This window comes from Microtus oregoni, unplaced genomic scaffold (assembly GCF_018167655.1).
Source record: "Microtus oregoni isolate MIOR12 unplaced genomic scaffold, Mior012 000116F_ref0000321, whole genome shotgun sequence".
NCBI lineage: Eukaryota > Metazoa > Chordata > Mammalia > Rodentia > Cricetidae > Microtus > Microtus oregoni.
In genome coordinates, this window is record NW_024544745.1 from 1,669,897 (window position 1) to 1,958,254 (window position 288,358).

The 288,358-nt window shown below is 39.0% G+C and overlaps 3 protein-coding genes across 7 annotated transcripts; all 3 read right to left on the minus strand.

The window, feature by feature from the left end:
- Nucleotides 1-3,779: 3,779 nt before the first annotated feature.
- On the minus strand, nucleotides 3,780-226,138 carry Pak3 (p21 (RAC1) activated kinase 3). 5 transcript variants are annotated; one of them, XM_041645736.1, is made up of 18 exons: nucleotides 122,525-122,771; nucleotides 121,333-121,443; nucleotides 96,884-97,085; nucleotides 81,295-81,395; nucleotides 78,956-79,018; nucleotides 77,327-77,371; nucleotides 75,987-76,140; nucleotides 75,043-75,080; nucleotides 61,588-61,719; nucleotides 57,904-58,069; nucleotides 49,649-49,712; nucleotides 30,272-30,320; nucleotides 29,910-30,022; nucleotides 28,421-28,538; nucleotides 26,680-26,779; nucleotides 25,979-26,175; nucleotides 13,050-13,187; nucleotides 3,780-10,281 (listed from the first exon to the last, which is right to left on the minus strand). In XM_041645736.1, the coding sequence occupies exons 3-18, from the start codon at nucleotides 97,056-97,058 to the stop codon at nucleotides 10,192-10,194; spliced, it is 1,743 nt and encodes a 580-aa protein (XP_041501670.1). In that variant the 5' UTR covers nucleotides 97,059-97,085; nucleotides 121,333-121,443; nucleotides 122,525-122,771; the 3' UTR covers nucleotides 3,780-10,191. The 5 variants fall into 5 exon arrangements, with proteins under 5 accessions (XP_041501670.1, XP_041501673.1, XP_041501672.1 ...); XM_041645739.1 differs by lacking the exons at nucleotides 121,333-121,443; nucleotides 122,525-122,771 and adding an exon at nucleotides 226,044-226,138; XM_041645738.1 differs by lacking the exon at nucleotides 121,333-121,443.
- On the minus strand, nucleotides 67,748-68,250 carry LOC121444018 (E3 ubiquitin-protein ligase RBX1-like). The gene has a single exon (XM_041645742.1). It carries the CDS (start codon nucleotides 68,242-68,244, stop codon nucleotides 67,918-67,920), a length of 327 nt encoding a protein of 108 aa, XP_041501676.1. The 5' UTR covers nucleotides 68,245-68,250; the 3' UTR covers nucleotides 67,748-67,917.
- On the minus strand, nucleotides 188,889-189,332 carry LOC121444025 (60S ribosomal protein L23a-like). Its single transcript, XM_041645753.1, has one exon. The coding sequence runs from the start codon at nucleotides 189,330-189,332 to the stop codon at nucleotides 188,889-188,891; it is 444 nt and encodes a 147-aa protein (XP_041501687.1).
- Nucleotides 226,139-288,358: the final 62,220 nt, after the last annotated feature.

Below are 288,358 nucleotides of genomic sequence, written 5' to 3' on the forward strand. Positions count from 1 at the left end.
AAGTTTTACGGCAGATGGTGGGTCAGAAAAACACTGGAAGATATAAGGGATGATTTGAGAAGTCTCAGGAATAGAAAATGAAATGTGAAAAGCAATCATGCTTCCTCATTCACTGAGTAGGTGTAATAATTGAAATAGAGCTATTAAAAAGGTACAAAGATGTAGCAAAATGGTTTGAGCCCATTGAAGTGACTTTTGCTGTCAGTTATAGAAAAGTTATCTGTTATAATGATGCAAATGGATGGTTTACCCCAGCATCCTAATATATATATATATATATAACATTATATAATATATATAATATATGGTATATATAATATATATGATATATATGTTATATGTATATCATTATACATACATATATATATATATAACACAGATGAGTAGAGTGACATGCATTTGATATTGGCTCAGGATTAGCTGATGGCACTAATTGTCGTGGCATTTAACATATATGTGGTATGTCAATAGATGGCAATAGATACCAACTAATTATCTGGCAGCTAATGATGCCTCTGAGAATAAACATTACAGCCATAATTTGTGTATTAGAACCCACTCTACTTTAATAGGATGTGAGAGCATTGGACAGGGCTAGAGTTCCAGTGTACAGACTAATAGTACTAAAGCTGCATGAGAATCTATTAACCACTGTTTATGCCTTATCCCTCCAATTTTTGATGTAAAGAAAATTTACATTGATTTTGGAACATTTTTTTAACTTTAACTCATAAAAATCATTTCTCTATTTTTTCACGCACCTTTCCTTTTGGTTAGGCCTTCTGCCAACACCCCATTTCTTCATCTTACCTTCCTCCATGTTTGAAGATATCTGTCCACAATGCTCTCCTTAACTTCTATTTTATCTGTATTTTATTATACCCTTTCTCTAAGATAGCCAGCTTCTAGTTTCCTGACTTTCACATATATTTCAGGCTAAACGTACAAGGATTTAAAACTAGGATCCACATATGAGGGAGAATAAATGACTAGTTTTTCTGAACATGCATGACTTCACTCAACATATTTTTATAGTTCTATTCCTTTACCTACAAACTTTATAATCTCATTTTTCATTTACTGTTAAGTCATATTCCATAGTGAATACGTACCACGTTTTCCTTAAGCATTCATCAGTTGTTGGTCATCTTTGCTGTTTCTGTTTCCTAGCTTTTGTGAATGAACCATTGATGTGCAAGTATTTCTGTGGTGTTATATAGTCCTTTGATCATTTGCTAAGAAGAATACAGATGGGCCATGTGGTAGTTCTGTTTCTAGCTTTCAAGAAACCTCCAAGATGACTTTCCCAGTATCTCCACTGCTTTATATTTTTACCAACAGTGTATAAAGACTTCTACTTTCTCCACATCTAGGCCAGAATTTGTCAGTTAGATTCATGATTTGAGCCATACTTCCTTAAGTGAGATGGAATATTAAAGTGGTTTTATCTGAATTCCAACCCAAGAAAAATTTTAACGAAAAGGGATAGTAGAACACAAGTGATATTAAAGAAGAGGGAAGTTATACTCACAGTTAAAAATTTAAGTGGGAATAAGGGAGTTAGGGAGAAGGGAATGTAGGGGGTGGGTTAGCCAAGAACACATGAAGCCTTATAGAAATCCACTAGTCTGTAAACAAATTATACATATACACATATCTGCATACATACATATATAATATATACACTATATATAGTGATTTTCCGTGTGTGTGTGTGTGTGTGTGTGTGTAGTTGAACAGTAGTATTCTACATTGTGGGTAATGTTGCTCCAAGAATATGTGGATTATTAGAGGAAAACTTTGTGTGACTGATACAAGCTGCCTCCCTATCAGTTATTGGTCTGAAAGACCCAGGACACCCAAAAAACACAGGATACTGCCATTGTTGGTTGTGCACCATATGTAGATTGTAAGACCCTTTTGCTGAAGATAACACTTACTTTGGATGCAAGGGATAGAGAGATTAACCTCAAACTTGACAAGAAATTCTTTCCAAGTTGGCTAGCTTGCACAGTGTTAGAAAGTCTGCTTTCTGAGTGCAGGTACTTGAGAGACAAAGGCATCAGTGGTTTTCCTCAGTGGTGGACATTGCATCTACAATCCTGACCTGCTGGCAAAGTGGCCCCACTGATGCAATACTCATATGTAGGTGTTGGAGTTCACAGACTGATTTCTGATTGGGTATGCAGTCTCTCCACTGGAAGGATATCATGCCTTGAACTGTAAATCTGGTCAAAAGATTCTGACTAAGGCGATCATAGACTTTTGAAGGAACCTACTGTTACTGTTTTGTCAAATGGTCATGCTGTTAGCCTGCAATTCTAAACATTTGTGTTTATAGCCATAGATCTGTGATCTTCTCAACTGCGGTCAGAGAAACTTCTTTTTGCAGAGGGTAGTGGTTAACACAAAGACACAAGAGTGGTTAAGCTGCTGAGCATAGGTAACTATGAGTTCCCAGCTGTTGATAGGTTATTTATATTAACCTCCCTCCACCCAAGGCCCATTGAACTTCACAGAAGCAGAGGCTGAAAGAATGGAGGAACTAGCAGATGGAGAGTAGAGCTGCGAAGTGCTGACTTCTGGGAGACATGGCTGTTGTACATCAGTGCACAGACTATATGGTTATCTGAACGAGACCTGAATGAAATCCAGCCAGTCAAAATTTCATCATGGATCAGGAAGGTGCCCCAAGGTCCCATTCATATTGGAAAAGCTGTTGTCAATTGATGGCAGCTGAGGATTTGAGAGCCAATCTCCTTTGCACATGCCTTAGTAGATAACCACACACCCACGTACTTATGGTTCAGAACTAAATGGAAGATATTGATATAAGATTGAGAAGGAGCCAGAGAGGTGGCTCTGCAGATCAAGGTGCTTTCTACTCTTGCAGACGACTAGAGTTCAGTTCTCAGCACCCACATCAGGAATCTCACAACTGCCTGGAACTCTGCTTCCAGGAGATCCTGTGCCCTTATCTAACCCTCATAGGCACCCACACACATCTGCACATAATGTAGACACATAAACACACGAATAAAAATGAATCTTTGAAAAAGATAAATAAGACAAATCAGAACAGCATGGCCATGACATTGTATGCTCAGAAATTTCCAAGCAGAAAGATAATCAAAATTCAAGTGTTTGCTACATGTAAACTCTCATGGTGATTTTCCTTCATCTATCTTTGGGATCTGCCAAGGTTTTGGGATAAAACCGGACTCGCTGAACATAGCGGACAATGAGGACTATTGAGAACTCAAGAACAATGGCAATGGGTTTTTGATCCTACTGCACGTACTGGCTTTGTGGGAGCCTAGGCAGTTTGGATGCTCACCTTACTAGACCTGGATGGAGGTGGGTGGTCCTTGGACTTCCCACAGGGCAGGGAATCCTGATTGCTCTTTGGGCTGATGAGGGAGGAGCACTTGATTGGGGGAGGGAGAGGGAAATGGGAGGAGGTGGCAGGGAAGAGACAGAAATTTTTAATAAATAAATAAAATAAATAAAATGTCTAAAAAAAAACCCCCCAAAAACAAGGTTTTGGCCTGTATTGAATGTACACATTCATTTCTCTGAGCTAGTTTATGTAAAGACCACAGAGAGAATCTGAGTAATTCAGTGGAAAGTTCTGTGGGGGAATCATCTGTTGCATTGGTAAAATGCTGGCCATCTTGCCACTCTATGTCTGAAAGAGAGTGATACCTTCCCAACACAAAAGAAGTAAAGCAAGGGCAGGGTGGGAGAGCAGCAGAAGACAGAAGCAACAGATCATTGATGTTTGTCATTTTATTTGCAATACTTTAGGTCCAAGTTTCAAACTGCAATATTTTTACACTCAAGACACAGTCATGCACAATCCATATTTCAAATTTCTATTGCTTCAACCACAATTTAAAATAAAACATTAGAAATTAAAATCCTCAAAGAGATCCGTTGCTGAGGGCAGACAGATGGAGTCATACCATCAGCAAGTCTACAAAAAAAATAATTTCAAAATCAAACAAACGTAAGACCATAAATACCGCTAATCCAAAATTACAGAAGAATTTCACTACACATGGGCTTACAAATAACACATTTTGACAAAATTAATGCACAGCCAAATGAGATACAACTCCGATAAACAGTGAAAATGAAGATTCTCCTCAATTTATTTTATTTGGATGTTATGAGTTCAATCCCAGTAGACATCAGTATCCATGTGATCTAGCTCCTACTGCAGAAGTACTGAGATTTATAAACTCAAGCCATTAATGGTGAAAGATATTACCATCACTAATGAAGATAGTATATGCGGGTCCAAAAAGCACACCACACACAAGCACACACATTGAACTTGAATTTCACACCCAGGGCTGGTTGGCACTCTGCTGTAGGCAGACAGTAGGGACCATCCGCCAAACTAACTTCTAGTTTATCTTCTTCTCAATAGCATGCTCATATAACTAGCCAATTTCTGTGGGCATTTTCAGGAGAAATGTTTTATTTAATCCCAATAGTTAATTTGTTAGCTAAAAGCACGCAATTGCCTTTTTGTTGCTACTTTTGCAACTTGTAAGTACATAGGTCCACTCTGTGGTCTTAGCCATTAAAATGCTTGGGTTCTGCCATCCTGAGCCATTTCTAATTCAATGCTCTCAGGCCCATCACTGTTTCATAGGAAAAGAGAGGCCCAAGTACAATTTTATTCTATGAAATGTGACAGTGAATTTCTGTTCTAGTAGCAAATTCTAGCCACAGTTTAATGGAAACCAGACGTTACATACAGTGTATAGAAAATGAAAACTAGGAACATCCAGTGGAAAAAACACAATAAAATAAAAACAAAACTATTGTGAAGAAATTGGAAGGTTTCCATGAGTTTGATCAGCATTCTCTGGTGCTGTTAACTTCATTTACTTGAGTTTTTCCATCTCACATAGTTCTATGTAACTGCAACATAAGAGATCCAGGCTCAAGCTTGTGATATTTGCCATCGCCTTGGCAGGCTAAATTTGCAAGGCAAACTGTTACCCCACACAATGTCAGAGCTTTTGGAAAGACCTTGAAGAGCAGTTAATTTAACACCCTTATTTTATAGATGAGTAAATAGAAAGCTACGTGATTTGTTTGAGGTCACAGAGCAAGTTAGGCAGAATGCCCATGTCAACATCTATGTCTCTTTCCCGAGCAGGGCTCCTTCTACTTCATCTAACTCATTTTCTAGCATTGCTGTCAATCCTTTCCTTGGTTCTGAATCAGGTGACCACAGTCCTAGCCATACTGTTGGTATTATAGGACAGCATTCACCCGATGGCAGCTTTCCGTGGAGACACTGATGGCACTAGTTAGACTCTGTAAGTTCACCTTTCAAGTTCAATGATATTAAGTGGCAGTACATGCTACAAGTTGATAGTGTATTTCTAGTCAGAGGTGTGCACGTGATGACATCTCGATTCCCACATTTGCAGATTCAGTTAGATACTGTTTAATGATAAACAGACATTCCCAGGCATGAGAAGTTGGGTTCAATGTATTTGATCACTAAAGGAGTGTGAAGCAGAAAAGAAATGATAAAACTAAAAGCTAAACAACCAAAAACTAGAGTAAAAAATGTCTTTTATGAAAAAACTCTTTCATAAGAGAAACATTTCCCTTATTTCCAAGGGCCTATTTATTCCCTTTCCAATCCACATGCAAATATATGTTCAGTATTGTGTGTTAAGGTTATTCCAAATCCCAGGCCCATTAGACTGTCGGTTTACAAATGCTGAATTTCAGGCTTCTTCTTCCAAGACTGGGAGATGTTTATACCACACACCCTTCATTTGTTTAAGTGAATATTAACTGCAATAAGCTCAGAAAAGGATGAGATTCAACCAGGATAGCAAGGTTACGACTTCCAGACATATTGTGAATAACTAAGTAAAAGTCTGTGAGATTCTGGGGTTTGGGCCTGCTTTTGATTACCACAGTATGACATACATTAATAAAGTTCTCACCTAAATTTCTTTGGTGAGTTAGAAGGAATTTCTTCTCTTTTGATGGTTGGTCTCTCTTTTTCTGACAAAACCACAATTGCTAAGTACAAGCTATAATTCTGCAGCACAAGAGGGCAAGGAGACCACCTCAAGCCAAAACTAACAGGACTGGAACTGAATGCTGACAGGCAATCCTATTTCTCTTAAGAAACTTGAAGTTAGGTTTAATTGTATATGGTAATTTCTATCGAAACCAATGGGATTTGCCTATGGCCATTAAAAAAGAACTTTAGATCTTGTTATGCAAGAAAATTGTGGGAACTAGCTATTTTATCCTTCTGTTCTTCCAAAATTGACTTTGGAAATCTTTTAAGACAATCGAGAAAGGAGGCACCGGAAACAAATATTGTCAAAGGGGCTAATCAAGTTGTCAGGTCTTCAATCTAAGGCAAACAAAATAGACACCTGGATGCCATACCAAAGCTGAAGGAAGCTTGATTTATAGCAGAAAAATACATTTGGAGTTCTAGCAGTGACATTTCCTTAGCTCATAAGAAAGCATGTGCCATACCTGAGCATGTGCCAACCTCAGTACCTAGGCAAGTATAAAGCCTACAGAATAATTGTAACTAGGAAATATCTGTGCCCTGCATGCTCTGGGCTCTGGCCAGAAGGCAATTGCTCCTGGCATCTCTTCTATGTTTCTATAGTTCTCTTTCTGTTGTTTATTTTTTAAATTAATAATATAATAATATCAAAGAAAGTAACTTTCTGAAAGAAAAGTTTTCACGTAATCCCACCACCCTAACACAACCGATTTCAATTATCTGTGTTCCCAGACTTTATCCATATGCACACCTCTTTTTACATAGGTGTAATGTCTGTTTGTGTTATTTAAAAGTGATATCATAGACTCTCTCTGAGAACTGGCAGCCTCATTAGAAATAAATGACCCATTGAGGAAATTAATATATTTACACAATCTTTGAGGTGAGAAATATCCATTATTGACAAACATCTCAAACTATCAAAAACAGATATACAGAAAACAGGAAGCAATCTATATTTCTTTTTCTTTTAGCAATGGAATGTGCTTCACAAGAGAGATATACGTGAGGGTTAGGTGGTTAAACTGAAACACTGTAGGTGCAATTCACAAGCCTGAAAGAAACCTGAATAACACAATTAAAGAATAAATACTTGATTTAAATCTTTTCATGTGACTTGGCCATCCAGTAGCCAAAATGGAGTATGGACGCACAAATATTTACAAGGACACATAGACAAGATCATCAAGAACGAAGTCATTTCCCAAAATGGTGACTAATTTAGAGGGATTGTGTCACCCCCAAATCTTCATGGGATTATGACAACGAACCAGATCTTTGCTACAATATTAATGTTCTATTCTTTCTTAAATAAATAATCTTTACTGTGCTTCTCACCCTTCCCTGACTTTCCCACTGCCCTATTCCTATCTCAGGACTTTTGAATCAACATTCGAAAATGTGCCTACAAATGTCTCAGGGCACACTGGCAACGTTAAAGAACTGGATATACTCACCTGGATTAAAATGAGCTCAAAACAAAATAAAGGAAAGGGACTCAACTATTAACCATCTGGAGGTCTAGTTGTTCAAGTATCCCAAATATGGACCCTTCAGCATCATTTTGGCATGAGAAGCAGTTCCTCTCTAATACTTATTAGAAATATATGTAACATGTCAACACAGGGAAGAGACTTTAGAGGCTGCTCTAATTAGAACATGTACATAGATATAATTTTGTACAAGTAATGTCTACTGGAACATATTGTTAAATCTTTGTACAAAGTGATGGTAAATAGGTACCTAGCCCCTCCCTGCTAATATGCTGAACAGAGAGCATAAATATGAACAGCCATTTCTCTGCCGACAGTGATCTGAAGGATCACTGCTCCAGGGTTTTTAAAATAACAACAACAACAATAATAATAATCAGCAACAGCAACAACGACAACAACAACAACAACAACAACAAAGGCCTTTACAACATGCAAAGGATGTTAATTGTTGTCTTGGACTTCCCAACCAGGGTTTGAGCTCTATTAGCAGAGCATAGCCATCAATTGAACTGTATTTGCATCCCAAGTATCTTGTGGAATTCCCTGGCATTACAAGTGGGAAAAAATCCTTAATTTAAAGTAAGGTAAAGTAAAAATTAAGGTTCTTTTTCTCTCACTAGAGAGGTGTGACATTTAAATATTTTAGGTTAAGATACCTCTTTGCAAAATAAACAGGAAATTAATATAATCATTTAATTTTCTTTTCATATTTGTCTTTTATTTCATGGTAAATATTTTCAGGGGAGGGTCAAACCCCACCCTAATTTTATAACGTAGGAAAATAGGGAATCCACCAGTGGTATCTTCTCAACATAAACATATGCACTACATGGTCAGCAGAAACTCTAGAGACAGTACTTTCATTTAAAGGAATGGATGGATGGATGGTTAAATGGGCAGATGTACCTCACAGAGGAGAAAGGCATATGCCATTGAGCTCTTTCCCCTCTTGCTGAATGTATATAAACTCTATTCAGATTCTCTATCTCTACAAATGAAGAAATGCTGTATAGCGTAGGTTGCTGGCTTTTCAAAGGCCTAATGAAACAAAATTTCTCGAATTCATGAAACTGACTATACACTCAGAAGAGAAGCATATCCTTTTCTATATAGACACCTTCTAGATGTTGTTCTACTCCCAGAAGATTAAAAATATCAACTTACAAATTTTAATAAATATATGTGTGTATATATATATATAATGAAATAAAGTAGACTTTAGGATTTTCCTCAAGCCACAAAAGGAATTCCATTGGACTGATAGTTCTTCGGAGATACAAATACAGATCAAAATAATTGTCTTGGTGAGCTTTTAACGTCTTTATGAACAGGCTTTAAAAGGACAAAAGCCCAAATAACTAAATAGAACACACCATATCCTGACAAAGAGATTGGAGATACCGAGGGGAAACAGCAAGTATTTTGAGGTGTGGTGACTGGGAAGTTGCTTTCACCGACTTCCCATTTCTTACAGAGATGAATACTGTATCTCCAATCTCTTGATTTTAAAAAATTCTTAAGTGTTGCACATTGTCAATATGAATAATTTTTATCATGAAGAATGTTGACTAATGAATCTATTTCCTCACAGTGTGCTTATTGTACAATGTTTATGTTACAGGAGCACAAGAGAGGATTAAATTCACTATTATCTTTGTTTACGTATTGTCCAAGGAATTCTGTGTCTTCCTTTTGGCTCTCAGAGAAAGTTCCATCTTTGTGTAAGTAAGGTTTCCCCTCTCTGGATATCCTAGGTTTCAGACCTGGACTCACCCGGAAGCACCGCCACAGTTTCAGGGTGTGTCACTTTTCTGTTATCACAGGCCAACAAACTGCTTTACACAACAATTCCACTACTAGAAGCATCCTGGTAAAATGTGACAGGATCTCACAAGTAGAGCTCTGCTTAGACACATTTTTTACAAGCTCATCCTGAACACTCAGATTCTTCTCTGCTTTTGGAAAATGTCTTAAAGGAAACCTTTTCCAATACATATGCAGAAAAATAGGTACACAAACCAAGCCACCACTACAGAAGAATAAAAAATTGAGACTCTATTAGGGCATGGACGTCCACAGCTTCACACAGCTCTTGTTCGATTTTTTTTCATTTTTGTTTTGTTTTGTTTTTTGTTTCGTTTTTTTCTTTTTTTAAAAAAAATGTTGACATCTTTTATTTCTTCTGAACATCTAATGACAATGCAAGTGAAAAAACATCACATTGGGTAAGGAGTTGTGAAAGAGGTTCGATGTAAGAGGGACTACTGTCTAACTTAAAAACAGAGACAACACTATGAAGAGGGAGTGTGCATCTTTGAGAAATCTTTTTCTTCAAAGTAAATGCACAAAATGAGGGGATTCACTACTGGCTCTTTTGCTTCACGGTGGGAAGTGGCCACTTAAGGGCCACTTCAACATTGCTGCCCTGTGTGGGCAGCAGTTCAAGATTACAAATAAATTACATAGTCTGAGAGAGTAGGAAAAAGGCTTATAAGAAGTTTCTATTTACTTGAAAGTTAAAGAACCCCCACCCCATTTGACTGTCTTTTCTTCCGTGTTTCCTGCAGCAGAATCTTAGTTCAGTCTTACTCATCAGGGAGACGGTGAGGGCTAAGGCTCACAGTTCTAACGGCTACTGTTCTTAATTGCTTCCTTTGCAGCGATAATCAGAGGAGTGAGGCTGGAGAGAGGCTTGGCTAATTTTAAAAATGGATGCTGTAAAAGGAATGAAAAAAGAGGAATTACTAGGATTCTCCTTTCTCACTAGTGCAGGAGCTGTCATCCTTCCTAATTCTGCAGCCCTTTAATACATGTTGTGCTGAGCTCAAATCACAAAATTATTTTGTTGCTACTGTAATTTTGCTACTGTTATGAATCATTATGTAAATATCTGATATCTGACCCCCAAAAGGGGTCACAACCCACAGGTTGAGAGCCATTGTGTGAGGGTAGTTCTACATCTTCAATTATCTCCCCCTTTTTTTCCACTGAAAAGTGTTTTGAGAACTCACTGGGACACTATTTTATTTTTAAAATCCCTGCCAACTTTTGTCCAAGATTTTTTTTTTTTTTTTGTCTTTCGATGTCACGAAATCTTATGGAAACTTACTTGGCACAGCTAGAAACTCTTCAGCATGGAGCTTGGAAAATTTCACTCAGTAATGGCCAGACTCTACATTTCTAAAGCTGATGAATGGTGCTGGAGCTGCTCTCAGGCTTGAAAAAGTAGCTTCAACTGAACATCAAAATCAATTTTACTCTGAAACCCTTGGCTCCCTAGTTGCCAAACTCAATAGCTGTGTCTCCACCACTTCTCTTGGCTCGTCTACAAGAGCTGATGCAAGCCAATCTCTCTTCCTTCTTTCGAACATTTGTTTCTTTGCAGGACTGTGACATTCTACTACTGCAGGTCTTCCCCTAGTGTGGGTTTTTTCCAGGCAGGGGCCTTCTGATTATCTTCTTTGCATCCTTTACCTCCCTGCCTCTCACTCACTATAACACAGCTTTCATTAGCTTCTTTTGCTACTTCATTTCTTATCGATCTCATTTTTTGTCGCATTGTCAACCCAACATTATAAAGGTATTCCATTACAACTTTCCCTGCTGTCTTCCCTGCCCTTCTGTCCTACTTTTCCATTGTCTGCTGGACATTTCCACTAGGGCAGTGCTTCTCAACCTTCCTAGTGCTGCGGCCCTTTAATACAGTTCTTCATGTTGTGGGACACCCCCTACCATAAAATTATTTTCATTACTATTTCATAATTGAAATTTTGCTTCTGTTATGAATCCTATTGTAAATATTCAGTATGCAGAATATCTTCATATTGTGACCCACAGGTTGAGAACCTCTGCTCTAAAATGTTTGTTGGTCATTTTTAATTCAACGTTTTGAAAGATATAGTAAAAGTTCTACAACAAAGTCTTTTTGTGTGACATAGGTTACAGGAGCTTTGGAGTCAGAACAATGAAAGATAATTGACTATATGCTCTGTTTATCTGTGTGGTTACATTCATGATCCTGTATCTTTGTCATCCTTGGAAAAATGGTTTGAGATATATCAGTACAGGGATATATATGTGGTGACAGGTTTAAAAAGAAGTGGAATTGAAGCATTTACAAGTTCATGTTTTGCATCTATGATGTGGGAACTCATTAGAAGATTAACAAAGCATCATTACAGATTTGATATTTTATGACCCTATGATGATCTGGCCTTTAAGAATGAGACTCTTAGTAGGCTGAACATGACCCAGTGGGTGGCGTATCCGGGCAGCACCAATTGCTCCCAGTAGGTCTGCAAAAACTGAGAACATGAATATGTGAAGTTTTGGAGAATGGAGACAGAAAGATATCAGTGTGTAGTGCAGGTGAATATGATCAAAAAGCATTGAATAATTGTAAAAATTACAGGAAAGGGGTGTTGCAATGGTGCATCCTTTCCAGTACCTCTAAATAAGGTACCTGTGCAGAGGGGTCAAGAATCTTTCCCCCAGATGTGGGTCCTTGTTTCTCGAAGGACGTTAGAAGCAATTGGAACAGAATTTTCCATGTTAGGAAGTAGGCAAAAACACCGTGAATCTATGGTTAGCATTCTGCACACCAATATTGCATCTTTTGTTTAGCCTTATGTATCCAAGTCACAGAGAAAGCAAGCAGTTGTTTTTATTCGTCCTGAAAGAAAGGTCCCTAGCGGTAAAATTGTTTGTGCAATCCTGCATATGTGCTGCTTTGTCAAATAAATACATCTTTTCAAAATCTACATGAGTTTTCATTTCATGTATGGTGGAAAACTGGGCAATTCTAGGCTCAAATTAGAGCTCTTTTGCCTTCCAAGACTTGTGTGAGCCTTTATTTCCACATCTGCAAAATAGGACAACAACTCCCACACATATTTGTAATATCTGAATGAGACTTTATACATAAAGAGTTTGGGAGGTGAAAGGCCCCAGTTATCATCATATAAATTGGTCCTGAGAGCCACGAGAAGGACAAATGGATACAGAGGCACACTCCACTGGTTGGTACTCATCCAGGCAAGCTGGTGTCTGCCATTTGGCATCACATGCAAAAGGGATTTGCCCAGTAAACTATGAGAGTGGCAAATATTAGGGAAATTATTGCATAGTTATGTAGAAAATTACCTCTGGCCAAGAGAACCTGCATACACCATCCAGAGGCACAAATGAAGCTTAGGAAAAAATTCTAGCAATACCAGAAAGGCACAGTTGGTTTTTTTTTTCCTTGCAGAGTAAGATTTCAGGAAGAACAAAACAGAATTATAGATTAAAATGCAAATTCTTCTGAGAAACGGCAAGACAACATGATCAATGAGCCATGTAATAAATGCATGTCTATGCTTATGTGTAACCTAACTCTCAATACTTGTCTCTCAACAGAGCTCTCTTCCTGTCTCACATTGACATGGACAAGCTCAACACAGCAACCCAACTCTCCATTTGTAATTGCCCTACTTTATTTTCACCTGCAAAAGCTCCTTGGCAGATCCTCGTCTATCCACATCCATCTCGAGACAGCGATTTAAGAAGTCACGGAATACAGCTGACAGTCTCTCGGGATTCTGGAGTTCTGGGGTTCCATTAGTTGCTATCAGATATAAGGCCTAAAAAGAAAAAAAGTATTTAAATATACTCAGCACACACATAGTAAAATCACAGGTATAAATCAGTTTTCTTCTTATTTATTCTATATGTTTTCAAAAAGTCCATTTTAGAGAATAATGTGGACATGGTTTCTGTTGAAAGGTGGGACTGAGCACAGGTTGTATTGATTTATAGTTTAGCAGTCAACTCTGAGCCTGGTTCACTAACAATACTAGTTGCCACTGTAGCAGAAGTTCTTCATGTTGGATGTACCTTAACTACTATTGCTTGAATACTATGGAAGGCGATGTAAGAGACAACAATAATATCATTCCTAGGAAAATGGATGGAAGTAAAGGAGATAAGATAAGCCAAACCTAGAAAGACAAACATTATGCTTCTTTTTATAAGTAAAATCTAGATTTCCAATGACAAGAAAGTAGAAGAGGAACCATTGAGGAAAAGGAAGGGAATGAGTCGTGGGGAACAGGATAGATGAATGAGGGTCAGAATTATGCAAGTACATACTAGCACATGAATCAAAATGCCCTTCTGAAAGTTATCACCTTGTACAGTGAACATGCCCTATAAAATTGCATATACTAAGAAAAAAGTGAAGATAGACATTTGTTAAAAGTAGCTCTCTCTGGCATTACAATTACTGGTGATTTAGTTTTTAAAATATATTTTTCAACTTTCAATTTTTTCTACAAGGGACACAATACTGATTATTATTATCATTTTAACTCCCTACCCAGAAACATTACTTAAAATGCATTTTAAAAGCTGCAGCATCCAATTTTCATCTATTGTACTTTGTCCTCTTAGGATTAAATGTCATGTTCATCAAGAACTGTCCTTCAAGGAAAACAAAACTCTCAAACTACTTCTTTTCAAATTATTGTTTTTATTTTATTTGCAACAGTATTATTTCTACCTAATTTCCCTTGTCAAAATCCATACACTCAGTTACATTATGAACTAAGCTGGCCTTTGTGGACTAGCCTGGGAGCCTAATCACTATGTATAAGGCTGTTTCTATGTGGAAATGCACTCTAGGTTCCAAATAATTAACTTAAAAAGGAACTTTTGGAACACATCCTGTGCATGAGCTGGGGGCTGTCTTCATAGAAATGAAAATTGCTGCCCTCTGCCTTGCTAATGAGACACAAATACAGTTGTAGCCAACACAACAATGACAACAAGAAAGGGTTTACCAGCAAAGGCAAGTCTCAGCTGAAGCTGACTGGGGAAAATAAATCTGCACGTGAGTGCTCATGTGCCACTTTTAAAGAGTCACTGAAAATTCAAGGAAAATGAGTTGGTTATTAGAAACTGGACAAGAGAATTTTGTGGCTACTTAGCTGCTTCTAGTGTAAGCAAGAAAGAATGGGATCATGTCTGTGATCTCTTGCCTCACACCCTGACCTCACAACTTTCAACAGCTATTCTCCTAGGTTCTACCAATGCAGCATTTAGCTATGGCTTCCACAGTCCTCTACTTCCTTCTATCACCATTATCTTTGCTTAGGATCAGGACTATTCTCAGGCAGCTTTAATACTGTCCTAATTAATTTTCCTTATTTGAACCTTTTTGTTCTTAAGCCCACCCCCTCCCCTTAAAATTTCTATCTTCCCTCATTTTTTATCTTGTCACTCATTTATCTTTTTAAAAGTTCTTAGTGGCCTCCTATTGTCCAAAGATGCAGGCTTTAAATGGTGTTGCCCCAGATTCCTCCCCAAGAGCATTTGAGAGAGAAAGGAGAAAGTGAAGAGGAATAGTAGAGATTTTAGGATCCTATATTCACATGTACAATGATTGGTCAAAGGAGTTTTGCTTTTCTTCCTATTTATCATTCTAAACAACACTTCATTGGAACAAGGGGATAAATATACTTGTTTATATAAATATAAATATACCACTGGTCCACAAGACACATAAGGATAGGCATGATATATGGCATATTTGCTTTCTTCTTCCTTCGTCAGCTTTTGTCTGTTCTATTCTCGCTCTAAAGACTTTCTCTTCCCTCTCCCACCCATACATACTAACCAAAGCTCACATATTAGTTACACCAATTTGTTGCTTAATCCTGAATAGGAAACACTCTTTCTCAGTTTCCTCTTCTTCTTTCTTCATCTCCTTGTATATGGTAAACTGTTACTTGACTTTGGGGAACAAACATAAATGGTATCTCCTCATCAGTCTTTGGCATCTCTCTCAGGTAGATGCAGTGTTCAACCACCCCAGTTTTCAGAGGACTGTTTTGTGCTTTAGCATCAAAGACCATGTTTCCCTGAATCTGAAACAATGACGATAGTTGCCCCCCCCTCCTCTGAGCTTCAAGAGTCCACAAGTCTATTTTTACAATGCATTTGGTTGTACTGATTAAATACAGATCTGTCATTACTCCAGGACTGTGAACCCAAGGAAAGGAGAAACTATACCATCTATGATCATCTCTGAATTTTGTACTCATTTGCTAAAAATAGATATTTAAAAAGATATATTGTTGTATAATAAATGTCAAAGTTTATGAATTTAGCTACTCTGGGAATATAACAAATTGATACACAAAATATTAAAGTTTAGAACATTAAGTACTCTGTTAAATTATAAGAAGATAAAAACAAAAAATGAAAAACACAATTTTAGAGTTGATAAAAAAGTGTGATCACATTGACTACCACTAATCACAAGGGGAAAAATAAGAGAGCTCTATGCGTGGTGCATTTAAAGACATCCTATCAAAGGGAGGGAGATCCACACCAAGCTGAACACAATGTGTTTCATTCAGACAAACCCAGAGATGAAAGGGATCTTGAAAAAATTGTGTTGCAAAACTTTTGCAGTTTCAAAAATTTCTCCTCCGTAGCTGAGGCTGACCAGGGAAGGTCCTAATACAAGAGCATATTGGATCATAAGATCCGATACATTTAGCGAGGCAAGATAGAACCATGGTTTATAGATTGCATTTATATTAGAAATATGATTGGCAAAATTAAAATGGTAGCTATTTTCCACTGTATAAACATAAATAAAATTTTCTAGTATTGAAGACATCCCAATGGTAACTATCTTGACAATAACATACGACCATTAAAGTTTTCACTACCCCTATGTGCAACTGAGTTTACCCAAGTACTAAGAGAAAACCAGTGTGCCTAATTGGAGGAATAATTGAATTTACCTTATTGGCAATTTCCTCAGTTGAGAAAGATCAAAGCCCTCACTGTGGAAGTTACCACATTTCTCGAAAGAAGTCTCAAGACAATCCATATGTAACCCATAAATTTTCATTAAGTCAGTGCTGAAATAGGACTATTTAATTAAAAAGCTTTAGTTTGTGACTTCAATTCATTATAACAGTTTATAAAGTTTACGTTAAGTCATTGAAAAATAAGCCAGGAGACTTTCTGGGAAATATGTTTGCAAGTATAAGAAGTATCAGCAGCAATATAATGAAACAATTTACAAAGCAGATAGGGTATGGTTGAGAAATCTTTTCATAAGCTGAGCATTTGGGATTCATAGTCCAATTTCCCATGGAAATTATGTTATACATATTGAGAGGGTTTCCAAATGAGTCCACACAAAATCTACTGAGTGTACAATATCATTATGTAATAAGAGTAATAAGAGGTTTACTAGTCTAAATGCCAACATCAGTGCACATATGTTCATAGCAAGAATGATTACATAAAGTTGAATTACTAATTAATGTTGTCTCATATATTTCACATGACAACTTCCTGAGATAGGCTATTATGATCCTCAAGTGACAGGCAAAGCATCTGTCCTGTGGGGATAAAAATAACAACTTGCCCAGTGTCACGCTTCTAATAATGTAGAAATCAATAGTTGAATTCAGGTATGCATTCAGACTCCATGCTCTTAACTGGTGCATGACACCTCTTTTGTTTTTTACAGTCTCTGGGCAGAGGCAGACAAGGGAAGGCATGAAATGGGGCATACTGTTTTTGAACACCTGACATACTTCATTCTATTTTTCCTTGTACAAAGAAAATGGACCTCTTTGTGGTCAATCATTGTCTACTAGTTTGGAAAAGGAGAACAAAGGACACATACATAACTGGAAGAGAGAGGTGTGTTTTTTTTTTTTTTTGTGTGTGTGTGTGTGTGTGTGTGTACACGTGTGCATGCATACTGGGAGTTTATATAGTCATCTTGTATTCTGGTTGGTACCTACAACCTCCTGCTGTCCCGATTCCTTTCTCATTTTAGAATTTTCTACTTAGTGCTTTATGAGCAAGATTTGGCAATGGGCAAGTTGACACATTGTGGTTTAGTTGACCTGGGACTTGAGAGGTTAAAAGCCAGTAGTTACATGCTACTCTGGTGTGTTTATGGATTTCATGAGAGGCTCTGACATTCTTCATTTTTCTAAAAGGGTTAATAGAGTCCAGCCTGCAAAAGTTTAGTATATATGCATACACTATATGCCATGCTTTGTGTCACCTTCACACTATAGTGCAATATAGCACTGCAGTCTAATTTACCTCCATATTATCTCACATACAAATTCTCACCTATTTCCCAATTATGAGGAGCTGTTGCGCTCCTGCTTAATCCTTAGGAGCCATTTTAAAAGAACTTAGGGATATCTTCCCTTATAGGTTTATAATAAAAGATAATTAAGTAGAACTGACTGATTAGGTGTTAGGTTAGCTTTGGAATACCTTTTCCCAAGCAGAAAGCATTGGCCAGTGCCATAAAATAAATACCAGACGACTCTAACGACCCATGTGACCCATTCTAATCTCTTGTGAAGAAACGTGTAGCAGGAAACTTGCATTCATGATGTAATCCTACAAGACCTTAGCAGTACTCAAGGTTTGGAACTATGGGACATTTGAAAGTGGGAGTTAGGATAGCAATATAGATTTAAAAACATAAAGCAGTAGGAAAGGAGAATGATCCAGGAAGTCAAGGAAGAGTGAGAAACTGGAGAACTGGAGGAAACAGGAGAAAGAAGGCAAGGCAAGTGCCAAGAGACAACAGGAGGGAAGGCAGTCGGTGGAATGATGAGAGAGAAATAAAAATAAAGGCTAGAAGATACGGGATGTCAAAGGAACCTGTAGTATCCTAGGCTTCATTCTGCTTTGCTCCAGTTTGCTGGTTCTGAAATGATAGGGAAATGGAAATGCTGATTACCCTGATTTGAACAGTGCACTGAAACACCCCATTCTGCCCCATGAGTATGTACAATTATTGTTAACCAAGAAATTTAAAAGTTGAAATGAAATTAAAATCAGAAATGACTATCACTGAAAAATTGACTCTTCTTAATAAACACTCCTACATAGCTCATTTTACTAGCTCATGCCCAATTTCTAGTTCAAGGTTTATTTAAATTTATGTGTATTTGCATATCATTTTATCCCTGTAAGAGCTATATCACTGTTGTGGTCTTTCTGATTAATATCAGTGTGAGGTTACCAAGTCTTACATGCAGTATGTTTTACACCATGATCAAATATTTTTCTCGGTAAGATAAATATGGGGATGTAGGTTGATCTTTATATTCTACAGGACAGATTTAGTCTGGAAGTGATGAGAAAGGAGTGTCTGGGATGCTTTCTGAGATTCCTTCTCCTAAAGCACACTTAATGACAACACTACTATCTTCCTGGCAGGATCATGTTTAGCTACCTAAAACCAAAGCACTCAGAATCAAAAACACAGAACCATAAACTTGTGTCTTTGTTTAAGTGAATCTCATTTGATAGTCCAATACAGAAACTGAATTAAAGAGGATATATTCCAGTGGAATCAAGAGCCCCGGCAGGTGCCCTCCGTTTTGTTCCCTACACTCGCCCAAAAAATTCCACTCGATTTTAGAGCTTTGTAGTTCATATCAGGAAGGCAGCAGTTTAGTCAAACTGTAATGATCTAAAGCAAGAAGGAAATAGATTCATAGCAAGTAGTAACCTATTAAAAAAAAAAAGAAGTAACCTATACAAGGTAATAGATTCCTGACTGATAGGCCTTAGAATAGAAGTCACTCTTTGATTCACATAATCAATAAAGTTGGTAGAGATGACAAAATGCTCTTTTTCTGGTTGTGTCCCATTCATCAGCATCTCCTTGATGAGGAGTGCTAGTGAATGTAGCCCTTAGAGGATGAAGTAATTCCTTCTTTCTATCACCAAAAAGAGAGAAAAGAAATGGAAGAGATGTAAAAGGCATGACGAAGAGGTAAGGTCAGTTCTTAAGATAAGATTGAAACCAGAGGTTTTCAACCTGTGGGTCAAGACCTTTTTGGTGATCACATATCAGATATCATATGATTCATAACAGTAGCAAAATTAAAGTTATGAAGTAGCAACAAAATAATTTTTTGGTTGGAAGTCACCACAACCTGAGGAAATGTATTAAAGGGTCACGGCATTAGGAAGGTAGAGAACCACTGATTTAAACTCTGGCTTTTCCCTGGTATAAACTGCCTTGATGAAGATAATGTGGTGGTGTGCCGAAAGGCTCAGCTAAGAACTTTCTAGGTATCTTCTTATCAGAGTGCAAATGGTTTTCTAAAATGATAATGTGACCAAGTTAGAAAGGACATAAATCAAAACAAAAACAAAAGTCAGAAGTAATCTTCAATTTCAGGAAAACTCTGATTTTCTTGGTGAATTCATATTTCAAAAGCCATAAGATAGAACTTATGAATGGATATTTCCATGGGTAAATGTACAACCACAACCCAAGATTCGTTTCTTAACAATGATCTTTGATTTTGACAGCCTTAATTCCTTAGCCAATGGTATGGTACTTATTAGAGGAATACGCATATGTGGCCCTGGGCTATACCCAAAACATCCTTGCCTGTAAGTACTCTGAGGAATGATAAGAAAAATCACAGGCTATGGGAATCTCTCTGGGCCAACAATGGTTTCTTGATCACCACATTTTAAAACATTCCCTTTTCTATGCCTGGTTAGCTTTTTGGGTTTTAGTTTGCTATGGAATCAGTTTCTCCCTTGGCTTTCTTCTGGGTCATAACTCACAAGTTTGAACTGTCTGCTTCTGTTTAATCTAAAGGAAACTTGCAGCTTTCACATGGCCAAGTCCCACTTTCCTATGTAGAATTCTTCACAAGCAATGATTCTTAAAATCTTCCTATCTTTTGACAGGCAATTTTTCTCTTATTAAAAAGAAATGCTGCTACTATTCTATAATTATTTTACTTGTAGTTATCCCAACTCTCCCCCTCCTTTTAGGCATAGGTTAAGCCTTCAAAGGAAGAGGAGTGTCAACAACCCATCAATAAAGTTTGCTGTTCCACAGCGGCTTATGGAAAAAGAAGGGAATGCTCCCAGCTCTCCCTGAAATACATTCAAAACAATATTGACTGAGTGCTACCAAAGTATGCTTGCTTCTCTGGTGTTCAGGAAGTTTATGTCTGACTTTAATTCCAAATGAGCACGCGCCATCAAACCCAGACATTCCAATCCACAGCACAGGTTCCAGTGGTTGGAGGGAACAAGATGCAGTTTGGCCCTTAGTTGCTGTTGTTCAGGCGCTAGGGCTTCTCTCATTTTGCATAATGGTCTTGAGACATACCTGCTCTGGTTATAAGAGAAAAAGTAAGAAATCTGACATTTGTGTAGTATTTTAAGAGCCAGTAAAGAGGAATGGAGGAAGTCTCTTAATGTGGCAGCAAGCCTTTACTTGAGTTGTTACCCTTCTTTCTTCACAGTCATAGAGGCAATGCACTGAGCCACATACAGTCACACCCATGGTTACCTTATGTTCCAGTATATTCTAGGCACTCAGCTGCTGGCTTATTTTAAATACAAACTCCGATTGCAGAAGACAAAAATTCATTCAAGAAAGTTATATCATGGAGATGTATACTTTACTAATATTGCTCCTTTTTGATAATGTGATAGTTTGAACTGCTAACTTGGTATAATCCAGAAGCACCTGGGAAGAGTCTCAATGAGGGGTTGTCTAGATTTGGTTGACCTCTGTGCATGGATTTTCTTTATTCCATTAACTGGTGCTTAAAGACCTGCCCACCGTATTGTAGAAGAATGAGAAAAGCTAGCTGAACACAAGCATATAGTTATTAATTCACTCTCCTTTAATCTTGACTGTAGATATATTGAAACTGGACACTTCAAGTTTCTACTGTCTGTTGACTTCCCCATAATGATAGACTGTAACCTGAGATTCTGAATTTAAACATTTTCTGCCTTACATTGCTCTTGTCGAGGTATTTTTTATCACAGCACCAGAAAAGAAGCTAATATATATAGTGCTATGATGGAGGAGGGTCATTTGTCTATCTGTTACTTTCATTGGTTAATAAAGAAACTGCCTTGGCCTTTAATAGGACAGAAAATTAGGTAGGCGGAGTAGACTGAACAGAATGCTGGGAGAAAGAAGCTGAGTCAGACAGTCGCCATGTTTCTCCTACCCAAGACAGATGGTGGTTAGAATCTTCCCAGTAAGCTACCACCTCGTGATGCTACATACATTAATAGAAATGGGTTAATCAAGATGTGAGAGTTAGCCAATAAGAGGGTGGAACTAATGGGCCAGGCAGTGTTTAAAAGAATACAGTTTCCGTGTAATTATTTTGGGTAAAGCTAGCCAGTGGCCGGGAGCTAGGAGGCGGGAAGCGGCCCGCCGCTCCTTCTACAGTGCTAAGTCTGAAAACGAGCATAAGTGAACAAGATTTCAACTAGGCTTTGATGCTCTTATTTATGATTTCTTAAATGAAATGGACAGTATGAGCAGAATGTGTTTTCCTGGTTAAGCAACTGTGCTCAAACAGAGATGAAGGAATGCTTCTTACTGTAAACAGTGCTCTACTAAGGTCTTGCCATATAGATTCACTTTTGGCCTAGTTCTAGTTTCCAGTTTTTCCTAAAGGATAGAATCCAATGTTATTAGCTTTTAATCACCACAGAGGACTCCGATGTAAAAGCACGAGAAACACAAGTAGGGTGTGTGGTTCACACACTATACCACAGGCTGCTTTGGGCACTGGAAGCAGTAAGTGTATTCCAGTGGATCAGTGTTTGATACAGCCCCACTAATGCTTAAAACAAAGGCATAAAGCAAACACTTAAAGGGGGCTAGAAAGTGACACATAAAAACATAAAATGGGATTATAACAGGTTCTGTATGGACTTCAAGTGGACATCACAGAGACACTTCACGAGAACCAAAATTCATCACAGCTTGATAAGAACAAACTTACTATGTGTGAGGGTAAACATAATTTTTAAAAGAAAGATACTCTCTTTGTGTTGATTTAGGAAAACAAATGAAAGTTTGGTTTGGTAGATAGAAATAACTATCTCATTAGAATCAGGTCTTTATGATCACAACTTTTAACAAAATGTATCATCCATTAGCAGAAAAGTGGTATCAACAAAAAAAGATCAGTGTTTGATGTGCATATTCACAGAGAAAGATGGATTTGGTTTAAGTCCCAGTTACTTTGGCAAACAGAAAGAATGAGGCACTTATTTGTTAGAGACTGCATAACATTGTTCATGGGTGACAGAACAACATGTCCAAGGCCAATTAAGTTAATTGTACACTTAAGGCACTGGACAGTGAGGAGGACAATAAGAAGGCAGTCTCCTCTCTGTCTCTAGAAGAGTTGCCAATACCACAACATCAATACAGCTAATAACTCTCTGATCTTTTAAAAGTATTTCATGAGCAAATTAGGTCAATTTATTTACATTTTAAAAATTTCAATATTTTTATTACTGGCCAAAAGAAGCAGTCGATTTTTGTATCAAATATATATTAGCAGTCAATATTGCAGACAATTTGCTTAATTGAGTCAAGCATAACAAAAACACAAGCCACCGAGAAATGCAAGCAACTTTGTAATGCACAGCCTGAAACTTCACTTGGAACCTGTTCTGTTTAATATGACCTTTCCTGGTATTTATATTAAACTGTACAGAATCCTCCACTCCATGGGAGTCGGGTAATAGGTGGGGCACGGTGAATCCATTGAATGAGCAAAATTAACTTTAAATATCTTCTCTCCCTTTGGTTTCTTTTCTGTTCATGTTTATAAACTTACACATATATTTTCTACAATGAATTAAACACGGAGCTAAATTATTTACATATATCATTCACCTAATTTTCATGTAGATTCAGCAAGATGGATATTATCCTTATTCACAGAAAGGAAACAGGTTTATAAGGGTTTTCAGTGACTTTTCAAAACGTCCAGAGCATTTAAGTTACATAGTCAGGACATACTTAAGTACCTTGAGTACTTCACTGGGAGTTTTTGCCCCCATAAGTGCATGCCACTCTGTATAGTATCATTTTAACTCCTTTCCCCCCTTTACTTTCACCTGTTTCAAAGTCTACAAATGGTGAACTGGTGGTAGATTGGGATAATTTTCAAGAAAAAAGTGAGTGCTCTTTCCTGCCTCTCCTAAAATTGCATGGTTTTCTACTTCCCAACACTGTGTCAGGTTCCCAGAATCAATGAAAAAGTGAGCTCCCTATAGTGTCACCCTGTATCTTTCAGTCTGCAGTCTTCCCCTGGGTTCAATGAATACTCTTTTCAAGTCCCAAATAAGGCCAGATAGGTCAGGATAGAAGAGTTACAATGAAGCTTAAAAGTATTTCTGGTGTCTAGAAGAAAAGAGCTTCAGAATCAGGCTGGCTCAACATGGACTGACTGATTAATTAACCAGAGGCCAATCAGGTAAAGAGAATAGGGCACAAGGTTAGTCAGTCCTTGTCAGTGCAATTCAACAAGGTGGACTTTCCGACAGGTCTTTTTGTGACAGTCTTAATGGAGGCTTCCTGAACTATGTGGTTTATTAATTTACAATTACTTGTTTTGATAGAAGGCTATGGATTTTAAGAGACAAGCTATAATTATGAGTTCCAATCTCAGGCTAGAAGGTGCCTATGGAGGTTAAAACTTGTTTACCTTTTTCCTAGTAATTAGCAGTCTAGCTAAAGAGAGAGAAATTATGACTAAGGAACAGAAGAGAGCAATAAATGCATTACTGAGACCAGTTTCCTTTCATAGCCATATTCAATCCTTAAATTCTGCAGGTTGTAAGTTACTCAGCAGACGGCAGAAAGCCTTCTGTAATCCATTTAGTGCCTCTAAAGTTCAAAGTCTTAAGGGAGGAAATTCATAGAAACAACAGACCTGATGTGTTCTTCCACCGCTGTTTCTTAATGGGCGAAGGTAGTTAAACAGTAAAGAAACACCTTTGTAGTTATCCTGATGCACTGTCCAACAGGTCGGGGTGGACTTGATAAACACATGGAGGGCTGACCCACAAGTGGTGGGAAAATGCCCCTTCTTTTCCACTCAGCCCTGCAGGCAGCTAATCAATGCACACAGCTCACTTCCAGATTGTTTTGTGAGACAAGCGTAACAGCCCACAGGATTCATGAAGGCATTCACTCATATCTGTTGTTTTCTAATCCGTGTAGGGACAGATCAGCAGCCAAGTTCCAGGGTGGAATCAAAATAATTGAGGATTAGAGGAGGCCTCTCCCTCTGTTTTGGCAACATGACACTCAATTTCAAAAAAAAAAAAAACAATTTTCAACTGCAAAAGCAATTAGACATTTACTTCACAGATTTCTTGACATGTATAGAAAGCCACATGTATTTGGTTTGAATATAGAATTTGCAAACATATTGAGCATACACTTAACTGATGATCAAGGGCAATGGGTTTTGTGTACAAAGGATAAAACACAGTATTAGACTCATCATAATAATGACACAGACTTTAGAACTGTTGTGTGTGAATTTTAAGAACAGATTTGAATTTGTGCTTACATTCATTTAGCAACAATCTCATGTTCTTTATGCATATGAGATATGACTTTTGGTTTACTGTGAAGTTATATATAACTCAATAGCTTTTGACTTACATCTACAATAAGCAAGTGCTTCGTTTGTATTTGACTTTACCCAATGATCAACTACACATATCTGAATAAAGCCATTGGGGTTAGGGTATGAGTTGGAAGATTTTATTTACTTATTTTTTCTTTTCAGTGGTAACTGAACCATTTGAGGATCAACCCTCCAATTATGTAGTATAAACCGAGTTGTCTAACCCAAATAATTTCCGTTCATCTTCTATTTGACAAACTTCTAATTAAGTTTGTGATTTTATCAGGCTGAAGCTATGTCTATTTCTGTCTCATTCAATGTCAACCAAGCTGTTCTTGCTCAATGAATCATTACTGACAACAAAGAAAAAAATTCAACTTAAAAATGATAACTGCTTCTGGAAATGTATTGTTTTACTTTGTTAAAGTAATTATGAAACAAGAGCACATGATAAAACACCCTTTCTTGCTGGGCGATGGTGGCGCACGCCTCACTCGGGAGGCAGAGGCAGGCAGATCTCTGTGAGTTCGAGACCAGGCTGGTCTACAGAGCTAGTTCCAGGACAGGCTCCAAAGCCACAGAGAAACCCTGTCTCAAAAAAACAAAAAAAAAAAAAAAAACAAAAAAAAACAAAAAACAAAAACAAAAACAAAAAACAAAACAAAAAAAACACCCTTTCTTCCCATATCCTTTTCTACAGTTTTATAGTAGGAAGCTGTCTATTAAATAATATTGAAAACTTTTGTTAGAGAGACTGAGAACAAGGTACTTTAAAGTCAGAGGAATTTATAAATCATAACTCAGTGTCTCTGTGCTGCTTGTTCCAAGAAAGTTCGAGTTCTGATGAATTTGGCGAATCATTAAATGGTATTTTTTCTTCCCCCCTTTTTTGGGGGGCAGAAAGTACCTGAATTTTCCTGACTTACCCTGAGTGGGTTTTCATTAAGGTAAGGAGGTTCACCTTCCACCATTTCAATGGCCATGATCCCCAGAGACCAGATATCAACTTTTGGACCATAAGCTTTCCGAGTTACCACCTCAGGTGCCATCCAGTAGGGAGTTCCCACCATAGTGCTTCGTTTACTTTGCTCAGGAGTGATTTGAGCACAGAACCCAAAATCAGCTGTAGAGAAGAAAAGTCTATTAAAATGAGCCCAAATAATTATTTTTTGCAATAGTTTATTTTCCCATGTGGCCGAACCTTCCTTAAATGTGAAAATGAACATTTGCCAATGCTTTGCTCATATCTTGATCATGACCCAATCCCTCAGCTAATACTGATTTTAAAGGGGTCTGAATCAATTGACAAATAGGAATATCATTTTAGTAGAATTCTATATCATTCCCTCCTAATACCTTCACATATATTTAAGGAAGTTTTCCATTTTCTAGTTAGTTATTTGCTATCCATTCATTCTGGATACTACTAGACATTCTGAAATATTAATTCCAAAAAACAGCTGGTCATAGTCTATAGGAACAGACTATCAGACAAGTTCTTTAATTCAAATTAAGCTCTAACTACTTTCAAATAAATCACTTTCAGAAAACATTATCTTCTCAAGGTAGACAGTTGGAAAGTAGAAATCCTTGATATTTTCTGAAATATCTGAATCAAAATACGTACTCAGTTTGACAGAACCATCCATCCCGAGAAGAATATTGTCACTCTTTATGTCTCTATGGATCACTTGGTTTGAGTGCAAGAAATCCAAAGCTTGGAGGCACTATCGAATCAGAAAAAAAAGTTCTAATTGTATCACAAAGATTTTTAATTATATCACAAAGATTTTTTCTTTTTGGAAAGGTTGTGATTTGATGTTATTAAACGAAGTAGATTAATGAATGCTTTAACACCATTTTCAAACTGCCTTACCGTTTACATCAATGATGATACTTAGCTTTATGTATTTGAGGGCTCATGTATCTCATTATAGAATAAATAATGAAGTGGATAATGCAACAATCAGTACTAGTTACTGTTATAGTCCAGTTGACCAGTTAGCATAATCATGCTTTGGTTTAGATTTCTAGATGATTCTATAAGCCTCAGTGTACATGGTGAATTTTGATTCAGTAGATCTAGCATGGGAAACAAAAATGTGAAACTGAAATAATTTTCTTGGGCTATTTCTGATGGACAGGTTTGAGGATGGCTTCCAGTTCTAAAGTAACTAAAGGTACTTGTTTGGAAATGCTTTTGTCTTGTAATATTAAAAGATACAAAATACAGGTTCAGGTAGAATATACTACTAGCTGAAAGATTAATATCGTTTAGCTCGGTTGCACTATCCTTGGTTTGGTCTTCAAGTTTTCATTTTACTTTGTGGAAAATTTGATGATTAGACCCCATTGGAGGGTGTATGCTGTAAAAACAATATTGGTCAAAACAATGGAATAAAACATCGTCAACGTGGCGAGAAACTAAAGGCAGAAACATTCATCTCTCCTTATAGATGACAGATCCTCAGGTTCAATATAAGGAATATTCAGGGAATACTGTAAAGCAATTACTTTGTGGGGTGAGGGACGACTGTGTTGAGATTCCTCTTAGAGCCCGTGAGACGGATTACACTGACTACCGAGGTATGTAACTTGAGCTCAGATCCCAGGACTCACATGATGGAAGCAAAGAACTGAGTCCCAGAAGCTGTTCTCTAATTTCCATATGCACACGTAGTATATACACAAACACACCTCACACACATATACACACACACCCACTCCCCATACACATACACACACATACCCCACACACACCCCACACATACACACACACACCCCACACACATACACACACACACACCATATACACACACACACACACATATACATACACACCCACACCCACTCCCCACACACATACACACACCCCACACATACACACACACACACACACCACACATACACAGGGAGAGAATCAAAATATGTGTTAAAAATAAAAAAAAAAATAGCTTTCTGGAAAATAAATGGAAATATAATGCAGTTTGTATTCTATGGACCTCATTGAACATGAGGAACACAGCATTTATCTTGTAAAAATTCCCACAAATCAAAAAGGAATCCCATGTGAGCATAGCAACTGGCCATGTTCCCTGGCACTACTATGTGTGGGCTTAGATAAAGTGTCTTCTGAGTAGCATGTTAGAGCTTAAAGAGCCACAGAAAAGCAACTAATGTAAATAAGGGTCTGGAGAAGGTGATGCAAGGGCATGATATTAAGTTATAGTTTAAATACATTTTCCAGTATTTTGAGCCGAGAAAATACGTTATTGTTATTTTGAAGCTAGAAATATTCTGAACATCCAGAAAGAAAGCTTTCACAAATTTTATGGGTCTCACAAGCAAGAAATATTCTCTTTTCTTACCTCTCTACAGACAGCTGCTATCTGTCCTTCATCCATACAGGTTTCTGTGACCACATCAGTTAAAGAGCCGCCAGCCAAGTACTCCATGACTACCCACAGCTCATCACCCACTAAGTAGCTATAATAAGAAAAGAAAAATACTTGGACTTTGGACTGAGGAGGTAAAGACTCAGGTCTCATTTGGGATGAAAGTCGATAGTGTTATGCCCACTATCTTTAAGTGACTATTGAGGAACAATATCCAGTGCTGACATATAGGAACTAAGGTTACTGGGTAGCCTCCCAATTTAGGAAAAGAGTAGATTACTCAAATCAATTATTACTATCTTCTTATAGAGAAGAGTGAACACAGTGACTCACTCAGCCTTAATATGCAATCCACTAAGCCTGGTATGGTGGCATTCACCAGTAATCACACCTGCTTGGGAGGATAAAGTATGTTGTCTAGGAGCTCAAGGTTAGCCTTGGATGTGTGTAAGTTTCGGGCCATCCTGAACTGCAGGGATATTTTAAAAAATCAAACAAACAAACAAAACTCTACCTCACTATGAAGCAAAAAGTCCTATTCTGCGCTGCTCAAACTACAGTATTTTGGGGACCTACTTGGCAAATCTCTTCAAATTCAAACTTCACAGGTTCTATTGTCATTAGTCATGGACAAAAGGCCAGAAATTAGCCCCTTTAAAAAGTCTGAATGTAAGTTTTACAAAACTGTAGATGCACAACTCGAGTTCACGTCATACTGCTGCAGGTGGGCCAGAAAGGGTGCACGGGAAACATTGATCAAAGCTTGAAACTTCAGTGTCTGTTGCCCTACCATATCCATGTCTGTTGACCTAACACAGGCAGTGAGCCCTTAAGCTCATGGAGGTTGGATCTAGCCTTAGTTCCTTCACCTCCCATCAGAAACCTCAACGGAGCCATGCTAAGCAAACAGCAAGTGAAACGGGAAGAGACAGAGGGTAACCACAAAAGAAGACTTAGCACAGCATTTAAGTGCCTATTTGTAACACACGCTTAATCCAGCTGATGAAAGAGGAGTTAAATACCTGCTTTAGGAAAAAGGTTTAAGGTTAAAGTCTCAATTCCTCAGGCCTCACTGTCAGTTAATCATAAAGCACCCATTAGAACAGGGCTATTGTTGTCTGCTTTCTTTACTCAGCCTCCCAGGGACCATACTGGCTCCAAACAGACATTTGATGAAATGATTAAAACACCATTGTTTTCTCCTAGATCTACTAGTCCATTTCCTGGTAACAGAGAGCCACCATCCTCAAAAGGAAATCACACAAACTAGCTTTGTTTAGAACCAAGTCCAAAAACATAATTTCAAATGTTTGATGGGTAGACAAAGATTTACTTTATTACTATGTATCATTTCAGAAATATTTGCAGATGATTATCAAAGTAATAAATTCACAATAAATGATTTGACAAGAAAATAACACCTTAGAAAGAAAATATATAATGAATAAGAGAAAATACTTACCTATCTAAATAATTAACAATATTGGGGTTCTTATTTTCCCTCATGACAAGAATTTCATTAATAATTAATTCCTTTTTGGGTTGCTGTTGAAGGTTCATTTGCTTTATGGCCACCTGAATGAGCATTAAAATAAGGAACAAATTATTATTAAATATATGTAAGTAACATGCAAATTCATTATTTACTACAAATACAAATATGTATCTTTTCTTTGGTCAATCATTACTATATATTTCAAATATTTTGCATACCAACAGATTTAAACTCTCATTGTAATCTAGTGCAACACACTAAACACACATGCCATCAACAAGAAAACTTGGCAAACACAAGGGAAAATAATAAAGAATGGTAGCACATACCTCTTGTCCTGTTGCAATGTCTAGTGCTGTATAAACAGTACCTGATGCCCTGGAAAAGTGAAAAATATTCCCAATGAAAAAGGAATCAAGGTGTTTGCCATAGATATCCCATGTATCAAAATGTGATTCCTTGTGAGGAGAGTTAAGTTAGCAAGATCAAGATTCAGTGATGAAGTAAGACTGGTGCAGCCTCTTATCAATGACTGTGGTCTAAACACTTAGTACTTGATTTCCTTCTTTAGCAAAGTTATAAGCACACAGTATCACAACAAGTTCCTTTTATAGTAACTACATCTAAATCTATCACAACGAACCCTCCGTGGTGGACCAGGATCTCCCTTTTCTTTCTGGCCCCAGTTCTTGGGCCCTGCACCAGGCATTCATGGATTTAGCATTCTCCTCGGGGAAGCCATGAAATATTTTTAATATTCTTCATATATTAAAACAACCAACATTTTGGGACTCTGATTAACCCACAGTAAATTTCAGAAAAGAATAAATCATCTTTTGCTTAGGCAGCTGTAACTCAACCATTATTTTTAGCACGTGGATGGGGTAGCTACTTTATGCCTCTCTCAGCCTGGATTTAATGTCCCTTCCAGGGCTGTGTCAGTGCTGTGCCTGCACACAGGGATGAAATTGTGGCTCTGCTTCAGCTTTGTTTTGCTTTGAGCTCAATCCTCAACAATTTCTGTGAGTTTTCACTCTTGTGAAATAACTTAACTTAAAAAATGCATCATTCCTTGAGTCTTTGTAGTATTTATGCTTCTATTTTATTTTAACTTAAAAATATATTGCCCAGTTCAGTATCTTTCTGTGAATCTCACATGTTTTCTGAAGGTCTTCCCACCATTATCTCTAGATGAGGAATAACTATATCATTTGTGGCAAAGCAAAAAACAAACAGAAGACAAAAGCCCAGCGAGGATAGAAATTTGCTCAGTGATTTATTTATTAGACAATATAACAATGCTCTAAGGTTTAGGTATTTAGGTTTAGAGATTCTCTCTCTCTCCCTCTCCCCCTCCCTCCCTCCCCCCCTCCCTCCATCTCCCCCCCCCTCTTCCTGCCTGCCTGTCTGCCTGCCTGCCTGCTGTCTCTATCTCTCTGTCTTTCTGCCTGTCTGCTGTCTCTATCTCTCTGTTTCTCTTGCCCCTATATAACTCAGAATGGCTTTGTTGTGATCATTTAACTTCAGCCTCCCAAATACTGGGACTACAGTAATGAGCCACAACTCCAGAATCAGGAATTGGTTTCTTATGTCAGACATTTCTTTATGAATCTTCTCCCTGGATGAGCCTAAATATTTCTCAAAAGCCTATGACACTTATATGACCTGTTCCCAGAGAAAGAAATGGATAGACTAGGGCAAAAAATATTGGTCTAAGTATCAGAAGTTTAAGATCGTCTCACTATCACAAGCTGTGTAACAATCGGCTAATAATTTCCCAGTGATTACAGTAACAGTAAGTGTGTATTGAATGTATTCTGTGTCTCAGACAGTGCTGAGGACTTTATATACATGATTTTATGTGATCCTTCCCATATTTATATATACTATTCTCATGTCCTAAATCAGAAGCCTGAGAGGCAGAAAGGGTGAGTAACCATCCCAGGTTATACAACATACAATCCACAGTCTACTTAGCTTTAGAATTAGCTTTTGAAATGAGGCTAAATATTACACCTAATCTCTAGGTGTTACCTGAATGAGCACTTAGCAATTCGCAAAATGGTTTATGCTTATATCAGACAAATCTATCTTTGATACTGTATATTAGAGATTATGCATTCAGAGTTTATAGTTGATGCCCCATAAATATTTGTTGAATGCACACATTAATGAGAATATTCTTAAGCAAATATTCAATTATAACAAGATCTTTCCTTTCAATAAAGTATTTCCTTCAGTCGAATCTTCATGAGACACTTCCTTCTTGGAATAAGGCATTAGCCATTCCTGAGTTTGGGGCCAGCATGTGATTTATCCTCTTGAACTCAGAGTTAGGCTGCGTTCTGAGGAATAGATCGTCTCAACCTGATGCATATTTTATCAGGAAGAAGCCCCAAGGAGCGCCTCAAATTTATGTTTTTAAAAAATCCTTATTTGGTTTATCTTCAGATAGTTAAAACACTTGCATACCTTCCGGCGCAGAAGAACGACAGTATTTGTGAAATGAAACAGTGGCAAAGGACACAAGTTAAGAAAGCATTTGGCTCCGAGTCCACATCAGTGTTGAAGTTTAATATGGTCACTGCTGTTATTAGTCCTTATTCACTTCACAGCGGAGAAAGACTGATGTGCTGACTGCTGATTGCCCTCTCCCAGAGGTCCAGCCCTAAAAACCTTGCTACCATAGCTATACTTTTCAACAGCAGGGCTTTAAGGGTGATTTGTTTGCACAATTTGTCAAGATTTTTTTTTCAGCCTCTCTCCCTCAAGAAATGATTTTGCAGTTTTCTTTTTACTTTTTAAGCTTAGAACACATTAAAAAATCATACATGGGAAGTAACAATACATAAAAAGAAGTAAGATGAGAGCTGGTCTAGTTAAAGCTAGCATGACAGAAGGCTAGCCCACATGGTAACTGACTTTCCCCTTATTCTCCGTGGGTGTTCCTCAAACCATGAAGCCCATTTCCACTGCTCTGGGGACTAAAAGTATGATTGACTGAAAGTGCGAGAGGGATCGGTGTTTATCATCTTTGGAGGCTCACCTTCCAGCCCTTTGCTTTCTTTCTTTCTGTTTGGTTTCTCCATTCCCTTCAGCATTTTACTGTCTTAAATGTGCTGGAGCCCTAATCCTGAGGCCCCAGTATCCAAGACTTTCTACATACATTGGCATAGGCTCGCTACAAACACACATATTTAAAAACCCTGAAATTCAAGAGCATGGGTTACTAACAAATGGACATTTCCCCTTCGTTTGCCCTTCTCTCACTTTACTAGATATATGCAATTATCCAGTGGGGAGAAATTTTCACTTCCTCCTAACTTCTGCCTTAAAATGGGTTCCTATCATGCCCCCCCCCCCCCAAGCATGTTATTAGGTAGGTGACCTTCCTGCATTGGTCAGTAAGGCACTAGTTTGAGTAACTTCTCTCTGGAATCTTCAACGGAAAAATGCACAAATTCAGATATTGTACAGAAAAACTTAGTACCCTATGACCCACTCCATGTTAGCATACCTAACATTTCACTGAACCTCAAATCTATTGTCTTTTTACACTTTAAGAATTGAAGGTTGATTTCTGACTCAATGTGTGTTTGTTTGTCTTGTTTTTTTTTTTTTTTTCTCCAAGAGATCTCAAGATTCGCTTTAATCACATTAGTTGTCCACTGCCAGGCTGAGAATAGCATTCATCTTTTCTGTTCATCCAGATCTCTCTTGGTTCAAATCCTACCACCTTCTAGTTGTGTGACTCTCTTACCTTCGAAGTTCGACTAAATATAAGATAGGTTGAAAAGGCATATGGCCCTGGTATACAGTAATTGCCAAGTAGCTATCAATAACTATTATTTCATTGATTGCACTTTAATATAGTAACTAACTTCCAAATTGTAGTCTACAGGTGACTAGGATACACTTTACATGTCTGGGAATTTTTAAGATACTTAAATGTTTCAAAATTTATAGAAATTCAATACTTACCTAAGATAGAGGTCATTGAAATACCGTATTTATTTCATTTCTTGGCCAGTCTATCATAATGTGACTCTTTGATATCATGTACTTATTAAAGGTCTCTAAATTCTAGTAATGTATAATTAATTTTACTTAATAAAGTACAAAAATCACTATTAATAAGTACAGTTCATTGTCAAGATACATAGCCTAGTTCACAGAAAGAAATAACCGAAGTTATTCATTTGTAGGTGGTTGGAAATAAAGTTTAACAGCCCCCTCTTTGTAATATTTGAAGCACATGTGTAACTAGGAAATAATCCTTATGCCAATCACATGGCACACAGATTTCCTAAAGATGAGCCTTGCAACATCCTGGAGTATGTTAAAGCATCTCAATACATATGTTTACACAATATTATTTTACTTCATCTTAATTTTAAAACTATCATCTATTAGTATTTGAGGATGTAAAATGACACAAATCAAGCTGGTAAAGATGGTGGATAAAATTCCTTATTCTCTGACTGATTAGGTTTGGCATGCTTGAGTGGACAACATTGCCAGTTTGATTTTTTTTTTTTTACCAACAACTTAATATCAGTTCCTCAGCTGGTACAAGGAAATTATACACTAGTAGAACTGAATGGAAGATCAGATCGTCCAGTTTAACCTCCTCATTACAGATGAGAACACTGAGGTCCCTGGAGTGAACAGGGTATGCTCAATAGCACACAGCTAAGTAACAAAGTTCTCCCAATTATGAAGTAGGACTCTTTGAAAACTCCAGCATGGTTAGAGAACATTAAACTAACAGATTGCTCAGCCACGGGACCTCTTCAACCACAGTGTAACGGATACTATTGCTAGGCTCTTAGCTTTGCACCGGATGCTTTATCTATAGGCTCTCCTTGATGTGGCCAAGTGCACAGTCCTCAAATGGAAACACTGGCATCTAGCCTGAAGGATATAGAAAGAAACAAACAATTCACCATTTCTCCCTTTTTTTTTCCCTTACAAGTCAGTTTAATTATCACCATTCTCCACCAGGTTTAGAGGTTTCCTGCTAAGAGCCAATGTTAAAACCATGCTAAAATAGTTGCCAGGGCAACTATTAGGTTAGGCTAGCAGTTGAGATAAATCACTTTGAATGTCAGCATGGAAATGAATTAGAGGATAGGGAGGGCAAGAAAGCAAGGCTAGGAGAAACTCTGCAGACTGCATAAAGGGAAAAAGGCATCAGGAAGCAATGAGGCGCATGGTGAGCCTGGTGGGAATAAGTGAGGTCGCCTGAGGGATAGGGGCAACTCCCTTTAATGTTTTACAGGTTTAAGCGTGGTGCTAATGAGTCACAGTCAGGAACATAATCCCAACTTACGATGGTGATGTTTTTATATCTACTCTTACTTTCCGTGCTGGTCTTGGTAGAAATCCCTTTATCTTACTGATTCATTCTCTCTGCCAGTTCGCTGGAAATAAATGAACTCTTTGAGCACCCACTCTGTGCAACTCTATCTGCCTTATTTTACAAATGAGTAAGTTGGAACTGGGCAGTGGTGAGTAGCTTGCTATGATACACAGCTAATAGCTGATCCTGTCGACCATTTTTCCAGCTACATCTTTCACGTGTGCCATTTTATTTATGAAGATGCCATAATAAAACTTATTAATGTGTACGTTGACACAGCTGGGATGAAATGGAACTGCCCCGACTATTTAAGAGAGTTACTATTAAATAGGGCCCCATGGAGAAATTGTTTTACTACATAAGTGCACTTGACATAAAGTCGCACAAATACGTGTTTGATACTGTCACGCACATACCCTTGTGTTGAAATGTTAGAGTAGACGTAAAACACAATCATCTTAAATAGGTACAAAATTCCTGTCTAGGACTTCGATATCCATAGGAACAATGAAGAGTACTGTACGCAATAATGTTAAGGCGAGTGGCTCAGTGTTTTCTCTCATGAAATTTATTTCCCAAATATGTGCATTAAGGTAAAATGAATGAAATACTATAAATTATGTAAATAATCTAAATGCACACAATCCAGTTAGAGCCAGTGGTATGATCTTTAATTAATAAGCTTACAAAATTCAAAAAGGAATTTTCTGTTGTTTAGCTAGGATATAGCTTTCCTCAGCTCATTCATGGCCGTCTGTTTCCAATGGAGCTGTAACACACTATGGGTGTGAGGCCAGAAAACTCAGTGGGTTATAGGCCAGTGATAACAGGGCCACAGTTGCAGCGCTTAATCCCTGGCAATGCCAGAGCGCTCTCAGTTACTCACGTCAACATTAAGTCAAAGCAGCTGTTTCACAGTGTTTGCCATTAGTTTCAAGAGGGGCCTGGCCAGGAAAGGGGGGCTTAATACATGCTCATTACTATGACTAGAAAAAGAAAACAGCTTAATGTATAAACTCTGCTAATGGTGCTTGATTGATTAGCATCATCTTTCTTTACAAGGGACAGTGTACAACACGGGGCATTTAAGAGCATTAAGTAGAACAAAGGACATCTTCCACTGGCCTATAAAACATTGTTCTTCACAAATGTTAATGTATTTCCAATCTTGTACCTCACAGAACCTATTTTAGAGCTTAGACTCTATCTATTTAGTACTTCATAGCAGTCTTCTACTTTGTGTGCTCTAAAATAGATTCAGTGAGGAAGCAAATACTTTTTGGGTGGGTGGTCCAACATTAAGAATAACACACTAGACACCACTTCTGCTCTTACCCTGAAGGAGGACAAAAACGGTCGGAGGGTTTATTCTTAGCACTTATCCCTGAGTTCTAAGCAATATATTGTTTTGAGATTATCTAAACCAAGAAGCTATTCGTAGTACCCTTTAAGAAGGATGGACAGCAGGGAGGGGGGAAAATGAGAACAAAGTATATGAATGCGTCTATCAACATGCCATAATTAAAATCATTCTTTGCCATGTTAACCTAAAAATTAAATGCATTCTTCCTCAGAAATAAGACTTAGAACTATTTGTTTTCAAAGTGGGAACTTCACCCGAGAGTATATGTGGAATAGTAGGGAAAAATCTGAAAAAAAAATTTAATTTAATATATTTACTTTTAGAACTTTAAGATAATAATAAGTTGCATAAAATTCCTTTGGTCATATGTATATCTTTATAAACAGGAGCAAAGTTATTTTAATAATACTGATCTCTCTGTCACTTTCCCTCAAACCAGGATATATAGCTGAGCTAATTCCTGGAGAGATACGGCATGACATTGGCATTATATAGATATTGGACATTGGCAAACAGATTCTTCAAGATAGACTCATTGTTGTCTTGCAATTTCACTCCAGATTTTTCCTACACATTTGTGTGCTAAAAGCCACTATGGAGATGAGTTTTTATGATTTTCCTAAAATTACAAATGAAGGAACACGGCTACACATGCAGACACACTTATGAAGTACTGCTGGACTATGAAATGGAGCTTTCTTTATGGAGGGCAGCTTGGGAATTTTAAATGCATATATTAATTGATACAAAAATTCTACACTTAGGAAGTTATCCCAATAATTTTGCATAAATGCGAAATGATTTATTTGCAAAGATCATTACTGAAGCCTTGTTTATAATAGAAATATGTCAGAAAAAGCCATAAATGTCTATCAATGGAGCCAGGGTTTACTAAATGGTGGTACATACAACCGCAAAGCATATCAGTCACACATTAAAAGAGCAAACTCCCTATGTGTCACCACCTCTTATCCATAGGCATATAACAGAAAAGGGGCTGTTGAATATTTCACCATTTAAGGTAAAATGCATCCATACCAAATAGGTAACGATTCCTCCCTCCAAAAAAGAGCTTCCTTATAAGCTGCTCCTGAGAATACATCATGTATATTAATGCTCTTTAGCATTGGTTTTCCTTCACCAAATGCCATACAAAAAATACACACTGGGTTGAAATATACTCAGTCCATATGAGATTTAGATGTTTAGACAGAGGAATTGTCAGAATTGGAAAGAAAGGCCAAATAACTTTAGAGTTTATATCCTTTCAACTCAAGAGCTAGATATGATAAATATGCTTTTTCTAGAACTCTCTCAAAACTGATGCAGAGAAAGGGACTACTTTTAGCCAAAGATATAGTCTGACCATTAAAAAAATAATGAATGAAAATAATTGAAACAAATGGAAAATAAAATGCTCCATGAATTTATAAATATATTTTTGAATATAAAAGAAAGCCTTCATTGCCAGGCTGTTGTGGTGCACACCTTTAATCCCAGCACTCGGGAGGCGGAGGCAGGCAGATCTCTGTGAGTTCAAGGCCAGCCTGGTCTAGAAGAGCTAGTTCCAGGACAGAAATCAAAAAAAAAAAAAAAAAAAAGCTACGGAGAAACCCTGTTTCGAAAAATCAAAAAAAAAAAAAAGAAAGAAAGAAAGAAAGAAAGCCTTTGTGATGGAAGTGATGTTGAGTATTAATTCATTATATTGAAATTTGACAAGAAAGAATTTATCTCGATTGCTCTGTATATTTCATAGTAACCAAAGAGTCCTAGGTGATCAAATACAGGTGTTTTCAACAAAAATATGGAAGCCAGTAAGCATAAAAGTAATGATGGATACAGAAAATCACTATTTTATAATCTTTAATAAAATGATTTTTTTAGCAATCATCATCAACAGATAAAACTATCATATGGAAGTCTGTGGTGATCTGTATATGGGAGGAACAATCACCCTTTGAATCTTCCTACTAACTCACACCTCACCAAAATATGGAACAATCAAGTCCTTCATCCTGGTGTAATATAACAGGAAACACCACCACCTATGAAGGATCTTACCAAAAATTGAACTTGAATCTAATTTGTAATTGTGTAGCTTCCATTTGTAGGAAATACAGGGAACAGATTAACAGTTCTGGGGCACCAAGTGAAACTAACAGACAAGACCAGCAAATGGTGCCTTCTACCAGACAATGGCCAGTATCTTTAACACTTCCATGGTAGTGGAAAAGGAGAACATGAAAGATGAAAGGTGGTGTTACAGTACGAAAATGTAAGGGCAAACTGAGCACAATGTGTAGATTATTTGAGGGTTAATTTTATCAGGAAAACTATAAAAAATAACAATGTGAAACAACTGAGAGTTAGAGAATATTATGCAATTATTAATTTGGGGATGTCATACTGTCATTGTGAGCTTACTAAAAAAACCTGTGGATGTTAAACTTGGGCGGTATGAATATGGGTGTTCTTATACAATTTTTTCTACTTTGTGTACATTTGGAAATTTGAAACAAAAGTTGGAAAAATGATATAGTAGATATAAACATTTATATAAAAGTAATAGCATAGATACTTATATAAATGTACAGTGAAAGTATAAATTCAGAAAATGACCTACATGATCGTGTTATTGTGAAAGATGGCATATCCATAGACAGAGTCACACATGGATTTTTCATCTCAATATCTTAGCTGGAAGTCAGATTATTATGTTTATATACCTGTCGGTGTCTCCCAAGGAGCTCTAGCAAATAAAACCAATGATGTTGAAGATGCCTAGAAAGATACTGAGTTCTTCTGTTTGTGAAAAATGAAAATAAAAAATCTACCAAATCAATATATAATTTTATATAATGTATAGTTTTCAACATGTAAGTGGGAGAAAATGAGCAAGCTAAACACAGCACGTACTGACTTTGTAGGAGCCTAGGCAGTTTGGATGCTCACCTTACTAGACCTGGAAGGAGGTGGGAGGTCCTTGAACTTCCCACAAGGCAGGGAACCCAGACTGCTGTTTGGGCTGATGAGGGAGGGGGACTTGGTTGGGGGAGGGGGAGGAATGTGGGAGGCGGTGGAGGGGAGGAGGCAGAAATCTTAAATAAATAAATAAATAAATAAATAAATAAATTAAAAAAAGAATTAGGGGATAATTAGAAAAATTATCAGTATATGAAAAAACAACTGTATTTGGTGACATCTATGTATAATTGTTAGATTTAGATGTATTATAATTAAAATATAATTACTTTTGATTAAACATCTAGATTTTTAATGATAAAAAACAATTTTACATCTAACAGCATGTGCAAACAGGAAAGGCAAAACTAAAACTATTTAAGAATTATTTTATAGTTCAGCTATATATATGGTATGTAGAAATATGTTATTGAGTGCAATTGTAAACAGTGAATCGGAAAAAATATCTTACAAATGAAACAATAGTAATTTCTGGAACTTTTCTTTCTGGAGAATAATTGCAAATTGGGGGGACACATGAAGTGACACACATTTCATTATGCATTCTTCTACAAATTACTGATGTTATACTGCTATGTCCAACTAGTATGGACTCAAAAACGAAGCTTACATAAACAATGAAAACAAAGTATTGAATTTTCTCTATGAAATCTGTCTTCCAAAGACTCCATTGTTGCAAGCTTTGTCTCCAGCAGGTGGCGCTATTGAGAAATTGGTGGCTCGTGAAAGTGCTAACTGTATGCCTAGGTGGATCCAATGACGAGTTAGTAGCTGATTGGACTATTAAGAGATAGCAGTCAAGACCATGTTGGAGATATCCACAGAAACAGCTTATCTGAGCTAGTGGAAGTTTACTGACTCCGGACTGATAGCGGGAGAACCTGCATAGGACCAAACTAGGCCCTCTGAATGTGGGTGCCAGTTGTGTGCCTTGAGCAGTCTGTGGGGTCACTGGCAGTGGGACTAGGATTTATCCCTAGTGCTCGAATTGACTTTCTGGAGCCCATTCTCTTTGGAGGGACATTTTGCTCAGCCTTAATATAGAGGGTGGATCTTGGTCCTGCCTCAAAGTGATGTGCCCAACTTTGTTGACTCTCCATCCTCTCTGAGAAGTGAATGGGGGTGGGGTGGGGTGAATTTGGGGCGAGTGGGAGGAGGGGAGGAAGTGGGAATTGGGATAGGCATGCACAGTTTGAAAAGATCATTTAAAAAATTAATTAATTAACTAAAAATAGATAGTATCTGGTTGGAGGAAGTGGTTCTCTAAAGATCTGTCTTTGACCAGTTTATCATGTTACTGGGTCTGTCTTTCAATTTCCTGTGATTTCTGATTGCTATGAAGTAGGCAGCTTTAATTTGTCATAGCCTTTTGTAATAATTTCTGTCTTGCTTAAGAGCAATGAAATTAGCATATCAAGGATGGAAACATGTGAAACACTGAACCAAAATTTAAAAAAAAAATTGTTTCATTAAGTTGTTTAGTGTCAGTTATTTTGTCAAAGCAAAGAAATGGTGATACACACACATTGCAACCTACATCGATCAATTTGTTTCATAACATATCCCTACCTGTCATTCTAGCGTTCTATTCTTTTCATTATAAGTCTGTGCTGTGGACTGTTTATTTTCCACAGAATTGGTGCTCTTCCTTTCATTTTTCTCCCTTTCCAATGGGAATTTAACAAATACTGAGTATTTATACCCGACAATGTTGTAGACCTTGGGACATGAAGGTGGATAAAACTTATAGTCTAGATATCTCTGTACTTCCTCTCCCACCCCATCCCTCCCCCATCTCCACAATCCCATTCCCTTATGTTCTCATTCCCCATCCCCTCCCTACCCCCAGTTTAACCAGGAGATCTCATCTATTTCCCCTTCCCAGGGTTTTCCTTGTTACCTAGCTTCTCTGAAGCTGTGGGTTGTGGTCTAGTTATCCTTTGCTTTACATTGAGTATCTACTTATGAGTGAGTAGATACCATGTTTGTCTTTCTGAGTCTGGGTTACCTCACTCAGGATGATTTTTTTCTAGCTCTATTCATTTTATCCATTTGCCTGCAAATCTCATGATGTTATTGGGTTTTTTTTTCAGCTGAGCAATATTGCATTGTGAAAATGTACCCTATTTTCTTTATCCATTCTTTGGTTGAAGAGCATCTAGGTTGTTTCCAGGTTCTGGCTATTGCAAATAATGTTGCTATGAACATCGTTGATCAAGTGTCCTTATGGTATGATTGAGCATCCTTGGGGTAAATGCCCAAGAGTGGTAGTGCTGAGTCCTGAGGATTCTCAATTTTCTGAGAAACCACTTCTGCATGGGACTGGATCAGGCCCTCTGCATGTGGGTGACAGTTTTGTAGGCTGGTCTGTTTGTGGGACCCCTGGCAGTGGGATTGGGATCTATCCCTAGTGCATTAGCTGACTTTTTGAAGGCCATTCTATTTGGTGTGATGCCTTTCTTGCTCAGCCTTGATGCAGGAGTGGGAGTGGGGGGTTGGTCCTACCTCATCTGAATGTGCCAGCCTTTGTTGACTTCCAGGCTTTGTTGACTCTCCCTTTCTGCAGAATCAATAGGAGTGGGTTAGGGATGGTAGGAGGAGGGGGAGGAAGGGAAGGAGGAAGAACTGTGCTTGGTATATAAAATGAATAAAAAATAAAATACTAAAAATAATAAATAAAACTTAGTTTCAAGCAAATATTCATTTAGTTTACTTCAAGTGGAAATCCCATGGTCTCCACTTGTTAAGTTCTTATACCATTTTAAATTATAACTAAAATGGTCCCGTTTCTACAAATAATTTTCATAGTCCCTTCCTTGGATGTAAATCATTTGTCCATCCTCTTTAATCCCTTATCTTCTTATAACTGCATTATAATATCCATTGTATTCCATTCCATGCCATAAGGCTGAGTTTCTCACCCCAAATAATAACTAAAAAATACTAGCTAATATGGATGGAGTGATTAACCACGTGCCATGTGCCGAGTTAAGCACTTGAAAGGCCCCCTCTTGTTTGCTTTTCAGTCTTAGGAAGCAAGAATATTTTGATTTACTATAAACAGGAAAACTCACGTTAAGGAAATTAATATGGTCATGGTCTTTGGAGTTCAAACTTTCACCTTCTTTTTCATTAATTGCTCCAAAATTATCCTGATTCTTTCATTTTCAAATGTTTTAAGACAATGTATAAGTACTATATATAAGCCGTTACAGGTGTAATCTATGGGAGTCATAAGGAAGGAAGATAGAAAAGGCCAATGAGGACCTGGGCAGTTCAAGAGGGAGTCAAGGGAAGATGGTAGGATGAGTGTGTACACCAATACAGAGGAAACGCACATCAGTGGGGGTGGATCTGCCCCGCTTTCCCCCTTCTCCTCCATTTTTTCAAATCTACTGTGAATGGAACCTAGATACCATAATTGATAAGTAAGTGCCATTGCAGACATTAGCTTATTTCTTAATACAATAATGCATTTCTTTCTGCTGGACATTCATGGAGTTGATTAATATAAAGGTCATGGTGTACTCCCTAAACCTGGTTCTTTATGTGGGGAGTAGGGATGAGATAGGGTTTCTCTATGTAGCCCTGACTGTCCTAGAGCTCACTATGTAGACCAGGCTGTCTTCAAACTCAGAGATCTCCCTGCCTCCACATTCTGACTGCTGGGATTAGAAGTGTCTGGTACCATGCTCAGCCCACAACCTGGTTATTAATTATAGTTTTACATTAAACAGAGTCGGTGCTCAACTATAGTTCACTAAATTTAAAAATTTGCTATACTGGATCTCTACCAGTTTAGATCTGTATTTTTTTTTGCAATTACTAATATTGTTGAGAAAAGACACTATGAGTTGGAAAGAAAAGATGATCAATTTTTCAGTGCATTCTCATTAATTAATTTAAACATATCAGTGAGGTATAAGTGAGGCAGCTGCCCGCATTATTATGTCCTAGCCTTTGTCATACTGCTATGCTTATTCCAGACGTGTACAGACTTCCAGCAAAGGCTGCTGGAAGAAGAGAAATAAGTTGTTCATTTATCTTGTTGGACTCTGTTTACCATCTATTCTCTATTACATAACTAGCATAGCGAGAAAATGCCTTAACACTGTTCTAGAGTTAATGACAATTTCAGTACTATCTGGTTCCCTCTCTTTCTCCTTCCTTCCCCTGTATCATTCTATTTTCCTCTCTCTTTCTCTACACATCATATCAAAATGTCTAGGTTTGGTGGTCAATTATAGAGCATCTTTCATAGAAAACTTAGTGAAATTCTGTCGTTTTTAAAGCTTGCGCTCACAGTTATGGCTCCAATGATTAGACATGAAGTTCTGAGTTTGATTTATGGTCGATGGAACTTAATTCTATGGCCCTAGGCCTGAATGTTGGGATGGCAGAATCCCATACTGGAAAAATATAGTTTTCCAAGCCAATGAGGGTGATTAATGAAGAGGTTTTTTTTTTCTCAAATTCAGCTCTGAAGAGTAAGTTTTTGTGCTCTCTGGAGCTGGAAATGGAATATAGGGGTTGATTGTTCCTAGCACTAAATGATTAGTGACAGGATTTTGAAAGTCACCATAACAATAGGTAAAGCAAAACAATAAAAACCAAGCTTTAATGAAAAGAGAAGAAAACCGCTGTGTCTTGGAAGTAGAGACTCGACTGCTTAGTGTAGGGCAGTAATTTATGGAAAAATCAGTTGTGAGCCATTAAAGTAAAAACAAACTTAATATAAGTGGGTTTTTATCTAAAGAAAATATTTTCTTCATTCACCAAAAACCTTAACAGTGGGCAATAACTTTTTAAAAAGCAAAAGAATGATTAAATTAAAATAAATATAATAAAACAAATTTTAAAATCCCAATAAATAAACTTAAACCCTTACATTATTCCCTAAAAGCTATTCTTAAAGTATGCTTTGATTTTAATTGGTAAAAACCTTGGTTTTTATATTATGATTATTTGTGTTTTGTGTGTGTGTGTGTGTGTGTGTGTGTGTGTGTGTGTATGTGAAAATTGTCAGTGAAAGGTGAAACCAACATGCATGAAAAAGATAGATGTACGACATACACCGGAGGAGCAACAGTGCAATGTGACTGGGGAGGACCAAGTCATCATGAAAGAAAAAGAGAGATGAAGATGCATTGAGAAAATGAGTGATAAAAAAACAAAAAGGCAGAAAAGACATGGATATAAAGGAGAGCTAGTTGGACAAAGACTTTCATTAGTCCAACAATTTTTTTTTTTACTGATGCAAAATGAATCCCAGAGAGATGGGACCCACAGCAGGCAATCTTTGAGCCTTGTTATTTCTAAGTGCACACAAAATCTAAGACCCACTAAATACAACGTAGGTGTCAGCATGCCACGCTTAGCAGTGTGCCGGACACTGAAGGAGACAAAAGAAGAAATCCAATAGACGTCCTGATCTCTATGAACTTATTATGACTGAACTCTCAGCTCATTTCATCATTTTTAAAAATCATGCACTCTCTGGGAATTTAAAACAGATGTTTCTGCTGCAGCAAATGGGTTCTATGCAGTTTATTTAAAATTGTGCATGAATTCTTGGTTTTCTTTTCATCCTCCTCTTCATCTTTTTCTTTTGTGACAGGGTCTCATGCAGCCCAGGCTAGTGTCAAGCTTGCTATGTAGCTGAGGATGATTATGAACACCTAATCCTCTTTCCTTCATCTCCTGAGTGCTAAGATTAACAGAGTACCAACATGTTTGGACTATTCCCTTTCATTTTAGAGCATAAATATTTTATAAAGGTATTTATATACAACTTTCATTTTTTTACCTTTAAGAAGTTCAGGTGTGATTAGCACTCACAAAAGGAAATCTTTTTGGTGAGTGGTATTAATCCGACTCCATTATCTGGAATATTTGAAAATATTTCTTAAGCACTTTTGTTTGTACTGTTATTGCTTGTTTCACTTTTTTAAATTTAATGATATTTCCATTCAGTTGTATCTTAGTGGAAACAAATAATCAAAATAAAACTGCATTTTCCATTCTCATTTCTCAGAAAACTGTTATGTCACAATGTGCTTTATTGAAAATATAATGTAAAATGTGTTTTCCATTAGAAATACACTGATTTGTTAACAAAATCAAAACTGTCAAAAATTAGATTCCATAAACCTAAAAGCTTCTGTACCACAGGACTCAATAGAATAAAGTGAAAACTTGAAGAATACACAGAATGTGAGAAAATGCATGTGGAAAATCAATCTGAGAAGAATCTAGAATATATAAGGAACTATAGAACCTCAATAGCAAAAAAAGAAAGGAAGAGAGGAAGGGAGAGAGGGAGGGAGAAAGGAAGAGAGGGAGGGAGAAAGGGAAGGAGGGAGAAGGATAGAAGAAAGGATAAAAGGAACGAAAAAAGTCCCAAATTCCACACAAGTAGTAAATAGATCTAAATAGAAAACTTTCAAAAGCTGACACATGGCCAATGGGGACAGGAAAAAATGATAATATAAATCGTTATGGAAATTCAAATCAAAGCTGTAATGATATATCATTTTGCCAGAAGAATAATGGCTAGTACCACAAAGATAAAAGGTAAGAAATGAGCCGGGCGGTGGTGGCGCACGCCTTTAATCCCAGCACTCGGGAGGCAGAGGCAGGCGGATCTGTGTGAGTTTGAGACCAGCCTGGTCTACAAGAGCTAGTTCCAGGACAGGCTCCAAAACCACAGAGAAACCCTGTCTCGAAAAACCAAAAAAAAAAAAAAAAAAAAAAAAAAAAAAAGGTAAGAAATGCTGGTGACTATGAGGAGAAAGGGGAATTCTTGTACACTGTTAGTGAGAATTTAAATTAGTATACACATTGTACCTCATGATCCTGGAATCTCACTGCTGGGTATATATTCCTAGGAAATTAAATCAGAATATCTAAAAGATATGATTACTCCAGTACAGTCTGCAATAGCCAAGAAGTAGAATCAAATGAGGTCTACCAGCTAATGAATTGCTCGAGAGATAACGGTACACATACTCTGTTGCTTTATGTTTATCTCATGTTGAAACAGGCTAGAGTCATTTGGGAAGACAGAACCTCAATTGAGAAAATGACACCCCCCCCCCTTTAGGCAAACCTGTGGATATTTTCTTCATTAGTGATTGATGTAGCAGGGCCCAGTCCATTGTGGGTGGAGCCACCCCTGGAAAAATAGTCCTGGGATGTATAAGAAAACAGGCTGAGCAAACTAAGTTAAGCAAACCAGTAAGCAGCACCCCTCCATGACTTCTGTGGCAGTTCCTGCCTCCAAGTTCTTTCCCTGGGTTTCTGCCCTAACTTCCTTCAGTGATGAACTGTTACCTGGAAGTGTTAAGATAAATAATTTTTTTCCTTCCTAAGTTGCTTTTGGTCATGGTGTGTAATCACAGCAATATAAGCCCAAGACATCCATAATGAAATACTACTCAAGGAACACAAAAGATGACATATTGTCACTTGGGACAATGTGGATACAACTGGAGTTCATTATGTTGAGCAAAATACGCCAAGAACAAAAAAAAGCAAGCACCGTATAATTGCATCCATATGTGAAAGATAAAAAACAAAACTGATCTGATAAAAGTTGAGGGCCAAATGGTGGATACTCAAGGCTGGGTACGGTAGGGGAGAAGGAAGAATGGAGGAAGGCAGGTCAACAGATAAGGAGTCACAGTTAGATAGCAGTGAGAAGTGTCTTTGCGTTATTACAAAGTAGAATAGCCACAATGATAATGCAATGTCCATTTTCTTAACGCTAAAAGGAAGTTTTTCTGAACGTTCTCACCATAAAACAAAGCTAGATACATGAGGAGAGCATTGTAATAACTCTGATTTGCACATCGTGCAACACATTTTTAACTTCTATCTTGTTACAACGTGTGCATAACCTGTGTGTGTACACATGCGTGCCTGTACATGCCATGGTGCGTGTGTGGAGATCCAAGGACAACTTTTTGGAGTCAATTCTTTCCTTCCACTGTAGATTCTGGCAATCGACCTCAGGTGGTCAGGATTTCATGGCAGGTTTTTACCTGCTGAGCCAGCTCGCCCACCACACCATACAGGTGCAATATAAATGCATGAATGAAAGCAGCACATCACTGCTCGTATGTACAATTATTGTGTGCCTATTAAAGATTAATGTTTAAAAACATAAAAATATAATGTGAACTATACTTTAAATACAGAGCTACATTAAAAGTTCCACAAAACGGAAATCTGTTTAGTAATATATTTCCTTTAGACCAGTGGTTCTTCACCTTCCTAATGCTGTGGCCCTTTAATACAATTATGCATATTGTAGTGATCCCAACCTGCTGTAAATGTAGCTATCATGAGGAACAATGAGTACCTGTGGTGCTCTTCCCCCAAACAGTGCACATCCATCCATTCAAAAGCTTTCCGTTATGTTGGGGGGGGGGGAGGGTGTTTGTGCACAGTGCAGCTACGCATGGAGGTCAGAAAAGGCATTGGATCCCTGATGGAGGAAGGTTATTGGCTAATAAAGGAACTGCCTCGGCCCATTTTATTGGTTAGAAGATAGGTGGGAGGAGTAAACAGAACAGAACGCTGGGAGGAAGAGGAAGTGAGCTCAGACTCCACAGCTCTTCTCTCGGGAGCAGATGCCTGAGAGAGACGCCATGCCCCACTCCCGGGCAGACGCACGCAATGAAGCAAGCCGCCAGATTAGACATGCTGAACCTTTCCCGGTAACACCGGTGCTCACAGATTATTAGAGATGGGTTGATTGGGCTGTGAGAATTAGCCTGTAAGGGCTAGAGCTAAAGGGCCAAGCAGTGTTTAAATGAATACAGTTTGTGTGTTGTTATTTTGGGTAAAGCTAGCCAGGCTGCCGGGGTGCTGGGGATGCAGCCCCACCGCCCCTTACTACTACAGATCCCTTTGAGCTGCAACCACGAGTGAATGTGAGACACCTGCCATGGACGCTGTTCTCTGTGTACCCACTCTATCACAGAATCATCTCTGCAGAGTTTCCCCTCCCTTGATCTTAACCAAACACATAAGAATTGAATCAAAAGCCAACTTTTCTGTGTTCCTACAGTATATAGTATTGTCTTTTTGAAATTTGTCTTTTGTGTTTTTTTTTTCTCTTCTTAGACAGGAAAAAAGTTAGTTGAAATTTACATAAGGACTTGAGAAGGTACATCTCCCATTAAACATTATTACATTCCCCAGGGCCTCATATTTAGATCAACACTAAGGCACAATGTAAATATATATGCATTTAAGTTGCAGAATAGATGACCCCTACCTCAATCCCTAGTGAATGGTTATGATTAAAAACTCGTTCATGTGGGGACGAGGCAGAAATCCTTAATAAATTAATAAATTTAAAAAAATAAATAAATAAAAAAAAAAAAAAAACTCGTTCATGTTTCTAGTTGATATTAGGATCATCTAAGGAATTTTTATAAGATTATTATTCCTGGAGTGTGATTCAAACATCTGGCAAGGTGGACCTGAAAATCTGTGTCTTTAACAAATACAGTAGGGAATATGGCAAACCTGGTCTCATTTAAGGCCTGTTGATTTATTTTGTCAGTGCTCAGATAGTCAACCCTGCCCAACCTGGACTTTCTCATACTCATTCTGCTCATGCTCAGTTTGATTAAGAAACAGGATCTAATCCATATGTGCATTTGGATGAAAAGGGACAACATATCAAGAGCTTTCAGATAAGCTAGATTTTCTTCTGACTCTACTGCTTTTCTAGATAAAGCATGTGACTGTGCACATGCTATAGCAATCAAAATATCCCTGCAAAGATCAATGATAGTGAAAGTTCAATGCTAATGATGTGTTCAGTCACCAAGCAACCTACCAGCAGGAAAAGCTCATATTGAGAATACAAAACACAAGTGCAATGCAGAAAACAGGAGGCATGAATTGGTGCAATCATTGAGATGTTCGCGAATTTTAATGTACATGTTGGCCTTCCTGTTGGTATTTCAAATAAGAATCACTTACCCTTGACCAATTTTTTCAAATCTTGTATATTTTTTCTTTGGGTCCCCAACACTCACAATGCTTCCTGAGGAGGGTGGGGAGGGAGAGAGAAAGATTGAAACTGATTGATTTGCTTTTAACAATAAAATTGGAGGCATCAAAGTCAATAACTTTCACAGTTCATATGGAATATGTACTTAATTTGTTTAAAATACACTAAAATATATTAGTTAAAGTAGTGATAATAATCTGTACTGCTTATACTAAATACTGTTCATATCTGGGAAATAAAAATAAACTGAACACAATCCAGCATTCACAGATTTTTCTCATAAAATAGATATTATAGATTAGGAGATTATACCTAAAATTCATACCCATTATTTATTCAAACAGTTTTCTGAATTAGAATAAAGACAATAATTCCACTATATTCAGTTCTGTAAGAAGAATACCTATACTGAGTATTTACTGTTCCCTAGTTCCATGTTAAGGGGATGATATACAGGGGTGGGTCTAACAAGTATATATATAATCTTAGGAGTCTACCAGTGCTCTAAACCTTTGACCAGAATTAGTGGTATATGATTAATCATCATAAAGTATACAGTTCATCGTTTTTCTGTGTAGCTCATACATATATCTGTATTCATGCATGTGCGTTCTTGGACATGTGTGTTTGTGTGTGTGTGTGTGTGTGTGTGTGTGTGTGTGTGTGTGTGTGAGAGAGAGAGAGAGAGAGAGAGAGAGAGAGAGAGAACAGGAGAATTCTGGGAAGAGGACACAGTCCGGGCCCAGCCAGAGAAGAAGCAAGATGTGACTGCCTCCCCTGAATAAGATACCGAGCCATGTGGCTAACATAGACAAGAATAATGGGCTAATATAAGTTATAAGAGTTAATAAGAAGCCTGAGCTAATGGGCCAATCAGTTTATAACTAATGTAGATCTCTGTGTGACTTCTTTGGGACTTAACAATTGAGGGAACTAGGCTGGTCAGAAATTAAGTGAAGGTCATACAGGAAGGCACCTAATGTGAATCTGTGGGCTCCATTCTGACATATGGATTCTTTATGAACTTGGAGCACACTGATTTGGCAAGACTGGCAGGCAACCTCTCCATTTCTGGCTCCCTCTTGCTAGGGTTACATGTGTGACCACCCATATATTTAGGTGTGTACTGGAGATCTGAACTCAGGTGTGACAACTGCTTCGGTAAGAGAGTAATCGCTTTCACCACTCAATGCTTTTCAGAAATGTATTTCAGAGTTGTGTGACCCTCACTATAATAGAACTATTTTTTAATTAATCATTTTCGTGGCTAGGGTGACAGCTCAGTATTTATAGCACATGCAAGTATAAGGACCAGAGTCATAGCCCCAATAACATACAGAAAATGTCAGTTGGGCATCGGGATCCAACTGTAATCCAGGTGCTTAGAAGACAGAGATGGGACCCTGAAGGAAGGGGTTAGCAAGAATACCTGTTTCAAAGAGCTTGGGCTTAATTGACTTAATCGAGAGACCATGCCTTGGTGACTAAGGTAAAGAGTGACCAAGTAAAACTCACAATGTCAATCTAGAGCCGCCATATGCACCTGCACATATGTGCACCTGCACAGGCATGTGTTCATACTTGTGTGAGCCCACATATGCAGGCACAACGCATAGACATGCAAAGAATAGCAACAATTAAACATTCCACAAAGAAACATTGTGCATATTACCGGTTACTTTCTTGTTGTTTGAAAGCAGAGTTGGAGTGTAATGTGTCTATTTTAAGACAAGCTAACACATGGAGGTTCGTAACAAAGGAGGGGTGCTTCTTGGAAACAAATGTTGGCTTCTCTAAGGCATGGCATAGTTCATTGTCTTTATGATGGTGGTGCGTGAGGTTTCAATGGGATTTTGAAGCTATTGTCTTCCCTGGGTTCCTAAGAAAGCTAAATGAGAGGTACCTGACAGGACAGCAGTCGATAAGATGACGCTCTAAATGGCAGAGCTGCAGGAAGGTATGAGCAGTCACTCTTAACCATGCCTAGCTAAGCCTGCAAAAGTTCCTCCTCACTGCAGGACCAAGTCCAGATTCCTTAGTTGAATACAGTAGGCCATTTATCATCCAGCCCCATCTGGTTTTTACCTAACCAAGCTAAGTAGCAATTATTCTTCTGCTGTCTTTTCCCTTCCTGCTTTAGATCTTAGGAGAAGTCTCACCATCCAGGGGATTTGCTCCTTGCATGTGCCTCTCTAGTCTCCTTTCTAAGTTATGACGTGCTAATTCTCACCCAAATGCAATCTCACAACAGCTTCCTTTCCGAAGTCTTCTATGGTTACTTTAATGAGACTGACAGACTTTCGTTTTTCCGGACAGAGTTTCTCTGTGTAGCCTTGGCTCTTCTGAAACTTGCTTTGTAGACCAGGTTGGCCTCGAAATTAGAAAGATCTACCTACCTCCGACTCCTGAGTGCTGAGATTAAAGGCTTGTGCAACCACTGCCTGGCGAAACTGACATACTTTTATTTGAAGCCAGGAAATCTGTGTTTTCGTCCCTTTAATGTCGGTTCCCAGGGCAATGGTTGTCAGTGAACAAGTAAGTGAATGAAAATAAAATAATACATATTCAAATAGAGTACAATATATTATAGATAATACCTCACACTAATTTAGGTGACTGTCTCCTGGCCTAGTGGACACTATAATTAAAACCTAATAATTGACAGTAGACATTCAGAAAAAAACAATCTGATGAATGTTTCAGTTATGAATTACATATCAGGTATGGGCTTTACCATTGATGGGATTTATTTGGTTAAAGAAGGATAACCTTGAACTTCTGATCCTCCTGGACACTGGGATGACAGGTGCGCACCACTGGACCCTGCTAGTATGATATTGGGGCTAGAACCCACAGCTTCTGGTAATGACAGTTAAGCATTCTACTAATCGAGCCATACTCCTGACTGCTGGGTTTTGGTCTTTAATTTTTGTCTCTTTTTTTTGACAGTTTCATACTGGTTGTGTTTTATCCTTCCCCCCTTTCTCTCTTCTTTTGCTTTGTATTGGTAATGGATATTCCTGTTTCAGTTGGGTTAGTAAGACAGATGTTGTGAGAGTTTTACAATCCATTTGCTCAGGCAGTGATGCTGTCAATATGTTCTCTTTGTCGTCTGGTGAGAAGTCTAAGTCATTTCTTGCATTCACTACTTATACATGGTGTTTACTTAGTCCTAGGCCTGTATCTGTTTTTTTCCTTGACTCCACTTTCAATTCGCTCCTTCCTTAATTCTGCTGCTACTGTTGGACTCTCCTCATCTCCTGATCCAATGGTCTCCTAACCGGACTTTCTTTTATGTTCTATCATGTCCATCCAGACTCTGCACATCTCTCAGGATACTTTAAGTACAGACCTGGTGGTCAGATGAGTCTCTGCTGTTGATATCAGAGATACCTGATACTTATAGTGAAGGCCCAATGTCCTTGTCATGGAATGTCATGGAATGCAATGATCATCATGATCTGTTCATTGCATCCTTTACAACCAGGATCTTATGCTCCAACAATAAAAAATAAAGCATAATTCCTCATCAGCCCCTGCTTAGCCATAACACTTGAGTGGCCTCTTTTATACATCCAGGAAAAACCTTTCTGAGTAACTCCAGGAAGCCAGAGGAGGGCACTGGATCTCCCTGCTTTAAAAGTTATCCTGGAATGTCACTTCTAGGAAGCCTCCATGGTCGCTTTGAATAAAGTTAATAACTTCCCTTTCCTCTCTCTAGCACACTCTGTCACTGTTCTCAATGTGTCATCTGCCACTTTGGCATCACATTTTAGGCTGTTCTAATGACAGGAGCCTAGTCTGATTCAATTGTATATCCCACGTGTCTCCTTATACAGCATAGCAGCAAGTGTTTATAGAATTAAACACAAGTGAAACCAGGCATTTCTTGAAAAAAAGAGAAAAGTCCATGGTTCAAGAAACGTTGAAGAATATATTTTATTTTATTTGAGTTATGTCTCTAAAATGCCACCAACTTAGTGATATGCGAGTTGCTATTTTATTTTTCAAATTGTCTAATGAATTTCCATATCACTGAATCCATCTTTTTGCAATCAGTTTTAATGGCTGAGTGCCTGGATCTGTTTTCTTCTTTTGATGAAATTATGATTTTAAAGTCACTTGAAACCAGAGTCTTATGAAATGGTTTATACTTTTCTAAGAAAGTTTTGCTATGAAGTTGCTGAGCAAACTCTTTTCCATAGGCTGATCAAAAAGCAAATAAGCTTTAGCTCAAACCGCTTTCTGAATTGCAACCAATTCCAATTGGCAGGGTTCACTTAATGAGGCTTTATGGTAGTAAATTATTCAACCATTATTTCCACGGTATGTGGTGTTAAAAAAAAAACCCTGGAAATGAATCTTTTCATAAGGATTACTAGGAGACAACCATTTTGATGAGACTGCTTCAGAATTTAACTGCTGTCCAATTAAAATGGCGTCCCCAGACCCATCTACTCTTCACTAGGGAGTGTGTGCTGCCATCTACTGGTAGGCAAGCATACATGCAAGATGCTTTCTTTACAACTCCAGTCACGAAACAAGCTTTGCCAAGTGAATGCTCTCCTTAGGTCTGTTACAACAAAGAAATTTGATAAATTAAAACAAAGACAAGGACACTACGGGGACACAATTGAGCAAAGAATAGATCAATGAATAAAATCAAGTGGAGAAAAACGTGATTGAAATATCAGAGCAATTTCTTACTAATTAAGAAACAAACCACTCATCTGTGGTTGGTATATAAAATAAATTTTAAAAAGATTAAAAAATAAAAATGATAAAAAATCACTAAATTCTAGCATTTGAAGATGGGATTCATGTTTGTAGTTTCAAAAGAAAAAAAGGCCATCAATTTATTTTCTGTCATATACTAAACTGGATTTCTTTCAGTAAGAGGTTATCCCTTGAGCATGAAGGAGGGTTTTGTTTGTTTTGTGTTTTTGTTCTTGAGAAAGAGCTTAATAATCCTCTAAATTAATTATGATTGTCTCTGGTGGTGACTTAGGAAAAAGAATTTGGAGCATAGACTGCTAGGGAAGGAAGGGAAGTGGTTGTGGGATTTGGGGTGGGGAGGTTAAAGAGAAATGTCCTGTACTGTACAATTGTGTTGGCTGTCGGTGCCTTCTGAAAATGTTCACTAGCGTGCAAGGGTTTCTTTATTTTCCAGCAGACCCAGACAGACCACAATGAGCAAGCCAGACCTAAGCTATCTATCTGTGTAAAACTGAAAGATGATCTGTCCATTTTATTAATGACTCCTTGGTCTGGCCTCTACCATCAGTATCTGAATGGAAGATGAATTGCCTGGTAGCTCTGTGGTTTGGCTTGCACAGTTCCTCGCAATCACATTCTTGAGGTTGAAGATGAGGATGATTAAGTAGAAGCTGTTATTTCTTTCTCGTTCTTGAAGGGTTCACTCTGGCGTAGGTGGCAGGTCATCCCTATACTTCTCTGCCTCTTTCCCCCTTTCTTTTGTCTCTCAGTAGTCTCCTCTATTCCTTCCTGGAGATTCATTTGCTTGCACCTCTGATTCCAAGAACCCCAATGACTTCTGTACTGGTATCACACTGATGAGATTGTTCTGAGTTATAAGCATCATAGTGGAAGGTCATTCCCACTCTCTAATGATTACACAGTAAAACTAATTATCATGCTGGATATCTTACATAAATGAATGTATTTCTTTGGTCCTCAAAAAATTCTCTCATTCTATTGGGACTATTACTATTACTGGAAGTTCAGAAGAACTGCAGACTTCCCAAGGGATACAGGATTTGTACATGTGACTCTGACTTCATTATGATCATTTCAAAGATTGTCCAGTTGTACGATCACATTGAAGGTTTGTACACTTGATAACAGAGTGAGCATTCGTTGATGCCCCTACTATGAGACAGATACATTTGCTGAGGTTTTCATTGGCACAATACTATGAAGCTGGTATTATTATTATTATCCCAAATTTTTAGATGAAGAAATAGAGGACCAGCAAAATTAAATAACTGGCTGAAATAAAAATAGCTAGCCTCAGTCAGTCTGTGATTTGAATCAAGGCCTTTCTGACTCAACACCTGTCCTCTAATAATTCATGCTACAGAGAAACCTTTAAAATGCACCTATGATTCTTATGCCCATTTCATAGGTAAGAAACTGAGACCAGGCAGGGTTAAATGACTTGTTTCTGGTTGCTAGTGCGCAAAGGAATTGAGGAGGTACTGAGAGGGTGTTATAGGGGCTAGAGGGTCTGAATTTCCATTTCTCTGTAGGTTTTCCTTGGCAAGAGGAAAGCTGGCAGACACGGGTAACCTGCTGGTTAGGAGGAAAACGATTGTCTCTGGGCTCCCATAAAGAAGTATAAAGTCCAACGGAGAGAAGCACTCACTTAATTCTTTTTTTTTTTACAGTTATTTTCACTAAAACTTAATTCTCATTAAACAGTTCAGGCAGCTTTTTCCCCCCTTTGTCCTATTGCTCCTCAATGCGGAACAAAGTAAACAAGATAGAAATGACCCAGACCTAGAACTATCACATTCTGTAAGCAAAACTGGAGCTCAGAAAGGTAGTGCCCATTTTTCAGCTGACTTATGAAATGTTTAAGTCCATGGTCACAACAACGAATGTACTGAGGCACCAAAGAGACACTAGAGAACAGCCATTTTTACTAATGCATGATGCCGTATTTTGAAAGTCTAATATAATCATGCCATATGTACAAAACAAAGGAAGACACTGTAGTGAGTATCTGAATCTCTGAAGTTCATTTTCCTGGTGGTTATCTCTCCCTTCTATTTTATACACGAGTAGTTTGGTTACGCAAAACCAAAGTGGCTAATGGCAGAAGTGCAAATTTTAAAGGCATACAGATGTGAGGTCAGGCTCAGGCTCTACCACTCATTATTCTGGTGACTTGATCACTTAAGCTTTTTAAGGTTTTTGTTCAGTGTTCTGTAAAATGAAGACATTAACATCCACCATAAATGACTTTAGAGAAAATGACCCTCGATAATGTATGGAAAGTGGCCACTCTCAAAGTGCTCCTTATGTAAGAATTATTATAGGAAATAGTGGGCACTGGCATTAGAAGCATATTTAATCAGGTATAGCAAATCAGTTTGCTAAATTGTAGAAATTCCAGTTCTGAGTGCTTACTGGTAGCTGTAACTTTAACCTTGGCCTTGCAAAACATCTCTACTTCAAATGACAATAGTGCTGCATATGAAATATTTTGAATGCAATAGACACAAAGTAATTATTCTGTCCACATGACAACTTGGCTGTGAAAGGGGATGGGAGGGGGTGTTGTGGACATCATATAATCTCTGCATGCATACCTAGCTTCTATCATCTAGAGGACAGCACTGTCTGATGCTTTGACAGTGACCGACTTAATGGGAAAACTAAAAACTATCTTCAAATATCTCCAACAAAATGTGGCAAAATGTCCCTATGGCCACATCTACAGTGCCTCCCTGTGGCCAAGAAATGAATTTTTCTCTTTACTCTGTCAGCTGTGAAAAGTGATAACCCCTTTATCCTTGTTTCATCATACTACCAAGTCTTATACAAAGAAAATATATAAGACACTAGTAGGAGTCAAACTTGGAGCAATGACTACTAATGTCTAGCCATTCTGTATGAATTTAATAAATATGGTCCGTAGAACCTTGACACTTTTCAGGGGAGAATTTCTTTCATGACCTTGAGTCTTGAAAGTTTTGTCAAACTGGGGCACTAAGTGTGTGAGCAAAATCATGTGTGCACTAAGGAAGCGATGGCTGCCATTGGTTGGTCCCTCCTTCCTCCCCACAGATAATGGGATGCTACTTTAATTGCAAGTTTTCATGAACTTTTTTGGACTTTGAGGTTTTTTATTTTTTGTTTTTTAAAGTGTCCTTCAGATATGGTCTTTCTTGTATGGTCCTAAAATATTTTAATCAGAGTACCTTAATTTCTTTTTGGAAGTGCAATCTTAAAACTTACTAGCTTAATATATTTTGTCAAGTTTACATCTTCATTAAGCATTTCACATGAAAATGCTTAGTTTCTCTCTGACTAATCGTACGGGGGAGAAACTAACCTGACGGATATACACAGTAAGTCCTAAACATTGTATTTTATGGCTTAAAGGATCCTAGAGTCTGGCAAGCAGATTCAGCTATCTGAAGGATCAATTCTCCTTCTACTCACCGAATAAGAAGTATTTTCCTGGAAAGATACTCACTTAGCTTCTCTAGGATCTCCTCGTCTGTCATCTTCGATTTTTTCCTTTGCCGATCTGTATTCCTGTACAAAGTACTGGAATTGGCATTCTCAGCAGAAGGCAGGGTGACTTCTTTATTTTGAACTGCTGGTGAAGCAATGGATTCAACCACAGAACGAGTATAGATCTGAAAGACAAACGCACCCACCCCCAATTCCACAGTTAATACAATAGGTAAAGAAACGTGTGGTAGGAAGAAGGCACTGTCTGCTCACTGGTGTTAAGAGTATCAAGGAGTGTCACATACTCTAAAAGCTCCGACGTCCCTATCCATGACCTTGCTGCCTTCCCTTAGTAATTCTTCCTATCTGGTTCATATGAATTTCTTTCCTTAATTCCACCTCTGCCATTTTATAAGTTTGTAGTTATGTGGCTTTTTGATTAGCAAATCATGGAATGTGATAATCTTTTACCTTCAAATTGTTACCTACCCCCAACTGGGCTCCTTTAGTGTTGCTTTTGGATTGTGCAATATACACATATAAAACAACAATAATTATAGAAGAAAAGGTTATGAATTTGAGAGGTGGAGAATTCATGGGAGGAGTTGGAGGTGCAAGAAAGCAGCATAGAAATGACGGAAATTTAAGGTCATGCTTAACCTCCTTAGCGATCAGGGAAATGCAAATCAAAACAACTTTGAGATATCATCTTACACTTGTCAGATTGGCTAAAATCAAAAACACCAATGATAGCCTCTGCTGGAGAGGTTGTGGAGGAAGGGGTTCCCTCATCCAGTGCTGGTGGGAATGCAAACTTGTGCAACCACTTTGGAAAGCAGTGTTTCGTTTCTCAGGAAATTCGGGATCAACCTACCCCTGGACCCAGCAATACCACTCTTGGGAATATACCCAAGAGATGCCCGATCATATGACAAGGGTATATGTTCAGCTATGTTCATAGCAGCATTATTTGTAATAGCCAGAACCTGGAAACAACCTAGATGCCCTTCAATGGAAGAATGGATGAAGAAAGTGTGGAATATATACACATTAGAGTACTACTCAGCGGTAAAAAACAATGACTTCTCAAATGTTGCATGCAAATGGATGGAAATAGAAAATACTATCTTGAGTGAGGTAACCCAGACCCAAAAAGATGAACATGGGATGTACTCACTCATAATTGGTTTCTAGCCATAAATAAAGGTCAGTGAGTCTATAATTTGATATCCTAAAGAAGCTAAATAAGAAGGTGAACCCAAAGAAAAACATATAGCTATCCTCCTGGGTAGGGGAAGTAGACAAGATTGCCAGGCAAAAAATCGGGATCTTAAGGGTGGGTGGGAGGGGGGTAAGGGGAGATGGGGAGAGAAAAGTGAGAAGGGTAGGATGGGGAGAACTTGGGGCAACGGGATGATTGGGATAAAGGAAGGTTGGATAGGGGAGCAGGGAAGCACATATCTTAATTAAGGGAGCCATCTTAGGGTTGGGAAGAGACTTGGACCTAGAGGGGCTTCCAGGTGCCCAAGGCGAGGTCCCCAGTTAGTTCCTGGGGCAGCTGAAGATAGGGAACCTGAAATGATCCTATCCTATAGCCATACTGATGAATATTTTGCATATCACCATAGAACTTTCATCTGGCGATGGATGGAGATAGAGACAGAGACCCACACTGGAGCACTGGACTGAGCTCCCAAAGTCCCAATGAGGAACAGAAGGAGGGAGAAGATGAGCAAGGAAGTGAGGACCAAGAGGGGTGCACCCACCGACGGAGACAGTGGGGCTGATCTATTGGGAGCTCACCAAGACCAGCTGGACTATGACTGAAAAAGCATGGGATAAAACCGGACTCTCTGAATATGGCGAACAATGAGGGCTGCTGAGAAGCCAAGGACAATGGCACTGGGTTTTGATCCTACTTCATGTTTTGGCTTTGTGGGAGCCTAGCCAGTTTGGATGTTCACCTTCCTAGACCAGGACGGAGGGGGGAGGACTTTGGACTTTCCACAGGGCAGGGAACCCTGACTGCCCTTCAGACTTGAGAGGGAGGGGGAGAGGAGTGGGGGAGGGGGAGAGGAGTGGGAGGTTGGGAGGAGGCGGAAATTTTTTTTCTCAATAAAAAAAAAGAAAAAAAAATAAATTGTATATTCACTTAAAAAAAAGAAAAAAAGAAATGACGGAAATATAGTACTTATATGTGAAACTCTAGAAAAACAACAAAAATTTTAGTTTAAAATAGGCTGATGTTAAGAATGACTTATTTTTTATTGTTATTTTATGTGTATATATGTATGTACATGTGTTTATGTGTCTGTCGTGTGTGTTCAGGTTCTTGTGGGGCCAAAATTGTGTAAAGGATCCCCTAGAGCTAGCGTTACAAGAGTTTCCCAACACAGCTGCTGAGAATTTGGGTCCTGTGGGAGACCAGTAAGCACTCATGACAGACAAGTCATTTTCTAGCCCCCAGGCTCATATCTCATACTCTAGCTCTAGGAACACCGAGATGCACAAATATTCTAAAAATTACAATGAAAATGAAATCTTCATGTGTTTGTATTTTGTGTGCATGTTTGCGTGCGCTTGTGCACACACAGACACACACACACACACACACACACACACACACACAGGCATGCATGCATTTGTATAGCACTCTCATGTGAAGGCCAGTTGATGTCATTCAATTGCTTTCTGCCTCATTTCCAGAGACACAGTCTCACTAAACCTGAAGATAGCTAGACTAACTGCAAGCAGATCCCAGGGATCCTCTCGTCTCTGCCTCTCTGGCATTGGAATTTTAAGCACACACTGCTGGGACTGAAGGATGGCTTATGTCCTCCAGCTTGTGTAACAAGCAGTTCACCAACGCAGACATCTTCCCAAGCACAAAATGGAATCTTGTTTTAATTCTTTGTTTTGTTTTGAACCAGGCTGGTCTGGAATTTTTGATCCTATCCTCTCAGTCTCTTAAATAGTGGGATGAAATATATGTGCAACACAACCTGGTCCAAAAGGCATCATTTGAGTCACTGGAAAAACAGTCCCTGATGTTTTCTCTTGCTTCAGCAAGATTTTTCCTAGCAATGCCGGGTATATAAACGTGTACTTCTATTGAAACTACATAAACATATACTTTAGGTTTGGGAGGTAGATCGAATAGTCACATGTTCTGCCCATTTTGTAACCCGATAGGTTTGTTTATTTATCTGCCTGTTCAAAACCTCCTTCAAAAATCATTACATGTATTCATTGTCCATGGTACTGTGTTACATAAGGGAATTTCCAGCATATATCTTTTGATAATCCCACATCTACCCTTCCTTTTTTACAATTATCCCCTCCCTCCCATTATTCCAATTTGTTCCCCTAGATCAGTGGTTCCTAACCTTCATAATATTGTGGTACTTTAATACAATCCTTCATGCTGTGATGATCCGTAACCATGAAATTATTTCATTGTTACTGTGTATCTGTAATTTTGCTACTGTTAGGAAAATATCGAATATGCAGGATATCTGATATGTGACCCTCCACATAGGGGTCCTGACCCACTGGTAGAGGATTAACCACTGCCTTAGATAGTTTCGCTTTTCCTTTCAGGACATACCATGTATGTGTGTGTCTATGATTTTATGAATCTATATAAAATCAGAATACCATAATAAACGAGAGAAAACATACCATATTTGTCTTTCTGACTTACTGATTTTGTATGCTCTGGTCTTGGTGCAATGACAGGCGGGGGCTCATTGTCATCTTCTTCCTCTTCTTCTTCTTCATCCTCTTCTTCAGATACAGGGGGAGCCAAAGGAGGCTCAGAAGCTGTTTTTGTATTCTTAAAACGGAAAAAGGTTAAAGACAAGGAGTTAATTTTTCATTGTTTTTCTTTAGAAACATGAAGACAGATGAAATACTTAAATGTGTAGAGTTGGGATGGAATTATAGCTTTCACAAGTGAGCACAATGATCTACCATTTAGTACAATGGACCATTACGTCTATATTATTCTTTTCATTTTCCACCGATCTCAAAAATAGTAAACAATTCACTTAATATTTTAAAGCTTACTATTCTTAAAATCAATAACTACATTCAAAATCAAACTAGCTGACATTAATACTTTGGATATCTACTGAGCAGATTAAAAATTTCTTGAATGATAGTTTGTCATGCTTTAAAAGGCTACTTTCCCCAAACATACTAACCATGACCATTAGGGTAGGCATAACTCTGCTAATACTAAGAGCAAAGAAGCCAAGAAATGCTTCTTCCTTTCAAACCTCCTATAAAGCGCCACTCTTTAATAGACACTAACATCCAGGGAACACACACATATCAATAATTGCTCAATATTAAGCAACAAACAAGATACTGGTGATTTGCAATGATGTACAAAATATGGTAATGAGAACTAATAATGTCAATCACCACAGTACCTACCGTTCCATTTGATCATTCATATTAACACTGTGGGAAAATGGCTGCAAACTTGAACTTTGAAAGAATTAAGGTCATGTTTCTCAAAGTGTAGTTACTAGTACTTCAGCAATAGCAGCAGCATCCAGAGGTTAGCTAAAAATGCAAGTTCTCAGAAAATTTCACCTAAGTCTATCAATCAGATACTCGGGCACTTGGAAATATGTATTATAATAAGACTTATAGGTAATACTGACGCAGGCTCACATAAACTATGGTGTAGGCTTGGTTATTATAGATGTCAGACACATTGATACTGAATACATAAAAACATAGCTAGTCTGAATTAAAGTGTGTTATAATAGTATAGTACATTCCAGATTTTATACACTCAAAATGAAAAATGTAAATTATTTTACTAATGTATTAGTTATTTTACATCAATGTATTAAATGATAGCATTTAAAGTTTTGTGTATGCTGTAAGATGTATGGGCATACGTACAAGTGTGCATGTCTCTGTGTGTGTGTGTGTGTGTGTGTGTGTGTGAGAGAGAGAGAGAGAGAGAGAGAGAGAGAGAGAGAGAGAGAGAGAGAGAGAGAGATTAGGCCAGAGGTCCAAGTTACGTGTCTTCTTCTATCTCTCTGTTATACAACCATTTCCTTAGAGATAAGCCTTCATCTTGGCAAGTTTTGATAAGGCATGAGATTTTCTGATGGGAGGCAAAATGTTCTTTCTGACTAGAAAACTCCTTAAGCTCAAGCAGTAAACAAAGGTTTCAGGAAATTCCTGAGGCCAAGCAGATACATACACTAGGATCCTCCTTTCTCAAGTGTACACAAACAGTAAGAACTGTTGAGAGACACTCTCAGACAAGCTGTGCTGCCTAGAAGAAGCTGCGACCAGCTGAGCCACCTGGAAGAAGGCAGAGACTAGCCAAACTGTCTAGAAGCAACAAAGCCAGTAAAACCGCCTGAATAGGCACAGATAAACTGAGCCACATGGAACAGATACTTCACAATCTGTTGAGTTGCCTGCAGGCTGTGCAGACTGTGCTCCGGGTTTAAAGCTTTCATGAGCTGTCACCCACGCAAGGGTGGGCTTTGGTGATGACATTGTTTTTGAACCATTTCTTCTCCTCTAAACACTTATATTCCTGTAAGTGACGCCAATAAAACTAATTGGTTTGTCAGTAGACTTTCTTGTATCCCTTCCTTGGTCTCTCATTGCCTCCTTATCTGGGGTGAGAAAGCATTTATTTTCTTCTTAGAAAGAAAGTCACACAACACACTCTCTAGTTTATTGTTGAAACAGAGTCTCTTAACTGAACCCAGATGGAGCTTGTTAACTAGGCTATAGTGACTGACAAACGAGACCCCAGAACCTGCCTGCCTCTACCTCTCAGGACTATAGTAATATAATAGGCATGCACCACTGTTCCTGAAGTTTCCATGCGTGTTGTGGCTCAGAAGGTAACTCACTATTTTTAATGTTGAATGCTTTTTTTTGTAATGAACAATGTTAATTGGCAAAGTTTCATTGTACCATAGCCGTAGGTTTCATAAGGACATTTTCATAGAAATAGATGTTATTTTGAACATATTGCCTCCCCTTGAGACCCATCCCCCTTTTCTAGTTCCCTTTGCTCTGACAGACAGTTTCATTTTCTGTTCGTAGTAATTTCTACTTTTCACAACATCAGCATACATTCTTGCTAAATTTTCAGTTGATTATTTTGCTTCCACAGAGTAAGGAGGAACATGGTTGGAATTCTCCCCTTGGGTAACAACATTGGAAATACATCCCATTATAGAGAGAGGCTCATTTTATAGACAGCACATCTCATGTAAAGAATGTGCTTGCCACTTGGTTTTGCATAGTAACAAGAATGTCAGAAGACATGTCTGTCACCTCTAATCTACCAGAGTGTCATGTGCTTTGTTTAGCTCAGGCCATGCTATTCCTGTTTCATTGATTTTCTATCATTTTTGTTTTTGAAATGTTTTATTTATTCTCTGAAAATCTCACATATGTGTTGATCATATTTTCCCTTCCTCCAGTTCCTCCAAGCTCCCTATCCATTCAACTTCATGTTTTGGTCTCTTTTGAAAGACAAAAAAAAAAAAAAAAGAATCACAAAAAACCATGGATTGCAATTTGTATCGGCAATCCTGTGTCTAGAGCCTGACCTAGAGTGTGGCTGATTCAACCATGTCACTGCATTGAAGGATAGGGATTTTCCCTCTCCCAGTAGCTACTGCAAATAGCTTCTGTACTAGGCATGAGACTTTGTGTCTACTTCCCCTCCTTCATGCTCTTGTTTATCTGTCTTGTCTAAAATGTATTCCTAAGTTAATTTAGCCATTTATTTTTTATTTTAAAATGTAGCTATTAAAATATTGTATTTCTGTTGAACAATGATATTGTGGCTGGGTGGTTTTAAATTTCCATTTTGCTTTCTCTTTGTATAATTGGTTTTTTTCTGTTTATGCCACTGGTTTTGATGCCCAAGTGTTCCTAAGGCGAATTTTTATTTCCTGAAGCCGGATCTCTTAAGGCACTCACAAGCACCTTATTAACAAAAACATTTCTCTGAAGGACTTAAATCTGTTTTGGAAATTCCATATGGAAAACTTTTAATCTTGTTAATATCTACAGTGGAGAAAAAAGTGTAATCGTTTATTGGATATCAGCCATCAAGAGTTACTTATTGTAAGAAGAACATTGGAGAATTTTTTCATAACTGTTTGAAAAAAACACTTGACTGCCCTGATAGAGACACATGCTGGGTGCTTTAAAGACTGAAACATGTTCACCTTATTTTATTTATGCATATATATATTCCTTTAAATTTTAAATTTAATTTTATAAAAATTAACTTACAAAGTAATGGGTTTTCCTATGGCATTTTCATGTATCCTTCCCTTTGATTGGATCTCATCTGCTTCTTATCCTCCATCACCCTGCTTACCCCTGTTTTCACGGTAATCTTCCAACTCCAGTACGACCTCCTCACATGTTCATATCATATGTGTTCTATTTCTCCCTCCTGCTTCCTTCCTTAGTGCCCCATTTTCTATTTTATGGGCCTCTTTCAAGTTTCTTGGCCTCAGCCCATAATTACCACTACCTAAATATGTATATTCAATAATTAGAACCTGGGATCCACATATGAGAGAGAACATGTGGTTTTGTCTTTCTGAGCCTAGGTCACACTTACCATACCATTTTCTCTTTCCATTGTCCTGCAAATTTCACAGTTTTATTTTCTTTGCAGCTTAATATAATTCCATTTAAATACCAACCTTTCAAGGATTGATAGATACAGTGAGAAACTGCTGTTGGATTATTGATATTAGCCTTGATACTATATTACAGAAAGTTTTCCTCTGTTCATGCCTGATTATCAATAATGAAGCAAATCTTCGAGCTGGGTAGATTATCCAGTTGTAAAGTGCTTGCCATATAAGCACAGGGAAATTGTTTTGACCCATAGCATCCACATCAAGATTGGGGCATGATGGCTTACACTTGGAATCCCAGCACTAGGAAGACAGAGGCTTGTGGATCTCTTCAGCTCACTAGATACGCAGCCTAGCCTAATCTTCAAGCCCTAGGTTTCAATGAGAGTGAGACCTTGTCTCAAAAAGCAAGGTGTATAGCTTCTAAGAAATACGTCTAAGGCTATATCATGACTCTCACATGTGCACACACGTGTGTACTAGTATGCTCATATACAATAGAAAATTATTCAGCTAAAAATGAAAATATGAAATTCACAGGTAAATGGATGGAACTAGAAAAAAATAAGTAGAGAGTAAGTGACGAGAGAGGAGGGAAGGAGCTCCATATGGAAAGGAAATAGAACATATAGTTATGGACTGTGTGTGTGTGTGTGTGTGTGTGTGTGTGTGAGAGAGAGAGAGAGACAGAGACAGAGACAGAGAGAGAGACAGAGAGAGAGAGACAGAGAGACAGAGACAGAAGGGGGGAGAAGAGAGAATAATGGTAGGATCAAACGGTGGGGGGGTAGGTTTACCGGAAGGGGTAGCTGAAACTACTGGTCATTTGAAGGATTGTATGGAAACCTAATAGTAGAAGCTTCCTAAAATATATACATTTATAAAGATGATCTAAATGGCTAAATAGAATTGCCAAATAAAATGGGGGGATGGAACCCCAATGGGACATCGCTTGACATCAAATGAAACCTCCAGTTCTGGGAATGGGTTAGAACTAATAGAGCTGTTGGCCAAAGTGGTCCCATGGAAAGCCCCCTAAGAACCCAGACTACTGCCAAGGCTATCATTTGCTCTCCACAAACTAATGGTAAAGCTGAAAACAACAAAGTCATGATAATACCTACCTAGAACCTTCACCCCTGCTGACTAGCGGTCATGGTACTAGAAAGTCCTTTGTATACTACCAAAGGAGATAGGGAAACACCAGCAGCAATCAAACCTTCACCCTACAATAATGACCTGCTTGCAGGATGTGCTGGCACAGTAGTGTCCCAAAGCTCATCGGATTAATCAACCAATATCTGACCGTGTTTATTATCCACTCTGAAATGAAACCCATTCCTGACACTGCTTTGGTGGCCGAGAACATGAGACTGAATAGACGAAAGACCTAGATGACAACCAAATACTATCGTTCAACTAAAAGAGTATAGCAATAAAATGACTCCTAAGGACATTTGGCTACACTCATAGATCAGTGTCTTGCTCAGCCATCATCAGAGAAGCTTCCTCTTGCAGCAGATGGGAACAAATACAGAAGCCCACAACTGGACAACATGCAGAGCGGGAGGCCTTGGAAAACTCTGTTCTTAATGAGATATCTTCATCAAATCCCTCCCCCCAGAGATCAAGAAATTCTACAGAAGAGGAGGCAGAAAGACTGTAAGAGCCAATAGGGATGGAGGACACCAAGAATACAAGGTCTTATAAAAACACCAGGAAGAATGCACAGGATTGTGGCAGCATGCACAGGGCCTGCATGGATTCAAGTCAGATGAGGTTCCAGTGCTGAGAAGGGAAATACACATGAGCTCCCATCCCTAGCCCAGAAGGTATGTACAGATGACAGCCACTTGTAAAGGAGAACATAGTTTACATCATTGGAGTCTCACTGAGTATACGAACCACATGTCAGGGCAGGTTCCATGTGCAACAGTAGATGGCCAACACAAAACATACTTGACGGTAGCTTTGGATGATCTTTGTCTCATAAAGCTTTGCCAGCACTTCTTTTTAACATTACAGGTCTATTGTATATATATGCGTAAATATATACATATATATACAATATACACACATATCTATATCTTTTCCCTTTTATGTTTTTAAGGAATTTCTCTGTGTGTAAACGTGTATGTCTCTGTGTCTATTTGTTTCTAGTGCTCTTCTGTTTGGTTTTGTTTGTTTGCTTGCTTTTTTTTTTTTTTTTCTTGAACTTAACGACTTTATTTGACACAAAATACAATATGGCTGTGGGAACAGCAAACACCGAAAACAAAAGAAAGAAAAAACCATAGTTCTATCTAATTTATAATTAACAGGAAGGTGAGTCGCTACACGAGTAACACACGGGTAAGTTTTAGGGAGCGTCTTTTCTAGTGCCCATACTTTTGGAATTCCCACTCTCTGTTGTCCAATGGACACACCTGCCTCGTTTTGAGCCATCGAGAGATGCAGTGGAAATGAAAAGCATGATTACAGACTCCCCACGCAACAGTACACTCTTCAGAAGTAGCAGACGCTTGGTTGGCCTGACATTCAATGCAAAGATCCATAATGTGGTTCCTGCAGATGGCACAGTTATCAACTACAATATCCCAGGCCCAGAGGGCTACCGCATTCCACTTTTTCACTTCAAAGCGCTTCTTGCCCGCGCTGCTGTTGGTGCCGCTGGGGGTATCCACATCCATCGCTGCCGCCATTTTGAAAACACACTGTCTGTTTGCTTGCTTTTTGAGACAGGGTTTCTCTGTGCAACCACTCTGTGGTTTGCCTGAAACTTACTTTGTAGACTAGGCTGGCATTGAACTCAGAGATCCATCTGGCTGTCTCTCAAGTGCTGAAATTAAAGGTATGTGCCACCACACCTGGCTAGTGCTTTTTCTTGGACTTCTTTTCTTCTGGTTGTTTTGTCCTATCCTTGTTTGTTTTTTAAAATCTTATTTTATTATTATTTTTAGGTGACTGTTTTCTAATGCAAGAGAGAAAGAAGGGTTTTGAATTTGGATAGGAGAGAAGGTGGAGAGGAACTGGGAGAGAGGAAACCACAATAAGACTATTTTGTATGAAAAAAATATATTTTCCATAAGAGAAAAAAAAACTAAAAATGTTGCAGATTTCAGAGTTTTATTCTGGACTCCTATTGGAAGTTCAGCCCTGGAAGTTGCATGTTATCAGTATTCCTAGGCAACTCTGATGGGCACTCATCAAGTCACTGATCTAGATGAACAAAAGGAACCAACCTGAATTACAAATCTCAGCTGAGAATTCTGTCAGTTTATACATGCAGCCAAGTCCTCAAGGCACTAAGTATGGCCTATAGTTATTATTGTTTTTACCTTCTACTTGGAATGGAAGCTCAGAGTTATAAATATTTCATTATGAACAGTGTGATCAAAACAAAATATGAGAGTCAAAAATTTGCCTGCAAATTAAAGGTGAGGTTCCTGAAAAATAGTTGGATTACAACTATGTACAAAATTGATGATTAGAATTAGCAACGTGACTTCTTTGGTAAAGTGCGTGCTATGAAAGCATGAGAACCCGAGTTCAGATCTCCAGCACCCATGGAGGAAGCTTGGCATGGCAGCACAAGTCTGTAATCCCAGCATTGGCGAATCAGAAATAGGTAGATCCCTGACACAAAGGTGAGCAGTAGCGTACATGAGATTATAGGCAATGTCACTGGACTCAATACTCACTACATAGCAATCAGTTTAAAACCTAGAGATAACAACAGTGCTTATATTTTATTTTCTATCCAAGCTACAAAAGGATGTCAAGCATTGCGATCAACTGAGTGTATATATAGAGTATTCAGTTCCAGTTTAATTGTTCAGATCCCATTTGATAACCAAGTGTATACAAGTGCACACTGTGAAGTGTGCACTTTCTTTAGAGCCAAAACTCACCAAGGCCAGCTGGCCTGGGTCTGAAACACCATGGGATAAAACTGGACTCGCTGAACATAGAAGACAAATAGGACTACTGAGAACTCAAGAACAATGGCAATGGGTTTTTGATCCTGCTGCACGTACTGGCTTTGTGGGAGCCTAGGTAGTTTGGATGCTCACCTTACTAGACCTGGATGGAGGTGGGTGGTCCTTGGACTTCCCACAGGGCAGGGAACCCTGATTGCTCTTCGGGCTGACGAGGGAGGGGGACTTGATTGGGGGAGGGGGAGGGAAATGGGAGGCAGTAGCGGGGAGGAGGCAGAAATCTTTAATAAATAAATAAATAAACAAACAAACAAATAAATAAATAAATAAAATTGCAGTTTCCCATCCACAAATGACAAAGTGTCATTGGAGTTTAACCTCACTGAATTGAAGGGCACAATTCAGTTTACTCAATCAACAGGAGCTTTGTCTTAAGAACACATCTTTTTTAACCAATTACTGCTACTTGACTTACCAGCCTTTCAAAGACAAATTGTCCAATAAGAACCCCAAAATCTTTCAAAAGAGATCTGCTTCTCTCACAAAATAACATACTAGTCTTTTTATCTGCCCATATATTATTTTAAGCATATAATCAATCTTAAGATTTATATTAGCACATATCAATTATGCAAGATATTGGGTTTCATTTTGCCCTTTTCACACATGCATGTCATGTACATTGTACATATTCATACCCAACATTTTATTACCCTTCTCTTCTCATCCCGCCAGCCTTCTTTTTCTTCCTAAACAGTCTTTTGTACACATTTAAATCTTTATTTTTGATTTTGGTGTTTTTGAGACAGGGTTTCTCTGAAGCTTTGGAGCCTGTCCTGGAACTAGCTTTTGTAGACGAGGCTGGCTTTGAACTCACAGAAATCCACCTGCCTCTGCCTCCTGAGTGCTGGGATTAAACATGTGTGCCACCACTGCCTGGCTTACATTCATATCTTTTTAAATCTAGATTTTGCATACGAGAAGAGTATGTGATGTTTGTTTCTGTTCCTCATCCTTCCATGTCCAAATAATAAACATGTCTAGAATTCAAGGCTAGTGTTCATTCTTATTTCCACTAACTGACTTGGGATCCTCATTACTGCTGGTCTGGTAGCACACATTTTTTCCTCTAACTAGTCATTCTTCATCCACTCTTACCTTCTGTTCTTAATTAGCGTTGGACATTTGCTATTAATTACTCTTCATTGAATCATAAGCTTTAATCACCTAACTGCACTGCTCCAAAACACTTAAAGGATTTCCCACTCTATACTGGAAAAGCTAGATTGCTTACAATTCCATGTAAGGACTTCTGGGATTTGGCCCCACATTAGCTTTCAAGGCTAAGCTCTCCAATTCATTCTCTTGCATAATCATCATTCAAACCCACATCCCTTCCTGTGTTCATTATATGGTCTTTCTTTAGCTTTTTTTTGTTTAGAACTTCCACCACCGTCTTCATAGATCCAACATTCATATACATTTCAAGATCTAGCTGAAATGCCATTTTTTACATGATAGATTTTCTAAATCAACATTCATCAAATATGCATCACTTATCTATTTCACATGAAACACAAAATGTAAACAAATGAAGACAAAGGTTTGCTTCCTTTAGAGTCTCCACATCAACATAATATCGTTCTCATGAATTTACATATTTAAAAAAGAGAACATGAAATTAATAGTGTATGGAAGTGGGAGTGGATCTGGGAAGAGTTAACTAGAGGACGTGGAGTTGAGTACGATCAAAATGCATTGCATGAAATTCTCAAAGAATTAATAAAAATATTTTAAAAGATCTATGTCTTTACCACAAATACAAGATAAAATTAATTGAGGTGAAGGAAGTATTGAATGTAGGCTGTTTCCATTCTGTCCTACTTGCCAGTTTCTTTTCTGTTTTTATTTTCATTGTGGCCCAGGAAGCTACCATATCAAAGAAAAAGATGAATGAACAGATGTAAGAGCCATATTTTGTTCTGATTGAGGGAGTGAGACAAAATTATGGCCACATACAAGTCTCTTATGTAGAAGAAATGAATTTTTTAATGGTGCTTCCATCTACAAACAATAGTAATAATAGTAGCAGCAATAATAGTAGTAGCTTATATTTAATGCAAAGCATATGCTGCATAGTATAGTATAATTATCATGTGGAATATTCACACAAGTCCTAGAAGGTAGATATTGTTATCATTTCCACTTAATGTTGAATAAAGAGAAGCTCAGAAGGAAGAGAGGCCTGGAAAAGCTAAATTACTTTCATAAATGCATACAGTTGGTAACTAGAGAAATAAGATTGAACACTATACTCAAATATTCACCTCTTTTTTATTTCTTTTTTATTCTGCTTTTTTGTTTGTTTGTTCAAATTTGGGGTGTGTGTGTGTGCTGGAAATTGAACCAAGAGTCTGTATATGTTAAGCACACATATACAACCACTAATTATACTCCCTATTTCCCCCTTCATTTATTTTTAACCGTCCATGAAATATCTATAATATAAAACTACTGTTTCAAGCAACTTAAGGTGTATATTTAAAAAGAGTCACATTATTGTATACTCAACCAGCACCTTTTCATTTCCCCAAATTAAGACTTTGTGCACATGAAACAATGCAACATTCTCTTTGGCCCCAGATCCTGGAAATATACATGTAACTCTTCTGTGCAATTCCTATGATTTTTGGAATTATGCAACATTTGTCTTCTTGTTATTGTTTTATTTTTTAGGTCCTCAAGATTTACGACATTGTATCAAATTTTTCTTCCATCATAATGTTGAACAACAATCGAATGTCTATTTTTAATACATACTTTTTGCTTCATCTGCTTATGGATATTTGTGTGGCTTCCCCCCTTTTTTGCTATCGTAGACACAGCTGCTATGAACACAGACGAAGTTTCTTCAAGGCCTTGCTTTCTACTCTAAATATATACATAGAAGGATAATAGCTTCATTATATGGAACTTTTATTTTTAATCTTTGAGAAATTGTCATACTATTTCAAAGCTTTGCCCCTTGCCATTAATTATCTACTGTTGTCACACAGGCTGCCTAAGGGACATCAAGCAGGCCAACATTTACTGTCTATAAAAAAGAAAAATAAGCCTGGCTATCTACAACTGAGTAAATGGCTAGATTACTTCCACCTCTATGGAATGAAATAAGGCAGGAAATAATTCAATCAGAGCATCAAAATAGAAAACCACAGAAAGAGAGGCCTTGCCTATAATCATTTTCTCTCTAGAGTATAAGACTGTTCTTTCAGTTACTACAGGATTTCCAAGGTCCAGGTGATACATTTTTCTGTTTAGTCCTTTATAAAACTCTGTGACATTGAAGAAAATCATCTCCCCTAATATGCCTTAATTTTTAAAAATAAATAATATGAATAAGTATAGTGTTATCACCCTAATCAATTAAGTTCATGTCTCTGAACTTCAATTTCTTCATCTGTGTATCTGTAAAATTGGGACAATGGTAGGTCTTATTTAACTAGGTTGTAAGAAAGATTAAGTGAATATACAAATAGTACTAGCCCACATCGCACATTGCAAGTATGTTTTCTAAGTGTTCATGAAAGAGAAATTACTATTAATATGATTTTTATTTCAAGACTATCAAAATGAAATATACAAAAATATTTGTTCACAATGTGCCTTTCCCTCTGTGAGGAATGGATGGGAAGTGGGAGGATAGGTGGAGGGAATGGAAGGAGGGGAGGGAGAGGGAACTGGGATCAGTATGTGAAATGAAAAAAGATAGTTTGTTTTCTTTTGAAACAAGAAAAAATAAATAATAAAAATTGCTCACATACAGACAAATATACATGAATTTGTTCATTTTATGTTTTATGTCTATGGATGTTTTGCCTGTATGTAATTCTGTGGACTATGTTTGGAGAGTGGATGAAGTCCTGAAGGAAAGTGTAATGTTGACGTAAGCATGTCCATGCTAAGATGCCCAATGCCTCAGACCTATGAGAATGGCAAGGCTTTCTCCTGGAGCAAGTATGGATGTTGATCGCATGTACAGAAAGTTATCAACAATAGCTTCCTCCTGTGGATGCCTGCAACCTGAGACTGGTCCCCTACAGAGTCCCCTAACCTGTCACCTTGTTCAGCTGGATATAATAAACTTTATTACTCATTCAACTGTATGTAATAAAACAGAGTGAGTTTCTGGGCTATTGATGCATCTTTATTAGAGCACACAGTCCACCAGACCCAGTTTTTTTTGAACATGGTTTTCATTTCTTCATCCCTCATTGCCCCACTCAGGTTAATCCCAAAGCCATGCAGGTCAAGGCCTATGTGTGTGCCTGGTTCCTGCAGAGTTCAGAAGAAGGTGTCAGGTTTTGTAGCACTGGAATTCCAGATGGTTCTGAGTCACCATGTGGGTGGTGGGACTCAAACACAGGTCCTCTGGAAGAGCAGCCAATGCTCCTAACTACTGAGCTATCTAGTCATCCCCTTCACATGAGTTTTAATAGGAACTTTATTTGCAATAAGTAAGAACTAGGCATCGTCTGGAAAGCCTTAAGTGAGTTAGTGATTAAACAGTGATGCATTCATACTTCAGAATACTGCATCAATACAAGTTGCAACTTATTTGCACAGACAAAAACATGGAAATATTGTGAATAAAAAACAAATTCTAAAAGTTTATATACTGTATAATTTCACTTGCATGAAATGTGTATAAAAGCCAGATTAGTGACGAGTTGGGGCTATCGTGTGACTTGATTATGACAGAATGCACTCTACAGGTGTACTAGAAGCATTATAAACCTCGATTTTCTAATGTCTAACCCAAGTGGCCTTGACTGTAAGTTTCCATACCATTTCAGTAGCATTATCTATTTCTTCCTCAACCTGAGAAAAAAAAACCAGAAATAATATTCTCACTAAGGAGGAATAAACATAGCCATTTGTGATGACGTCCTAAGGGAATGCTGAACCAGTTCTGGCGGTTACCTCTCATCCTTATGCCCTCTCTAAAGAGGAACGTGTAAATAAGGGGTTTGGCAAGGTCCCTCCTAACATGAATATCCTGTCACTATTATTAAGTGTACACACTTGACTGCCAGTATTAGGATATAACTTAGAAGACAGATTGTGGTAAATAGTGGATATTTTGATTATAAAAATATTGCTTCCTTTGAAGTTTTAACTGGAAGTACAGTGATAGCATAGTATTTCCACAAATATCAAATGCTTTCCTATACAGTAATTTTTGCAAAATCTGTGAGTTCTCTGCAACTTGTGATGTAACAAATATTACAGTTTTTAGAATGAAAAGTGATTATAACAGCGGTATATTAAATTACTGAATCCTGCTGTACCTTTAATAGATAAAATAGATATGTATAGATCTATATTAAATAGATGTTAAAAGAGATAAAATAAATATATATGTTTCTAAATTATGCTTTGAAAAACTGTTTTTAAAATGTATGTCTAATAGTTGGACATATAAAACCAAATTCAAGCAATTATATGGTTAGATCTTACCTCATGAAGATCATGAGAACGTATTTTTAATTTTTCACTTACCGACTGATGTGCTGCTATATATCCATGGGCACTTTTATCTGAAAAGTCAGAAGAAAGAAATCACCTTTGTTTCTTAAATCCTACCTACACTCTGCTTATCTTCAATGAGAAGATTTCAGCATCAAATCTATGACAAATGGCATATTTTCCTCTCTAAAATGGCTCATATTAGGCCTAATCATATTTTTAGACAGTCACTTTACAAATCTTAATGAAGGCTTCACTTCAACTGGAGTAATGAGATAGTATTTACTCCTTTCTTTTGATGCTAAATGATTTGCTGTACAGAACCAACATAGATGACTTTACCCCAAAATTAAAGTGATAAATAAAAATGAAAACTTATAAATAAAATATTAAATGAAAAATAAAATATATACATAAAAGTGAATAAAATCACAATTTGGAATTAACATAGATTTGGATATACCAGCACATGAAGTCACAATTTGGTATTAACAATGGTGTTTCAATCTTTATAAATAGTAACATAGATGGTTTCTTTTTCCCCCCGTTGGGAATAATCTGACAAGCACAAAAGTAATTCTGTATTGCCATGGAACAGATCAATTAATCTAAGGGACAAAATAAATTACTAGAGATCATTGTTCACCGATACACTCTTACTTCACAAGCACTTTCAAGGCCTAATCCTAAATGACTGACTAGCGTCATACTAGTGAAGAGCAACATCTGTGGTTGCTGATGCAAGCTAACCATCACTGCTCCAATGAACAACTTCCTTATTTGTAATATCCAACTAAAACAAAGCTTCCAACATGAGTTTGAATTCCCGCCCCATCTACTGGTTGACTTACACCGAAGCTATCTGCAGACAATACTGAAGCTGATCCTCAATATTCTATAGATATTTTGGCCTCGTGATGAGGCTCTTAGAACGGAGATTTATTCTTCACTCTTTGAATCCCTAGCATTTTCCTTACCTCCTGAAGTAAAGCTCATGTATTTCTGGTTGTTGACAGTTTCTTTGGAGTCATAGAACTTGAGGACATCAAGAACGGCTTGTGGGTTCTTCTTCTGTTCCAGTTTTGTTATGTTGGAGGTTTGGAGTAATCGTGCCCATTGCTCAGGAATTCCCTGTAGACAACCAAAGTGAAACATGGCTGCTCAGAACATTCATCAGGAGCACATTCCTGTTCCAGTAAAGTTCTTCACCAAGAAGCCCATGCTACCTGTAGGATTACACTTGGGAAACTGAAGTCACATTCTAGATTTAACGTTAGTAACTTAAGAATGCAATCATTCTCTTCTTTAACCAAAACACAGAGGTAAAACTAGGATTCAACTTAAAAAGGGTGGGTGAGAATATGACTGTGATTAAAAACAAAAGCACATGGAAATCACCTCCATATTGACTCTGCTCATCCATGAAATGATGTTTACAGCTTAGCTTTTTATTTTTCTGGCGACTCAGGGCAGACATAGCAAGACTTCTCTAAATTTGTGCACAGTATAGTATAGTGCAGATCAATGGTTCTTTTGTTTTAATTTTGATTTTGGTTTTTTATATGGCTGGAGCTCTTTTTGGGGTACGTTTTAACCAGAATTTCCTTTCAGATAAAAGGAAAGCCTTACCCATGGTCAGTTTATACTTTCTGTTTACAAAATATAATTTAGGGGTTCTAGGGCTTCATAGTAAGGTCAAATTGGGAGGAGAAAAAGTAGAATTATGGAGGAGCAATGACCACTGAAACACTAACAAGTAACGTTTATGCTGCTTTGGGTATTTTTCATGCAGCTTTCTCCAGGGCACGCCTTCCTCCTCTCCTCCCCCTCTTTCTTCCTCCCTACTTCATTTATTGGCCACATAGAAGCTGGGGACTGTAAAACCATACCAAAGCCTTGTAAGAATTTTTAATGAATAATATGAAGCATTTAGAACACAGAGGGGGCAATATTAAGAAATCCAACCAAGGAGAATTATTTAAAATTACAGAGGTTAACTTTATACCAAGGGTTCAGTATTGCCTGCATGTTAAACCTGCAGATGTCCCCATTTTTATAATTATCCAACCTCCAAGAACAACTTGGAGACAGTACACCTTTGCTGAAGCGCATCCAGACACAATTTTTTAATGGCTTTGTCCCATGAAGTCTCAGCAAAACAATGTGTGACGTGGGCCTCCAGAGTTAGGGAATGACAACAAAAAAGTGAGATAAGCCAAGCAACGACTCTACTGCACACACATGAACCTGCTACTGCAGTGCTATGACATCTCAAAGAAGCACTTTGATGCAAGCTTCTTTAGGGCCTGTGACGCACCTCTGGGAGCTTCCCTGGGCACATCTGTGAGCCATAGAGATCTGGCTGTAATGGACGTAAATAAAGAAAGAAAAGAAAGTTAAAACAGAATGTGGGACAACTTAGAAGGTGGGAAGAGATGAAACCAATGGGTCTGAATGGGGGATTCCCTTTTAAAGTGGGGAAGTTATGGAAATAGGGGGGTATTAACTAAACCAGGGACAGGACAGGCTACTGGACAACGGGTTTAAGAGAATAGAGAAAACAATGATGTTCCAAAGTTCGGATATATAATTCCACTTTGGACCAGATGCTTCCTCCATAAATAATAATAATAATTACCATTAAATGATTGGGGAAATTACTAAAAAGCAGCAACAAAGATTTGGAGGGACAAAGGATGGCATTATGAAAAACTTCAATATTCATTTGTAAGTTGCTTTTATAACTGGGTCATCACAGATAGCCAATGGCCACGAGATAAATTTACAAATTTCAGTTCCCAATTCTGGTTAGCTAAATTTCCATTTCCTATTGGACAAATCTATGTGGCTAAAATTCAAAGGATGGCTATATAACAATATTGAGCTAGGTTTTAATTGGCATTATTCTGTATTTTGTTGTAATAGTCATGGGTGGCTTCGAGAAAATTAGACTAAAGCCATCCATACAGAGCCAGACACTATGCTTAGGTTTAATACGCACTTATATCAGGGAATGGGAAAACATTTCATTTCACATCTTGCATAAATAATTTCCACTTGATGATATAATTCACAAAACCCACTTCCCACAAATAAGATCAGACATAAATTAACAAATTTGTCTATTTTACAACATCTCAAATGCTAAAGAAACATGCTTTGACCCAACTACTTTGATTTGGGATATATGCTTTTGATTCCTGGCATTTATGGTTACACCAAGCACAGTGAAACAACACTTTTACATGCATTTATCACACAGATTGATGCTAAAGCCTTAAGCCAAAAAATTGGAACTCAGGAGCCCATGCATGATCCCAGTTCTGATTCTAAGTGCAATTAATAGCATTTGGTTAATACTGTAATGGCCAAAGGAGTTATTAAGTGTTACAAATCCAGGTATGCATTGCACATAACCACTAAAGCAGACTTCACTGGCATGATCATTACCATAATCATTAGAATATTTTTAGGTATTATATATTCCCATGGCACTTATAAACTTTTGTAATAAATAGTGGTGTGATCATCACTAGACAGCGGGAAAAAACTGCTGTCAGTTGAAGAATTTCCTCCAGATAACTCTACTTACCACATGACTACACTGCTGACATAATTTCTCTTTTCTAAGATGAGACAAACCAGTTTATCAATGAGACCTGATTACTATAATTTGAGCACATGCCACAATGGCACATAATCAGAAAGTCATCTCATTACTCCAAATTGAGGAACTAATCTAAAAAGTTAGACAGCTAATGAAGACCTAAGAATCTGAGCATCAGAAGCAGGAGCACGTATCGATGCCTCTATATATACACATACAATAACAAGTAGGTATACATAAAGCTGTGGGTGTCCAGTGTAGCCCAGGAAAATGGCAGCATGATAGAACAGGCCAAGCATTTATCTTATCATAATAAATGATAATTTATATCACTCATACCATTTTTCCCTCTGATTGACTTGAAGCGACCGTCACAGGTCTAGAGGTCTGGAAAGGGGAGTTCTGAAGTATTTGGGACAAAAATGGCAATATAATGGGTAAGGAGTTGTAATAATTTAATAACCCAAATCTCACCTCCCATCCTAATTTTAGCTTTAGGGTCCAAGTATATGCCCATGTATAAAGGTTATAAGAGCCAATTAGCCATTAGGGCAATTACCAAACAACATATCAAACTAGTGTGCAATTATTTAAAAGAGCAGGCTCTTGTAAAATAACTGGTCTACAGTACATCAAATTGCTCAAAATTCAACCTCCACAACCACCATAATCAAATTTAACAATATGAATTCCCCCAACAGATTATGACATAATGGTATGTATGGTAATTAAGACCCAATTCTAAATCCTACCAAGAGAAGTTTTAAAGGCGTATTACCTTTGGTGGTTTAAAAGTTAAATGTACTAGAATATTAATTGTAAATTATAGGTTTAAGATAACAATGAAGATAGAATTTATGATCATTTAAAAATGAATGTACAAGTAGCTGCAAGGTCATCAAGACAAAAACAAGGTACTTCAAACTTTCAAATTTGCTCTGCATCTGTCTACAAGGTCAATGAATTTCTATGAATTGATTGTAAACAGTGAGTTCATTTCAGATGAATTTCATAAGAGGATGTTATTTGGTGTGGTTGCATCAGGACCAGAAAGGCTGTCTGTCATATATTCCACCTCACTCCTCTCTCAGTGGTCCACTGGCTTCTAGTTCAGACCACAGTGGAAAGGGCTGGTGCTGCTGTCAGCAAGATGGGGGAGGGGATTTAGTCTACCTTTATTTCCATTCAGAACCCAGAAAGATTCAAGAAAGGACTAAAGATGGGGAAAATGTGGCAAAAGATGTCAAATTGGCAGAAAGAAATAAGACAGTGGATGTGAACCAGAATGCTAAATGAGAAAACATTCGCAGCAGAACCCAAAAAGAAAAAGTATAAGAAAAGAAAACATGGAATAACAGCAACCAACTTTAAAAAAAAAAAAGAGAAGCATAGCGGGACTAAAGAATTAAGCTCTTAAAATAAAAGAGATAAATTATTAGACAAGACTATGAAATTTGAGGGCTTTTCCTGTTTTAGATATCAGAAAATTCAAATCTCTTTGGATGTTTTAAAACACAGAATGGTCAGATTATAAAATTAAAAAAACCTTTTACTCAATGGGAAAGATGATGGTAGTAGTGTTGGTTTGTAGTTTTGAAACGTAGACAATGAAATAAAAGCTGGGCTCAAACTAAATGGCATTTAAGTAGTGTCTTTGACTCAAATAATAAAATTCATTAAATCATATCTATCTCAATTTCAGCAGTCTAATTAATTCTGAACATTTTTTTTCTGCCTGCTACTAAGAACATAGAAATAATTAGCCTATACGAATGAATGAGACCAAGACATTTACTCTGTTTCTATCTCACTCTTGCACTGCTTGCTTCCAGAATTGAACAGATAAAATAATTTCATTGAGTGTAGAAAAATTAATTGATATATGGGGTCATATTTATAGCAGCATCTCTCTCCTCACCATCTAATAAAGAGGTACCAAATAATTTCTTTAGAGGAATAACATGGAATATATCTGAGAGTTTGTTCTATTTGAGTATTACAATTATCCAAAAAGGGAATAGATCTAAGCTTATGTCACATCCAGATTATTCATGTGGACCATTATTACAGAGGATTTATATATAATCATATGTAACCCATATAACTAACTACTAATGCATATGTGATATGCAATTATTAATATTTCTTCCTAAAACATGGGGCTTGTGGTTTTTAATGTCTACAAAATATACATGTTAATGATTTTAAAAATAATCTATGTTCTTAAAAGTCAAACAGGTGAACAGGCAAATTTTACAGAGACTTTTGGTTAGCGTAGTTAGCCGATCTGTGTAATTCAGGACTCACCATAAACCCTGAATTATTCAGATGAACTGCCTTCACTGACCAAGCTGAATAAATTATTATTTGATTAGCTTCAGATGATTGAAGAACAGGTTCAGGCAGGGTCTCCTTACAGTAGCTACATTTCCTGTGCCTTGTCAGATAAATGTTTTCAAGTAAGTTGAATTATAAGGTGATCAGACACTTTTTAAAGATGGGCAGAATAATTTTGTCAACCTTGTCTTCTACTTTCTATTTCTATGTATGATTATTCAGGAAAAGTCCATCTCCAATCTATCATTTTGGAATACAGCAATTTTTACTTGAAACCTATTCTCAAAACGGAAATAGGTTTTTCTGAATGGCTTACAAAACAAAATAAGAAGCTTACTTACAGTGAATTCCCCGGTGACTGCATCAAACCCCACATGAATCGTATGTTCAAAGTCTGAAGGAAGAGAGATCTCTGGGCGTTCTTTCTCTTTCTTCTTATTGGCTAAAGACAAAATGTTAACATGTATTTATTTGACGTATAGTTTTGGCTTCCATAAGCTGTATAAGTAGGCTCATCAAAACAATTATATAGAGAGAGCTGTCTGGTTTGAATCTTAAATTTGAAATTTAAGATTCAGAATTTTCAGGAACATATATGCTGTGTTAAGATGTCATTGTTTATGGCAAGCCTACTTCAGTAATTGATATTATCCTTGCAGGACAGTGACTTGAGACCTCTCAGTTGTTAGTCCAAGTTCCTCTGCAGGCTTGTACACCATAGCGGCCATTTATACTTCGTCAGCTATCATCTTTACTTGTTCAGAGGGTCAAATGGGACAGTTTCCCCTCACTTTTATTCCACTGAAGTAACTCCTGTGAACTTTGTCTTGCTCTTGCTTTTCCTTATTTCTGATTGTCTATCATTACAGGATATGACTAACAATGTGTCTCTTCATTTCCTTGCCAATATCATCTGGATTTCTTCCTCAAACAATCATTATTATCTGTTTGAGTGTCATTGTGTTTGTTGGTTTACGTTTCATAGTGCAGTCTTTGTCCTGCAATTTTTCTCTATACAAAGTTTTTTCTCCTAAGCTAACTCCACTCTCAGACACAAACCTACATCTGGCAATTTCCTAATCTGGCTGACAGAGGTGGATCAAGCTATTATATTATCAAATACTTTAAACACTTTAAGGACAAGCCTTTTATTATAAGAAAAGAACAAAATAAAATTATAAATATATAATTCATAATTTATCAAGGCTCTGAAGGACTTTGGAAGTGTTTTCATTAGATGCAGAAGACTGTTGAAGTAGCTTCATTTATATTGTAGAATCCAGCTTTTGATAGCGTCTATAGGTTAAGTACCACTTGACAAATCTGAAGAAATCTATAGGACATCTACCCATTAAAATGCAGTAAAACTATGCACACAATATTGCAATTACTTTCAGAAGTTCATAATCCCCCTCAATTTAGTTGAAGAGCCTCTTATTTTATGCCCCCACATCTTTATATCAACCCTTCACTTCTTTGCCATTACATAAATTCTTCCCTCTTCTCTACCAACTACACATTTACAGCATACTCTCTTAGATATAAATACTGCACATAAGCAAATCTCTGTATAGACTTTGCTCAACAGTGTCTCTCTAGAAGGTTGCTTGATAGCCAATCTTTTGCCTTCTGTTGAGGCCAAGTGCAAAAAAACGAGAAACGCAAACTTGCTTCTCCTCTGGTTTCCCATCTCAGGGAAATAATACTGCTAACCACCTAGAACAGAGGAGGAGCATGGCCTTAGACTCCTCTTTGGGGAGAAATGGAACAAAAACAAGGTTTATACTATCTATCTCCAATAGATTATTGAAAGAAATTATTTTAAAATATACAAAAATTAGGAAATACAAAACATCGTGGCATTCATAGAATGATGTATTTGAGTCTTAAAAAGGGCTTTATACATTTATGCTTTCTCTTTGGCCCTTTTTGAGTTGCTTAGTTGTTTCTGTCCTATTATGATTTGTTTGTTTTAGATTCGTCGTATTTTATTTTATTGTTATTCCTTATAAACTTTTTTGTTTTCTAAAAGAGACAGAAATGGATGGTTCTAGATTGGGGGTGGGTAGGAAGAAAGTGGGAGAAGGAGGAGAAGAAATAATGATCACAATATATTGCATGAAAAAAATATAAAGACAAAATTAAAATAGAAAGAAGCTATATATTTAAATTGTAATGTTCCCATGTAACTACTAAGTAATCTTACATTGGCCCAGATATCAAAACCAACAATTTTGGAGTCATCCTCAATTTTCACTTTAATTCTACGTTATTGACCTGGTTTCTGAAATTGTCTTGACTATATCTCCTTTTATTTTCAGAAGTCACTATCCCTCTCCAAGGCATCAGTATTTTCCTCCTAGTCCATTGCCTCCAGTGTTTTCCCCTCTGACTTATTTCTATGTTCTGTGGTCAGGTCCTATTCTTGCTTTTTATATCAATTAAATGTTCCTCTCACTACTTCTGTGTTAAAATGCGAGCTCCTGAACATGATATCTAATAGCATGCATGACCTGGTCACTGTTACCTCTCCAGCTTGCTTCTATTGTTGCCATGAAACTCACTATCCACATTAATTTAATGCTTCCTAAACAGATTTGTTTTCTCTTGCCTCCAAGCTTTGATTTATGCTAAACTATGGCTTGGAACATTGAATTTCTTACCTTCGCCTTCCAGTTCCGTGTGGATTATTCTTGTTTGGTTGCTACTCTTTTTATTTTATTTTCATTTGCAGTGGTGGTGATCAAACTCAGAGCCTCATAAAATGTGGGCATTAGTACTTTACCAGAACTTATTCTTGAAGACTCTTTCTTGGGTTTCCTCCACCATGGCAAACCTTATACTATTCACCCTCTGTAAAGTTCAATGTTCATTGCTTCACATTTTCTCAAAACCTCATAGTATCTATTCTAAGCTTAGCACTTATCAGTACTGAATTATTATATATTTTTACCTATCTATCTCTTTAGCTAAAATTCAAAACATTTGATAACAAACTTTATCTTAACTCTTACATTCTCTGGCAATTGTCTTGTGCCTGAATATTCAATAACCATCCTTTAAGAAAGTCTCATTTAAACTATAGACTCAGCTTTACACAGCTGGCAAAAGTCAGAACTAGATATTTGAAGCTAATTCTCACCAAATCCATGAAGCTATGCTTATAGTAGCCACATAACTGATGTTTTGGTGGCATTTTCAAGGAAAAAAAAGACAGTTTTTGCTCTAACCTTCAGCAAATATTTAGTGAGTGACTAAATAATCAACAATTTAGGGCTTATGTAACCGATTTTTATTTTCCTTCATTTCTTAGGAATTCTAAAATGAGTTTATTCCCCCTAAAAAATTTTAGAACCTTGGTCGTGTGTACTAAAACTCATCCTAACCTGGCTGTTAATTTACATTCAACCTGATTAGCTCAAGGTTGGTATTTGCAGAGAACATAAAACCAAGTGAGCATCAGTTTCTAAATGCAGCTTTCATATTCTTCTAGAAAATAGAACAAATTCATAGATTACTGGCTGGACCACAAATTTAAATGCCATTTGGTTTGGGACCTTCTAAATGTGAATAAATTTTCCTTGTTACCTTAGGGCTAGTTAAATCATCGAAAATCTCACATTTTACAATCTATCTTGATTTTATCACTAGATAGAGAAACAAAAGCCCCTCAAGTAATCTATCATCCCTTTTATACCTGATCCTAATATTCTGTATTCTCCCTAGAGCTAAAACTTTTATCATTAAGCGAAAAACCTCTCTTCTACATTAAACCTATTCATTAAATGCTCGCATCATTCATTGCAGGTTCTCAAGTTTCTCTGTAAATCACTATTATGTGGGGGACCTATATTAAAAGTGAGATGTATTAGCCCTACCCTAGATTTGCGGATTGCTAACTATTTGATGATGGTGAATGCTTTCTCAGATATCCCAGTGGGAGCTATTTATTCTTCTCTATCCCAATTCCTTTCTACCTGCCAGTATGGGAAGCTATACCATATTCCAATTTATTCCAAGCAATTTATTCAAAATTGTTTATTTGAGGTCAGTACTTCTGCACTTGCCTACAAATTATTCTCCTTTCAAGGTGATTGCCACTTTCTCCTTCCTATTCAGGTTTCCAGACTTCCTTTCTAATAGCTACACTGACATAATTCTGAAACCAAAGATGTTAGTGGGCAACTTCTTCATGTCCTTGCCTTCCTCAGAACTCATCAGTGTTATCTCCCTTTCATTTTTTTCCAATCTGCTCCCTACATCATCTTTGAAAGAAATGGATCTCAATCAGGCTTCACCTGAATATCATGGAAAATTATATAAAAAATCAATGTCTGGTGTCTACTTAGAACTGACTGTCAGGCTTTCTATAGCTAATACCTGGACAGATGGTTTGACCAACTCCAGAGACAATGAGTAGCTAGGGTAGAGTACCCCAAGTACATGCTTTCTTTATCCATAATGACCTGTTCTCTGAAGTATTTAGTACTGTTTCCTCATGCTCTAAGCCCAGCCACCCATTCTACTAACCTTCTAATTCCTAAGACCAAACTCCAATGTCATTTCTACACTAATGTCAATAAAACCTCTCTGGCTCTATTTTAAAGCAATTTTAACACCTTCCTGGCTTACATTCTGTGGTGTGTCATGTAAATGCCTCCTCCTCTACAATCTTGGGAACTCTCACTCCGTGAATTCCTCTAACAATTGTCTGGCAAAGTGCGGACGGTCATAATGCAACCCTAAAATCCTTCCCATTCTATACTAAAGCTGTTGAGGACTGTTAGCTGGAGGGATTGCGTGGCAATGTGAATTCTTTTATTATTAAAGTCATACACCCTACTTAGGACACTAATAATTCTTGGAAGATTCTTTTTTTTCTTCCTTTTTAGTATTTATCTCTGTGTTGGAACTTCCATTTAGGCTCAGAAGACATGTTGAGATCTCTCCATTCAAAAAAAAAAATCCTTCAGCCTCTTTATATCCATATTTCACTGATTTAGTCACTCACCACTTCCTCATGTGGGTTAAACTTCTACAAAAATCAATTTGTACTTTATCTCTCACTTCCCCAACAACTGCAATATGTCCCCAAAGACACATTAATCTTTTTCTTTCCCAAGTGCCACTTTTCAGCCCTTAAACCACTCAACTGTCTTCTCAGTAAGAACCAACATCGTTGATCAAAGACCTCTTGAAAGTCCTCTACATAGCTCCTTCCTAAAATCCACTTCTATATTTCTGATTGTTCCTTTTCAGACTTATTTATTAAGAGTCATTTCCTGCTGGCTGATTAGATCACAGTCACTAGAAGCTGACACTTTGATGTCAAAGACATATATTAGGTCACTTGTCCTCATCAACACACTGTCCCTTGAGTCATCTCTTCAATGCACCTCTATTATTTCAACATCTACAGTATCCACATGCTATATAGATGCGCTCAGCTTTGCCTCAGCACAATTGCAACCCCAGTTTAGATAACTTGTCATTTCTGGTTTTTTGCGTCCCAGGCTCCTTACGGCAAATATTACTGAAGAAACATGAAACTACATTTCCTTGGTTTCCTACCCCACCCTCTCAAGTTCCTCTTCTTGTAACCTGATTTATTTTCCATTTTTATTAATTTTCTTTCTAAATACTGCATCTGTATTTCCTATCCGTTTTCTAATAATACTGGTCCCTAAGTCAGTCATTGCTGATATACATTGTTCCTCCATAGCTTTATAATCCCAACCCCCTCCCCCATTCTTCATATTAGCCAGTCTGAACTTCCTGTAGTTATAACCATAAAAAATTAAGAAGAAATTCTTCATGCCTACTGCCTTTGCTAAGGTGCTCTTGGTACTAGAAATGCCACTGACTTCTTACATGGCTAGCTATACTCTACATATACGTTCTATACTTTCTGTTTAAAGACCCATCTCAATTTGGTGGTCCATCTCATTCAGGAAGACTTCCCTAACTTCTTTTCCCTTCAGTCTTCTGTCGGCGGCTGGTCCCGACAGTCTTCAACATATTTCTTTTCAGCACCTGCTTCTGCTTTTACTTACCATAGTAAATTCAACTCATCGACTAATTTCCTTCTTCCTGAGCAATCAGTCTCTTGAAGGCAGAGATTGGAATTTAGAACTTCTTTGCCCCAGAACAGTACAAAACTCAATGTTTTGATAACAAATCAAAAACGTGAATCGACAGATGAAATGACCCTATGGAGGGAGCCACGATTATCTACCAAATAGGCCAAGGAAGTGAAAATTACCTTTTAGAGTTATTTTTGTAATTGAATTCGCTGATAGGGTCAGTGATGTTTCCATTGTAGAGACTGACTCTATATTCATTCAGACACATCTCTAGTGAGATGTCACTTCAGAGTCAAAGATAATATTAACATAGTTAGGAAGAATTCAAGGTACAGAGAAACAACCAGTATCCTTCATATGAAATCCCTCAACAATTCTGTCTAATTTCTGTAATTTGTTTTAGAAAGCTGTCACATGGATCACACTTGCTTTATGAGGTCCATTTGCTATCTTCCCCTAAAACTCCAAAGAGTTGTGCTTTTCTTTCTCTTTAGCTGTCATAACATTACTTCCAGAATTACTTTCTAGAGTACTTTCTAGATCCTTGAAAATCGACCATGCTGGTAAACCAAAGGAAGGCAGAACGTGGAGAAAACTTCTCTCCATAAATTTACCCTACAAGTACACACACACACACACACACACACACACACACACACACACACACAGAGAGAGAGAGAGAGAGAGAGAGAGAGAGAGATCATGTTAAAAGCAATGGAAAGTCTGCAACCTGTTCCAGTATATGTGGCATAATTTAAAAGGCAACACTTAAAGCTGCCTTAATGCAGAAAGACCAAAACAAAATATTAAGCATATTTTAAAAGACAGAAATAATCATTTCAAAGAACAGTAAACACACAGATGGGCTAGTTCTCTGAGGTAAGCATTTCATTACTCTGGCAATATAGACTAACTCTCAATTTCCTTTCATTTTCTTTCAATCAGTTAATGGTTCAGTTAGGAAGTGTGGATTAAATTAGGAATCAATGTAGTGACAGATTATGCTAGATGATTCATTAGGGACTTAAGCAATAGTCTAAACTTGCAAATTAACTGGGAGAATGATGTTAATAAAAAAAAGGAACAGTATGGCCAGACTAGGGAACACTAGGAAATAAATTGGAGTAATAGAGAATAAATGTTCTGTATAAACATACATAACAGGAAAATATAGATACATGTGGTGGGTAGTCTGAGTGTACTAGAGGTAGGATGCAGGAAATGAGCCACAAGCATCAGACAGATAATCTGTCAGGTACAGGAAGTAGGCGATGCAGCAGAAGCAAAAGGTCAGAAGTAAGAGTGCATTAAGCAAACAGATGTAAATGAGAAAACAGCAATAAAGCCATAAGGACTAGTCTTGAAAATCAAGAAGGACGGAAAGATGAAACTGGAGATAATAGGAAAACATGTGTGGGAAAGGTCTGTGAGCAAGTGGCTGAGATAACTGAGTTTTTCTGAAGGGAAGTTAGTTAGTTCTGTGTTGTTAAGGTATCTGGGTAGCACCAGGCGTCACTCAGACTGAGAATGAGCAGCGGGTTGCAATGGAGAAATGAAAGGACCTACCTATCACTGCATCTTTTCTTCTAAGGTGCATTCTACTGGCCATTTCTTAGGATCTCTCTCTGCTTCCCTCCTTCCGTCTCACCCTTTGTGCACAATGTGTGTAGAACTTCCATTTAAACTGTACGTACACACATACATGTATAAATTTTGCAATTGAAAAATTACCTGAGGATAATTTCTCTCTTACGATGTTAATCACTGTGCTAGACACATAAAAAGCAAGCATAGCTCGGCGGTGCGGTGCACACCTTCAATCCCAGCACTTGTGAGGCAGAGGCAGGCAGATCTCTGTGAGTTCGAGGCCAGCCTGGTGAGTTCCAGGAAAGGCTCCAGAGAAATCCTGTCTTGAAAAACAAGCAGTTCAGATACGCTCCAAATTCTCTTATTTCTGAACTGACACAGCAATAAATTATATTTGTTTTCAAAGTAAGAATACAACTCAGATCTTGCCATTTGCTCCTATGTCTCTAATTCATAGTGTTCCATGAAGGCCTTTAAGAAAACAGAGATCTAATAAAGCAAATTATTAGGCTACTTTAATTGGAGTTCCTGTGTATTTTAACTTTTTTGGAATTGACATTCATTATCTTACTACCCTTGGCTTGGAGGCAAATCCCTCCTCATCCCTTCTGCTGTGTATTAGTGAAGCCAAATAGCTTGTGCAGGAGGAGATGCCACTTTCAGCCCGAGAAGTGGGTGTGGCTAGGTCAGAGACCCATCATACTAAGAAGCCTATTTTATAGCAAATTATTCCTTCTTTTTCGTTCCGGGAAAACCACGATAGAAAGATATAAAAACTGTTATTAAAGTGCTATTAGTATTCTGTGGGTGATAGCATTCACTTTTCCTACCAGGGAACCCTTAGTGAGTGGCTCATTCTTTATCTAGGTGGGAGATGCTTTTGTAATTCACGGATTATTTATAAAATGCTGCCTTAGTGGTTTGTTAGGTTTCAGATACTTTAGTGTCTAATTAACTGCCAGGGCAGTGAATTAACTACGGAATTATGGCTTTCTTATTTTATTTTTACCATCATTTTTTTCCATCCTCTCAGTCACAGGCACGGAGCACAGTGTGCTCTGTGCCATCTTTCTCAAGTGGAAAGCCTCTGAAGCCCTTTTTAGACTTGATTAAGTATACGGATCTCAGAATAGTTTTTCCTGGGGCAATAATAGCCCTACAAGTGGTGTCGAAGAAGCAGGAGATCTTTATGAAAGCAAAAGTCCCAGAGGGACTGATTTCTGCCGAGCCTCTATTTCGTAAGACACCTGCTCTATATACAAATATCCTCTTTGGAGGGGACCCACAGGAATTTCTTACCTCCTGAATTTATGACATGTAAATCTTTCCTTACACGGCAGGTCACATAATTGTTTAGTTTTCTCATTTGGGAGCCTGGAAATGTGTTATTTTACCATTGAAAATATTTGAAATACTACGTGGTAAGAGCAATGGGAAATCAGGCATAAAACACTTTCATTTCAGTTCCAAATATTTGAAGAAAGTGACAGTGAAGGGCTGCAAAAACAATACAAATTTAAGTTTCCACATAACTATATCTTGCTTAAACCTAGAAACTTGGGCAAACTTCACACTGATTCTGAGTAGAAAAACAAGGTTCTCATCTAGTGAAGAGATGGATTAGCTTAGGAATGAGTGCAAGAGAAGAAACAGTGGACGTTCCTTCTGTTCTATTTAGATATAGTTATCCAACATTTTAATTCTATGAGCATCAAACACTACTATTGTAATAGGAAACAGTTTGAAAGTTTTGAAAAGAACACAGTAATTATAGAAAAATGATACTTTAAAACAAGCAAACAAACAAATAAAATCTAGTTGCTTCCTGCTAGTAAGGTGGACCAAAGGAAGAAAAGCTTGTAAGGAAAAAAATATTCAAGGTCACCATTGCTAATTCACCTAGGTTTGTCCTTGTCTTTCCTTTTAAAAAATCACTTTTGTACATTCCACTGGGTAAAACATATTTTCAAAACAGGTTTAATTATTTTCATTCGTTCGAGCAAGTAATCATTGAACTAAGTATTTTGTTGCTAGGTCTGTCAAGCTTTAAGCAGTGCGTCAACTGTGTGGCAGTCACGTAATGCTTCTGAAATGGTTTTCTGTATAAAGTCATTTCTAGGAAAGCCTCACCCTCCATCATACGAGGATTGAGGAACATGACTTTAAACATGTATGTAGCTGGAAATGTACAGTGGGCAAGGTCCATTCTGTTCTAGGAAAGCTTTCTAAAGTAATTCAGAGGATCTAATTAACCTATTTGAATCTTCTTTATGCATTTTTGGGGAAAACATTCCTTCAGTTTCCCTTTGCCTGGTGTTCAATGGCTATAAAGACAGGATGTACAGATAAAACCACAAAGTGGTACCTGATTCTGCAAGAGTAGCTACAAGCTTAATTCATAAGCTCGATGCTTCACAGAGATGATCAGTGGAGGACAAAGAAATGACAGTCACATGTGAGGCATGTAGTCAGTCCTTTGACATTTGAAGACATTTATAACTTTCTCTGGTTTCATCTTCCAAAATCCTCAACAGTATTGATTTTTATAGAAAATAATTAAGAAGCTGCCTTTCATCTCTTCCCAAAAAATATATGCTTGTTATATTCACTTCAAACGATGCTCCAGTTTCAATGAGTAGTATTTGAAAAACATAAGGCAAAGATGAGGCAATGTATTAGGGGGACACTCTTGTCCAAGTGGACAATTATGTAAGGTACAAGTCTGAGATGGGTAAAAAAAAAGGCCTCATTTGCTTTAAGAAAGAAAGAACTTTCCTAACACTTGACTATTAGCAACATTTGTATCCTTCTATACATTCTTCATTTGAATGTTTGATACAACACTTTTCCATCTTTCCCCACTTCCTACCCATCCCCTGTTCTTCCTCTTATCCTTTTTCTCTCAGATATTACTTCCTCTCTTTACTACATTGTATACATCTTCCAATACTGTATTTCATACCTGTCTTCAATGTGACTGTCTATTGGTTTTAGTGGGAAACCATATTTTTGTGAGCTTTTCCTTTATTAGCCTTGACGTGGGAACATGGGCTTTAGTAGCTAGGGAAAGTGCATCCTTGTCCCACCTTCTTTCCCTTTCAACAGGCTGTCTAGGAGTGGAGGAACAGATGTGAGGCTCTTTTCATGGAACACAGTACTAACCCCAGAGGACAAGAAAGAAACTGGACCCTTCAGACTTCCCAAAAGGCAGGCCAACGATCCGTGAAGAGGACTCCCCATGGAGCTAGATGGCTATTTTTAGAGAACTAAGAGGAACGCAAACACTATTCTGGGAGTATCGGTCTCTGCCACCTGACTTTCTGATAGCAGAGCATATACCTCTCCATTAGTTGACACTCCTACATATTATTGGTGAAATAATAAACACCTCATACTCCTGCAAGAGTACTAAGGGCCTTTAGATTTACCACACTAAGTATATTTTATTGTATATTTTATGGATATTAGTAATGTGTATTAACCAAAACATTTGATTAACAAGACCATTAAAGATAGCTGAGCATTTTCTTTTTGCACAATGCTCCCTGCTCTGTAGGGTATAGAGAAGATAGACTATTCCAAGGATTAGCATAACAATGTATTTTTCAATACAATTACAAAAACTATGTTGTGCAATATCTTCTTCACAAAAATGAATATATCAAGTTAAAGCCTCACTTTTCTAAAACAATCCATTTGTGAGCCTGTGAAATATACATACCAAATTATAACTTAACCCACACAACACACAAGAAAATATTAGCACATCTCTGTTGTCAGGAATATCATGTATCTATCATTTTCTGCATGACAATTAAAAAATAATTTTCCTGATATTCATATACCTTTTAAAGCACATTGAAACTTCTTAATAACAATGAATGCCACCCCTGGCTTCTGATGAGAGCAACATAGATCACTACACAGTCTCTTTGTTCCATCGCTAGGAATGCTAATGTAGTATAAGAAGTTTGTTTCTGGCTTTCATTCTTTGCTATGTGGTCCTAGACTGTATATTTAAATGCTTTAAGCTTATACTGTTATGACTACAAAAGAGGGCTATAACAAAGAAAAAGTAATTTTTCCTGATATTCATATATGTTTTAATGATGCCTGAATCACAGACCTGCACCCAGTAAGCAGTAAGCAAATGAGAAATCATCTTTTATATGTCACAATTTTATTTCTGTCCAACTATTTCTTCCTCCATCTCCCAGGAAAGGGACCATCATATCATATCATTGACCAGATCACCAAATCACAAATCTCTCCAGATTTCCCAACAAACAAAATATATATGAACTGTGTTCCCTAAGAACACAATCCTTCACACAGGACTACACACTCCCCAAAACGCACCTAAGCTCAAGAGCAGTACAAGACACAAAACACACGAATAGATGAAAAACAGATGTCACACAGAAAGGCAAACTCCAAGTGCACTCTCACCTGCTTTAACTTTTTAATTGATTAGATTCGGGGGAGCTAAGTCATTTTCAGAATCCTTGGTTCTTTTATTTGCCTCATTGATTTCTCCTTACTGGTTTATTTATAGTTATGTATTTATTAATGAATTTATTTACTCATCCATGTACTTCTTCACCACCTTACTCCAAAATGGATGCCAGCTGACACACAAGAATACATAAAATGCAACGTGAATATATATATATTCATATATATATACATGAATATATATATATATATATATGAATATATATATACACACAAAAACACATACAAAATGGATAAGGATGTAAAAAGGGGGAAATGAAGTTAAGAACATAAAATAGAGCCTGGAACACAACTGATACATACCAAGATACACACATATCAAAAAGCCTCATTATAACTGTTACATATAAGCCACACACTTTCTTTACTTTTGAAGTATTCTATAATTGACATACAGATGCTAGTCATGGCAAAAGCTACGTTGAAAAGGTATAAATTCAACAACCTAGTTTCTTGGTTGTATAAGTTGTTAAATGTCATAAATATAATAATAGCTCAAAATTACCTAGCAGAAGTTAATTTACACTTGTAACACTCATGTAATTACAGTTACCTTAAGTTCTCACAAAGATTTGGAAAGGCATGGCAAACCCTATCATCCTCATTTAACAGATGATAAAACTTCAGGCTCAAAGGAGCTGCAGGACTGGACCAAAGCCACAGTCATTACTGCCAGAGCCCTCAATAAATCCAGGCCTCCAGAACACATGTTCAGTGCTTTTTGTATTAATTCAAAATTGACTGTGATGTTACGCAAACAGTCACCAAGAAACAGGGACAGAGAAACAATATTCTCTGTTCACCCATGAGGGGCAGGGTCTTAGGCAAACCTGAGTTTTCAGTTTAATTGAGGAAATTTTGGAAATAGAAGAGAAAAATATGGACATTAGAAATAAGGTCACAGCTTTTCAAATATCTCATAAATATTTTGCATGCAATAATAATAACAATGATACACTAAATAAAAGGATTAATGAGAGTTTCCGTGGCTTAAAATATAACAATGGAAAGCTCTACATAATTTTGTTTAGATCCCTGAGAAGATTTTTCAGGGGTGATAAGAACATACATACGACTCCAGTAAAATTGAGAGTGACAGGAAAGCAGTTCACAGCGGTGAATTGCTAGTTCAAATCACGGATGCAAATGTTCTCAGAGTCATTGAAATCCCATCCTGAAGCTATAACAATATCACGGATACAAGTAGCATTATTTAATGACTATATTTCTTTGTGAAGATGACTTCTGTCATATCTTTTGGGAAGAAACCCATCCACTTCTCTATTGAGTCCAACGAAGTCATTCAAACTTTGAACGAAACTTACCAGCTACTCAATGAGAGTGTTTAAGTACCACTACCTTGAATGATTTAGGACTTTTTGACAGTAACTTCTTCTCATTATAGTCTTTAAAAAACACTCTTATAGCACTTAAATCATCCAAGCTTTCTCTGAAAGTAGCTTGTTAGATGTCTAGCAATACTAGAAATGGTAACTGATGACTTAAAAGTTTGCCTTAAGATAGCTTCTGGTGATTCTTCATAATATAGGATTCTTCAAAATCATTCAAGTTTTGAACAGGTAATTGTTGATATGAAAAGATACCGATGTTCATCAGTTTTCCTTGGAACATCTTATTCTTGTTCTAAAACTAAATGGTTCCCCTTCCTTACAACTTTGTCTTCCACTCTCAAAACCTCTTAATTATCTTTATTGTCCCTTGTGATAATCGCCTCTGGCATACAAAAACCTCCCTGAGGGGTATCCTATAAAATATCCTATCACATATTAAAGCAAACAAGTTCATATTCAAATTTAGTTACAAAAAGGTTCATCATTCACAGGTTCTTAGTGATGCAAAATTTCACTGCCTTTAGGAGGAGGTCCTGAAAGATGTTCCATCCCTACCTCTTGTCAAATCTTCCGGGTTGCACTATACCATGCTTTTGGCGAACTAGCTAATGCCTTTTTCATTAAGGATACAGCATTAGTAATGGTGTATCTTCAGAACACTAGTACCTTCAGAACTTTTGTGAGATTTTGAATTGTTAAATGACATATAATTAGCACATCTTACTGAATGGCTTGACCATACATTGATATACAAACTGAAAGTCAAAGTGTGGTTGGTATTAAAGAACGTGTTTACCCTGGAACATGTACGTATTGACAAATGCATGTGAAGTACCAAATGGATGCTATGGACCAACAGGACTTTTGAACTAAAAGTTTTCTTTCAAGTAGTCTTGTATTTCTCTAAGAAAGCCCTGTTCAAGCCATTCCTGAATAAGAGATGAAGTCATCCAGGCCCTTCTGTTTGGATGCCAGTTCAAGAGAAATTTGGCTCAGATTGTTTTTCCCCTGAGAAGATTTGGGTATACTTTTCTGGAGAATAGCAGTGGTTTCACTATGAGGTCATTTGAAATATTGACACAAAGCAGAAATGTCAACCTCTCTGATATTGCTGAACTCCTGCTTTTCAAAAGGACAAATAGGACTTTTCAAAGACATTAAAAGCATGTACTTTCAAGCACCAAAGATTAGTGTGGAGTCATCCCTTATTCAAGCACTGGGCAAATGAAGCAGATGTAGTACAGGGATGCTTTCTTTGGCATCACTATTACAAATGAATTGCTCGCTACATAATGACATATCTTCAATTCTCACACCGCCCTTTACTCGCTGAAGAGGGTTTTCAAGATCCACTTAAGTACCGGCAAACAGGCTTTTAGAATTTCCCTTTATAAGGTCACAGAACCCTTGTGTAGAATGTATTTCATTATTTGTTTACTTCTCTTCAGTCCTTAGGTCACAGGGGAAAGCATCTCATAAACACACAAGAGGCAATACTGTCACTAACAAGCATTTCAGCTCTTATACAAATTGTAAGTTCATTTAACACTGTATAGCACCCCAAATTACCACTTTTACCTTGAAGACGCAGATCAATAATGACATTTTGTTTTCAAAGACATTACCTTTCTTCTCCTTTTGGCCAATTTCAGTGATCCTATGATTACTTTACTCACATCCTGATCAATAGTTATATCTACCAAGGTTAGGTTTCAGTTTTATGGCAGTTAATACAACCTTATATGCTACTTACAAAGCTTTCAGAGAACCAAGTGTCACAAAGTAGTAGCATATACTATTTAAGCAACAAGCTGTATCATGAATGTCACATGGGTAAATGATACTATATTGTGACTTTCATGCACTTGGAACTAACTGCATAGGTGACAACTGGTAGAAGGAAATAAAAGACTTTTGCATCCTTCCTGTGATTCAGACAGATAACATTGTGGTGACTTGTAATTATTTCTGTACACTTAACTCAAAATCTTCAGTTATTGTAAAGATATACAGAAGCAAATCTACCTATACACTCAAATATCAAAAGTGGGGCAACTTAGCATTAGGGAGGAATTGTTTTAAATTCTACCCTAAATTTTCAGAAAGCAAGTTGCTGTTTTTACACTCAATACAGTGCTCTTGTTATAGTTTCCCTTCAGTTAAGTCTATAAATCCAGTTTATGTGAAAGACAAACACAGCATGTATATTTTCTGGTATCCCATAGGAAGTCAATCAAACGTGGTCCTCTGACAAAAGGCAACCTCTGAAGATAGAGATGGAAAGGTTAATCAGGCCCTAAACAACCAACGCTCAGAAGCGACTACCCAAGAAAAAAAGCTACAAAGAAAGAATAAACTGGCCCCTTTTGAATGCCCGGCCACGGATACTTTACTTTTATCCCCTCCTCCTGGGAAGATAGAGCGAAGCCTGGCTTTCTTATTCTTCTCTTCTGGGGCCATGGGGAGAGGTTTGGTGCTGTGGTTGAGTGCTGAAGAATCACGGTTGTTGCTGTTCATCCTCAGTGGGGGAGCTGGGGGTTTTTCTTCGTTCTCCAAGCTATCAGACATTTTCAGGTGCAGCTGATTTCACAGCTCCTAAAGGAAAGCAGTGGCAAACAGGAAGTAAGGGGGGTCAAGTCTAATGCAAGTGGGGTACACATGGGGAGTCTAGCATCCCAGAAGTAGTATTGCTCTCATTCATTCACTCAGATTTCCTGTACATTTTAAGAGGCTTCTCTTCTGGGGAGAAGAAATATGCCTCTCCAAAGGCTAACAAGACAATTTATCTAAGTTGAGGTAACTGTGGTCATGAATGACTTTCAATGTACGCACGCAAATGTGTAAGTTTCCTTGATTTTACCAGAGAGAAACTCTACTTTCTGTTGTTCGTACACGATCTCTGAATGAACAATTTACTTTTTCTCTAAAAATCTTATACTCATGATCATTATGGTCAAGTGGCATAAACTTTTTAGACTTTTAAATTGATACAGGCTAAGATGTGGATTGTCAATGGCCCAGAACCATGATTTATTAGCTGTTTTAACACTACCATGCCTTGGTGTCTGCTTCTTATGCCTATGTACCTGATTTGCAAAATGATTTCTACTCTTTTTATTATTTAAAAATTGAGAAAGCTTTCTATATACATGACAGTTTCAGGAAAGTTGAGGTATACTGTCTTAGCAGATGATGCCCATCTTTTCACAAGGAAGCAGCTTTAAAAGGTAGGCAGAATGTCATTATGACTAAAGGCAGAGCTCTCATATGGAAGTATGGTGAGATGTCATAATTTTACTCTCTGTCTTATTTCATGTCCCCGAAAAGTACTTTAGTTGTAAAATCTAGTCTAGGTTTTAGGGATTTATTATTTAATATGAGTTTCACTTATTTAGGCACATATGTCAAAATCCAAGCACATTCATGTTTCATCCACCTCAGAGGATGAGGTGGAAAAAGTATGACATCTTCAGGAAAATGTTTATGCTCATGTCTTTTTATTCTAATTCTGGTCCTCCCCTTATAGGAATTGACCCTCACAGGCACAAACCAGGTCCTTCAGAATGACTTCATGGTTTGAATATCAGAAAAATCAAATGTGGCTATATATAAATTTATATAGTATCACTTATTACTAATTTAAGAATATACTAATTCTCCAAATACAACTTACCACGTGACTCTATGAAAAGGACAATTACTGTAAATGAACATAGTTGCAGAAACAACAAATAATATCCTCATTAAATACTGAAATAAGAAATGGTCTGCCACCAGGCAGAGGGGGTACACACTTCAATTCCGGCATTCGGGAGGCAGAGGCAAGGGAATATCTGAATTTGAGGCCAGCCTGGTCTACATTGTGCATTCCAAAGCTGTAACAGAGAAAAACCCTGCCTCAAAAATTAAAACAAAACAAAACAAACAAACAAACAAACAAATGTCTTTCCATAATTCCTTTTAGTTTTAGTGATTACAACATTTTTATTGTTTTTAATAAAGAGCTCTGAATTATATGAGGAGTATTTAAAGTTTTTTCTATTTTATGAAATTCTGTTTGTAGAACAATGAACGCAACTGAAAAGTAACAAAATAAATGAAATTAACCAGACTACAAAAGATAGATATTATGTTTTCTCTCACATGCAAAATACAGATAAAATAAATTATACTAAAGTAGAAGAGAGACTTAGGACAAGGAAGAGAACCAGAAAGAGGGATGAAGGAAAGTAAGAGAGGGGTAAATATGGTCAAAGTACAGTATGTATATGTATCAAATCCCAAAATAAAAGTATTTTATATAGTAATATATGGCAATAAAATTTGAAAATAATTTCCCTATGCTCTAAATTCAATCAATATATACAGTCCATGAAACTTTGTTCCCTCCCTGAGAACAATAGCAATTGTTGGGGGAGGGGCTAGCAATTTCATTAGTGGTAAAGCCACATAGAAGTTGTGCTTGCTCTAGTAAATAATGACCCGCTCACAGTCCAGAAAGAGACTTTAGTTAAAATCAGTGAGGTACACACACAATAGAAAACATGAAATTAGGGAGACTAGAAGAGTTTCATCCCAAGTTGGAGAAGAATGAAAAAGAAGAAAGTGATGAGGGAAAAATAACTAATATTTATTGTATAAATGTGTGAAATGGTCGATTAACAAAACAGGAGTGGGTATTAAGCAATGACTTTTTTCTGCTTGATTGGCTGCCAGTTCCCAATGATAGGCCTTATCTTCATTTGCACAGCTCCGTTTCCTTTTGCCTTGCCATGCCTTGCATTATCTGAATGAATTAAGACTAATTCTGTATCTTTTCGGTAATCATTATGGTGAAAGCACCTGGTAATAAATGTCTTGTTGTCACTACCAATGACCTGATGAGCTCCATGTGTCTTGCGTAAGTAAAACTGAAACATGAGATACAATGAAAAAGTAACTATGATGTCAAGGTAAAATATATACACACTTGCTACTGGTGCTAGTCATTATTGGAACACCCATGTGAAACAGGCCTAATGAACTACGTTCTTTTTTGCATTTAGACCTTTGGTCCTTTTCAATTTACTCTTCTCCAGAAATGATTGACTTGACCAGTGGTATTATATTTCACTAGCCCAGCTCACAGTTTTCCTTTAGCCACTGGGAAGAATTTGGTATGAAACTGTTCTGGACTCAATACTAACGTCTAAGTGTGAAGTTATTACAAAAATATCAGATATGCAACATCTATCTTGATTTTAAAAACTAAGTGTGTAAGCTACTGAACAGGGCCTGAGTATTTAAATAGCAGTGCCAAGGGAGATTTCTGGAAAGTTGTGTCCCACAGAGATAAAGAGCTCCCATTTTCCGGATGATACATATTTTCTGATGACACATCACTTGACTTGATATGACAGAAGTCAGAAAGACAAGTGTGCTCTCTTTAGAACAGATCTGATCTTGCATAACAAGGCAAGAGTCTAGGACAACAAGGGTTCTAGGGCAACTACGTAATTTAAAATACTGTGCTCCTTTGTTCTTGAGAACTAGGTGTGGTTTCCACACCTATTTGCACATTCCTAATTACAGCATGTAAACAAGGAAGCATGCTTACCTACTGCTTCTTTTCAGGTTGCCTGATGACCCCGATGCTATCTGGCCAAGTATGTTTTAGGTTAAGGATTAAGGACTACTTGGGATAGAAAACTCTTCTATGCTGTACTAAAATCCAACAACTCAAATTCTAAAACACCAACAAGCTCCTGGTATTCCACGAGCTCTGCAGAGAACCGAGCTACTTTCTACTTCTCAACAAACAGGCATGGTTTTAGACTGTATTTAGTTTCACTGGCCTCATTAGAGCATCATCAGAGGGGCTGAAATAACCCTTTACAGAGATGGACATGAGACTGAAGAAAGGGTATCCACTTCCACACTGAGAACATAAAGCATGAGATAGATACTCTTCATTTGTGTAGACTTTACATATTTTGTTTTGTTTGAACTATCATGCTACTACGTCAGCTCTTCATCAAGTTTTATAAAGTACAAACAAAAGTTATCTTCTTGACATGGTTAACCCAACTTCAAAGCAAGTGCTTCAAAGCATGCTTTTTTTTTTAATTTATTTATTTATTAAGGATTTCTGCCTCGTCCCCATGCTTTTGAAAGAGTGGAGAAAGGGAAGGCATTCACAAGGAAGCCTTGTTGTCAATGTATTTTTCCCCAAGTGGGAGGTATCTTGTACTCTTCCATAAACGTAGAAAGAGAGAATCCTATTATGTTATGCTTGTAAAGAATACCAATTTACTAAGTCGGGTCCTCTTCTGAGACAGCTTTCTACAAAGGACACTATTAATGGATCACTGCTTCAATTTGCCTATGATGTCATTATTTCCAAGATCTTAAAAGAGACTATTTTGTTTGGGATGGCTGTAGGCTTCATTTCAAGTATTATACAAAAGAACTATTATTCTCTAGGAGTGCAATCAAACAAAATGCTTAGTCTTAAGTTTAAATGTTGTTTTTCACTTGCACAACAGAAACTTTCAAGTGAGTGGCACTTTAGATCTAGCCACAGGCCATTTGTTTCACTTTCAGATACTGGCCTTTAGAATCATGGAAAAATAGCAAACACTAGTGTCCAAACAGCCACAGTTTACATCTGTTCATAACCTGATTACATAGCAACTACATTTTTTTTTACAAAGAGTTCAAATTGTTTTGTGGATGATATGTATTTTTGAGCCAATCCTTGGGGAGTTAGTGTTGGCATATGCTCTGTAATTGCAATTGGAATGCAATTGTTGTAAAAAGTATTTTATTTCACTATGACCAAAGATCATTCACAGCCTATTTTAAAGCCAGTAGAAAACACTGCATTTGTTTTTCAGGTCTTTTCCTCTCCCCTCTCAGTCTCATACACAAATGTGAAGGCTTGTATCCATGGGGGGAATAAATGAATACACACAGCCCTTACTGGCTTGCCTCTTGCCAAAGAACCTTGCAGCAAAGCATTTTTAAAGGGACATAGGCGCTGTGGTGCAGGATTAGAAATGGTCAACTGCTCTCATTATTCTCTCATTTTTCCAACACTCATTCGCGCGATATCAGTATCAGATTAAACTCCCAGGAGGTTAGAAAAGAAAGCCATCAAGTTGTGTAGATCTAAAAGTCAAAGGAAAAGAATCGTAATCAACCAGATACTAGAAAACTTGACCAAAATGGATACGGTGACATATATGTTGAATTGGATGCAGCCAAAGATGCCAATTGTGCCCATTTATTACAGGTACTGTATACCAAGTATGTGAAGGAGGAAAAGCCAGACATTCTGGTCTTACAACTTGTAAGACCATTTATTAAGTCATGAGCAAATAAAATAAATATTTTAAGCAGATATCATGAGAATAAATGTCTGTGTACTTTCAAAACTGATGTAATTATTTACTTGCATATTTTTCCTCAACAAAACAAATGTATTGTCTGCCTCTCAACCAAAAGCCCAGCCTTGCAATTGCATAGCCATATTCAAATGAAAACCCCCAAATCAGTAGCAACATAAACCTATTATCAGACATTGGTGATCACACCAACATTGTTTAATATTTTTTGCATATGAAAGTAAAGCATACACAATAAGACTAGGATGGAGCCTAGAGAAAATATCCAGGGTAAACTCTAATGTTTCTGGTATATTGATACAGATACTGAAAATAGAAGAGAATAATGTTCAAGAAGCTGTGATGACAGAGTTATAATAATCATTTAACACAAGGACATATGAAAGAATACGGATTTTAGGATTGCAGAGGGATAATAGACTTGCAGCAGAATTCTATTAAAACATGAGTGTGTCATCTGGAAGTTCTTTGGTGGGGGAGGTTCTGTATAAAAAGAATTAGTGCTGTAGATCAAGGATTAAAATTTTAATGACAGCCTTTAGATTTCAAAGTATTGAATAAGGATAAATTTAAAGTCATCATATGTCTCCTTATATAATTATATCAATATGGAGCCTTATTTTATATATAAAGATGAGATTTCTGCCTTTATTGGAAGGATGTATACACTGAATTGTACTTTGGTGGTGGGAAGGAGGATTCAAGAATTACATTTGCTGGCTTTTTTTTATACTCCACTGGACCCTAAACACACACTTTCAAGATGGTTATGTAAGTGTTCAAGAATAGAACAAACCACATCTTGGTAATTAGCCTAGGCCAGTATCAAACCTACCCTATTTTTTATGTATTATTAGCAAATGAACTTACCTAGTTCAAAAATTCATGACTGACAATGTGAGAAAACATAGTAGATGATTTATAAGTTGTCTCCTTCTTCCCCACCATCAAAAGTATAGGTTAAGTGATAAAGTAAGTTGAAACACAAAATCTAGGATACTTTAAACTCCTAAACTCTTGCTAATTCTCTTTCAACAGCGCACTACAACAGTATGATAGCAACATGATATATATCCAAGTAAACAGAACGAAGCACACACTTCTCACATACATACTTTTAGCCTCTCAAAATAGCAAGAGAGCGAGTATAATCTTTCCATAGCAACTCACTTCAGGCTGGTACTTACTGGTTTTATTTGCTTCTCCCATCCAAAGGCCCAGGGCTATTCGATTTTATTGATAGAACTCCAAAAGGTTTTGTTGACTGATTGTACCGGTTCTTAGATGGCCTTGTTTTGGAGTTTGCCTCTTCTGGGAGCACTCACCAAGAGAACTCTGCTATCAGAGACAGGGGTGTGCTGTTTCAGAGAGCCTTGCCAGGGAGATACCATTACCGTGGATAATGGAGGGAAGCCATTTATAAGATCATTTGATCAGGAGGAGCTGAGCTACTTGTTAGGCAGGAGATTTGCAAAAGCAACCAGACAGGCAAGGGAGGCTCTAGCTCTTTTTACAGCCGTCTAGTTTCAATCTGAGATTATGCAAGAGATAGCTCACTGATGACATACATACAAGTACACTCACATAGAAAACATTCATGTTCTCTTTCATTCGCACACGCAAATGAGGTCAGCTGTACAGTAGTCCTGTCCCCTGCTAACGTTCTTATGAGAGACTTCCATTGTTTTCCAGAGGAACCTGGCACAGAGACCAAGGAATCAGCAGATTATAGTTACATATTTCAGTGTCATGCTGTAAAAATGGAAATCAGTAGGTATACCTCCAGCATCTGAACCTCATAGTCTGCATATATTACAAGGGACAAATAGTTCTTTTTCAAATAACTTCATAAGCCTCTAAATATATGCAGCACCATACACTATTATTTATTATATATGCTGCATGAGTCATTGCCAAGAAAGTGCTAATGATTGTCTGGTGCTTATTTATATTTACAAACCAATGCATCATTACAGGCTTTGACTCTTCATTGCCAATATCAATATACCTAAGCTAAAGTAAGAAGCATAAAGTACAGAAGCAGAGATAGTTTCAAGGATGAGAGAACAGAAGTAATTACACTAAAAGATACCTCAAAGGAATGGGTGGGGAAAATAAAAGGAAAGTAGAATCCAGTAATAAAACATTTCCGGGTTCTCAAATAGAAAATTTAATATCCTTGGAAACATTCAGATGGAACAAATTAGATGCAGACTAATAGCCCTAGGGAGCAGGGTGTGGTGAGTCAATGTCTTGGGTCTCCAGCGTGCTAGCTGCTCCCTCTTACTATGCATGAATTATAATTATCCGCCACAGTGAAACATCAACACATTTTCTTAAATTTAAGCTCAGAATTTCAATTGCTGAATTTCCCAGGGCTTTTTGCATAGCATTGAAACGCTTGGATGCTGCTTGTCAACCTATGACTCACAGCTCATTACCTTAGCTCCTCGTCATGTTCCTAGTTTCCCTGCACGCAGAATGGCCCTGGAGAAGCCAGATGTCAGTGCATGTCTGAATGGAACTACGTGAGGACAGTTGAGATCTGCTATTGTTTCTAAACCAAGAACTTGGATCAACTTGGCACAGTTTATATTTTAGTCAAAAGTGATTTTCAATCAGATCTAGGGTTTAAAGAGTTTGAGCTAGCAGAAAATATAACAACTCTTCCCCCTAGCTTTTGCCTTTTAATCAAAGTCTAAATAGCCACAATTTAAAAAGGCTAAGCATGTGTTTCAGAATCTTATTTGAGAGGTACTAGGAGATATGAAATAGTATCTATTTACGAAGTTTTCAGCTGGAGAGATGGTTCAGTAGTTAAACATGCTTGCTGTTCTTGTAGAGTACTGGAGTTCAGTGTCCAGTATTCATACAATGGTTCACAACCATCCATAACTCCAGTTCCAGGGGATCCAGCAGACAAAACACAGATATGAATAAAATAAATCTAAAATGAAAATATTTTTAAACCATTGTTTCTCTAAAACGCGGAAAGAAGAATGGGAGGGGACGAGGCTTACTTTTCATTTATCACACTTCAGAAATAGTCAGATATGAACCTCTACTTGTCCACAGTCCTGCTTAGAAATCCATCATCTTTGCTGCCCTCCCCCACACTACCACCACCAATGACAAGTGTTTTACTTTGAAAAAAAAGGGCCACGTGGTGCACTTCCTGTAATCCCAGCACTGGAGAAACAGGAATAACAAGAGTTCAAGATTAGCCAATACTACATGAGACCCTATCTCAAATAAAATAAATAAATAAACAAACACAACCGGCCAGAGGTTTCAGAAAGCATCATCAACCACACAAACTAATTGTTTAGAAACAAAGGGCATAATATGAATGTAACTTCACAATTGATTATAATGGGCTCTCTACAGCCTTCCTTCAGCTAACATAGGCTCTTCAATGGCAAACTGTCAGATCAAACAAGGCCCTTGGTCTCCTTGCTCTCTGTCTCTCTATTATTTGAGTACAGAGGCCACTGTGCACTTTCAGTAGACATGGCTTGTGATTGGTTCCTGATAGAGCAAATTCTTACCACAGCATGTAGTCGGCTCTGTTTCCCCACTGTTCCCACACATACGAAGAAGAGGCTGCTAAAAAATTTTAAATCATTGCCCTTAACAGGAAAACACAGCAGTTAGTGCTTTATTTTTGTTACTTTGAGGTTGACTTTCATTTCAGGAAAACTTGGGACAAAAAACTTACTACCCTTTGAGGAGCTAAGTATCATGACGTTACTATTAAGGACCCCTATGTAATCCACCTGTGTACACGCTCATTCATTTAACAAGTCTTTATAAGTACTGTGTTCCAGGTATCACGCTAGGTGATAAGCATAAACAAATAAGTATGTGGCCCTGAGTGGCAGTGGCTGCATATGATTCTTAAACACATACCAAATGTATAGACAACAAGATAACTACCAAGAAAATAATAGCATACAAATATTAGTTATTGTTTTTAAAAGACACAGTCTGCACTTACATCCCCATCCATGCCACCAACCTTCCCCCATCTGTGGTATGGCATTGGGTATAGGGAGAATACAGAGATGCATCAAGACCTGTCCTTGTCCGCAAGAAAGGTAGATAGTAGGAACACAATGTGATACAATGCAGGTAGGCATAAGATGCTTCATAAGGAAGAACTAAAGAGAAAGCAGGGTTAATATTCCCAAAGGACCAAGAGGATGACCAATGTGTAAGAGTTCACCAGCATTTGAACAGTAGGAATCAGCATGTTGTTGTAAGATAAATTCTAACAAATGACTACTCTCAGTACATTAGCTTATTTTTTTCTCTGCCTTGGGTTATTGTTTTCACTGGGCTGAAGGATGTTGGTGCTGCATGAGGAAGAAGAAATGTCAAAACTGCATAGAAAGTAGTGTTTTGAAGTGTGAGGTAGGACTCTGGTTCCAGATCAGGTACAAAGGAAGAGACCAATAAGGTCTGACACAAACAATTTAGTACTGAATACATATATATGAGCAGGGCAGGCATCTGGGGAAAGTGTTATTAGTGTCATAATGCTTGGAAAAATAAACTATTCTTTTGTGTTACTTTTAAAATCTAAGTTATGCCGTCTTGTGTGGCTTTCATTGGGAGGTAGCTTTTTACTTATTAGATCCTTTTATAAGCCTGAAAAATATCCCTAAGAAGGGAAAACAGACTGATTGTAGCTCTACATCTGGACTATTCTATAATGCTTAAAAATCATTAATTATTCACAAATTTATTCCTTCATTCAGCATTTCCATGGCTGTGCTGTGCCCACTGAGGACGCTCGGGAAGGAGAGAATGGTTAGCTAAAACTGCCTAGGTGAGCAAGCAAGAGCATTTCCCCTTGAAGAGACTTAAAAGGACAGTCATGGCAGCTTAGTTCAAAAATGCAAACAGGTTGGCATTGTAGGAGAGCGGGGGAGGCTGAAGAAGGCACTTTACAGAGGAAATATCTTTGAATTAAATGAGGGAGAGCAAGCAACCAGACCACAGGAAAGACATATTTCAGGCACAAAGAAGAGTGTGTGTTCATGTCCAGAAGAGATCAGAGGAAGACGGGGAAACATAATGTGGAGAGAAATTAAGAAAGATCTTCTCCCAGTCTGTGGGTTGCCTTTTTGTCTTAGTGACAGTGTCCTTTGCTTTACAGATGCTTCTCAGTTTCAGCAGGTCCCATTTATTCAATGTTGCCCTTAATGTCTGTGCTGCTGGAGTTATATGTAGGAAGTGGTCTCCTGTGCCCATATGTTGTAGAGTACTTCCCACTTTCTCTTCTATCAGGTTCAGTGTGTTCAGACTGATATTGGAGATAGAGACAGAGATCCACATTGGAGCAATGGACTGAGCTCCCAAGGTCCAAATGAGGAACAGAAGGAGGGAGAATATGAGCAAGGAAGTCAAGACCCCGAGGGGGGCACCCACCCACTGAGACGGTGGGGCTGATCTATTGGGAGCTCACCAAGTCCAGCTGGACTGGGACTGAATAAGCATGGGATAAAACCAGACTCTCTGAATATGGTGGACAATGAATGCTGCTGAGAAGCCAAGGACAATGGCACTGGGTTTTGATCCTACTGCATGTACTGGCTTTGTGGGAGCCTAGCCTGTTTGAATGCTCACCTTCCTAGACCTGGATGGAGTGGGGAGGAGCTTGGACTGCCCACAGGGCAGGGAACCCTGACTGCTCTTTGGACTGGAGAGGGAGGGGGAGGGAAAAGGGAGGCGGGGAGGAGGCAGAAATTTTTAATAAAAAAAAATTAATAAAAAAAATCTCATATTCCTTTCTATTTGGTTTGGTCCCTTCCTGCCTACAGAAAGATGTTTCAAGTAGTGGACTAGCACGATTTGCTTGCATTTTAGGACTAATACACAGGTGTCAATGTGACAAATAGCTAATTGAAGACAGGAAGTTTTTTTAATTCCAGGTAGTAAAATTGAAAAAAACTTTTGAAATATGATATTATGATGTTATATCAAGGAATAAGAAACACAGGTAATACAGAAAAAGGAAGGGAGGAGACAAGAGATTCCAGGAGAGATGGGCACGTATTTTGGAAAATGACCAGCGATAGTAGTGATGCTAGCTAGGCCTGCTTGGTGGGATATATATACATCTTATCGTCCAATTGGAATCTCAATATATCAATCCCCAGAAAGTACAGAAGGACATAGGAGACCTCCTTGTTTTATAGCCATGAGATTGTGTTGAAGATTTCAATTAGAACTGTGTTTCAGTTTTTAGGTTTGTGAAATGAGGATAATTAACCGGCTTAGACAGTGGGAAATAAAATACTGAATTTGGCATGAGGTTCACACATGTGGTTACACTGGCGTTCCTCTGCATGGCAATCACTGGTCTATCAGTAATAACTGTGCTCTTAAGAATAACAAATTGTTCTCAAAGTTTTTGGCCAGTGGAACATTATTTTTGATGAATTTTAATGAAAATGCATATAAATTTGTACATTGGCTCTTCTGAGAAAGACAAAAATTCTAGAAAAACACTAGAAAATAGATCTCAAATGCATAGCGATAGGACAGAAACAGTGACCCGTTGGAAATCTCAGTAAAAGTGAATCTAGAAATGTCTATGGAGAAGCAAGACAAATAAATGTGTAGGCATCTTGCCCTTGAAATCACAAGTATAAGAACAAGTTGAAGCAACTGCAATTCATGATAGAGAAAAGATATCTTTAGCTATGTATCTTCTCAGTAGAGATAACATTAAAACAATAACAATGGAAGCATAGTTGTGACACATTGGTTTAGTTTGAGAATTATTCCAAGAATAGCTATACATATGGACTCAAGATTTTATCTTGGAGGCCGTCAATATGAGGAAATGTGTAACTGCCGAGAATGTGCATAGAGTAAGAGAAAAAAGAAGCCCTCTGAGGAGCACCAATGTTGAAAACCTGGAAGAGGAGCCAGGGATCACAGAGAAAAGTCAGAGATGTGAGTTGTATGAGGCCATAGAAATGAAAATGAGAATACTTCAAGTGGAATGTATTGATCATGATGCAAAGTTACAGATATGTTAGAAATGTTCCTTTCTATCCCCTGGCATTTCTACAGTGTTTATCTAATGCGTTCTCTTGTTATTTTCATATTAGAAGCAAATGCCCTAGTGCTCCCACATGTCCACTTAGAAATATTTTGAGAATTCTATCATTGTACAGTTTGTTGCAACTGGAGCAACATGAAAGAAACCACATATTATACCTCAGGAAGCATTCTTCTTGGTGGTAGATATTTCCAATGCAGCTATTACTACTCTGTCCCGTTCTGAGGAATACTATAATGAAGCCGCAGTGATAGCAGTCTTGCACTGTCCTGGACATTTTCTCAGGTGCACAGTAGGTTTCAGCTAACAGATGAACCATGGCTCACATTTAGATATTTTTTTTTGTTCCATACGAAGGAATAGTTTCTGTTCAAGTAGCTCCCATTTGGTAACTATAGCTCCATAATACTTTTCCATGTGAAAATGTAAATATCCATTCTGGCCTGAAGCCTGCTCAGCCCACACTGCTGGTAGTGATCTGCACATTACTGGATCCTCCGCAGCTACTTCTTTATGTGGAAAGGGGGGGGGGGGCTACTGAATCAGAAGCATGTAAGGATTCAGTATTCTATATGTGAATGGTGCTTCAAAATAATCAAAGCTATCCTGCTAATAAACAGTTTGCCATTTCTGTTGCGTAATTCACACACTATAAATACAATTACTACTATTTTCTGAGAGCTTATAATATCCTAGGTAGTCTGCTAAAAGTTACAACGTTTACAACTTTACAACCTTCTGTCCATGTGATTCTGAAGCCTGTGTTCTGGTTTTTATTTTGTGTTCTTCTGAATGCACTGGATGATCAACCCTGGGATCCATGAATACCAAGCAAGCACCCTACCACCGAGGTCTGTCTCAAGTCCGAATGTTCTTATTTAGACCTCACTAGCCACAAAAAGTTTCAAATGGTTTGGTTTTTCTCAGCTAATCATTCTCTTTGCTTGGTCATGAATGTCCTTACAGTTTCAAAGTAAGTAAACTGTACTTCCACTGTGGTATTTGAGACCAAATCTTAGGAAAGAGAAAGTCCTCTGCCCACAAAAGAGACATTAATGTTGAGTCAGGAGCAGAAGTGTGCTAACTATCAACCCTACCAGCATTAAGGGGTTCTTCTATCTTCCCTCATCACTTTCCGTAAACATTAAATTAAGGTACTATTATTGAGGGATTGACAGATTTCTAAGAAGCATTTATATCACTGTATCATATGTACATGAATTGGAGCCACTGATGAAGTGCATGATAAACATGCCCTAGTGGCACAGGTGATGGAGGAAGGTCATTGGTTAAATAATAAAGAAACTGCTTGGCCTCATAGGTTAAAACATAGGTGGGAGGAGTAAACAGAACAGAATGCTGGGAAAAAGAGGAAGTGAGCTCAGAGAGGCCATGCTCCTCTCTCCGGGGCAGACGCACGCCATGAAGCAAGCCGCCAGGTCAGACATGCTGAATCTTTCCCGGTAAGACCGATGCTACACAGAGATGGGTTGATCGGGATATCAGAATTAGCCAGTAAGGGCTAAAGCTAATGGGCCAAGCAGTGTTTAAAAGAATACAGTGTCCGTGTAATTATTTCGGGGCATAAGCTAGCCAGGCGGCTGGGGTGCTGGGGATGCAGCCCCGCTGCTCATATTACTACACACAGGGATTGAGGAAACTATAGGGTAGTCATATTTGTTCGATTGTCTCCTTGAGTAGGCATAACACTGACAGCTTTTGGCTAAGCTCAAGTAAAATATTCAAAATATGTCAATTAAGCTCTGAGATAATCAGTCTGGCTGCAAAGGCTTTGGCTCCACACCATTTTTCTGCTGTCTGGGAGCTCTCTCCCTTTGATAGTGCCTTTCAAAGGCAGTGCAGAGGTAATAATAGCATCTGTCATCCATATGTTTACTATTGGGCAAACATTGAACTATTTCCTTAAAGTATCTTATTTCATCTTCATAAGAAATCCATTTTACAGATAAGGACATTGAGTCTTAGGAACAGAGTTAGTACTCAAATTAGGTTACACAGCTAGAAAGTGGCTGAACACGGATTCCAATGTTTGTCTTACTGACTCCTAAGGTGGTGCCTTCATTATAATAGAGAAACAGTCTACAAAGATTTTGAGGTCTAAACTATCATGTAAATTCTGGAGTGGCAAACTTCTCCCTTAGGAATTCTCATGAGATTGATGTGAGTCCAGGCTGGAGCTGTTTCCCTTCTTAGACCTTCTGCTCATCCCATATATTGTATAAATTGCCTATGGTCAATTTCAGGTACCAACAATAAACAATCAAATAAATATAAAATTGCCAGACTGTTTCTTAAAAGCTGTCTCCGAAAGGAGGTATTGGCTTAATCTTCATCAAGTACAATGTTCTCATTAAGTTTTGTAGCTCTCTCTCTACTTTAGGCCCAGTGACACAGGGCTCTGTTACACAATCTTCTGGAAAAATGGCACAGCCCAGTATTGAGCAAGATGTCTATGAGAAAGTTGATTTTGGCAAGTGGCTTCTTTGAATCCTTTCTACAGTTCCCAACCATTTCTTGGCCTTTCAGTCCTTTGCAACCTGAATAGCACTCGAAGATACAATAAAGATATCTCTGAAGCCAAGTTTCAAGACCTCTGTCTTTTTAATGACTGCTTCATGGACTTAATATTTTCTCACACAAAAGAAAAGAAATCACTCAAAGGCACAGTATGTGTCCTTCACCCATTTGAATCTCTCTCTGGGCCTGAAAACACAAAGAGCCAGATGATACTCTGATCTGACACACTATCAGAATTCTAAGATGAGGAAGATGGAGAGCCTAGATCTTACTGACAGATGCCTAGCTTCTTCTTTTAGTTCCTTAATTTGGTCACAGAAGTGGTTCTTCTAGGTTTAGCCTCCTACCAGTAGGAATTTGTAAATGAAAAGTATGATGGAGTTACTGCTATCAAAGACATTTTCAACCTAATGATGGAATCAGAATTGAATGATGATCCTGAATGAAAGCTCTTCTTTATGGCATGAAGAAGACATTATTTTGCACACTCACTTGTGTTCTCCACCATGACAAGTGGTGGTGTAAACATTATTTTACTCTTACTTTCACTTCAGAAAGACTACAGTGGAGAAAGCCATGTGCCAAAAAGGTTACTGCGGGGGTGCACTTGTGTTTATAAATCTCTAGGTTCAAGTTCATCTTTCACTCGCTCACTCCTGGGATTGTGTTGCTTTTGACTCTCTTGGAAGAAATTCTGTAGTCTGTCTGGAGTGCAAGGAACTTCCATCAGTTTCTCTTTGCCTACGCCTACAGAGAAATCTCCTCTGGAGACTCGTTAGTAACAACTGTTGAAATTTCAGTGCGGTCTGCATACGTGTGTGCACACTCACAGTAGAAATGTATTTTATCATCCAGCTAGTTCATTAACCTTTCCTTTTTCTTCTTTTTTTAATGAAGCAGAGGTTGAGCTTAGTAAGATGTATTTTTAACATACATTTTAAGTGCGAGTTAATCAAAAGAGGGTGATCAGGGAAAGAATAAAACCCAGTTCTGAGTGTGGGTATGGGCTTCAAAAGAGAAAATTACCTTCTTTTCCTTTGTTGAATGTCATGTTCTGGGTTAACAAAGCATCAATGTGTGGGAGGTAGATATGGGATGCCTAAATGGAGCAGACCTGCCCTTTCCATGTGGATAACCAACAGGCAATTTTATGTCAGAAACATAAAACCATAGATGCGTTATTATTTGTGGCACAGTCTTAAGGAAATAGATTGCTCTCTTACCCTCCCCCAAGGAGAGAAATGAGATACGTTAATCCCTCACCACTGTCACATGGGATTGGTTAGTGTTCACTTAGAGTATGCATCATTAAGAAAGCGTGCAACTACAAAAATGGCAGTTTGCAAACACATATAAGACTTTCAGAAAATATATATGCAGTTACACATAAGTGTGGATCACTACCAGCATATGTGAATCAATGTAGATAGATGTAAGTCAAGGTGCTCATCTTGGAGAGGGAATACAGGTTAGTCCTAATATGAAAATATATATTGGCAATGTACCCATGCAAGAAGCTGAAGGTATGGTGTAGTTTACAGAAATTCTGTGACTTCTCAGGCATATGGATCAATATGAGTAAGTGTTAAGTCAATGTGACAATGTGGAAGGATGAATACCTGAATGAGTGTAAACACCAGTAAAGCCTGTCATGCATGGTGTTAGCAGCCACTTGTGTGAGTATAGACATGCATCTATGTGAATTAATTACTGCAATAGAAATAATTTACCCCATTGTGGTGCGTACCAATAAGATGCATATTAGTGACTAGAAACTCAGTGCATGTCACTACGTGTACACTGATATAAAGGTATGTAATAATGTGAGTGGGGTCTATCCAGATGAGATTAGTAGAATGGAAATGTATACAAATGCCAGTGTGTGTGGTAAGTATAACAGTGTTTGTGCTAAAATGTGCGGTGTTCTGAATTGGGATTGGCATGCAAGATGGTATACATGTAAGAATGTAAGGGAGGGGTTTTATGTGTCCGTAAGAATGAATGGCAATGTCTAATTTGGAGTGTATGGTTCCGAAAGCAAAAGTGAAGATCTGAAAATACATTGGTGTCAGTATGTGAATGCACATGACTGTTCATTAAGTGTGACTGTATTTATGAATTTTGTATGAGTAATGAATTAGAATATGTGTATGCCAATGTGTGTCTGTGGGAGTATATTTGTACATTAGTGACTTCATAAAGGGAAAAAATGTTGACGTCAAGTGAAATGGCTGTGTTTATAAAATTAATTTGTGTATAATTGTATTTCAGGTCATGTGTGTGTCTGAAGGTATAGTATTGAGCTGGATGACTAGATGTCAGTGTGAAAAGAGAGGGTAAGTGTGATGATGTGTGTCAAAATGCCTGCCTCCGTGTCTAATAGGATTCTATACGAATATGATGAGGGGTGGAGGATGGCTTCAGGGCTGTGCATGTGAACAAAAGCATAACTACCAGCACAATAGTGCAGGGAAGAGAGTGCAATAGTTCAAAAATACACAAGAGGGAGCGGACGAGCTATCGTCCATATTGCTATCATCTGTACACATGAATTAGATGAGGACGTGTGTGCACCTGGGTGTCACTGAGCTGTGTGTGGCTGTGATAAGTGATAATATCAGTGCAAACATATCACACTTTGTGAAACTGATGTGTTGTATATGTCTGTGACTGGGAAGAGAAGTTTGAGTTGGGCAAAGGGGAAGTTAGGGTATGCCTGGCCACAGAGGGTTTGATTACATAGGTGTATTAGTGGGTATGAGTGATTATATCCTCTATACTGCAAGTGAATATAAAAGTGTGCAAAAACGTTAAGAAAGGGTACAAAGGCGTGAGTGGGTCAGAGCATTTGAGTGGGGTATAAGGTGTATGTGTCTCATAATGAAAATATGAATACATGAATATGGGTATTCAGCTGTGTATATGATTTGCAGTATGGTTATATGTGAGAGCGAGGAGGTGAGAACGATACATAAGGGTGAGCCTGGGGGAGAAAAGGGACTGGGTGAGTATGAATAACACTGAAGTCTAGGAAACTCACCAGGAAATATCTTTCCTCCCAAAACAACAGTGTTGTTCTAGTTCTAGGCACGTTACTGAGCCCCTCTAAACCTCTATCTTGGCACTGATAAAAATAACTAACCCAAGCTAATATCACTTGTAGATTCAGAAACAGAAATGGGAGCATGAGCTAGTTGAGAAAACACCTACCTTGCCGTGTTAATGCTGAAGCAAAGGGTATCATCTATCTAAAGTGCTTAGCTCGGAGTTGGTAACAGTAGGGAGTATATAAAATTTATTATGGTAGCTGTCACAGAAAACCCAGGAGACATCCCCAGGCACACTTCTTATTTTCGTCAGTCCTAATTACCTTCTGTCAAAGTCTACAGAGGATCTCAGACGAGACCATCTCCAGAAAGTTGAATGCATCAGAACAGGCAAAGCTGTAATTTCATACCTTCAGTTCGACAGCCGAAACTCTGGTGCTTTCCTTTAATGAGAAGGCATCACACAAACACCTGCTGCTGAGATGCAGTCTTGCCATCGTCTAGGCCCAAGGTATGCTCAGAGTGAAAGAGGGTTGGGTTGCATATTCTTTGTCCTGTTGAAATTCTTTGGAGGGAGTTGTTGACTTGGGCAACAGTAGAGATGCCTAAGCAGCTGACAAAGAGGCAGACAGTGAACCAGACAGAGAGACTCAGGGACAAGAAGTCATTAATAGGCAACAAGGCTGCAGGGTCTAACATAGAAGGGCAGATGGAAAAGGCGACAGAGGAAGCTACTGTGACTGTCTGAGAGGCAGACGGAGAGAAGGGCTGGTGACAGGCAGGTGCAGTGAAAGAAAGACAGGTCCAGTGTGCAAAGCTGCTGGGGAACTGGTGGCCACTTGTCAAGCATGGTAAAGACGTGTAAGACTACAGGCCTGCCCTTGATAATGCAGTTTATCTGATCAGAGAAATGCTCCAGAAACTCTTCAAGAATGATTTATGATGAGAGAAAAGCAATGCATGCCACAAACTCATGCCAGAGAGCTGGGAGAGGGAGCATGCTTTTGCTGCCTTGTTAGGTGGGAAGGTAGAGAGAAGGTGCCACAAGATTTTAGCTGAGCCTGCCAGTCCCAGAAGCAAGGAAGAGTGGGTTGGGAATACATTTGAATACGAAACGAAATTAAGATTATGGGGCAGTGGAAACCACAGAAACTGATTGGAGGGTTTGTGGCATGTGGCTGAAATGCCACTGAGATATCAGGAAAGAAGAAAAAGAAATGACAGCTTGACAGGAAGCATTTTCTGTGTTGCACCGATGCTCTTAGATGGTGCTTGACATTTGCAAAGGACTCGGCAATGACTCCTAACCGTGTTTCTCCTCCCCACCTCAGAATGTAGGTCAAGGCTGTCATTTCAATATTAGAGATGAAGAAACCAAGAGACAAGGGACAGCTATAACAGACTGCACACCCCAGAAAGTAGGGTTATGTCCTCGGGCCTAGCTGGTGGGTCCTGAGCTCAGATAAAAGGCAACATTAATCTGGGATTCAAATATCCCTCACTGCACGCCCTGAAATCCTTCACTCACCTCACACAGCCACCACCACAGGGTCTCAACCCAGGTGAGTGTTGCTCTTGAGAAGAGGCTGTGCTGGCTTCAGCTCTGACTGACTCAGTATTGTGCACACCAGCTCCCAGGAGACGCCAGGGCTTAGTGGGTTTCTCTTTCTTGGGGGACCATACTGAGAAAAGCACTTTCGGGGAGAAAGAATCCTTTCTACACTGGTTACTACTCCCTCATCCTATCCCCCGCCCCCATATAGGTTACACACACACACACACACAAACACTGAGAGAGAGTGGGATATTTCAGAAAATCATTTAAGAAGACTAGTGAATCAGAGAGATAGGAAGTGTGAACACATATTTTTCTGGAGGATTTTGGAAAAGGTACTGAACTGAAGGTTGAGAGATGGGAGGACAGATTAATAATCAATGCTTGTTCTCTCACCCTGCTGGACCTTCTCACTTCTTGTCAGCTATAAAAGCTTCCTTAGTCCTTGTGGACAAGTGTTAGGGGGGCTAAGTCAAATAAGATGCATGTGAAGAATCTACATGACTTTCAGAATTGGGGGTAAATTTGTATACTTATCAGAGATGGCACAGTCTGGCGTACAGAGATAACACCCACTCGAGAAAATCTGTGTTGCCTGGCGAAGTACCACTATGATTCCGTACCTTCATCACTCGATCCTGAGTCTCTACCCCCATTTCCACTCCTTTGCTCACCAACCTCTTTCTTTGGGTGGGTATCTGGAGAGAGAGAGTCACTTAGGCAAGAACACTCTGAGTTTCTTTTTGCCTCACACCTGTGGAGGTTCTAAACTGCTGATGATCTTAACTGAATCCTCTAGCCTGTCTTAATCAAAGAAATGCCTCCCCACAGCTTTTGCCAAATTTCCCCAAGAGGATATAAACTATTTGTTTTATTTTGATGACTATTTACCTTGCTTGCCCCACAGAGCTTTCTATATCTAATTGTGATAGAAACCTGATTCTCTCTTTCCTCCTCTCCTCCCTCCTCCCCCATCTCATCCTGGAGACGGTAACCAGAACCATGGTGTCTTGCATGCTAGTCAGTCACTCTACCATCCAGTTATTCCTTCTGCCAGAGACAGGGTCCCTTTAAACGCTCAACTTCTGCATTTTCCAATCACTTGAGGCTCCCCAGGGAAAGGCTGATTTTAGGACTCCAAGCCCTGCAACCTCTATGTACTTCTCACAAACACCCCATCCCACAACCACATTGACCCTGCAAAGAAAGCAGCAACTGCATGCAGATTCAAATAGAGCATGATCGAGGCTAGCGCTCCGTTATTAGAGGACAATAGAATAGGGAGCTCTAACCCAATGAAATACATTGATGGGTATTTAAAGAAAAAGCAAAATTGAAGTCTTGGAAAGCCAAGAAAAGTCCCATGATCTCCAATTCCACCTCTTAGGCAGAAGGGATATGCCATTCCCTGGGCTTGCCTCACAATTGTCCCCTAGAATCTGTAGCATCCATGTGTATTCCCTTAGTAGCTATCTAAATCCCTCCCACTGCATGACTGAGTGATGCCGCCCCCTCCCTCTCTGCAGGAACTCACTTTGCAAGAAGGTGAGGAGAGGTGGGGTGGTAAGAACTGTCAGAACTCCAGAAGGGGCAAGGTTTGAGGAGGGTCCGGTGTGTGTATGTGTGTGCGTGCACACCCGTGTGTTTGTGTGTGTGCATGCACATCAGCCTGTTCTAACCAAAATTTCTCATGTTTCTAAGTTTTCCTTCAGTATGCTTCACATTTCCCCACATACCTTCATATGAAACATCAAACAGTAACTTCATGGCAGTTTGCCTTGAACCCACCAATGGTGTATCTTGAGCCAGCACAGAAGCAATTCCCTTGCATACTGGAGGTATATTATGGGTCATGTATATCTGTGCTATTACTTGTAGTGTTATAATATGTGTATGTGTATATGATTTGTTACATCTATACTATGTTGTATTTGTCCTGAACTTGCACTGTGTTATATGTGCAGTGCTGTGTTTATATCATGTCATGTACACTTATCTTGTCAGTATGTTATTGTATATGCACTATATTTCTGTAATATGTTACATATGATTATATCTCTACCATGCTACATGCACGTACACATGCCATATGTCTAATTTGTAGTGTGCAGCATGTATGTCTATACCATGCCATATACATCTGTACTGAGTGGTGAGTGTTGCATAGCTGTAGTATACGGTGCATTTACACAGCCTTTGCTTTCTTCCTGTAGCTCAGTCTCTTGTTGAAAGCTAGGCAGATATGAATGCATATATCTTATACATACCTAACTTCTCTTTCTTTGCTGCATTTTAGCTTTATTCCCCCTAGAATTTCTGTCTGAGGACTAAAACTATCACCTTGGGGTGGAGATCAAGGGAATTTGTGACAATTGTGCCCTCTTCCACAGAACCATTCATGGCAAACGTCTTATGCAGCGTTAAAGATTTCTGGGGAAAGCTCCTGGATCCTTCTTCAGGCCCAAAGAAGATAAAGTGCAAGGGAGAAGAGAGTGATGCCCCTCTCTCTAAATCTGCTCATACTGGAGAAGAGTGCTATGAAGGGAGCCTCCTTCAATCTTTATAGAAGGAGTGTGCCTTTGCTTGCCAGGCTTGTTAAGAGCTGCTTCAGAGTACTGGTTTCCAGGCTGGATCTTGGGATCGCAATGGGAAGCTGAGAAAATGTGCCTCAAGTATAGTCACTAGGGGGCGATATTGTGCTGTCAGAGACAGTGGTCTGTTGAGGGTGCAGAATTCCAAATACTTCTCATGGCTCTGCTAGAGATGAGGGAAAAGAAGCTGCCTTGTGCCAAGCCAGCCCCACCCCCCTTTTATAATTATCTTCACCAAAAAACCTTTCTGTTTTGGGACTGCATTCAGTAGTTAAAATAGTAGAGAGTCTCAGTGCCCCCCTTTGATCTGGCTATGAAAACTACCACGCAGAGCTTTTCCCGGGCTTATAGGTAACCCAGAAAATACAGATTTGGGCTTCTCCTTCTCTGCACGCTCCCCATTCACATGAAATAAAAGTGAAGCCATGTGGCTAAAAGATGAAACGTGTGGGTATCTCTTTTGCATTGGCTTTTCCTAAACTGGAGAGCATACAAAACGGAAACTGCTAACGACGGGCTATTTTCTTTTGTTGCAGGAGGGCTTGTGCTTTAGTGCCTATCTTAACTATCAAGTACAAAATGGTCCAGGTCGTAATGTTCCCACCAGATTAGAGAACACCCAGTCTAATTCCGTCATTTGGAGGTCAAGAAAACGGGCACCGAGTACCACACGCATTCAGCCTGGTTTCTGATTTCCGAGGTTCATGCTGTCCCAGCTTCCACCCTGCCCACTCCACAAAAAGATTTTTCCCTCTAGATCCACCCCCTTCTAACCCACAGAAAACCTTGCCTCCCCCATCAGCTCTGCGAGCTTCTGAACCAACAACCACTTCATGATCCGGCCTCTCTGTGAAAATATGTTGGAGATGACTCTTTTTTCCATCAGGAAATTGATCATTTCTTCTTGGTTTTCAAGGTCCACTTCCCTTATTTTGCTTCCCACCCCCAGTCCCATCTGGAGCTGCACCGTTTTACCCCCTCGTTGCATCCCCTGGGTGCAGCACAGATTGTTCCAACGTGTAGATAATTGACCGAATGTGCAAATCAGACACGGATCTATTGCATTGATTAACATTTCCAATTAAACTCCCGGTTAGGCTGTGAGTATTAGTGACTCAAGTCATCACAAGCAAATGCTTGTACCTTCTACGCTGCAGAGTGCAGTAGGCAGTGCCACATTTCTGGGGAGAAATGGAAACACACTGACGTGGAGGTTCACTTAGTTCTGGTACTGCTGAATCAGACTGTAAATGTATGATTGTTGATCCGAGGCTTGGGCTTCACACCTGAAATGGAGGACTTGGGTCCTCCACGCCGCTACAGTTACCTTTCCGCCCCCTGCTGGCAAAGCTATTTAGTGGGGATTTGGCCTGGAAGTCTACCCTGGCCCTGCAAAAGGAACTGCCTAGCTTCTGACAGGTGAGGTTGTGGGTGTGGGTGGGGTCGGGGAAAGGTGCCCAGCTAAGACTTAAGCTGCCCTCCAGAAGCCTGGAAAGCCACACTTACCTTCCAGTGTAACAGTTTTCTGCAGTCCTTAGTGGACACAAGGCTCCCCCCATCCCACCTCCCCCTTCCCCACCCCTCATGGATTCTCTTTTGACTCAAACCTGGGTCTAATTCACCCATATAAAGCAGTCAGACTCCAGTCTCGGGTTATAGCTCCCCTGCTCTCCTCTCTAGCCTTCACCCACCCCTAGTCCCTTCCCTTTATCTAAAAGGAAAAAACTGATTTTTTTTTATACCGCTGCTCATCAAGTTTCTTATCATTCCTTTGGTTAAAGTTTCTGGTTCCTAAAAAGGGGTTATACAGCTGGGAATGCTATTGATTCCCTAAACTGCTAGAAGCCCCAAAGAATCCTTGATTGAGTCACTGCTGTCTTGACTACCAAAACTTTTCTGTTACCATGTCACCAGGGAAACCGGGACTCCTGGGCTCTTAGGAAGATACTGGTCTTTCTGCATCCTCTATAGCGCTCTCCTACCTACACCATTAGCTCCAGCCTATTCAGTCTGATTTCTAGATCTTATTTCTTCAGTACTCGTCATTCACTTTGACTTGGTACTTAGTCCGACTTCACAATAGCAGAATCTCTGCCAGCAAACCCCTTCCACTCTGCAGCCATTTCCCGTTTCTCTCATCAAATCTACTACCCAGTCTTCTCCAAACGCAGAGCAGATTTGTCTGCTCTATACCCCACTTTCACGTTTGAACGGGGAAAAAAATCAACCACCCACCCACCCAACCAACTAACAAGTAAACCCATAACCTGTAGGAATGATCAGGATGTTCATGCATGTCGTGGCCCTTTGCTTGTGCTCTTACCACAAGTTGTCTGCTAGAAGACTTAAAGAATGAGCCTCTTCACATCCGGGGTCTCTCTGGATTCTTGATTACCAGCAGTCAGCTTTAGCCCAGCACACCTCCCAGACTCTTTTCATGTTGTGTGTTGCGTGGACACGACATTTGTATCCCGAAAAAAAGAGGGCTAGTTGGCTCTCTTCCCAGGTGCCAGCCTATTAATCACCCATTACTTCCATTACCACGGTGAGCCCCTTTACCCAAAGGTGCCCCTGATTGGAAGCTCAAGTGCCAAATCACACATCGTGCCCAATTATAATTTTACAAATGGCCCACTGAAAACCACACTGACCTTTTAGACCTGGCTCATTCCAGAACAGGGCCACAGTGCTGTCGCCAACAGGAATGCACCTCCTTCTGTTCCAACACCTCAGACAACCATACAGTTGGCCTGGATTTGAGTCTGAAAAACCATGTGGTGGGGGGAGCAAAACTAACATGGCTAAGGGCTTCCCTGGGGAAAGCCATCTTTTTTTCAAAATATAGTATACTGCAACCACCCCCATCATGCTTCCCAAAGCCAAGCCACTCACCTTTCTCTCTGCTTCTACGGCCCATACAGCCCAGAAACCTCAAGTCTATAATCTGGAATGGATTATGGGAGATGGGACCAAAAAACAAACTAACAAAATCCAACGGAGCCCCCCCCCCCAGTTCCCTCCTTGGGGAAGAACCACCTACAACCCCCGCCCAACCCTCACCCTGCCCTCAACCATCACCTAAGGAAAGGAAAAGCCTACCAGAGCCAAAATCTAAAATGTTCTGTTCACTCAGAAGTATGCCAATTACAAACTGAGGGCAGTGTCTCCTCGGAGCCAAAAGGGACACGAAAGGGAGGAAGCAGTAAACCCAATGACCCTACTCCCCAGACAAAGACAGGGGCCAACAGGGGACGCCAGCCTTTTCTAAGGACCTTATTGAATCCATTCAGTCCCACAGAAAAAGAAGAAAAAAAGAGTCCTCCTGTTATTACCATCCCCCCATGTGAAAAGGGGAGGGGGATAAAGAAAAAAAATAAAAGAAAGGAAGGCTCTTTTTAAGAAAATTGGTACTTTTATGTTTCAGTTGGGTAGTTCTGATGCGGACTTGGCCAGACTGTGGCCACACCCCCTCCCCTTCTCTAGAGGGCTGCTGTCAACACTGTGGCTGGGATGGGGGTAGATGGTAGGAGAATTACAGTCTGACACAGCTTTCAGGGCAGATTTTGCCCCACGCAGCCCAAGCCCCAATAAACTAATCCTGGGTTTAGCCAAGGGAAGAAGCCTGGGTCCTTGAGGACCAGCCCGGACACACCCACTCATCTGCCTAGGCAAACCCCATCATAAGCTGGGAGCTGGGTCCCACAGCTTGGGCACCGTTGCCATGTAAGAGAGTCAAAGCTGGGGCGCATCCGGAGCAGGAGGGGGACACAGGAAGGAACATCTGCCCAGGAGCCTCCCCAACCCCGAGCTAACCCCGTACAGTACAGAAGTCACAAGATTTACCTGTCAAGGGTCCAGCCACCCTGCCAAGACCTTTCCAGTACCTCCAAGCACGCTGACAGTTGGGCTGGGGAGCTGCAGCCCAACGGCCGGCCGCAGCCGCAGCCCGGGGCCCAGCCGGCTCCCCCCCCCCCCCCCACGGCTCTTCTCTCGCCCAGTGCGCTCACTCCCAGAGGGGAAAAGCTGCAGCCCCCAGTGTAAGACCCCAGACTGCAGCCACAGCTGCCCGCCTGCTACAGAACCCCTCTGCTCAGCAACCGCTCCCTAGCTCTTCTTTGCTATGACGTCACCTGGGCTCTGCACCGTACCTAGGCCAATCAGATGGTGAGCATGAAAGTAAAATCGCCCTGAGTGGGCTACTGGGGACCAATCTTTTGTTTCCAGGCAGGAAGCGCCCTAGGAGGGGGGAGAAAGTGAAAGGGGGAGAAAGGAGAGGGAAAGGAGATGGAAACTTCTACACTGTCGGGATTGTATAAAGAGGAAGGTGGAGCCATCGAGAAAGAGGCACCAGGCAAGAGTGAGGAGGGGACGTTTCATGCATCTTTCTTGCTTGCCAGCCTTAAGAACACTAGACTTTGAGATAAATTTCCAGGCCAGGGAATCCATCGACAGGAGCAGGCTTTCTGGAGGAAATGGTTTGGATTTGGGACACCACCTGTCAGCCTAGTAGGTGACATAGAAAACTAAGAGGGAGAGATGTGGAGGTGAAATTAGACAGGGAAAATAGTTTTCTACACATGGGAGGTACGTTTCAAAACAGGTGGCATTATACAAAAGAAATAATTCTTTTACTTCCAGTTGAGTGCGTTGATTTCACATCGCTCCCCTTGTTCACGTTTTCCCTAACATCTTTAACGATTTCTCTCATCTTTACCAGAAGGTTCAGATTTTGACAGGTGTCCTAAATCGTTTCAAATCTACCTTCACAAATCTTCACTTCCTACTCCCAAATCCACCCTTCTTAAAGTTTTGGCAGATTATATAAAGTATGCCATATCTCTGCAATGAGACAACAGACTGCTCAATACTCTGTATGTTCGAGTTATGACGATGTAAAATATGCCTCCCAAACACAGAAGAGGAGAGGGCAAAATCTTAATGGTTAGGTTAAAGTGGTGGGGTTTAGAGGCGATTTTCTTTTCTACTTTTGAATTTCTTTTAAAAAATAAAGGTAAATGTATTTTCACAAAAATGAAAGGCCAGAATAAAGGATAACTATACCCAATGTCCTTTTGATTTGATTTTCTCAACACTGCATGAGAACCTCATTCCTTCACAATGACAAAACAATGTATTTTAACACCAAGACTTACTTTTCATGTTTTTCCCACATCCTCTGAGGAAGAATCACACAAAAGATCTCTGGATTAACCAGAGACAACCCTAGAAAGGTGTGTGTGTGTGTTGGGGGCGGGGTTATTGATTCATTTTGACTAAGATCAGGCACTGAAAGAACAATGACTAACCTACGACAAAACAGGGAAGACTAAGACGGGGACTCAGAAATTTACACCAGGATGGTGTTGCCGCATTTTCCTTCAATAAAAATATGTATGTATGCCTACGTAAGTGTTCTATGAAGACTGTAGAAAGTAGTAGAGCAGGAATTTGTATCTAAATCTGAGTACACAGCCCATGGATTTTCTAATATGCTGAAGTGAATGCTTAATAAAAATTAAGCAGGGCATTAATGGCTGTGGAAAATATGCACTGAATTTATAAGGAAAAACTACACAAGGTAAGTGCTGTTTAAAAATGGGGTGTTTTAAAATAGCTTTTAAAACACATCCTGGTGGTTGCCTTCTAATGCAACACGCACACTCTCTCATTCTTGCTTAATAGATTGAAATCAGGATGCTTCTGCTTACAATGACTTTACAGATACTTTTGTAATTAACTTTGGGGTTAAAAAAGTAACTACATCACATTGATTTTTTTTTATACATAATGGTGGAAGTAATCTAAAAAATACTGATCTAAATGTCATTTGCTTAATGGTAACGCATCGTATTGTAAATTGCTTTTATTTGGGTTACTTTAAACCCAAATACTTAAAAAAAAAAAAAGAAGAAGCATAACTGGATTTTCCTGGTAATGATTCAGCTATGGTTTCTGGGGTATTGATTTCAATTGTAATTAAAAGGTATTTGATTTCACTCTAATCCCCACATATACCTCAGGTATAACTTAGAGCTATTTATATAGTCACTTCACATGGTTATTTAAACGTTTCATGTGTGTATTTATTCTTTCCCCAGTGATTTCCTCACTCTTTTTGTGTGTGAGCGTGTGCGTGCACACGCGTGCACATGTGTGTGTAAATGGGGGGCAAAATCCTTTTAGGTCTTGACAAACTGAAGCACAGTAATGTCATTCAAACAAGACTCTACACCCAGCATGAAAGACTTGGATCCCCGTGTAAAAAGGTATTAACCTGTGTTATTCTTGATACCCAAAGATAGTCTTTGCTACCAGTGTGGCTTATTCTCCAAGAATATAGAGGAAGGAAAGGACTTTAAACTATACAAGCTTAATATTTTATTGGTGTGCAATTTTCTCTTCCAAACTCCCACTATCTGTTCCTTCCTTGCTTGGATGTTCTCTGGCTCAAAAATACAACCTTGAGAACCAATAGAATTTGTATCATGTTTCTCAGATTACAAACCTTCTTTGTATCTCACCATTTTTCCAGGGCTTTTTGATTTATTTTTTTTAAAAAACTGACCTACTAGCTCCAGTTCCTCTCCTTCTCCCAGCCCCAACTATCCCCTTTCCACCCCCATTCACTTCTCAGGTCATTCAATGACCACAATAACCGCAACAGTTCACTTCAGCAAGCATTATGATCTGAATGTCATAGAATGAACAGTAAAATCCCAGGGCTTTGAAGTCACCAGGGCACTGACTTCCAGGTCCTTTAGATCACAGTATAAGGCAATTTGAGAGCATGATAGGAATGGAGGACATGGAGTGTTTACTTTATATTCAAAGCCTAGACGAAAGAAATATTGCAGGCTGGGCAGCAATGGCGCATGCCTTTTATCCCAGCACTCTGGAGGCAGAGGCAGGCAGATCTCTGTGAGTTCAAGGCCAGCCTGCTCTACACAGCAAGTTCCAGGACAGGCTCCAAAGTGACAGAGAAACCCTGTCTCAAAAAAACAAATCAACAACAAAAAAGAAACATTGCACAGTCTCATATCCATATACCGTAGCACTGATGGGACTGACGAGTTGCTAATATTTACCAAATTTATAATTTCATGTCATTTGACCTATCAATCCTAAATCAAAGAAAATGCTTAAAGATATCTTCATGGCAACATACCAAGATATGCTCAAGAATATTCATTGTTTGCTCTAATGTAAGAGCATAAATGTCACATAAAAGGGAACCTAAATGTCCCTCCATAGGAGTTCATTGGTTTTTGTTGCTGTTGCTTGTTTTTGTTGTTGCTGCTGTTTTTGTTTTCTCCAGCCAGATTCTCTGACTGGCCTCAACATTACCACTTACTTGAAAATGACCTCAAACCGCCTCCTTAATCCTCTAGGCTCCTGCTGCAGCCCCCCCAAGTGCTGGGATTACACGTGTGTGCTACAGCTGTAGCTATTCTTGAATTTTTTAACTTCTCATTCAAAGTCTGAATGCACTGGAAGAGGATGCACAGGTCAAAAAAATCATTGCTGCACGACTCTGGAGATACATATGAAGTCTCGAGATTATCACCAACACCAAGGTACTAGAGATAACCATCATTTCCTAAAACCTCAGACTCTAAAAAGAAAATAGTCCAATTATATCATACACATATTTTAAAATATTATACACCAGGTAAAAATCACCAGGTGGTTTCCTATAAGCTAAAATAAGAAGCATGCTTCGACACTTTTTTGAGTAAAACACAATTGCAGGACAATATGGATGCTTTAATTTTATGGTTGTTAAAAATTGTGTGTGTGTGTGTGTGTTTACATTGGAATTACATACAGCAAACACAGGGTGACTGTAGGCATTAATGAGGTAAATTATGACATATATGTATGTGTGTTTTATTTAAACATTCTTCAATTTACAGTGCTTCAATGTAGAATTTTTCTCTCTCCCTCCCCCTTCTCTCTTTCCTTTTCTGTTTCCTTCTCTCTTTTTCTTTCTTCATCTTTTTAATCTTTTATTTTGTTGTTGTTGTTTTAGATGCACTTCTATATTCTACCCTCCTAACCAAACTTGCTCAGTAAATGGTGTGCAGCATTAGCTAGGAAGAGTGTCTGAGTATTGCTGTATATGGTAGTCACTAAAGCTGACCCTCTTTCTGCTTGCATCCCTGCCCCCATTATTAGTAGCTGCAGCTCTCCTGCAGCAGGCTGTTTTGTTGATTGCATGCAAGAAAAATACAGGGAGTTTAGACATGTCAAGAGGTGAGTCTGAGAAACCAGAGACTGTGAGGTAGAGTGTAGGGATAAGTCCCGCCCCTTGGTGGGCGTGTTCGCCTTGGGCTAATGTCTGCCTATAAATTTGGCAAGCATGCTCCCAGCCACCTCTTCTGCTTTCCTGGTCTCCTCTGGAACAGTGGTTCTGTGAGTCTATTTCGACATTAAACTATATATAAATTGTTACAATATGTCTGCATTCGTTTATGCTGTTACATTTTGGTGCCCAACGTGGGGCTATTTTTGCCCCCGACTCAAGCGGGTAGCCTGCTAGCTAACACAGCACCCTCCCGGGTGCTGTTTTTTAGTTCGTGACTCTGTGACTCCGGCCCCAGTGCCAAGTCCGAGACATACTCAGCCACACAGGCCCATTGTGCCTGCCTTGGCTAAGTTTGCAACGGAACCCCACTGCCTGAATTAGCAGAAACTCAAGTACCTGCGGTTTTTCAACAAAAGCTGCCACAGCAGCAGATTTGGTCTGATACAAAGTGACTTGGCTGGGCAGTGGTGGCGCAAGCCTTTGATACCAGCACTTGGGAGGCAAAGGCAGGCGGATCTCTGTGAGTTTGAGGCCGGCCAGGCAGTGGTAGCGCACACCTTTAATCCCAGCACTTGGGAAGCAGAGGCAGGCAGATCTCTGTGAGTTCGAGACCAGCCAGGCAGTGGTGGTGCACGCCTTTGATCTCAGCACTCGGGAGGCAGAGACAGGCGGATCTCTGTGAGTTCGAGGCCAGCCTGGTCTACAGAGCTAGTTCTAGGACAGGCTCCAAAAACACAGAGACCACCACTGGCAAGAACCGATCATAGCAGGTAAAAAATTTTTTCTTTTATAAATAAAATGTCTGAACACATTAGTATTCAAGAATTTAACAGTTTTTTTAATTGTACCATGTGGGAGATTTTACAAGAGGTGTCTATCACCCCACATCTATGGATCCTTCTGGGATTCGTAGTTTTCATTGGCACCAAATGGTTTGATAATAGAAATATGATAAAGTCTTTACGAGACGAATCCAGGATTCTTAAGGCAGAGATTGAACGCTTAAAAACAATTGAGAATGACAACAATCTTCTCAAGAATCAGTTTGAAGTTCTCCAGGCTGATAACAATCTTCTCAACAATCAGTTTGAAGTTCTCCAGGCTGATGTTAAGGAGAAATTCATTACTATGGAAGAGGGAACAGCTGATCTGGATTGTAAGCTTCAGTCCCTTTCTGTAGGAACTGAAATATTACTGGCTGATATTAACGAGAAATTCATTACTATGGAAGAGGGAATAGCTGATCTGGATCGTAAGCTTCAGTCCCTTTCTGTAGGAACTGAAACATTAGTGGCTGATATTAAGGAGAAATTCATTACTATGGAAGAGGGAACAGCTGATTTGGACAATAAGATTCAGTCCCTTTCTGTAGGAAATGAAACATTAGTGGCTGATATTAAGGAGAAATTCATTACTATGGAAGAGGGAACAGCTGATTTGGACAATAAGATTCAGTCCCTTTCTGTAGGAAATGAAACATTAGTGGCTGATATTAAGGAGAAATTCATTACTATGGAAGAGGGAACAGCTGATTTGGACAATAAGATTCAGTCCCTTTCTGTAGGAAATGAAACATTAACTGAGAGAATCAAAACTGCTGAATGTGACAATCGGATTTTGTCTAAAGCTTATGACAGATTGGCGGAAAGATTGTCAATACAAGAAGGCACGGTTTATGCCATAAAAATTATGTCCAAAGATGGGATGTTATCTCTAACGGACAAACTTCATACTTTAGAATCCTCAATGAAGGCTTTGGAACATAATTCTGGACAGGAGATTCAGACATTGCAGAAGGCAATTGTGAATAGAATTGAAAAGATTGAGGAATTTCTAAATTCTGATGAAGAAGAGCAAAGGGTAAAAAGGCAAATTTTAACTACATCTGTGGGTAAGTCTCTCCGGGACAATTTCCACAAAGCTCTACCTACAGCTCTACCTGCCTTTCCAGTAATAACAACAGAGAAGGTGATTGGTTCCAAAAACCCTAGGGTCATCAAGGAGGATACATGGGAGCCTGTCCGTATGAATGATCTCAAGGAAATAAAACAGGTTGTCATGACTTTTGGGATGCAAGCCTCTTTTGTTAAAGAGATGCTAAGATCTTGGGCCACAACAAGCAGAGCAACCCCCTCGGACTGGCTCCAGCTGAGCTCTGCGGTACTCGAGAGTGGACCGCAATTGAAATGGAAATGCTTATTCAGGCAAGAGGCTAGACTCTTAGAACAGCAGGAAAAAGCGAAGGGAATTGACATTTCCCTAGATCAAATTCTAGGTGAAGGGCTCTTTTCCAATCCTCAGGAACAAGCTAATTTGGATGAAAACACACTCTCCATGTGTACTACAGCAGCCTTAAGGGCTTGGGACAGGGTACAAGACCCAGGACAGAGAATGGAATCATTTGTTAGATTTAAACAGGGTCAGAGAGAAACCTTTAGTGACTTTTTACAAAGATTAACTAAGGCTGTACAAATAGGGATATCTGACCCAGAAGCAAGACGCATAATGATTGAGTCTTTGGCTTATGAAAATGCAAATGTGGAATGCAAAAGGATTTTGGGTCATTTAAAGCTCAGATCAGCGCCCTTGGAAGAATGGGTCTTGCATACACTCAATGTTGATACATTTGATTATGGCACTGAAGCATGGGTAGAAGAAGCAATTTCCAATGGTAAAAGGAGACACCAGAATACCAAATGTTTTAATTGTGGCAAAATGGGTCATATGAAAAGGAATTGTAGACAACGGATTTTCAGAAATAATAATAATAATAATGCATCTTTCAGAAATAATAATAATAATGCATCTTCTAGAAATAACAGAAATAGGAGGACTCAGCCTTCAGGTTTATGTAGAAGATGTGGAAAAGGCAGACATTGGATGAATGAATGCAGGTCTACAAGAGATAGACAAGGCAACCTGATACAGTCGGGAAACATGAGGGGGGCCTCACAGGCCCCCATGGCAAACATGGTTCAGTCATTTCCAGTTTTTGCAGAGAACGTGCCTCATCAGGACAATTAGGAAGCCCCATGCCTACTGTTACAAGCAATAATGATCAGAAAGATAAGTTACGTGTGTTTTGGCAAACTTCTATAAATGATCAAAGACCTAAACTGAGAGTGTATGTAAATGGCATTTTTATTACTAGCCTGCTGGACACAGGTGCTGATGTAAGCATCATTACCCCAGAATCTTGGCATCCGTATTGGCCTCTTCAGAATGTAAATGTTCAGCTCCTGGGAATTGGAACCCTATCTCGAGTAAGGCAGAGCACGAGATGGGTTGAATGTATAGGGCCAGAGGGACAAATAGGAAAATTAAAGCTATATGTAGCCAATATCGCAATGAATTTATGGGGTCGTGACCTATTATAACAATGGAATACCGAAATTAACATTCCTGCTACTTCTAGAGCCTATATTTCTGAGAATAATATTAAAAGATATTACAAACGGAGAAAACCGGCCATTCTGGCTGTACAAGAACAAACAATTGATGTCCTTTCAGAGATACCAACAGCCTTGCCTCTGAAATGGTTGACTGAGAAACCAATATGGACAAAGCAATGGCCTTTAACTGAGGAAAAGTTACAGGCTTTAGAACAGCTGGTACAAGAACAATTAGATGCTGGACATATAGAAGAATCTACCAGCCCTTGGAATTCTCCTGTATTTGTGGTTAAGAAAAAATCAGGTAAATGGAGAATGGTGACAGATCTCAGGGCCATCAACAAGGTTATTCAACCTATGGGCCCTCTGCAATCTGGAATTCCTTTGCCCTCTTTATTACCAAAAGGATGGCCTCTCATAGTTACTGATTTAAACGATTGTTTTTTCACTATACCTTTGCAAAAAGAAGATAGAGAAAAATTTGCCTTCACAGTGCCTACTTATAACAATTCTCAACCTTCGAGGAGGTACCACTGGACCGTTCTCCCCCAGGGTATGTTAAATAGCCCCTCCCTGTGCCAATATTTTGTGAACCAACCATTGCAAATAATACGCAAGAAATTTCCCAAATCTATAGTATACCATTACATGGACGGCATTTTGTTATCCGATTCAAACATGGATACCTTGAACAGACTGTTTGAAGAAATAAAGATACTTTTACCTAAATGGGGATTGCAAATCGCTCCTGAAAAGATTCAGAAGGGAGATTCTGTTAATTATTTAGGTTATAAAATATGTTTGCAAAAAATTAAGACACAAAAAGCACAAATTAGGAGAGATCGCCTACAGACTCTTAATGACTTTCAAAGACTGTTAGGAGACATTTCCAGTCTATGACCAGCTATTGGAATAACACCTGATCTAATAATTCATTTGAACAAAACCTTGGATGGTGATAAAGATTTAAACAGTCCCAGAGAATTAACAGCTGAAGCAGAAAAGGAACTGACAATGATTGAGGAAAAATTACAACAGGCACATGTGGACAGGGTGAATCCAGAGCTCGATTGTATTCTCATCATACTACCATCAAAAATTTCTCCTACAGGAATTTTAATGCAGAGAGATGATATTATTCTGGAATGGATCTTTTTACCACATAAACCATGTAAGAAACTGAAAACTTATGTGGAAAAAGTCTCTGAGTTAATTATAAAAGGCAAGCTGAGACTTTGTCAACTAGCAGGCATAGACCCAACAGAAATTATAGTGCCTTTCACTGCTGATGAACTAAAGAAATTATGGGAAGATAATGAACCATGGCAAAGAGCTTGTGCTAATTTTTGGGAAACAATAATAACAACTATCCAAAAAGCAAGAGGCTTAACATCATAAAGAGAACTTCTTGGATTCTTCCTCGAATCATCCGTGATGCTCCAATAACTGGAGCCCGTACATTCTATACTGATGCCAATAAATCAGGGAAGGCAGGTTACAAATCAGAAGACTTGGGTAAGGTGGAACAAAGCCCATATAATTCTGTCCAGAAGGCGGAATTATATGCCATTCTTATGGTGCTAAGGGATTTTAAAGAACCTATTAATATAGTTACAGATTCATAATACGCAGAAAGAGTTATTTTACATATTGAAACTGCTGAATTTATACCTGATGATACAGAACTAACCTCATTGTTTCTCCAGGTTCAAGATTTGATCAGGAACAGGCTTTGCCCTATGTACATAACACACATCCGATCCCATACGGGTCTGCCAGGTCCTCTAGCAACAAGGTAATGCAGAAATTGATCAATTATTGATTGGCAGTGTGCTACAAGCCTCTGAATTTCATAAAAAACATCATGTTAATAGCAAAGGTTTGAAGAAAGAATTTTCAATGACATGGCAACAAGCTAAGGAGATTGTAAAGAAATGCCCTACTTGCTCTTTCTATAACCAAACGCCACTGCCTGCAGGGGCTAATCCAAAGGGAACCCATAGGAATGAAATCTGGCAGATGGATGTGTTCCACTTTGCAGAATTTGGCAAATTAAAATATGTTCATCACACCATTGACACTTATTCAGGCTTTCAGTGGGCAACTGCTTTAAGTTCAGAAAAAGCAGATTCAGTAATCACTCATTTATTAGAAGTCATGGCTATCATGGGTATACCTACACAAATAAAGACAGATAATGGTCCTGCTTATGTTTCTAGGAAAATGAAACGGTTTTTTTGATTATTACAATATCAAGCATGTTACAGGTATACCATACAACCCTACAGGTCGAGCAGTCAAAGGAAGATCAAATCGAACTATAAAGGATATGTTGAACAAACAGAAAGGAGTGGAAAACACCCCCAGAAATAGGTTACATAATGCTTTGTTAACCTTGAATTTTCTCAACGCTAATGAGAAGGGAACAAAGGCTGCAGAAAGACATTGGATAATGGAAAAGTCTAGTGAACTAAATCAACCAGTTTATTTCAAGGATGTGCTGACCTCACCATGGAAGCCAGGAGATGTGCTACGTTGGGGAAGGGGTTTTGCTCTTATCTCCACAGGTGAGGAAAAATTGTGGATACCGTCAAAATTAATAAAGGTTCGGTTTGAAGAAGAGAAGCCACTTGGAAAGGATAAATAGCAATTCATTCACAAGGATGGCGAGCATACTGATGGTAAGAAATACAGATAGGTTGGAGGCAGGGTACTTTTCTTATCTCCACAGGAAAATACTCATCTTCAAAGAAATTAAGGGACCCTGAATATTTAATTACTGATGGATGGACACATTTTGTAAGTATTAATTTATATATATATATATGTGTGTGTGTGTGTGTGTGTGTGTGTGTGTGTCTTATTAAACATTTCTTTATAAATATATAGAGCTGGTTTTGAAGTTGGACTCTGGCTCAGTCCCTCTCCAATTCCAAGCCTGTTAGTAAGAGAAAAATCCAGAGTTTCTGGAGTTTCTGTCTCATGTCAAGAGCCATGATATGGGACAGAAAGAAATATGAGTTTAGAAAACATCTTTGCTTTTCTCCATATCTATCATACTTTTCATTGAATATATCTATCATGCCTTTCATTGAATATATATATGTATGTCTATATGATTAATGTTTAAGTTTTTCATAATGAACAATGAGTTTTTCCTGAAGTGACATTTGAAGTTTCCAGGAAGAAGATGGGGCCCCACAGCAACAACTCTACCTGGTTGATATGATGTCATGATACTGATAGCGCTACTACAAGACCTGTTTTGGATACCAGCTGCACAAGACGATCCCAACTTGGTTAGCTGAAATGGTGCACATCTTGTACAACATTCTGGCCAGACCTCCACAAAATACTCAGAGACTATTTGCAATTTTAAAAGACATTGATCTTGAAATTTAACCATCATTTTACTTTCACAGGATCCCCCAGAAAGAACGTCGCCCCCATGACAGCTGGAAGTAATTCTAGAGGACGACGTCCCCTCTCCCAGTAAAATTTACCCCTGGGTTTAGAGACATCATTTAGGGGTTGGGAGGTTGGGGGAGGAATTTTATAAGCTCAGGGATCATTTTGAAAAAAAAAGAGGGAATGATGGGATGATAGATTTATAACTGTGAGTTACTGCTTTTAGACAAAATTATTGGTATCGATTCTTGTATATCGATACAAAGTTAAATTATATTGACTATTGTATGTATGCATGTTTTTATCTCTGTTTAAAACATTTTTTATGTATTGACATATATTGTATTGATAAATATATATTGTATATATTTACCATATTGCAGTGTACATTTCTAACTCTGATTAAGATACTTATATAATGTTTGTGTATTGATATATATTTACCATATTGCAATGTATATTTGTACAGTGTTTATATTTAGAGGTCATTATCCTCATTTTTTACACAGTTGTTTATTGTCTTGGTCTTTAAGTTAGATAGATATTGAGAATTATATAGATAAATAGTCATCTTAGTTTGTCATTTATAATTAGACTAATCAGGTTCTCTAGATATATAGAGATCATACTCAGTATAGATAGATAATCTTCAACCTCTTCAAAGAGCTGTAGAAAATGGCCTTTAATCTAACTCAGAGTTTCGTGATAGTGAGACACAATTGCTCCTGGCAACACCGCTCTATTCCAGAGAGAATGTTGAGCACCAAAGACACTCCACCTGGAGCCTTTCTTTTTGGCAGAACTGGCCTTTGGGCAAAGAAATGCCCATACCTCAACCACTGACAGAGATACAGAGCATGCATCAATAGATAAAACAGGACTGTCATATCCTGCCAAGACAGGGTAAGATAGTTTTGAAAAGTTCCTTGCCTTTAATAATGGTATGTCAGTTATGTTAGGCCTTAGCCAAAGTTGGTTGACTCAACATTGCAAATGAGACTTTGGGTGATTGCCCAGGTAGTCAGTTGTCTCTGTCAATTGTTGCACATTTTGCATATATCTCGTTTGTTGAGTAGTGTTTATTCCCTTCTCAGATCTTTGACGGAGTTGAAGATTATATAATTGTAGTTACTCTCTACATTATTTGGATTCCTTGAGATAGAATGTTTAGCAAAGCTTTTGTTCTCAATGTTGTTTGTTATATTTATTATTTGTTGCTATTGTATATAGTTGTATTTGGTTCGGTTCTGTCTTATTTAGACAAAAAGGGGAGATGTAGGGATAAGTCCCGCCCCTTGGGGGGCGTGTTCGCCTCGGGCTAATGTCTGCCTATAAATTTGGCTAGCATGCTCCCAGCCGCTGCTTCTGCTTTCCTGGTCTCCGCTGGAACGGTGGTTCTGTAAGTCTATTTTGACATTAAACTATATATATATTGTTACAATCTGTCTGCATTCGTTTACGCCGTTACAATAGAGAGAATCCTCAACATCTTCCTGAGGGCAGAGTTACACAAACCCTTGAACAAGATTCCAATTTCCCCAGGTTTTAGTTTTCTCCTCCATCAAATTCACTTTGCCTATCTCTGAAATGTTGTATGAATGCAAATGGCTAATGACATAAAAGCAAACCTAATGGATTTCAGAAACACACACCTCCTTAATCAATTTGATGAGGCCACACTTACACGTCATTCCTAAATATGCATTTGGGAACAGAAGGTGGGTCCTAACCTTTGTTTTTTATAATTTGCTCACACTAGAGGCCTGCCTTGCAGAACCTGAGAGGATTCAAATGTCCACTGCTTCTGCACTCCTCCCTTTGTGAGGTAGTCAGTGGAGGAAAAGTAGACGACTATGAAATTCAGGCGGCTTGGAGTGAATTAATAAGAGAAGGAGGAAGTTTCTCTTCTTTGACTTGGTGTTAATTACCTTTGCCTCCACTATGGTCCTACATATCAAACCATGTTAATTAATTGAGCCAATGCTCTGTTTGACTTTTCTCCCCCCAAAAAATCACATTATGCATTCCTTTCCCTCGCACTCCCAATCACTGCCCTTGGAGAACCTAAGTTAAACTGTAGAGTGAATTGCAAGTGAAAAACTTGGGTTCTGTTGTAGTTTGTGAGGAATTTGTGGTGTATATGTGTGTACTTGCTTGCATGCTCCCTTGGGGAGAGCAGAGAGAGAGGGAGGAAAAGGAGAGAAGGAGGAAATGGGAAGAGGTGGAGAGTCATCAGAGGGGGAGAAGGAGGAGTGAGGGAGGAGAAGGAAGGGAGAGAGAGGGAGGGAGAGAGAGAGAGAGAGAGAGAGAGAGAGAGAGAGAGAGAGAGAGAGAGAGAGGAGGGAGGGAGAGGGAGATATCTAGAAATCTAGGGGACAATGAATCAATGAAAAAAAATAAAAAAACAAAAATTAATTTTTTGGACCAGCCGGACTATGATGTCATGTTTTCTCAGCTCACCTGTGATTGGTTGCTCAGTTCAGCATCTGCTGAGAGCTAAAGGCTGATTATTTGCCAGAGATACAGACCTTTCAGGGAAGCTTTGAATCATTGCTGGTTGTCGTGACAACCTGGGCAGTGTCTGCTCCTGATAAACACATAATAAGGTTATCAGGAACAGAAGTACCCCCATCCCCACACCCAATCATCTGAAATGATGAACAGTGGAAGGAGAATACTCTTCAATAGGTAAACTGGTGTCTACTCCTTCAGATAAAGTATGCCTCCCAAATCTGGGAGACAATGTACTCTTTAAATAGTTCCTTATCCATCACTGCCAGGTCACTCCTGAATCTACACGCTGTTGTAAATCAGAGTCCTGAGAAACAAGTGGTGAAGAAGGAAAACATCTTTGCAAGTTTCCAGTAAAGCCAGAGGTAGAAGTGAGCAAGCAGAATGTCAAATTCATTAGGGATAGGTGCATTGTCTTCAAAAGGTACCCATCCATCATGGGCATGGCCCGGGTTTCAAGATGGAAAGGACATTGCCAAAACTTGTCACCAAAACCAAATGCAAAGGGAGCTCAGGGTTGGTGTTGGTATGTATGCTATTTTTTACCTGCTACTTCTCTTTTCCTGAACACAAATCCCTACCCTATGTTACATTTGAGCTCCAGATAATTTAGAAAGGGCAAACCAGTTGCATTTTTTGTATTTTATCAGTCATGCCTGGGAGACATTTACTGAATACCTAGCAAGTATAATAAGGCATACATCTAAGAGTTACAAAAATTACACGAGTGAACTAAACTTGGACCATCTTATTAGGGCATTTGAATTTAGTTTGAGAGAGAAGATACACACTCAGGTAGGGAACTGCTAATAATACTGATATAGAGCCTGCAAGGCAAACCCACAGCTCTTGATTTTAGTGAGCAGAAAATCGTATCTAGACTGTCGTACTCCAGCCCCGGTTCATCTTCTCTTATGCTCAAGTGTTGTTTTGACCAAGCCATTCTGTTCCTTCAAATGTTTTGATGTTCATACCCCATGGCTTTCCTTCTACTCTCCCTGCCCTGCTTATCTGCTAATCTGTAATGCATATGATGAGACTATGCTCAACTGGCAAACAAACTGCTCCCATAGCTATAAGCCCTTAGAGATCTGCACCTGCTAGTCATGACACATGGACAACACTACTGCATGCAAGAGGTCAATCCAGGGACCTATCTAAAAGAGCATTGGTATACCCAGTTTCAGACTATTTGTGGAAGAAAAGGAAGCGAGACTACTTTGGAAAAGTGCTTTTATTTATGTACACCAGGGTCCTGTGTGGCCCAGACTGGGCTCAAGTTCTGTACGCATGTGAGGGTATCCTTGGATTTCTGATTCTCTAGCCTCCACCTCCCAAGTGGTAGAATTTCTGCTGCATGCATTGCTGGAAATGGAATTCAGAGCACCGTGTTTAACAGAAAAGCATTCTAGCAACTGAGTTATGGCCGGAGCTCCGTAAGGTGTTATTTAAAGAAATATCAAAATTATCCTAGACTTTCATGGCTTGATTAAATATTTGAAATTGTGTAGGGATCACAGGAAATTACAAAAAATACCAGAGGCCCCATGTGCCTTTGACCAAATGTTCTCTGATATTTGATTTATAGAATATTTAAAATATAGAAATTGATGTTGGTTGGTCTAACACTAATAACTCAAACATTAACCTTATTCAGATTTTATCACTGTTGACATTTCCTCTTATGTGTTTTTTTATCAACTCATTTTGATAATATCAAGTATTTTATCAACTCATCTAGCAATCGATAAATCTGTCCATGGGTTATGTGAATGTCAACGTGTCTCTCAGGCCCACCTAATTTGAACAGGACAAAAACCTGAAATAGTATAAGTCTGCCTGGGATTGTAAGGACAGAAATCAGCATGGTTTAAGAATATATAGTTCTGCCATTAATCAGAGAGGCAGCATTGATTGACACATAAAGCCAGCTATAACTATATGGAAAGAGCACTGTCTCCCAAGGCTACCTAGCACGCCTCCCTTCCGTAACTACTACCATCCTACCAGTGATTCCAGACTTGCTTTGCTATTGGTATTTATGACTGAAGATGCTTAGTGGCTAAGTCACACAATAAATTTAATTCTGTCCAACTATAGTCTTGTCTCTGCTACTTTGAGACTAAGAAAGCTTCAGCAAAGCAAATGAAGTGACAACCAAACTGGAGTTATTAGTCTTATCAGAAGTTAGCTGTATTTCCTTGCCTCTACCTAGGAGCACACAGTATGACTAAAACTGTGATTTATATAGCTGATGCCTACTGAATTCTCAGTCCACTGTCACGGGATTGTTCTCTTCCTGCTGGATATGAGGACAAAGGTCTGGAGAGTAGCAGCACTGCATAAAATTTCAGCATGCCAACTCTGTAATTAAATTGCTGCATTCAAATTCCAGTTTCATTGTGTTGTAATTTTAAGAGCCCGGACAACATATTTGGCCCCTTTGAACTTTTCCTCATCTGTGAAATATAATCCTCTTTCTTAGGGTAATTGGAAAGATTAACATAAATGCTCATAAAAACAAAAGGTGTTACTGGTGCTGGTTCTCAACTTCGTTATGCAGGAGAAATTATCTTTCTAAAATGCTGTTGCCTGGGCCCTATAACTAAACGCTCTCATTTAATTTAATGGCATATATCTGAGCATCTGGGCTTTTAAAAATCCCCTCAGGTTCTAATCTTCTCAGATTCTAATGTGCAGCAAAATTTGGGAACCATTACATTAGGGATTTCATTGCTTAAGGATGATTGATCTTTCCTCTAAGAGGTTCATGGGTAATCTCTCCCTATCTCCCTTTTGGTGTATCTGACTTTTACAGGGCCACGAAGCAGAATGGGGAAATTTTCTCAAGAGGCAGGCATTTAAATTCCTCCTTCTTTGAGGTTTCAACAGCTTTTTCTTTACTGAGTCTACCATACAGCTTGTTGAACTTGGAAACGCATACCACATTTTTCTTCTATGTCCTTAGCAATGTGATGGCAACATTGAATACTGGGATAAAATCCGAGTTGTATTCATCTTTCATTTACCTCTTCCTAAACATAATTCAGTCCCACTTCAAATTAAGTGATCTCAAATATGTATTTTACAACAAAGTTAATAATTACACAGGCAGCGCTGGCTGACCATCACAGATGTGTTTAATTGATGGTGATTTCAATGTGCTGGTGTTCTGTATAATTAAGCACCTGTTGTACATCATGATCAATCCTTATTTTGCTACAAAGCAGGAACTTAGAGCCAAATGTCTTTCCATTTATGAGGTGACTTGTGGAGGAGGGGCATTCAGTTTGCATGCCCCCCCACCTCTTTTAATCACACAAAGGCATACATTATCTATTCAGTAAATAGTAACTAGCAAGCAACTGGTGACTTTTAAGGATTAGATAAAAATTTCAAAGATAAACATGGTGATTTTTCAAGTAACTCACCATATCGCTGAGATTTCTACATTCCTTGTCCATTCCTGCTGCTAATATGGGAAATTTAGCAGATTCTGACTTCCTAGTCTAAAGTTTACTGCCAAAAGTGAAATAGGGCATGTAGCTAGGCAAGTTAATATTATATACATAGGAAAGTGACAGCCTGCTCGGGGAGTGGGCTAACTTATGGTTTTTAAGCGCCCTTCTAAGTGCACTTTGCATTCAAATGACCAATATGCTAATTGCAGCCCTTATCTGTTTGTTCTGAGCCTTAAGAGTCTCCGCAGCTCAATGCACAGACTGCAGCCAGCAGTTTGACTGCGGGTTTTTTAGAAATAATAACATGGCATTTCTTTCAGCATATTTTCAAATTCAAGCTTCTTACAAATCAAGATTGGCCTTTCCCCTTTTCAGGGAATTAGTGAGGCTTAACAGTGTTCACTATGGTGTAGTGCCGGGCCCCCCATACCCCTGTGAACAAAGGCTCTTCCTCGGACTGGAGCACAGCCTGTTGGGGCAGATTTCCATGGTAATTTGCGGGTCTCTTTTGAAAGACGTGGGGCGTCTTTGTAAACGAGATTGGTGGATGGCAGGAGGTAGAAAGGGTGTACTTTCTCACTAATCTTAGGATTGTCTTTGACCCTTTTTAATTTTCACCACCCTTGTAAGGCTAGAAAGCACTCCTCACACAGCTTTGTCCAATTGAAAGCGCACAGTCCCTAATTCAGTTCTTAGGAGAAAGACAGAGAAGCCATTCTCCCTCCCCTAAGAGGAGAGGCACTAAGCGTTTGTCACTCATTCCCCGCTGTATTAAAATTTGACTCAAAGGGTGGGACACCTCTGAAAATATACCATTCTATAGTCCACATAGCTTTCAAATTTCCTCCTTTCTGAAGGAGGACGCTAAGAAACATGCTAAACTGAATGAGGAAAAGCTTACTAGGCCTCAGCTCTACACAACCCTACAGGCAAAGGAGAAAAGCTGGGAGTAGGAGAGGTAGCCCTCCCCAGGAAAGAACACACCACTGACTGGTTTGTCTAGTGCCAAATTGTGAGCCCTGAAAACATGCATACAAGTAACATTATATAGACTCAACAGGTTTGGGAATATATAAATATATACAAATACGAATATGCATGCAATAACAGTTGATGAAAAGAAGAGACTGGATTTGAAGGAGAGCTCGGAGGGTTGTGTGGGAAGCTTTGTAGGGAGGAAAGGGAGAGGAGAAACTGGAAATAAATGATAATCTCAAAAATAAACGAAAATTTCTTCCTTTTCCTTCTTAGATTTTTCTAGTAAAATCTAAACCACCTAGACTCATTTTAAAAATTGCTTCAGTATATTCCTCATTTTAAGAATGTGTCTCTTTTTTCTCTCTTCCCCTTTCCACAACCCACTCCAACTAAGAACATTTATCTTGTCTTTGTACTGTTTATGAAACTGACACAATAGACTTACTCCCTAAAACATTAAACTGGTCTTACTGATAATAAATGTGTCCTTTCTTTCAACGTTCTGTTCCTCGTATCAGGGACAATTTTCAGATATCAAAAACACCAATGAATGGCTACTCTCTTCTGGATCTGGGAGGGAGGCAACATGATTGACTTTTTTCGGTACAGTCTTTGAGTTTTCGTTACTTGTTTTCTGCTGGCATCTGCTTGTTTGCAGAGTATCCTCCTGGAACAGGCAATGAGACTCAGATCCAAGAATGAACTGTGCAGATTGAAAATGTAGGTATTATTGCAGGCATTTAGGAAGAAGATGGAAAAGATGGTTTGGTGAAGAAAAGTGGCAAATGATGCAACTGAAGATCCTTGGCACTTGGGTGAGATAGCATAAGCCTATAAACCCAGTTAGGCAGAACAGATAGAAAAATATATGGGACATAGGAGACCCTCACTGGAGAGTCATGGTGAAGCCCCTCACCAGCTGAGAGTCAAGAATTCCCAGCCAATTAGCATTTGTTGTAAGATTGCCAACAGATAAGATTCCCCCCCATCTCTCTCTGTCTCTCTGTCTCTGTCTCTGTCTCTCTCTCTCTCTCTCTCTCTCTCTCTCTCTGTGTGTGTGTGTGGTGTGTGTGTGTGTGTGTGTGTGTGTGTGTGTGTGTGTGTGTGTGTGTAATGTTTTATGATAAAATAGTAACGAACTAGACTTAAGGCCTAAACCTATATGGTCCTCAATGTGGCTTTACTCCCCAGATATTTCTAGATATCCCACACAAGAGTATTAATTACCATTACAGTTAAGACAGCCCAACTTTCTACATCTCTCTATCCTTTTACTTTATTAATTGTAATTTTTGTCAAGTACAGCCAAGGGTCTACCTCTCATCTCATGTAAACTCTTTGTAACCCTTTTTAGTAAGTAATAACTTGAAAACCCACCCAAATCCCATATATGATGATTTTAAAGACAATAAAGTGTGACTTCCCTTTGAGAAGCCCATACACAGACTTGGGTATGGCTTATTTTGCTTCTGTACCTCTCATAAACTTTCTTTGATGAAGCTAAGGATCTACTTTTGTCCGAGTCAAGGTTCCTAAATGATTAAGGGACTGCCTCGAGTTTCTGGAGGCAGCAGTGTAGAGCTGTGCCTCCATTTCTACTGTTGCTGACATCAACACTTAAGAAGTGGAGGCAGGAAGATTGGAGGTTTGTGGCCAGCCTGGGCTACTTAGTGAACTGCAGTCTCAATAAACAAAACCTCAACCAAGCAAATCCTTCTGCCCTCTACAGAGGATTGGTTCCCAGGTACACCCCAGCCAGGGTACTCAGGCACTTAAAACACGTTCCAAAGGCAGACTTCGGTGTTTAGACATGTGTATAGAGGATTTTTTTTTCAACTTGAACAAGCTTGAAACAAAGCTAAAGACTTTACTTACATGAACATCTTAAGGTGCCTCACAGAGCTGATGGCCCTCCGTCTTTGGTTAATTGCAATTTCACCATATTAGTAGTCTAGGCTAGTTGTTGTTTTAGATTATCTGTTTTGCTGCCCTGAATTTTTATACCTTCCCATTTAGAAGGCTGGAGGAGACAGTGGGGACAGGGAATAATCTCATAGCAATTTTAGCTCAATGCTTGCATATCTGATTAAAACAGACTGGCTGAAATGAAAAACTGTTTTCCAGCCTGGGGATTTTGATAAGGTATGATATAGTGCTTTATTTTTTATAACAGCATTGCCATTTTAAAATAATAAGTTTTCCTTGATTACTTTTAGTACATATTAATTGTATAAATAGTGGGTTTCATTACATTTTAATGCATGTATATAAGGATCTTTGACAATATTACCCTCTAATTACAAACACTTATCATTCTTCCCTTCCTACTGGTCCCTTTTCTATTTCCTATAACTTCAACTGTTTTGAAAATAACATCCAAGAATAATTCAGATAGATCAGATGCTGCCTGTTCATACTAAAAATCCAATGCATTTTCTTCCATGGAGACTTTCTTTCTGGCCCATTTTGGGTGAATGGTGCTTCTATATTGGCGAATCTAGAGAAATGAACTTGGCCAATTACTTTATAGATCATTTGCGGAATTCACAAAGAAGGGGAAAGTATTTTTTCAAATAACTTATTGAACCAAGAGACATAAAGAAAGCACATAAAAAATGCAAGACACCACATACTCACCTGACTTCACAAAAGGATATAGTTCCAAAATTTCTGAATAAAAAAGACAAACTTACAGAAAGGCACAGAGACTGGAGGACTCAGTTGACAGCCCAAGATGGTTTGAATGTGAGTAATCCACACGTTTGACACTGGTGCTTATCAATTACTGTACTGAACTAGAAAACATTTGGATAGAGTCTTGGGATTTCTATTGCTGTGAAGAGACACCATGACCTCAGCAGCTCTAATAAAGAAAAACATTGAATTGAAGTGACTGACTGCTTTCAGTTTCAGAGATTTAGGCCATTATCATCATGGCAGTGTCTGGAGAAGGAGCTGAGAGTTATACATCTTGTTCCACAGGCAACAGGAAGTGAACTAACTACCACGCTGGGTGTAGCTTGACCATATATGAGACCTCAAAGCCGGCCCCCACTGTGACACCTTTACTCCACACCTACTCCAACACAGCCACACATCTTAATAGAGCCAGTCCCTTTGGGGGCCATTTTGTTTCAAACACCCACAGACACCATCCATCCACATCACAGAGAAGAAGGCAGGCCACAAGGAAGCAACCTGAAGGAGAAACAATATCTCATGTGTAGCTTGAGCTGGCGTCCAATATGAAAATCAGTACAGACAGAAGATGCAGAGGCTATATGGTACATGTCTGAAGCTGACTCACAAGTGGGACTGAACATTTACAGTCTGTGATTAGTGTCATTTCATTTAACAGTTCACGGCTTCCCTTTAAGAACACAGAGGTAAGAAAATGCATTAGATCCACTGAGTCAATAATATTTTAAGTACATTAGGTTACATGTGATAGAGTGACATGCCACTAAGCTGGCTTCCCTACAAATCAACTCAAAAAGGCCCAGCTTCTAAGAGCCCTTCAGATGCTATTAAATACAAATACTTCTGGAAACAGTGGAAGTATGCATGTGAGAAATATAGAACAGACATTGTATAGGATGACAACCCATAGTGGACATTTCATGGTCATATTCGAAAGTACTAGCCAGCCATTCCACTGGAACACTATGAAGTTGTTGAATACAATCTCAAAATGCAAGCTGGATGTGGTGGCACAATCTGAAATTCTTGTACTTGGGGGGCAGTGGCAGGAGCACTGTCAGTTTGAGACCAGGATGGACTATATGTGAGACCCTCTCTCAACAAATATTTATAAGCTAATTAAAATACAGTTTAAAAAAATTTCAATGAGAATATTCTCCATGGGTAGATACTACTGCTCTCAGAAGCCATAGGTTATTAATTGAAAATCTCAGTGCCAGGAGTGAGTTCCTGCTCTATGAATATTTATCATGGAGACTCTAGGGACCTCCAAAATAATACAAGGTATTGCCATTCTTTCTAGGTGCTCAGAAGCACTAGATAGTAAGGCCCTACTACTGAAAGCATCATACACTTTGGTAATAGGTCATAGAGAAATCAAAGGAGAACTCAACTGGAAGCTTCTTTCCTGCTGGCTAACTTTCATAGTGCTGGAAGGGAGCATGGCAGCACTGGGCTTTTCAACTTCAAAGTGAGATACTTCTTCCAACAAGGTCATACCTCCTAATCCTTTCAAGCAGTTCCACTCCCTGGTGACTCAGCATTCAAATATATGAGCCTATGAGGCCATTCATTCTTATTCAAAGTAGCACATCTTTAAATGTGGATATTCTGCTTTCCCAATGTCACATAAGAAGATTTCCTTTCCATATAATATATTATTGGCATCTTGGTTGAAATTATTTTCCTTAAACATACTTATTCATTTCTTGACTTCATAGTGCTATGCTGTTTTAATTATTAGAGCTTCATAAAATGCTTTTAAATCAGGTAGCCTGGTGCCTCTATCTCTGTTCTTTTTAATCAAGAATTCTTTGACTGTTTCATTTTATGGTCTCATCAAAATTTTAAGATTCCCCTCTCCTATTTTTATAAAAAAAAAGTAACTTTGGAGACTTGAGAGGAATTTCACTGAATAAGTTAAGCTTTTTTAGGATTGATAACCTACCACCAACAGACCAGCCTTATTGAGTATGTGCAATGTATTTGGTGTTCTGAATAGTTAAATAGCACAAATACTTCCAATCAATCAAAGTGGAAAATCCTTTGTCAGAGATTTAATTTCTTTTTCAATCTCCTTTATCATTATTGTTTTGTTCATCTTTCCCTTTTTGTGATAGGTTTTAAATACCTAGACATGGCCACATTTGTTCTGACTTACCCAACTTCCTGACATATAAGGGTATATCTTCTGATCCTTTATATTTCTGTGATACCAGTTTTAACTCATCTTTTATTTGTGAATTTTAGTTAATATTCTCTTTTTTTCTTAGTCTAGCTAAAAGCTTAATTTCATCTTCTTTATTTTTTTTCAAATGCTCTGTTTCTCCTTCATGAGTTTTCTACATTATGATCACATTTGTTCCCCTCCACAACTCCCAGATCCTTGACGCACCAGCCCAATGGCATGTTCTTTCTCAATCTTAAGACAAAAAATAAAGAACAAAACAAAAATAAATTTTGAGGGCTCTCAAAGAGATGACTGATTGGGTAAGAGCACTTGCTATGCAAGTGTAGCTACCTGAGTTCAGATTCTAGCAACCATACTAAAAAAAATAAATAAAAATCAGAGTTATCTGTACCATAAGTGCACCTGCAGCACTGGCAGAACAGACGAAGACCCCAGAGGATCAATGGCGCTTGCTTCAGGATTGGTGCGAGGCTTTCCTAAAGATATGAGGCAGACAGTGATAGACTAGGGCACCTAACATCCTCCTATGGCCTCCAAACATAAGCCATGCACACACACATGCTCATAAACTACACATGTGCACCACAGTCGTGCACTTAGGCACACACACATATTTTTAAAATAAAAATAAAAATAAAAAGATGAATTTTGTGTTGTTTATTATTCCTATTGTTTTCATGTATTTCTGTTCCCTTCTTTATTATTTGATTTTTTATATTGATTTTTATTGAACTCTACATTTCTGCTCCCATCCACTTCAACCAAGGTCCCCATGCTCCCAATTTACTCAGGAGATCTTGTCTTTCTCTACGTCCCACGTAGATTAGATCTATGTATGTCTCTCTTAGGATCCTCATTGTTGTCTAGGTTCTCTGGGATTATGATTTGTGGGTTGGTTTTCTTTGATTTATGTTTAAAAACCACTTATGAGTGAGTACATGTGATAATTGTCTTTTTGTGTCTGGGTTACCTTACTCAAAATTATGTTTTCTAGCTCCATCCATTTTTCTGCAAAATTCAAGATGTTGTTATTTTTCCTGCTGTGTAATACTCTAATGTGTAAATGTACCACATTTTCCTTATCCATTCTTCGGTCGAGGGGCATTTAGGTTGTTTTCAGGTTCTGACTATGACAAACAATGCTGCTATAAACATAGTTGAGCACATGTCCTTGTGGCACAATTGAGCATCCTTTTGATTTTTGTGCATTGTGCTTAGCTTGTTCTTTTTCTGTTTTATAAACATGTGATGTTAGGTTGTTTAACAGAGATCTATTTTTTATGATGTATGCATTTATTGCCATAAACTTCCCTCTCGGATCTTCGGTATGTATGCAAGAAATCTGGGAATGTTCTATGTTTATTTTCATTTGATGAAGCGTATATTTGTAATGAAAGTTCCCACTCCAGGAACTAATCAACCAGCAACTTTATCTAAAGGAAAATGGAGGCTACTGCTGGATGTAGGAATTAAATGTTGCTGTTTTCCCTCCTAGAAGCTTTGGTAAAAGGCACTGATGGGTCCAACACATAACAATGGGTATGTCCATTTCAGGTTTTATTTATTTATTTATTTATTTATTTATTTATTTATTTATTGCTACACTTTGTCATCTAGGCACTGAAACTACACCTGGAAAACATGTGCAATAATTTTCTTCCTTTCCACTTTTCCATCTCCACAGCTTTGTCTCTCTGATATTGTCCTCCTTCTCATAGAGACATTTGCACCCATATACCATCTCACAGAAGCAGATTCGCAGTGTGAGTGCTGTTGGTATTGGTGGTGGTAATGGTATTGGTGGTGGTGGTGGTGGTGGTGGTGGTGGTGGTGGTGGTGGTGATGGTGGTGATGGTGGTGGTGGTGGTGGTGGTGGTGGTATTGGTGGTGGTGGTGGTAATGGTATTGGTGGTGGTGGTGGTGGTGGTGGCAGCGGCAGTGGCAGCAGTGGTCTTCCAAGCAAAGTAGGGTAGTAAATCCTTCTAAAGTCTGAGTTTTGATTGACATTGAACAGGAAACTTCCTACACATAATACTTATGTTCAGTTACACATATAAACTCCATTGTCAGTAATTTCAAATTCCAGAAAGTTCTGTAAACCAGTCTTTCATACATTCCCTGACTAACTTCATGAAAAAGCCTGTCACAGATGATCATAAGACACCTAGTATAAATGCGCATATATTTTGTTTTAGAAATAATTGATGTGATTAACTCATGGATGCTGTTTCTAATCCCACTGAAATTATTACACAATCTGGCACATTTATGAAGTTATTTTTAAAACTTGAATTATAAAACTCATTTTGACCCTAAGGTTTTTGGATAAGAGCCTAGAAAAAGATTTCTATTCCAATTATATGGATTAACAAATTGACCTTTGTAGATATTCAGCGAGTTATCCAAGGCCAGAGAGCTAGAAAGTGCTAATATCTGGAGTAGGATAAAGGTCTTTTCTGAAGAGATTGGGCACATTCAAGGAAGCATTGATATAGACATAAAAAGCTTTCTGACTTCAAACTCCATGTAAGTTGTGATGGTTAACCTTGATTTTTCACACTGACAGAATCTAGAATGCTTTAGGAGACACACCTTTGGGCATGTCTCTGAGGTCATTTCCAGAGAGGTTTAACTGACAGAAACCTGCCCTCTTGGTAGTTTGTACCTTCAAATGATTGCCCAAAAGGAAAAAAAAAAAAGAACTAAGGAAAAAGCAGTGTTTATGTCTTTCTTCACTTTGTCGTCAGAAGGGAGTCTATCTGTTATGGCTGCTGCCATCCATGTTTTCTAGACTCCAGTTCTTAAGGCTTCAAATATGCAGTCAATGTCTCTCAAGGGAATAGCAGGCTTTGAGCTCAGATTGGGACTGCTTAACCATCCAACTTCAGGGACTTAGCAGCAGCCAGGCTCCCTGCCTTCCCGGGGTCTAGATATAACCATTGTTGGAGTGCCCAACTACACAGCTCTACTATGTAAATCCATCTAGAGATTCCCTTTTTATACCTTATATTCATTCTGTTGGTTCTGTTCCTCTACATGACCCTACCTCAGACACAAGTTCTAGTAGATGAATTTGGCTGAGTGGCTATATAGAAGGAGGGTGCATATACAGATGGTGACATGAAAAGTTGAGACTACATAATCAGACCATGTGTAGGTATCTCCTCTTATGAATTCTATTCATTTCTTATTTAGATGCATTATTGATATCATTTGTCACAATTCTCCCTTGAGAAATAAATTATTGGGGGGAGGAATTACATTTTAGTCCTGCTCTTAAAATCTGGTAACGAGCTAATGGAAAAATTCAGAGATGAACTATTTTATTAAATAGTTTCATAGTGTAAACTATACAGTATTTCTAGGATATGTGCAGATCAATCAGAAAATCTTGAAGAGTATTATCCATCTCTGTGTGTAAAAAATCTTCAAAACCATGTTCAGTGTTCACCGAAATGATATAAACATAATAACAGGCTGCCCTATTAGATTGGATCACTTACAGATTCTAAAGTCTAATATGCAAGCACCATTACTAAGAAAGTCATCTGATGACTACATTTACCTATGAAGTATTGTTGCAAGGAATATTTTAATACAAACATCAAAGAGTCAGGAAAATGACAAGCTGCATGTGGCAGAACCACATGCAGCTCCAAAGGCTTGTGAAAGTATCACTTCATTAAAAGGATACAACAATTCTCTACAGGCAAGTAGGAGTGAGTCAGATCTACTCTAAATTATGGGTGCTCTGGGTGAAAATTCTCCCGACCAGGGGCACAGCATGTGACAATGTGATTAGGCTCTTTTGAGAATACCCCGGGAACAAAGCAGTGACCAAGACAGAATGCAAAAGAGTGATATGGCTATGAACAAGCATAGTGTCAGGTGGGGAATTTTCACATGAAACTGGAAAAGCAGCATGTTTATCTGTAAACCTCAATTGCTTCATCTTTAAAATAGGGAAAAAATAGCATTCCTAGTAAAAGTAATAGCTAGCACCAAGTTTGTTTCATCTATAAGATGAAAGTCGTATGAGATTTTTCTTTTTAAAGACAGGCATGTGTATATGTGTATTGTGTGTGTGTATGCACATGACTGCTGTTGCCCACAAAGGTCAGAAGATGATGTCCAACTCCCTAGACCTAGACTTACAAACAGGTGTAAGCCACTTGTTGAAGGTGTTAGGCACCTCGGTAGTAGCGGTAGATGTTCTTAACTCCTGAGTCATCTCTCTAGCTCTTTCAACACACTTGAAAGAATTGCTCATGAGTTATAGTGACAGTTTTAAGTATGAAAAGGTCTTAACATTAGATTCAAATACTCTTGGAGTAAGAAAAAAGGTCTTTCCTTCTCATTCCTTCCCCTAATTCTACTGAATTGGAAATTTTTCCTGTTATTTCTGTAGCAAATGTGCCTCAGCTTCAGATAGATTGGATGTCTCCATTTGAAGCGTGTCCTAGTTCAGACAAATGATCCCAACCTTTGGGAGTCAAAAACAGGAGAAGCGTACTCACAATTCAGGATTAACCTTATCTGCCCATATACATGCTCAAAATAGCTGTGTGGAGATAGGGGTTTTCCCAACAACTCTGGGTTAGTGCGACTAGCCTAGAAACTCAGCAGAGGGTCTGTTTCTTTGTTTGGGAATTCATCTAATGTGAAATCATATTGTAATGGCTTCCACAGGCAGAAAATTGACCATAAAAAGGAAAGGGCTATCTGATGATCAAATACTCGGCATAGGCATATCCGGCAGAGATGTTAAAGGCCCACAGTAGTAGGTCTCGTTTCATTTTGCACTGTCATTAGCAACACAGAAAATAAGGAAAAGACAACTGTGGTCAGTCTACAAGCGTCCAATTAAAGGTTGTCAAGGAAGCAGGACAATTAGACACAATGGATGCAGGCAAATGAAACACGGTTCTCCGGCTCCAGTTAGGGGGTAGTAGCAGCCCCATTCAACTGTGAAACAAATTAAAAGCCACCATTATCAGCGTGGATAAGGCAACAATGGAGGGACTGGCAGAAGAAGTTGGAGGAGGGAGGTAATATAAAAGACATAAGATGGCAGCTGGGCTCCAAAGTTGAATTGCAGAGGCCTGTGTTATAAAGCAGTGGCATTGCATTCTTGTCAATGAGGTATAAAGGGAGATGGAACACTCCTCTAAACTGCTAAGCTGGCCATGAATGTATCTTGTTTGCTTCTTTTCTTATTTTTATTATTTGGCTACGAATATGTGAGTATCTGGTAATATATGAGATTATAAACTGATCGTCTCTTTCATTATGAAGACAGTCTGTTTGAAGAGCAGGAAGGTAAAGGCCTTGCCTGTCAGAATAATTAATCAGAAATCCTGGCCTCTATGGACTAGATCGATGATATGACTCTTTCACTGTGGATTGATTATTTGTTTTTAATCTAGAAAATTACTAAAGATTCTACCGCTTCAATGGCATATGACCCATGGACTACTGCCATAAACAAACAACTTGGTCTCTGAAAGGTAGCCACAGATTTAGGGGTAAATAGTGCATATAAAGTCTGGCAAACAGGGCTGGAAAAGCAAATGCCCTCTTCCCAACCCAGGTAATTGCTGCAAAAGGGAGGGCTGCGTTACTGTAAGCAAGCAAGCTGACCTTTTCACACTGACATTTTTGCTTCGCTTCTCTCATTTTCAAATGTCCACTCCTAGGTGGTTCAGAATACAAAATTCCAGTCTCACACTGCCTTCAATTCAATAAACAGGCAGACAGTCTCCAACACACAGGATGGACTCTTACCATTTGTACTGATTGAGAATACCAGCATTGAAATCAGCCATGCAAGACTCACAAACCATTTAGAAATCAGCAATAAAAAGATAGCCAACTGTGCCACTCCCTATTCACACGGACCTATCCAGATAGACATTTATAAATTTAAAACATAAATACCCTTTCGAAGAACTCCTGAGATGAAAAGACATTTATATTAATATGATAATGAGAGTTGTACATATCAAAATCTCTTAGATGCAGGCAAAGCCATAATCAGCAAAAAGCCATATGGCCCTGAATTCATTTATTATGAAATAAAAATAAATGGAAAATAAATTAACTTAAGCTATCTACTCTAGAAGTTATAAATAGTGCAATTGCAATAACACAAACACAGGTAATGTGTAGGGCAAAGATTAATAAAGATGAAAGCAGAAAATGGTGAAATAGAAAACAAACAAATTAGTTGATACATAACACTAAAATTCTTTTAAAAAGTCAAACCTTAAACAAGTGCTCATAAGAAAAAGACAGAAGGTACAGTAACTATCTTCAGGGAAACAAACAGTCGCAAACCATAGGTAGCGAGGTGATTTGATTTTAGCAGGAAGGGAGGGCAGGACACAGGACTTTGTGGTTAAAGCCCCTGATACACAAGCCTGACGATCCAACTTTGGTTCCCCAGATACAGAATAGGTAAAAAAAAAAAAAAAAACAAAAAACAAAAAAACAGAAAACAAAAATCTCTCTTTTACACTTGCAACAGAAATTTTTAAACCCTATGAGACTGTGAGCAAATTGTTTAAAAACTCTAAACCTTGTTGTTCCATAATTTAGACAGATGACCTTAATAGTACCAATAGTTTAGTTTGTTGTAAGGAATAAATTATACAGTTGATGTAAGATATTGAGCAGTATTCTCTCTGAAACAATATGTACCGAGTAAACAGCAACAATTAACATCATTATTGTTTAAAAGTGGTCTGATTTTCCTTCTCACAGAGTCCTAATAAAAGAGTTATGATTCCCATGTCATCTTTAGTCTAAAAATAAGGAAATGTTCTTTCATAGTATGCAGCTAGATTGGTCAAAGTAGGAACGTGATAGAGACAAAATTATATGCAGCGTGTCACACCTCCCCATAAAGCAGTCAAAGAGCTGATGTTTAAAAAATGCCATAGAGAGGCCTAGCTCAGGGTACATGGCTAGGAAATACCAGTAGTTTAGTGTACTGAGGAACAGTGCTCATTTCCTTCTAGGTAAAATACAGGGAAGAAGAGACAAATTCTGGATGTGTTCAGGAATTGAAGAGTCTTTCTCAGAATCAGCTGGGCAATTTGTCAGTGTTGAGGGATCTAGAGCTTCATTTTATGTTTTAGGAGTCACCACGTTTGCAAGGAGTACCTACATGTTCCTCCAAGAAGAGATGGCAGGACCAGAAACTGAAGGCTACTGAAGGTCTTGAGAAATCGTGCTACTCTTTAGTTAGGTCCAAATTATTTAGAGGGTGTCTGCTTTCAACCCACTAGAGAAAAATGTTTACAGATTACAGAAGTATCTTTCATTCACTGAGGCTTCTTCTAATCATATTCTATACTTAATTCTAACAAGTATTATCTTATGAACCCTTAACATATCTGGACCTGTGGCTAAATGTTTTACACATATCTGTATTAATCACCACAATAAAATTTGATATAGATAATGAGTTTTATTTTAATTTTGAAGACAGAAAATTGAGACATAGGGAAATTAAAAGATGCAGCTCAGCTTATACATGAAGACAGGGAGTGATATAATAACTTAGTCCTGTGAGAACTGATGCTTCTCCCTAAGTATAATGAAACTGAAGAATATAACTTTGCATTCTTCCTCTTGATTATTCCCCAAAATGTAGGAACAGAAGTTTACTTGAAGAATGTACCTGGTAAATATTTGTTTTCTGCTACAAATTTTTTTCCATGATGGAATAAAAAACAAGAATTTTGTTCAAGTAGCCAAGTGTGAAACTTCCATTTGGAACTATAAACAGTATAGCACAGAAAGAAAAAAAATCCAATAAACCCTAGCCATTGGCTGCGATGATCAAGATTGCAGTTTTATCAGAATGGATTTTCCCTCCCAAAGTAGTGGGCAAAATAATATAATTTTCTAAACAATGGTAGAGAGTTGGAAGGTGAACAAATCACACATGTATTTCTTCTGTTTCCAAAGTCAGGAATCAAACCATAGAAGTACTCTGCCCCTCTACGTGTGGACCCTACCATGTCATTCCCTTATTCCTCCATGTCAGGAAGCCCAAACAAATCTGCAGAAGGCAGAGTTTGGGTATAATGCAAAGAGCTCTTTTAGACAATCTTCTAGAAGATTTCATGGGTGTCAATTTTGGGTTCCATCTTCCCACAATTCAATTCAACTGAAGTTTCTACCTCTGTGTTATTTACTAATAAGGATGAAATCTGGTCCTCAGATTGGGACCACAATCAATACACGATATTTCAATGATTTAACAAATATATTAATAAATTAGGAATGTCTTATCTCAATAAACTTATCGATTAAAAACAACAAAATAACTCAATGGTGATTATTTCAAAATGCATTCATTAAGATAAACTAAAAGAAAAAGGTGATTATTAATAACTGCTACATGTGAAAAAAGGAGAGAAAAAATTAGATTTAAAACAAAGAAGGGCTGGAGAGATGGCTCAGTGGTTAAGAGCATTGCCTGCTCTTCCAAAGGTCCTGAGTTCAATTCCCAGCAACCACATGGTGGCTCACAACCATCTGTAAAGAGGTCTGGCGCCCTCTTCTGGCCTTCAGGCATACAGACAGAATATTGTATACATAATAAATAAGTAAATATTTAAAAAAAATAAAACAAAGAAAAACCATTCAAAAGTTGTACTTCATCAAAAATTTAAAAAGTGATTGTTATAAGGCTCATATATCAATGTTAATAAATTTCTGTAAATTATCAATAATCAATTGGGAATTATAGTTGAAAAATATCACTTACAATACCAAGAAAAGTCTGAAAATACTAATAACTTTTGCTAAAAATCATCAAAGTTTTATGAAGAAAACTATAATTTACTGAGTAGCATACGAAAGAAGCTGTTTATGGACAAAAGATTCACAATGAGTCTATAAATTCTCACAGAAGTAATCTTATAAGATAAACATAATGAGATTCAGGATTTTATGAGATTTGACAAGCTGATTCTAAAATTTTAGAGAAAAAATGAATGTGCAAGCATAGTCAAGATCATTTAAAAAGAAATAGCTAACATATTTTCTGGACAGATATTAAAGCATATTGTACATATGAGTAATTAAGTGTATTTTATAAGACTAGATTTTAAAAAATCAATGAAGTATTGCAAAATGTTTCAGCATGTTTAAGAATTTAGTCTGTAATTGGGCATCTCAATTCAATAGAACCTTGACTATTTAATATACTGTATGTAGGAAATTAGTGATCCACTTAAATGTATAAAGTGAGTGTGATAGGCAAAGGGTGATAATAGTGATTTAGAATAACACAAACTAAAAAACTGCAATAAAACGCAATGTTGGTCAAGCTGACTAAGGAACTAGAAAATTGGAATTGACCTATATAAAGAGATCGGATCAGCAATCAAAAGCATTTCCCATAAAGAAGGACAAGGACGCTTCCATGATTTAGTCTACAGAATGTTTAAAGAATTCACACTAAACATTTATTAACTACCAAGACTAAAGAGAGACCTTTCTATTTCTTCCTCCCTCACTACCTTCCTTCTATCTCTTTTCTTCTTTCTTTCTTTTTTTTAACCAGGTCCCATATAGCCCAGCTAGAACTTGAACATGTCCACCTGAACATGAACTTGAACCTGTGATCCTCTAGCCCCCATCACTCTGATATTATGTTATCTGGTTTCTTCTAATTCTTTAAGGAAAATATTACAATGTTACTAAAGCCAGATAAAGACATGAGTAAAAAAAAAAAACAACTGTATACTAGGGCCTTTGATAAATACAAATGTAAAAAAAAAAACTGTCAAGAAAACCCAGAAGCTTATAAAATGAATTATAAATTATGAATACATACTATTAGTCATAGAAATACAAGCTTATTTAAACATAGAAAGATAAATCAATATTTCTTCTAGTATTCTACCATTGTTAGTAGAATAAAGAGAAAACCTCATATGATCATCTCAACAGACACAGACAAAAATCCATCCAATAAGATTCCTACATTCATTTATGGTTAGAAGATATTAAAAAACTAGAAATGGCAGGAAATAGCCCCACCTCTAAAAAACCAAAAGCTAACGTAATGACGACTGACAGAATGAATCCTGTTAAGTTTCAAAACAAAACCTGAGTGTCTGATCTCATCCCTTGTTTTTAGTTTAGTAGCTGAAGTTCTATCCAGGACAATGGGGCAGAAAAAAAAAAAGATATCCACATTGAAAAGGAAGTAGTGGTACTTCATCTATATAGATAGACGATACAATTTTACATGTAAAGCACTCCCGAGGAGTACACTAAAAATTAGTGTAACAAGCAAATTCAGAAAGACTGTAGGATACAAGATTAATATAAAAACAACCATATTTCTGTATATTGATAATAAATATAATGCTGAAATTAAAAATAATTTTTATTTAATATAGTATGAAAAGAATAAAACAGTTAAGAATGACTTAAGCCAAGAGGGACGCAAACATTGTACATGAAAAATGAGAAGAGTAAAATACTATTTAAAGGAATTTTAAAAGAATGAGGAGAACAAAAATCCATCTTCATGGATTAGATTTGATTATAAGATGACATCACATTCTAAATTAATTAAACTATAGATTTATTTCAGTCGCTCACAAAATTACAAACAACTGAAAGAAAAGAAAACAAATGAGATTTCACAAAACTATGTGTGTGTGTGTGTGTAAATATATATATATATATATATATATATATATATCTTTTATGCCAGAGGGAGTTATAAAGATAATTAAATAATAGCCCACAGAATATAAGAAAAATATTTAAATCATATGCTAAGGAGGCATTTGGGAAAAAAATAGTTGAGTAAAACATAATTCATTGTAAAACGGTAACATAGCCTAAAACTATGAAAATACTTGAGAAATATTTTCAAGGGTGATAATTTACAAATATAATTCACAGGAAAATGTTCATCATGTGTAAAATAGTCATGTATGTATTTATGTATTATGGCATGAAAGAAAAGTGGAGCAAACATCAAACAGGAAACACTCCCTTAGAACATTTTTGATGGAATCTAGGTTTAAAATGTCATCTTATTTATTTATTTATTTATTTATTTATTTATTTATTTATTTATTTATTTGTGTTTTTTGTTCGTGTGTGTGTGTGTGTGTGTGTGTGTGTGTGTGTGTGTGTGTGTGTGTGAATGTATGAGTTCCACAGCACACATGTGGAAATTCGAGAACAACTTTTGAGATTTGGTTCTCTCATTCTACCATATGTGTTCTCGGGATCAAACTCAGGTTATCAGGCTTAGCAGCAAGTGCCTTTGCTACCCAGGACATCTTGGAACCCTGGAAAATAAGGTCTGAGCAGAATTTGCAAAGGCTGTGATATTTTGTAAATGGTTCCTGATTATGTAAATGGTATACCCACTACAGAAAATATCCTGAGTATATACACTCAATGATATAAACTCAGTATACTCTAATATATGCTCAATGATACACTCATATATACTCGTATACATTCTTATACTCTCTTATACACTCTTATATATACTCAATGTCAATGAAAACATATGTTCCCACAAGAACTTCAGCAAGAATGCTCACAGTCATTACTTATAGAAATCAAAAAGTGGAAGTAACTAAAATGTTTAACAACTCATACTTAAATGACAAAATAGTATATCATAAAGGGGGTTGGCATTCAGCCATAAAATGAGCAAAATACAATACCAACATATATCACTGGCAAAAATCTGAGAACAAATGACTAAGCGAAAGAAGACATAAAGAACACACACATATGGTTTTATACTTGAATTATTGGACATAGTATTAGGGATTTTGCTTTCAAGTTTTGCCTAATGTTTTATGTTGGCATGGACCAATGATTAGGGACTGATACTACACCCCACATAGGAACAGATCTGGTCATAGATCTCCTCAATTTTCAAGAGGGATTAGGGTAAGAGAGCCTAAGGAGTGATTGATAACATGTACACTATTTCTTTATTGGATGATGAAAAAGTGATGGGATTGCCACATTAATACAATTAATATATTTCTTAAAATATTGCTAGGTAGAATGTAAATGTATACCTGAAATTCTAGTACTGGGAATATTGATGCAGGTAGATCATGTCTTTAAGGCTAGCATGAGATAAGATATACAGTAAAAATTTGTCTCAAGTGAAATAAAACAAAACAAGCTATATCACTGTACTCTTCAATTTAAATGATGAATTCTTTTGATACTTCAATTACATCTTTATAAAATATTCAATTAGTTTAACTTGACTGAGTCCCAGGTGTCAAATAAGACATTAAAATGACATTTTGTGACACCCGAGGAAATTTTAAAGTGAAGTGGATATTAAATGATATAAGAATGAGGAAATGACTGTTAATTTTATACATGAGGTAAGATATTGTATGAAGATAAGTTGTGTTTACATATTAGAATGTCATTACTTTTAGGAGGTGCTTGCTAAAGTATTTAAAGGTCAAGAGTCATGTCATTAGCCTAGGGATATAGCTCATGGCAGAATGTGTGTTTTACATTCATGAGGCATTGGGATCCATCCCCAAGTACCACAAAATTGAGTCATGATAGTTATAGCTTTTATTGAAATGGATCAGTAACTAAGATAAATAAATAAAAAGATAGATAAATAGAAAGATAGATAGATAGATAGATAGATAGTAAGATAGAAAGAAAGAAAGAAAGAAAGAAAGAAAGAAAGAAAGAAAGAAAGAAAGAAAGAAAGAAAGAAAGAAAGGCAGACAGATATATAGAAATGTAAGAATGGAAATTATACTTCTAGGATTTGAATATTTTCATAAAGAAAGATTTAAACTAATTAGAGAATCATGTACATTTATATACTTTAGTGGTCTTTGAATTTGGAAAACTACTTGGGAATGCAGTTTTGCAATATTTATTGAACTAAAAGAAGGGGAATTTTATTATGATTCATCATTTCTCATTCTTAGTATATATCCTAGAGAAACTCAATTACATAAACAAATGTTTTTGCAAATACTATTAGAACAGAAGAATGGAAACAATAACAACCTTTAGGTTTACTAAAATTAAGGGAATAATCATGTAACTTGAAATTATCAATAATGTATCATGGCATGCAGAAATTCACATGCATTTAGGAGAAAATGCAGGCATGGCCTGAAGGAAGTTACTGGGAAGAGATATAAGGATGGATAACGGCCAGCAGTGAAGAGGAAAGTGAAGAATGGCACAATGCTTGCCTGATCTGTGTCCGGGTTATCTCATGAAACAGATGGTGCTTCAGCAACCCCTTGTCACCTTAAAGAGCTCGCTCAAAACTCCAGTCTACTTAGAATTTGCAGTGTCTTGATCCCAGTTCCCTGGGCCAGCTACGTTTGTTTCAGGATTTGAGAGGGGGCTTTATGTAACTCGCTAATCTAGTCAGCTTTGATGTTGATGTAAACTCTGGTCTAGTAGGACATTAAACTCTTGTTACTTGAACAACAGGTGTGGTGCTCTTTCAGTCCTTCTAGAGAATTTGTTGTTGAGTGAGAAGGGTTTTACATCTGACTCTAATTAGAAGGCTCCTTGAATTATTGGACATTGTATTAGGGGATTTTGCTCTTAAGTCTTGCCTAACATTCTGTCAAGAATTGAAGTGGAATACACATTAGGGACTGATACTAGATTCCAGGAAGAACTGGGTCTATTCATAGCTCCTTTCAGTTTGGAAGAGCTGGTATTCACTCTATGAACATAATGGCCTTGTCAGTTATTTCTTCATGTTGTGGTAATATGTACTGATCAGATTATAGGATGTCAAGTATATTAGGCAGTATTAGCAAATGAAGAGAAGGTGTGGCAGTTAATTTTCAATGTTAAGTTGACTGGATTTAGAATCACCTCTGAAGCATACCTCAGGATGTTTTTGGAGGGAGTTTTCACAGAGCTTTAATTGAAAGGGGAAGACTTACTCTAGAGGTGGCACTATCACAGAAGTTGGGGTCCTTAGGTAACTAAGTAGAAAACAGAAGAGAAAGCAAAAGGAATATCAATATTTATGATTCACTCTCTCTGCTTCTTACCTGTGAACATAATGTGGCCAACACCTCATGTTGCCACTACCATGCCGTCAGCTATGATAAACTGTATCCAACTCTGTCCATACTGTGAGACCCCTCCAACTTTCAAAGAGTCACGTTTAGGACCTTCATTCTCCAACAAAAATCTTAAGATTTGGAAGCCCCAAGAAACCACCCAGAACAATAATAACTGGAGTAATACCATACTTGTGCTTCATGTGGGATGAGCTAATCCCTGACCAGAGCCTGCATTAATCATCAGATCCAACAAAGCAACCTTACAAAGCCTGAAGCAAATAAAAAAATGTATCTTTCTGCTAGGCATTTTGGCACAGCAATGAGGACAGCAGCTAATAGGAAGGTACAGTTAGAACCTGCCATATGGTGTGCAGAAATTAGTAAATATTAGCAGTGTGAAGCTGCCTCAAGACAAAGTCTATATAAGTACAGAATGTGGCAGTGGACCCATGGATATTTCACAATATGTTCCAAATGTAGAAGTTCTTCTTGGTTTGAGAGACATTTACCTAGTGGCATGCACATTTAGGCATTCATTCTTGGAAAGCTGTATAACGTTTGATATAGTGGTTACAGAAAATATCTAAAATATTTAGCAAGTGATGTTGCGTGGGCACTGACCCATCCATGCAAACGTTGGAACAAGATGCTGGAACCAGCACTATTTCTTCAGTTGCTCAATTACAAAGTGGTCCAGGGATTTGGCAGGGGATCAGGGTCAGATTTTAGGACTGCAGAATGATGACAGATATTGAGAGAGGGATCATGTTTTAGTTTTATTTGTTGTGATAAAACACTATGATCCAAAGCACGTCTAAGAAGGAAAGGTTTAATTTGCTTACAGATTAGAGTCCCTTAAAAAAAGAAGCCAAGCTTTCTTCATCCATTCACTGGCTTTGTAGGAGCCTAGGCAGTTTGGATGCTCAACTTACTAGACCTGGATGGAGGTGGGGGTTCCTTGGACTTCCCACAGGACAGGGAACCCTGATTGCTTTTCGGGATGGGGGGGACTTAATTGGGGGAGGGGGAGGGAAATGGGAGGCGGTGGCGGGGAAGAGACAGAAATCTTTAATAAATAAATAAATTTTTAAAAAAAAGAAGCCAAGGCAGGAACCTAGAAGCAGGAACTAAAGCAGAGACCATGGAGGATGTTGCTTACTAACTTGCTTCCTATGTTTTTCTCAGCCTGCTTTCTAATATGATCCAGGATCATCTGTGCAGGGGGAGCACTGCCCTCACTGACTTTGGCCAACCTACATCAATAATTAATAAAGGAAATATCCTACGGACTTGCCTTCCAGGCCTGTCTGATGGAGGCATTTTCTCAACTGAGGTTCCACTTCCCAGATAACTCTAGCTCATGTCAATTTGCCAAGCAACTACTCAGAACAGGTAGTATGAGAGACAGGTCAGGATGCTGGCTCTTTCTCAACAGGTAGGAAAGTGTTTAGGATTTTGACACCTGACATGATCACACCAGTAACTAGATGGATATTCTTTCTTGTAGGATGAGTATATTAAACATCTCTCCCTTCTCTCACCTCCCTCCTTCTCCTATTCATCACCCTTTCTCAAAAATTTCTTTCCTACCTTCATGTCTTTTTTTTTATCCTTCTGGACTTGATCAGAGTCATTTGTGTAGAAGCCAAAACTTTTCCCAGAATTTCCATGTCATTACCTGATTGACTTAAGATTTCACTAAACTAGGACTTACAGAAAAGAGCCAGAAGAAGGAATGTACTTATGACAGCACTTTGGTGAAAAAATTTGATTGAGGTTTTTAAAAAAATCATATCTCTATCATACTCAGCAGCGAAATGACCCAGGAAAATAGAATCACCAATCTGAACCTCACTTTCATTATGTATGATATTCATAATAGCACCTAGCCGTTGGGAAGCATCCTGAGAAATAATGGAGTTGAGAGATAATCTGCATAAGATGTTTAAGACAGTGTCTAGGCAGACAGTAAGGACTCAGTAAATATTCGTGGACATTACTATTAACACAGTGAGATAGAAGAACTAAAAAGAAAATTTGAGCATTATCCTATATTATCTAACAATATGGTACTCTGTGGCTTTATGCTGCATATCTGAGCATAGTATTTCACAATCTGAACACAATGAGTACCTTGCATTTCAGTGTTTGCTCTAAGTGACTTATTCATCTGCATTCGACTCCACATATTTTGTTCATAGCCTCTAACATTTGGGTTGTTATTTTATTCCATGAGCATTTTAGTTTAATTCAATTTTCATTTTTCTTTCTCTGTAATTTTTGAAAATAGTGGGAAAAGGGGAGAGAAGAGCTGCCATGCGTGAATCCAGACTATTAATTAGGCTATTTAATAAGTCAGGTTCAGGCACAGACAGAAGTAGGTGGTTGTTGCTTTCAGAGTACCCTTCAAAGGCAAATGAAAGCATGCTCATTAGCACTAGCAACGGACATGTTCATCTCCTAGCTTTCTCTTTCTTGTGTTGTAATGACCTAGGGGGCACTGAGTGTAAGTGAACTTGACATTTGTGTGTTTTTGAAAGGTAACCATTGCTTTGAGTTGCTGAGTGCTACTATAGTTCCAATTTAAGATCTAGTTACAAATAAGATTATTTTTCTGACTAATGGTGATAATGGCACTGGATGTAGGTAGAAAATCAGGAGGTTACATAAGATCATGTCTCTAAAGCAAACAAAACCACACATGTGCACACACTTGCATGCACACACACACACACACACACACACACACAAACACACTTCATAAAAACCTACTGATGTCACACTGAACAGGGACAAGCAAGGAAATGGGAATCCAAGTTGTTCTCTGGCACAGACTGTGGCAACTCAGTGACACTGAGAGTAGGATTGGTATTTTCTTATCATTATTGCCTGAAGGGGTAAACACGGCAAGATGTCTAATGTGTAACATTAGTTGTAAAATAAAGCAAAAGAAAGAGGAAGCCAATGTGCACAATGCCATTGAAAGTGGTCATCGTGGAACTTTAGATTCTGCCTAGACTGTTTTACAAGTTAAATTCTTCCAGGGAATGCTGAAGAAAGCTTCCTCTAGACAAGCTGAGTTTATCAATGTGATTACTGAGACTAAAATTTTATCAATTCTCACACTCAATGCATATTTATTGTACATATACCATTCTTAAGACTTTATTACAGGCCCTAAGGATGCAGAGGTGAACAGGTTTTAAATAACTTACTACTCCAATAGAACACCCACTTTCCCTCACGCCAGTGGAAGTGGAATGTTCTCCAAATCTAGTCTGAGATTGCACTTTCTAATTCAGATAGTGAAAGTTCCTCTCAAAATTCCATTCTCTCCAGGTTAAACCCAAGGCCCATAACTGAGATCTAGTTAATATCTTCTAGAACCTGAGAACATGGGGACCAATTGCCATTTTGTCCATAGTCTATTTTACAGCAACCCCTTCCATCCTACCGCAACCATCTGGTTTACCCTATGGTAGCTAGACATAGACATAGGACAAATGAACCCTTGAATTGAAACCAAGCAATGTCATGTCCTCATTAGGAACCCTATTGTTTACTCACCACACAAGCCCTGACACTGGGTGGTGCCCATTTGCCAACAGAATCTAAACAATCAGTCGTTGATGGGCTCCTGGCTTCCACCCGTCCAGGATGAAGGCCAACATGGAGGATCAGGCCTTGCTTTCTGCCAAAGAGAGAGGATGGAGTAGCAGAATGCAGTAGGTGCCAACACTGCCTTCTGAACAGAGGAGCCGCATCTAGAGATCTGAGGGCCTCGCTCAGCTCCACCACATACTCAGATGAGCTCTTTCCCTGGGAGAACCACAGGCTGGCAGTGAGTAAAAATTAAAATGGCAGTTTGTCAACTGACAACATTAGGGAATAAATCAGCTTTACAAACAGCTTTAGATGTCTAGGGGAAACTGTTGATGCACTAGCTGCTGACTACATTCATTCTGGTGTGCTTCTAGTTTCCGAATGTACATTTGTCTTGGGACTATACCTAGACTTTCCTCATCTCCTCAAAACATGCAAGGCTACTGAGAGACCTTCTCATCGCCTATCTTGACACTTGCCCCTGTAAGTAGTGAAAGGCATATTCTCAGAGGTCAGTGGCAAGGCAGGCTAAAATGCTTCTTGAGAACCCATGCTCAGTGCCGTGGGCATGGAAGAAGATCCACATGGTTGCTCAAGGGAGGGTTTGAACTGTGAAGGAGAGGCTGAGGAAATGGGAGATTATTGTAATCCCTTCTTTTTAGTATTTTCTAGGAGCTAAAGGATATAGTAAGTAAACTCCTTCAAATAAGGATTTTCCATTATTCCCTTCAAGTGGTTTGTAGTCCTCACAGAATCTTATTCCTGTGGCTTTGAACTCCCATCTCTGTGCTGATGACATCCATAATCTCTAGCCTGTCCTTCCTGCAGACTTGTAAATCCAAACAATCACTGTCTGCTCAGCATTCCAGGGACTGAGTAAAACTCTACACATTCTTTTTCATTATTTTATTTTTTAAAAAAGAAAACAAACTATATTTTTTTCATTTTAAATATTAATCCCAGTTTCCACTCCCTCCCGTCCTCCCATTCCCTCCACCTTCTCCCCTACCCCACTCCCCATCCACTCCTCAGAGAGGGTAAGGCACATTGCTTTGAGGAAGGATCAAATCCCTCCCTTCTATATCTAGGCTGAGCAAGGTATCCATCCAAAGAGAATAGGTTCCCAAAAGTCAGTACAAGCAGTACGGATAAATTCTGGTGCCACTGACAGTGGCCCTGCAGTCTGCTCCAGCTATACAACTGTCACTCACATATAGAGGGTCCAGTTTGGTCTTATGCTAGTTCCTTCCCAGTCCATCTGGGGTTGGTGCACTCCCCTTAGGTCAGGTAAACTGTTTCAGTGGGTGTCCCCATCATGGTAGACCTCTTTGCTCATATTCTCATTCCTCCCACTCTTCAACTGCACTTTGGAAGCTCAGCCCAGTGCTCCGTTGTAGGTCTCTGCCTCTGTTTCCATCAGTTGCTGGATGAAGGTTTTAATGGCACCATAGAAAATTGTACAAATTCTATAGCAAACCTGTCAATCTCCTTTCTTATCCACTACTGATTCCTCTCAGAAACGTTTTTATTTTAATGGCAAGAATGTATAGAACCATTTGTCTCTTCCTTTCTCTCCAATAGGTTCCAGTTGGCAAGCTGTACTAAACTACTGTTTCTTCAGTTTGTTGCATTTTGATGAATGAAAAGATAATTACTTAGCACATTATTGATCTGTGTCCCCAGTTCTGATACTTTGTAATAGAAACGGTGACCTGGGAAGAGTCTTCCATTGTTTGCAGGATTAAGTACCTTTAGTTGAAATCTTGGTATGATTAGTCTAATATTGATTTTTTTCTCCTTCATTTTGCTTCTGACTGCCACCAATTTAATTAAATGCTTTAGTGCCTGTTGTCTGTATTTCTGCAGTAAATCATTCTGTTACCAATTAATTTGCTCAACATCCATTCAATGCATATTTATTGTGTGCCTACCACATACAGGACACTGTTGCAGGTTTGGGAAACACAGTTCTCAATCCTGCTTAATGAAGCTTACTTTCTGTTTGTATGTGTGCTGGAGAACAGAGAGTAAATGGTTCAAGAAGCAGATAATTTAATGGATATCAGTACGATGAATAAAATAAGTGAATATTTTAGAAAATTACAACAAGGAGACTACTTTAGAAAAGGCTTCAAGAGCAAGTGGCATTTATGTTGAGACATAATGACAAAAAGCCAGTCACACAGGAAGATCTAGGACTAGAACTGGCGAAAAGGCCCTAACTGAGAAATGAACAGAACAGAGAAGACGGCCGTGGTGAGTATGAGGAGTATGGTACATAACAAGCCTGAGAGACACAAAGGCCAGATCCTGGAGAACCCTTGTGAATCCTCAAAAATGAGTTTAGCTTTTATTAACAGTGCAACAGATAGCTACTGTATGAGATACATGATTAATATTTTATGATTTATGATTTGAAGCCTCATTCTAGAGACAATGTAGTGAATTCATTGCAGGCTTTTCAGTGATAGCAATTAATAATATAAATGGATAAAAAGAGAAGTAGACAAACAAGTTAAATGACTACTGGCGACACTATTGCCTACCTCCATTTTTGGTCTTTTAGACAATTTTCAAACCACAAAAGTGGTTGAAAGCACTAAAAGGCAGTCCTGAAAAAGATCAGTAGAGGACATGGGTGTTCCACCACTTCGAAATTAGCTATAGAAGAGGCAGTCAAACTAAAAGCCCAGGCACATGGAGCTCAGAAAATTAGAAGAGCATTTAAGGAACAAAAGGGAGAGAAAAACATTGCATAAGTCCATGGAGATCACTAAAGATCTTGACAAGAATAGTTACTGTAATATTCCTAGGAAGAAAGCCTTCTAGAGCTACTTGAGAACAGAGTAACTGAAGAAAGGAAAACAACTGGGTATAACCTGTTTTTCCTAAGGGGAAAAGAAGGTTTTTATTTGAATATACCCTTTGAAATGGACAAACAACCACTGTCTATTTCAAGAAAGAAAAAAGGTTTTCTTTTTAATTTATTATTATTATTATTATTATTATTATTATTATTATTATTATTATTATTTTTACAAGAGTAGTGCCCTTCAGGTGGCCAGAGAAGATGGTGTTTCTTATGCCCAGTTGTCAGAACACCCTCAAAGAGGGAAGTTTGCTAATGCAATTTGTCTGCTCCAAATTTCCCCACAGCTCTCACACTCCTTAATAAATCAGCTCAACTTTGTAGCTCACGAGTTTTGCCTAATTCTAATCACTCTTTCTAGCTCTGCTATGCCTCAGCAAGTCCCTATGTATCCACAAAATGAAAGCCAGCACAAGGCAATCACCATTTATACTCTGTGGATGTCCTTAGCTCAGAGCTTATTTGGTGCCATTTTCTCTCAATTCTCATGCTTAGATGCCTTCTATGATGCCCTCAGCAAGCAATGATTCCTCCATTTTCTATTTACCACAGCACTTTGTACTTGCACAGCTTGTACAAAAACTGTCAACACTGGCATGAAGCTAGGCCTCTCGGGTTATAAAGAATATGTGGAGACTGTTATTAATCATCTTAAAATTAGTGTGCAAAGCATTATATTTCATAAGCATGTACCCTTTCATTCCTACTGTTTTTCTACTTTGTCACATGTATTCTTTCACCACTACCCCATTCCTTTCCCCCACTTTCTAATTGCATGACCTAAACCCACACTCTCACCTACATGTATACATCTGCAGACATTAAGTGTTAGAATCTGCAAGTAGAGTGAACATGTAGTATTTGCTTTTCTGAGTCCATGATTCTTCACTTAATATGATAACTTTGATATTCATCCAGCCTATAATTCTATGTTCACTCAGCCTATAACTCTATCTTTACATTATTAGAACGTAAGTTTAAGTGTGTGTCTTATATCTCCCACTAAATGGTCCAGCCTCTAAAGTCAGGATTGAATATTAGTCTTCTCTCTAACTCAGACATGACATAACGTTAGGTCAATAAATCGAGTAGTGGAATAACTTCCGTCTCTCCCTCCTTACATAAATATATCTCATCTAATATATGACTCGTGCTTGCAAAAACTTATCAACCATCAGAGCTCACCAGCTTTAACAAGGCCCCTATCTTATCTACTAAAGAAAAAGGAGTATTGAACTTCCAACGCCCTTTCTTGTATGGGTAATATGTAACATACATATTCTATGATCAAGATATATATTATGCCCTAGGGTAAAAAGAGCTATGTGCCATGTATATGGACTTGTACTATGAATTATGTTATGCTGCATTAAAGATTATTAGTGTGGAAAGAGTGGCTAGGAGAAAATATGAGACTAAAATACTCAGTATCTAACACATTATTGTATTCCCATGCTTTTCTTAGCGTTTCTTCATATCATCTAATCTCCCTTTAAAAAATCTCCAAGAACCATGACTTTCAATGTTTTCATTGCACAGATGTGAAAATTTATGCACACAGAGGATAAATGACTTGCCCAAGGTCATATACAAGCAGTAAGTCGCCAAGCCGAGATACAAGATTCCATAGCCCATCTGCAAACTGGTTCTTAAACAATACTCTAATTGCCTTGCATGATAGTGCATGGAATTTTATACTTTTGAAAGCATGTCAATCGCTATCACTTGTATAACAACAAATGTATGTGATAACTGATCAAGGACTCTCTGGACATTTTACAAATGAGCCAACTGAAGAACAGTGGCTTGTTTAAAGTCAGATGCTTGTTTGATCACAGACTCCTTACTCATGAAATAATCCCTCCCCTGTATCATCTTATTCCACTTATTATAGGAAAAACAAGTCAGCCTCCCACCTTTCAAGGCTGACTGCCTTCTTTGATTAACAGCAAATGAATATAGACATGAAAAGTGCCCAGGAGTGTCCAGCCAGTAGTAGACAGCAGACAAGCCATCTTGCCTCAGCTCCTATGCAGCTCTCTGTGCTTCATCCATGAAGGCTTCCCTCTGTCCCTCAAGTTGAGCAGGACAGCTAGGGTGGCCCTTGTTACCAATAATAGATGAGGTTACAGAGTGACATTTAGATCAGTAAGAGAGAAGGCCATGCTGAGCAGGCATGTGGCAGTGGCCGAGACAAAAGCGTAGAGATGGGGTCAAATAGAGGTGACTAATGTTGAAAACCATACTCCCACTAAGGCTAGAGCAGCAATGCCAATGCGACTGAGCATTGCCTACTACCCTACTGTCTAGCCCAACCTTGGCCCATGGCTACAGTAGTCAGGATGAAATGGATCAGACATGAATATGCTTGCCTAAAGTTCTGAAAGCAGAACTTCCTAGAAGAAGGTAAGTATTGCTTACTAAAAAAACCTCAATGCCTCTAGGATAGAGTATGCAGGTAAGCATGGGCTGCTGGTAAAACATATGGATCTTACTTAAGAAACTAGATCCAGCTTCTGTTTCGTGACTCTAACTTTCCACTTCTTTTCCATCCTAGACTTTCCTTTTACCTTCCTGCATAGCAATTTGGAAAAACAAAGCTCAGAGAGTGGGTACAATCATTGAATATAGGGAAGAAACAATAGTAGTGGCCATCTTAAATAGAAAAAAAAATCGCAATGGAAAAAAAAGCTAGTATGTTAAACTCTCCATAATGCTTCTCAAGTACGGACAGAGGCACTATGCTAAAAATAGGGGAGGGAACAGGAGGAAGAAAGGGAGGTGAAACTGTGGTTGGTATGTAAAATAAATGAAAAAAAATGTTAATTAAATAAAAATAAGTTTTAAAAGGGAAAACATTCAGTGACTAGTCATAAAAAAATCCATAATCCTAGCAGTCTGGAAGTACCTGCTCATAATATAAGAAAGTGTTAGTGTGATTCTGCCTTTCATTGGTGGACAAGTACCTTAGTGCTTATTGCTATAGCACTGATGTTCAGGGTAACTTCATATACATTTTCCCACCTCTTTCCCTTGCTGGCCTTTTTCCAGACACCTGCTCCTGGCTATACCTGTAGCATCTGTTAAGGGTCCTAGGTAATAAGCTAATACTATGTAAGCTCTAAGACATAAGCCACATTTATTGGGCAGGAAAGGGGAGATAAAAAAGCCTGGGGGTGTCTGTGGCTAGGTAATCAGTCCACTGTATTTCCCGCATAGAGGTGCAAATTTTCATGTTTTATGATATAGCCAGATTATTCTATCTCCTATCTTTTTGAGTCTCCTAAACCAGCTTCCTGTAAAAGTCTGAAATTCACAAACTCAATGATCCAGCTTACATAGGTAACTACGAAAAAGTTTTTTTTTTTAAGATTTTGTTCCACTAACCTGCTTATACACATTCGAAGATCAGCTTCTGTAGTCACAGATGACAGCACAGATGGGAAAGTTAACACGCGTGTGGAAAAGCACTCCAGGACTCTGGTACTTTCATTCTCCAACGCTGCACCTGAGGGATACAGAGCGACTACAGAGCGGGAAGGAGGAGTTGATAGCAGAGGAGACCCTGGTCACAGGCAGTGGCAGTCAGGCCACTGTAGGAGTGAAAAGAACTGGGCTCCCCAGACTACATTCGGGGGTTGACTAGAGCACGTGGATAGAGAGAAAGGAGGAAAATGTCACAAACTTGACATCACAGCTTTGGAAAATCTTCCCATTCTCTTTCCCAAATGGTGGGGAAAGGACCAACAAACGAAGCAGGTCTTGCTTGTTGGGGCAGTAGAGTACAGAATGGTGATCGATAGGTTGGGGAGATGGCTTAGTTTTTAAAGCACTTGCTATGCAGTTATGAGGACCGGAGTTTAGATCCTAAGAACCACATAAGTATTGGTCAGGCGTGGCAGTCCTTGTATAATTCCAGTGCTCAGAAGGTGAAGACAGTGAATCACCAAAATTAGCTGGCTACATATACTCATCATGTTGGAAAGTTCTGGATTAAATGAGAGACCATACCTCAATGTGTGAGGTGGACTGCTATCAAGGAAGATTTTTATACAAAGGCCTCAGACCTATACAACCAAATCCATAATAAACCATACAGATGTGTATGAGCACACACACACACACACACACACACACACACACACACACACACACACACCATATGCAGGAGGAAAGAATTTAAAAGAAAATGAGGAAAGAAAGTGGAAGAAACCTAGGAGTGAACAAAGGTCGCCTTCAGCAGATATATACGACAGCACAGTGGATCACCATGACACTTTGCTGTTTGCTAAAATTTGATAATATGATAGTGACACTTTGCAGAAGTCTGAGTTATCTTTCAAGCTCTGCCACTAATTTACTGTATGGCTTTGAGCAAGTGCATTCCAGAACTTTTCTCATCAGTCAGGAGGTGTTTTAACATCTCATTCCAACTTCCTACTTCAGAGCAGGATGACAAAATTATATGGGATATACCTTGGGTTTTTTGTAATAGTTGAAATTGTTGAAAATTACAAAAGTATACATAAAAATATAAAATCAATATAGAACTTTCTGGAAATATAGGAAGCATTAAAGGCCAAATGAATTGACAGTAGGAACCTAGAAAGAAGAGTGAGCACAGAAATAGCTGCCTTTGCACTAGGGAATACTTTCCAGTGTTAACCCATTTGACCTTCATTGTGAAAGGTTTGTGGGTCAAAGGAACAGAAATAAAGACCTAGAAAGAATCAGTGGTGAGAAGTCAGGTAGAACACACTCTCCACAGTGAGCTAAGCCTTCAACTGTATTTGAAGGATGAGTGAACCTCATCAACCACATAGACTTGTATCTTGTATTTAAACAGTTCAAGAAAATACATTATAAACATGTAAGATCATTCTGTAACAGTAACACCATAGCAAAATGAACAAAGCAAACTAATTTGTTCTCTCGCTCTCTCTCCTCTCTCTGTCTCATTGTCTCTCTCTATCCGTGTGTGTGTGTGTGTGTGTGTGTGTGTGTGTGTGTGTGTGAGAGAGAGAGAGAGAGAGAGAGAGAGAGAGAGAGAGAGATCTGAAGAAAGAGAAAAGAGAACTATGGTAGAATCCAAGTGACTCCTACTAGTAGCTGTCAAATGCAGTGGCCAGCAAACAAAGACAGCTGGACAGAAGAAGAAAGAGACAATTATTAGCTACCTTAAGAAAAAGCAAATAATAGAAATGGACCTTTAGAAATTTCCAATATAGGAAATATCAGAGACCACTTACAAAATTAAGCTCACTATATTCAGGAAGTGAAGTTACAATATCTATGCTTTCATATTATCTATGGTGAGGTTAAAGCAGGATTTTACAACTGTCATAATATGCTTTCAACTTTTTAGAAATTGACATACAGTAACTACATAGTAATAGGGGATAGTGTGATGACTATATACATGTATAAAATGTGCACCTATCAAACAAGTGCAATGGTTATTTTTGTGTTTGAATTTCTCCTTTCCAGTTGTTTTGACACATAAAATAATAGATTTTAATTCTTGAAAACACATTGATCTCCAGTCCCATTTCCTTGTGAATGGAGCGTGGGCTGGTTAAAGTAGCTATTTACATTAGCCTCAAAAGTAATCATGATTGATTTGAAAAGTTAGAAAGAGAACTAAAAGGAAACAAAATAAATGAACTATTTTCTCTGAGGTCCAATTTGCTAAGGCCTGGGAAGTGAGAGGCTGGGAACACCAGCACAGGAACACTCATGGTCATCATCAGAGCCTAGACAAGGATGAGAGCTGTCACAATAGCTGTGCAGTTTGGGTGTAATTGTACTTCGCCACCCAGTGAGTTTCCTTTTGGAAAATTAGCACTAAACTATTCAGTGTATTTGTATCACATGTGGACTTTCTCTATGTCTTGTTCCAGGGTTGGGAAACAGTACAAGAGAATAAGTATAGCCAGAAGACCTGGCTTCCTGGCTATGCAATACCTGTGCAGTGTTCCACATTCAGAAGAACGCTGTGCTTGGCTTAATGCTTGGCTCTCGCTCCTTTGAGAATTGTTTCTTTGTGTTATTCACAGATAAAAATGATGCAACCCATCCTGATAGCTGGAGGGGTAAGCAGGCAGCAGCATAGGGTGAAAATAAGGTCAATAGCCACTCACTGAGTTTTGCCAAGCTAATGACTCATGAAGATTTCAAGCCCAAGACTAAATAAAGATGCAGGGACATTATATGAGGCTCATGAATAGAAATGGTGACGGATGTACCAGGGCATGAATCAAGAACTAGTTGAGGACAATTGGAATAATGTCACATGTCTATCCACAAGCTCCCATATACCAGGCATTGGGGTAGGCACTTTGCAGATATGTGGAATTTCTTAAGAGCATGGCCTGTATTGAGGGTGATGGGAGCAGAAAAAAAAGTCTTCTTTTGGGGCGAGGCCTTCTCTCTAATTGTACAGAGCCATATAAGGACTAGTAATACAACTGAGAATGCATTATGCATTGGAGTGCCGTCTTCGTGGCCAATCTGAGCAGTGCTTAAATTTGAGTTAATAGAAGAGGTTTCCATTGAGTTAAAGTGGTCAAAGAAAGTTTCTTGAAGAAAGTGATATTTGGGATGGGTCTTAAAAGAAAAGTAAGTCCTTGAAGCATGGGCTATGGTTTCAGGAACCCAAGGAAAGAGAATGGTATGGAAATAGAAACACCTGTAAAATGAAAACAGGCAGAAAGGCCTTGCTGAAGTAGCCATTACATAGTGGGAGAAATGTGGTCAAAGCGGCCAGAGCTTTGGGAAAGGATAATGTATAAGGCCTCTGGTGCCAGAAGGTAAATATTGGTAGTGGGGAAGCAGGAAAGGTTTTGGGTAGAGGAGTATGTTATGTGATAAAGGGATATTTGAGGAAGCTAAACCTGGTTAACAAGACAGCAGACATTGAATAAGGAGAGTGACTCTGAGCTCCCAAGGGAACACTAAAGGTAGCTCTATAGAGGCAAATGACCAAACTGCCCAAAATGCTCTCTGAAGACTATGTCCTAGGGCTAATATCTGAAAAGGCAATCCTGCGAAAGCAATCCTGTTTCCTGAGTCGTCTTTTTTTCTCAGCCCTTCACAGTAAGAGACTGTCTGGACCCCAGATCCTGTCTCAGTGCCTACACAAACACTAATAAGTGCCAAAATGTTGTCATGGAAACCACTGCTTCATCTCTCTCAGAGTGCTGTGCAGCCCTCAGGCTTCCTGCTTTGGGAAGCTTTTAGCAAATATTTGAAGAAATTGGCGAATTTGTCAGTCAGAAGCATACATGTAGAACCGACTGGTAAGGTGGGGGCTGAAAGACAGAGGACCACAGCGTAAGAGCTGCTGAAGCACCCACTCAACTGTGGGGACAATTGAAAAATGATTGCCTTTTAAAGCCACAATGACTTTAGTTAATGAGATGGCCTCTTTCTCTCATCTATTACCACTGGGTTAGATACCTATAACCCGGCAGTGTCCATTCCATAAGTCCCCAAACTTCCAGCAACTCGAGACCACTACTGTCACTGCAAACTCCTCTCTGATCGAGTATAGAGGTATAAAGGCTAGCAGAATCACAATAGGACTGAGTTACAGAGAGAGCAACATCACAATAACTAGAAAAAAAAGGTTGTTTGCTCTGTACAGAGCACTCTTCTAGGCATGATACCAGGGTTTCCTCGCTGTTCTTACACTCTCCTGAATTGGTCCTCTGAGGTTGCTCAGATACCCAGGGAATAGGTGGGAGCAGGAAGCGTGGTTTGTCGTCCGTTCTGAACTGCTCTGTCTTATCGTTTTCCCCCTTTTCTCTTAATAATGCTGTAATGTTGAAGTATATATAAAAATAATGTGCATTGAAAAGTGTGGAAATATATGTATATATTTTAAGTAACTATGTTTCTATTTCAAGTAATTAATTTCTGATGAAGATGGTAATAGCGATTAAGACTTCATATCTATTGAGCACTTAGTCTCTGTCTGAGAATGTTAAGTACTTTACCCACATTATATCTTCTATAATTTCTTCAAACACCCAGAGAAACAGGGACACTTATTTTCATTCCCAGTTCAGTTAGAAGAACACTAATGCTTGGCATGGTTAAGTAATTTATCCATTAGCATACAACCATATAGACAGGAACTCAGGTCTCCAATTCCAAGACCATACTTGTAGTTGCTCAGCCACATTCTCTCTAGTTGTCATTCAAGTCTCGTGATCTGTGAAAACCTCTAGTCCTAACTCAAGCCTTACAGAGTGTAAAAACCTCTAAAAGATAGTATTTTGTTATATTCACTTTTCTTAGGGATGCTAAATGCCCCTGGGGGAACTTTGAGGCCAAACATTTCTGACATATCCTTGGATACCCAGGATCAACAGGTATACCTCAACCAAGACCCTCGGATGCTAGGGGACAGACCCAGTAGTTGACAGGTTCTAGAGAGAATTCAAGACGTAAGTGAGGAAATAAGTGAGTCAGGCTATTGATAGTCAGGAGAGTCTTGAAGCCTGGCTACTCTGGGGATATTCATTTACCTATGTCTTACATTTGTGTTGCTTTGCTGGCTTGAAAAGCTCTGTTTCAGTTTAGGAATAGTGACACCCCATCTCCAATCATCCAGAAAGCTACTTTTGCCTGGGCTCCAGTAGTCTAGCCAGATTCTCTGAGCAAGAAATCTTTTCTGCCCTAGTTCCCCCACAGCCCTTTGTCTGCATGGTCTATTAAGGCATCAGCCTGGTCAGTTGAGCTTAAAGTAATGCCAGCACTCTCTCATAGACCATTGCTGAGCCACCTCACCTGAAGGCCGTTTCCAGGTCTTTAATCGAAAGTGACAGGTGGCAGAGAGTGGATGAATGGATGTTCTTTGCTGACTAAGAGGCTAAAGTTAAATGGCAGGTGCAGGTAAGGCTGGGTGAGATATAAATCTGACAAATGATGGCATCTGTTTCAATGACATAATTCCTTTTATTTAATAACAACAGAAACCTCACATATGGAGAGAATATGAATCAATAAGTGACATCTAACACATTAATGAAACAGTTTCACCAAAAGCCATGTGTCAATCATGTCTGTCCAGTAACTGCCGAGTAAAACTGGCTTCAAAATAACAGCTGCTTTTGGAGAAAGGAATGTTTGACTTTTACACCTCTGAAATTTGTGGATGAGTGTAAAAATCTCATGAAGGATGCTTAGCATCTTAGATGATAGTGAGAATGGCACAGGAGTCTCACTGCAAAGTTCTGTCTTAACCTAGGTTCCCCCAAAGTTTATTTGTCTACCACTGATTTGTGATCAGGAAGCAATGGTAAAGACTATCATGTCTAATCCTTTGTTGATTATTGAATATATTTAATATCACCAACTTTTGATGATGTCCTAGGAGTAAAAGGAAACTTACTACCCCTTAAAGCACATCTTCTTCCAGTTTCTTTTATTTTTTTTTAATGAGCTCTCAATTTCACCCAGTTTGGTTTTGTTTCCTTGCACCTTGCATCTTACTTATCATAGTTCCTTTTCCTGGAGTCCCATTGGTGATGCTGTACTTTATGTCAGCAAGACATCTTCTTCTTCCCCTATCTTTTTAATGTAGCACACAAAGTAATGGCTTTTTCTTTTGAAATATTTATACATACAGGACATGTGTGCATGTGTTTGTGTTTAGGTCTGGGAGAACTGGTGTGCACATACCACATGTGTCAAGATCAGGTACAAGCTTGAGTGTAGTTCCTCTGCTTCCACCTTATATAAGACAGAATCTCTTCTTGTTTGCCACAGATTACAGCAAGCTAGCAGAACATAGTGCTTCCAGAGACTCCTCTGGCTCCCATCCCATGGTAGACAGTCTGGTATTATAGACATGAGCTACCATGTCCAAGTTCATGTGTGGTCTGGACTGGGTAGTGGAACTTTCTAAGCCATTTTCCCAACTCAAAGTAGTAGATTTTTATTATGATATTTTATACATACAGCTTTATATTTTGTTCCTATTCATCTCTCTCTATCACTGTCCTTCCCTGTCCCCTTAGTCTTCTCTAGAGAGTTCCTATCCTCCTCACATAACTACTCATTCTGTCAGAAAGGTATTTTCCATGCATGACTCTTGACTTAAAGCAGCTTAGGGCATTGGGGTCCTTTCTGATGTAATGATGGTGGGCATAGGACCCCACCCAGGTGAACAGAAGATGGTATGGTACTTACTATGGTCAGACCCACAGAAGGAAAAAAATCTTTCAAAGTTACAGAGTGAATTGATAATAACAAGCTAAACTGGTATCTATGTGTTGTGACCTTACATGTGATGATGCATTTTATACTGCAGTCACTGATGATATCCCCAGCCTTGCTTCCTTCTATGGGAAGTACATCATCTCACCATCTCTTATCATCCTTCATAATAACTATAGCTACCTTTCATGAGTGCTTGCTTATTTTGTGGCTGATATTTTGCAAATATCCTCTCACTTAATGGGCAAAAGAAATAAAGAATTTCTAAATGAGGAACTAAAAATGACTATTAAATTTGAAAAAAGAACTATTTGATTTCATCTAGTATTAAAACACGTAAAAATTGATTCAATGGTTACATACAAATTTTGCCAACCTGATCAATAAGAATACTATTTGAAAATCATAACACCCAATGCTGTCAAGGCATTAAAGTAGGTAGTTTCAAGTATATTTACTATAAATTTAATAGTTTCTATAAAGAATTTTGGTGGGCGGCATAGTGGGTCTATAACACATCTGAACTACTTGACATACATAAAGGCTGATTACCTTTGAACTCATGTAAGAAAGAAGCTATGGACGAGGTCATAGGACTAAGTAAATACTTCATAGATAGTTACCTCTTGGCCTTGGACAGTTGAACTCATCCTCATATATATATATATATATATATATATATATATATATATATATATATCAAACGGATGGGACTCTGTGTTCAACATTATCGTTTAGCAACCTCCTGGTACTGAAGAAGAAGTTCCCTAGTGACTGATGATCTATGGGATACTGAGAGACAAGTTCTATGATCTTCATCTTATAGATAATCAGGCCTCATGTGCTCCAACATCTGGCTTTTGGCTTTGTAGAAATTATAGGTTCTCCTGACTGTAAACATTGGCCAGTGTTATCACTTCTCAAAATGATCTTAGGATTGCATTAAAGGCTCTGCCAACTTCAAGCTGTGTGGTCTTGGAAAACTATTTTAACTTTCTCTTCAAATATTAATTTTTTTCACCAATTTAATTATTCTCTCCAGGGATAAGGGAATGATGGAATGAGATGTTACATGGGAAGCATGGTAACATGGCCTTTAATGTAGACTAGGCATAGTAAATGAGAGGGACAAAAATGTAATACCTTGTACTTTCACCGCATTTTCAATTCTATTTTTAAAGCACTTTATTTCTAATCCTTTTCTCTCTCCAGGAAAACCTGAAAACACCCAGCTAATAATGTCTCACAGCCGTGACCACAGCCTTTGCCTGCTGGCACACCACACCACTTACACTCCACTCTCATGCCAGGCACCATTCAGTCCGCAGCACGGCATCAGCTACCCATAGTAAAGAACAACAGGTGGTTCAGAATAACCCTGCCAACTGCTTATAACTCCCTGAGGGCATCACAGTGGCTATGAAGTGGTGAATCAACAAAGACTTAGAGATTTGGGCAAGTCCCTGTAGAGTGTAACAACTGAAATAAGAGGCAGAACCCTTGACCCATATAGACCACAGCCACCTTCATTAACATACCATCCGTGCAAATTTTAGCATTGACTGAACTCAGATGAGCCTCTCAAAAAAGCTATGTGGTCAAGAGGGAGCAGATAGTTCTATTTCTCTTGAAAAGATTAGGGAATGAGGCCATGCTGTTTGGTTTTTGCCAATCTGACACAAACTTAGACATATCTGGAAAGTGGGTGTCTTAATTTAGAAAATGTCTTCATGAGACGTGCCTATAGGAAATTTATGATTGATGTGGTAAGGCCTAGATCATTGTAGATGATACCACCCCAGGGCGGGTGATTCTGGGTGGTACAAAAAGGCAGCAGGCTGAGCAAGCCACTGAGAGCAAGCCAATAACATGTTCCTCCATGCTTTGAGCTCCTGCCTGAACTTCCCTCAATGTAGAGTGACTTGGGATATGTAAGCCAAATAAACCATATTCTCCACAAGTCGTTTTTGTCATAGTTTTTTTTTTTTTATCACATCAATAGAAACCTAACTAGGATCGAGGATTTGAGTGGAAAGACTTGCCCCAAATCCTATAATTGGTTAGCAGTAGAGGGAAAATTAGGATCTAGGTCTTTTTTTCTGACTAGTTGAAAATTCTTCTTACTATAATGTAAGTCTTAGCATAGCTGCCAAGATCATCTTCACGTGGGTGAAGCATCTCAGATAGGATACAGAGGTTTTCTGTGAGACAAGACTACATGACTCATAACAGCAAGCATGTCCTTCTAACCCATTGTAGTCTACTTGCCTTGACTTGAGAATTGACCCCAGGAAAAAAATGGCAACAACCATGAAGTAATAATGGAGCTGTCTAAATAAAAATCAGCCAAAGACATTGATGGAAAAGCTAGATTTTATGCTTTGCCAGAAAAGGAGGAGTGGAGACACGATAAGAGTGTGCCCGTTGAAGCAGCCAGCTGCAATCTCTTGTTTATGGAGGGTGACCTCTGTTTGCTCTCAGGATCATTTTAAAAATTCTTCTCTGGCCCATTTTTTCTTTTCAGTTTCTTTCTTTCCCTCTTCTTCCCTCCCCCCTCTTTGTTTTTGTCCCTTTGGGCATAGTTTAGCCCACCAACGTTACTATGACCATCTCTGAGCAAATAAACTATCCATCAATTTCCTTCCTAGCTGCCATCCCCGTGGAGAATGAAATAGAAAACTAAATGAAATATCAAATGGGAAATTGAAAGTTGTTCATGTACAAATACCTGTGTGCTTGTATGAAAGTGGAAAGAAGAAAATAAAAGCTAGAAAATCGAGGGAGGACCACATTGATGACAAGACAACACTGGTTTAAGGGATAAGAAATAAATTCTTTTCATATAATCATAAAATAACAAAATTAAAATATCATTGTGTGCTAGTCTGATAAACATTTGATAACATTATGCTATTTATTCCACATTACTTTGATAGGTATGTCTCATCATTATTATTTTACAAGTGGTCAAAAGATGCTTGGCATGATCTAGTAACTGTCCTAGGATCACATCACTAATGGCAGAGCTCAGAATGAATCTATCCATCTAGATCCAGAGCCCAAGACTGTAATATTAGTCTCCATTCCGAATGGATGCAAGGGAATGGAGAAGAGAGAGTTACTAGAAGTGCCTCAGATTGCCATCAAGTATTTTCATTTTTGAAGTAATTATCACTAGTATTCATCTAGAGCAAAGTCAAGAAAGCGAAAGTTAAGAAAATTGCTCAAGCTTTCATCACTAGATTTCTGATCCCCAGAAAGATCACTTTTTTAAAAATTATTTTAAATTGGCAGCCTCGGGTACAGTTTCTTGGGATATCTCTTCTGACTTTTCACAGCTATAGATTTTGAGATGGACCTGGGTGCTAGACTATGGCAAAACAAAAGGAAGACAATTGGGTGGCGGATTTACAAAAGCCTTTGATTCATCTTGTTGGTATTGTCTCTCTATAATTAATGTCCAGCACAGTACCAAGACTGTGTGTATGACAGCCAACAAAGAACCAAGGCTGTGTGTAAGGTAGCCACCAGAGAACTAAATCATCAACCACATGAGTAATGGCAGGAGTGGACCTCTCCATTGGAAAGAGAAGATCCAAATTAACAAAATTTGAGATGAAAAGAAGGGAGTAACAACAGTCACTGAGGAAACCCAGAAAGTCATAAGGATATACTTTAAAAACTTGTACTCCACCAGTTTGGAAAATCTAAAACAAACAGGTAATTTTCTTGATAGGTACCAGTTACCAATGTTACATATAGATCTAATAAAAAATTAAATAGACCTATAACATCTATTGAAACACATACAGTCATCAAAAGTCTCCCAACTCAAAAAAGCCCAGGACCAAACAGTTTTAGTGGCGTTCTTCCAGATTTTAAAAGAAGAGTTAATGTCGAAACTCCTCAAAGTATTCCACAAATTATGAACAGAAGGAATATTGTCAAATTCATTTTATTTGGCCACAGCTACTCTGATACCCAAACCTTATACACATTCAGCAAAGAAAGAGAATTACAGACCAATTTCTCTTGTGAACATAGATGCAAAAATACTCAATAAATACTTTTAAACCGAATTCAAGAACACATCAAAAAGATCATCAACCCTGATAAAGCACACTTCTTCCAAGTGATGTGGGGATGGTTCACCCTACACAAATCAATAAGTGTAATCTACCACAAAAACAAACTGAAAGGCAAAAACCACATGATCATCTCAATGGGATCAAACTGAAGATTCAGACATAAAATCATTACACCTATAAACGCTAGATTTTTTTATAACAATGTCATAGAACTTTCACCCCTTTGTGTCTTTGGTACAGAGAAAGTATACTCTGCAGTCTGCCAGAGGAGATATATAAACACCAACCTAGCTAAAAGTCCTGCAATCTACAATCGTGTCCTGCCTGGTAGATATGATAATGCAAAGGAAATGCAAAGCTTGTGAGAGTAACCAACCAATATCTGCTTTTACTTAATATCCATTTTAATAGATGGAACCTGACCCTTCTCGAGTGACCAAGAACATGAAGACAACCCTAGAACTAGGGGGAAAGCAAATACTAGTGTTCTGCTGAAAGAACAGAGCAATAAAACAACTCCTAATGACATTCTATTATACTCATAGATGAGTGTCTTGTTTGCCCATCATCAGAGAAGCTTCCTCCTGCAGCAAATAAGAAATACAGAAACCCACAGTCAGACCTTATGCAGAGTGTTAGAGACCTTGGAACCCTCCGCCCTAAACAGAAGGTCTCCATCTGATTCTTCCCATTAGCTCTCAGGGAAGCCCACAGAAGAGGAGGAGAAAAGTGTAAAAGCCAGAGCGGAGGGAGGACACCTTGGCAACAACACCTTTTGAATCAACTGAGCAAAGCTTATATGAACACACAAAGACTGAGACAGGATTCACAGGGCCTGCATAGATCTGTGCCAGATGGGGTCCTATAGCTGGGAGGAGAAATGGACACATGCCCCCATCCCTAATCCAGAAGCTATCTCCAAGTGTTAAGTATAAATGAAAATAAATTTAATTTTCTCCAAGGGAGGCTCACTGGGGAAACAAACTACTCTTAAGGGTAGCCTGCAAGCCCAGCACTAGAAGGTCAACAGAAAACAAACTCAGTGGTGTCATTGGAGGTTCCTTGTCTCATAGTGTATCAGGGCTTTTTAAAATTTTTATTTTATTCATATGTTTCTCTCTCTTTTTTGCCCTACAGGTTCTTTGCATATGTATTACAGCCTCCAGTGTAGCGATTTTATGGGACTCCTGAGTGTGCAAACAAGTGGGGCTCTGCATCTACATCTGTTTCTTGAGCCCTTTCCTGGGTCCTGCTTCTTTTGTTTTGGCTTATTCTGCTGTGTTAGTTTTTGTTTTCTTTCTTTAATTTTATTATGGCCCCTTAGAAGCCTGTTCATTTTCTAATGAGATACAGAAATGGGGTGGATCCAGATTGGAGGGAGGTGTAGCGGGCGGGGAAATTGCAATCAGGATAGATTATGTGATAAAAAAAAATCTATTTTCAATAAAATAAAAAGAAAAACAGTGGGCCTTTCTCCAGTACAGCCTGGAGTGAGTACTTTCCTGACTCCTGGACTGGAGTCTTGTGAGAGCTGCATCAACCGAAGGTTCCGCTGAGCTGAGCCAGGATTCTTGACTCACAGAAGCTATGAGATCACACCTGAGCTCTTGTAAGCCACTACATTTGGGGGTGATTAGCTACACAGCAATAGAAAGGAAGGCAAGGCCCAAGTGATGGCTTACAGGGTAAAGGCAGTTACTGCCAAGCCTTACAACCTGAGCTTAATCCCTGCGACCCACGTTGGGAAAGGATAGGGTATATTCCATTCTGGCAGATTGTACTAAGCCCTGGCACACAGACGCATGGCACACACAGACACACACACACAGAAAGAGAGAGAGAGACAGAGACAGAGAGAGAGACAGAGGGGGAGGGGAAAATAAATGAATGAATGAATAAATAAATAAATAAATAAATAAATAAATAGGCTTTAAAATAAAAGAAAGGAGTGCAGTATGATTCAAGCCTGCAACTTTGTGAATGGTACAGCTCTCTTGAGGACTAAAAGGAAAGGTTGAGGTGAATATTTAAAATTCTAAGAAAAATTGTGCATTCGAGGATCATTTCTTTGTCTACTTCAGTGTTGGCTTTGCCCTACAGGTCTGGCAGCCATGGTCTAAGGTGCCCCAAGAAGTTCGGTGATCTCTTCTCTGCCATTTGCTCTGGAGTCCAGCATTTCTCATTGCTCAGCTTGTGTCGGCTTCTCCTCACTATCTGCTTGAGGACATCTGCAAATATCCCTTAGGAATTCTCATGGGGATCCAGCCACCACACAAGGAGTTATCTATGTCCCAATGACTGGTCCAGCTACAGGTGCTATTCTGGTATTTCTGAGTGAGTGTGGGTAGGAGGAAGTGAGGGTTTTGGACAGGCTCCTTAAAATCAGTTATACAAATAAGAATCACTTACGTTCAATTTTCAAAAGGCTAATTTGGTGTCAGGAATCTTCCCTAAGAAGTGTGGGTAGCAAACACCCCAGTGTCTTCTGGTTACTAGATGGTTAGCTAAGGCAGGGGGAGCTGCATTCCCTCAGGCTGAGCAAAGGCATACTAAGGTGGTCTACCAGAGGGCCTCTTCTGTCAACCTGGCTGTCCCTACAAAACCAAAAATAAGACAGAGGAAATGTTTCTTGCTAGGAGGGTGCACTCAGTGGAACTTTGCCAATCTACACAATGGCTATAAAGCAAGGATCCTTGAACTTACTTCTTAGGTGTCTTGGGAGTTTTTCCTTGTTATTGACTGTATGAGCGGTTCTGTTTTTGATTGTTTTATTTTGAGTTTTTCTTTTTCCTTTATTTTTTTTATTTTCTTTCTTTTCCTTTTTATTTCTAAATACAGGGTTTCAATATGTAGTCCTGGCTGGCCTGGGAGAAACTATATAGACCAAGATGACCTTGGATTCAAAGAGAAGTACCTTCATCCGCTGCCCTCTGAGGGCTGGAATTAAAGGCATGGGCTGTCATCCCAGCCCTTGAATGAGTTTTTTACTTGTAGGAATGTGGCAGGGGGTGGGGGGCAGGCAAAGCATATTTAGGAATGCATGTTTCACACCTCCAAGTAGCACCTCTCTAATTTCAGTTAGAGGGCAGGGACGATATAAATGTACACTTCTCCACCCATCACAGATACCCTTATAGTAGACAATGGGTATAAAGGTATGGCTCATTTCAGATCTGTGTGGTATCAATGTAAAAAGACTACGGTCAGGAAGAGTGGATGTATTTAGCCTGTGTGTGTACAGAAGGAGGATGTGAATCTTTGAGTTCTACCACACTCTCACAATATAAAATTGGGAGGTTCTAATAGCTGCACATCGAGAAACCTGGTGATAATAAATCAAGTCACAGTGGTGCTTGTACGCATGTACCACACGTCTCAAGCTCTCTTAGTATGAGTCATTTGCTGATGTGTGTGTGCTCGGCCAAGTGTACTTTGTGCGGTTTAGTAATGAGGGAAAGAAGACAAGAGCATGGGCATGAGAGACAAACTGCCAACGAGCCCATGAGGAACCCTTTAAGAAGAGGACAAGGAGGATGATCTGGCTCATTAAGAGCCCACCTCGTTAGGGCCTGAGTTACTAGGGATCTGAACCAAATTACTTCATTCCCTTAACAATCGAGCCAATTTCCCCCTTTTCCTTTCACTTCACTAACCAGCAGAAAGGGAAATGGAGCGAAATTGCCCCTGTCAGATGAAATTTACATGTCTTCCATGCCTCTTTCTTTTCTAACAAGTGTCTATAAAGGCCTGCTGAGTCTGCACTCAGCATCGGGCAGTCTTCCCTTTGTTTTTATCTTCATTTGATAAACACAGGTTCACATGGCCATTCTGGGAAAAAGAATGGTTAAATGCAAGATTATAGTTATCCAAGCCTCAATTTCTGACCATGTCCACAAATAACAGAAGCAGTAGCTACAAGTAGGACACTAAGTAGATTATCTTGCACCATGAAGTCTGATGCCCTAAAGAGCCAGGCATAGAAAAAAAAAAAACAGAGTTGTTCACATAATGTTCCTTTTTTTTGCATGTAGTTACACAAATACAAACCTAGATTTAATGATCTTCAGAAGCACTGATCTAAATGTTTACAAGCTTCGGAATGTGTCTAAAAGAGAGTTGCCAACACAGTAACCAAACAGAAATGTTTTGCTTAGTTTCTAGGATAAGAAATTATGTGAAAACAAAATATAGGGTAGGGCCTGTTAACCACTTTCATATTATGGACCGCTAGTGAACTCCGTTGAAGCCTCTACATGCCTCTCAAAGCAATGTATTTATTTGTTTGTGTATTTGTACGTGTGTGCATACATGAGCACATCTGTGATGTGGCAACAGAGTCAGGCATCAGGTCATGACCTATGTCTAAAGGTCAGAAGCTATCTTTGTGGACCTAGTTCCCTACTACCTTTGCATGGCTTCTGGAGATTGAACTGTCTTCCCTAGGTTTGTCTAGCAAGCACTTTCATCTGATGAAACCCTTTGAGGACTCCCATGTGTTTTATAATGGAAAAAATGATACATATAAGGTTTAAATGAAAGCAGCAACACTTACTGTGATATAATCATTGTGTGCTTTATTAACACATTAAGCAAGTAAGAATAGCAGATCTCTTAACTGTCATAATTTTGAAATAGTAATTACATACCCGTATAATTCAAGACATCAACAATTCCAATTAATGGCAAAGCGAAAATTACTAACACCATTGTAATTTGTTGATTTATAATTAAAGAAAAATTTGTTTCAGTTAGAGGATGATATAAACATAAGTGTTCATTGTTCCATCCATCACAGATGGCCTGAATGAATCCACATCATTTTGCTGTTGTTTCCCTTTTGTGTTGTTGTTGAGTCAGAGTTCCAGTGTAGCCCAAGCTATCTCACAATCCTCCTGCCTCTACCTCTCAAGAGCCTGGGTCACAGTCATGTGCCACCATGCTTAAAAATCTGTATGTCTTTAAATAGGTAAATATTCCAGCATTTGAGAGAGAAAGAGAGAGCTAAAGCTGAAACTGAGGTTGTAACCCTTAAATAAGAGAATGTTCTATGCACTGTCACAGGAAACCACATCCTAAATATAACCCTAGTAGCACAGATGCTGAGAAAAACAATTAATAAATCGGACCCCCTGAAACTGAAAACCTTCTGTAAAGGAAAGGACACAGTCAACAAAACAAAGTGGCAGCCTACAAAATGGGAAAAGATCTTCACTAACCCCACATCAGACAGAGGTCTGATCTCCAAAATATACAAAGAACTCAAAAAATTGGTCATCAAAAGAACAAATAATACAATAAAAAATGGAGTACAGGCCTAAACAGAGAACTCTCAATAGAGGAATCTAAAATGGCTGAAAGACACTTAAAAAAATGCTCAACATCCTTAGTCATCAGAGAAATGCAAGTTAAAACAACTCTGAGATTCCATCTTACACCTATAAGAATGGCCAAGATCAAAAAAACTGAGGGCAACTTATGCTGGAGAGGTTGTGGGGTTAAGGGAACACTCCTGCATTGCTGGTGGGAGTGCAAGCTGGTACAGCCCCTTTGGATATCAGTGTGGTGATTTCTCAGGAAATTAGGAAACAACCTTCCTCAAGACTCAGTAATACCACTTTTGGGTATATATCCAAAGGATGTTCAACCGTGCCACAAGGACAGGGGCTCAACTATGTTCATAGCAGCATTCTTTGTCATAGCCAGAACTTGGAAACAACCTAAATGCCCCTTGACTGAAGAATAGATGAAGAAAATGTGGTATATTTACACAATGGAGTACTACACAGAAGAAAAAAATAACAGCATCTCGAATTTTGCAAGCAAACGGATGGAGCTGGAAAACATCATTTGAGTGAGGTAACCCAGACCCAAAAAGACAATTATCACATGTACTCACTCATAAGTGGTTTTTAAACATAAATCAAAGAAAACAAGCCCACAAATCACAATCCCAGAGAACCTAGACAACAATGAAGATCCTAAGAGAGACATTCATAGATCTAATCTACATGGGAAGTATAAAAAGACAAGATCTCCTGAGTAAATTGGAAGCATGGGGACCTTGGGAGAGGGTTGAAGATGAGGGGAGAGGCAGGGAAGGGAGCAGAGAAAAATGTAGAGTTCATTAAAAATCAATTAAAAAAAACAAAAAAGAGAATGTTCTAACCACTATTCATATGTCAAATCAGGGTAGTATAAATGAAGACATTGATTATAATAGAGGCAAAAAGAAACAAAAGTATTCAATCAAAACACATGAAAGGAAAAGCTGCTCCCACCAATTGTTGAGAAATCAAATCTAATTTAGCCAGTCACATACAGTCACCACAATAAAGAAGTATGATGATGGTTCGGCATCAGCCAAAAACGGTTATGATTTGCTGGCCTCCTCTTTTCCATTCACTGGCTGTCTTTTCTGGAAAAGATCTGTTTTGTTTTGTTTTGTTATGTTTTAGTTAAATTCCAGGGATTCCTAGCAACTCTTTTGTATATAATAAGTGTTTTCTGGTCCTCTCAGGTAGCATCATGCCTTGCTCAATTTCCTCTTAACCCTTTCTACCTATGTCCAGTTTAGTAGTCATTATACCCTGGCTCCCTGTTTTACATATCTAGTTTTCACACTAGATTGAGAGCGCTACACATAAGAGCAATGCAGACAAATGCCTCCCATTAGACATCCAATTTACATGCAATGTGTATATATGCTAAAGAGTAAAATATTTCAATTATCATCTGTTAATTGTACAAAATGATAGGTTTCATTGTGACATTTTCATACATAGACATAAACAGGTACTTCAATAGTATTCATTTTCATTGCTCCAACATTCTCTGTCCCAGTGGTCTGCCTCCTTTTCCTAGTCTTCTTCCTATTTTCATGTTCTTATTTCTTTTATACATTTAGATTCTGCATATAAAAGGAGGCATGAGATACTTGTTCGTCTTTATAGGTCTGGTGAAAAGTTTTGTTTCCCATTAAGGAGCCATTTCAAAAACTGTGTTGGACCACAATACTCAGTCACACTCATACTACAGTTTTCTTGGGATGAAAAGGTAATTCAGTTCCTATACTGTACTCTTTATCTGTTGCCTTAAATGGCAAAATATTGGAAAGTATAGGTGACTAAAAACTGACTTGAGAAGTATCTTAAATCAGGCAGTGGTGGTAAGCACCTGTAACTCCAACACTTAGGGGGCAGAGGCAGGCAGATCTCTGAGTTCTATTCCAGTCTAGTCTATAGAGTGAGTTCCAGGTCAGGCAGGGCTATACAGAGAAACCCTGTCTTGAAAATAAAAGTAGCTTAAACTTTCACTGTGAAAATAAACGTCATTTGAACTTATCAACAGTAAAGGGTGTTGTTTGTATTGTTGGGAATATTTTAAACTTAATTGAAGTAAAAATTAATGATCAATAAATACTTCATGGTGGTTTCAGGAAGCTATTCCTTATCTTCCAACATGATTGGGAAGTGAGCAGATCTTTCTAGCCATGTATCATCTAGCATCTATCCATCACTTCTCCTATGATCCATACATCTGATATTCCATCATCCATCTGATACCCATTCATCTATGTAGCGGTTATAATTGTCACATGAAATAGCATGGGAAATAATGAATAATATGGAACCTGTCTGCTCTGAAGCAATTTTCAGACTGAACTAAGTTAGCTCTTCTCATTCATTTTCTACATTTTTTCTTTCTCAGTCTTTAAAAAGATGTGGGGGAATTTACAAAGAAATTTTAGGGAAGATGTGACAAAAGGAACCGTTTCCTGAACCTTTGACACCTTTGCAACCTGTTGACACTTCACTGGCTTCCAATCCGGAGGGCATGTAGCAGAGGGCATTCTATAGGCAATGAAGAATAGGAAAAGCATCTGAGTGTAGAAAAGGTTATAGCACCATTAAGCCAGGCCTCTAGGCAAGCACAGCTGGACAGTTGAGAAGAAACTGTGGCCGAATCCCTCAAATTGGCATTAGTCCACTATGGGTGGGAGAGTTGAATCAATGCAGCTGTGTACAGTCAAGTTGCTACACCTCCCAGAGAAAGCTGCAGCTTTCCTTCTGAACCCAGAGGATGGCCTTCACTAACTGCTTATAGGACCATGTGTGTACCATGTTCTTGAGGCTACAGGGAAATAAAAACATACGTATTTAAAGGTAGTTTCTTCCAGAAATATCATGAAGTATTGGTGTTACTACCTTATAGCTCAATTATCCTGTAGGCATCATCTTTCTTCTCCTCCTTCTCCTTATTCCCCCCACCTTCCATCTTTTCCCATATACCCAGAAGGGTTCCTCTCTCACTGGCCATTTTGTTTTTTGTTTTTTTTTATTTATGGTGAAAAAGTGTATATTTAGAATTAGCCGGCTGGGCTCAGTTTAGATGATTCCAATCTTGTTGGCAACATCCAGAGCATCATAATCAGGAGCCAACCGAACATACGCCTTCTTCTCTCCATCGGGCCTTATGAGGGTGTTGACTTTGGCCACATCTTTGATCTGGTGCTTGTTGGCCTTGATGTCCACAATGAACACAAGTGTATTGTCGTCTTCTATCTTCTTCATGGCTGACTCGGTGGTCAGGGGGAATTTGATGATGGCACAGTGGTCAAGCTTGTTCCTCCTGGGCGCGCTCTTCCGGGGGTATTTAGGCTGCCTTCGTAGCCGCAGGGTCTTGGGACGCCAAAAGGTGGGCGATGTGCAGATCTTCTTCTTTTTGTGGCTGTGGACGCCTTTCAGCACTGCCTTCTTGACTCTCAAGGCCTTCGCTTTAGCTTCAGCTTTGGGAGGGGCAGGAGCTTCCTTCTTCGCTTTCGGCGCCATCTTGACGAAAAGGGTGGCCTACTCTCCTCATTGGCCATTTTGAAGCAAAGATTCTAGGACTTCAAATTTATTCCAGATTTTGAAAGTCTTCTAAAGCAGGCTATATATTTCATTATTTATATAAAGTCCAGAGAACCTCATTGGGCAGGGTCCAGATCAATTCCCACATCTGTTAGCCCTTTCACTGCTTTCTACAAGCCATCACATATCCTGTTTCTTTGAGGTACTTATGGCATAGGATGCGCCTCTGCCATTCAGTTGCCAAACTTATAAAAAATGGTCCTTTCTGGGGCTTTGGCATTAAAATTTGTTGCCTTTTATCTCTTCTATCCTCATAATACATACAGATTTGGAGAATGTACCCAGCCTATAGGTTTCTCTTTGATGAATGACTGTTATCTATTCAAAGGGAGAGAGAGATTTGATTACTAAAACAGGACAGTAATTGTAGCTTTCCAATACGTTGTTGTATGGATTAAATGAGATATTAGTTAGAAGGTTTTTGTAAAGTGTTTATAATTTTAATATATTCATTACCAATGGAACTTTTTTATTTTATGTACTATCATTTTAATTTTATTTATTTACTTATTTCTATTAATTAATTAATTTATTTATTTATTATTGTGTAGAGGGGGATACGTGCAGATCACAGAAGAAATTTCAGGAGTGGGTTTTCTTTTTCCACTTTGTGAAAGCAAGTCTCTCATTGCATCTGCCTATCTGCACTCCAGGAGAGCTGGTATGTGAGCTTCTGAGTGACTCTTCTCCCTGTGCCTCAGTTCACTGAAGAAATTCTGTGACCACAGATATGAGTCACTGCATCCCACTTTTGTGGGTTCCAGGAACTGAACACAAGTCAAAAGTTATAAGGCTAAGCTATCTCACTGCCATCCCCATGCAGTTTTATTAATATGTGTATTAACATATGGTTTACCTTTACCAAGGAACAGAATTTTACTCTAATATTTCTTTATTATATGATCATTTTCCTTGACTATTCAAATTGCCACTTGAATATCTAGAAATTATTTGTTTATTGTTATAAAATATACACAACATAACTTTACCATTTCAATAATTTTCAAGTAAATAATTGTGTGATATTAAATATAATCACATTACCAGTCACACCTCTATCTATCTCTAGAACACTTAAATCTTATCCAAGTGAAACTCTACATTAATCACAACATTCTACCATTCTCTCCTATCCCCACTTCTAGAAACTATCGTTCTATTTTCTATTTCATGAATTTGATGCCTGAAACAACCTTTTATAAATAGAATCATGTAGTTGGTATCCTTTTTTGTTTCCTCATACTGCCCTAAGGAATTTGCTCCCTTAGGATGGTATGAAGAAAGATAATCATCCATTGTATTGTATAACACATACTATTTTAATTTTTAAATTAATCATTTACTTATTTTTAAGCAGTGTCACTATGAGTTCTGGATGACCTAAAATTCACAAAGATTGATGTACCTCTGCTAGGACTAATACTTTTTCCTCTTTATACTTTCTTAATCCATTCGTGCATTGACAAACACTTGGATTGATGCTAACTTTTGCCTATTGTGAATAATGCTGCCATGAACATGGATACATAAATACTTCATCAAGTTCATTCTTTCAATTTGGAGTGTTCTCTACACAGGTACAAAACTCCTAGATGATATGATACTTATATTTTTAAATTTTTTTATTTATTTTATGTGTATAGGACTTTTGCTGCATGTATGTTTAGGTACCCATGTCAAGTCAGAAGAGAATGATGTATCATTTGATACTAAAATTACAGGTGGTTGTGAGACACCATGTAGGTGCTGAGAGTAGAACTCAGGTTCTCTGGAAGAGCATCCAGTGCTCTAAATCACTCAGCCATCTCTGTGGCCCTCACGATTCAATTTAAAGGTTTTTTTGAAGTTTTGTTGTTTATTCAGACTTTTGGAGATATATTTCAATACCGATTGATAGTCATAATGCTGGGCCAGAGGGCACAAGAATTTCTTGCTCCTAATCCATTAGCCAATGTATACAAATACAAAGAATTTTTCTGTGATTTCATACTCTGTAATTTGGATGAATTATTTCTTAGACATTTTGCAACATCTCTGTTTGAACATAAAACATTAAGCTGTATGTAAAATGAGTTTTTTTCCCTTATACTCTTTTAACAGGTTGAAGTATTTCCTCTCTATTTCTATTTTCTTGCGTATTTTTTATTATCATTAAATAATGTTGACTTGTATAAAATGCCTTTCACTTGAGATGGTTTTGTGATTTTATGTCTTGGTTCTGTTATTGTAGCTAGCTATCTCAGTCAGGGTTGCTATTGCTGAGATAAAACACCATTACCAAAAGCAAGTTTGGGAGGAAAGGGTTTATTTGGCTTATGCTTCCTCACTATACTTCATCACTGAAGGACGTCAGGGAAGAAACTCAAACAGGACAGGAACCTGGAGGCAGGAGCTGACACAGAGGCCATAGAGTGGTGCTACTTACTGGCATGTTCATCATGGCTTGCTCAGCCTGCATTTTTATAGAACCCAGCACAAACATTCCAGGGGTTTTACCACCCACATTGGGACGAGCCCTCCCACATCAATTATTAATTAAGAACATGTTCTACAGGCGTGCCTGCAGCCTGATCTTATGGAGTCATTCTCTCATTTGAGGTTTCCTCCTCTCAGATGACAATAATTTGTGTCAAGTTAACATAAAGTTAGCCAGCTACATTAAACTAATTGATTTTTCTATGTTCACTACCCTTGCATTCCAAGAAGGAATTCCCTTTTAAATATAGCATATAATCTATTTATACACTACTTAATTCTGTTTGTTAATATTCTACTGAAGACAGCTGCATCAATATTCATAAAAGACACTGGGCTGTAGTTCTGTTGTAGTGTCTTTGTTTGGTACCAGGGCACACCTACAATTTTTAAAAATAATTTGAGAATTGCTGTTAGTTTTTCTGAAATATTTATAGATATCAGAAAAATAGAATGTTATCATTTACAGGAAAATAGATGGAATTGGAGGTTCTCATATTGATCAAAATACTACAAATATTGTATTTTGTTCTCTCACACAGAGAGTTTATGAAGAAGTGAAAATAAAAGTGGGACTATTTGGGATGTGGAAATGGAAACAGAATTGACCAAGAGGATGTAAGAAGAAGCAACATGGAAAGTAAAAAGGATCAACATACAATGTCTCAATTATGAAATGTTAAAATGAAATCCATATAATTGTATAATTAGTATATGCTAATAAAAATAAGGGTGAAATTGATTTTTTTTAATTGAAGACACTGGGTCCTGAGTTTTTCTTCATTGCTACATTTGAGTTGCTGCCCCAAACCTTTTCACAGTTAAAGCTCTATGAGAATTCTCCCAATGCTTCATGACTCAATACTGCTAGATTATATATCTCAAGGAATTTTTTCCATTTAATTTAGGTTATCTAAATGTCATGCTGTTATCTGTTGCACTTTCTCATAATCATTTTTATTTCTGAAACATTATTAGTAATGCTCCTTTTCATTTCTGGTTTTAGCTTGGTGAGGCATCTATTTTATTTAGTGTAGCTTGAAGTTAAGCCATTGTGTTGACCTTTCCAAAGATCCAACTCTTGGTTTTGTTCATTTTCTCTATCTTTTTTATTTTTTGATTTTATCTCTGCTTTAATCTTTCTTGTTTTTCTTCTGCTAGCTATGAGTCCAGTTTTATCTTTTTTGTTCAGTTCCATAAGAGAAAACTTAGGCTTTGACTTTCTTGTTTAATGTAAGCTTCTCTGCTAATAATATTTTTCACTGCTTTTACTGAAGTTTTGCTTTCTCATATTTTTTCATTTATGTAAAAATATTTTCTAATTTCCCTTGAGACTTCTTCCAGATAAAAACAGGAGCTACTATGTTTGTCAGGCTTACATTATTTAGCAAAGCAACATCAATTTTAAAATAAAGCATCAAGTTTGAAAATCCCATTTATCTCTAACATTTCAAAGAGCAGATGATTTATTCATTTCATGATTATTCCCACTTCCTTCTGCAACCTCTCCCCATCTTAGTTAGGGATTCAATTGCTGTGAAGAGATACCATGACCACAATAATCCATATAAAGAAAAAACATTTAATTGGGGTGGCTTACATTTTCAGAGGTTTAGTTCATTATCACCATGGTGTGACATGTTGGCATGCAGGCAGATAAAGTGCTGGAAAAGGAACTAAGAGCCCTTCATCTTCACCCATTGTGGAGGCCCCAAAATGTGAGACTATTACCACCTTGTCTGAACATCAGACGGTTTCAGCTTGCTCAAAGTTGTTGCCATTCTACCCTGTCCAAAGGTCAGAGAGTTGGAAATTATTTCTGTTCCTTCAAGGTTATTGCACGTTTCTACCTCAAACAAAGGTCCAACCTTTGTTTGCTCTTTCAAGGTTATTATCAAAAGGTGTGGCTAATATTCAGCCCTTGTATTTCAAGAATAGAGAAGTAGATGTTTCTACACCAAACAAAAGTATAAGGATCCAGCTAAGCTCCTACTCCCTTAAGGAGATAACATTGGATTTTACCCAGGGAGTAGTTTGCCAACAGAATGTTTTGGTCTAGGGCGTTAGCATTACTTGTCTTATTCTTGCAACAGAATGTTTAGCTAGAATATAGCCCACAACCTTCAACTGGTATGTTCATTTCCTTGTATAATGTTAATGCAGTCTTTTATTTTACTCCTACCCTTTGAGGTCAGGGATATTTTAAACAATTGGAAATTTAACGTGGATGATTTCAGTATTCACTGGAACTCCCTCCTGCTACTATCCTATGTTTCTGTTTTATTATTTTTACTTGGGTCATTGTTCTCTTTACTATTTTTCTAATCGCCATGCCCATACCCTGGTAAATGGTATTTTTGTCAAAGCTGTTACCCATAGGCAACAGGAAGTGAACACTGAGCATAGTTTGAGCATAGGAGACCTCAAAGCCTGCCCCCAAAGTGATGCACTTCCTCCACCAAAGACACACCTCCTTATAGTACCACTCCTTTGAGCTCATTGGGGCCAATCACATTCAAACTACCACATCCCTCTTTCTCCACTCCTGGCTTTTTCCTTCCTTTTTTTCCTTTATCATAACTATATACTGAAGAATTGCGATGGATGAAGAACTGATTATGGACAGGTGAGATGGATAATGAACAGACACCATAAAAGAGTTTAGCAAGCAATGGTCATATTTCTGATGCCGCATTCTGTGTGGAATAATGGTTGTTATTGGAGATAGTGCAAACATCTAATTATCCTCCTGGTAACAAAACCAATTTACTTCTTGCAACCTTTCCCTTTGTATTCAGGCACATGTAACACACACACACACACACACACACACACACACACACTCATACACACACACCATCCTCACACACAAATACACACACTTTTCAGTAAGTAAACTTTCAAAGTTCATTCCTTGGGTTTTCATGTACATATTCAGTTATCCTAGCACTATTCATCCAGGCAGTTAATACACTAGTAATATTATAAACTAATGTTACCCAATATCTGGCACAATTTTCCCACTTGAATCTATACCCTGCCACTTGTATTTTAATAAAACACTAATTGGCCCATTGTCAGGCAGGAGGTATAGGTGAGATGACCAGGCAGGAAGTAGAAGCAGGGTGATGAGAACAGGAGAATTCTGGGAAGAGGAAAGGCACAGTCTGTAGTCTTCACCCAGCCTCAGAGGAAGCAAGATGAGACTGCCTTGCTGATACACGTACCATGCCACATAGCTAATACAGAAAAGAATTATTGGTTAATATGTAGAAATTAGTTAATAAGAAGCCAGAGATAACAGGCCAACCAGTTTATAACTAATGTAGACCTCTGTGTGTTTCTTTAGGGCTGAATGACTACAGGACTGGGCAACACAGAAGCCTGCTTACAACAGAATGGCACCAATGTGGACAACTGAATCCACTTAAAACCTAAGAGAGTTTGGTAAATAATTCTAGACAACAAAATAATAGAGTTAAGCATGACTTCTTTTAGCAGCATTTTCTCAGGTGGGCTCTGTTTGCTAGAGGCAAACATGTCTCATTTAAGAGAGGCTTCCTGACTCAGTTTTAGCTGCAAAAGCCTTGCAGCTCTTTTAAGAGGCCCTGTCACAAAACACTTAAATGGTGTTAAAATAGCCAGCCATATTCTTTTTGGTAGTGGTAGGGACCTTGAAACTCCATAGAGTTCTGACAATAAACATAGTGTAGGAGGTCCTTTTGTTTATGTGTTGCTTTCATTGGTTGAATAGAGAAACTGCCTTGGCCTTTTGATAGGGCAGAACTTAAGTAGGCATGGAGAGGACAGAACTGAATGCTTGGAAGAAGAGCAGAGTGGCAGAGGCTATGATATCCTGCCTGAGACAGACATTGGTTAGAATCTTGCCAGTAAGCCACAGTCATGTGGCAATACACAGATTAATAGGAATGGGTTAAATTAAGATGTAAAAAATAGCCAAAAAGAAGTTAGAGCTAATAGGCCAGGCAGTGTTTAAATTAATACAGTTTCTGTGTGATTATTTTGGGTGTAAGCTAGAAGGGCAGCCGAGACAAACAAAAGGCTACCCTCCTCATGCAACAACTTGGGGCCCAATGTGATGGACTAAATCCACTTTAAAACCGAGAGAACTTAATTCTAGACACACAGAAAAAAAAAAAAAGAGTTTTTGCTGTTTGCGGGGGCATGCCACGGAGAGATTTTCCTGACTCAGCAATAGCAGCAGAAAAAAGCCACACCATTTTAAAACGAGGCTTCCTGGGCCCTGCCGCCAGTGAAAACTCTGGCTAAGGAGCATTTGTCGGCTCAGGTGTTTGTGTGCCCATTTGGGGTTGGGAGTAAGGAGCCGAGACCATGCCCGTGGCTCGGCCTGGGTAGGCGTCAGGATTAGGTCTCCAAGAAAGTGGCGGTTTTGAAATACCATTTTCTGGGCTGTGCCACCAATACGACCTATGACTCTTTTGGGAGATGAAGCATTTGGATGGGGTTTGTGAGCAGATTGCTGGAGCTTTCTTGATAGCAATGTGGACCAACTTTGTGCCTAGCAGTGGGGCAGTGTGCTTGGCTCTCAGAGGTGCATAGGCAAAAGCAAAGTAGTGGGAAGGGAACAAGCTGTAACAAATGATCTTTTGAGAGATAATCGGACAGGAAAAGTGACGTTAAGATAATCTTGAATGCCAAAAAGGTATTTTATGGAAAGATCGTCGGCCTGTGGCATAAACCCAAACAGCTGTTCAAGGAGTAAGGAGATGGGAAGGTAGAGAACCTTTGGACTCTTTATCTCAACTGGGATCTGTTTACTTCCTTCTGGTTTACATTTTAGGCTCTTAAGCAGCTTATATTTTGTTTGAAAAAGGAGTTTTCCTGTTGATTGAAATCGAAAAAAATAACATAAAATTAGAAAAGGGGCCCTGAAAATCTGTAATATTCACTAGGACCATGACATGTCCTTTTAGAAATACATCTTACAAGATGAATAGGGTGGACTAAAAAACAGAAAAGAATGTAGAGAGATCTTCAGAGACCTTGCTAGGGCTCTTTAAAGTTGCAAGGCCTGTGGCAGAAGAATGACTTGGAAACAGTCAGATTTTTAAAACACTTCAGAAGATATAGATAGAGTATGACCAATAGGGCAAGTGAGTAACTAAATGTTCCTGGCAGGAAGGAATTGAGAGGTTACTTCTCTAAAGAGGGCATTTCAATTAATAGAGAAAATGATTAGGCTCACAGAAACCATTCTAAAATGCTTTGACTCACTCAATGTTGAGTGAGTTGCAGTTCTGACTTACCAGAAGAGGAAACTGCTTTGTGTTTGCTATTCTGAAAAAGAAAATAAATGGAAGCCTCCCTATTTGAGAGTTAGTCAAACTAAAAGGCCATATTTTCAGAACTACTCAGAGACCAGTTATTACATTTTGCTGTCTGGAAACTAGAAATTTCCTTGCAGGCATCTTAAGGGAAATAAAAAAATAATCTTAAAGAGGAGAAATGTTCTTGTAGCCTTTTCCATCCATGCGCAGCAATAGCTGTTTTAGATTACATGCCAATACATTTAGCTCTCTAGATCAACCTAGCACATTACTGGTGCTCAGCTGGTGCTAAATCAGCCATGGAAAGGTGCATCCAGATGCCCAGAATAAAAGTGAAATTAGACCAAGTGAGACCCAAGCAAATGCTTAATTAGAAATGGAACTGGTTGGCCTCTCATGCTCTCATGACACACTCTCTTCACCAATGAAGGAAAAAAGCCCACTGGATAATGAATCCCAAACTCAACAAAAATTATTTTTGTTTGCAACCACATATATACATACACACACATATATATATATGACTTTTAGACAAATTCTTTCTCTCTGTTGTCAAATAAGAAGAAAAATTCTTATCATCATATCAAATAGCCTGATCATACAAGGCTGCTATAAGAGTAGAATTGGATTGTGAAAGTACTTTAAAAGGCATAAAGAATTGTGTTCTATGGTGAAACACTTGGCTAGAATGTATAAGGCCATGGGTTTAATCTCTAACACTGCAAGAAAACAAAACTATAATGTAACATACACAGATAAAGTAACTTAATACAGATTTTATAAATCCAAGAATTGGACTGTGGCAAAAACTTAGGTAAATAAAACTATAAGTTAACATTTTAATATTTTCATGAAAATTTTAAACAAATTCTATGTGTAGTATATGTATATGTACATGTTCATTTATGTATGTGTGTGCATGGAGGTCAAAAGTTTACATCAGTATCTACAGATCACTGTACTTTAGCTTTCAATGTATTATTATTATTATTATTATTATTATTATTATTATTATTATTATTATTGATGATGTTCACATGTACCACAAAACACATGTAGAGGTCAGAGGCAATTACCTTTCCTACAGAGCCATCTCCCTAGCCCTCTACTTTTTCTTTTAAAGGAGCATCTTTCAATGAACTATCAGTTCACAGATTTGGGTAGACTGACTGGACAGTAAACCATAGAGATTCTCCTGCCCCACCCTAACATTGCTGGGAATGAAGCTGTTAATGGCACATTCATCTTTTGCATGGGTACTGGGGATCCATATGGCTTCATATCGTGTGACAAGCACTTTAGCAACTAAGTCATCTCCTCACACTCCTGAAATAAATTGTATAACAAATATTCATGTCCCTCTGTGTCTTTGATATTTAATCATACTAATCAGCAAGAGTTTTGCAAAATAAACTGATTTAGTAAAGCACACTGTTCTTCCTGTTTTTTGTTAACTTATCACTTACATTCTTACTTCCTATTGCATTGTTTAATAATTGACAAATTGTTAAACGAATCCTGGTATAGCCATATTATGGATAATGTATATTTGTTTAAAAGAATAAACCAGATCTTCATCTATGTGCATGCTGGTAGGTGATTGATATACTGTTTAACATCAGTAGCAAACATATCCCAATCCCATCCTAGAAGAAACAATAGTGTACCCTATGGATCTATCTGATACATGCCTGTATATATTTGTGTGTACACAGAAAAATTCATGAAAAGATTCAAATATAGGTTGTTAATATTCTTAACTCTGCAGAGGAGGGAAAATGGAGAAGACATTGCTAACTTTTTTTTCCAGTTTCTTGCTACAGGGTTTTGTGACCTGCCTGGCTGAAAAAGGTACTGAGCCATGTGGCTAACATATACTAGAATAATGGGCTAATATAAGTTATAAGAGATAATACGAACACTGAGTTAATGGCCCAATCAGTTTATAACTTATGTAGACCTCTGTGTGATTTTCTTTGGGACATACTGGCTATGGGAACTGGGCAGGACAGAAACTCCAACAAGTGTAGGGATAGCCCAACCCCCTTAGGGGGCATGTTCAACTCGGGCTAATGTTTACATATAAATCTGGCCAGCATGAGCCCGCTGCCTCTTCTGTTTTCCTGTTCTCCACGGGAACCTGTGGTTCTGTAAGTCTATTTCCCCATTAAAGCTGTATATATAACAGCCTTGTCGTGTTCCTGAGTTAAGTGGGATGGCTTTGAGTTTCTCTCCGTTTAATTTGATGTTAGCTGTCGGCTTGCTGTATATAGCTTTTATTATATTTAGGTATGACCCTTGTATCCCTAATCTCTCCAAGACTTTTAACATAAATGGATGTTGAATTTTGTCAAATGCTTTTTCAGCATCTAATGAAATGATCATATGGTTTTTTTCTTTCAGTTTATTTATATGCTGGATTACATTGATAGATTTTCGTATGTTGAACCAGCCCTGCATCTCAGGAATGAAGCCTACTTGATCATAATGGATAATTTTTCGGATGTGTTCTTGGATTCGATTTGCCAGTATTTTGTTGAGGATTTTTGCGTCGATATCCCAAGGTCCCAATGAGGAGCAGAAGGAGGGAGAACATGAGCAAAGAAGTCGGGACCACGAGGCGTGCACCCACCCACTGAGACAGTGGAGCTGATCTACTGGGAGCTCACCAAGGCCAGCTGGACTGTGACCGAAAAAGCATGGGATAAAACCGGACTCTCTGAACATGGCGAACAATGAGGGCTAATGAGACGCCAAGGACAATGGCACGGGGTTTTGATCCTACTTAATGTGCTGGCTTTGTGGAAGCCTAGCCAGTTTGGATGTTCACCTTCCTAGATATGGACGGAGGGGGGAGGACCTAGGGCTTACCTCAGGGCAGGGAACCTGGACTGCTCTGTGGACTGGAGAGGGAGGAGGAGAGGAGTGGGGGGAGGGGTAGAAGGGTGGGAGGAGGGGGAGAAGGGTGGGAGGAGGGGGAGGGAAAAAAAAATAAAAAAAAAAGAAATTTTATATAAAAAAAAATAAAAAAATATTATAAAAAAAAAAAAAAGCTGTATATATAATTACAATCTGTCTGCATTCATTTACGCCGATACAAACAAGCAGGCCCACCATGTTACCGGGTTTCTCTATGTAGCCTTAGCAGTCCTGGAACTCACTTTGAAGACTAGGCTGGCTTGAACTCACAAAGATCTGCATGACTCTGTCTCCAGAGTGCTGAGATTAAATCCAGCACCACCCAGCTGGTATTGCTTACTTTTAATACCTACGTATTATTCTCCAACTGGCAGGGAACACATTGAATACATAATTTGGGAAAATATTTTTTTAAAAGAACTTTACCCGGACCGAGAGCACTGGTCTTCTCCACTGCTTTCTGGTCTTTTATTCTCTCTTGTCCCTAATGTGTACTCTAAAGATGTAAGTTATTCCTTACTTAGAGAGTCCTGTCTGCTTGACTGCTAAATCATTTGCACATCAGGGAGGTAAATGGTACAAGAACAGAAAGGTCTTTAACTGAGCTTTGGGCCCACCCCTTCCCAACATTTCTGGGAAACAGAAATAGCCTGCATAGGAAGTCAGGCAATGACTCAAGCATAAATCTTTCCTGTGCAAATAGAGGCAGCTGTGTTTCGAGATCTTGCCTATATTTCAAGGAATCAATAAATTTTAAGCCCTGTGTGGTGGAAGAATCTCAACCACCTAAAACATCTGCCCCACCCCCACTGCTGCCTCTTTGCCCCTCTGCATGTAGTCCACACTTCAAGAGTAACAAGCTAACTCACCAAAGAACCCCCACCATTTGAACAAACACTGTGAAGCAGACACTGTGCGAGGTGCAGATGTGTTATCTTGACTTAATCTGCACTGCAACTTCTGTGACAGGTAGGATGCAATGTTTTGTTGCTGTTGATCTTCCTCCTCCTCCTCCTCCTCCTCCTCCTCCTCCTCCTCCTCCTCCTCCTCCTCCTCCTCCTCCTCCTCCTCCTCCTCCTCCTCCTCCTCCTCCTCCTCCTCCTCCTCCTCCTCCTCCTCCTCCTCCTCCTCCTCCTCCTCCTCCTCCTCCTCCTCCTCCTCCTCCTCCTCCTCCTCCTCCTCCTCCTCCTCCTCCTCCTCCTCCTCCTCCTCCTCCTCCTCCTCCTCCTCCTCCTCCTCCTCCTCCTCCTCCTCCTCCTCCTCCTCCTCCTCCTCCTCCTCCTCCTCCTCCTCCTCCTCCTCCTCCTCCTCCTCCTCCTCCTCCTCCTCCTCCTCCTCCTCCTCCTCCTCCTCCTCCTCCTCCTCCTCCTCCTCCTCCTCCTCCTCCTCCTCCTCCTCCTCCTCCTCCTCCTCCTCCTCCTCCTCCTCCTCCTCCTCCTCCTCCTCCTCCTCCTCCTCCTCCTCCTCCTCCTCCTCCTCCTCCTCCTCCTCCTCCTCCTCCTCCTCCTCCTCCTCCTCCTCCTCCTCCTCCTCCTCCTCCTCCTCCTCCTCCTCCTCCTCCTCCTCCTCCTCCTCCTCCTCCTCCTCCTCCTCCTCCTCCTCCTCCTCCTCCTCCTCCTCCTCCTCCTCCTCCTCCTCCTCCTCCTCCTCCTCCTCCTCCTCCTCCTCCTCCTCCTCCTCCTCCTCCTCCTCCTCCTCCTCCTCCTCCTCCTCCTCCTCCTCCTCCTCCTCCTCCTCCTCCTCCTCCTCCTCCTCCTCCTCCTCCTCCTCCTCCTCCTCCTCCTCCTTCTTCTTCTTCTTCCTCCTCCTCCAGAAGATGGAACCAGTTGGAGTCATCTTTTAAGGCACACCTTGGATTTCCTGAGCTCCCTGATAGGGATATCAGGATATCCCAAAGGCTGTAAATTTTCCGAGAGCTCACCTTAACGGTGCAGATAGGGACTTCAAAAAAGCCAGCTGGTACTTAAAGATTGGCACAGCCATGGAGAGGACTGAGGGTAATGATTGACCTAGTGTTTGATTTAGGCAGTACAGTGTACAGTTTCCCAAATATATAAGCAGGTAGGGTTAGGTCTAGTTCTGCAGCATGCAATTGGTTGTCTTACACAATCCCAGCAAGCAATTTTTCATATCATACTTTGTTATAACACTTTACATTTTTGCCAAATCTTCCTCTGCATGTTTTCATGTCTTCTGCTTACAAATCCAAGGGAGATGCATGAGGAAAGCTGTCTAAAATATTTGGATGAAGAAACTGTTTCTAAGACATAAGGAGTTTTTTTCAACGTCACTAAACTTTTGAACTAGAGCTAAAAGGTGATGGGTTGAGTGAGCTATGGTCTGTGCATATTTTCCTCTTCTATTATCTGCAATGGGAATATTAGGATGAAGTATTACTTAGTAGTGCAAAAATCCATGATTTTCCACCACTTGGGAGGTAGGGGCAGGAAAGTTGTTGTAAGTTCAAGGCCAGCCTGGTCTAGATATAGTGTTCCAGGCCAGCCATAGCTATATAATTAAACTAGGTCTCAAAAACTACCAAAAAGCCATGGTTTACTCATTTGCTCATTAGATGGCTTTGAACAGGTCAGTTATCTTTTCTGTAACTTAGTTTCTCCTCTATAAAAAGTATTTATTAACAATATCCACCTTCTGCAGCCATTTGCTGTAGAAGCCATGATGTTTGGATAGCTCACATGTGGCATTTTGCGTGGTGCTCAACACATAGAAAATGTCCAGTACATATAAACTATTTTTATTAAACTGATTTATAGTACCTTGCTCATAGATACAAATATTCAGTAGCTTGCTCTGAGGTCGCAGAGCTTACTGAGGTTATTTTGCAATACTATAAGTGCTTTAACACAGAACAAATTTCTCAAAACCTCTATGAGTTCAAAGATGTAAGACATAACAAAAAATGCTATTATCCTTTGAGGCTATAATTGGCAACTCAATCTTTTAGGTTGTCTGTTGCCACTGGAACCACAAGAAGGCAGGTGCCACTGTACTGTGTCTTTCTCAGGTGTGCTGAGTATGTCAGAGCAAGACAAATCTCAACCCATCCCAACCTGCATTCTGCCAATGCAACCATTGAAACTGGCACTTTTTCAGTGTGTGTGTGTGTGTGTGTGTGTGTGTGTGTGTGTGTGTGTGTGTGTGTGTGTTATTACTGGATCACAAAGAATGGAAAAGAAAATAGTGAGAGTAGTGAGAGTCTAGATAAAGTAGGTTTAGAGGGGAAGAAATCTGGAACACTGAGGAGAATGCTGGGAAGCAAATGAGGCCGCTTTGCTCTGGACATAACTAGACTAAAGGAATGATCAATTCAGAGTCTGTGCTTATGCCAACTGACTCTTATGTCAACTTCACACAAACTAGAGTCATTGTGGAAGAGGGAAGCTCAGTGAAGAAAATGCCCCTGCAATACTGGGCTATGGGTAAGCCTGTGGTGCAAGTTCTTGATTGATGATGGATGTAAGAAATCCCAAACTATTTTGAGGCATGTTACCTCTTAGCTGGTGGTCCTAAGTTCTATAGGAAAACAGGCTGAGAAAGCAAGTTATGGGATGCAAGCTAGTAAGCAGCACCCCTCCTCTGCATCAGCTCTTCCCTCCAACTTCGGGACCTGTTTGAGTTCCTGTCCTAGCTTCTTTGAGAAATGAAGTTTGGCATGAGAGTTGTAAGTGGACATAAACATAAACCCATTCTTCTCTAGATCATTTATGATCCTGGTGTTTTAACACAGCTAAAGAAATCCTAAGACAGAGGCCCTGATTCTATAACAGTGAAAAAAAATGTATTAAATGCCATGTGACCATTCATTTTAAGGTGATTAATTTTCAGTTATAAAAATTTAACTTCGCAGACAAGCAAATAAAAACCTCAAGGGCTCACAGTCCTGAGGAAATCTTCACACAAAGTGTTACTTCTGATTGGGAGTTAAATGGGCCTTCACAGGCAGTGCGTATCTATTTTTATCACTTCTGTAATATGCCCTCTCCATTCATGCTTCCAACCTGCTGTGAGAGTGGAGATGTGTACAAGTTCTTGCATACGCAGTCTCACGAAAGCTCATAAGGTAGCTTCCACGATGCTTGACTGCAAGATATTGTCAATGAGCAGCAGCATCCAACCCTCATGAAGCTCCCACTTTGTGTTAAACTCTAAATGCCCCCCAGTAGAAATTATTATCACCCCAAGAGGAGGGGATAAAAATCCAGAAGAGTAAAGTGCTACTAAATCTCCAAGCAAAAGAGATGTGCGAAAACTAGAAGCCAGGCAGACAAGCCATTAATGGCGGCACTTGTAGCAAACCTCGTATGCTCTGCCTCATGTGCTGAACACTTGCCTCTACCAGATCATATGGAGACCCCCGAAATGGTAAAGTATGTGACCTCTGCTTTTAGGGAAATGACAATGCAAACTGGGGGAGGTCTCCTGGAGGAGGCTGCAAGGGAGCAGCTGGGCTGGTAAGTAAAACCGATATTTTTTTAAAAAAAAAGGAACTCAGAGGAAAACTGCTAATATTAATAACAAGGAAATTAGGTTAATTCATGTTGGCTGAAACTATTTCTATGTGTTTGGCATGAGTTTAACACTTGCCTGACCTCATTTATTGCTTACTGAAACCCACTAAGCTATGCATTATTAGTATAAGCCTCATTTAAAAGTAAAAGGACCAAGGTGCAGAGAGGTAAACCAATACAACACATTCAGGTTTACATAATTAGCAAGAAGAAGTAGACTAGATTTGAGCTTCTTTTGGTCTATAGTTAGAAAAAAACTCGGCAAATTCTTATCAAATGAATACCCATTATCTACCTGCTAAGCACTTTATACTGGTTCTATGTATTTCATAGAACCTTATGAATTTAGTATGATGATGGTCTCCATTCTGTAGAGGAAGAGCCTACAGTTCAGTGATGTTAAAGAAGCCTGTCTGAATTAGCACAACTACTAAAAAGTAAAGTTAAGATACAAACTCAGTGCTGGCTAACTCAAGGACATTTCTTTTGCCTTCAAGAAACTCTCTCTGGAACTGCATGCTCAGAAAAGTCCAGCTGCCTCCCATGTATCCAGGGTAGTTCCCCTTGATTTGGATGTAAATAAGGAGTGTGATAAATAACAGCATAGCCTCAAATGAATGGAAAATATAAACATAGCATATAGGCAGACGGGGGAAGAACGTGCCACAGTAGATGGGTAGGAAAACCATCTGGAAAATTCTAAGGGAGGCAAGGCCTCTTTTCCATATGTTTCCATTAGAGAAAAGGTATTTTCACTTCCTTACAGCATACACAAGAAACTCAAAGTATGCCACAGCCAGCCCAAAATGAAACTCTTTTTTGAAATTCTTTTCTGAGTCCTCACCTAGAAAGAAGAAGCAGCTGGATGGCAGCAGCCTGTACCCTGATACTTTATCAGAATTATGCTGCTTCCTGTAAAACCATTAGCTAGATTCTAAATGCCAGCAGCCAGGGAGAGCTGTTTTCCTAGGACCTCTGTCTGCTTTTGATGAGAACAATTAGTGCCCTTTTCCATTTGCTGCAAGCTTGTTGTGTTTGGGTACTCTGTTCTGTTCAATGGATCAGGTGATTCTCGGGGAGTTGTCATGATGAACTGATCGAAATTGCAGCTCTGCATAGCCATCCTTCTTCACTTTGATAATTTCTTATATAATGTGTATATCTTTATGGGCAGCTTCAAAACCTGTGTTGACTGACTGACTCAATGACTGATGGTACATAATGAAGGTAATCCATTAGAAGGGCTTTGCTACTTAAGGGTGGTCTGTGGAAAAGTGATATTGGCTTCATCCAGGAAGTATCCTACAGATCCAGAATCTGAGCTGGAATTATAGTTCACCAGGAGGGTGCTTTCCTAGCATAAGCGAAACCCTGGTTTGGAGATCTAGTATGGGAATAAAGATACAAGAAAAGAAAGAAAGAAAAAAGAAAGGCAGACCACCAAGCTCTATGCTAAACTTTAAAATTTGTTAACCACACCTCAGAGAGTTTTGGGCATCGCCATAGCAGAAGCATTGGAGTAGAGCAATGACTCAGAGAGGCTTTTCCTTTTGCTAGTCACCAGCCAGCCCCCATCCCTTCTGCTTTCCTGAGGGCTCCAAACAATTCTAATGGCTTTCAATTTGGGGTTGTACCTTATTGAATCTGGAGATTTTTTTAAAAGAATTTTTTATTTGGCAAAAAAATAAGCTAACAGAAGAATCCTAAAAATAGTACAAAACTCTGTTTGTCTCTTACAGAGATTCACTCACCATTAGCATTTGCCATATTTGCTCGATTACACCCTCTCTGTGTATTTTTCCTTCCTAATCCAATTGAGTTGGCTGCAGAAATCATGCCTTGCATGCCTAAATATTTAAGCACATGTTTACTAAGAAGAAATCTTACATAACTAAAGCACAGGTTGCCTTGCTCAGGAAGTTTTTAATCCGTTCCAATAATATTTTCTAATACAAATTTCTTAGTAAACTGTCAAATTTCAATTGGTTCGGTGATGTCCCTTGTGGGGATGTTGTTTCCAATGAAAGGAGCCTGCAGGGAGTACTAATGTAGCTTGAACCCATGCCGATTAAGATATAAACGCTTCTTCCATTAAACATTACATCACCCAGGCCCATCTACTTGCTTAGAGAAAACAGGGAATACTAGTCACTTTTCTATTGTGGTGATAACATGCTATAACCAAGGCAACTTATAGAAGAAAGGACTTATTTGGCTTATGGTTGCAGAGGGATATGATTCTCTTGTGGAAAGTAAGTGTGGTAGACACGCCAGCTGGAACCGAATTTGAGGGCTCATATCTTGAACCTCAAGCACAAAGAAGAGAGGGCAGACTAGAATTGATGTGCATCTTTAAACTCTCAGTGCCCAACTCAAGGGACAATATCTCCTCCAATGAAACCACACTTGCAGGCCCTCCCCACACAGTGCTGCCAACTGAAAGTCAAGTATTCAAATGCCTGAGATTATGAGGAACATATCATTCAAATCAACACATAGGTTTTTGTTCTGTTTGTACCAAAAAAGTGTGTGTGTGTGTGTGTGTGTGTATGTGTGTGTGTGTGTGTGTGTGTGTGTGTGTGTGTGTGTGCGCGCGCGCATCGTGTCTTCCATTTATCCAATGATGCATATCTTGGCCAACTCTGTATCTCGGTTATTATAAATAGTGCTGCAATCAACATGAATGTGCAGATGTCTCTGTGATAAGCTAACTTAGATTCCTTGGGGTATATATTCAGTAGTGGTATAGCTGAACCATATGGCGGGTCTATTTTCAGGTTTTTTTTTTTAAGGAACCCCCACAGTGTTTTCTTTAATGGCTATACTAATTTGCATTTCCACCAACACTGTATAAGAGTTTCCTTTTCTCTGCATCCTCACTAGCATTTGTGATTTTATATCTTTAAAGAAGGACAGAACTTCTGAGGGGAAGCGGGTGTGCACACACATTCTAAAGTTCTCCAGTAGGCTGTAATGCATCGCTGAGGATGAGAATGATTTCGCACTGTTGACTTTTTCTGTGAACCCTATGGATCACACAGACAGGAACTGTTATCCGCAGCAAGCCCTCAGCATAATTTCCCTAGACCCCTAGGTCCCCTTTAGTCTGAGCTCGAACATTACTAGCTTCCTCAGAAGTTCCCTGGATCTTTTCTAACTGCCTTCTGGTTTCACCTGTCTCCTGGAAACAAAACCTTAACATTTTCCAATTCACTACTTCCCCCACAGGTGTTTAGCACATTCTCTTTATGAAAAATAAATGTGATGTATGATCTGTGCAGAGCTAGCCACAAAACTAACCCTAGCAATTTGACTGCAGCACCTAGAATCGCCAAAGATCAGAGCATGAGCGGGGGTTAAAAAACACCAAGGATCCAGCAAATCAAATAAGGTGAGTGTCAAATTTCCCTTGGAGCTGGCAGCAAAGTTTCCCTAACATTGGGCAAGTCCATTCTCATAATGAGACTGCTCCCAAATGACCTTGGAAAACAAACTGCTGAGGTGAGCAGCTGTAGCCGTCTTGGGCTTCATTGGACCAGAAGGTAATATACAGATGGGAATCGATTCAGATATCAGCCGGCTAATCCCAGGAGCTAGCAGGCTTTTGCATTTCTGGAAAGAATTTGGGTCAATTTAACTGGTTAGTCTAACTACAACCAGCTATGTGTTCCGTTTTCAGCCCCTATGGATACAGGGGAAACTTGATAGATCTTAGAGGGAACTGGCACAGAGGTTGTGATATTTATTCTGGTATATACAGGACTCTTTCTCAAGCATCATACCAGCATTGGAGCTATTACCCTGCGCACTGTCTCCCATTGAAACATCTGTTTCATGGCAGGCAAAGACAGCAGGCTTTCCTCGAAAAAGCTTTGCTATCAGGGTATACGTTCAGATATGTGAGTGTCTGTATCCTCTGGAAACAAGGAGAAGGCAGAAAGGAGATCATTTGCTTTGAAAATTGCTTCATCAATGTTGAGCACATTGGCTTGCTTTGACTATGTATTGATATTCTTTAATATTCCAGAGAACCAGCTTCCTAAAACGTATTGCTCCAACAGATGCAACTTTGCAGTTAGCCAATGACAAAATATTTGTGAGCAGTTAGTGTCTTTCGTCCTCCCAGAAGCTCAATAATGTGCCAAATGAGATCATTCCCTCTGGCCCAAGTCTTGAGAATGTTTTTGAATTGTGCACATCTTGATTGGGAACTAAAGAATACTCCAGTTATCATCAAAGTCCAAATGGAGGGCACTTACATTCCTAGACAGGCATTAGAAAATACCTTAATGAGGACCCAGTGTGCATTGCTATTAGAATTTTTAACCATCTCTTCCATTGGAGGACTCCCTGTGTTATTACAGATTTAGTGTCTGCCAGTAAGACAGAATGTGCTTCAGTTTGTCAAGTATGTGTGAATTGCACATGCCCCAAATTTTCTTACAAAAAGGCCATCTTCAGGAAATATTTTCAGAGGATCTGTTTCTCTCAGACCTTAACTTAAGCTAAGGGTTGTCTTTCATATTAGAATTATTGGATTGGTTAATTTTCTCTCCGACTGGCAATTTTCACTATCCTCTTCTTATTAGACTGTTCATATGCATACACTTGAGGCTCAGCAAACCTAAAATCAAGACGGCGTGGGGTATTCTCTCTCTCTCTCTCTTTCTGTCTCTCCATATCTCTTTCTGCCACTGACATAGCTAATATATAGAAGCTTCTGAACTTGTTCTCTCTGCAATGACCTGGCTCTAATCCGTTCTCCCACAACACATAACGTATGCCTTTGGAAAAAAAAGCCCCAAATCTTTAGTTTAACACTGAAGGCCAACTCCATAATCTAGTGTCAAAGATGACCTCTACAACTTCATGTCCCACTCCCACTGTTCCAAGAAAAGCATCCCATTTGCTGTACCATACGAAGTCAGGTAGCTGTGCTAGAGTGTGTGCTGTGTACAAGATCCGCATTAGCTAGATCATGTCACTACCTCCTTTCCTCAGTCTCTCAACCACGTGAAATGTGTTTTGGAATTCCCAATTTCCAGGAAAGAAAACAACGACCAATAGATGCTGAATAGCTTATTGAACATCAGTTTTTCAGGAAAATTATGGAGGTAGCACCTGAAGCTTTGTAGCCTCACCTCAGAATGTGTCCCCGTAACTTCACCTGTCAGAAAATTTGCATAAGTGATTCCCCCTGCATTTTCATGCCTCCACATTTTGGGTCATGATATTCTCGTTTTCGGGAGCAATGCTACTTGCTATTTTTCAAATTTCCCCTTTCAGAAAATTCATCCGTCTCAACTGGCACCCCGTCTGTGAAATCTTCCCTGATCTCACATTGTTAAAGCTCATTGTTCTTGGCTTTGTGCTTCCCTCAGTATTGGCTCTAGGAAAATAATGCTAGCTTTGCGTTACTATAGCAATTTCTATATACATTTCCACTTGTCCCTTGTCCCTGCTATTCTGCCTAACAGGAACTTGAGCACACTATGATAGTAGCCTTGAATTATTGAAACACTCAGGCATGTGTAGCCAGGGACGTGGCAGAGGTATACAACGGAGTAGGTTATCCTTAGTCTCCTTCACAACCCAGAGTTCCACACTGCAGTGTCCTTACCGCCAGGGACTGCAGCGTCCACAGAGGAACTGGCATGCTCCTGGGAGGCTGCTGAGCTTGCAAAGCTACATTCTCTGATGCAGATCCAGATTAACAAGAACTGATGACACCCTTGCTCCCAATCTCTGTACACTTATCCATCAGTGTCATATGCATTTGCAGGTGACATTGCTCTGCTGCTCTAGCTCAAGGTTGCAGTCTTTTTCCAATTCTTTCTCCATGAGACAATCTATGCTTTATTCTGGGTCTGAGAGTTGATGAGCCATGTGCATATTGATGTCTTCAGCATTCAGAGTTCTGCTTGTCGGGCTAGACAGTGCTTTCTGAAGGTAAGTGTGCATCCGAATGATTTAGAGGATGTGCCAAAGCATATATTACTGGGTCTGGTAGTGTGTATTGGGTGGCTTTAGTCTGCAGATCTCTGAGTCATGCTGAGAATGACGACTTCAGGCAGTAGTATCACTCATGAGGAGTTTCTTTTTTTCGCACTGCCTACTGCTCCTGGAATGGAGAGAACGTGTAGATGTGGTGCAGAAGGATAAGAGAATCCTCGCACTTGGGGTCTGTAGAATAAGGTTCTGTGCGGGTGTTAAGTTCAGAGAAGTGGGTGACCCATACCAATCTCTCATTGTCTTCCAGACACAAAGATGGGGTGAAGTTGGTGATTACTACTCTGAATATATCTACAAATTGGAGCTATTTGACTGTTGCTGTCCGTGGCCCAGCCTTTCACATTGAAAAATCATACATCTCCTTAGTAGTCGTCATAGTTCATGTGCACGCCTTCTACCAAGAGTTATTCAAGCTGGAGCTGCCCCACTAACCTAAGCGTTTTACTCTATGGTCACTTCTGTGTATACAGAGCAAATAGAATAATAGGTACCGTCTGTCTTTGAAAGTCAAATCTGTCTTTACAGGATGTGTGTACCCTGTATGTCTGCCCTGTTTGAAATACACTCCAACGCATACATAAAGATACTAAATTCGGGGCCAGGTGGTGGTACCACATGCCTTTAATCCCAGCACTCGGGAGGCAGAGGCAGATAGATCTCTGTGAGTTTAAGGCCAACCTGGTCTACAAGAGATAATTCCAGGACAGACTCCAAAGTCACAGAGAAACCCTATCTCGAAAAAAAAAAAAAGATACTGAGTCATAGAACCTAGTTTGAAGCAAGGCCACACATCTGTAAGCCCAGAACTATTGAGATGAAAATAGGAAGACTGAGAGACTTTGATTCCTATCTGTGCTACATAATAAAAGCTTGCCTTCATAGATTAAAACAAAAGCAAACTAGGAAACAAGAGCTCATCTCCCTTGTACAATCCTTGATGAGTTACTAAAATCTTTGAATGTCACTCAACATTGTAATAGAGGAAATGATACCTACTTGTTGTGTTATTCGATAAACTAAATAAGATATTATTCACGAGTCATTTGCCAAAGTGTTTAGCACATAAAAATATTTCAAAAACAGTAACACCAGCTATTGTTTCCAAAAATAGAATAACGGCTGCTTGTATAAAATAACACTGTATATTAATCCATTTTCTTATACATCCAGATAGCACATAGCAACAACAGTAATACTTTTCACATGGCTACCCACTTAATCTTACCCAGTATTTACAGCACTGTAAAGACAAGATGAGTGGTCCCGTGTCGATTGATTGAGGTGTTCCTAAACACCATCACTGTCTATAAGTCTCCAAAACAATGGATAGCCTGAGTGGTGAGTAAAAAGAAAAAGCCCCCAGGAAAACCCATAGCATGTAATTTACCTTTTGTAGGTTTATCTTAAGGTTGAAGTTCTGCATTCTATGCAAAATTATTGTCTGTATCCTGTACAGCACTTTCATTACCAGACCCCAGACATTCAGTGATGCTAACCGAATAACTCAAGGAATTTTGCTAATAAATACAAGCCAAGCATACATAAAAATGTTTTGAATTTTTCATGAATTCATCCTATTAGTCCAAGAAAAATCAGCTCAATTCTTTGTCTGCCGATTACAGTTTTCATGATTTTGTACTCTGCAGGATCAAGATGATGTTACATGCTGAGGTTCCAGGGGCACATTCATCGGTAATTACAGCTCAATGCTCGGAGAGAAATAAAGCACAGGAGACTCAGAAATTTGCTATGGTGCTTAATAATGATCTATTTACTCACCACAAATTGGATGGGGATTCAACACTTCAACCATTTCACTTCCCTGTTCTTTCTTTCCTTTTGTATTTCTGTCATTTGTGACTGCTGGGAACAGAGGACTACATGGCGCTTCCTATTTTGAGTTCCTTTCTTAACTTCCCTTATTTTGCCCCTGTGGCTGGTTGCTGTAGTGTACCTTCACAACAAGAAAGAGGCAAACTGACCTCTCTCTGGCCACACTGGGCTTCCCACTGTTCCTAATATAGGCCAATATGCCACACCCTTAGGTCGCTTGCATTTGTCTCCCATCCACTGTGATGCTCCACCTCCTGGATTTTGCTCCTGGGATTTTTAAACGTCTTTATTCCAACAGCTCATTCCCAGCTGGGAAATGGTGAAGAAAATGCCTAATTTTTCTCTTCTGTGAAATGGAGACACTACTATCACAGGTTTTTTCTAAAGATTGGTGGCAATAATAAGTGTGAGGAGCTTAGGGCAGTAGCTAAAATGGCCATAAGGCATTACTCTTATGCCTGTATACGTGCTTCACAAAATTACAACCTGTTTTGCTATATATATATATATATATATATATATATATATATATATTAAAAAACCTCTTGGAAGAAGAGGACATTATTCTCATTGATTGATAAGGAAATTGAAGCATTTGAAAAGTGGGACTGGAGTGAAGGCTGGAGAGAAGGTTCAATGGGTAAGAGCACTGGCTGCTCTTCCAGAGGACCCAGGTTCAATTCCCAGTACCCACATGGCAGCTCACACCTGTCTATAACTCCAGTTCCAAGGCAACTGAAACCTTCCCACCAATGCACATAAAATAAATAAGTTAAATGAATTTAAAAAAGAAAAGTGAAAACTTTCATCTAAAACCTCACCACCTAAAAGGGAGGAGAGCAGGAATGAGACATTGATCATTGCTTTGCTGAGTCAGTGCACTGTTTCCTCACTGCCTTAGACACAGTACTTCGTCATACATGCCATCAAGGTGACAGATGGAACTGGGTTCCACACTGGCCTCTGAGCACTACATTACTCTTGCTGCTGAACAGGATCTAGGACGCAGTAAACTTCCTTGGATCTCACAAATCAAGTGAGCGGAAGAGAGCACAAAGATAGACCGGCAAACATCTCTGGTACCAACAATTACAGGATACTCTTACCTTTTGCAAATATGGCAATGCAGTCTAATTGTTTTAAATGGAAAAGGCTTTTTCCATGTGAAGTTGTAACTACCCAAGCCAGCCTATCACATTGAGTTAAAGCAGCACACAGTTGTTGCTATAGAATCAAGTCCACAGAGGACAAAGAGGGAAAAGATGAGAGTAAGCTGGAAGGGTGGAGCAAAGTGAAGATTATACAAGGTATTGATGGCCCAAAAATAAGTTGAATTTTATTTAAAGTGTGATATCAAATTCCTAAGAAGAAGGATATTTTCTAATTTACATTTTTAGAAGCAATCAATGCTATTATAGGAAACCATATAGAGTGTGATTCTGTAGTGAGACAAACTGGGCTTGAATTTCAACTGAATCCCTTTGTAGACTGAATGCCTTTATTCATTGAAAACAATGATAGTACTTAGAATACAGGCAGGTTTTTTAAGTCCCTATGGAGAGGAGTATAACAATGTATACAAAATACTTAGCGTGCTGCCTGACCCACAGTAGGTGCTCAATATCTGACAGTAGCAATTATTACTAGAATTGCTATAACAATAGAGTACTATTTCAGTATTATGGTTACAACATTAGAAAAATACACAGGACGTGGTCCAATTCAGAGACTAGGTTAATGCTGATTGAAGTGAATTTTTAGACTTATAAGAGATGACACAATGATAGTTATAAGAGAAGATGGTAGACAACACTATGTCTCTGATTTCTGTCAGATAACTGTGGACTTCCTTTGTCTCTTCTTTTAAGCTTAGGACATGATCATGCTGCTGCCTGTGCCCTAGCCCAGAGGTGCATCTGAGTATGGAACAAGATGGTGGGTTCTATGAAATGACATACAAAAGAAGCCCTCTTTCAGCACCCTGTATCTCAAAATCCCAAGGGGCCCGTTTATTCTGAAGTTAGTGAATCTCTCCTCTATACCAGCTGAGCACAGAACCATTCCGTCTCTCCAGAAATAACTGAGTCATGAGCACTCTGGAACAGTCTCAGTGGGTCCATTTGTCACCTTACATTGTTGAAGACTGTGCATTACAATGATTAAGATGAGGCAAGTGTCACAGGCTTCCTGTGACAGCGTAGCCATGGCTTTTTACTTGGCAGTTTTTGATTTAGCTGTACTTTGGTCAGAATTATGTAATGAAGCAACTTTTCAACAAGCAGGGACCGGCCAGGATGCCAATGTGGCACGTGACTCACACATGCCCTGCACCACACACAGACAAAACCCAGAAAGTTATGATGACACAGAGAGATTTTTCTTTTGGCAGATTTCTGACCTCACCCAGTTCTTAAATGCCAACAGCCTATCTAATCCTAGGAATGGATGACGTTATAAAATACACCATGCCTTCTTCACAAAGAGAGATTTGTCATGCCAATCAATCCACATGCTTCCTTGGACTGAAACAATTTTAGTACATCAACTGAAGTATAACATCAGTTGGAGTATAACAACTGAAATGAAAGGCAATTGGCAGCCCAGCTCATCTGACACTGTATTCTTACATGGGGTTTTGTCACCTACTTTCACGTAGTCATTTCTTCATCCTTGATTATTCCCTCACCTAAAAAGCATGTATTGAGTGCTTCACATGGGTACCATGGAAGGTATCTGAGGTGTCCGACTTGTTCCCATCTTTAAAAAGCTTAAATTATTACATGAGAAGCTGGATTTCATTAGATTATTATTTATCCCAGAAAAAAAATAGTTAATAAAATTGTCCTTAGAACAGTCATCCGATTTTCTTTACCTAATGAGGTTGTTGTGGTTTGAATGTGAAATGTTACCCATAGGATTATGTGCTTGAATACTTAGTCCCCAGCTTGTGGCACTATTTGGGAAGTTTGCAGTACCTTTAGAAGGTGGATCATCACTAGAGGAAATTGTTCATTGTAGGTGGGACTTGAGGCTTTATTGCCAGATTCCACTTCCTGTTGATTCTTTCTTGATATCAGATGCAATGTGACCAGCCACCACAAATTTCTTCCACTATGTCTTCCCCAACAATGATTAACTGTAGTATCCCCTTAATATATAAGCCAAAAATAAATCTCTTCTCCCTTAGGTTCCTCTTGTCTGGTATTTGGTCACAATGAGAAAATTAAGTAATAGAGAAAACTGGTACTGTGAGGTAGGGCCTTCCTACGATAAATCTGACCAAGTAGATCATAGACTAGTGGAAATCACTTGTGAGGTGAATGTGTAAGAGTTTGAAATGTAGGCTAGAAAAGTCCTATAATCACGAAAGTAGAGTTTAGAGGGCTATTTTGGTAGTACTCTAAAGAACCAAAGAAATAAAGATAGAGCAAGCATGTCTCATAAGATTTTGGAAAGTGAGTTAGAGTCAATTCATATTATATTTTGGCAAATAATCTGGTTTCATTTGGCCCTCGTCCTAAAAAAAAACTGAGTGACAATGAATTATAAAATAATGAACTTCATGCCAAGGACAAAATGATGTCATCTGTGGAAAATATTTCAAGTCAAGATAGCATTCCAGTTGCAATGGGCTGATTGCTCTGCAGTGAAATAGAGCAGCAAATGAAGTAAAAGGATGCAAAGCAAGATGCATTCAGGGAAGGGAAAAAGCAGGAGGACGTTTAAAGCTGAATAAAAGTTCATAAAAGTTAAAGACGTTAGCCTGACAAAGGAGAAATCTTTTGCTCTGCACTGGCGCAGTAAGAACGATGCACTAAGGGCAAGACCTTGAGCATCATACCTTCAGCTTGTGAAGCTGAGTGTTTATTTCAAAGAATAATGCCTGAACTCAGAAGTGATAGAAGACTCCTTTGCTCAAAAACAACTGCTTAAGAAAACGATTTTGCAGATTCAGCCATCAAGACATACAGAGACAGCCATATATAGCTGTGGTCCAAGGGCATCAAACTACATCCCAGTCTGGCAACATAACTTGACAGCATCATCCATGTGTTACTAATTTTTCAGACATAAAAAATGCAAGATTGGTTGGGTTGTGGGTTCTTGTTTCACAGTTCCAGAGAGCTTGGTCAGACAACATGTGGCAGAATTGGAAACCTTTCAAGGGGCCTCTGAAAGGCTATTGCATGAAGCATTTTTATTAGACCTAGTCATTTTGTTTCATGTGTACTTTCCTGCATGTATGTATTTGTGAATCATATACATGCTTGATGCCCAAAGAACTCAGAAGAGGGCATCAGATCTCCTGCCACTAGAGTTACAAATCGCGGTAAACCACTTTGTGGGGGCTAGGAATAGAACGCTGGTCCTATTGAAGAGCAACAAGTACTCTTAACTGTTGAGCTACCTATCCAGACCCTTGCAAGAGGCTTTGAAATTGAACCCTAAGTTGTAACATTGACTCCAAGATGTCAGTTACTAGGTCCATGGGGTTTCCTTCAAAGAAAGTTGCATGCAAGAAGTGGAGTCAGTTCAAGATGAAGACTGTATGCTGCAGGCAATAGATTTAGAAGGCATGAACTACCTAAGACCTTTAAAAGCAAGATAATTCCATCCTGAGCACCATAAGACTCTTAAATTTGCTGTTTGCCCTGTTGGACTTCAGTCTTGCTTTTGATTGACCTTTCCTTGTTATGTCCACATTGCTCCTTTCTATTTAAAACTGAAAATAGTTTTTTCACACAATATATTCTGGTTATGTTTTCCCTGCCCCTAACTCCTCCCAGTTTTTCCCCAGTTACCCATACATCAAACTCCACACACTTCCTTTCTCTCTCTCTTTAGAATACAAACAGGCCGGGCCGGTGAGATGGTCCAGTGGTTGAGAGCATTGGCTGCTCTTCCAGAAGACTCAGGATCAATTCCCAGCACCTATATGGCAGTTCACACCTGTCTGTAACTACAGTTCCAGGAGATCTGATGCCAAGATGGCAACGCACATAAAATAAAGTTAAATAAATGTTTAAAAAGAATACAAACAGGCATCTAAAAATTATAATGAAACAAAACAAGATAAAATTAAAACAAACCAGAATATGACAAAAAAGCAAATAAATAGAAAAAAGAGCCAAAGAAAAAGCATAAGAAACACATATAGATGCTAAGACACACACATTTACATGCACAGAAGAGCCATAAAAATAATATTGGAAGATACATTACACAAGAAAAATAACTATAATTTAAAAATAGCCTAGACAAAATATTATAGCTCCAAGAGTTTGTTTTGCATTGGCCATCTACTGCTGGGCATGGAGCCTGCCCTTAAGTGTGGTTTGTATAGCCTATGAGACTACATTGGAAAAAATTAATTGCTCCTTTGCTAATTGCTGTCAGTTGGATATACCTTCTGTGTTAGGAATCGGGGCTTGTGTTTACTTCTCTTCTCAGTACTGGAGCCCTATCTGGCTTAGACCTGTGGAAGTCCTGTGTACGTTGCCACAGTATCTGTGAATTCATATGTGCATCAGTCCTGCTGTGGTTAAAAGGTCTTATTTCAGTGGTATCTTTCGTCTCCACTGGTTCTTACAATCTTTCTTCCTTCTTTTCCACAAAGTATCCTGAGTCCTGAGGGGAGGGACTTGATGAAGACATTCCATTTAGGACTGGGTGTTCTAAGATCTCTCATGCTCTGCACATTATCCAGACGTGGATCTCTGTATTTGTTCATTTCTACTGAGTAAGGAAGTTCCTCTGATGATGACTGAGCAAGATATTGATCTATGAATATAGCAGAATGTCATTAGAAATCATTGCGTTGCTCTGTTCTTTTATGAGAATAGTATCATTTTGTTTTCCCCTAGGTCAAAGGCCTATCTAGTTTCAGGTTCTTGGCTACCCAGGTGGTGTCAGGGATGGGTTCCATCTCATGGAGTGGGCTTTAATTTCAATCAGCTTATACTTCATTTAGCTAGGTACCCCCAAAAGATACACAACTTTTGTGCCACTATTGCACCAGCATATCTTTCAAGAAGTTCAGCAGTTTGATCTCAGGGTTTGTAACTGGGTTGATGTTCATCTTTCTCCTTTGACTGTGTGTGGAGTCCCTTCCAGTACCATAAACACTAGTCAGTAGGGGTGAAGGCTCTAAGTAAGTCCCAGCTATACTTCTCATGTTCAACAGATTATGTACCCGTTGTCTTCAGCTTTGGAATGGAAATGTTTACTCTGTGGTATTGTATGTTGGAAATGTGTAATTGGGTTTTATAGGGGCTCATACTTATGAAACTTCCTGGATTTAAGGACAATGTTGTGCTTGCTTGATAAAGACTGAGAAATTTTAAACTTGGAATGAATGTATTTTGTTTCATTAGATTGCTAAAAGCTTAGGGTATCCAGAGGTAGTTGCTATGGTTTGAACAAGAAATGTCACCCACAGGCTCATATGTATGAATAATTAGGCCCCAGCTGGTAGCACTGTTTTATAAGACTGCACGCCCTTTAGGAGATAGTTCCTTGCTAGAAGAAATGGGTCACTGGGTTGGGCCTAGTAGTTTTGTAGACTAGCCCAACTTCTCTGCTTATTGATTTCAGATGTAAAGTCACCAGATGCCTCTGGCCTCTTATTCACAATGATGAACTGTAGCATATCCTCAATTGGTAGGGGCAACATACCCCCCTCCCGTTCCTTTAAATTGGTTCTTTTCAGGTATTTGGTTATAGAAAAGTGACCAACAAAAAAATGTATATATGTACCATTGTCTCCAAATTATTTCCTTCTCTCACCTCTTGACCTCACTGAAATCACTCTTCAGTACAAGTCTATCAGTGAACCCCATGACACAAAATACAATGCTTAATTCTTAGTCCTTGTAGACACCGCTGTGGTATATTCAATGTTGTTAATTCAGTTAGTGGCCACCCTCTCTTCCTTGAATCACCTTCTCTGGTAGTTTCCTTCCTTTTTTTGTTTTTTCTCATTTTCCTTCTTGGGATGTATGCTTTGTCTCAAGCTTGATGTCTTGTTACAAAATTCTAACCATCATATGCAATTTTACCATTTATCATTGACTTTCTTATCATTTATTTGTGGCAGGGAGTAAATGAATACTTTGATGTGGGCATGGCCTGTCAAAGACCCCAGGAACTCAGACATAATGGGCACAGTCATTACCCATATGGGCCAGACTCAAGAGGGGTGCACAATGCTATTCCCAAGGATCCAAGTAAAAGGGTTTATGGATGACTGATCAGTGTGTGTGAAGACTAGCAACTGCAGCTTCTTTCCCTGGATGTTCACAGCCTAGAACCCTAGCTTATAGAGACCACCTGCAGAGGTTTCCTATTGAGACAGTTAACCCCCCTCCCTGTGGTATCTTAATAAACATGTTGAGGTTCCAAGCGACTGAAGTAGTGGTAGTGATCCCAGCTTTGCCATATGAGTTTCTACGTACCTGTCCTTTCGTCATTCCCTTGTTGCCCCTAGCCAGGGTTCCAGGACCCTAGCCACACAGGCCACAACAACTTCTAATGTAACATCAGTACCAGTCTACTCCAATGCACAATCCTCTCTTACCTACATTAGTTTTCCAGATGGTTCCATCCTTTGTTCTGTATATTCTCAACACAGAAGACATAGTGAGTCAATTCAAATCCACATCAAATTATGCTACTGTGATGGTTAGTTTTTTTTATCACAGAATTAGAGTAATTTGGGAAGAGGGAACCTCAATTTAGGAGAGTCTCCTCAAGATTGTCCCCCATGAACAGATATTTGGCCCATTTTATTGAATAATGGTGACCATAGGTAGGACAGGCTCATTAGGAGCCAAGTCAATGAGTGCAGTGCTACCCTGGCAGGTGGTCCTGGATGGTATAAGAAAGCAGGCTGAGCAAGCCATGAAGAACAAGCCAGTAAGCAACATTCTTCCACACCCACTGCTTCAGTTACTGCCTCTAGGTTCCTGCCTTGAGTTACTGCTACAGTGTCCCTTATATAATGGACTACAAGGTATAAGAATAAATAAACCCTTTCATCCAAAAGATATTCATGGCCATTGTATTTAATCATAACAGCAGAACCATAACTAAGATAGCTATTTTCTGTTGGATGATATTACCTCTAAGTAAAGGCCAAAGGTGTTAAAGCAACCTTAAAAGCCCCAAATATCTCAGCATCACTTCAGTTCCCCAAATTTATCTCCCACTATGCTTACCCTTGTTCTCAAATATACTTACACTATTCCTTTACTGTTCCTTAGTTGCATAAGGTATGACCCAACATCAGAACCTATACATAATCTATGTCCAGATAGATACCAATCTTGATTTCTCATTTCTCAATAGTCTTTACTCAATAGTCTCTCTCCTGCCTAGGGCACTGACTCCAAACTTCTATCTCTCCAAAAAATTATCTTATCTCCATTTTTCTCTTTTATTTTTCTTCTCAGAATTTATGATCTAAGATACTAAATGCTTTAGTCAATTCAAGATGACATAGCAAATACTATAGACTAAAAATCTTAAATATAAATACATTTATTAGAGTTTTTAAGGGTATAGAATCCAAAATCAAGATGCAGACAAGTAAGACTTCATTTTGAAACCTTTATTTTGGACTGTCAGCAGCACCAATGCAATCAAGGCTCACATGTGTGCCCTTTCCCTTATCAGGGGAAGGGAAGGGAGAAGTCTCCCTAGTGGCAGCAGTTTATGGATGAACACTAATCCCATCAGGCCAATGCCCCATTCTTGTGGCCTCATTTAAGCATAATTATTTTCTCCAAATCTAATCTCTAAATTCCACCACATATTGGCTTTGGATTTCAACCTATGAATTTGTGTTGTAAGGAGGTTGCTTGTTCATTTCTCGGCTGCTCGGCCCCAAAATAATCACACAGAAACTGTATTATTTAAATCACTGCTTGACCCATTAGCTCTAGCTTCTTTTTTTTTTTCAATTTACTTATTTATTAAAGATTTCTGTCTCTTCCCCGCCGCCGCCACCCATTTCCCTCCCCCTCCCCCAATCAAGTCCCCCTCCCTCGTCAGCCCAAAGAGCACTCAGGGTTCCCTGCCCTGTGAGAAGTCCAAGGACCACCCACCTCCATCCAGGTCTAATAAGGTGAGCATCCGAACTGCCTAGGCTCCCACAAAGCCAGCACGTGCAGTAGGATCAAAAACCCATTGCCATTGTTCTTTAGTTCTCAGTAGTCCTCATTGTTTGCTATGTTCAGCAAGTCCGGTTTTATCCCAGGCTTTTTCAGACCCAGGCCAGCTGGCCTTGGTGAGTTCCCGATAGAACATCCCCATTGTCTCAGTGTGTGGGTGCACCCCTCGCGGTTCTGAGTTCCTTGCTCATGCTCTCTCTCCTTCTGCTCCTGATTTGGACCTTGAGATTTCTGTCCGGTGTTCCAATGTGGGTGTCTCTGTCTCTGTCTCCTTTCATCACCTGATGAAGGTTAATATTCAGGAGGATGCCTATATGTTTTTCTTTGGGATCTAGCTTCTTATTGACTAATGCTTACATCTTAATTTAACCCAACTCCATTAATCTGTGTATCACCACGAGGCAGTGGTTTACAGGATAAAGTTCCATCTGGCTCTGGCAGGGCAACATGGCTTCTCCCTGACTCCTCCTTCTTTCTCCCAGCATTCAGTTTACTTTTCCCTACCTACCTCTATTCCCTGCACAGGCCCAAGACAGCTTCTTTATTATTAACCAATGGTATTCACAGCATACAGAGGGGAATCCCACATCAAATTTGTGGAAAGATACAAATATTCAGTATAAAACATCACATATTCCATACTATTGATTTAGTTAGTAACATCACATATACAATACTGAATGGATAACTGTTCTTGTTTATTGTTTACCTTTCTTACTAGAATTGATATTTTATGAAGTTTAGGGTTTTCATTCACTTATGTTCAGTATTTTAATCCCTGTGTTTTCAGTAATACTTGGCAGGCGGTATGGACTCAATAAATATTTACTGGTTAATTGGATAAAATAAACTAATTGTAGCTTGATGTAAGCATTAAGCAGCAAAGAAACAGACTGATTGACCAGAATGGAGGCCATCAACCTTGGCTGATTGTTCAAATCACAGTAGGAAGTATTTGCAAATACAGATGCCTAGAATTCACCCTCCAAAATTCTGCCTTACTTGGTCTGGAAGGGCTCTGGTCATAGTTTTATTTTTGATGTTCTCTAAGTGATTCTTTTTTTTCTTTTTTTTTAAAAAAAACTATGTTTTCACATTTTACATACCTATCCCAATTCCACGGTTCCCACACTCTCCCCTCCTCCTGTTCCCTCCACCTTCCTCTCACTCTACCACCATCCACTCCTCAGAGAGGGTAAGGCTTCACTTGGGAAGTCAACATTGTTTTGAGGAAAGACCAAGGCCCTCCCCAGTATATCTAGGCTGAGCAAGGTATCCCTTCAAAGAGAATGGGTTCCCAAAAAGCCAGTACAAGCAGTAGGGATAAATCCTAGTCTCACTTCCGGTGGCCCCTCAGTCTGCCCCAGCCATGCAACTGTCACCCACATTCAGAGGGCCTAGTTTGGTCCTATGCTGGCTCTTTAGCTGTCAGGTCGGAGTAAGGAAGGCTGAGAATCATTGAGTTTGAAACTAACTGGAAACATGAGAACCTACTGAAAAAAAATACACAAGAAAGACCTAATCTTATTCTGAGATGCCATCATTTATATGGAAACTTGGAGGAAAAACAAAGGGACAGGCAAGTTGGGGCCAGGAAGGGGTTCAGTTCCTGGCAGAGGGTCAGAATAAGAGTGAAATCATTAGAGTACAATTGAGTTTGGTGTGTTCTCAGAACAGAAGGTTATTGTGGGTGGTACAAAGCAGGAAAAAAGGAGAAGGACAAGATGTGATTAGAAAGGTACACAGGAACCACATTATTCTGGACTCAGTAAACCATGCAAACTAAAAAGATATCTTACTTCATGAGATGAGGACTGTGAGATCTTTGAGGACGATGTGATCTGATTTCCTATGTTGCATAAAGGCATCAGTAAATGCAGAAAGAACCCAGGAGGTTATTTTGGTAGTCTAAGAGCCTGAACTGAGCTAATGGCTAAGAATTTTCCCTGGTATCTAGAAGGCAGAAGTCTGATAGTGGCATACAAGTCCATTCTGATCAGCCAAACTCACATAGATGGCCAGTGATTCCAGAAAATTTCACCATTTCAGAACACAGCTTATTCTATGATCAGTGGCTTCAGAGGTTGGAATCTGCATGCTCTGTCCTGCCTGGGCCTTCCTAGTTGATCAGGTAGTGGAAAAAGAGCTATCTACCTAGCCAATAATCTAATCTGAAAGAGACTCTTTAAAAAGTAATAGCATCATTTACTCATGTAAATTTTAAAGAACTCCACTAATTTGCAATACTGACTCTTTTCTGCTTTTTGTAAGATTAAGACATGAAAGCACACAAAAGTGGCAGAAGAGAAAACAAGTATATCAGTAACTGCTCTTTTGTTTGACACCTTCTGCTGAGCACTGTCATGCGCTTTGCACAGGATCCAGTTTAGTCTCCATCACAACTCAATGCTGTACAGAATATGACATGCCATGATAATGACAATAGCAGTGGCTAGCATTCACTGAGTGCTTAATCGTTAAGCAAGGTGTTTTCACACATTACTAAGGTAAATGTGCATTCTATAGATGAGGATATCTAGGGCCAGATAGGATAGACGATTTGTCTCAAGTCACAGAACTAGGCAGTTGCAGTTCAGATGGTCAAACATGAGTGTTTTTAGAGGTACAAGAATTCGCAACAGATGACACTTACATTGTCAAGAAGTACATGTATACAGTGAACAGGCCATGTAGACATACACACAAGGAGATGAGAGAGAAGGGCATCATGAAGAGGCTAGAAAATGGCCCCACATGGTTGGAGTTGGGGGTACATGATGGGGAAGAACAGTTCATTTGCAAGGCAGTTCTGCCCTCGGTGTCTTTAATCATATCACTTGTATCAGTTGGGACCTGTAGCCTCCTGTCAAAACTATTTGTCACTTGGATCTTCATCACAAAGTACTTAACTGTTCAAAACCTCTTTCATTCAACTCTCATCAGAGAAGCTTCTTACAGCAGATAGTAGTGAACACCGACACCCACATCTGGCCAATGTGCACAGAATACGGGACTTTGTCGGGCTCAGCCTTAAGTGAGACTTCTACCTTACTCTCAAAGCTCAGGGTAAGTTAATAGACGGGGATGCCAGAATGATTATAAGAGGCAGAGGTGGCAGATTTTTTAAAGAAAACACTGTTTTCTGTACACACCAGGGCAGATGCACATATGAAATCACAACAATTATGGCAGCATGCAAGAGACCTGCATAAACTCAAGCCAAAATAATCCCAACATGGAGAAGGGGAAGTAGGCATAAAGTCCCACCCATAGCTGCAGAGGTATTGCCATTTGATGACTTCTGGGAGAGAGGGGAGTCAGTCTTCTTTAATAGTGTATCATCTAGTATATTGACCACATTCCAGAGTTGGACATCCCAGAGTAATTGGTAAACACAAACTGGACTTCATGAGTTTTTTACATGAGAAAGATAGAGAAAGAGATAAGAAAGAACAAATAGGTGGGTAGGGAGGAAGGCGTAGATCTGGGAGAGGTTGTGGGAGGGGTAAATTTGATCAAAATGCATTGTATACAATTCTCAATCAAAGAATAAAAAATATCAAAAATATTCACAACCCCACTCCAAGTTACAACAAAGAATACATTGTCCAATTCAACCCCGACGACTAGTAAGTTGACTCATGATAAGCCAGTAAACTGATAGCTTTTCAAGCTTAGTTTTTTCTTCCTTAGGTAAAAATGGTCCCCAGCACTACTTATCAAGCCAACAAAGAAAGTTCATCTCACCATAGTATGTGTAACAAAACTAATTGTCAATGATCTAAATGCCTATCAATATGAGGCTGGTGAGACCAAAAAAATATGAAGGAGTCACAGACAATAACATTGTATTTTGAAAATAAAGTAAAACTGTGTGTTTTGACAAGAAAAGATGTTCCCAAAATATGTTGGGTGGGAGGAATCCTAAAGCTGTTCGTACATTCATCAAACTGGCCAAATATATCTAGCAGAGTGTCAGAATGATATATGGACTTTCACTTTCAGTGTATGCTATTGACCTTTATAACAAACCCGTATACATTTTAATTAGAAAAAATACTCGTATTCCCATTGTACAAAACAAACAAGCAAAACCTCCATCTTAGATTATCTTTATCCATCTTATCTTTTGTAACACTGTAAGTGCCCATATGTTGGGTTCAGTAATGCATTTGCTAATTTTCTCCTATGATTTTTCCATGAATGAACTACAATAAAACAATAATGTCTTAACCAGACAATAATATAGCCCAATGGAGTGGCAATTGATTAAAGAATTTTACCCACAACATAGGTGGCAACCAGTAGAAAGGTCTCCAGAGAAGGACCACAGGGCTTTTCCAACTTCATTAATAATTTAAGTGATATATAAAATGTACTTACCACGTCTGAAGATGACTTGAAGCTGGCAGAGTATCAAATATGTTGAGGAACAAAATTGAGATTCAGAGTGAACTCAGATGGGCTGAGATATGGGGCTAAAATTAAAAAGGTAAATTTTAAATAAGATAAAGAAAAGTACTCAACAAAAACCTTAAAACTCCATTTTGTGGCACTAGAAGAAAGGACAGTGTCTCAGAAGAAGCTTACATTGAAACTGACCAAGCAACCAAAGCTTTGACTGGACCGACAAATGCCAAATCTGAGCCAACAGTTTAATGAAGGTAGCAGATTTGGCTGGGAAACTGACTACCATTTAGGATAGATTAATTAAAGTATCATTTCTAGATTTGAAACGGGAGAGATTGTTGTAGTGCAGCCTTCCACATTCCTCCCCAGGATCTCTTCGTTCAATGCTAAACAGCAAATATTTAGAGGGTCACTGAAAAGATGTAGCACCTCCTGAGAAGAGACAGAAGATGAGGGAAAAACAAGACAAAACATAGTAAAAATCAGCCCATGGCAGGAAAAGATTTGGAAGAGACTTGGCGCCTGTCAAGCAGAACTATTGTACACAGGGCATTTGCTTGCCTTCACAACTCTCCTGCTTTTGTATAGAAGATATGTCCTTTTGCCCTTTTCTTGGGTTGCTTGCCTCCCAGTGGTGGCAAGAAGACAGGTTGTACAATAAGCCTGTCAGAAAGTTTTTCTGACCCTGAGGAGGTCTTGTTGGAGACTTGGTAGGCTGAAAAGGTAAGAGAGTTTCAAATCCTAGCTGCATGAACTGAAGCCAGTGGCACAATTGTCCTAATGAGGTCTCTTTAAGCTCCCAGGGACTACATTTCTTTCCCCAAGTTGCTGTGACATGATTCCTTTCTGTACAATGAGCCCGCTTTCTGCAGTCCACAGAGTGTTAAGGGCAGCATTGCAGGACTTTCTGGAATTCTATCTCATTTATTATTGTTCAATATTGGCCAACTGGGGGTTAGAATCCTACTGCTTAGAGGAGGGGCAGATGACTGAAACATGTCAACTCAAGCTCCTATTCGAAGGACTTTCTCCATTTCTTCCTGCCTTTCTGAAAACAGTCACCACATTAACTCAAAAGCCCTAAAACATTCAGTCTGAGGGACTGTCTACTCTCCTATCCCATTACCCTTTCATTCTTTAAATTTGCTCCAGCAACACAGACTTCTAGGTACTCTCCAAAATGATAAGCACTTGTCTGACTTGGGAACAGAGTCCTGACTATTCTTTGTGCTTACAACCTTTTCTCTTGAGGTGGTTGCATGGCTCACTCTACCACCTACTTCAAGGCTCAACTCAGATCACCTCAGTGAGGCTTTTTCTAACCACGCTTTTTTTATTTCCCATACCAAACAGTTTCTCCTCCCTTCTCTCCTCCTGTTCCCTTCCCTCACCTCCCTTCTACCCCAACATCCACTCCTCCTCCTCCATTCAGAGTCATGGGAGTCAACAAATCATAACTTATCAAGTTGAGGCAGGACCAAACTCCTTCCCCTGCATCAAGACTTGACAAGGCATCCTACCATAGGCAATAGATTCCAAAGAGCCAACTCGTGCTTTAGGGACAGATCCTGATCCCACTGCTAAGGACCCCACAAACAGACCACCTTACACAACTGTCACCCACATTCAGAGGGCCAAGGTCAGTCCCATGCCAACTCCCTAGATTTCAGTCCAGAGTTCTTGAGCTACACAAGCTCAGGTCAGCTGTCTCTGTGGGTTTCCCTGTCATGATCTTGCCTCCCCCCTTTGCTCATATAATCTCCCCTTCCTCTCTTCAACTGGACTACTGGAACTCAGGCCAGTGCTTGGATCTCTGCACCTGCTTCTATCAGCACTGGATGGAGGCTCTGTGATGACAACTAGGGTAGTCACCGATCTGATTACAGATCCGACAACTCTTTTAAAATATATGTGGTACAGGTTTCTACGTACACACTGCCAATTTCAACCACTTTACATGAAATATGCTTTTTTGATAGTTTATTTTGGTTTCCTTTCTCTTTTGAACTGTAAGTTCTTTACATATGAACATGTAGTTCTCATGTCTGATGTGTGTATGTTTGGGGGGGGGGATATTCTGCTTCCAGCACCACAGACATGTTAAGTGTCTGGTGGACTGTCTCCCAAATCCACACTTTTTTTCTTATCTTATTATCTCAACACAACAACAGCAATCATGCGCTAGTAAAAACATAAAATTTCAGTTACATTAAAGAAATTTCACTTTAACAAGTGACTTCCAAACTGATAACAAGATATTGAATACTGAGTAGGAAGATTGGCTATACTTTTCTTTTTTTCTCAATTTCCTTGATTTGTCATGCAACTATGTCACATTACTGATTAACTGATGATAATAATTATAGTAGCTAATATCAGCTGAGTGTTAACAATGTACTAACATTGTGATAAACACTTTACTTGATTAAGATATTTAGTCCCTATGACAGTCGTTTGAAGTTGGCACTACTAAAATCCCCATCTTAAAGACCAGAAAACTGAAAAGAAAGAAGGTATCAAATCCTGGCCATGGTCACACAATTAACGTCAGACAAATTTCAAGGTGCATGTAATTAACCCTTGTCATCAATGGAAAATGGAAAAATTGATGATGGTGATAGAGATAAATCTAGTGTTGTTAGTCTTAATCATGCATCAGGAGCTATGCTGATTACCACACATCATCTCATTGAAATCTTGGAATACTACTACTATTATTTGGCTGTTTTTCAGCCTAAACTACCTGTAATTTACTCAGCTATTAACAGTCACACTTAGCCTTGATTTCATGAGACACGTGTTTTGATTATCTTTCTGCACAGTAGAGCAGTAGGGAAGCAGGAAAAGCAATCAATAACCTCTTAGTGCTACTTGAACTTTCCACATCTTGAAAAGTAGGCTTTCAGAACATTTGACGATTTCAGTCCTCATAACATACTTCTTGTTTCCTTGCTTCACTAATTCCCCTGCCAATGACATCCCAAAGCACAGTTTTCAATGCAGTTCTTCTCCAGGAATCCATTTTTGGCCTTTCTGCCATGCGCCCCCCATCTGTAGTTCATACACTACAATCACTCACGTCTGGCTTTATTGTGTCAACTTTCTTTCCATTCAGCTAGAATACAGCTCAAGAAAACAGCTGAGTCCTATGCTCCTTGGAATGTTCCGAGCCAATAGTTTGCACGTATTATAGATCCTCAGTAATTACGGTATTGATTTAGTCATAATGCTATGCCTCATAGTTGTACAAATGGTCTTTTGTTCAAGGCACTCTCATACATATTATCTCACCTTAGCCTCACAGCAGACCAGAGAGATAAGAGAAACAGGTCCAATTCTACTCACGTTGATAGCTATAGGAATATGGAGCCAGGGAGGTTGAACAAGTTGTCTAAAGTCACATATCTGAGAAGCGAGACTAGCTCCTGGGACATAGCACACCAGAGTCTTTAGACTAGACCACACTGATTCCACAAAAAGATGCTGCTGGTGCAAGCACTGGTAATAACCTTCCTATAAAGACCTTGCCTTGATTCGAGCATTGAAGCAAAGGCAGTGTGCCAAGAGGCAGTCTCCTCAGTAAAGGTAAACACATCTACTCTGGTGAGAAGAGCCTGGGGCTTATCAGGTGAATGGTGAGGACTCTGTTACCGTCTGTGTGGAGAGGACTGGCAACTGAATGTTGTCTTCTGCACATGGAAACTATTTCAACCTTCAGCATAAAGGAGACAGCCTAGCAGACAGTCTGGTGAGTGGGAAAGAGCCCTAAGATGCTGGAAACCTGGGTTCAAGTTCCAATTCTGCTAGAAACTACGGGTGTGACTCTGGGGAAGGCTCCTAACCTGCCTGGTGCTCTACTTCCTCTTCAGAAGACTCCAAATTGCAAGGCCACTCATAGCTTGAAAGTTTTGTAAGTTTAGGACACATACATCTATGATCATAATTTTATGATCCATCAAATCATACTTGAACTGTACACAGATTTTCTTCGATGTAATGTGGAAAATAATTTCAAATTATTAATGTACATGGGAAGGTAAAATGACTTTTGCATAAACGTTACTCATCTGTTAACTTCTTTAAAAACTGTAGGTTAGTGCAATAAATATTATGGGGAAAATAAAAGGCCAGGTAGGAAGTCAACACAGTTCCAAAATGGTGTGGTTGGAGATCCTGCAAGGCCAACAGTTATATAGATGGTGTACAGAAAGGCTACAATAATCAAATGACCACACTGTCACGTGTTGCCTGGGAATTGGAATTCACCATTGCTTGTTCCTTTCATGAAGACTTTGTGGATGAAAAGGTAATGAATGACATATTATCTTCCACATACCAAGCACACACTGAAAAGATAAAGAATGTGTGCTGATGTGAATCAAAACAGATCCTGAAGGCTGAGGAAATGGCTGAGTCAGTAAAAATCGTACAGCACATGCACAAGGAACTGAGTTCATATTCCCAGCGCCTATAACAAAAGCTGGTTGTGGGGTAGACGGGTCATACTAGTGCCGGGCAGGTGAAGACAGGAGGATTCCTGAGGCGGGTCAGCTGGGCTTGCCAAATCAGTGAACTTCAGTTTCAGTGAGAGAGCTTGTCTCAAGAACTAATATGGATAATGACAGAGGAAGCTATCCAGCATCTACCTCTGGCTTCTACATGTGTGTATGCCCACATGTTCACATGCTTGAATACATACACACATATACCCCATACACAAACACACGTGATGAGCAAGCAGAATTTCATATAGGTATTTGCTTTCACAAAGGTGGAGTTTCCGCTAGAAAAAATAAATAGCAATGCCTGGAAGAAAGACAGAAGAGTGTGCATAAGAGCTGTTTGGACAGATGTTTGGCATGGCTCTCCAAAATCCTTGCTAATGAAGAACAACTGAACACCCCCAATAAAGTCAGATGCATTTTCTATGTAATGGGGGTCAGTATAATTAGCCTGATACTTGTAGTTAAACCCCTAACTTGCCCTTACATGTTAGGCCAGGGTCATTACCTGGTATTAGAATGCAATTCCAATTAAACAATAGCCAACTTTGTTGACCCAAGCACAACATGGCAAAGATAAGAAGGGAAGAGAAATGAATCATATTACATTCTCTTGCTAGTAGCTTCTGGTCTACTTCAGGACTTGACGTATTATTTCTCTGGATACCAGCTTATCCAATTAAGAACTGAATATTTCAAACACATTTGGCCATGGTCTACAGTAGAGCAAAATATTATTTTATGAAATATATATAATACACACATATATATGCATATATGAATATAGACACATCTATACTACATGTTAATGAACTCTGTATAACTGTGCAAAATTACACATGTACATGAAATAAGCATATCATGAAGCAAAATTCATCTTTACTGTGTCTAGTCCACAGTGTTATTTCCTTCCACTTTTGTTGGTTGTTTTAGTGCTCCTTATCGCCCATGAAGTTGATTTCCTGGTGAGTAACAACCCATGTGGAAACGTTGCTATTGACTAATAGTTGCCATATCTGCCCCACAACCCAACGTATTGCGGTCTGTATTAAATGCATCTTGCTGAAAGGGGCATGCTGCAATGGAACCCAGAGATCCATATCTGGGCAGCAAACAATATACCACTGCCCATCTTCATCTCCAACACATAATCTTGTACTGCATTCCAAGCCTATGGGACCAGTCAGAATTTCTTCGAGTATAGCAATTCACGAATCTTCACACACACACACACACACACACACACACACACACACACACACACACACACACACACACATTTTTTAAACCAAGGACCAGTTACAAACTACCATAAAGAAATACCAGTTCTCAGAAACAGAGGCAAATGGCAACACTAATTACTGCTATGTCAGTCTTCCCCGCGTAGGATTTCTTATCTAACTGAAGTTTTCATGACAAGCCCATTTCATAGGTGAGGAAACTGAGTCTTAGAGCACTTCGGTAATTTGCTGGAAGGGACAGACAAGAAGATAAGACTGGGGCAGGACTGTGATTTTTTTCCATGATATGATTATGAATCTGTGGTTATCCCATACTGCCTCCTCCCATATTCCTCCCAGGAACATATTCAGAGGCCTTGGATCTGCCCAGAGGGATCTATACTATTCTGAGATCACACTCACATTGCTCAACCATCCAAGGTAAAGACCAGCCATAAAACAACACTTATCTATGCCATTCATTGAGTACTTTTGTTCCTATTATATATGTGTGTCTACACTTACACCTTTCAGTTATTCTGTAAATATCGAGGCACAGAGAACAAAACAGGCTCAATAAGGAGAAATGGCTTAGCCAAATCCTCACAGCAAGTTACAGCCAAGCTGCCGTACTGTGACTTCCTAATACTGCACTTGGGTGGGTTTTCTCAAGAGCTCCCAGCTTCCCCTTATTCTAAGCCCAGCTCCCTTTAAGACAGAAGAGATGGCTTACTTTCTCCCATCCTCCACAGAGAATTTACACCACCAGTTTCAGAAATGCATGAGCTAGCTTGTCTTATACACTGCCTGAGGGACAGGTTGCCCCGACCTAGGGGAGGCTGTGCTGAGGACTGGCAGCATGTCTATTTCGGGCCTGCAATTTGTAAAAAGCTCTGCACTATGCTTTAAAGAAAAAAAAAATCATAGATTTTTTGATAAAGGGAAAAGGCTCCGTCCCTCCCACAGAGGCAAAATGCCACCAGCCACTAGCAAAGCAACCCATGAATCTCTGTGCAGCAAAATGCTTTGAGCCCACAGCTGAACTGTGTGGAGGATGGGGCGGCAGAAAAGAGTTGGAGGGATATAACCGTTTCCCATTTTGTCTCCTCAGCCGAGGCCCTCCCTCCCTTCATTGATAATATCCCCTCTGTTTTGCCACAGAGAGGGGTGTTTATTACAGTGTGTATGTAACTATGTCACAAATGACTAGTTATTTATTAAACACTGTGTCAATTCTAACATTTTTCTTTATCCCGTCTCCTTCACGATGTAAATCTTTTCTTCCCCCCCTTAACAGTCCTGTGGGCAAACCTCAAACCGCCCATACACCCATCACATGCACACACACACACACACACACACACACACACACACACACACACGATAAAAATGTAGTTATTTCTCCTAGCCTCAGTATGCCTAGCTATAAAGTGAATAAGCTGCATCAGAAGGTCTGCTGTTAGGGCTTTTTACTGCTTCTAGGGTTCTGTTCATATATGCAGATAAAGATGCAAGCATTGTCCATGAAATGGCATTTAGGGTAGTTTATTAGCAGTAAGTTAATTTCAAATCGTGTGTGTATGTGTGTGCATCAGTGCATATGTGCTTCCCCTCTCTTTCTCCGCGTGGGGGGGGGGCGGTGCTGAGATAGGATCTCTAGCCAGTGTTGGCCTCCAAATCCAACTGCAAGCAAGGATGATCTTGAACTACCAATTCTCCTGTTTCAGCCTCCCAAGTACTGGGAATACAGGCTTGCACTACCTGGTGCTAAGGGTGAAACCCAAGGGCTTATGTATGGTGTGCAAGCACCGTACTAACTGAGTTACATCTCGAGAGAAGTTAGTTTTGCCCAGGAGCATTCTCCCGTTCTCACAAAGACCCACACTGCCTTTTCCCAATGTTGGTGCAAATTTCATTCTCTTTATTGGCAGTCAGGACCAGAAATCCTGGCTAGGCAGTTACCTCTTCCACATGTGTCAGTTCCTCTCTCCATGTGAAGGTGGTGAGTGCGATCTGGCCTTGTAATCACTCAGGTTTCAACTCCATAGTGTCCAAGCAAGTGCCATTCTCGCCTCACTAGAAGCATTTGCTTTGACATCAAGACAATCCAAAGGGGTGTTAAATTTGCTTTGTGGCTGCAGCTCCCTTCAGTTTGTCAGAGACTGGCTCAAGATTTGATGCTTTTATAGATTTTAAAATCATGAATGTGCAAAATGCCCCAGGCTCTTTATCCGCATTGCCAATTACCCAAGTGGATCCTACCCAGTGGCGATGCTAACGAGATCAGTGTTTGTTGTCGCTTGCCTACATAGCACATGCCCCTGTTTCACCTGCTTCCCACTGCTTGGTTCAAGAGAATGAGAGGGTTGCAGAGGACTGGGGATGCTTCCAGGATGTTTTGAAAAAGGAAATGAGAGGAAATGAAACATATTCTCTTTTTTCTGCAGCCCTTCAGAGTGATTCACATTAACCTTCCTGTGTCTGAATTCAAGTCATTCTATCTCCTGGGACTGAGTGTGCTCGAAGTCAAATAGTGATGATTTGAGGAGATAGCACATAAGGTCACTATGGAAACTAAGTGAGTAAAGAGCCAGAAGCAATTCTCGGTACGTGCGAATATCTCAATCACTGCCCATTATGCTGATTACCGTTCTCCTTGGTTATACTGGTCTTTAAGCTTTCTGTTTCAGATGATTATATTCTGGTTATCTCTGTTTATCAAGGGATCTGCAAGCACACTAGACACAGGGCTGAGATTATGTGCATCTTAAAGCCCCTAGTGGGGAAGGAATTGATCGAAACTGTCTGTTTTCCTGTTTACGTACTTACTCAGCAAGTATTTATTGGCTACCCATTAAATGACAGACACCACATTAGGTGATGAGAACATAATGGTGGCTAAAGTCCTTAGCTGATAGAGTCAGCACTCTATAAGTTGGGGCAGAATGAGAGGAAGACAAATACTCAAAAATTATGAACCAGAGACATTAAGAAACAAAACATGTGGCTAGGGTTAGAGAACCCAGTGAGAGGGAGACAGAAATGAGTCCACAGGCAAAGGCAGGGAACACATCATTCCAGCTTCTCAGTGTGCTGTTATCCTAACACTATTGGAATGTAAATTGGATTTGAAACAAGGAATCAATATTCTCAATGCCTCAAATATTTGTTAAAGTCGGTGTTGATTGTTGTTTGGCATTGAGACTGTCTAGAAGACTGTTAGAATGTGACAGGAAGGTGCTCCCTCCTCCATTCGAAAAATGACAGTGTTAAGGTCATCTCTTATGATCAGTGCTAAATCGCGTTTAAGCGCTGCCCTGGGTCATTCATCCAAATGCTGGCAGGCAGCAGTCTGGACCATGCACACCCACATTCTTCTCACTTGTGCGTTTCTTGTCACTGGAATACATATACCATCAAAACATTTTGCACCCCATTATTTTCCCTCCTCCCTAGAAGGAGGTAACTCTGGGAAAAGCCACTGTGGAGGGAAGTGACAAGACTTAATTCTGGTAGAGCAATGGGCAATGGACAAAAGAAGTAACTGGGAGGCTGAGGCAGCACCATTGTGTGTGCGCATAAGTATGCATATTAGCATGGGCTTTTCCAAGTCTGTTCAAGGTGGTACACAAGCACACTTTTCTGTAGGAGCACAATTGCTCCTGCATTCTCAGATGTAGAGCCAAGAAATTCAGAATCTCTGTACCCATCTGCACAACCTTATGTAAGTTAGTGTCTATGATATATATAGATATATGGAACACACACAGCTATGGCTCCCTGAACATCCATCTTTTGCAAGCTAAAAGCAAGAGTAGAAGTGACTAGATGGTCATTGCACTGGCCCAAGAGAAAGAGAGTAGTGGTTCATACTAGGTAATAGCCGAGGAAGTAGGGAGAAGTGGCCAAAATAGGGATCTGTTTTGAAGTTAAGTCAACAGGATTGCGTTGGGTCTACGATGTGACAGGAAGGAGATTACTTAAAAGAAGCTGAGGACAACAACTGGGAGTTTGAGTCAAGAAAGCAGCTGGGCAGATGCGTTTGTAGAAGATTCCTTCACAAGTTCTGCTATGAGCAAGTCATGATTTAAGCTGTCTAGTTAAGTAGCCTGCTAAGCAATCTCTGTCTTAAGCTTCTAGCTCCTTCTCCTTAAAGAAAAAAAAAAGATACTCCTCACTGAGGAGATCAAAGTGTCTCTCTAGGAGGCCTTGGAGAAATTAGCAGTTCTTGATATTTAGATACTTATCTTTGCCTTAAAAGGCTTCCTCCTGTTCCTGTTTGACCCAAGGTAAAATTATGACCTTGTTCTCCCTGTTTCTCCAGGTTTCTTATCTCCAGCATCCTGATACCTCTCCCTTTCTAAGTTTCTCACCATTTCCAAATATCTCTTTCTGGTTTTCCTTTTTGATCAGAACCCCAAAGTCTTCCCTCCATATTGGGAATGTACCTTCATTCAAGGACAAGAGTGACTATGGACCAGTTCCAAACAGCCCAGAACTCCATGACTTCACCAGATAGATCCCTCTCTTCCATAAAAGAAAAAAAGGTGTTCGGGGCAAGAAGCAGAGACAAGTAAGCTAAGGAAATGAGCCAAGTGCTGAGAAATTAAAGAAAGTAATGCCGACGAAGTGGGGGGAGGATTAATCAGGAACTCTTAAGGTCGTTGTGATCTCTTTGATTGCATTAACATGTAGTAGCAGAAGTCTACAGATTGATTAATATTTCCACAGAAGAAAACTAATGTAGGCTAGCAGCGTGGCTATTCAGAGCTCTGTCTTCCTTAGAGAGAATCTGTGCTGGCAGGTGACAGGCCCTCCTTACTCCTGGGCCAGACACATTTCCTGTAACTCACTACTTGCAAAGATAGGGATCATGTGGGCAAGGCCCTTAGCACCTTTAACAAATTTAAATCTGCCTCCTGTGCATGGTGTGTCGGTTTAGATCATTCATTTCACCACTTCCAAGTATCCTATTCAAGATGACCTGGGACAAGCTTTAGAGAGAGAGAGAGAAATTGCTTCTAGCAATCCACATGAGTCTTTGGAGCCTGTCCTTGCCCCATATGCCCTGACTGTGACTCACACTTGCTCTAAGTCCTCACAGCTTTCTATTTTCCTGCCTGTATTGTCAGAGGAGGAAAGAAATTATCCTTCCCAATGATGCCTTACAGACTTTTCTTCTGTGTGCCAAAGATACCATGCTGTGGTCCCCTTGCCTAATCCCTGGTATCCAGAGAGAGAGAGAGAGACAGAGAGAGACAGAGAGAGACAGAGACAGAGAGAAACAGAGAGATAGAGACTGAGACAGAGGAACAGACACATACAGAGAGGACTGCCTCCTGCAGACAAATATAGGAAAGGAAATACCAATTAAAACTAGATCCCAGTGTCTCCAGCTCCACCTATGTACCAGTGAATAGTATAAGTGCTTTGTATTGATGCTGTGCCAAGTGAGGTCACCATTTCACAGCTTAAAGAAACAAAGCTCTGAGAGATTTAGGTGATCGAGATCACCAAACTAGAAATGAGTGAAGTCAGGGTTTGAACCGAAATATATAAGACTTCGGTGCAACTGCCTACAACTAGCTGCGTAAACCTCATAAAACAAGAAGCATCCTTCTATTTCCAATAACTTCCTTCTCTATAGACAGAGGAAGTCCATCTCTCTCTAAAAATGTCAAGATGCTTGCCAAAACATTGACTCCAACCCTGATCTCTATTTTGCTTTCTACCAAATAACTCCTTTGTAGTCATGTACCTTACTCACTTACCTTACACACCACAAACTTATTTTGGGTTCCAACCAGCTTTCTCTTGATTTGCTTCTTTCTGCCGGCACCAAGCCAGTTTCTAGGCTCCCAACTTCAGCACCATCCTTAATTCCTCTTCGTCTAATCACCAAGGTAAGGTGGCTTCCCCTTTACAGTGTCTCTTAACCTTGCCCTTTCTGCCATCTCAAGTATTTCTGATACATCATTTGCCTTAAACACTACACAAATTAACTGTTCAATGGCTGCCATGGGTCAGACATCCCAGGCTACAATGCTCATCAAATCTTTATTCACGAAGTAGAAAAATGTTGTCAAAGAAGTTCCAAAACCCTTCACTCTAGATTTTAACCTTCGGTGACATTTCCTTCAGCCTTTCTCTCCTCCTAAACATATTCTTACATAGGCATTATATCTTCTTCTAAACCACTTGAGATAAGATGAATGATATCTCTCTTTATTCCTAGAGACTTGGTATATGTCTCTATATACATATACACATGAAGGCACTTTTGCTCATTGCCAAGAGACAATGATCAGAATCAATAAAAATATTCATATCACATTTCTATGTAATCTAAATGCATTCTTCAAATTTAACTAATTAATCCAACAATAAAAAATTATCTAGTGTAGGAGTCAAGCTTAAATCAATGCTAGGGTTGAGTTTGAATGCCATTTTAGTCCTCTTTTAAAAGTGAAATTGCTCTCAGTTTTTCTTACCTTTCATGACCTTGACATTTTCAAAGAATACGCTAACTTCTGATTCCAGCTACAGTTTTCAATGTCACAAGAGACAGAAAAGCAGAATATAGTCTGACTCCCCATCTTCAGAGCTACAGAATTTGAAAGGGCCTAAATTTAGAAGTATTTTACTTGGTCTCAAACACCTCTCAAAATTTCCACCATATCACTGACTCAATATTATTAAATTATTTCATATTTCATACTTAATTCTAACTTAGGACCACCCAATGACAACTGCTTTTGCATAATCACCCCAGTCTGAGTATGAGTGGGCTCTACCAAAATTATAAGAAATCATTTTAATGAATATGTTATATAAAAATGACCATTTCATAAATACAGAATTAAGCATTTATTTTTTTTTTTGAGACACGGTTTCTCTGTGGAACTTAAGCATTTAAATCTATCTTCTTTAGTTTTAAATAAAGAACAATTTGAAACAAAGAAGGAGGGGTGTGAATAATGAAGCAGCCTCAGTGGAGTGAATTTCTAGTACCAGGCATGATTTTACTCCTGTTGAGCAGGACTTAAGTTCAATTAGACATTTACTAGCAGGATATGAGTGTAACTATTGCACTTTTAGGGATATCTTGCCATTCTGGTCATTGTTGTTGTTCATAGGCCTCAAGGCTGGGTAGGTCTTATGGTTGCTTCCCTTCCTCAGCAGCTTGCATAGTACCTTCAGTGTCTGTAAAATGTCAAACTTCAGGAAGACTTTCAGTTCAGATCCAACTCAAACTTCCAAGTCTTATGTCCAAAGTATGAAGTTTCTTAATCAATAAGGACTTACCTTCAACCTCTGGAAGTCGTTCAAGGGGACCAGCAGGGGCTTATATAATGACTAATAACTCAAAACGAAGTTAGGCTGAGGTACACCAGTAAACTTTCAGGTCCATGGAAATAATGGACCATTACTTTGAAATGAGTTTGTTATTAGAAGGTATAATAATGACAATGACACAAAGGATGTCCCATCAGCATGAAAATCAAATGACTTGTGCCAAGAAGGAAAATATACAACAGGCATTGTCTACTATCAAGCTTCAACCATCACTCTACATGGTTGTTGGAATTTTAATTGTGCTGACTTTATATCTAAATTCAATGTAAATTTGTATTGGTTTAATAAGTGTTAACATCAACATGAATTTATCCTACATTTCTATTTGTATACAGAGCATAAGAACATAATAAACTAATACATGAAGGCTGAAAAGTTAATGTTATAATTAAATAATATATGAGCCCTGAGAAAAGTTAATGAACAATCTCAGTACAAGCCCTGTAATCAACATGAGAGCAATAATAAAGTGGTACCAGTGATCACATACATACTAATTTTACAATATAGAAGAGACAGATCATTCCACGAAAAGTGCCAACTTCCACAATTCAGCAAATATAAACTAGGCCATTTAAATAGACCCATACCAAATGAATAAAGAATTTTAATAAAAGCAATATCCTTTATACATACGGATTTAAAATGCTCAACAACATATTAGCAAAACATAACTCAGAACTAGTTTACACGAATTGTAAACTATAACCAACTAAGATTTAGTACACAGACACAAAGCAGACTCTAATACCAAAAAAAGTTATTACAACCCATCATGTCAAAAGGTTAAATATTTAAAAATATCCTATCAAGGGGCAGGGAACCCTGACTGCTCTTTGGACTGGAGAGGGAGGGGGAGGAGGAATCAGGGGGGAGGGAAATGGGAGGAGGTGAAAATTTGTAATAATAATAATAAATAGAAACAAATCAAGAGTAAAAAATCTTATCAATTTATACAAGGAAACATTTGAAATAATAATTAATGATAAGACATAAGAGAAAGTGTTTTCCTTTCAGGAAAGTAGGAATAGAGGGCTTTCTTGACTTGAATAAAAAAATGAACTAGCAAAAATGCATAACCTCCAACAACAATAACAAGAAAATCAGTTGGCACATTAGACCTAACTGAAAATAAAACACTATTATGTAGCTTGACCAATTGGGATTTATCAAGGAAATCAAAGTTGGTTTAACATGTGAAAATTTATTAATACAATACACCACTTCAGTAGGATAGAGACAAATTCATGTGGTTATTTCAACAGCAGAAAATAAAAAGGCACAAAAATCTGATAACCTACCAGTACTTCATGAAAAAGCATTCAAGGAGCTATGGATAGAGTGGATTTTCCTTGACATTGCTGTGTTGGTTAAATTTGTCAACGTTATACAAATTGAAGTCATTTAGGAAGAGGGACCCTTAATTGAGAGATGATTTCTTCAGCCTGGAATGTGAGCATGGCTGTTGAGGCATTTTCTTGATTAGTGATTGATACAGGAGGGCCAGCCAATAGTGGGAAGTGTCACCCCTGGCCAGATGGTCCTGAGTTGTATAAAAAGCTAGCTGAGTGAGCCACAGAGATCTAGCCAGGAAACAGCATTCCTGTGGGGTTCCTGTCTTGGCTCCTGCCCTGATTTCCCTCACTGATGGACTGTGACCAGGAAGGGAAGTCAAATAAACCGATCATACTGTTTTGTCACAGCTACAAAGACCAAATCAAACAACTGTAAAAAAAATAAAATAAAATCCTATATTCAATGCAGGTTGAAATGCCCTAAGTGAAAAATGGATTTAAACATACCTAGACTAGCACACATCTTAAGTAGGTGACACACAGAAGATATGCTGCTTTTGCTGTGACTTCATGGCTGACTGGAATCTGTGACTCACTTCAATAATGCTACTCAGCATCATGAGAAATTATCACACTGTGTTTTGCCAGCTCAAGGAAAGGTGAAAACTCAAAATAGAAAGTACATTTAGTACTGAATGTTTATTACTTCTGTACAATCATAGTGCCAACTGTAAGACATTGTTAAAAGCCATTTGAAGTTAATAGTCCAAAACTGAACGCTTTCATACCTGGGCTAAGTCTATTCAACACTGTATTGGAAGTTCTATCTGGGGCAATTAAGCAAGACAATTAAATATAAGTAAAGAAAAAATAAAACTAAAGATTAATTCCACTTATAGCAGACAAAAGTAATAAAACCATTAGAAATAAACGTAACTGTAAGTGCCAACCATATCATCAGAACGGGGCAGGGGGGAAGGATAATCCTCCAAGGAAGAAGAAGAGAATATAGTGTTATAAGGAATAAAGGAACAATTAGAGCAGGAAGGTTAAATGGGGAGAAGGATTGGAGGGCAGGATAGAGTAGAGAACATAGGGAAGAACAACTAACACTAAAGCCCTTTAAAAAGTTATATGGAAACCTACTACTATGGAAGCTTCCTAAAATATATACACACAAAAAAGAAGTATAAATGGAGTTATATATAATATGGGAAACAATTACTTCAGCTAGGTACCACAGATCATAATACCACAGACAATTGGTTAGACATACTATACCTCCTCACAACTTGACATTAAGACCTTATTGCTGAAGACACCAAATACTTACTCAACTAGAAGCTTCTTGCCTACTGCCTAGCATTCACAGTACTGGAAAATAATATACACACTAGTGGAGGAGAAAAGGAGTCATCAGCCTCATCCAGCAAAGAATCCTGTGAGCTACAAAGGAGAACTGCCAGAAAGATGTGCCCACAGATGCAATAAAGGCAGAAATGTTGGAGAAGTAGGCAACTACTTTTTAAATTGGACTTAGGTCCCTGTACATGAGATGGAACACGTATCTGACCCTGATACAGGGGGCAAACCTCTGAGATTAGATAGGTCATGAGCCCTAAGGGAAACCTACTACTATTGATCTGCTTAATTAACATAACAACAAAATCACTACTAATGACATAGTAGCAGAGAGACCCAGAATTAAACAAGGTACAAAATGTGAGACACTTTAGAGTACTCAGCTAAATGGGATATCTATATCATTCCCCACCATTCAAGGCTCAGGGCTCTATGGGAAAAGAAGGCAGAAAGTTTTTTAAGAGCCAGAAGTAGTGAATGACTTCAAAGAAAGAGCATTTTCCAGATACTACAGGAGTGATACACATAAACATTTAGAGACTGTGACAGCATGCACAAGACCTACACAAGTTCAAGTCAGAGAAAACCCCAGCATGGAATAGGGGAGGTGGACACAATGACCAACCCCTAAATAAGAAGGTATTTGCAATAGGAATGGGGAGTGAATCAGTTGTCTTCAATGTTGTGTGTATATCATACACACTCCAGTGTGAATCTCAGGCTCAAAAGTAGTTAGCCAACACAAATTAGACTCCATAGTTTTCCAATGCTTTTGTGTTTTGTTTTTAACATACTGAAATAATATAAAGTTGAGTGTCTAGGGAGATGGGGAGATCCAGGAAGAGTTGGTAAAAAGGAATGAATATGATCAAAAAATATTGCATGGAAAATTGTGAACAATACAGAATCAGAACAGTTTGAGATATTGCTGAGAGAAATTAAAGAAGACCTAATCACACAGAAAAGTATCCTGTGTTCTCTACATTCATCTGTAGATGTAAAAATAATCCTGCTAATGTTCTAGTTACCAATTTTGTAGAAATTGACAAGATGCTCTTAAAATTTATGTTAGTGCAAGGAAATGTTAACAGTTAAAAAATCTTTTGAAAAAAACAAAGTTATAATGCAAATATGTCCCCATTTTGAAATTTACATAAATTATAACACTCCCGGTTCTCTAATATTTGGCATAAAAGTATACATAGAACAATAGAATTGAATTAAAATTGAACCTGCATGTCATTTGATTTTTGACAAGTGTGTCAAGAGTTAACACGGTAGTTTCAAAACATTGCTTGGGACCAGTGCAAGCACATTCACATGAAATAGAATTAAATGGGGTTTTTACTTCATACTACATAAAGTAACTAAAAATTATATGATGTAAATATAAAATATATACATATAAAATTCTTAGAGGAAATAGGTATTATTGTTAATGACATTGGATTAATGAATAGTTCCTTACAATGACACTGAACACATGAGGAAGTAACAAAAATTATAGATAAATTAAAGGACATTAATAAAAAAAAACTTTTTTATTACAGGAAACCATCAAGAAAATTAAAAGCCCACAGAAAGGGAAACATATTTCCGAATTGTGTCTGGAATAAATTTTTTCTTAGAACACAATTAAAAGAAAACATGACCTAACAAATAAAAACAACCCAAATAAATGGATAGATAACATGAGAATGTACAGTTAATGGCATAGTGCTTATCAACAAAAAAGAAATGAAATTCTGACCCAGTCTGAAGTGTGTATATACTTGTAAAAACATGTTGTTAGAGAGATTGCTCAGTGGTTAAAAGTACATTTTGTTCCTGTAGAGGACCCGAGTTTGGTTCCTAATAGACACATGGTAGCTCAAAAAGCACCTTCAGATATCAGGCATGCACATTGTACACATATATACAGGCAGGCAAAGCACACTTAAAACATATTATTTTAATGGCACTGGGTTTTGATCCTACTGCACTTACTGGCTTTGTGGGAGCCTAGGCTGTTTGGATGCTCACCTTACTGGACCTGGAAGGAGGTGGGAGGTCCTTGGACTCCCCCCAGGGCAGGGAACCCTGATTGCTCTTCGGGCTGATGAGGCAAGGGCACTTGACTGGGAGAGGGGGAGGGAAATGGGAGGCGGTGGCAAGGAGGAGGCAGAAATCTTTAATAAATAAATAAATAAATTTTAAAAAAGTGAAAAAAGCAAAAAAAAAAACAAGAAGTGTTTTGTTAAGACAAAGGAGGCTGTCACAAGTAACTATACACTGTACAGTTACATTTACATAAAGTGACCAAAATAGTGAGTTCTGTAGAGGCAGAATGAAACATTGTGATTGTTTCAGAGTGGAGGAGATTGAAAATTGAGTGGTGATGCCTAAGGGCTACTGTTTCTTTTGACCATCATGAAAAGGTTCTAAAGTTGATTGTGATGATGAATACAACATTATACCAAAAGTCAAAGAATTTTAAATAGATGATGTATATGAAACGTGGATTGCTGCTAATAAAAAAATAAAACCATGTCTATTTATAGAGGCATAATTATCTACATAAAAAATATTAAGGATGTGGGGCATGATGGTGTACTCCTTCAGTCCCAGAACTCAAGAAGCAGAGGCAAGGGGATGATCTCTGTGAGTTTCAGGCTGGCCAGAGCTAAACAGTAAGTTGTTGTCTTTTTAAAAGTTAAATGATACGTCTAGGATGAATGGTGATACAGCTCAATGGTGGAGTACTAGCATAGCACACTTAGGACCCTAGGTTTAATCCTCAGCATAAGAAAGGAATAGGTAAAGGGAGGAAGGGAAGAAGGGAGGGAGGGAGGAAGGATAAAAGGCAGGTAGGCAGGTAGGTAGGCAGGGAGGTTCTTTAATGAAATAAGATTTAGAAGTTTGCAGGATTCAATGTAATCATAAAAAAACAACTGTATTTCTACATACAGCTAACAAACAAGTTAAGAAAGCAAATTTAAAATAATGAAAATATTTACAATCACTGAAAGTCAATAAACTTACATAGAAAACTAAAAACACATGGCAGGTAGATTAAAAACTAGAAAACAATAATAAAAGAAATCAAAGATGTATGTAAAATTCAATAAAGTATAAGCATCATTTCTTCCCAAATTGACACATGCAAAACTTCAGTTCTTGTTGATTAAGTCCTAGCAAGACCTCTATGGGTTTAACAATATTTTTTTATAATGTATTTCTACAATTTTCAATAAATAATTTCTATAATATTTTCTATATTTTGGAAAGAAAAGCAAGCTGGGTTTAGCTAAAACAACACCTCCTTCTATATTTCCCTCCTTCTCCCTTCTAAAACAGTTTCCCTTTCCCATTTCCCAAGATAATATTTATGGTTTATAAACATTTTCTCTTTAGTTTAAGACTTCCATTCTCATAGTGAGTCCTTTCATATTATATGGGATTCCTCTCTGTATACTATGAACATGTTTTATATTGCCATTGGTTAATAAAGGAGCCACTTTCAGCCAATGGCTTAACAGAGCAAAGCCAGGCAGAAAATCCAAACAGAGATGTAGAAAGAGAATAATCAGAGTCGAGAAGATGCCATATAGCCACCAGAGGAAAAAGATGCCCGAAAACATAACCGGTAAACCATAAGCCTTGTGATAAAATATAAAATAACAGAAATGGGTTAATTTAAGATATAAGAGCTAGTTAGAAACATGCTTAAGCTATTGACCAAACAATATTACAATTAATAAAGTTTTGTGTGATTATTTTGGGTCTGGGTGGCTGGAAACAAACAATCAGCCTCTGCCTACAGATTGGTGCCCGCCTTAAAACCTGTGACAGCTAAAAAAATTCTAGACACACACACACACAATTTAGCACAACTTCTTGGTAGCTGGATGGGCTCTGTTTGCTGGTGGCAAGCAGGAACACCATGGTTCCTTTAAGAGAGGTCTTCCTGACTCAGCAATGGCAAGGAAAGCTGTGTGGCTTCTTTAGGAACCGGCTTCCTGGTTCACCAGCACAAATGGCTCTGACTCTTTTGGAGAGTCTGGCTATGTAGCATTTAAATGGGATTTGTGAGCAGAGTGCTACAATTTGCTTACTGGCAACATAGACCCCTCTGTATGCCAAGAAATGGGACTATGAGCATGGTTCTCAGAGCTGCCACTAAACGAACATCCACCATGTTAGACTGGGAAGAGCTGAAAGGCAAAAAAAACTTAGTCTTTGTCACACTGCTTAGATTTTTAAGAAGCACTCCTGAATAGTTAACAGGATTACAGATATACAATAGGACAGATTCTGACATAAAAGACCTCTAAATGAGACATAGTATGTTTTAAAAATGTACATAGGATTGGAAGAAAGAAGAAAAAGAATATAGTTATAAGAGGAAGTAAATGTTTAAAAAATAGAAGTCTTTAAAGGGACTAAAAATTATATAAAAGAGTAGAGTCAAAGAAAAATAAGCTATGTAAAGATGGAATATACACAGAGAGTCTAGATTGTGTATATTATTATGTTTTCTTATGATTGTGAATTAGCTATGTACAGAGAGACATTTCATTGTTCGGGCTGCTAAGCTAAATCAGCATATACATTTTAAAGGTATTTTGACTTCAAAATTTGTTTATAAGGATATGTTGCTTTGGAAAAGACTTCTGCTGTTGTTTCCACAGAAGATGAAAACCTGTGGATTGCTTCCAGGCTAATGTGATTCAATGGAACAAGACCCCTAGGAAGATCTCTGTGAACCCTAAAAAATTACTTTGTCCAACAAAAAGCAGGAAGCAGTTTGGAAAAAACTACACCAAAATTCCCTAAAGGATTGCTTATAAATGTTCATTTACATTTAAAGGAGGATAAGCTATAGAGATCAATACTTTGCATTGGTATGAATCTTGGTCTATTGATACAAATTTAAGGTAATTTTGTTATATGTACATTTCTGCTCTTGATTAAGATATTGTTTTTGTTCAACTCATTTAAAAATGTAATGTATAATTAAGAAATACTGATCAATAGATAGTCATCTATAATAGTTAAGCTTGTAGTCACGGTAGTTAGTTTTTCTAGATGTATAGAAATATATTTCAGATGGGTAGTTATTCTTCAAACCTTTTAAAGAATGACAGAATCCAACATTTAAAATGTTTGGAGAACTTAGGATTTTTCATGACAATTAAGATACATCTGCTCCTGGCAGGACCAATCTACTTCAAGAGGATGATAGACTTTGAAGAGGCTCCTTATGTAGTTTGTTAGCCATTTGAAGAAGAAACTGCTCTTGACTAAACTGCTTGATGTTATGCTATATGAACTGGATAAGCAGGACCCACAGAAAAATGACTGCTTAACTTGCCTAAACGTGAGACAATCCTTTGGGGTTCTTGCTTCATGAAAGAGTCTACCAGACATTCTGCAGGACACAGAAAAAAGTAACTGGCAAACTGCCAGTATAGGTGGAACTGTCTTTGAAATTTCCTGCTTCATGGAAAAGTCTGCCAGATACTATGAAGATGGGTACCCCAATTTTACAGAAGAACTTTGGGTGACTGTTCAAGCAGTAAGATGTCTCTGTCAATTCTAGAGTTTTAGAAGTTCCTTGCAATGCACTTCCTGTTTACTTAGGTAATACTTATCCTTCTGCCTTTGATGTGGGTTGAAGAATAGATAGTTATAATTACAGTTTTCCTAATTTATTATAAAAGATAAAATAGATACAAATATTTTAACTGTAATTCTTGATTGACAACTGTTATGTTGTATGTAATCTTGCTATGTTAAAGTTAAAACCTCCCTTTTTATTTAGACAGAAAAAGCAAGGCGATGTGTTATTCCCCTATGTATGCTATAAATTTGTTTTATTGTCATTGGTTAAAAAAGGAGCTGCTTTTGGCCAATAGCTTCACAGAGTAAAACCAGGCTGAAAAATCCAAACCGAGATGGAGAAAGAGAAGGTAGTCAGAGTCAAGGAGATGCCATGGAGCTGCCAGAGAAGAAAGATGCCCAGGAACCTTACTGGTAAACCACAAGACTTGTGGTAAAATATAAAATAATAGAAATCAGTTAATTTAAGATATAAGAGCTAGTTAGAAATATGCTTAACCTATTGTCCCGACAATATTACAATTAATATAGTTTCTGTGTGATTATTTTGGGTCTGGGTGACTGGGACCAAACAAGCAGCCTCCTCCTACATTCATAGATCAGAGTTTAAAATTTTTATGTGGTCCAACTTGTCAGGTTTTTATTTATGGGTCACGTTTCTGGTTTTATACCTAAGTTCTCTTAACTCCTCTCACATATATATGTGTATATATATTGAGGTGCTGAATATTAGACACAGCCTCACACGACTAGGCCAGAACTCTATTACAAATGTATATCCTCAGTCTGTGTTTGACCTATAATTCTATAACCTATTGTATATTAATTTTTGCATGAAGTATGTAGTTTAACTCTGTGTTTTAAGGAAAATGAAGTCACAGTAGGTTGCTTAAGTGTAAAGCCCTAAACCATAAATCAGCAGTACTAATTGTACTTAATAGATTGTTAAAAAAGAAGACAAAATGATGTTGGAAGGAAAATGAGGTGAGATCTGAGAGAGCTGGGATTAAAATGGGGTTGGATATAATCATGTTTCATAATACACATGGAAATTCTTGAACATTTTTAATTGGAGCAAAAACCAACAAAATTGAGATTTAAAAATAATATGGTGAACAATGAAATAAAATATTTGTTAATAAGTTAAAATTACATTGTTTTCCTCCTTTCCTTTCCTCTTTACAACTCTTCCTACATATCACCCCTCCAATTCCCTCTCAAAGTCACGGCTTCCTTTTCCTGAAATTTTATTGTTATACAAATATATAAATGCATATATATGTATGCATGTATATATATATATATATTAAAAGGAAAAAATCATTTAAATTGGTCCCTTCCATTCTTTTTTCTTTATTTGCATGCACACATAAATATTTCAAAATAATTCAGAACTATATATTTTATATCATTCTAACTTAACTGTATATTATAGACATTCTTTGCCAATAAATATTGCTCTAAAACAGCAGTCTCAATCTATTTAAGATGATACTTGAACAGATTTTGTTTTCTCCCTCTTCTCTCCCCCTCCCCTTTCCCTTCCATCTCTTCCTCTCCTTCCTTTTCTCTGTCTCCCTCTCCTCACTCTCCATCCCCACTTTCCATCTTTTTCTCCTTCCATTCTTTGGCATACTGAGAGGAGAACATTGATGAGGATAAAGAGTTGGAGGGAAAGCAGGCATCTCGAAAAGGGCTATAAAATGATAAGGAGAAAATTTGATAACTAAGGATGAAAAGCTGCTCTTGCCATTAAATATGGCCTGCTAAACCAAGTGCCAAAATGAATTGCCCCACCCTCAACTATGTATACGAATGGAACTTGAGCCTTGGGGCCAACAAAGACCATTGTGGAGATTCCAGCTGTGGAAAACCGTTTCATATTTAAGCACATATAATCACCTATTTGGGCAATCATTGAAAGCATGAAGCTAAATCTGTTTCCTGAATTCTAATTACCCTCATTTCTTATGGAGTCCCAAGATTGCTGGACCCAATCTGAGTTTGTAAAGTAATATACATTGAATAAGCCTGTGCGGTAGAGAACTTTGAGTCATTTTCCTGCTCTGCCACTCATGAGCTACATGCCTTAGGAAAGCTGCTGAACCTCTTTGGCTCTTAATTTCTAGACCATGGGGATAATAAGCATAGTATGATGGATGCCTGTAATCACAGCCACATGGAGAGGCTGAGGCAGGAGTCACTGTCGAGTTCAGAGACAGCCTAGGCAACCCATTGAGATACATAGTGCATGGGCATAGTAGGACTTCCTTTTTTAGGAGATCATTTTGAGGATTTTATGAATTACACAGTGCAAGGTGCTTAGGACTCATTCCTTGGTGGGGTTTTTTTATTTTTATTTTTTTTATTTTTGTTAGTTACTATAAATGACAAATCCTCCTCCCAGCTCCATGAGGGAAGTAGTCATCTTTTATCAAGGAAAGGTGACAAAACTAAGCCTTGGAAAAACCAAACACTGTGGTGAAGTGATCCTACTGAGACCTGGAGCCAAACTGCTTCTCTGTGAAGCCAAACTTCTCAATCACAGAGCTAAAGGGTTTCATCTTTTATAACTTCAAACTTATTTTCTGATTTTCAAAGCCTGGTTCTGAGGTTCAGCAGAGGAAGTAAAGAGCAAGAATAGATAGCTGGCCTTGCCCTGACTTTGGCCACTGCCACAGATCTCAGGCTAAGAAGAAACATGTCATGGTCCTGAGAAGAGTTTGGGGAGATTTCAGTAGGTTTTCATCTCCTACATGGGGACTCTACAATTAAAGTCACAAGCTTTTTGACTCATAGACACTTTGACCTGTGCCAGAACTGCTTATGTGGATCTGATTGTCCTCTGTCCTATTTCAAATGCAAACCCATCTCTTAGGCCTGCGTAGCCTTCCGATCCATCAGCCTCACTGTGGCCAGAAGAGACAGCTGTCTGGAGGCTGGCCCCTTTGTTCAGGAGAAGCTGGTAAATCAGCAGTAATCCCTGATTCACAGTGAGACTCAGCTCCCTGTCTGAACAGTCAGGGCTGTGCAAAATAACAAGTGGGGCCGCACCTGTTCCAAGGGTCTGGCACTGGGAAAGCAAGCTGCTATGAATGGCCCAGGGCCCCACACAAGCAGCAGCTGCGGTCTGGAATCAGGGCATTGTTAACATAAGAATGGGGCTCAGCCATGCCAGCCAGTCAGCCTGCTAGCCAGCCAGCCAGCCAGCCAGCCAACCAGTCAGCCAGCCAGCCAGCCAGCCAGCCAGCTAGCTTCTTCTTCCCTCCTCCCCATGTTGCCTGGTACACCAAATGGGCCAGCCCCCACCCCATTGAAGGCAGACTAGCTTTACCTGTTTCTTTTTACCAGTGTTTTCTTTTTATCAGTATTTTATTTCTTGGTGAAAGAGTAGTTTTCTTTCTTCAGACAATGTCCAAGTAGAGGAAAAATCACTATTCCCCATGTTTGCACTCTAACGCAACTACCCATGACATACAGTTCCAGGAGAAATGATGCAGAAAGACTACAAAGCAAATAGTGGCATGCTGTATGCATGCAAAGTAGCCCATATGGCTCTTCTCTGGGGCAAATGTAGCTGGGATGTAGAACGATCTCTACCTTCTTGCCTGTCTTGGACACACTGTATAAACAGGGGCTAAGAACTTGTTAAAAATCTAGCTGATGAACTCAGACCCCAGGGCCACTCAGTCAGCTTTCTGAGTTTACTAAGGCCTTCCAGTGATTAGTGTGCACATTAACATTTGAGAAGTACTAGGCTAGAAAACGAGGCAGTGGATCTGAGTCCTCCGCCTACTTCTAAGTACTAAGCTTTCAAGCAATATAAACACTGGAATCTTAGTTCCATCCGCTACTAGCAGAATGACAAATTAAAAAAAAGTCACAAACTCTCTTTGAATCTGCTTTCTCATTTGTAAAGGAGCAAAAAGCATCATAATTATAGGTACAGTAGGAGAGTAGGAGGACAAATATTAAAAATACATCATTTTGACTAGTGCACTGTTCACTATGGGATAATGTCTCATTTAATAATTCTCTTGCTTGTTTTAGTTTTAAGGCAAGTTGTAAGTATGTAGCTCATGCTGGCTTGAAACTTGCTGTGTATTCCAGACTGGCCTTGAACTCACAATCCTCCTGTCTTAGCCTCCAAAATGATGATGCTACAGATATGTGCTTCCAGAGCAGCCAAATTATAATTATTATTATTATTATTACATTATTATTATCATCCATCTGCCTAGCAAATACCACTCTGCCAACCTCAGAGGATTCAGATGCTGACTTGTACCATTTGTATACAGATCAGGAAGTTTTTGCTTCTTTTTCTACTGTATGAATAAACTTAAGGCAAAAGATTACTTAATGATAACATTTCATATTTACATAGCAATTTCCAAACATTTTTGATACCTACTTGGTCAAAACTCCTATACTTCTATTTCCTTCAAGTGTAGAATCATTCAAGTTCCCTCTGTAACCATAGATTCCCACATAGCTTATCTTACCTGATCTGTTTTTTATTTTATAAATTCAATGACAGTGACATGCATATACATATATGTGTAGATAGATAAATAGACAGATATAGATAATGTATTCTTGTCACTTTCACAAATACCATGTAACCTCTCTCATCCTCTTCCCCTTGATTCTGATTACCTTCTGGTATTACCTTCAGATTCTAAGCGTCAAAGGTGAAAGGGAATTGAGAGACCAGTTGGGCCAAGATCATCCTTATACTATCCAGACAAGTTGCCCAAAGTCATGTTGTAAACGTTCAAGACAGTCAGGAAAAAAAAAAAAAGACAGTCAGCATGAGAACCTGAAGGAAATCTGAATCCCAGCTCCAATCTTGGACTCAGTAACAGTTTTTATTTAAAACAGAAAGTTTGCTTAAGGAAAGATGGCACCAGAGAATCAGGCCAAGCTTAGGTGTGGCCACAGAATTCATTCATGGGCAAACTGTTCAAAGTTGGACAAACTGGAATCTGGGTCACTGATGAGAGTGTGTATATTTCCTGAGTGCAATGGAAAAGACTGGAGCCTCAGCTCCATCACATTTTGGAAGAGTAAATGAAGGTCATGAGCTCCTCTCAAAACTAGGAACACAATGACAGTTAGTTCCAATTTGCCTTGTGGCCCCAGGACTGGACATGATCTCCTCATCTTGCCTCAGTTCTGATAGAAGTAACAGAATTGTATTTCACTAAGGAAGCAAGCAAGCAAACTTCTTTGATCACAGGGACTTCCTACAGCTTTAAAATGACTCTTTCCACAACCTACACAAGAGCCAAGCAGCCCAAACCCCAGCCCGAGGAGCGATTAGCAGTGGATAGTTGCTGGTGGGGATCATTTTTTAGAAGGATATATGGACTGGAAGCTTTCTCATGATGTAGTAGGTTGCTCCACAGTCATGTGCATATGGGTATCACTAACTAGGCTTAATAAGTTATCAAAACAAAACTACATGAAGTTAGGAGGGGACATGTTGGGAGTAGGGAAATAATGAAGAAGTTGGAGGGGGAAATGGGAGTGAGTAATATGACCATATCTCATTATATTAAAGTATGAAATTATTAAACATAAAGAAGAAAATGTTTAAATATTTTAAAGGCTCTTTAATAGCATATTAAAATATAAATATATCAAATAGAAAATTTAAGTTATAGAATTATTAGCAACTTGACATGCAAAGCTGATCAAGGACAGTGCCCACATAAAGACCATGGGTGTTCTCCAGACAGAGTTCCTTATTTCATGTCTATGACAGGCGCAAGAAACCCTGAACGTCAGAGGAAAGAACTGGGAACCTAACAGAAAGATACATCAGGCTGATGGAGACAAATCTAGGGGTTGTTCCGAAACTCAAATGTCTTAAGGTCAGTGCTTAGACAAAAGATCTATGAACACTTCATTCTTCACATCTCTAATAAACAACAAACTTGCTAGAGTTTGCTTTAAGGGTCAAGTCGGCAGCATTCCAATTTGTTTTCTGACTGCAGAATTCTCACTCCCATAGCAAAGCTTCTCAGATGCTCAGAGAGCAGGAAATAGATTGAGGTTTTGCTGGTGAGATGGGAAACTTTACTTTATTACATGGTCTACTCAACAAACTCCACTTCAGAAAAAAAAAAAACAATACGACTCCATGTAGTACCAATTGAAAACTGTTGTCATAAGTCTCAGTGGTCATTAATGGCCATATGAGAAGCTAAGTAATACTGAAAATGTGCCTGGTGGAAAGAATACGCAAGTTTGGAAGACCAGTTAAAGGAGGCTGCTATAAAGTCAGGCAAATCAGACACTGTAGTGGTCCAAATGAGAAATAACAAAAAACAAAATAAATGCAGTCAAAATGCAAAGGAAGAAACAGATACCAGACATAGATTTGATTGGTAGACTTGGGGAAAGTGAACATTGTAAAAGGTGAGTGAGGTAACAGAGACTGGCACCACTGTCTCGTTTAGTAGAGTCAGAGTATATTGTTTAGTTCTGGACACAATGACTTTGGAATGCCTATGGCATTTCAAGGTAGAGATAGGCCATGGACCATTAGATAAACAAATGAGGGGATTAAGAGAGATATTCAGTGGTCACAGACAGGTGGATGATAGCTGAAACCATAAGTACATATAAGATTGTCAAGAAAAATATGAAGCAAGGAAAAAGAGATTTCTCGAAACTTCCATGTTTCACATATTGGGGGAAAAAAGAACTCAAGAAACATCTAAAAGTGAATCAAGAACATCCAAGGAAAAAATGCTTTCAGGAAGATAGATGCTATAAGTTGACTCAGATTACTAAGGAAGGTGGTAGGGACTGAAAAATGTTCATGAGACTTGTCCGTTAGCAAATCACTGATGCCCATGGCAAAAGACACTTCTCAACAGCAGAAAAAACAGACTTTACTGGAGTGAAGAAGTGAATGGAAGTGAGAAAGTCGAGTGAGATTGAGTAGACTTCTTTGAGGTAGCTCAGCTGTGGAAAGAAAACATAAGGAAGTAGTTAGAGATGAAGAATATAAGACCAAAGAGAAGGTTTTTAAAGACTATTTTGAAAAGATCCAACAGTGAATAAGATGTCGAATATACCTAACAATTTGGGAGAGCCAGAGTAGAGAAGAAACTCAGTCTGCATACAAGTATTTCTGATTTTAAGGAAGAAACACACTCACACACAAAACTAAGATTCTGGAATCCTCTATTTTCTCTGAAATGGTGAAAAGTCATCCTCTTGGAGACAGAGTGACAGTAATAATTTTGAAGAGTAGACAGTGGTGATTTGGGTGGGTTTACCACCCAAGAATGAGCCACGTTGCTTCATGAGATTTTCAAATTGCTTTCTGCAAACTGATGAAGTTGTTTTGCTGTTGTTCAGGTATCTGAATTACTCCAGAGATTTTCAGATTTAGAGTTATCTAAAATCTCTGTCTGCGGCCCATCATAATTCTTCTGTTCCAGATTTCAGAGGTGGGTCAGTTTGGGGCTATAATCCATACTTTTCTCACTGATGTGACCAAAAATACCTGAAAGAAAGTACTTAAAAGAGGAGAGGTGGATTTTGAGTCCTGACTTCATAGATGTTAATATCATGGCACAGAAGGTGAGGCAGAGAAGGGGGATCACTTCGAGGTGTCCAGGAAGCAGAGGGGAGAAACAGGAAGGAGCCTAGACAAGAGTGTAGTCTCCAAAGACATGCCTTCAGTGAACTACTTTCTCTAACCAGGTAAGAGGTTCCACCATCTCCCAATAAGATATTTTCAGAGATTTTAATGAGAAATGTCCCCCATAGTCTCAAGTATTTCTGTACTCGGTACCCAGTTGCTGGCACTGTTTCAGGGAGTCTAGGGGACATGCAGCCTTGTTGGAGGAAGTATGTCACTGTGAGTGGGCTTTGAGAATTTAAAGTCATTCTTCACCACCGGTTTACTCCATGTGCTTCATGTTCACAGTTAAAGACGTGATTGCTCAGCTTCCTGCTCCTGCAGCCCTGCCTGCCACTTGCTCACATGCCTGTCTGCCATAACGGGCTCTCATCCCCTCAAGACAAATTAGAAACTCTTGCTTTCAAAAGTTGATTTTGCTTCTGTGTTTAACACAAAAACAAAACAAAACAAAACAAAAAACCTTACTAATACACTATTCAAGTACGAATCTATCAATGGGTTAAACCATTCATTAGAGTAGATGGCTCATGTTTGTGGCCAGACCTAGGGATGTGTTTAGTAGCCCACTAGGCATTTCTTCATCCAATCCAGATGACAAAACTATTCAGCACAAGGACACTGAGGAAATCCAGAAATTGGGAGAGGTGACCAAGATAGTGTCAGAATGAAGGTGAGTAGAGGTAAAAAGAGGTCAATGAATCTTCATATATAAGTTAGAGCTTGTCTCATTCTCTCCCCACAAATTCCCAGTGGCTCACCATGTCACTCATTCAAAGAAGTCACAAAACTACTAATTTCCTACAAAGACCAATAAGACTTATCTTCGTGTTACCTCCCAGTCCTTATGTTCTAACTCTGCTTCAGCTAGACTTGCCACCTCATAGGCTCTCAGGACATTCATACACGCTGCTCTCTCTGTAACCTTCCCCTGGGTATCTCAGTGAAGGCTACCCTTTTAGAATTTCTTCACTCATAATTAAAGCTGACCTCTTTTCTCAGAATTCTTTACCTCATCTACTGCTGCTCCAAAGGCTAGTGTTTTCTTGGCTAGGCTGGAAGGCAGCAAGCCACAGAGACTCTCCTTTTCTAGCTGTCTTGTAGCTGTGATTACAAGTGTTTTACAGGGACATCTGGTTTATGACTTGGGTGCTTCTGTCTTTACATTTGTGGAGCAAGAGTTCTCACCTGCTGAGCCACTTGTCCACCCCTCAGAAGTTTCAGCAAGCAGGACTTTTTGTCCATCGTTCCATTTCCACATACCTAACACCTACAACAGTCTCAAGTACAAAGTCATTTGTAAAATGTAATAAAAGATGTCTAAGTCCAGACTGCCAGACAGATTATTCAGAGGCACCAGAGTCATCCACGATAAAAGCAGACATGATGTTGAAGAAGAAATTGATAAGCAAAGACTGAGACAAGGTTAGTGAAGAAGAAATGTAGAGCTGATAATCATATAGAGGACAATACAGATAGAATGTGCTCCAGGGTAACATTTATTCATTTAATATTGCTTTCAAAACAATTAAGGCAATAACTTACATGTATTTTATTTTTTTATCTGATAATCTCTGTTCTTCTTACCTCTTTGAGGACAATGGACACCAAAGGCTTGCAAAGAGTACTAGACATCAACCAGTAGCCCTATGGAATATGCAACCCATAAAAAGGATTCATCTCAATAAGTATTAATAAAGTTTCTGGAAGATATATTCATAGATTAAGATAAGTAGGCATTAATGTTGTGGAAACTAAAGTTCATTAACATCCTGTAGCCTATCTACTGAAAAGCACATAGGCTAACTAGTCTGTTGTGGCAGCCCTTGCCTGTAATATCAGCAACTATGAGGTAGAGGCAAGAGGATGAGAAGTTCAAAGTCATTTATTGACTACCCAGTTAGTTCAGAGCCAGTCTGGGCTATCTGAGACCTTGTCTTGAATAAACAGAAACAAACAAATGCAAGAAAGCTAACAGAAGCTCAGGCCAGGGAAAGGAGATTCTCTGGTGATGAGGCGACTCTGACACCAAGCTCCCCAGGTGATGTCAGCAGGTAGCTAACATGTGGCATGCTGATACAGCTTGTGGGCCAGGGGAGTTGGTTGATGTGCAGCATAAGTCTCAAAGGATACATATAGAACACTTGGGACAGAAGACAGAGGGTGAAAAGAAAGCACAAACATGCATAGGGATGAAGCAGAGACATCTTAAAATTCTATGTCAACCCTTTGAAAGGAAATCATCCCGGTGAAGTTATGCCAGAGGCAAAACCAACGAGAAAGGTACTAATTCTTACGAGGACCACCCGTTTGCAATTGTGTAGACAGAATAAGTTATAGCCAGTACCCAAGAGGGTGGAGTTGGGTATTATTACTGCCTACAGATTCTTCCTGATGATCTTGGAAGAGAGAATGTGAGATGAACTCCTGAAGTCCATGGCTGGTAACTATGTATGCCACAATTGGTAAGCAAATCAGTCTTAGTAGAAAACAAGGAAATGAGGTAGGCACAATGATGACACTGCTTATGGATAACCCTCTGAACAATTGGGACATGATAAGTCTCTGTGGTATACAGACTATTTCCAGTAGATGCAGAGCAATGTTTGTTTAGGAAGAGGGTTGATGTCAGCAGACCAGGAGCAGGCTCCCTATAATGTGAACATAGAAACAAGGAACTGATAGCAACTCTTCATCCCAATAGGAGGCTAAATTCATACCTCTTCTTATCCCATTCCCTATCTCACTGCTCTCTAGCACCTCTAGTGGAATGCTGGAGCACAAAGCAAGCCCCAACCCAACCCCTTTGAAAAGTAACCTCAGAAGTTCTCCAGTATTAGGTATGATGCCTCTGTAGAATGACCTCTCATCCACTACACCCTTGAAGTTGTCCCTAAAATGAATGTCCTTAAAATGTCCCTACAGCCTAGGTGGCTATCAGGAATATGTTAAGCATTATTGACTATGGCCTTCTGGCCCTTATCATTTTTAGAAGAACTGTTACAGTTTCTTTTTACTGAGCCATCTTTCAGTGTCTACAACTGGTGTGAAGGACCTATGGATCCTCAAACTAACTCTGAATACATCAGGGACAATCTGGATTGTACCCAAGGAGCTAGCTATACCCATCTTTAGTTTATGGTCTGACCTTTAAAGCCAGGATATAACATGAGATATGTGCGTGAGAATTCGCTGGTATGTTCATAAAATGCAAATTTTCAGACTGCCACCTCTGACCTAAAGGATCATGCAATTCTCTATAAAACATTTGAAGGAACTACATAAAAGAAACTAGAGGACATTTTAAATATTTCACTTTGTCTTATTTCAGCATGATAACCCAGCCATATTTTGTAATTTTATGAGTTCAAATCTAAGACTCCATAGCACACTATTTGTAGTATATGTTCCTGGAAGTCACATAGTCAACTCAGGACCACAAAGCCATGAATCTGCTTGAATATATCAGGCACCTAAGGCTACTTCTACCTTTCTGTTATGTCGAGTCTGGGATATTCTAGTGAGACAATTTTTCTGCTACCATACATCCTTTGCTACACTGTTGAAGGATGCTCTGCAAAGTTAAGCATGTCTTGTGCATCAAGGATATGGTAATTTTTGAAAGCCAATTAACAATTAAATGAATCTCAAAGACTGTTTCAAAGTGCACATGTCTTTGAGTGTCATATCTGTCTCACTACAATGCTAAATCCAATGTTATATCTAAAGATTTAATGAGGAAAACAGTTAAAAGAGAAACAAACTCTTTTCCCTATTTAATGGTATTTTATATTCCATATCTCATGCACTTTGTGGGATATATAGATGAGAACAACACAATCAATGTGCCTAAATAGTTTATATCCTACCTAAGAAGACATCAAGAACACTCATATTAATTACCTTGATCAAAGTCAGGTAGTCTGATGCAGATGGTTACTGGGCACTATGGACTAAATGCCACACAGGATGCATTCCTATATGCACAGGGCTGCAACAGCTTAACAAATTGCTCAAGTGAGAAGTCTTCCCTGACTCTACTCTACCCCCATCCCCCAAACCTAGGCCATTAGAAAGTCATTTTTGTTTTAACTAAAAGTACATCTTGAATCTCTTCATTTGTTTTCACGGCCATTATAACCCTGGTTTAAGCCACCAGTACATCTTTCTTGACTGCTATCATGGCCTTCTATCTTAGCCCAGTTATCTCCCTGCAATCCTTCTACCCAGTTTTATGTAAGAGCCGAAGTGATATGTTTTAAATGTAAATTGCATTAATTTGATTCTTCATTTAAATACTTAGTGGCTTCCCACTGTGTTCACCATAGAGAACTCATTGGTGTGGTCAGGAAGACTCTCTCTGTATGGTGTCTTGACAAAATGAACATCTTTTTCTCCCTGGGTAACTGTCAATTTTGTTCATATGAATACTGCAAATACTTACTTTAAGAGCTCTGAACACATTGTCCCCTCTGTGTGGAACATTCCCTTCCTATGTATTCATATTTCAGGACACAGCTTCACAGCCTTTCCCTCTAATGTTCTTTCTTCATGCTACTCCTAATATCTTTTGTTACTGCCTTTCAGATTGTGCTGGTTTTTTTTTTTTTTTTTTGCTTCACAACTTATTGTAACTTTTAGATATTTGAATTAATTTCTCCTGTCGGTCTTCTACTAGAAGCTTTATGAGGCTAGTCTGGGTATATTTTTCTTATACTCATATTCTATTGCCTAAAATAGAGCTTAAAATATAACAGATAACCAACATGTATCCTGAGGGTAAAGGGTTAAAGTTATAAAGAAATAGGACAATATGTTAGCCATTATTGTCATTATAAATACCACTAAAAAGCATCAGCAATGTAAGATTAAATAGTTCATGTAAGAAAAAGTCAGATAGAAACATTGAGTAGCCCAAGAAGTAGAATTTCCATGAAACAGTTGCTTTGAGAGCCCCAAGATACAAAGATTAATATGTGATAAAAAGGTCTACATTGTGGTATGTGGCTGACGGTGAGTAGGGTAGGTTGTTTGATCACCAAGAAGCAGATGATGCCCTGGGAGGTGGCACTCTTTTAAGGCACGTCCTGTCACCAGGGCTCAATTCCCAGCTCTATTGATCAGGTAGGAATTGTCACTATGGCAGCATGCAGTTGCTGAACTCCATGTATTACTTGGGGAGAAGACAAAGGGCTCTCTAGCCTCTTGTCTTGGAGGAATGCCAGAAGGGAATACATGGCTGGCAGGGCTGACAGAGGAGGTGTGCTGGTAAGAAGGGAGAACTGACAGAACTTCACGCAGTGTGGGACCAGTGTCCTGAGGGAATTGTTAAGCAGCTCTCCTTTGTCCCCATTTTGTTACCATGTAAACAACAAATTTCAAGTCCAGAGAATCAGCCGTTCTCCAGAAGTAGCCCAATGGACATTATGCAGAAGAAAACCCTCTTCACTTCAGAAGCTCCTTCATGCAAAAAGGCCATCTCTCCTGCTGACCTCAGACAGAGGAGACCTCATAGGCATCAACAGTCTCAGCTAGGGTGGGTTGGCCCAACGGTGTACCATACACTAGAAAGGCAAGGGCCAAGGAACCTAGAGAAGCATTAATGACATCAACAGAACAATGACGGCAAAACCTGGAATGACACTTTGATGTTCCAGGAAGTCTCCTAAGATCTTTGCAGGAATCATCTCACTTATTAATCAGAAGAACCTTAAGTCTAAGTACCATCATTGTCTCCATTGCTTGGGTAGAAAATCAGAGGTTTAAAGAGGTCAAAGGGCTTTTCAGAAGGCTTGAAGGCTCACATCTTTCTATGGAACTTAAAGAAACTTTAATAATAAGACTGATTTCAAAAAAATGACACTGCAAGCACCCTTTACGGGCACCTGTAAGTTATCTCTGATTCCTTACTACCATTCCATGAAGAGGCAAGTACTTGTGTTACAGACAAGAGTTAAGACAATTCAGTGATTAAGTAATATTTCAAGGACCAGGAGGAATATAGCTTAGTGGCAGAGCCTGACATGCACAAGACTTGGATTGGATCTATGTCTAGCACTGTGAAAACAAACAAGAAACAGAAACATCCTAAGATCACATAATTAGTGGGAGATAGATTTAGAGGTACCATAGCACTGTGTTTTTCCTCAAAGCAAATGTTTTGCCAGAGAAAACCTAAATATATCACATTCAGAGATGAGTATTTTACTTAAGGCTTTGTGATATTTTGAATAGGAATGGCCCCCATAAGTTCATAGATTTGAATGATTGGTTACTAGGAGTGGTGCCACTTGATAGGAATTTGGGGGTGGGGCCTTGTTGGAGCAGATCTAGTCTTGTTAGAGGATGCGTGCCACTGGGGATGGGCTTTGGGGTATCAAATGCTCAAGCTAAGCTCAGTGTCTTTTTCCTTCCTGCTCCCTGCCAATCCAGGTCCTCCAGTACTATGTCTGGCTGCATGCAGCCATGCTTTGCACCATGATGGACTAAGCCTCTGAAACTGTAAGCCTGCCCCGACCAAAATTTTCTATTTTTAAGAGTTACTGTGATCACAGCAATAGAACATTGACTAAGACAGGCTTTTTTACTTAACAATGGTACCAAAATGATGAACATTCAATAGAAACCAGATATTAAATCTAGCAACATACAGTCTAACACTCTTGCAATTTTAGGTAGCAGCAAGTTCCACTTTCTACACAGACATGTGAATGTAAGAGGGAACTAGTCTCTGTGGTGTCCTGTATTGCCTGTGACTTTGAATGTAAGCAATCTAGAAATTACATGAGCTCTTCAACACTTTCTTACCAAAAAGTTCTATTAGATGATCATGCCCAAATATCTGCTAATTTCAGTGTTGTGGGTATATTTAAGACTAAGCTATGATACGAGTTAGTTCTCTCCTATTATGTGAGTACTGGGGATTGAACTGAAGTCATCAGACTTGACTGAAATTAAGCGATTTTTGATAGCCCCAGGTTTTACTTTTTTGTTTTTGATTTTAATTGAAATTTCTAGAATTTTTATGAAAAGTATTTCTTTATTACTTATTTTGGGGGCTGATATGAGCATGCCACAGTGCACAGGTAGAGGCCAGAAGACATCTTTTGAGAATCACTTCTTGCCTTCTATTTTGTTGAAGCAAGGTCTCTCTTCTTCTTTTTGCTGCAGCAATCCATAGCTGGTCTGTGAGCTTCCAGACAATTTTCAAGTCTCTACCTCCCATGTTATCATAGCAGTAGTAGGATTACTGATGTATTCTGCCAAATCTAGCTTTTCACATGGATTCTGGGATCAAACTCAAGTCCTCAGACTTGCTTGGGAAGCACTTTTACCCGCTGAGTCATCTGCGTGGCCCAACAGAGGCTCTGCATTTTGGATGGCATTCCTCTCACGGCAGTCTGTATTTAATGATTTGACTGCTCCAGTATCTCCTGGAGAAAGGGAGACTTGGGATCATGACAGATGGAAGAACAAGCCTAGAGAAGCAGAGTGACTTGTCAGCTTTATAAACATGGAGCAAACTACTGACCTTGTTACAAGCAAGCCCCTGGTTTCTTGATTTCTATTGACTGTTGTGAATGAAAATGGCAATAAAGATGACAGACACTGCAGAAAGCAGCTGCAAGAAGTCTCCTGAGGACTCCAAATCGAAGGGGATTTTTAGAGAAATAATACCTAGCACAAAACAGTGCCAGAAAGAGCCAAGAAAAAGAAAACAAATGGTGTTTATGCCTCAAAATTACTTTTCTATATGCATTTTTTACTTTCCTTTTTCAGATTATATTATAATTACAATTATCTCTTCCTTTTCCTCCCTTCAAGCTCTCTCATATATTCAAGAATCCAAGCCAGTAAAACTATTGTCATCTTGTTTCTGGGCCCTTCTCCTAGATCTCTCCCTTCAGTTTTATCGCCTGTCAACTAAAAACATTCAGGAATTCACTCTCAACCTCCCTGAGGTCCTCTAGACACTTGATACCAGCTTTCTGATGTGAGTAGAAAGAAAAGAGTATATTTCCCTTTCTATGATCTGGGAAACTAACAATAATCACAGGAGCCTTACAAATTGACCTTTCAGTTTTAATAGATACAGGTATATCCAGCTATCAGATCTCAAGTCTCAAAACCAATCTTGAAGCCCCATCCCTACAATGATATATAAAAATAGCTCTGGAAACATTCAAAAGAATTCCTCTCATTCAAAAGAATTCCTTTCCTTTCTTTCCCTTTCTTTAAAGTTATTTCTGGGTCAAGAATAGAGTCAATGTACTGCTTCATGCATTTCCTTTTGGTATAAAATAACCGTATTACCAGTGGGTTCTTTGACAGCAGAATAGTCTTGACTATTGAGGCCCCAGGACCACACAAAAAGATTCACGGAGCTACTCCTCATCTGAGAGAATATGTGCATGTTACTCTACTGTTCTTGTCTTAATTTTCTGCTTCTGTGAAATGGAAATGCTAATAATATTGACTGCAAAACATTGTAGAGGGAATTGTATGAGACATGCAGGATAGTGTAGTACTTGGCATATGATAAATGCTCAATAAATAGGAGCTATATATAAAAAAAGAAAAGCTGTCTATCTCTGAAAGTTGGCCTGCAGAAATAATTCTTCTACCTCCACCTTTTCCTGAAGTGAAGATAAGGGCTAAAGACTCAGATACAAGGTAAGGCAAATGGCTATGTGGTGATGTTGATTCCTTTCTTTCTGGTATCTTGGGGGCAGGGTGGTATCGAAACAGTCGCCATAGCAGAAGGAAGTTGAACTAGTGATGTGGTCAGGGAGGCATGGATAATAAAGACATTTCAAGCATCTGGAGACTTCCACAGGAAGCTAAGGAATGGAAACCTGGGCTGCTGAGATCTCCTAGAGCAGGAGGGATGCACTGCAATACTTTAATAATTTAATAATACTTTAATAATAGTTTAATTATTGCAACAGAAACCAGAATGAAAGAGGTTAAAGGACATGGCAACTCGGAAATAGAAACAAAGAAGAGTTTCAGGTCTAGGTGTAGAGTTCATTGTACTTTCTCAGTAATACATCTACTGAGGGACTGTTTGCATCTACCTCCACCCTGAAATGTAAGATGTTCGCATCAGTGAGTAAGCAGTCAGTTTGTTCATCCAAAGTTGATATGATGACAAAGAGCCTTCTGCTCACCATTCACCTCTGGAGAAACCCACCCTGGGGAATTAGTGGAACACAGCCTCCTCCACCTTTGGAAAATGCTTTTATTCCCTCCAGCCAGAAAGCCCCCGAGAATCTGCCTCCTGAACGTTCCCTTAGGGCAGGGTCCCAGTCTCCTTCATAATCACCGAAGAAATTAGTTCCAAAGTAGATTCCTTCAGCCATACCTGGAGTTCACATTCAGTTGGTTGAATTGAACCTTCCTATAGATTTCTCAAAAGTGTCCCCCAAGTAATTTTATCCCAAGGTTACCTTTCATTTTGGAGATGAGAATATTTCATAAAAACTTTTAAAAAGAAAATAAAGATGATCTGTTTCTAACTGTTACCCACATTTTATATGTGAGGAATTTGCATCTCAGAACATTTACACAAATGTTTGAAATCATAAGAGTAATTACTAACAAAATGAGTACTGAAACCCAGGTCTTCTGCCTCCATTTACAGAAAATTCCATTTTCGATCTGTATTTAGTATGTAAACAGATGTTTACTCTCAATTTTATTCAGTATTTCAAAAACAATGTCACCTTCACAGAATAATTCAGTATGGAAAAAAAAACACTAAGTATAATGTTAAGAGGAGAAGAAAAGTCAGATATCATAGTGTGAGCTTATAATCTCAGCACTGAGAGGATGAGAGGATCACAAGTTCCAAACCAGCTGGAGCTAAGTTAGTAAGACCATGTTAAAAAAAAATAAAAACAAAAACAAAAAGCAGAGGGGCGCAGTGGGTAAAACACTTGTCACTCAGCGTGAAGACTTGTGTTTAGTTCACCAAAACCCACAGGGACACAGTCTTAGGTGTCTGTAATCCTCCCACTCCTATGGTGAGATGAGAGGCAGTTAGACAAATCCCTGGAAGCACACAGGTCAGCTAGCCTGGCATGCACAGAAAACTAGGAGATAGTGTCTCAAAAAAATCTTAGAGTGGAAAGGTGAAGACGGACACCTGAGGTTATTCTATAACAACCACACATATTCCACAACACATGCACAGACAGGCACACACACAGACACACATACCATACACACATATAAAAGATAAAAAATATAAAAAGAAAAAGATTTTGTTTGAAAACAAGATGGCCTTTACTCTTGCAATCAGCACAAATATGTCATATGATTTATGTGTAGAAACCATAGCTGTGTTTTTTTGTGCTGAAATTTTAAAGCATTCAGCATTGACAAAGAGCAACCCAGCTTGAAATCAGGACATTCATTAGTTTAACAACTGAAGCAATTTTTAAGGCAACAAAGATTAATAATTACAACATCTGCTTATAAGCTCCCCTCTGAACTTTCCCTACTCTGGTCCAATCTCTTTGAAGAGAAAATAAATGTATTAAATAAGATTTAAAACCATTTGCCAAATACCAAGATTTTGAAGTGAAAAACCACAATTCATAATTGTCAATAACTCAAGTAACCTCAATCATTCCTTTGAGAGTAATAACACACCAATTTTCCAACAGCTTGGAAAGATTGCAAGAGTAGGCTGTGTTAACGCCACAATAGAGAAAGTAAATAATGAATAACTGCAAAGGGCACCCATAGTTCTATCAAATTAGACACTTCACTTTAAGGGCATCTATTCTTCTCTAGAGGAGAAAAGTTGGCAAATTGTTAGGTAACAACTGTCAGTGGGTATGTCAGAGCCTTTTCTGGTAATGCCCAATTTATAGTGTTTCTCCTCACAGACACATTCACCCTCCATGTAACAAGTAAGCAAAAACTGTCATAGCTTTCATGCTCTCCCATAGTTCTGTCACACCCAAATGATGCTAATGCTGCCTCCAATGGTCACTCTGATTTCCAGCTCCCTTGAAATCACAGACCCGACCCCTCATCTAAAGCTAACAGCAGAATCTCTTTGACCATATCTGTAAATGCTGGAAGCAAAGAGACGTGAGCCGATGAAGCAAGGCCACCCAGTTGAGAGAGAAAGCCACACCTGTGCCTGCTTGCTACTATTCCCTTTGCAGTATGACATCACTGTTTATTTCTCTTTAAATACTTCTCATGGGAGGGCCTCAAATTTGCCTCTTTGCAGGGATCCCAGATAGACAGCTGATGACTAATACTGAACACTCCACATCCAGGGAAGTCTAGAATCAGTTTTATTAACCTCAAAGGACAGTGGAAATGCAACAATAATGTTTTCCCAAGTTTTTCTTTGTTTGGCTTTAAATTTTTCTTCATTTACTTTTGGAGAATTTTATGCAATATATTTGGATTATACTTTTTACCCTCGCCAAAATTGGCCCAGATCCTTTTCCACATCTCCAACCACTCCTGAATGTGGGGCCTTCCACAGTGTGCAATTGTTGTACTTTCCTTGTAGTTACCAATTACAAATAGCTTTTTGGTCAGGAGTGGGACATTGTGCGCACTTAACCCTTTCCTGGGTCTGGTTTGAGCTTGTGTTGGTCTTATGCCTGCTGCCACATATTTCTTAATAAAGTCAGTCTGTCACCGGGTCGTGTTTTGGTCTTTGCCAGCAGAAATAACCCTAAAAGGCCATCTATTTCACAGTGGCTTTACAAAGATTTGATTTGGAAAATGCTTTCAACACAATTCTAGTTAGAAACATAATTAAATGCGTGTTTGCTTAAATAACTAAAGGTGAACATGTTCCATGCATTGTTAACGATTCTTGCTTCTCTTCTTTAATGGGGCCTAGCATAACTCTTTGTGTAGCGTTTGATTAAGAACTCAAGCCTGAATTTTTGATAATGTGATCCCTGGCAATCTGACTACACACTGGAGCAGGACCCAATCCTAATCTGCATATATAATGAAGTATAGTGCACAAATATTAAACAGCCTAAAGCTTTGAAATAATGTAAAACTTCATCATAAAAGTTTGGATCAAAGAAGTTATGTCATGACCGTATAATGGAATAATATGCAGTTATTAAAGAGAATGAAGTAACTAGTTGCATTCTGACAAGGACACAAACATGGTTTACCGAGAAACATATGGGTATATACATGTATATTTTTTTCATAATAATGTAGAATCTTCATCTGGCAACAGATGGAGATAGAAACAGAGACCCTCATCAGAGCAATTGACTAAGCTCCCAAGATCCGGTTGAAGAGCAGAAGGAGGGAGAAGATGAGCAAGGAAGTCAGGACTGTGAGGGGTTGGTCCACCCACTTGAGACAGCATGCCTGATCTAATGGGAGCTCACCAAATCCAGCTGGACCGGGACTGAACGAGCATGTGATCAAACCGGACTCTCTTAATGTAGCTGCCAATGGAGGCTGACTGAGAAGCCATCGATAATAGCACTGGGACCTGTTTCTACTGCATGTACTGGCTTTTTGGGACCCTAGTCCATTTGGATGCACACCTTCCTAGGCCTGGATGGAGGGGGGAGAGCCTTGAACTTCCCACAGGGCAAGGTTCCCTGCCCTCTCCTAAGGAGGAAGGGGGAGGAGGATGAGTGGGGAAGCAGGAGGGAAATGGGAGGAGGGGAGGAAGTGTAAATTTTTGAATGGAAAAATGTAAAAAATGTGCACAAGATACGTATAATAAATTATGAAGTTGGCATGGAATTAGTGTTGAAGAAGCAACTAAAATGCTACTTTGTATTTCTCTCTTGTACATGAAGGTGTAAGGATGACTATTTAGAGGCAGAATGAGGACAGAAAGAGGTGGGAAAGAGACATGTAAGGGTAACAGATGAGGGCAAGCAAACTACAGTTCTCAATCTACATTACATTCTATTCATATATCCAAAGAGTCAGACTGTGCAGCTTTCCCACAATTTCCAGCGCCTTCCTTATCAACCACTGAAGACACCCTGTCAAGGACACGGTGTTCCCGCTTCTTATACAACCTTCTGTTTTTCTTATTGAAAAAAATTTATACACATGTTTTGTTCATGATACTCTCTCCCCTACATCCTTCCAGATATTCAAATCCTCCCTATATCTCTACCTACTCAACTTCTTTCCCTCTCTCTCACCCCAGAAAAACAACAAAAAGCAATCAAAACAAACTATAACCTGAAAAAAGTAAGACACAAGAAACACACACACATACAACCATAAAAACACAAAATTGGAAAACAGAATACAAGTAAAAGACCAAAAAGAGTTTAAAAAGATATCCAAACAAAGTAGTACTAGACAAGTCTGAAGAAATCCGATAAATTCACTTTGTGCTGGCCATCTTCTGCTGAGCTTGGATCCTGTGTGGTTGGGAAGCTTATATGTGAACACTGCATCTACATATCTTCCACCTTTCTTTCCTGCTGCAACTCCTCCCGTGTACCCCTTCCCCTCCAAAAGTCATGATTTTTTTCTTCAATTGTTGTTACTACATTTGTGTGTGTGTGTGTGTGTGTGTGTGTGTGTGTGTGTGTGTGTGTTCAGGGCCGACTATTTGGAATAGGGTGACTTATGTAGGAGCTCATCCTTGAAAGAAAGTGATTCTACCACTCTCTGCACTCACTGACCACCTACTGGCGTTCATCTAGGAGTCGGACATTCTAGAATTTCTCTTGTCTTTGTTAGCATGCCAATTGGTATTACCATTATGCTGGTCTTGCTCTGGTAACAATATTGTTGAAATTTTGTGGGCACAGTTTTTCCTGTTAACTCTGGGCTACATTATCTAACTGTCCTGGGCCTCTGGTTCTTATAGTCCTTCTGTTCCTCATTCTGTAGTAGTATTCTTTTCTAGGTTATCAGTGGATGATGGAAACATTCCAGTTTCTATACCTTGGTAGTTATTAATCTTTTGTAAGACAAAGACCCCTATGATGTCTAATGAATACCCAATACTCACATTTCTAGTTAGCTGCTTGGCTTGGTGAGTCAGAACAATGGAGGGCAGAGCAAAGTCTTGTCTTTTGGGGTTCAATAGATGTCTATCCCTCTGTTTCCTGCTTTCTGAGAGCCAACCAAACTCAGGCATGGATGTGATTTTTAAGTTTCATTGAAGAAACCATCCCGAACTCTCCTGAACTACATAAGAAAGCAGTTCACTGTGTTTACAGGATAATTCATTCTCAATGGGTAAAGGTATTTGCCACCAAACCTGATGATATGAGTTCAATCTACAGGACACACATGGCAGAAAGAAAGAGCCAATTCTGCAAGTTTGTCTTTGACCATCACATGTGTGCCCACACCTATCCACAAATCAATACAAAAATGTATCTATTAGTATGACTTATACCACTTGGTGGTTATGTGACCTTGGGAAATTCACATCACTTGTCATGTCATCATTCCATTATTCAATTATAAAATTCCCACAGATCTTCTGTTCTATGATGCTCTCCTCTTGTCTAGTATCTCCATTATGTGTCCCAGAACAAAGGGTCGCTATACTCTCACTTTCCAGCATCACATTGTCTTAAAGTCGAAAAACATTGTGTGTATGGCTAACAGAAATCTTTCCGATTGCAACGGCAGCTCAGTGCTCTCATATGGAGAACTAACCAATCATTGCACCGAAGAGTCTAAAATCAATACCTCTAACACCTCCAGATCAGGTTCAATCTCCAGCCCAGTATGCTATGGTGATTAGCTATTAATTCTTAAGAGGTTTGTTATCCACTGAAGGAAATTTGTAAAGAAAAGGGAAGTTGGGGAATTTACAATATCAAGGCAATCAGGCAAGATCAATGCTCATGTGAATACTATTTCATTTCTATTTAAATTTCCTTAAAGATGGCCTCAGCCTTTGACAAAATGGACTCCTGAAATAGACATTCAAGAGGTCTGCCTTTGTGCAATGGTGGTGCACACCTTTAACCCTAGCACTCCGGAGGCAGATGCAGGGGGATCTCTGTGAGTCTGAGGCCAGCCTGGTGTAAAAAGTGAGCTCCAGGACAGCCAGAGCTACACACAGAGAAACCCTGTCTCAAAAAGCAAAGCAAAACAAACAATCAAGAGGTCTGCCTTGCAATCAAGACTCCAACCCTGATGTAAACATGAGTCACCGGAGAGGAGCCCTGAAGCCATGAGCTCTCAGAAATGACCCTTTCGAACTGTTTCTGAAAGATAATTAGTGTGAAGAATAAAAGCAACTTTCCAACCAAATTTAATTCCCACCTCCAGTGCTCTCTGGTCAGCAGAGTGTGCTCAGATTGATGATGTTTTCCTGAATCTGTACTGATGGCAACTGCAGATCAGGAAATTAAAGGGCACAGTGAAATTCAGGATATGAAAGGAAATAAGCTCAGAGAACTGAGTCACCCAAGGTTGAATGAGGATAGGTCCTCATCCTCACAGTCACATCAGAGCGGAGAACTCAGGGCAGCTGCCCCAAGTGCAGAAGATGAACAGAATTCGGGCCTGGATAATCAGAATGATTACCTCAATTCCTCACTTCCCCTTCATAATAACCTTGAACTCCTATACAGTCTTTCCTCTAAGAAGCTCAAAATACTTGCAAAGATATTATCTTAGTTGTCATCACATTGTCAGTCAGTGAGAGTAATGATTACTATCGGCTTCATTTTACAGATGGAGGAGGGAAGAAAATCTGAGAGTGGTAAAGCCAGGCACCCAGCTTATCTTTCATCCAAGTTTACCCAGAAAGGTACCAATTGCCTCCAAACTTAGGAGAAGACTCTGTTTGACCAGCCAGGTCCTCTAACACTCTTAAGGTCAGTCTAACAAATGGAATGCTGGATTTTATAGGCAAACATATAAGAAATTCTACATATGCTCTTTTCCTGGAGAGTTGCAATATGCATTGGCCTAGTAGAGGCTTTCAGAAGCTCTGGAATTAACAAACAAACCTACACTCTTCAAATAAGAATTTCCCAAAGCGGAATACAAAACTCTCTTCTTGCTCCCTCTCTATCTGACCTATGAATATCTGGCTTGTTTGGAACTCACATCTAGAAGTATTGGATTAGGACTTGGATTAGGACTTGAGTCCTAGCACAGCCGGCAGATCAGCTCTATACCAATCCAAGCTAATAGGCATTGAGGCGTGTTCTTTTCCTTTAAAGAGATAACTGTTTTATACATTTTGGTATCCATAGATAATGAGCAAAGAACCTTTGTGCAACCAAAGGACCCCAAGCCACTATTTCTACAGCAGAGCATTGGCCAAAGGAGCAAAGAAGGTAATTCTACTTGCACCCACCTCCGCTTATATTTCTTTCAAACAGAACCCAGGACTACTCAGAGGCTTCATTTAAAGGAGTGGGGCATCCATGATGCCAAGCCATATCATCAGAGCTCACACTCTTCACCAGTATAATCTTGGACCATTGGGCACTTTGAGTGGAAATCAACTTCCAAGCTATCCTATCCATCATCCTATGCAATCAGTACCAACACAGTAAAACAGAAGACTCCAAATGAGCTTCTGGTGTATCTTAATCATGTGAGTATTAGAGTAGTCATTATATATCCATTTCCAAACCAATACAGAGTGAGGAAACCTTGTGTTATAGTTAATTACCAGTGACACTACTAAAAGTACCTAAAATGTAAAAGTCCTTGAAGATTCTGCCCCGGTTAATTTCCTATGAGTCAAATGACAAAAGATCACAGTTAATGGATTTGGTGTTTATTGCTATAATTTTCATATTTTCTCTTGGTGTTTATTAAACATTCACAGCATGAGGGGAGATCCCTGCACTGAAATTGGCAACTTGTTGCATAAGGATGTAATGCAGATATACCTGTCTTTATTCACTAGATATGTGAAAATTTTTGTGGAAATGCATTTTTGACAAAAAAAAAAAAAGAAAAAGAACAACAGTTCACTATAAAGGCCGGAGAGAGACTGCTATTTATTTTAAGAATATATGGCTATGAACTCTTTTGTAAAACAGCAAAATCTGCAACCTGAATGCTTCCCGTTAAGTTCATTTGCATTGCAAATCCACATTCATATATATCAGATTTGCTTAAAGCAAAACACACTTATATTAATAGATGAGACAGACATTTCTCAAGATGGGAATACGTTTCAATCCTCATCAATCTGCAATACTGGCTCCTTTCAGATATATCATTAACCATCTTTTTTTTAAAAAAAGAAAAAAAAATTCCTTTTTTATTTTACTTACCAATCCAAGTTCCCACTCCCTCCCCTCCTCCCATGCCCTCCAACCTACCCTCCACCCCCATCCATTTCTGAGAAAAGGTAAGGCACATTGCTTTAGGGAAGATCCAAGGCCCTCCCTACTATATCTAGGATGAGCAAGGTATCCATCCAGAGAGAATAGGTTCCCAAAAAGCCAGTATAAGCAGTAGGGATCAATCCTGGTGCCACTGCTAATGGCCCCTCAGTCTGCCCCAGCCATGCAACTGTCACCCACATTCAGAGGGTCTATTTGGTCTTATGCTGGTTCCTTCCCTGTCCGGCTAGAGTTGGTGAGACCCCAACCCAGTGGGATTCAGTGGGTTTCAGTGGGTGTCCCCATCATGGTCTTGACCTCTTTGCTTATAGTCCAATTAAGCATCATTCTAATCCACAGAGCCTCATTCTGGGGTCGCAGAAAATTGCACAGTAGTACTTCAGACTCCCTGCAGTTTTACTTAACTATAACCTTGCCTTTGCACACACTGCTCTTTGAGCTTAGGATGCCATTCTCCACTTAGCCACCTGGCGAATTAATTCAGCAAGACTTGCTTGACTCAAATGTCACTTTCCCAGCAAAGCCTGCCTTTATCATAACCCCCACCCCGAATAGGGCACCCCTCCGCAGAACTTCCACAGTACCCTGCCCATCGCTTGTCATACTATTTCCACGCTCTAGCTTCCATAGCAGCCTACACTCCCCGAGAAGTGATCTGATGCTTTATTCATTTCCATATTTCCAGTACCTAACATGACTCCTGACACATGGCAGGTGTGCAATAAATGGTCGTTTGACTGATTCCAATCCTTAACGTCTTATTTTGGGGACTTGAAAAGCAATGCATTATGAGAAGCACAAATAAAAATATTCACGAAAAGTTCATGTTTTGTTCATTTTTACTGGTCTTTTCTTGATTAAAAACAAAATGGCTCCATGCTTTGTCTTGTGTTATCAGAACACAAAAATGAGCTTGTGGAGTAAATTCACAATTAATTAATAAGTGCACCAGATTTGTTTCTTTTTCTCTAAACCTGTAATTATGTCCTAACACATCACAAACTTCCTTGCAGTAAAGACGAATCGAGGATCCACTAATTACAGGAGGTGGGGAAGGCACTGCAGGCTTCACTAGAAGAGCCTTAGAATCTCATTGGCTGAGAGAAGAAAACCTGCTAAGAAAGTTAGGAATCTTCTGTGGGTGGGGTAGAGGACCACAATCAAGATGTCCACCAGGGTTTGGTCAACCTAGGTGGACATTTCACATCCAGAGAGTACTAAGCAACTGCCCCAGTTTGGAGGGGGGGTTCCATCACTTTGAAATCATCATCACCCTTCCAGTGTGGGCAAAACAGGTTGGACCTGATCAGCCTGCCTGCATGTTGCTGCATTCTGTCTTGGCATGGGATGAGACCCAAGGACATGTAATGCCAAGAGTAGCCCAGCCCCATGGCGCAGAACACACAGAGACATACTGTGTGTGTGTGTGTGTCTGAAAGAGAGAGAGAGAGAGAGAGAGAGAGAGAGAGAGAGAGAGAGAGAGAGAGAGTCAAATGCACCCGTCCAACTCACGAAATTCCACACAAAATCTCCAGCACGTCCCTGGCACACAGTACCGCATTCCTGTATGCCCAGTCACACACAGGGAGTGCCCCTCACATTCTCTTACTTCCCTAGTATGCAGGGGCCCACACCCCACACCACTAGCAGACGATAGCCTTGCCAGGATCTGAAAACTACTAAGGACTGGTTTTGTCCTGAGTAACAAAGCCCCAGGCCCCCAGGTGCCCGGCTGGATTCACTCCATCCATCTCTCCCCGCCCCCATCCCTCAGCTCCCAGAACAAGAGAAAGCTCAGCTTTGGGAAGTGGATGCTGGAAGTGGGGGTGCAAAGAAAGCTTTAGGGATGGGCGGGAGCAGGAGTCCAAGTAGCTTCAGTGGGGAAGAAGTGGCAAAAGGACAGAGGTGTCTTTCTGTCCTATCTCCCCCCAATCTATTCATACAGCAACACAGAAAACTGGGAAATAATCTCCCCTTCCCTCTGCCCGGAGCTCCTCCCAGTGACTCTGGGAGCCACCGGTGTTCCAGCAACCCGCAACAAAGCGCCCCGAGCACAGACCTGTTCCAACCTCTTCGTGGCAGGAGAAGGGAAGCTGCTGCCGAGGGTTCTGCCTTTAGCTGCTGGGCAGGAGGAGCCGGGAATGGGGGGCGGGGGGAGGAGGAGCAGGAATTGGAGGAGGAAGAAGGATGAGAGGGAATAGGCGATCACAGCAGCAGCAGTGGCAGTGGTAGGAGGAGGAGGAAGAGAAGGAGGAGGCTGCTTCAGTGGCAGCTGCTGAGGATGCTCTGGCTAGAGGCAGGGCCGGGTGTGTGGGCTCACGTGCACCCCATGGCCCAGGGATGCGAGCGCGCGCGCGCGTTTGGGTGTGTAAGAGCATCTGGATGTATTTTGACTGATTATTCCAATTCCGACCTAGTCTGGAACTTGCGGGTCCTGCAGTCAGGCGGAAGTGAAACCCTTTAAGTCTTTTCAGCCTGACTGTTTGGACCTGGAGGTGGGTAGAAGAGGGAGTGTGGGGATCCCCTTCTTTTAGCCTTTTTTTTTTTTTTTTTTTTTTTGTCTAAGCACTGCTATCTTGCATCTGCACAGATCTCTGGAAACTCTACACCCAAAGAGAAAAGACCCTAAGGAAAGTGACTGTCACATGGCTGAGTGCATCCCAGGGCTGGCTGTTTGGACGACTCAGAAGATAATTTTTGCCCTCACTAGGATTAACTCATGAGTTGGATTGCCCAGAACTTTGCAACATTCTGCATTTTCTCCTTTCCTCCTACTGTTTTATCTCTGTTTATGCCCTTGTAATCAGGGTGGCATACTGTCTGTAGTCTTGTAAGTCCACTCTCCTCATCAGCGTTATCCAGGCCTCTTACTTCGTTAATATCTGAATGCCACAGAATCTTCATAGTATTTTTTCCTGATAATGAGAGGGATGCTGATTGTTATGAACTCACCTTTAGACCAATGTTGTTTTCCATGCATCTCTAAAGCTAAGAAAACAACTGTGAGAGGCACAATTTTCTTTTTTTTTCTTTTAAAATTATATTTCAAAAGGAAATTTTAGGAGACTAAAGAGGTCACTCAGCAGCTAAGAACTAAACTTGCTCTTTTTTATGCCTTTATTGGTTCTTTTTTTAAAAAAAACAAAACCTCTATTTTCTGTGTATTGGTGTGGAGGTGTCAAACCCTCTGGCACTCGAGTTACAAAGAGTTGTGAGCTACCTCTGGAAGTGCTCTTAACTTCTGAGCCATCTAGCCTCCCCAAAATTGCTCCTCAGAGAACCCAAGTTTGGTTCTCAGAATCCATGTTGGGAGGCTCACAACTAGGGGTAACCTCTAATCCAAGATATTCAACACCCCCTTTTGGCCTCCACAGACAGCAAGTGTCCATCCCTCTCCATAGATACACATGATTACACATAATAAAAATTGAATCTTTTTTTAAGGAAATTTCAGATTTTTGAAAAAAGGGTTTCAGTTAAGTTGATACATCTTAGTGTACCACACATGGCAATGGATGAAACAGAGTTAAAATATTTTAGGCCTCAATCTCCAATTCACAGACAGAATCATCCTTTTGATTTCGCTACTAGTAGCATAAGCATAATTTGAAATGAAGTTGCAGAAAGTACAATGGGAAATAGTCCACTTGAGTAGCTAAGGGCAATAAGCTTATAAGTGGTTGCCCCCCAAACTACATCTGTCTTCTTCCTCAGCTACGAAAATAAATGGTTGTTTGACACCAAAAGAAGAAATCTGTATCCTATACAGAAGTCCAAACAGTTCCAAAAGCTCATTTCTGGAGCCAGACAACTTGAACTAGAAAACAATGCAAAGTGACCCAAAGCAATGATGCACTTCTCTTCTGGGCATAGAAGTAAAATAGAGTGATACACAGCTAAATAACTGATAGTTTCCTTACTACAGAAAACAGAAGCACTAATTAATGAGAAGCCATTTTAAAAAGACAACTTTATTGTTGTTTTAAGACAAGTTTGCTGGCCAGAAACTTACTTAATATGGAGTCTTGCCTCAAACTCAGAGAGATCTGCCTGCCTCTACCTGCTTCTGCCTGTCAAACACTACCATGCCTAGTTCCAGAAGAAATCTTTTATTGTCAGTACTGACTCAGTATTGAGGGAACACAGACGAATACTTTGCTTTTCTTTAGGATAGTATCAAGTGTTGACAACATGAGATACACATGGAAAACAACTACAGATGATGGAGTCTTTGCAGTTTTGAAGACCAACATGGGACTGGGATCAGAACCAGACGAGGATGATAAAAACGAAACACGTAGTATTTGGGAGTGGATTTGTGATGTGGATTCTTTCTACTCACAGTCACTATGATTGTTTGGGAGGATATGACAAAGACTTTAAAATAACATACATAGATTATTCAAAGAAGTCCCTTGGTGCTTCTAAACAAATTCCCATATATCAAAACCGAATAACAAACTCCCTTCAGAATCTATGAGAAATACCTGAATTTATAGTCCTCCAGGAACTCCCTGTTCCACTCTCGAACCAAATAGACTATTCTTATTGAAGCCTTGCCAAACACAGAAAGATTGAGTCATAATAATGCCAAGAGCCAAACTGTAAAAAAAAAAAATGGGAAAAAAGGAAAATGTGCCTTTGCCATCCTTTACTCTGTATGTGTTTACACTTTATATCCATTGTCAACTTTTGGACACCAAAGTCTATCCAAACCAGGTAAAAGGGGGCATGTGCAAATTATTCACAACTACATACCTGTATATGATTTTTCTTTTACGAAAAAGCAACATGAGACAAGGTCAAAGTCAATGAAATTGATCACAATAGAAGTTCTGACATTTTGTCTGAGAAGAGGGTAGATATAACTTGGGTACCTTCAAATCATAATCAATGTGATGTTCTTTTTTTTTCAGCTCATCTTTTGAAAATTTATTTATTAATAATTAATTATTAAAATTTTCCACCTCCTCCCCTCCTCCCATTTTCCTCCTCCTCTTCCTATCCTCCTCCCCCTCTCCAGTCCAAAGAGCAGTCAGGGTTCCTTACCCTGTGGGAAGTCCAAGGTCATCCCCCCTCCATCCAGGTCTAGGAAGGTGAGCATCCAAACAGACTAGGCTCCCACAAAGCCAGAACATGAAGTAGGATCAAAACCCAGTGCCATTGTCCTTGGCTTCTCAGTCATCCCCCATTGTCAGCCACGTTCAGAGAGTCCGGTTTGATCACATGCTCCATCAGTCCCAGTCCAGCTTGCTTTGGTGAGCTACCACTAGATCAGCCCCACTGTCTCAGTGGGTGGGTGAAGTAATAGGAGCGGCGGGGCTGCATTCCCAGCACCCCAGCTGCCTGCTCGGCTAGCTTATGCCTGAAATAATTACACGGAAACTGCATTCATTTAATCACTGCTTGGCCATTCTCTTCTAGGCTAATTCTCACATATTAATTCAGCCCATTTCTAATCATCTGTGTGTAGCACCCCAAGGTGCGCTTACCGGGGAGATTCTAGCCTAGTCCATCCTGGGTCGGAGCTTCATGGCGTGTGTCTGCCCGGGAGCAGGGCATGGCGTCTCTGCTGAGGCATCTGCTCAGGAGAGCAGAGCTGTGGAGTCTCTGAGCTCACTTCCTCTTCCTCCCAGCGTTCTGTTCTGTTTACTCCTCCCACCTATCCTCTAACCAATAAAATGGGCCAGGGCAGTGCCTTTATTAGCCAATGACCTTCCTCCATCAGGTGGGCGCACCCCTCCCAGTCCTGACTTCCTTGCTCATGTTCTCCCTCCTTCTGCTCCTCATTTGGACCTTGGGAGCTCAGTCCAGTGCTCCAATGTGGGTCTCTTTCTCTTGCTCCATCCATCACCATATGAAGGTTCTATGGTGAAATGCAAGATATTCATCAATATGGCTATAGAATAGGGCCATTTCAGGCTCCCTCTCCTCAGCTGCCCAAGGATCTAACTGGGGACATCTCCATGGACACCTGGGGACACCTCTAGAGTCAAGTCTCTTGCCAACCCTAAAATGGCTCCCTTAATTAAGATATATACTTCCCTGCTCCCATATCCACCCTTCCTCCATCCCAACCGTCCCATTCCCCCAAGCTCTCCTCATCCCTCCTTCTCACTTTTTTCTCCCCATCTCCCCTTACCCCCACCCACCCCTCCCCCAAGTTTCCAATTTTTGCCTGGCAATCTTGTATCCTTACAATATCCAGGAGGATAACTATATTTTTCTTTGGGTTCACCTTCTTATTTAGCTTCTCTAGGATCACAGATTATAAACAACAATGTGATGTTCTTTATGAATAAAAAAAAATCACAGTTGGGCAGTGGTGATACACACCTTTAATCCCAGCATTTGGGAGGCAGAGGCTGGTGCATCTCTGTGAGTTCGAGGCCAGCCTGGTCGACAGAGTAAGTTTCAGGACAGGTTCCAAAGCTATACAGAGAAACCCTATCCCTGACCCCCCCCCCAAAAAAAAACCAAATAAATAAAAAGAAAAGAAAAAGAACAAAAAGAAAATATTTGGATTTGAATTCATGCCTTAACAGAAATGCAGAATAGTAAGAGTGTAGATTACTGTGTTTAGTCTGACCTCCTTACTTCGTGGATGATCAAACAAGGACTCATAAAGGTTCAGATTCTTTCCCAGGAGTGCAGAGCTGCCAAAAGCAAGAGCCATGACTTGAATAGCAAATGCAGAGCTCTTTTCATTACAAGGTGTTACTCCCTCATCAACTGCTTGGAAACTGATAATGGACCCTGTCTCAAGTGCACGGGCATGACCAAAAGAATGAGAACAGAAGCAAGACAGAATGACATACAAGGAATTTTTCCTGAGCAATTTCTCCTAGAGGACATTTCAAGCATGATCAATATGAAGAAGGAACTTAAAACTGGATGTGATGCTAGGAGTATGACAGTAAGAATGAATAGGTTACTCCTTGAATCTTGTATTAAAAATAAATCCCTGTAATGATCAGATTATAATGAACCCCTACTCAAAATAAATTAGAAAACAAAATCTCAGTGTCACCACAAGTTTCTAGTGTTTATGGTTCTGTTAATTAAGGTGCTATTTTACCTTCAAACACAGACAATTTATAATAATAGGATTGTTAAAAATAGAAAATAATACATACAAGTAGCATTAAACAGACTGAGTAGGTTGTATTTACATATTTAGAAATGAAGTGTGTGTGTGTGTGTGTGTGTGTGTGTGTGTGTGTGTGTGTGTGTGTGTGTGTATGGCAACAATTAATGAAAAAAAGAGGCCATGATTTGAAAGAGAGAAAGAAGAGGTACATTGGTGGGTTTGGAGGGAGAAAGGGGAAGGGGGAAATAATGTAATTATACTATAATCCCCAAAAAACAAAAGTTATGGTTTAAAAAATAAAATATAAACTCCAACTGGATTTAAAGTTGCTTTCTTTTGGTTATTCAAGAGAGAATTTCATTATGTATCCTTGGCTGCCCTGGAACTTTCTCTGCAGACTAGGCTGGCTTCAAACTCAGGTATTCTCCTGCCACTACCTCCTTAGCGCTGGGATTAAAAGCGTGTGCCACCACTGCCTGGCTTAACTTTGTGATTTCTATTTAAGGTGTAACTAGTTATTTAATATCTAGAAGTTTACATAAGATTTATTTACTTATCTCTTTACTTCTGGATAGGTTTGGAAATTTTCAAATATGGAGGAGAATAAAGATGCAGTTTCTGACTTCTAAGAACTACAAAGAGCAGAGCATTCCTGTAACTCCAGATATTTATGAGGCAGAGACAGGAGGATCACTACTTCAAAACTAGCCCATAATGACTCCTAGCCCAATGTGGGCTACAAAGAGAGACCCACTCTTTTTTTTTTTAACAGAACTATTTTTTATTTCTTTTTGAGTCTTCTCAATAATCACAAATATAAATATATCTTCCAGGAACATTTGAATTTCTTTTTTTTAATTTTTTTTTATTGAAAAAAAATTCTGCCTCCTCCCAGCCTTCCATTTCCCTCCCCCTCCTCCCAATCCTCTCCCCCTCCCCCCACTCCTTTCCTCCTCCCTCTCCAGTCTGAAGAGCAGTCAGGGTTCCTGGCCCTGTGGAAAGTCCAAAGTCCTCCCCCCTCCATCCTGGTCTAGGAAGGTGAACATCCAAACTGGCTAGGCTCCCACAAAGCCAGAACATGAAGTAGGATCAAAACCCAGTGCCATTGTCCCTGGTTTCTCAGCAGCCCTCATTGCCGGCCATATTCAGAGAGTCCGGTTTTATCCCATGCTTTTTCAGTCACAGTCCAGCTGGCCTTGGTGAGCTCCCAATAGATCAGCCCCACTGTCTCCGTGGGTGGGTGAACCCCTTGTAGTCCTGACTTCTTTGCTCATGTTGAGAGACCCACTCTTATCAAATAAGGATTCAGTTTAGTGATAGAGCAAGTGTCCATGTGTCCAGTGCCCTGGAGTTCAGTCTACAGAACAACATTAAGATTCTCTTTCTTCCTCCCCCTCTTTCTCTTAGAGAGAAAGAACTGGAAGGAACTCAGTTTTAGATTACTAGTAGGTTTAAAGTAATGCTTGTATATATTAATTTATATAGCATCTATGAATGGGCTTTAATGTTTCAATTCTTTAAAAACTATAGGTGTGGACCTCAGTTAGAAGGGCCGTGGTAACCAAGACAAAAAGCAACAAATGTTGGCAAGAAAGCAGAGATAGAGGAGCTCTAATACACTGTCGGTGGGAGTGTAAATTATACAGCAAGTATGGAAAACAGTATGAATGCTTCTCAAAAGCCTAAAGATAGAACTACCATATGATCCAGCATTCCCACTACTGCGTTTACATCCAAAGGAAATGAAGTCATTGTGCCAAAGAGACATCTGCACTCCCATGTTTATTGCAGCACTATTCACAATAGCCAAGATATGGAATCAACCTATTGCCCGCCAGCACATGAATGGCTAAATGAAATGTAGTATGCATGCACAATGGAGTATTATTCAGACATAAAAATATAATTCCTGTCATTTACATAAACGTGGAGAGAACTGGAGAATACAGTGCTAAATGAAATAATCCAAAAGACAGACATATACCACTCACATGTAGGAATTAAACAAGTTGATTTTGAGGAAGTAGGGTAGAGTAAAATTGTTGTCAGAAGATAACTAGAACATAGAGATAGAGAATATATAGAATATTGGTGGCTATATAGAAAAAATATAATTAGATAGGAGGGACAAGTTTCAGTATCCTGTATCATGGTATTATTATTACCAGTACAACATTGTTTATTCCAAAATACCCAGAAGAATTTTCAATATTTCCAACATAAAGAAGTTAAAAACATTTGAGGTGATAGGTAAATTAGAATGATATAACTATTACATATTTTTATTATGCTATATATTATATAATGTATATTATGGACCATAATCTGTTTAAGCTTTCTTTGTCAATAAGAATACATGACATCTAATTTTTTCTGTTAATGTTGAAAATGTTCCCTGGACAATTGCTTAAATTTCATGATTGGGAAAATCCACAAATGTCATTACTTTCCCTTCATGATTAAATGAGTTACTTTTATAGATGAGACTTTTTCTTTTTTCTTTTCCATAACCCAAACTTTGTGACAAAGAAAATGAAGCAACTATAATTTTCAAACCTATGTCTCCTTGCAAAATTTGGAATAATGAGCGGATTGCAAATAGAATAGCACTTCACCATGCTTTTAGAAGTCATACATAGTAAGTGTTGGTGCTGTGAGTTTTCTCTTTGAAAGTTAAATTATTAAAAAAAAGAAACTATTTTAGACTTTTTACAATAAACATGATAAAATCAACAAGGCCATGAATAAAAAAATATATGCATTCCAAATAGGTATGGTAAATTAGAATAAAAAAATGTAAGGAAGGAAAAAAAAAACAAAAAAACAGAGGGACATCAGGCAGTAAAGACAACAGATTAAAAAGCACAGAAAAGGCAAATCTAGAGATATCTCTGATTTCTACAAAAATAAACATACCAAATTCTTCAACTGAAATGTTAAGCAGGATCAGAATAAATAAAACAACAATATTCAGTTGTAAACTATTTAAAATAGAAAATTAAAAATACTTACCTTTATTTGTATCTCAATGTAAAAACACCATACTTGGATGCTAGAGAGAGTGTTCTTTTCTTAAGGAACTGGTTGCTCTTTCAGAGGACTAGGGTTCCATTCCCAGCACTATTCCCAGCACTAGCACGATGGTTTACAACTATTTGTAACTCCAGTCCTAAAGGATCTCCTTCCCTCTTTTGGCCACCACGAGCATTACACACACATTGTTCATAGACACACATGCAGGCAAAATACATGCACACATAAGAACAAATTGATTTGAACTGAGTAAGGGCAACAGCAGTAGACATGCCAAAGTAGACAGGGGAAAGATCAAGAAGCTTCAATCCTAACTAAAGAACTACAGGCAATCAAAGAATGCTAAGAGTGGGGAAAATTAGTCAAATTCATACAAGTAACCTTATAAAGACTACCACATCCTCACCCACCAAAGCCTCAGAGACCCCGGGGCAGCAGTCCTACACCTGCAACCATCCCCCCACTGCATCTGCAACCACTAGAGCCTTGGCCCTGACTGCCCTTGGAGAGCTGAGTGTCTGGGTTCCTGGCTTAAGGGCCCTGCTCTCTAAGCCCTAGTGGCTGAAGGCACATCCTGAGTCCCATTCCCCACCCACCCAAACCCCAGAGACCTCAGAGCAGCTTCCCCATACCCCCTACCATCCCCTAGTGCGTTTGCACACACCAGAGCTTTGGTCCTGCCCCCACATGGAGAGGTGAGTATCTGGCTTGCCTAATGGAGGGTCCTACTCTCTAGGCCATAATCCCAGGAGGCAAATCCCATGCTCCACTACCACCCACCAGAGCCCAGAAGATCTGGGAGCAGATTCTTCACACCCTCAACCACCCCTTAAGGCATCTGTGACGACCAGATCCTTGGCTCTGCCTACACTTGGAGAGGTGATATCTGGCCTGATATTAATCTTCACACCTATGAACACCTGATTTTTGACAAAGAAGCTAAAATTATCCAATGGAGAAAAGAAAGCATCTTTAACAAATGGTGCTGGCATAACAGGATGTCGACATGCAAATAGATCCATATCTATCCCCATGCACAAACCTCAAGTAGATAAAAAAAATTCTCAGTATAAATTCATCCACACTGAACCTCATTGACGAGAAAGTGGAAAGTAATCTTGAAAGCATTGGAGCAGGAGATCACTTCCACCAGTAGAACAGACACCGAGATTGACAATTAATAAATGGGACCTCCTAAACCTGAGAAGCTTCTGTAAGGCAAGAACACAATCAACAAGACAAAATGGCAGCCTCCTGAATGGGAAAAGAGCTTCACCAAAGCCCACATCTAATAGAGGGCTGGTCTACAAAATACACAAAGAACTCAAGAAAGTAGATATGAAAATACCAAATAATCCAGTTAAAAATGTGGTACAGATCCAAACAGAAAATTCACAACAGAGAAATCTTAAATAGCCAAAAAGACACTTAAGGAACTGCCCAACATCTTTAGCCATGGCAACATGCAAATCAAAACAACTCTGAGATAACATCTTCCACTTGTCAGAATGACTAAGATCAAAAACACTAATGCCAACTTATGCTGGAGAGGATGTGGAGTAAAGGGAACACTCCCCCTTTGCTGGTGTGAGAGAAAACTTGTACAGCTGCTTTTGAAATTAGTACTGCAGCGATAAGAAAATTGGAAATCAATCTACCTCAAGACCCAGCAATACAACTCTTGGGCATATACTCAAAGGATGCACACTCATACCACAAGGACATTTGTTCAACTATGTTCACAGCAGTATTTGTAGCAGCCAGAACCTGGAAATAACCTGGATGCTTCTCAACTGAAAAATGGATAAAGAAAATGTGGTACATTTACACAATGGAGTACTACTCAGTGATTTAAAAAAATGACATCTTGAAATTTTCAGGAAAATGAATGAAACAAGAAAAGCCATCCTGAGTGAAGTAACCCAGACTCAGAAAAACAAACATGATATGTACTCACTCATAAGTGGATATATTAGAAATAAAGCAAAGGATAACTAGCCTACAGTTAACAACCCCAAAGAAACCAGGAAACAAGGAGGACCCTAAGAGAGAGACACATGGATCCCCCTGGGAAGGGGAAATAGACAAGATATCTTGAGAAATTAGGGACTGTGGGAGGAAATGGGGGAAGGGAAGGGGAGGGGAGAAGGGCAGAAGGGGAAGAGAACTGAGGAATTGGGAAGTTTGAGTTGGGGAAAGGACAGAGATGACCCAAGTTAGGACAAGGATGAGCCAAGTTAAGAATTTAAGCAATAGTGGAGAGGGTACCTTATCCGCCCTTCTCCTGTAAACAAATTGATGACTACCTTAATTGTCACCATAGAACCTTTATCTAGTAACTGATGGAAGCAGAAGCAGAAAAGCACAGATAAGCCCTGGATTGAATTCCTGGAGTCCAGTCATAGAGAGGGAGGAGCCATAAACCAAGAAAAGAGGTCAAGGCCATGATGGGGAAATCTCCAGAAACAACTGACCTGCGTTAGTAGGAGCCCATTGACTCTGGACTGACAGCTGGAGAAACAGCAGAAGACCAAACTAGGCCTTCTGAATGTGGGTGACGTTGTTGGTGGGCTGGAGCTATGGCCGTGAGGAAAGAAACACAGAGCTCAAGAAACCCACGTAGAAATTTATTAGGAAAGTACTGGGGTAAAGGGAAGGAAGTCAGAGGAAGTACGGTCGACAATAGGGGAGCAGGGGAAAAAAGGACGAATAAGAGGGCAGAGCTTACATGAGGAGTTTTATTGAGGGAAGGGTAGGGAATGGAAAAAGGAAGGAAGAGAGGGGAAGATGAAAAAGAGAGAGAGAGAGAGAGAGAGAGAGAGAGAGAGAGAGAGAGAGAGAGAGAGAGAAGAAACAGAAGAAGTCCTGCCTACCCGTTCAGAAGAACAGCTGGGAAAGAGAGACTGGGAGTGGGCAGAGCTTACTCGAAATGGGATGCTTGGGCATGCTTACAGAGCATTGGTAGGGACATATGGTCTCAGGGCCCCTAGGCTGCTTAGGTGTTTGCCTGGTTACCGGTGGGCTTCCAGAGGGTGGGGTCAATATAAATGATGGAATCCTAAGAACAGTTATGTGGCTTGGGAGGTTTGTTCTGCCACTAACCATGAAACCAGTATTTATCTTTAAGTGCATGAACTGGCATTTTGGAGCCCATTCCATATGAAGGGATACCTTGCTCAGCCTAGATACAAGGAGGAGAGCCTTGCAAGTAATGAGACAAACTTTGTTGACTTCCCATGGGAGGCCTCACCCTCTCAGAGGGATGAATAGGGGTGGAGCAGCGGAAGGTGAGGGAAGTGGGAGGAAGGGAGGGAGAGGGAACTAGAAACTGGAATTGGTATGTAAAGAGAGAGAGAGATGCATATAAAAATAATAAAAAGTATTTTATGAATTTTAAAAAGAGGAGGGATATATGGGAGAATTTGGAAGGAGGGAAAAAAAGGAAGAAATTGTATATGGTAATCTCAAAAATAAGTCAAATAATCCAAAATTATGATGGGCCTAGAGAAATAGTTCAGTGGGTAAAGGCACCTGGTGCAAAGCCTGATGACCTGAGTTCCATCCCTAGAACCCACATGTTGGAAGGAGAAAACTGACTCCCACAAATTTTCCTCTGATACCCCAAAACACAAATAAATAAAAATAAAAATGATTATTAATTTTCAAAAGTAAAATAAACTATAGCTAAGGCCTAAATCAATCTACCATATGATTGTAAGAAATCAATATACAGAGAAACTTGAAATATCATTTGGAAGACTTCTAAGCAAATATAAAGAAAATTCTGCATGTTTGTAATTAAAAGACAGGGCAATTATTTTGTTTGTTTGTCTATTTGTTTTAGTTTTTTGAGACAGAGTTTTGTTGTAGCTTTAGAGCCTGTCCTGGAACTTGTTCTGTAGATCAGGCTGGCCTTGAACTCACAGAGATTGGCCAGTGTCTGACTCCCAAGTGCTGGGATTAAAGGTGTGCACTACCACTGCCTGGCTGACAGTGCAACTATTATATGTCAATACATATGGTTGACTTAAAGAAATGTTCAATGTTTTTAGTCATCAGAGAAATGCACATCAAAACAACTCTGGAATTCCATCTTACACCTTTTAAGAACAACCAAGATCAAAAACACTGATAACAACTTATACAGGATAGGTTGTGGGGTAAAGGGAACACTTCTGCATTGCTGGTGGGAATGCAGGCTGGTATAACCCCTTTGGATGTCAGTATGGAGATTTCTTAGAAAATTAGGAAACAACCTTCATCAAGACCCAGCAATACCACTTTTGGGTATATATTCAAAGGTTGCTCAATAGTGCCACAAGGATATGTGCTCAACTATGTTCATAGCAGCTTTGTTTGTCATAGCCAGAACCTGAAAACAACCTAAATGTCCCTCAACTAAAGAATGGATAAGGAAAATGTGGTACATTGATACAATGAAGTACTACACAGCAGGAAAAAATAACGACATCTTGAATTTTGCAGAAAAATGGATGAAGCTAGAAAACACCATTTTGGGTGAAGTAACCCAGACACAGAAAGACAATTATCACATGTGCTCACTCATAAATGGTTTTTAAACATAAAGCAAAGAAAAACAGCCCACAAATCACAATCCCAGAGAACTTAGACAACAATGAGGATCCTAAAACAGACAGACATATATCTAATCTACGTGGGAAGTAGAAAAAGACAAGATCTCCTGAGTAAATTGGGAGCATGAGGACCTTGGGAGAGGATTGAAGGGGAGGAGGGCAGAGAAAAATGTAGAGCTCAATAAAAATCAATAAAAATCATATGGATTGTACTAAAGTGAAATTTAGAGGAAAATAAAATATGTTTCTCAAAGGAAATTTCAGAATCCATAACTAAATACTTAATTTAATAAATTAATGAAATATTGTTAGAATAATCAATCTCCAAAAAATCCCAGAAATAATGGAATAGTAAATATATGGAAAGGGTGATGGAAATACAGAACAAATGTGGAACATCAGCTAAGCCAAAAAGAGATTCTTCAAAGTGACTAACTATATTCTTCTAGCAAGATTAATCATGGGAAGTGGGGGGAAAACAGGCAATACAAATGTGCACATTCAAATTTTGCAATTATTAAGTTATTACAGATGCCACACAGATTTAAAAGATAAAGTGAGGTGGTAAGAAGAGTTCAATATTCTTGAAAACTTGGATCTCAGACTGGATATATTGTTTAAAATGTTGAAATGTAATTTGTAAATGTCACTTTAAAAGAACAGATTTCAAAAAGTCCCCTAACCATTCTCTAAAGAGGTAGTGAATCAGAATGCAAAACTGCTCCTCCAAGGGAATACCATGTTCCTAGTACTACCATACCAGTTGTGCAAGCCCTTCAGGGACATTTTCAGTCTTTTATCCAAGTTACTCCATAGAAAAGGAAATTAGTAATGCTCCATAATTCATTTTGATAATGAAACATGACCAGAACCATATTATCAAGGAATATTGTAAGTTTCACTCATGGTAACAGATGTAAAATTTATTAAAAAAACAAAAATTTAAACAAATCATTAGTAAACTAAATTCAACAAGGTATAAAAATGCATAATGAACATTTATCAAGTTGGGTTTATTTGAGGAATACAAGATTGCTTTGGATAATTATTTAAAGTAATTTTTGTTTTAACAAATTAAAGCAGAAAACAAAAACATTACTTATACAGAAAATACATCCAATATTATCTAACATTCATTCACTTAATAAAATAGAGTCTCAGCTAGCTAGGACTAATGGCTGTCTTCCTATACCTAATAAAGAACATTCTTATAGTAGAAAATTGGAAATTATTCCATTTCAGATTAAAGA

Excerpts from the sequence above, each read along its gene's own strand:
- LOC121444025 (XM_041645753.1), bottom strand. The coding sequence starts at position 189,332 with ATGGCGCCGAAAGCGAAGAAGGAAGCTCCTGCCCCTCCCAAAGCTGAA.
- Pak3 (XM_041645739.1), bottom strand. The coding sequence starts at position 97,058 with ATGTCTGATAGCTTGGAGAACGAAGAAAAACCCCCAGCTCCCCCACTG. Across the intron at positions 76,141-77,326 it reads GCCCAGGGAAGCTCCCAGAG|GGAATTCCTGAGCAATGGGC; the intron begins GTGCGTCACAGG and ends GGTTGTCTACAG. Across the intron at positions 58,070-61,587 it reads GACCAGAGCATACAAAATCA|ATCTATACTCGTTCTGTGGT; the intron begins GTAAGTCAGAAA and ends TTTGTCTTTCAG.
- LOC121444018 (XM_041645742.1), bottom strand. The coding sequence starts at position 68,244 with ATGGCGGCAGCGATGGATGTGGATACCCCCAGCGGCACCAACAGCAGC.